This window comes from Plutella xylostella, chromosome 29, assembly GCF_932276165.1.
Source record: "Plutella xylostella chromosome 29, ilPluXylo3.1, whole genome shotgun sequence".
Taxonomy (NCBI): domain Eukaryota; kingdom Metazoa; phylum Arthropoda; class Insecta; order Lepidoptera; family Plutellidae; genus Plutella; species Plutella xylostella.
This window is the reverse complement of record NC_064009.1, coordinates 3,810,043-4,056,144: the sequence shown is the minus strand read 5'-3', so window position 1 is coordinate 4,056,144 and position 246,102 is coordinate 3,810,043. Positions and strand designations below refer to the sequence as shown.

The window sequence follows — 246,102 nt, the reverse complement described above, 5'->3', positions numbered from 1 at the left end:
TTATTACTAGTTACCGTCTTAATCACATTACTAGTCTTACTTTATCATTTGGTATTTTTATATTTTCTTTATTTATTTTTTTTGGGTAATGAAACTTTAGAAATAGTTAATACAAAGTGGGTCAAAAATAATCACCCTATTGGAAGTTGCTCTCATTTGTACAAATGGCAAGTATGGCAACCAATTTCAAATTTGTTTTGATATTGGTGGACTATACAAATGCAGAATAAAAATTCAGAAGCCATGGAGTGTATAATTGTGTATACTTATTCAGTTTTCAGGACGCTTTTTTTCGTTTTATCTGTATCTATCTATATCTCTCTTTTTTCCCTGCAAAATCGCCCGGTTTTGCCATTTGAGACGGTTTTTGTGGGGTTTCTTGACCATCCCGTCTTGAAGACCCGTGTTTATGTGAACGAGTTCAAGAATCTCTCGCTCGAAGTTCTCGTTGAAGTGATGAGAAATGCCATATATAAAAGGAGCCCGTATGGCAATCAATTGTGACGGCGCCCATTTGGCCGATATCATCTTCTAGACTTTACCAATAAAATTGTAAAGGTTCATATAAACATAATCGAAAAACAGAATTCAAGTTTTTCATTTAGAAAAAAAATTAGAGCCAATCAACATCGGATGACTTCTATTGGTCCACCTTGTAGTTTTATAAGACCTAAACATGTTCACGTGCAAATAAACAGTTTCACTTAAAAATGCAGACACCAAATAGCCAACATTTTTTTAAACATTTAATAGAAAATTTGAATAAAATATTAACGTTTTTAGTTGGTAATATTCTGATGCGTCGTTAAATGAACTTAAAAATTGCAGAAGTCGTCATTAAGTATTTTTTTTGCGCTTAGGAGTAATTTGGTGTTTTTCTTAATGTATCTTTTTCATTGCCCGTGAGTGTAAATAAACAAACAAAAAGCGTATTTTGACAGTATAGTGTCAGAGCAAGACAGCCATACATTTAAATATGTTTAAATGTTTCGTGTAAACTGTCCTCAGAAACTGCACACAGTCGCAATGTGTAGTAGGTACCTAACTGTTACGGAGCTAAATAAAGTGTAACATAAAAAATGCGTCTAGTATTTCTAGTCTGATTCGGAATGCGCCTAGAACGGAACTTACCTCGTTCAGTTCGAGACTGCCACCAAACCATACAAATAACCCCAAATTTGAACACAAACTGAATATTCGCATTCGCATTCGCATTCGCGAATGTCGATATCAGATATTCGCATTCGCATTCGCATTCGCGAATGTCCAAAAACACACATTCGTTACATCACTAATACATATAATTTTAATATATTTTTGCGTTGTTTTATATTTTTCAAGTGTTTATGTATAGATATTTACACTTTTTATGGATTTACTTTTGACTAAGTTTTTGGTCTTTTAACTGATTATAGCAGAACATGCCACAAAAATACAAAAGAAAAGAAGGAGTGTGAGCGCATTGTTCTATGACTAAATATATTTTTTTGTAAACTTTACGACTTAAATACTGGGGATAAATTAAAAATACAGAAATTTTGCCATTCCATAAAATATTTTTAGAATTTCATAGTGATTATGTTATTAACTTCATAATGACAATGACAATAAAAAGATTAAAAAAAACTGCAAAAAAATATTCATTTCAAATAAAATAAAGACCAAAAAATATATGAATATTATTAATACAGGGTGTTGCAAAAAGGGTATACTATGCCGAAACCTACATGTGCAGCATGGTATATCTAAGCCTGAAACTGAAATCAGAATTTGAAAATTCCCGAAAAAAAAATTCATTTTCCATAGAAACTTTGTTGGTCACGTGACCATACCAAATTTGCAACACCCTGTATAATATACTTGTGCAGTATGAAGGGCATCTATCCTTGCTAGTATTTTCAAGGTGGGGCAACTATCCATAGGGGTAGGCATCTATCCCCAACAATGGACTTCTGCAAAAAGCTAAAATCTGAAAAATCTATAGTTTATAGGTCCAAAAAGACAAATCTCAGTTAAACATAAAGGATTAAACTAGTTACATTCATAAGTATTATTTATGAAAAACCAATATTTTTTAAATAAGAAGCATATTTCAAAAACTAGGGCATCTATCCCGCCTTTACCCTACTCGTAACTGTGGTGATACTTGCGCGTGTCGTAGGCGGTTCTACCTTTTTTGGCATAAGATTTATTTGCCTAATCTCGTATTGCATAGTAACGTTTGTTCAAAGTCTCGTTTCGCCGAAAATCGTATGGCATAAATCTCGTTTAGTCAAATGTTATATCGCATAATATTGTTTAGCCTAATAATGGCATGGCCAAATCTTGATTAGTCTAATAATGCTATGACATTGTAGGTTATATAAACTAATAAAAAGTAATAATATTCGGGATTTAACTTGGATGCCGTCTTAGCGCAACTGGTGCCTTGTATTGATTCCTTGTATGTAGGAAACGCTCGGCTCCGCTTCGCTGCGCTCCGCTTTGCTTTTGACGAAAATGTGCACCTAACACGCTCCTCCTCGCTTTGCTCGTCGTCGCACCTATCTTTAGGTTTCAATCCCATGGGGTTAAATGGCGTTTGTAATAATTATAATGGTCATTAACTTTCGATATTTTGATAATTCAATATAGTGATTTTCGGGATGTAGTAGAAAAATACCACAATTTGTACATTTTACATACTTAATATATTATTTATTAAGATAATATTAGGAGAAACAAGATTATATCTATACGAACAATTTGAGCAAACGAGACTTACGTGTTTCAAGATTGTGCCAAAAGAGTTTTAGGCGAAACGAGTCTTATGCCACGTAAGACTTGGCAAAGTGATGATTCGACTAAAAAAGTTTAGACCTTACGAGTTATGCGAAACGAGTTTTGGGCAATAAAGATTAGGCGAGATGAGGGGAACCCGTCGTAGGCCTTTAAGGCAAGCAATTTAAAAAAAAATGTTTTCTTAAATTTTTAACTTCCTTTTTTAAAGAATAGTTATAGGACGTTTTAGCTATTAAACTGTTTTGTCACTCTTTGTCAAGGAACAAATTGTTCTAAATTAGGGGCCTCCACAGGCTTTGTGCTTAGGGCCTCCGATGCTCTTAATCCGCCACTGACCGGTACAGAAGTGTACGAAAAAAATATACAATGTGTTGTTTTTCGAACCCGACAAACTTTAAGGGTGTATTCTACGAGTGATTTCATCGAGAAAACACCCCCATATATGTGGTGTTAAATCTCAATATTCTAGAAATGGTGGCCATTTTAAAGCTTTAGATACTTAGTTTTCATAAAAAATCATATCTCGAGATTTAAACGCGTTACGGACATGAAATAAAATGATTTCATCCGCAAAAAGTAATCTCTATGTAATCAAAATATGCACAACTGCCAAAAAGTTACATAAAATAAGTTACATGCACCCAATCTAGTTTTTTTGACAAAAAAACAGCAAAAATTTACATTTACTTGAATAACTTTTTAGCAGTTGTGCATATAACCGGTCTAACTCGGGGATTGCAAAGCTACTGTGGTGATTCAGTTTTTTAGTAAAGTAGGTAGGTTATGGTTTTTGTTTTATATCGGTGTTTTTTACTTTAAACCTAGTTTCAGATTAAAGCTATAATTATTAACTGCCAGTGTTAATACTATATATCTATCGATAGCTGACAGTGACTATCATACGACGTTGCATTCTTTCAAAATCTTGAAAGTAATTATTGTCAGCTATGGATAGATAGAGTTATTGAAACTGGCAGTAAAAGTATTATTATTAATACTAAGCGATAGAATTTATTAGCAATCTTGACCTTATTTCCACCTAGTTACCTATCTTGTACAAAACATTTAAGTAAAAACGTATTTAAATCTACTTATTGCTCGCTTGCTTTGACCGTATAAAATGTAATAAACTAAATCGGTGATCTATTCTAGTGCTAAACACTTTTATCACCAGGCCGGCTATAAAGTGGATACGTAGTTTAATCGATGAATAAGGTCAACTGTTCGTTCTAGAGCAGATTACACGTTTTAGGCTACATATTTCAAGATAAATGTCTACTGAACAATAAATATTAATAATATAATTATGTACTTAAGTATATTATAATTATGTGTATAAAATACCTAGCTAGTTATATTAATAAGTAAGTTATAGTTAGATCGCTATAGTGATCGTAGATTGCTATATGCGGAGGAAGAAGAAAAATATATTTATATCATTGTATATTAAATGCTTTTCTTAGGTTTTAATTACTTAAAATCATTATGAAATACTACTTACTCATTGTTTTAATTTATCACCTGGATAAAACGTTACATCCAAACTGAAACGGACATCTAGATTAGATATAAGTATATTTAAATTTAGAAGGTACTAGAAGCTACTCAAATACAAACATAATAAAATTACACACAGTAAATATAGTAAAATGCAGAGCAGAGAGAAAATAATTATTTGTCTTTGAATAAAAATCTGCCTCGGTCGGGATCACACCTGGTACCCTCAGAGCCCTCGGAACAACAGTTAGAGTAACTAACTAGTATGCCATCAGGTCAATAGATATATGCATAATATTCTAGTCTATGGATATATGTAGATGTAGGACTCATGTAGGAAGACGAAACCAAAGCTAATGCCCAGCATAAAGTTTATAGCTACCTAAATAAAAATAAGTTATCAGAATTTAGCATAAAATTATTGACCCATCGCTATAAAAAACTTTCAATCAATCATAGACTTAACTACGACGCACAGATTAATACTGTATAAAGATGATATAAAGTGATTTGGAAATTCTGGTGGCCAGTTAAATGCATTTCCCACGAAGGACTCTCAAAGGCATTCTTATAGCCACCACTGGTTTAATAAGATACCCGGCGTAGAGGAATATAGGCTCTAATACTCGGCAATAAGAATTAAATGCGATGTTAGAGAGTAAGTTGGGTAGTTTGAGTTGCGATTTCGACGCACCCCCGGCCCGGCCCGCCTTTCACTGCGGGAAACCTCTAGGGATGGGATACCATTTGTCGATATCGATACAAATGTCGGATTAGAATGTTGAATAAGCAAAGTTTTATTGTATTTTGAGGACCTACATCCTGAATAGACCTTTCTGTTAAAATGTATTAATATCATAGTTACACAATCGCCAATATTCGCTTCCCGTATTTGTATATCCTAGTTCTGTACTGAAATATAGCTGTACTACCACAAAAAACTTAAAACACTGTTTAACTAGTGTTTAAAACGAAATTTGACAGATTTTTTTAGAGTTTTTGACAGCGCTAAACATCTGTTAAAAACTGTCTAAGTTTTTGTGGTAAGGCCCTAGGTGTCTAAATCTCTAGAAGAATATCGATTTATATTTCAGAAATCATCTCAGGCGTGATGCAGTGGTAAAGTAGCTAGCTAGAATAGTCCTGAGTTTGATTCTCAGCTTCGGTAGGTTAATGCGACGTCACAAAAACTTAAATGCCCTCACTGCCCAATTTTCCATCTCAAACATTAACATAAAAACCGAACAGGACTGCCAGAATCCTGAAGCAGCATACCCGAAAATAGACTTCAACTTAATAAATAAATAATCAAAGTTGGAAGTATCGTGCTTTCGCCTTCCCTATTCGCCCCACAGTCGCAGTGACGCCGTCTCGGCAGTCAGCCGCGAGCCACAGAGGGCACCACACGTCCCTACCACATCACATAACCAATAAACAAATGAAACCCGCCACCGGACCGGGGCCACGGCTTCAGCACAAAAAGCAATGCGATAACTTTGCCATTTACAAAGACATACAAATTGACTCGTTACAAAACTTACATGGTTCTTAGATCGCGTGGAGCCCGGTGTCAACAATGTAGCCATAGTGACCCGCTGGTGTTGACGGCTTGACACTGAACAACTCATTTAGAATCTTTACGATGTTGTTGAATTTTATCGAAATATTTTGATGAGAGTTTTGCTGTCGTTGTGTTTGTTGTGATGGTGTTGACAATAATTTAGCTAGTTGTTTAAGGAGACACTAAGATGGGGAATGGTATGAATAAGGTAAGTCTCTTTGTTCTTGGTCTCGTTTCGCGCGAATGCAATGAGCGAGGAGTTTCGGCTATGCGAGTGCACGCTAGGTTACGTAATGTTTTCGTAGCACTTCGTAGAGGTCTCGTAGCGTGTTCGTAGCGGCGTAGCGCGCGCGTAGCACATCGCTAATCCGCTTTCTCTTCGCACCTTTAATTTATTATTAACATTTTCAGTTGTACCTAGGTACATTATAATTATAATAATTTATAATTTTATCAACGTTTGTGTAGTTCTTTAGAAAATGTAGTTCGAAAAAGCTTCTCATAATAACTTAAATCTCCTGAGTTAAAAACAAAAAATAAGCTTTTCTACTATTGAAACACTTTACTTATGTAGTTAGTTTTATTTTAGTTTTCATTCATTCAAGTAATATTTTTTAAGTTAATATATATACATTATATGCTTATACAATATTATGAAGATTCGATAAGACCACTATAGTGACTTACTGGAATATACTACAAAATAAGCTTGTTTAAACGTTCCCTCTACGTTTCAGTACTGAGATTGAGTTATAAACATTTTTTTTAAATTGTACTAAAAATTTGTAGGCGTAAGAAAATAGCATGTAGGTACTTAATTTTATTGCTATCGTTAATATTATTTATTGCTCAATTGCGTTTAATTTTAGTACCACATTCATTAGGTCTCTTATAAGTACCTAAATTCTAGGTAAGTACATGGTTTATTTTGCACACAAACTATAATGTTTAGTAGGTATTGTTAATTTTCATGTAAAAGATAAGAAAGAACACTCGTGATCAAGTCACATTTCAAACGAGACAAAAATACCTCATACAAATACCTTAGTTCTTTTCTACTCAATCGGGCCACAAACTATCAGACAGAAACGCCACCATGAATCATAGCCCCTCTTTTCGTTCGGAAGTAAAAAAAGTGGCACGTATTGGTCTCATATATTATGCATGCGGAATTGATGAGGTAGGCAGGAGCGTAAGTGAACCTTGTAACCTACCCCAACATGCACCATAATGTCAATATATCTGGCCCATCTGACACTGAGACCTGATTTTGGGACAAACAAGCATATTTATGAGGCCTATATGTACCTACATCTACATGTTATTTTGTTTGGTTTTATAGTTCAGAACCTAAATCCAGCTTTATCAATAAAAGTGGCGTGGGCAGGGCGAAATGCTCGCGTACAAACTTTATGTTTCGTCTCCTTCGGAATTCACGGCGTGCATATGTACGAGTAAGTACCTAAGTGATGGAATGATAGTGTAATCAGCCTATTTTATCACATGAGTAAAACAAACAGGTACATACGTGCCTAGACAAACTTATTTCATATCTAAAGAAAGCCATGATCAATAGTAATAAATAATACCTAATAATTTGTGATACTTCTTTCCCGATAGTTGTGGACTTATTGTACTGACCCGATACTTATTGTAAATTAGGTACCTTTATCATTTGTTTGTATATTGGGAGGCTATAGAGTGACGGAGAATACCTTAAATCCCAGAATTGTTACGGGAAACCCTTTGCGGGTGTAGGTTGTAGGCGAAGCTTGTTTACGCCCAAAGCTTCTAAGAGTGTAACGTCTCATCTACCTGTACGAGTCTAGTATGCATCATACCTCTACATACCGGATTCCGGCAAATTCAAGAACCACTCCAGATCTCAACTTGATTACAATTTAATCAATATTTAGGAAGTGATACAATACAATATAAGTTTATTGGTCACCACAAAAACATACAGACAAATCAAATCAAATTCATTTATTTCATATAACATAACATAACATCAAAACAGAACATAAAAATAGAAATAAAATAAGTAGGTAAGTAGGTACGGTACACAAACGAAATACTTATATATGTGGTTATACAATTACAGTTTTTGTTATGTTTAATTGATGAGCGATCTCTTACAGGAAACCTTAAACATTACAAAATTTATAGAAATAAAGAATGAAAGAAAATTTGAGGGCGGTGTACCTACTACCTAATTACTTATAATACCTATAACTAAATAAACCATACATACTGTAGCTACATAAATACTAACATAATTTACATATTTGTGATAAGTGTGAAATACAACTTTTTTCGTTCTTGTCTTCTGTAGACTGAAGCTGGGATATTACCTATCTATTGTCATAAATGAAAACCTAACAAGTATATTAGCTACGTATGTACCAGGTACCTAATGCATGTAACTATGTACATATGTAGCTGTATCTAAATAATCGTCATTATCACAGTAGCGCTAATTGGAAGCCCAGCTCATGCATGACAACGTGTCATTAAAGTTCTGAACTTATTAGTGGCCATAATGGTGGTGAGGTGGCGTCAAAGTGAACATCATTAATCACTATAACGCTTATTTTTTTCTACCATGGATAAGTAGATTATTAGCTACAAAAATTAGGAACGTTAAGTTAAAGAAACGTTTCGTTGGCATCCTCATTAATATCATCATACTTAAATACTTAGTTTTTGAGGTAAGTAATTGAACGAATGTGTAAGTAACACTGTAGGCCCTATGTAGGTACATACTTACATACTTGCAGTAGTAAATCAACATCATAGAAATTGATAATGTGTGTGAGTTGGACAGTTTTGTGGCGCTTCTACTTTTTCAGTAAACCATACAATTATTTGTCTGAAAATAATAAGTATTTTTTTTAAAACCGCAGAGGTAGGTTAACTGTGCGGTTTGAATAGGCCCTAAGATCGGTTACCCATTTCAACATTTTATCTGTGCCCGTATTTAGACCTCCATCCGACCTAAATTCGTGCCAAATCTGTCTGGAAATGTTCTCGCATGCATAATCCTATTATGAACCTGACAGGCGGGCGGCGATGTAACCGGTATATTCAGATTTTGAAACCTAATATTACATCATCATTATGAATTTAGGAGTAATGATATTAAGGGATAAATCTCCTTATGCATAACTAAGTAAGTATGTAAGTTCAGTACGGATTGTTTGCGTTCAGCAGACGTAAAATATAAGCAAAAGTTAATTATTATGTCGGAGGAAATTATGTGCATGTAGGACACGTTTGTAGTTTGTAGTAAACTGACAGATTTAAAATACATGTGTAAGTATACAATTCCCATACATGATCATCATTCATCATGTGTGTACAGATTTTATACAAAGGAATGTTTAATAATACATTAAATTTTCATGATCTTGTCATAAAAATTTAATGTATAATAAACATTCCTATATTCGCGAAAACATAGTTATCACCGGGATCGCGAGCAAAAGTTAGTCTATATTTGGGTCTTATAATAATGAAATAACTAATCTATGTCATGAAAAGATAACGTTTGTTCAACATGCGAGGCTGAATCCATTAATCTTTTAATATTTAAGTAAGTATAGGTAACGGTAGATAGTAAATGTAGGTAACATAAATTATAACTGGTTTCATACCTAATCGATAAATATTATACCACCCTATTGAAACAATGGTTCAGTGATTAATAGCTTACTATAATAGTATTCGTTATTTCTTAACGGTGGTTATATAGTTAGCCATACCTATCGGTTTACGATAGATAATTTGAATAAATGACAGTCTACAGTTGTTATAGAACCTATATAAAGTAAAAAAACCGGCCAAGTGCGAGTCGGGCTCGCGCACAAAGGGTTCCGTAGCAGCAAATATAATATTACAGTTAAATCAACCTATCTCAAAAACTATAAGAGATACTTTGATCAAACCAAAAATCGTTGAAAGAGTTAATTAGCATGCATCACCTCTATTTTTTTTAGAATTTTATACCCCGTAGTTATAAAAATAGAGGGGGGGGGACATACTTTTTACGACTTTGAGAGCTGATATCTCAAAAACCGTTCACTTTAAGAAAAATGTTTTTTAGAAAACTTTATATCATTTTAAAAGACCTTTCCATTGATACCCCACACGGGTATGTACATCGAAAAAAAAAAATTCATCCCTCAGTTACATGTATGGGGGGCCCCACCCCCAATTCTTTTTTTTACTATTTAGTGTCATATTTTTGTAGCGGTTCATACAACACATATTCCCATCAAATTTCATCACTGTAGTACTTATAGTTTCCGAGTAAATCGGCTGTGACAGACGGACAGACGGACAGACGGACAGACGGACATGACGAAACTATAAGGGTTCCGTTTTTGCCATTTTGGCTACGGAACCCTAAAAAAGAAATGTATGGTATTAATGTTTATAGATATGCATTGTTTTATTGTGAGTAGACTTTAGTAACTTCCAACCTTATAAAAGTGGGTTATTTTGACCCGTTTTCGTTATAGCTACAAAACAGATATGCTGATTCGGCTGTGGCATTTCATTTTGAGGTGTGGTTTGATCATAGAACAACGCGGACTCGGTTGTATGGGTTTGATCGATAGTAGGTACTTATAATATTATTGTCATCGTCACCAACTGGCAATGTCGACTACTGGACATCGGCCTCTCCTAAATAACGCACACACATTGATTTTATGTTTAACACTTTTAGAGCAGGACTTTTCAGTGTTCGAGTTTTAGTTTTTTTATCTTATTTTTTATACCCCGCCTTGCGTGTTTGTACCATGCAACACCGCCGCCGCCTGTTCCAAGCAGGGTTAGTGTGTCACACAGGCACTATTCTCGTCACGGCAACTTCCACTTTATAACTTTACTTTCTTTTTTTCAAGCTCCCGCTACATTAAACCCTTTTTTCAGTAGTAGGTATAATTATACTTAAGTGCTACACTTTAAAATATTTAGTTTAGTACCTAGCTTTTTAGTGTCGTGACAAACAATACAAGAAAATATTTTTTGCACAATAATTAAATAAAATTTCAGGATGAATTCCACGATGAATTTCATGATGAATTATTTGCCATAAAAAATTAGACATCAATGGAATTTTCCCAGAAAAACCAGTAGGTACGAATGTGTTGGGCAACTCTGTCTGGCTCTCAGCGGTCCCTGGAGCCGCCGGCACATATTTTATTCAACCCACAAAGCCACATGTCATGAATCTGCTGTGCAATGATTCATCGCGGTTGAGGTTGAAGATCAAGTTATGACCTTAAAGAATACTAACAATGTATATTGTTTACATTGGGCTATGGCAGTAATTTATATGTAAACTATGTTAAAGCACTTAATAGTGTTACTACTATTTTAATAAAGATCCTTACTTATCCCCAAGACTGTCATACTTCAGATGATGATGACCTATGAACGAATTATGTAAATTTATACGCCTTTACGCATATCTAATTATCTACGCGGTGCACGAAATAAGGCACCCCGAGTGGCGGTAGAGGTATCGTGAATATCGTGACATGATCGTTTTCTATATTGTATACATTGTATATGTCATTCGGGTAGGGTGGAATTGATAGTATACATTCTACATTGTATACTATCAATTCCGCCCTACCCGAATGAGCAAAAGATAATCATTTTTTTTCAACACTAGTGCTGCTACAGACGATGGGTTTATCTCACTTAATCCATGAAACTTTCATCTTTGGACCTCATGCCACGCCATCTTTCGCCATCATCTGCATTTTTGGTTTGGTTGTGTAGGTCCGGCGCACCGTGGTGGGCACTCAGCGACTGAAACTAATCCTTTCACCATGACAAATCGCTTAAACAAGCTTAACACAAGCTTTCGATATTTTCGACAGGAAAATAATAAGCATGTATTATCCTGAAAAAAATATTTTTCTTTTATTACTTAAATTCTGTAAGTTCTACGTAGGTACAATAACCCGACTTATAAGGATTTAATATTGCGATAGTACATACTTAGAGCTTACATTTACTTTATAGTCTGGCACCTATAAAGGTAGGTGCTTACAAGATCTGTGCGTCTGTGCGCCTCTGACTTCTTTAGCCGTTTTCAAAGAATGTGCTCACCCGAGCAAACATCGCCTGGCTGTGACTTGCGACTATTTACAAAGGGCTTCGGCTATGTTTTGTTACATTTTTTGTATTATTCTTGAGCTTTCTTATTGAACATTCATAATAATAGAGGTTCTATATAAGATGAATCTGGGGTCTTATAATAAGTAGGTATTGATAAAGCCAAAAAATAAATAGAGCGTAACTTTTGCTAGTTTGTTATAGACTGGTAGGTATGGCTACAGTTTAATGTTTTTTTGTTCTTAAAAACGAGTTAAAAATAAGCATTGCCTTTGCAAACAGCATAATTATAATGAACGTCTTGTTTTAAAACCAAAGTTTATTTGCACGAGATATTATTTATAATCTACCACACAATACAAGCATGAGAATTATATCCTTCAGTTAATTACTACTGTGCCTTTGTAGGTAATTATCCTGAAAGCTAAATGTTCACTGAGTATTTCTGTGAAACTGCTTTGCCTTTTGTCTGTTGATTGCCTACAGTCGCCTATAGTTTTCACCAGAAACACCAGGTAGGTAGGTAAGTGAATTGGTTGGATGTTAAAAAGATAATTGCTTAATCTTATATTGATTTTAATCAATGATACGCAAGGTATTAAATGGTTTACCATACAGCCCAAACAATCTCATTCATGAATTGTACTTACTTACCAAAGGTAATCGGTAGATTGGTCTAGACATTAAATTACTTAACATGAATAACGGAACAAAGATTATTGTGAACTTATTAGTGTTAATCTAAGCGAAAGATTGGTATTTTTATCATCATCATCAGCCTATAGCAGTCCACTGCTGGACGTAGGCCTCTCCCAAAGCACGCCACTGGATGCGATCTTTAGCATTATAGGTATAGGTATTTTTATGCACTTATGAAAATCAGAAAAACTTAAAAAAAGTGTACTTACTGCCTCATTATCTACTGTAACTGTTTGAAATCTAGGGAATATGGTAGCCATTTTAGAGCCGTAAAATATTTGCTTCTTTGCTTTTAGTTCTATCGATGCAATTCACAGTCATGCTCGATTTGGGAATACTGGGCCGAGATCTTGTGCTGAATAAGCAAACGATGAGTAAAATGTTTCAAATACTTATAAACTTTTTTAGGAATATACATTTAGTTAGCTACTGTTTGTAAGATAAACCTTGCTAACTTGCATATTAGTTTTAAGTATAAACAAGTTACTTCTTAGACTGCACATATTAAAATATGTACCTATATGAATTATTATTTATTACTTAAGTGATGAAAACTATTTCAGATTAGTCATCAATCACAATCGTTCAGGTTTGTATTATACTCACATAGACGTACTTACCCGCCTACTAACGGATATGTTACTCGTATAAAAATGAGTATCTATGAAATAATATTATAATAAAGCACCTTCTGCCCGGATAAGCCAAGCGGAAAATTCATCACGGCCCATCGCTTATGAAGTAGACTTACGACTTAAGTTAAAGAGATTATTAGGATTAGGTAGGTGATAGGAGCAGCATACCTAGCTACGAAATTTTGTTTTTAACCCATCACAAATACCTAAGTGCAGATTTTACGGTTTATTAACAGTCGATTAACCAATGAGTTAGCTATTTCAGTCTGAAAATATGTAAATTTAAAAGCGATAAATTGAAAACTCGATACGTAGGTATTATGTAATTGTGTTAACGTATTTAAATCTATTTCTGCCTCGCTTTGTCTCTATTCTGTCAAAGCAAGCCTGCAATAGATTTAAATAAGATTAAATGTTTGGGGCAAGTCACTCTTAAACAATATACCTAAGCTTAGATTTTTAGTGCAGTGCTAGAAATACTAGAAATGTCTAGACGTATTTTACAGGGTTTATAAAAGTATGATATCATCTCTAACATGGCGTCACACAAGGATAAAACTATAAAAAGTCCAACCAAGCTCAAGTTTTATTATGCTAAGGTATCTCTACCGACTTAGATTTATGGTTCAAGTTACATCAGCAATGATACCTAGTTCAATGAAAGCCCTATCTCCAAAGTAGAACATAGATCGATAATAAGTGATATTAATGGATATCGGAGGTTGGACTAAAAGCTATCGGATCGGGTATCTTAAATAAGCAGCTATTTACTTAGCTTCTGCCCGTTTTGACACAAACCACATACTTTGCTTAGTAGCTGTAGTAAATACCTATGCATGTTACACGAAATCCATAAGACTACACAATGATCACACTCAAAATTTCCAGATACATAGTATTATATACCGCGGAGGCGGCGGTGTATGTTTACGTTCGTACTTAATGTAATAGGAATGTTAAAGGGAGCAGAGCAAGGGAACTCATTGCCTTAATTTGGGCACATTCAAGACCCGATAACAGTTTGTCCTTGGAGAATGGGCGCATTGGATCCAAGTATCATTGGCACAATAGTCAGCATTAGCTATACTTAGTCACTGTTGTGTTGGTCAAAATTGGAAAACGTTGAATTTGAAAATTTCTGCACGAAGTACCTATCGAAGGCTCAACCCCTTTTACATCGGGACAAGAAATATTGCAAAATTAGCTTCTAAGCGCGGTGGAAGGATTAATAGCCAGTCAACTCGACTTAGCACAGGACCCCGGCGCTAAGTTTTCTTTGTAAAATGTTTTAATGAATAAAGATTTTTAATTTAAATTAAAAAAAAAATCAATAGTCTCTCGATGACTGCCCAGCGGGGTGCGCCGGACTTGTATAAAGTACAGCACTCTTGAAATCGACGAATGGCGTGAACATTCTCATTCGTTCTTGAATCCCCCAGTTACTACTTCTCTCGGGGGGCTGCTTTCGTCTACCCCCAGTACCAAGAAGGCCTACTTAGCACGGGGCGCAAGACCCGCACGTCAAGACGTTTTCCGCCGCCCTCGCTCTCGCTCTCTCTCGCGATGTCAGTGAGCACGACTCCAAACCTTTTATCACGTCTTGGCGTCCAGCTAATTATTTCCGCACTATACAGGGTGTTTCCTACCCGGCAGGTGCTGTCGGGGCTGTACGTGGGCAACTACCGCGACTCGAAGGACCCCGTGCAGCTGGACCGGCACCGCATCACGCACATCCTGTCCATACACGACGCGGCAAGGAGGCTGCATTCTGTGAGTTTACATATTTACTTATAATATTATAAATGCGAAAGTAACTGTGTCTGTCTGACTGTCTGTTTATCTGTTACTCTTTCACGCCAAAACTACTGAACGGATTTGAATGAAATTTGGTATACATATGGTCTAGACCCTGAAAATGAACATAGGATTTTTATCCCGGAATTCCCACGGGAAAACTTTTTAAGGCGAAGCGAAGCTCGCGGGAACAGCTAGTATATAAAATAAAGAAAGAATTAAAATTTAAGGACATTGAAGTTACATAAAATGGGTGTACTGGATCAGGCTAGGTAACTAATGACTATAAATAAAGTTATTATTACCTATAGGTAGTAATTTTATTGAGAGCTGATTAATGGGGCCATAAAAATGTGGTTGAAATGACGAAATGGGTCATACTGGGGTTTTATGCTCCCGTCACAGTTCATCGCATCATAATAAAATTATTAAAGGAATACTTATGCACACTCCACACACTACGCACCCAGTGGGGTCACTCTTGTTTATGCATAATAGCGCTATCCACGACTCTACCTTGTTTTGTTAAAGGTACTGATTCCATGACTCGCTCTATGCGTTCGTTTTTTTTCAAGCTAGAGTAACTGTTAGGGTTACATTCTAGGATGAGCAGGTCAATGTACCGACACCACATTACTACACCCTTTCCGGGCTATTCCAGGCACATACTGAGTTGCGGCTAATAAGAGTGACAACATGTCTTTTATCCCACTATGAAATTGACAGAAAAACCTTAAAATAAATGAATAATTATAGGGTAAAACTACTAGTAACTGGCAGTTTAAGTGACTAGCAACACAAAAAAATATATTTAAAAAAAAGTATTGGCCTGCTTTAAGCACTGGTAGGCTTGAATTACTGGCAATAAGATGACGAACAATTATAGGCATAAATAGTAAAGATATAAGATTAATATTCGATTTTAATTAAGTTTATATCTAAACTTGCGGTTTACTTTACCGTTCAAGTTAAATATAAAGGAACTTGAAAAATAACCCTCTAGTATTGTTTACCCAAAGTTACGTAATATTGTTTACGACAGCCGCATCCGCTGCGGTGGTGGGGGAAGCGCCAATATATTATTTTTGTTTTGTAAGAAATCGAGTTTTAGTAGGTAACTAAAACTATACCTACGTGTCATTAGTTATATTTTTTGTAAAAACCTACCTTGATAATCTTCATTATTAAAAATATAACATACGCAAGTCCTTCCAATAGATAACTAAACATAATTCGAATATTTAATTTGAAGATTGGCTCTATAGTATTTATTACTGAAGTGATTTAGTTTTTCATAATGTATTGGGTCAATATCGTAGGACCTCGTATTACTTACTGAAATTAGGTTCTTATAACCACGTTGCCTTTGATACATTCAGCAAATGAGCGCCGGCCTTTCACCATAATTACTAAATGATAGAACTTAAGTAATTCTGCAGGTAGTGATGATGATAGCTTCTTATCATGTTCTTCAATAGGTTCCACCTCTCCTGTTATGTCTTATATTCCACTCTCCTCTAGCCCCAACACGCAATTTTCTCACCATCGCAAAGCATTTAATGTGGTCCATATCAACGCACAGAGTATTCCTTCACACCATTCCGATATGCTTGCGTCATTTGATAATAGCAATATACATGCCATTCTAGTCTCCGAATCCTGGTTAAAACCCTCTCTTGACTCTTCTCTCTACCCATTACCAGGATTTAAATTAGTACGTAACGATCGTACGAATAAAGGTGGTGGTGGAGTGGCTATATACCTCCGCAGTCACATACCTTACACCATAGTTAGTAGGTCTCCAAGTGAATATTCGGGAAAGGCTGAACATCTTTTCTTGGAGGTGCGTCTTAATTTCAGCAGAATTCTTCTCGGAGTCTACTATAGCCCCTGTATGACCGTTAATTACTTCGATTCCTTTGAGAAGCTTCTCGAGGATTATTCTCCCAATTTCGATAACACTATAGTCATGGGCGATTTTAATACGTGCCTCTTGAAAGATGATCACCGTTCCAAAACAATATGCTCCATCACGGCTGCGAAAAATCTCCACATCTTGCCTCTTGGTGCTACGCACCATCCACCTAATTCCGATCCTACTCTTCTAGATCTTGTCATTGTTTCTTCTCCTAACCTCGTCCTCGAGCATGGTCAATTAACTGCTGATTGTTTCTCCTACCATGATCTTCTTTATCTTTCTTATAAGGTCCGCACTCCTAAACCAAAAAAGCGTACAATTCTCCAGCGTGATTTTAAGAGAATGGACATGCAGCAGCTTTGTGAAGATGCAAAGACTATTGATTGGGCACAGCTGGATAGCATTAATGATATTGACGCGAGGGTCAATGTGTTTAATTCTCTCTTGACCAACCTCTTCGATAAGCACGCCCCTCTGCGTCCATTTCGTGTGAAGCAGCTGCCTGCTCCTTGGCTTACCGATCATATTAAAAGCCTTATGACAAAACGCGATCATGCCAAATATCGCTATAAAAAGCAACCGACTGATGACCACTTAAAGCAGTATAAAGAGCTGAGGAATCGATGCAATAGAGTGTGTAGAGATGCAAAACGCCGATACATTCATACTTCCATTGACAACTGTGATACCTCGCAGTTATGGTCGTTTCTTAGAACACTGGGCATAGGAAAATCTCAGACAAACTCTAATGTTGATACAGACCTCGATGCACTCAATAAGCATTTCTCTACCCCACCTTTGACTATTAATGATCAAAACAAGGCTGAGGCTCTGTGCAATCTTGCTTCTACACCGTCCATTGATTGCCCTCCATTCACTTTCAAATTGGTCTCTGGTCGTGACGTTAAGAGATGTGTTTCCCATATTACTAGCAAGGCAACGGGAACTGATAATATTAGTATCCTGATGATTAAACCCATTCTCGAAATAATTTTACCACATATAACTAATATTATGAACCTTTCCTTAATCTCATGTTCCTTTCCTAGCATGTGGAAGAATGCTTTTATTGTCCCTCTTCCAAAAGTTCCCAACCCAACCACATTATCCCAATTTCGCCCCATTTCAATCCTACCTTTCCTGTCAAAAGTCCTTGAACGCCTTGTATTCGAACAATTTTCCAACTTCCTATCCACTCACCATCTCCTTAACGAATTTCAGTCTGGGTTTCGTACCGGCCATAGCACCGTCACCGCGCTCATAAAGGTCACCGATGATATCCGTCTAAATATGGAAAATCACCAAGTAACTGTGCTTACCCTGTTAGATTTTAGTAATGCTTTTAACACGGTTGATCTTGACATACTCCTTGGAATTTTACGATCTCTTAACGTATCTCCGACAGTCACCACTTGGTTCGAATCTTACCTTAAGGGACGCCAGCAGTGCGTTCGCACCGACGCAGAGAGCTCTGCCTGGTGTCCGGTACTAGCGGGCGTCCCGCAAGGCGGCGTGCTATCTCCTTTACTCTTTTCACTATTTATTAATATCTTAGCTAAACAACTTACTTCTCTCTACCACCTCTATGCAGACGATCTCCAGATCTACACTAGTGCTCTTCCGGAAGACATTAATTCGGCAATTGATGTCATCAATCAAAACCTGGACATAATATCTAAATGGGTAAAGAAGTTTGGACTTCTACTCAATCCTAACAAGTCGCAAGCTATTATGATTGGAAGTCCGAGGCTGCTGAATAGATCGTATTTGTCCCTTGATAGCAAGCTGTACTATGACGGTACTGAGATACTTTTCGTGAAATCAGTTAAGAATCTGGGCGTAATTATGGATAGCACATTTACCTGGCTACCCCAAGTAGAAGCAGTTAGTAAAAAAGTCTTTGCATCCTGTCACTCCCTTAAGCGCTTGCAATTTTTCCTGCCTCATCACACTAAGATTACGCTGGCACAGTCACTACTGCTCCCGATTCTCGATTACGCAGACGTAAGCTATCTTGACCTCACAGAGGAGCTACTTAACAAACTCGAACGTCTCCAGAATTTATGTATCCGATTTATTTTCGGATTACGTAAATATGATCATATTTCTGAGTACCGTGCTGTACTAAAGTGGCTCCCGATTCGCCTTCGAAGGAATACTCATATTCTTTGTCTTCTTTATAATGCCCTTAATAATCCAAATGCTCCCCAGTACCTACGAAGCAAGTTCACATACTTGTCTTCCCACGGACGTGCTTTGCGATCACAGGAAAATAAAATGCTGAGTGTACCGCAACATACCAGTGCGGCCCATAGTGGCTCCTTTGCTGTCAAAGCTGTGAATCTGTGGAACTCGCTACCAGTGGAAGTACGGCTATCGTCATCACTTAATGTATTTAAAAATAGTCTTAAATTACATTATTATAAGACCTTGGGATGGTAATTGTTTTATTCTATTTTATTTATCTATTTATTTATTTATATATGTAATAGTATATTTATATATGTATACTACTATTTATATTAATATAAAACATGATAGTTAATATATGTAGGTACATAATAGTTATTTATATTTATTTATTTTTAGCTTAGAACTTTATATGTTAGGTTATAGTTAGATATGTTTATTTAAATTTGGATTAGGTTACACTTGATTGTCTCTATGTATACAGTAGTTTTATTTAATTTTAAGAGTTATAGGCTTACTTTTATTTCCACACCATAAAGGTTGACTGGAAGAAATCGCGTTTAGGCGATAAGTCCGCCTTTGTATATATATACTTGTATTGTTCTTTCTTGTACTTGTTAACTTTTACTTTAAACTGTGTAATTTGTGTATACATACAATAAAGTGTTTAAATAAATAAATAAATAAGTACATATTCAATTAACATTATCGCTTTTAGCGATAAGGCCGCCCTTATTGTATTATAGATTTTAAGTATTAAATGTTATTTTAAGTGTTTTATGTACAATAAAGTTATACTACTACTACTACTACTACTATATATGTTTTGTCATGAAAAAACTAACAACAAAATAAATACCAGATTAGGTTGTTAGGCCCTGTTTCACAATGTCTGGTTAGTGGCTACCTGTGAGATAAAATACATGATGTCACTGTCAAGAAAATAAACAGAGAGTGACAGGGCCTTTTGAAACAGGGCCCTCATTTTCATACACTCTCAATAGTGTACTCGTACTTACTTGAATCTCTGTTCATTAGCTGATCAGCGACGTATCACGAATACTAAATACTTAGTGTCCTCTTTAACTTACTTAGCATTCTAACATTGGCTCCACTATAGAGCTTTCCAGAATTCAGGTCAATGAAATGTACTTATTACTTACGTACTTATACATTTGTCGTAATTAAGTGGCCATTATAATGACTGCTATAATTTTTCTAACATTTTTTCTACATTATTGTAATTATTTGGGTTTTTTTGTGTACCTGTTATGCTACAATATGTCTGTTGCTCGTAAGTATCTCCGGTTGTACTTATAGAAATCATGCACAGTCTGGAGTCCAACATTCAGAAAACGCATCTAGGTGCGTTCATGAAATCATACATTTCACGCAACCCACACCGTGATGAAAGAAAGAAAGAAAAACTTTATTTGTCTTAGACAGCAATATTAATTTACATATACAGAGAAAGATATATAAATATAGGTAATTAATCTAATCTACTGGTGATAAATAATAATTAATATAGTGAAATTGCTGTCGTGATGCGTGATAGCGTGAGAAGAACAACCTAAATCTGAGTTGGAAATGAATAATCCAGCTAGTAGCGAGCGAAGGTACTCTGTGGGCTCTAACGACTTCCTTCCGTCTCACCCACTTCCGGTCAGGTCCGTCGAATGGAAATTTAATTAATCCCCCCTTATAGTCCGCTTTCCACGCCGCTTGTGGTACGACCACCATCCCTGAAAGCAACGCAGATATGATGTTATAATCTAACCAACCCAAAAACCCCCGACATTCAACACAAAAAGTCGCATAAATTTTAACGGCTAAGCCAATTTTGATAAAATAAGTAATAGTTGAGTAAATAGCTGAGAACACTCGGGGTCCGATTAACTATGGTCTTCATAGGAATGTTTTATTTGAACACCCATAGACCTCGGCTTCGATTGAGGGGTAGGTTTTTTTTTTGTGGTTTTCAAGTTTAGTTGGCAGGTAGTAAGTATAAAGATTTATTATTATTAAAATGAGTATAAAAAAACCTTCGGTATTGCGCCATGTCCCACATAAATAATATGTCCTAAGAGTTAATGAATCAGAGAGTACTAAGTATTGTGTACTGTGCAGGTGTACAGTGTGCACACATAAACACTAATACACTCAGATGACTGATAATAATTAGTAAAAACCACCTTTTAGTCGCAAAAAGATCGTGGTATAACGACAGGTTAAATTTAATAAGTGGCTCGCCTGCTACCGACAGTTGAAGTGTTAAGTTAATTTGAGGTTAGCTTCTATTTCGCTCGTGATATGAAACTACGAACCGACATAATTAGTCCGAAACCAATACTCAATTTAATTAAACATGAATTTAATATTCCCCATATATAATTAATGAGAATATTATAGTACATAGATTATAAATTTGATACTATTAACTGGTATTTATAGGTATTAAGCTTTCCCCCTGACATTGTAATTTATCAGGACTTACTTTAGCCATTAATATTTATTAATATGGCGTTTTTTCAGTAGCATGATATAAATTTACACCCTGTACAAATCGTACTGAGAGACATGTTAGGTTTTGAAATAAGTAACTACCGTCAACTTTATAACCCACGTGGGTATGTACTTACATACGACTTCTATACTTTTTCAGGATCTTAGATTAGGATAACATTCGTTTTATGCGGCATCATCGAATAAATTTTCTATAGTTGGTTAAGCTTAGTAACTGAGCAACTTTTAATTTCACACCTCAACATTCAAGATGGCGGTGACAACTGCAATATGTATAACTCCTATCCATATTCTACAAGTAGGGAAATTTAATTAGTGTCATTACAGGTAGTTTAACCTGTAACTAGGTACCGTATCTTGTTTCTTGACACAGGAGACTAAGTCACGACAATGAACGTAAGTGTAAATGCGATGCGACAAATCAAACCGAATACTAATACCTACTTAATGTACAAATACAAATATTGTATATCTGTGCATTGCAACTCCGCCAATTTTTAGGGTTCCGTAGCCAAAATGGCAAAAACGGAACCCTTATAGTTTCGTCATGTCCGTCTATCCGTCTGTCCGTCTGTCCGTCTGTCACAGCCGATTTACTCGGAAACTATAAGTACTACAGTGATGAAATTTGATGGGAATATGTGTTGTATGAACCGCTACAAAAATATGACACTAAATAGTAAAAAAAAGAATTGGGGGTGGGGCCCCCCATACATGTAACTGAGGGATGAAATTTTTTTTTTCGATGTACATACCCGTGTGGGGTATCAATGGAAAGGTCTTTTAAAATGATATAAAGTTTTCTAAAAAACATTTTTCTTAAAGTGAACGGTTTTTGAGATATCAGCTCTCAAAGTCGTAAAAAGTATGTCCCCCCCCCTCTATTTTTATAACTACGGGGTATAAAATTCTAAAAAAAATAGAGGTGATGCATGCTAATTAACTCTTTCAACAATTTTTGGTTTGATCAAAGTATCTCTTATAGTTTTTGAGATAGGTTGATTTAACTGTAATTTTGCTGCTACGGAACCTTTTGTGCGCGAGCCCGACTCGCACTTGGCCGGTTTTTTAAACCATAGATAATGTTGTTCTCTTTTTAAACAGCAGTTCTATTGGCGCTACGTGTTTATCCGTGTCCGTGGCTAGTAAACGATTTTGGCATCGAATGTAGAAAGGAAATGTTACACTTGTATTCGGCTTTTTTGTAAAATATTTAAGTAAGTACTCAATATTATGACTGTTTTTATTTTGCTAGCTTTTAAATGTATTGTGTATTTATATGCAGTCTATTTTTGCACCACATCTACACCAAAACTAGTACATTACAAGTACATAGGTACCTATTTGCTGTGCAATAAATTTGAATATTTATCTACATAACATAATAACACGATAATTACAAAAACCATAATAGGTAATATTAATTTAAATTAAAATGGAATGAAGAAAAGTACCATTTATTTCTCCAAATAAACACAAAGATCCTTTCAAATAAGTAGAATACCAACTTAGTTGTCTTCAATTTTCGTAATTTGATACGCAGACTTTAAAAGCCTCTTCACAAGTTGTTCTCGATAAATACCAATTAAGAAAAGATAAATTGAGATACTCAAGCCCCGCCAAGTGCCGAGCAAACAGCTTCAAATGCCAGACGAAAATTGGTAATTCTATCAAATAAGTACCAGCTTAAGCTCCAAAAAATGGGTATTAAATATTATTTATAGAATACGACGAAAAATAAAAGGTAGTTAAGTACAATTGTACTCATTCTCATGCATGATGCATTGTACAATATCTTCCTACCTACTTAATTATTCAAGAATTTTTGATGGCCGAGTAGGTAGGTACAAGCCTTTTTTTATCATAACTGGCCGAAAAATATGGAGTTTCAAAAATGGCGTTCGTAGCCTTCGTAGCGTCGTCGTAGCACGAGCGTAGCAACTTCGTAGCACTACATTACTACGCAGATGCTACGACGCGCATCGCATCGCATTTTATCGTTTGTGTTACGTGTATTGTAAATATTTTCTTTAAATGCAGTGTTTAATGGCTATCATGTAAGGTAGAACATGATACATATTCTATAAGTACATAGAGGTTAACTCTTGTCTCGTTCTCATGTATAATTTTTAATTTGTGTAGGTTTATATTTAGCTGTATACGACGTTTTTTTTTTTTTTAAATCTTTATTTTATTTAGAGACTTTGATCATACATGAACATGACAGTCCCATCGTAACTTATTCTAAGACTTAACTTACGCTTACAATGTAGAATCTAATCTTAAGGATGTACAGTGTTTAACATATTTATACACGTACATTGCTTCACTACTGCTAGGCTCAGATAAATAACTTTGTAAAATACCTACATCAACAAAGTTTATTTTTAACTGATTTTGTAATGTTTGTCTTAAGTTCGTATACCGGCGGCATTCTACTAAAATATGATAAATATCCTCTACGGAACTGCAGACATTACAATTTGGACTTTCGTTTTTTTTCATCAAAAAGTTGAATTTATTAAACGGGAACGGACGTATACGACGTTACTTCGTAGACCTGTAGGAAATTTGAAGAGGCTACATTTTCAGTCGTTGGTATTACTGCCCCCTAAGGTATTCTAACTTTTGCGGGGCCCAAGCGAAGAGCAGTAAAATATTCGACCCTTCCGAAATGGTATAGCTGTAATAAATCTCAAATGTGTATGTAACTGAATCAGACGTTTTTATTTTATGATAAATATACTTAATAAAATATTTTCTGATCACCACAGTAACAGTGGACATTCTATTCTATTCTCATAGGGGGTGAAGTTCCTGTACGTGGCTCTCTCGAGTGGAACCTTTGTACATATCCCCTTGATTTCAGCTCAGCCAGCCTAGCTCCCGAGTAAACTGGAGTAGCAGGCCTGGGTGTTGTAATAGCTGAGGTAGGCGCTCTGTTGGTCCAAGAATAGATAATCTTGTTTCTGTAGTAGGTGGACAAGCTAACAAAATATGTTCAACCGTCTCATCTACTTCTTTACATGTCCTACATAAGGGACTAGTTGAGTTACCTATGGTATATAAGTGTTTATTCACGCAACAATGTCCTGTTATTAATCCTACCATTAATGATATATTACTACGGGACAGGTTGAGTAAGTAGCGTGTAAGTTTATGGTTGTATGATACAATAAACGCTTTACTTTGTCTGCAATCTACACGATTTATCCACTCCTGATTGTGTTCAGATAGTGTTTTATCGGTGAGACATTGCCTTATTGCCTTTGATGACAAACTAATAAATGGTTCTGGCCCTATTGGTAGGGTATTTGATCCCATTCTTGCTAGTCGGTCAGCCTCGCAATTTCCTATGTTGTCGTTATGACTTTTAATCCATTGTACTGTTACATTATTTGAAATGCTTAGGTTTTCAAGTGTTCTGTGACATTCTAAAATTAATTTAGATTTTGTTACAGTTCTGCCTAAGGCACCTAAAATTGCCATACTGTCTGTGTAGAAGCAGATATTGCAATTTTTTGTGTCTTTTATTTGTGTAGCTCCGTCAAGTAGGCTGGCAGCTTCTGCCTGAAAAACAGTAGCTTTGTTCCCGAAGCTGACAGAGTATTGTAAATTAAGTTCCGGGCAGAAGACACCTCCACCGCTGCCCTTCTTGTTCTTGGCTCCGTCAATGTAGATATTGATGTCGTAATTGTTTTCGTCTGATGTGCCACACTGATCTCGCTGGATAGTGTAGCTTCGGTTGAAGATAAACGTCTTTATAGTAGTGTCTAGTACTTAGCCTTATCGCCGCCGCTTTAGCTTCCTGCTTGATGATAATATCGAGTGGGGGAAGTCCTAGAATTATTTCTAGGGCGGCTGTTGGGGTTGACTTCATACATCCGGTGATTGAAACGCATGCAAGCAAACTACGACAGTTTCAAAGAACTGTCGTAGTTTGTTTTTCACAGTAATGAGGTTCGATCTTTGCCACCAAACCACTGCTCCATATGTTATTATAGGTCTGACCACAGTGGACATTAAATATACCACTTTATGAGTCCAAATTTATATATATGATAATTATATATTGATAACACTCGAAACACCAAAATTAGACTATGACTTAATGATGTTAGTTGTTTCGCTATGCATAATCCAAAGACAACAACAACAAACCTCACTTAATATTTTGATGTTCTTAATACTTTATTCACTACCAACTATATATATATGAATCGTACATACGTAACTATACATACGAAGGTTCTCTAGCTCCGACGGGGCCGGAAATAGCCCGGTTTGACCTCAGGGCATCCGCGAGAGCTCGTATCTCTCTCAGTTACATACATCTTAGTCAGGCATTTAACACACTGTACTTCATTTTAACTAAGTTTTAAATATGTATACAGGGTATTGCAAAAAGGGTATACTAAGCCGAAACCAGCATTGCAGCATGTTATATCTAAGCCCGAAACTGAAATCAGAATTTCAAAATTCGCGAAAGAAATATTCATTTTCCATAGTAAAAAGTCACGTGGCCAACTAAGTTTCCATGGAAAATGTTTTTTTTTTTCGCGAATTTTGACATTCTGATTTCAGTTTCGTGCTCAGATAAAACATGCTGGTTTCGGCTTAGTATACCCATTTTGCAACACCCTGTATAGCCGTACAATTACATATTTGAGATAAGGGTCCAATGTACCCTGCAACTATGTACCGCTATTTGTTTCGGTAGTAATAAATTTATATTTAAAACTTATCCCAACTTGTGTTGCCATCAATTTAAGTAACCAACTTCCTGAAATAGCAATTTTGATTACCGTTACTTTATTTATTTATTTATTTAATTCTTTACGTTTCGTTTATTGTTTTTTAATAGCTATTATACCTGTAATACCTGTTGTGCTCCTTTTTACATTTCATGTAGGTAGACACCTACGTCTCGTCATATTTTAGCGAGTTTTGAATACAGATAATAATTAAAATGACCTTTCCACTCTCGAGTACATAAATTAATTTCGGAGTCGGTTTACAAATGTTTGCTGAAAGTTAAATATGCAGAGGCAAGCCGTATCTCTGGTTTGTTTGTTCGTGAACATATAATGGTGAGCGCTGTCCGGTGGGAAGCCATTATCATGTTATAACGAAGTCAGCGCGATTTTTATGAAGCAGAAAACATTCATGCACTAGTTAAGTAAAATTATTTTGAAAATGCAAAAGAAATCGAAACAGGAGTTTTTGACCTGGATGAGGACACTGATAAAAACTATCGTTTAAACTGTAAAAAGTTTGAGTATAACTTGATAAATGTTATCTGTCGAATAAAATTGTTGCTGTCACTGTCTAATACAAACATTTAGTCGCGACAGTATCAGAATTATTCCCCAGATAACTTTTATCTGGCTATTGAAAAATCAGTCCTAAACAAAATAAAGAAATAAGTACCTCTACGTGCCACCCGAAGCACGATTCCGATTCTCTCCCAGCTATCTGAAAAGTGTACAAAGGTAAAACTACATTTAGAATATTCGATTAGCGTCGTCGCGCCGTTGGCCCGTGTATCAATATTCATGAAGGAGCCCGCAGCTGCTATACAGAATGGAATTTTATCAGTGACGGTCCTACTGTTAGCAGTGAAATGTTTCAGTGAAACTGAACAGCCGTTTTTATGGGACCAACTTATAATTTTACTGTACCTACGGTGGCCTGCGCCTAAAAGTATACAGGCGGAGTTTTTAAAATAGCGATCCCTGATGATGAAGGGACCAGCTACATCTGTTATAAATCCGGGGACGTGTTGTGTGTGTAGCAGTGCTGTTTATGTGGATGTGCTTGAGCAGCATGTGAGCTTGAGATCGCTATTTTAAAAACTCCGCCTGTATACTTTTAGGCGCAGGCCACCGCACCTACATACTTCAGTCATGTAAAAGTCTGTTTGTTTGCTTGTTTGATGATTGACATCAACAACAATTTTACAGGACTCAAGATTTATTTATTTATTGAATTCCTAAAAATTATAGTTTTAAATACGTGCACGTTATTACTAGCTTGCTTAAAGGTAGGTATATACGTTCCCTCTTAACACACTACATACTCGTACATAAGGAAAACGTATTGTTGGAATCTAAATAGATTGCCTGACCGAGACAGATCGTATATTGCAGATAAGTGAAAACCAATGGGCAGTTAAATTAAATGTCGACCTTAGTGCCCTCAATAAATAGGATTCAAGATAATGTTTCCTGCTTATTCTGAGCGTATCCTTCTAACACTACTCTTACTCGATAGTAGGTAAGTAATTACTCGTGTATGGGCTGATTTTTCAATGGTCAGATAAGTGTTATCTGAGAAATAAAATTGTCGCTGTCACATCTGAATGATTGTATTAGACAGTGACAGCAACAATTTTATTCTTCAGATAACACTTAAGAGGATCCCTAAAGCTAAAATGCTAAAGTCGGCTTGATATACTTGATTAGATTGGAAAAACGGTGGCTTCTATCACATTGATAAAAATATATATTGTAGCAGAGGGTATACTGAACATGTTAGTTGCTTATAAATTGGTGCAGGATTATAATAAGTATGTTAAAAAAAATTGCAAACACACCATGTCTTTTGCCATTTTTTGACTTATTATGAAAAAACCCTCGAAATCAGAGGGCCCATTTTCATGGAATCTTATATGTATGTGTAGGTAATTAAATTCTTAACAAAGTTACCTTAAAGAGTTGGATTTAATGGACCAGAAGTCAACTTTTTTTGCAAAAAACTAATAAATTCCGGTTTAAAAATGATGACACCGTGACAGATTTCAGATTTCTTCAGTCGTCGCCCTGGTGGCGGCCTGTTAGGAGCGATACCCACGCCATTTTATTTTTTATCAAATATTTCACAAAAACTGATTAAATCAACAAATTATGACTACAAGTATTATAATACATATGCATTTGCTATGGAAAGTTAATTTTCTAATCATTTTAGATGCAGAAAAGCCGAAAATTCTTAGAAAACATTTCGCCTTTTCGATTTGTTTACATTTTTTACTATAGAGTTACAGATGCATAGATAAAGGTAAACATTGCACATAATGACACTTATTAGATTCTCCGAATAAGAACTATACGGTCAATGCAGTATGCCAAAGCGCGAGCCTGTTTATATTCTGAGGGGTAATTTATTTTATTTTAACGGTTGTGTATGGTAGGTAAGCTACACAATATACAGGGTGTTGAAAAGTAAGTTCATAATTTGTTTTATTTGAAACCAAAAACCGTAGTTAATTAAAAATATATATATTTTAAGATGTGGTAGTCTGTACACTACAGGTTGTTAAAAATAAGTAAGTATTTTTAAAAATTGAAGATCTAAAATTTACATAATTTTTTAAATCTATTTAACAAGCTTTGCAAAAAAGCGGTTAAGTGCGACTGTATCTCGCCATGAAAAAAATGAAATGTTTACTGTAGCTATGAATTTTATGCGTTACAAGTGGAATAAAATACCGCATAATATTATGTACAACTATGTAAGAGCCTAGTATTTAAAAAAAACTCATAAGAAAATATTAAATACACAGGTTTTTTAACCCCTGAAGGAAATAGAGGGGTGTTATAAGTTTAAAGTAAGGGCTGAATTTTTTTTTTAAATTAGGGTGATAAGTAATGTATATTTTTAATGATTTTTTCAAATAGATAAATGTTATACCATTTTTAAATTGCCATAAAATTACCTATAGTTATAGTTATAGAAAAGGGCAGGGCTACCAGTGCCCATTCGCCACTGCAACCTAAAAGATCTATAAATTATGACTCCCCATGCCGAGTCTCACTCTACAGGCCCAGGTCTTTTATAAACCTGATATTACCTATACAGGATGTTGCAAAAAGGGTATACTGTGCCGAAAGGGTTTGACTCAGGGGTTATTCTGAACAACTTTTGTTCTCCAAGTTTTGGAAATTCTCGAAAAATAAATTCGGTCTCTATAGTAAAAAGTCACGTGATCGAATAAGTTTCTATGTAAAAGGTTTTGTTACGTGAATTTTCAAAATTGTAGAAGAAAAGTGGATCAGAATGGCACCTAAATCCACTTTTGGCTAAGCTTTATACCCTTTTTTCAATACCTTGTATAAAATATCGTCAGCGTCACCTTAGATCGTAATCATCGTAACTCCTCGTGACCAAATTTTAGAGGAGACAAAAATACTGTTTTATTTGTAGTTATAGTTGGCATACTACCCACCTAAAGTTTTTTTTAACTAGCCTAAAAATGATTTGTTTAGACAGTCTATCTTCCTGTTCAACCGCAGCCTGAGTGCCAGTGACTCAATGACTGAAAGGAGGCCATTAGTGCTCCTAAATAAATAAAGCAGGCCTGTAGATTATCTTTCAGTGTACCGACACATCTGATTGCTGTAAGAGCCTGATAAGCTCTTCGAACGAGTCATACCTCTGTGGTGGTACGGTTTCGACCTTTCGGACAGTCAGTTTGGCATCCGAAATGCGGATTCGAATAGTGGGTACAATACTTTGCGTTCGTTCACTGTCGGAGCAGGATAAAAACCACGGGCGAGTTGTTGCGCTGGCTGTTTGCTTAAAAATAGTAACCGCGTTCAACTCTATCCCCTAGAGGGCGAACCTTTAGGGCGGCTCTTGTATACCATCACTTGTCTTCTTATCTGCAGAAAATTGACAGAGGTCATACGTGTCTAACAAGTACATTAAGGATGCGAAAAGAGAGGGTTTGTTTTCACAGAAGAAGTTCAGTTGCGGAGTTCCACAGCGGTAGGTCTTGGACCCCTCTGCTGTGGAACTTGGCATACAACGCGGTCCTGCAAATCAAGCTCGCAAACGGCGTTAGCACAGTGCATTTTTCTAATGTCACACAGGTCGTGAGGTAGGCTGAGAGCCTCCTTCGGGGAAGACATCCCAATGATTCATTACAAAAAAATTGCTGCAGCTGTGCTCGCCATGCAGTGCGAATCTGGCTACTTCCGAATCTGGGGGGCTGTTGCAAAGGAGTCCGTTGCCTCTATACGGTACGGGTTCCGTGCGATCTATGATCCTTCCGGGAGCACCTGTCTTGTCGAAGTCGAAGAGAATGGCTCGTATTCGACGCAACCTGCAGTACTGGTGGGATTGGTTGAAGGGCAGGACAGCAGGAAGCTGCAGCAGCCGTCATGCTGTGATTCGACGCATAGATGCAAAAAAAGTTGAAAGTAACTTCATGTTAATAAAATATTAGATCTTAATTTAACAACATAACATTGGAAAAAAAAATTAACATTGTTGAGTATGTTATTGTAATTTACTAAAGTAGTAATAAAAACAAAGGCTTATTGCATAGTTTTCGTTCACGTTCGCCTACATCGCACGTTGTATATGAGAATAAAGGGTAATTACTAAGTTTTCTTGTTTAAAAATCACGGTTTGGGGTTTAGAGGAAAACAAATGGTAAAATGCGGAATACAGTTTTTTTTTTCGAATAAAGAGGAAAACATGTGAATTCAAAAAACGTTTCTATTGACACCAAAGAGTACTTTTGGCCGAGAAAAGTGGAGTTACAATTTTATTTTATTTATTTTATTTTATTGGAAAAGGTGTAATAACAGCCAATAGATTACCATATTACATAAAATTCAGCACTATAAAAACATTTTAAATCTATTGCCCTATTGATAATTACACACAACATTTACATTAACACTAGCTTAAATAAAACTTAACTTAATTAAGCTAAAAATAGAACTATTCATGCATTTTTTATTATATGACATAATTATAATTATAAATTAATGAATTAATTCAATGAAGTACATGCTAAAATTTTAAAAACATTTCATAACAACTTAATTAAATCATTCTTAAAACATGTTATGGAAGTATTAAAAATATCTACATTGGCGCATATTCCGTTATATGTATTGCACATTCTATTTATAGGATTATTGTATGATACGTTATTATTAACAGGTGGCACATGAAACAGCTTAGGGAATCGTACTGATCTAGCAGGAACCTTAAATTGTATTAATTCTAGTAATTGAGCTCCGAATGATCCATTGGCAACTTTGAATAATGTTGTTAAATCTGATACACATCTACGCTTCTCGAGACTCAACATATTAAACCTTTGCAATCGATCACAGTAGTTTGGTATTTTACGCCTTAGACCAAGTCTTGATACTAGTGCTCTCATAAATCTTCGCTGAATGGATTCGATCCGGTCTATATGGACCTGATAAATCGGAAACCAAACAGAACAGCAGTATTCCAGAATTGTCCTTACTATAGAATTATATAATATTATAAGTGACTCTGTTCTTTTAAATGGTTTTGAAAGACGTAGTATAAAAGATAACATCCTATTTGCTTTCGAACACATGTACTCATAGTGTGCTCTGAAAGACAATCCAGCATCGAACAGAACACCCAAATCCTTTACCACATTTACCCGTTTTATATCTATATTTTGAAGTTGATATGTATATTTGATTGGATTCCTTGCCTTTGTGAAGGTAATGATTAGGCATTTTTCATTGTTTAATTTCATATCATTAACCACACACCATCTCAGTATAGTATTAATATCTTTTTGGAGAATTTCACAATCATCTATGTTGTTTATAGGACGGTATATCTTCACGTCATCTGCATATGCTAAGCAGTTGCTGTCAAACCTATAGAGCAGATCGTTTATAAATAACAAAAAAAGCAGTGGTCCTAAATTGGAACCCTGAGGAACGCCAGATTCTGCTATAAACGGAACTGAGTCGAATCCATTCAAACAAACCAACTGAGTTCTATTCATTAGGTAAGAAGTTATCCATCGGTGTAGATTTCCGTGAATACCTAGGTGGTATGCTTTTGATAACAGTACTGAGTGATTGACCCGGTCGAATGCTTTAGCAAAGTCTGTATATATAGAGTCCACTTGTTTGTTCACATTAAAAGATTTACAAAGAAATGTTGTATAAACTAAAAGATTCGAATTCGTTGACCTACCATTCACAAATCCGTGCTGACTTAGGCTTAGAATCGGCTTTAAGAATACGTAAAGTTGATCATATATAAGGCCTTCAAATACTTTGGCAAAACAATTGAGGATACATACCTACCTGTCGATAATCTTCAACATTATTTCTAACTCCAGATTTGAATATAGGGGTTCCCTTTGTTATTTTCCACAGTGCCGGAAAAACACCAGAGGACATCGATTTGTTAAATATTAAAGTTAATGGTTTGGCTAAGACAGTTGCGCAAACTCTCACAAATACAGGAGGAATGCTGTCGGGCCCTGCTCCTTTATTAAGATTTAGATTCTTTAACTTTAATAATACTTGTTCCTCGGTAAATTCAATAGAGGAGATTGAATGGTGCCTACTGGGAAAGTCGGGAGTATAATTCACTGCCGCGCTAGTACTGTAGACTGTGGAAAAATAGTCTGCAAACAAATTACAGATATCCTGACCAGTCGTAGCCGTTCTATCATTATAATACATGCGGTTTGGAATACTATTAGTGACTCGTTTATTTTTAGTATAGCGCCAAAAAGACTTAATGTTCAGCAACAAATCCTCTTCTATTGAAGAAATATCCTGAAACAATCATTCATCATATCTTTGACTCGTGACCGAAGCATGGAAAAACAATCATAATCACGAGGATTACGGAACTTTTTATAGCGATTATGGTATTTAGCTTTCTCTTTTATGATCCTTATAAGACTCATTGAAAACCAAGTAGGGTAATTACTCTTTCTAGACTTAGTTTTTGGGGTGTATTTCTCTATGATCGTATACAAAGTGTTGTAGAATAATTGAAGAAAATCCTCACAGTTTAACTCACTGGCGTGCTTTTCCCATTCAAAGTTCTCAATTTCTTTTATACATTCCTCATATTTAGTCTTTCTAAAACATATTTTTTCAATTATTGCATTTTGTAATGTATTTTCTTTATTAGTAAATAATATTTCTAAAGGTGGGTGATGAACATCTTCTCGGCTAATGGGAACACTTCTATTAATTACAATACCATTGTCAATATCACTTATAACCAAATCAAGAATTCTTTTATTAGTATTCAATACACTATTCAAGTTCCTCAAATTACTCAAATGAAAAAAATCATACAACGATCGTGATTTTTCACAATGGCACCGCAATGGACTACTCATGTCTGGTGTCCAGTTTATAAGTGGCAAGTTAAAATCACCAATTATTAGATTATTATTGTTTGGATTATTACTGAAAATTACACTACACTTGCTCAAGAACTCAATATACATCTCATTTGGTAGATAGTCTGCTAAGTACACAATACAGATGTTAATAGTACATTTTTTTAATTTAATCTGTATCCATAAATCCTCTACATAGTACGACTGCCAATCATTTCTTACAACAAAGTCAAGCCCCTTAGCCAATGCAAACAATACACCCCCACCGTCACTTTTATTAAATCTTTTATGAAATTTTGCATCACGGTCTCGACGTATGACGAGATATCTATCATCAAACAATTCGGATGACAGTATTGAATCATTCAGCCATGTTTCACATAGACATATTAAATCAAAGTTATTACATAGAATATTGTTATGAATATCTGTAGTCTTACTTTTCATGCCATTGATATTTTGATAGTAAATTGAGATAGCCATTTGTATTTATTAGATCTGTGCATAATATTCATAATTTACCTATATATACATAAAAATACTTAAGCATAATTTATTTATTTAAGTAATTAGTTTTAAACTCTCATAATTTTTTATTAGAATGTACCTAGATCCTTGTTCTTTTCTTGCGTAGATGAAACCATTACGTACCCAAACAAACATATACCCGAGTTCCTTTGCTTTCTGCCGGGTTGCAGCATGCAGTGACTTATTAGTTGGAGAAAGATGTTCTGATACGTACACAGGTTTTCTGTCTCCTGCGAGTCCAAGTAATGAGGTGTTAAGCTTATTATTGGGGTTTGATTTGTTATATCTGTGCACCGCCGAGAAAAACTCATCCCGTGACATTGAGCTCTTGAACTTTGCAATAACTGTCCGTGGATATTTACCGTCTTTGTTTTGCCTCGCCACTCGTACACAAGAAATCAACTCTCCGCTGTGAAGCTGATGCCCAATGACTGTGGAGCATTGTTGGAGAAGGTTAGGTAAGTTCTCATTCTTGTGTTCAGGGATTCCCTGTAATTCCAGGTTATTCTCTCGCATATGCTGTTCCATATTATTCAGCCGGTCCGATAGTTCATGTATTGAAGTTTGCAGCCTTATATTGTCCTTCTTAACTTCTAGGTTGTTCTTAGTTAAATTCTCTATAGTTGCTCTCATCTCATCATGTGTTTCACTGAGGAACTCCATTGATTTACGAACTTCTTTTAGTTCTGAGGAGATTGTGGCTAGTTCGCGGTTTATTATTTGAGATAGCATACTAGGTAGTTCTAATCGTATGGCCTTGAGAACTTGATCGCTTATAGCCGACAGTAGCTTATCATCAAAAGAGAGAGTTTCAGTATGCTGAGGTACGGAGGCAGCAGGTTGTGGCTGGTGACCAGCAGGTCCCGTTTTCATGACTGCCACTGTAGATGTCTTTGATTGCTTTCGTTTTGTAATATTTTCACAACTTTCGTATACTTCGTTCCCCTTAATATTGCGTACAGGAGTATTAGTATTACCGGTCTTTGGTTGCTTATTCAAGCACTCTTGACATACCCATTTCATTCTATGTTTACAATGTTTGCGATCTAAAGTGATGATAGAACTAGAACTTATTTTTTCAGTTCACCTGCTGTTGAGTGAAATCGTAATTAGGTAAATGACTCCTTGACATGAAAATAACCTTTTTTTTATAATCGTTATTACAAAACCGTTTTTTTTAATACAGCAATATTTGTAGGTGTACTTACAGTGAGCAAAAGAGCGCAGCAAGGTGTAAATTTTTTGGTTTTTAAGAAACAAAAATATTATTTCTATCATATCCCAAATACACATAAGTACTTAAAAAAAAACACACACTCACGCCTTGTACTAATGTACTCCCTTGCGGGGGTACTTACATGTTATTATTTTTCTGGTGACCTCCCCATATACCTTTGCAAGCTACGTAACCTTTTGTGACACCCTGTATATGCAGAGTTCTGCAAACTACTGTTCTGCTTTTGAAACACCAAAAAAAAACAGGTCGTCTAAATAAAAGGTCACGTGACCAAAAAAAATTATATGAAGAAGCGTTTTTTTCACGAATATAAAAAATTACGTAGGATAAAAGTTTTTCCGAGTGACGCCTGAGTAACGCCCTTTCGGCTAACTATACTTTTTTTATTTACTATTCATATACCTCACACGGGGGCAGAGTTTAATACAACACCCTGAACTATTAAACTCTGATAATATTTTCGCGATTTTTTTACATTCTGATCAGTGGCGGATTTACCAATAGGCCAAAAAGGCCAGTGCCTAGGGCGGCAGATTGAGAAGGGCGGCAAATTTGGCAAATAGTTTTTTTTTTAATTTTTTTTTTATTATTATACGTGTACACTATCCATGTATAAATTACAAATAAATTACGATTATAAAATACGAAAACGATTTGATTCTGGATCATTACATAAGCACCAGGTGGGTATTCCGATTTTTGCCGATTTCTTCTAAAAGCAGCCATACTTTAAACCGTGGAACCTTCACCTTGACGGCAACTTAATCTTGTACCTCGCTTGGGTTGACTCAGGGCGCTAGGACCGGGCGTGCGTGTTAAAACGTAAAATTAGTAAAAAAGTGCAAATTTCCGCATTTTTTAATTTTCGGAGTTACCCGCACACCGGTAATTAAGAAATCAGTTAAGTTATTTAACAGATTGTTTTTTCATCCAAAAGATGGTCGTTTTAGTTCACTACGTTCGGAATTTAAAAAAACCAAGCTCATTTTTTTTGTATTTTCCTGAATTAGCTGATTAGGGTAATTCCGAATATTGGAACATTTTATTATGAAATTCTGGTGATTGGGTAATTTCGATTTATAAATATCATATAAATGTGTATAAGTACTTCTGGGCAGTTGTAGGCAATATTTCGAAATGAGTTTTTGCAAGGTTATAGCTGATCGAAAAATATATATGGTCCTTTAGCTTAAATAAACTAAAACTCATTTTTAAAAAATATCAGCTTATGAAACTAAAATATTCACGTATTCCGTGGGTACTTAGAGAAGTCTTTTAAACGGAGTTTTAGGTATTATATTCAAGTATACAAAGCGTCCTTACATGAATCAAAATGACCCAACCATCATAAATTGACAAAATACGAACATGTATCCAACTCACCCAAAAACCTTTCGGAATAACCTACCTTATCTATTCTTCTGCGAAAACAGAATTTGGGCATATTATTATTTATCCAAACTTGGATATTGCACTTCGCATGGTACATCGGTGACAAATTGTTCAGGTGAGAGAAGTTTTTCTTGCTTAAAACGGGTTAAAAACTACCTATGATCTACTTTAAGTTAAGAAAATCATAATGCTTTATTTCTTTTGTGCATAGAGCAAGAACTTATGAAAAATATTTCATACACAATATATAAATAAATAAATAAATATGTGGGGATATCTCACACACGGCCATCCAACCCCAAGCTAGGCAGAGCCTGTATTGTGGTATTTTTGTATGAAATATTTTTCATTGATGATTTTGCAAATATCGAAAGACAATAATGTAAAACTTAAGCACTTATAAATTTATTTCATTGTCTTTTTTGTATTGTTTTTAAACTGTTAAGTGCATTTTTTTTTACAAAAGCAATGTTTACTGACCACTCATTATTTTGTCTGTAGTGTAGGTATTTTTAAGTCATGCCTTTCCCCACCTTATGATTAGTACATGCTGTTGTTTTAACCCCTGACGCAAAAAGAGGGGTGTTATAAATTGACGTGTCTGTCTGTGGCATCATAACACCCGAACGAATGAACCGATTTCAATTTAGTTTTTCTTTGTATCACATGTGTTTTACGGAAGAGTGCTCTTAGACAATATGTTTGCTAAAAATCGATTGAGCCGTTTAAAAGTTACAGATGTACGCTTTAAAGTCGAGGTTTTTTTATTTGCCTGTCAAATTAAACTTATTAGGTCAACATTAAACTCTTAAAAATTACATAGCGGGTTGCTAAAATAATCTAGTAAATAAATGACAGAAATATAATTAAGTTCACAATCGTACTAATAACGGAATTAAATTTCAAAAATCAGTAGGGGCGGCAAAATTTTAATGGCCTACGGGCGGCAAATTTGTAAATCCGCCACTGATTCTGATTTCATTTCCTGGCTTAGAAATAACATCAATAACATGCTGCACACGTAGGTTTCGGCATAGTATTAAACCCTTTTTGCAACAACCTGTATAAATATCGGCACGGGTACGACTTTATATATAATTAATTATTAAATATTAAAAATACTTTCAAATAAAAATAAATATTTTCGTATCACAAAACAATATTACTTACTTAGTATATTTTTAACAAAGTGGCATGTCTTCACTTTTATGTTTTCGAGTACTATGTTAAAATTTCATGTCATTGTCCGTAGAACGCCCCGCATACCTCAACCCCCCCTCACTAGATTTGACAGATTCTGATTTTCTTCCAGCTTTAGTGACAGCCTTAAGGGCCCGTACAGGGTGACGTGCCCCGCCAAATTTGGGTTTTCAATGCTCTTCACACAGCACACGCAGTGACACGCACACATGTAAGTTTGCACAGTGGGTCATAAACTTTTACTCGCCAACTTTATTGACAATTATTTTCAAGTAGTGATTTGAGGGTAAGTATAATTTTTAATTACACTGGTAAGCACCAGGAAAGAGTAGAAATTAATAGGGGTGCCACTTTTCTCCATACTCGGAACCCGATTAGCTTTCTAAACAAATGTAGTATTTACTTACTTGTAGAAAGGTAACTACAGGTATTAAAGTGTAGATACTAAGGGTATACTAAGCCAAAAGGCGATGACACAACTCAAGGGGTCATTCTGAACAACTTTTGTTCAACGAGTTTTGCAAATTCGCGAAAAAAAATATTCGTTTTCCATGGTAAAAAGTCACGTGTCATCAAAGTTTCTATGAAAAAGTTTTTTTTTTGTTAATTTTTAAAACTCGTAGAACAAAAGTTCAGAATGACCCCCTGTCTCACTTGTTTTTACCCGACTGCCGAAGAAGGAGGGTAATATTTTTCGATTGTATGTTTGTATGTTTGTAAGTATATTTTTTGGTAGCAGAATAATATTTTTTCTTATTTTTAGGGTTTTGTACCTCAAAAGGAAAAAAGCAACCGTTATAAGATCTCTTTGTTGTCCCTCTGTCTGACTGACTGTCTGTCACCGCCCTTTTTCTCAGAAATGGGTAAAGATATCAAGCTGATATTTCGCATAGATATGGGGAGTACCCCAAAAAAATATTGGGGTAAGTACTCCCTCTCCCATACAAGTAAATTGGGGCTGATATTTTTTCCGGTTATTTTGATGGTGTAGGTAGGGTATCGTTGAATTGGTCTTTTAATACAAGAGATATAAAAAAAGGTTAAAATATAATTATTTTGCTTTTACCCTTAAATTTGGGGACCACACCATAGACAAATCCTAATTAAAAAATTATTTCAATAGATGGCGTGTTTTTATGTTGGGTAACTCAGAATAAGAAGTGATGATATCTCAGAATAATAATGGTTAATGGTACTATTCCGCTGAGCACCGAAACCGGTGGGACACAAGTGAAAAGTGGCGGTTCCCCTCATCTCGCATAATCTTTATTGACCAAAACTCATTTCGCATAACTCGTATGGTCTAAACTTTTTTGGCCGAACCATCACTTTGCCAAGAATTATGTGGCATAAGGCTCGTTTCGTCTAAAACTCTTTAGGCACAATCTTTAAACACCTAAGTTTCGTTTGCTCAAATGTATGTTCGTCTATACCTATGTATAATATTGTTTCTCCTAATGTTATCTTAATAAATAATATATTAAGTATGTAGTAAATGTACAAATTGTGGTATTTTTTCTCATACATCCCGAAAATCACGATATTGAATGATTAAAAAATCGAAAGTTAACGAGCAATACAACATACATTTATAATACACATACAATAATTATTACAAACCCCATGAGATCGAAACCTAAAGATAGGTGCGACGACGAGCAAAGCGAGGAGGAGCGTGTTAGGTGCACATGTTCATCAAAACCGAAGCGGAGCTGAGCGTTTTCCAAACAGCGGAAACAATACAAGGCACCAGTTTGCGCTATAGAGAGACGCTCCGTCAAAGTTAAAGCCAAACAAATATTATTACTTTGTATAAACCTATTATTAGGCTATTTTTATAATAAATTATCAAATGAAGCAATAAACCTTACTGAGCAAAAATTTAAGAATTATGTTAAAGCTACATTATGTAGTAAAGAGTATAAATGATTATTTAAACGACAAAAACGCGTGGTCTTGTCCACCTCAGCTAAGGCTATTGAAAAAATGAAATGGATATAGGTACTTAAGTAAAATTGTAGGTACTAGATATAAGTAAAAATTGTAATAGATTATAAGGAAAAAGTTGAAAAGATGCTCGAGGAGTTTCTTTCGCCATTTCTTTCCTTCTCAATGACGGGGCCTTTGTGAAATGGTGGTAGATGACTATCGACAAATAATTGTAAAATTTTACGTCGATTAAACCATTTGAATTTGAAATTTGAATTTGATACGATTTTCGGCGAAACGAGACTTTAACCAAACGTTACTATGCAATACGAGATTAGGCAAATAAATCTTGGGCCAAAAAAGGTAGAACCGAAAAGTGGTCATGAAAATGCACTAGGGTAGACCCTGCTCCTAGAACAGGGCATGAGTTTGTGATTTGTGTGCGAGGATGGAAACTTTGAATATTTTCTTGATTTTTTTATTATTGATGCAATAACATATAGTATTTTTTTCTGAGTTACCAACCGAAGTCACCCCGTGACAGGGTGACTAGATAGGTACTTCTGCAAATTACGCCATCTATCGTTGGTTTTTTTAGTAACTAGGTACTGTCTATAGAAGAACTTCCGTCATTATCAATTTTACGTTACGAATGAATTTAGTAAACCCAGTAAACCTAACTAATCCAGAGGAAACCTAAAATATCTTTCTGTCTCTCTGAAAAACATACTTAATAGCCCAAACTCGATGCTTTTAGCTATTAACATCTTTGAAATAAAATTCAGTCACCACCTTGTTACTGCCCTCATCAGATCCTCACGAGACCATTCCTCAACCAGTACCATGAGACTGTGTTTTTGATGAATCCTAACCTAATGTTCCTACGTATTGTCATCACTTAGATCCATTCGCTATATTCCTGCTCCTCATCGGACCTTTACGAGACTGTAATGTCACTTGAGAACAGTGCCCACTATCTGATTTAATTTAATGTATTGAATATAGTGTAAGAATTATGCTTCCTCAATTTCAAATCAAATTATGTTGGTGTCATAAAAGTTGAAAAAGTGCAATGACAACCAATGTGCAGTGATTTTGTATCTGTACACGAAAAGATCGCGAGCTGTCAGTGCTGCCTAAACCGACGTGACCCTTCTTTGGAGGCCACCGGCCGACTGAGTCAAACGTCGCTTGTGTTTATGATTTTATAACACAGAAAGCCGCCATAGATATTTGTATGAAGATTTGAGGGAAAAAAATTGCTCAAGTTTGGGATTAATTTACACAAAATAGGTGTGTGTTCATTAAAAAACAAGGTATTTAGCGCCTAGTCCAAGCATTTATCTTTATAACTTGATAAGAATTATATGAAAATTCTTGATAATTACGACACAGTTGTTACAATACGGGAGTGTGATTTAGTGATTTTTCAGATTTAATTTACAGTTATCCATAAGCATTAACTTAAATTCGAATGATTCAGCACCTAGCTAGACTCTTCGGCTACCTGTGTGATTTTTTTCAAGGCTGTAGAGCATCATTTACTATATAATTCTATGACAATGCCAACCCTCGATTACCTATTGCCGACCCTTAAGTATCTGACTATTGAAAAATCAGCCTTAAAATGATCGCTAATTCCTCCCCACGTTTAGGTTTAGCTAATTTTTATCTTAGATACATAATGTTCAGCAAGGACCTCTAGCGAAAAAAGTTTTTATTTCACGTTTATTTTGAGGAAAATGTAGCATTTTTAATGTGAGCACTTATCATACCGTTTACCATCTTGTTGAAAAACTCGCCCGAATGTGAATAATTCAAGTTCAAAGGGAAAGAAAGGAAGTTTTTACGCGGTACTTGTAAAATAATTTCAAAAACATAGCAAAGAATTTAATCATTATTGGTTTGGTTTGGTTTACAGCTTTTTTTGTGAAAGGATCTTAAAGTTATTTTTACTCACTGTATTATTATTAAACACCAGATTTTTGTTATAATTAAGTACCTACTAGAGATATGGAAGAGCGGGGCCTCCTGTCACAGGTTATTACATAGCCTACTAGGTTGGTCTCAGCACTTGATTATACAGGGTGTTAACTTAATTGCGTTGGAGCGGGAAATGGTAGATACAGCTGATGATACTGAACACGATAAGACATTAAAAAACGTATTTTATTTGCTTTAAGCTGACCAACATAAAACAGTTTTATTTAGTACATTTTAAAATTTCATAGTCACCCTATTCAGGTTTAGGTACGTTTGACAGAATGACCATGAACTTGAAAGCCAAGATCAAGGCCAAACAATTCAAAGCCAAGGTCAATAAAAAAGTATGCGTGCATCTGCACCACACTCGTGGAGCCACATCGTCAAGGTACCTACCGAGATTTTGGGTACTCAAAGTACCCAATCCATTGTAGACATTCCATTTTACTCCATAAGTATCACTTTATTGATACACAATTATCTTTTATGAATACAGAACATTTTCATTTTATGCTTCATAACATAGGTCACACGTATTCACAGCACAGCACAACATAAAACGAAATGAGGAACAAGGCTTGGTAATCAAAAGATAGAATTGTAGGTACCTTTTCCCTTTTAGGTAATAATTGTTTACTTGTAAAAAATGATTGTAAACAAGTAAACAACAATGACTGACTGACAGACTAGATCCACAGAGAAGGTAATGACTATCATAAATACTCGATGGTTATGATACGCGAGATTGTTATTATTCTACTGGTATTTAAAGTGAGGCCATACTTATTATGAGGATTTCCGTACTATTCGTCATCAAAGACGTCTCAATCGCAAGTACACAACACAAATCGAGATGAGCGAGTGTAAGTAAACCAATTCGTCATTGAAGTAGACCCTGTTATCATCCTGTTATGCATTGTGGTCTTTTAACTTTAGCTGCATACAGACCGGCCAAACGAACGCCAACGAACGGGTTTTGTTGACCTTCGTTGCTCAATCTGCCCCTGTATTATGTATGATAAATGTCCATCGGTGGACGTTCGTTGGGCCGGTCTGTACGCATCTTTAGGTAATAAAAGAAAAATAAAATGTGGTAAGTATCAAGGGTGAATACTAAACGCTTACCTTATTCTGAGTAAAAAGGTTTAATTATTGTTTTGAGCTCCTAGAAAGTCATAAATTATATTCTGTACGATTTATCAAACTTTATGACAATCAGCTGTTTAATTGTTGATTAGTATGTCATTAATCACCATGAATAATTTCAATTTTATATAATAATTGTTATTACCTACTGTGTAATTAATTACAATCATAGTTACATCAAATAGATTATGAAAAGTGAAGTTGATAACAAATTTACAGTGTGTGTTCTTTTGCAATCGAATGTCTCATTGGTTATGTGTTTGTGTAGGGTGACCATGTTTTTGATTAAGGTAAAACTTTCCACTTTACTTTAGACTTTAAACATAAATATTCGAGATTCTGATGTTTTTTTTCTTAGAAACGTGCTTGGTTAGACTAATACTAACCCCCATTTCCCGCTCAAACGCATTCTAGTTAACACCCTGTAGATTGTGTAAACCATTATTGTTAACGAAATAAACATTTTGAATTTGAATTTTGAATTTGAGGATGAATTATCGTCTGAAGAGATTCAAACCAATAATACGATGGAATTATTAATCCCTGAGGTAAAACTACGGTGTATGAAAGCGCCGCTTCAATAAACAAGAAAATAAAGATTATAAGTACATAAGCACCTATACTGTTTGCCTACAGCCTATACAGGACCTTCCTCAACAGATGTTTTTTTTTATTTACTTGTACTTATAGAGCGAAAAAACATAGTAACCTGCATTATCTAGTAAGTATATTAAGGATTTCTATTGCATTAATATAAGTTTACACTCAAAAGTAGCACAAGAGGGCCGCGGGACGGCAAATTTGTCCGATTTCGATATTGAGAAAAGGAAATTGGAATTCCAGCTACGAGATCGACTTTTATTGAAGACAAATATTTGTTTTCAAAACTTAACGGTGGAACTTAGGGAGTTGATACTTAAATGAGTCTTGTTCTTGGATTATTTTAGGCACTTAACAACTTTAGCACACAAAAAGTAAGACGAGGCTACGTCGTCCACCGTCTGCGGGTAGTACGCCATTTTCGATAAATTTTCAGTCCAAATTAATAGAAGTATACATACTCGTACTTAATTAGAAAAGAGGGGACGCGGTGGCGTGACGGATAAGATCTCTACCTTTCATTCAAGTGTAATTTGGAAGGCTATGAAAATGAATTGTTTCTATTGGTTTCTTACTGCTACATCTACGCATCATCGTTTCGCACATCCCTGATGGAAACGAAGACTCGTAAAGCGGGTTATTTGACCCCCATTTGTCCAGAAACGGCCATAACTCGTGCTTCGTTCACCTCTCCACGGCTATTACCGGTTGCTGTGAGTTTGCGTATAACTTTCAGTTACTGTCAAGGTGCTCTGGTAGGAAAGTATCTCTAGATAAAGAGGAACGTGACGTTCTATCACTAGAATATTTTATACCGTAAGTACGTGATATTCATTATTGATGCGTAATAAAATAACTATGGCGCACGGAATCGTAGTGAAGATAAAAGATAAGTTCTCTCTCATGAAATCGAAACCATGATCACAAAAAAGTTGCAGCGTGGGTGATCTTTTCAGGGATTAAATACAAAGCCATTGAAATAATGTATCTAAAGCCGCATCGAGTTTCACCTGAATTTCGGTGAATTTCGCAGCAATTTTCGAATTACCGATGTGATGTCGGTCGCCATTAACAAACTCGACGCGCCGGCTGATTGGTCCACTCGTGTTATTGTGTTGTGTTCACTGGCTGTTCGCGGTAACGAGTCTTTTCTGCGAATTGGATGTGGACGATATTGTTGAAATTAATCGTATAATTTCGGATAGAATTTATGAGATAAAAGGATAAAAGACCTTTTCTATCAGTAGTTTTTGTAACTAGTTCGAAACAGATACATTTTAAATATAAATATTGTATAATTTAGTTCACTTTCGGTATCTTCAATAATCACAACATTCAGGTCATTTTGCATTAAATATGTACTCATGCATTGAACTTTCCACGCATACCTACTATACTTAACCAATTCATCAATCTAAGGATATCATAGCTACATTAATTACAGGTCGATAAAAAGCTGTCATACTGATCTTGATTACTACAGCGGCGATAAAAAGTCACCCCACAACATTCTGGCTCGTCACTGCAGTGGGGGTCGGCGGGTCGGCGGGGGTCACTCAACGCCGTGAAATGTAATTATTCACGCCGCTTACCTCACCTCACATAAATAGCAACCCTGCCTCGGGAATGCCCTTTACGTAATGCAGGCCGAAAAAAAGAACCGTTTCTCGAAAGTTCGCAGAGGTAAAATTGCAGCTCTGCGACTGTGATTTTGCTGTCGTAAAATGTTATCTGCTGTGCGTTCTGTTCTGTTCCCAAGAAGTCATCAAAAGTCAAATAGAAGCACATACTTATTTTAAATTTAACATCAAATAATAATTATTAATTTGTTAAGTTGGGAAGGTACCTGTGACAGGTTTCTCACAAAGAAGGTGGGCTATCATAGGCATACACGAGGCATACACCGACTAACCATCAAAACCTAACCTCAATTAAGGGAGTTACATCGATACTTGGCACATATAAAACCGATCGAACCAACATGAAGATAGAAGTACAGGCGAGGTCATCCGTCGTGCCCTGCGGAGTGACTTGCTTTCTCGATTAATGGAAGTCTTTGAGGTTCAACTTTTTCTTTTGTAACTGTGCTTCCGCTATAAATTTATTTCAGAATAAAATAAGTTAATACTTAACTAAGATTTATATATAAGACTTTGACTTATTTCTTGTTGAAAATTGAATAATTATTATACGCAAGTAAGACAGTTTGTAGGTACTTGATACTTTATTTTGAATTATTTTTATAAATTTTACATGTCTCAACTTCCTTACAGTTTATCCAAAAAGTTTCGTTTTTATTTAGAAATAAAACAAACCGAAGTTTTTACATTTTATCAATCTTGTACCTAATCTTATTCGTATTAAGGTATTATTCTCCATTCTACGGGCTGGGCGCGGTTCATGCGGACTCACAAGAAAACATTGCAAGAAAAAGATTACCTATTCTTCCCAAACAGATGTGGCAAATATTGACTACGTAAATATTTTTCCCCTCATTGCGTCAGTAGGTAATGGAAAAATAATATAGGTATTTCGTAACGTACCTATACAAGGCGTAAGCTATAATCCTATGTCTACTTAGGATCTACCTACCTAGTACAAAGTGAAACGCTAACATAGTGAAATGGAAAATTAATAAAACTGTTGAATCATCCTTTACAACTAGACTAAGGTTAGTCACCAACACGCTAAAAAGCAGACTTTAGGGTTGTCACTAACATATGCCGACCAGCATTTTCAATACCTATTAACACTGACAAATTTTAACCCTTACTACCCTGACTACCTGTGCTTCAATCATGGCATCGGATTGTCCGGAGCAAAGCTACTTCCAAATCAGGGTTGCCACATAATTATTCGGACCGATATTTTCATAGAACTAACTGATTCTATGTGTACTTGTGTATCCACAGCATATGCTGAGCTGGTGCCGTTTTGACACTCTGGGTAGCCTTTGTTTGTTTGTTCTGTATATGTATTAAGTATTCTCTTATTTTTTTTGTTGTTTATTTTTCTGTCGTATTGTTCTGTTTCAGTGTGTCAAATAAATATTTCTTTCTTTCTTTTTTTCTATTTACTACTCAACACTAGCTAACTTGTCCCCATTTGTCTCCAGGACAAGCACTACCTGTGCATCATGGCGTCGGACTCGCCGGAGCAGAACCTCACGCAGTACTTCTCTCTGTGCAACGACTTCATCCACGCGGCGCGTCTGCGCGACGGACACGTGCTCATACACTGGTAAAGTGAAAGTCAAATTCTAAAGTATAAATACTATAAATATAAAATTTTCTGTTTTGCGGACTGCTGTACGTTTGAAATAGTTTCTTGAGTCATCTTTTCAAAATACTGTAAACTTACTCATTATTATCACATCTCAATCAAAATGATGTCGAGATCTTCATACCTAACACGGGGCGCAAGACTCCAGGTCACGCGATTTGAGCGTGTGCGGGGTAAGATTTGCCTTGTTTTGCGCGTCTTGCGCCTCGTGCTAGGTATGCTAAAGAGCATTTTAACCCGTGCCATCGCTACTGGCAAGCTGCATTTACATTTGAATTTGTGGTTACCATCGATCTTGGTAATATTCACATAAATTCCAATACAATATTTTTTTATATTGGTGCATCAACTGTGACAGAACAGTATCTACCGCCATGCCTATGTACGTGTAGATAGATACTCTGCAGGTAGGAGCTAAGTTTATCCAGCGGATGACCGTGGACCGGAGTCAATATTTGCCCTACGTTTCCTGAAACTCTCCGAATTCATTATGTCAGTCATGAAACTCGTGAATCTTGCGAATTTGCTCCGAAGTCCGACCTACTATTCCAAGTTTGCATCTGAAATGAGATTTGATCCTTAGGATATTATGGAATTGTAGCTTGTGATCTCATCAACTCAAGTCTCAAGTATAAGATTACCTAATGATATTACATATATTTTTAAAAATTACTAATCCGAAATTAATTTGATTTCGTAACCATAGGGTTTACCAAACTACCCAACACTATTACCAATTTATTACATAAATAGGTACTGTCAGTAAACGGATATTGTGTTTTTTAGTAAAATACAAATACAATTTTACTACCAGATAAATACGTGTCAAGGGGCTATACCATGTTTAACGGGGAAACCATCTGATACAAACAAAAACTACCCATATTCGAATGTATTTAAGGGTCCTGTCAGATGTCCGTGAAACAAGGTATAGTCGTGGGCCAACAAAACTGTAATAAAAATAATAATGATATAGGGTATTATTACCTGTGCAGCTTCAGAATCCGCTACGGAATAAAACTTTACAAACGAGAACTCCGAAGCTCATCTACGAAATACCTCCACAAGTGCACACATGAAAAGCTGAATATTGCATATTCAACGTGTCGAATGCTGAATAGCTGGAGACTACATTCCGCCATATTGTAGTTTCGGTCAAATATAGCACTTCCGTGGAACGGCTTTGTAGTCACGGCTTCAAGTGGAGGGAATAAAATGCTGCTTTTCACAGATATTACCGATCTACAGATAGAGTATTTCACAGAGAGATTTTTATAAGCAAGTACAAACTACTCACTTACTTTTACTGCTTATACCTGTTTCTCAAACAAGATAAAGTAATACATAAATTTATTGCATTTTTCCCATGTATATCTGTGGATAGAAAACCATCACAGCATATTTTTTATCATACAAACAACTGTACTTTTACCCAGACGATGTGAAACAGGCACTTGAGTCTTTAGGGAGGCGAAACAGACTATTAAATCCCCTGTTAATATCCCTATTATTATACTAGAATTTAAGTTAGTTTACTGTTTTATGTTTTTAAATTTAAAATGTACTTATGCGTTTAGTTTATAACATTGGGCCACTGCTGATGTCTGCAACAAATGATAATTACTATTATTTACCCTCCCGGCAGCCTGGCGGGCATGTCGCGCAGCGTGACAGTGGCAGTGGCCTACATCATGTCGGTGACTCCGCTGACGTGGCGGGAGGCCCTCAAGGTGGTGAGGGCGGGGCGCGCGGTCGCCAACCCCAACCTCGGCTTCCAGCGGCAGCTTCAGGACTTCGAGACTTACAAGCTGGTCGAGGTATGACAAATTAGGGTGTTTTAGGCCCCTCGCGCACTAAAAACCTGGCATCTAGTTAGGGTTGCGGCAGTCGGAAAATGATATGACGTTGTATAGGAGCGCTATGCGCTAGGTAGCCACGAATTCCCATATATTTTAGTGGCTGCCGCAACCTGGCTGCGCTGCCAGGATGCATAGTGCGCGGGGCGCCTTATGGTGATTGATGGATCCATGTGTCATCCATCCGTCTGGGGCCGAAACTACCTGAAACTCGAAGCTTTGTGGTATAACGTTCCGATTTAGCGAGCTAGATACGCTAGATGTACGAAACCCAGTCCTGACTTATCGTATTTCATGATCAGCCAATAATTCATGTATTTTTGATAATCGTTTCTGAAATGATCTGCTGAGTAGCACGAAGTAACTAACCTTTGTTTTAAGGTCCTCCGGCAATACAGCATAAATCTATCTAAAACCTATCACCCCCAGGAGCGTCGTCGTATAAAAGAGCGGTATCCGTCCCTGGCTCTATCAGACCGAGACCTGGCGGAGTGCCGCGTCATGCTGGCCTCCTACCAGACCATGCTCAACCAGAAGACCATCTGCGAGGGCAAGTGCGCCATGGGACGCCAGTGCCCTACCGGTAATATGTAGCTTTATGTGTAAGGTGGGTTTAAGGAGTATTGGCAAATGTTATTGCACTGATTGTATGTATACTTGGGCACTCGTATTGAAATTGGTAAGAGATTAACATCAGCTTGACGATAGATTATAAACTTTCTCATTCGTGTCACAACAACTTGCACCAAATTTCGTTTAAATGCATTCCCAATCGAATCCTTGCATGCCGAAACGACGTAAATTATAAGGAAGAACTTGAAGGGTCCACCGATTGTAAAATCCATTAATCGTTCATTATGTACCCCTCGCTACCCGGGTGAGTATAACTTGGTATCTAGCCAAGAACCAGGTATCAAGTTAACTCGCCTGTGTTACATAAACCTCAATGAACCTCCACAACCTTCCAGGGGTGTGCCGGACGGGTTCGAAGCGGCAACCCCGCACGCGGCGCCCCTCCACAGCCGCCAGCTCTCTCGAGTCCAGCCCCGTGGGAATGCGCCGCTCCCCGTCCACGCTCTCCACCACCTCTACTGCATCCGGGTACCGACCGCGGTCCTCGCCAGCTGGGCTCTATAGCTATACTGGGGGTAAGTAACATGCCGGTCGTTGAAAATTAGTTATCCATAGATATCACTCTTAACTGTCTTTGGTCCTTACAAGTAAATATTGCTTCTAGTACCAACGATTATAGGCAACAAAGGCTACCAAGCCTATTCACAGATTAGAATAGGACATCCTTAAGCCCTTTACGCTGCTCTAATCGTCTTCGTTTTGTTCGAGTCGTTGGCAACTAAATGAAACTAACGCGCATTGCGGGTATTTGAGTATGGAACTATCCGCAGCTAATGTACCTATGCCTTCAATACTGCGATCTTCAATAATGGCAAATAGATGCGGATGATAATAGGGATAAAACGAACGAATGAGAGCTATCTTACAATCAGATAGAGTAGTGGCTCGCGCAGCAGCTCTCCGAAACTTAGTTTTTGTCATATAGAGTCACCCCCTGGTCTCTCACAAGTCCATGTCTTGTCTCCAGCAACCTCCCGGCCGACGCGCTCAGCATCAGGCATGAGCATGACTCGCATGACGGACCCCATCGGCGGCGGCACGGCCATGGCGGTGGGCGGCACGGAGTACTCCCGCCGCCGCGCCGCCTCCGCCCCCGCCACCCCCGCGCTGTCCCCCGCCACCTCGCCGCCAGGGTCGCCGCATAGGAATACCACTCATAGGTGAGATCTCTTGGGATTTGATGTACACCAATTGACGTGCTACGTTTTGTGAGCTGTGATTGGAGCAATTTTTTTCAAGACCACGCTTTTACATATAGCTTATTAGCGTCAGCGTCGTCGTACACGCGTTAAGTGATTACGTATCACTGTGTGTATGTTTTATTTTAAGGTTTTTAGAGCAATACATTTAACTATACAGGGTGTCCCATAAATAGTGGACCAGAACAAGAGTTTTTCAGTTTCACTCCCTACCATTGGACCACTATTTAATGGACATCCTGTCGTATAGTTGATTGAATATGATGCACATTTCCAACACGTCCATGCAATATCGCGAACATTGAATCAATCGATACCTTTCATTCAGAGCCGCGGTGGCGCTGTAACGAAGCTGTTACATGAATTAATTAAAACTCTCGTATGTCAAGGCCGACTTGGCTAGAAAATGGTTACAGTGATGGAAAATAACTTTTACGGGGAATCATGATATATCAGTAATGATGGGAACAAAAAAACAGGGGTGGGTACAGAGTAGGCTGACTCATTTAAATGGATCGGTGTTATAATTATAGAGTTACATAATAATTTGGGTCACCCGTTTGGCTAGCAAACCGTTTTTCTGTACTTAACTATTCCCTCCACGGATCCATTTTCACACGGTCACATGTATACAATTTTTAGTTTATTTTTACCCATTTACCATTTCCATTGTGTTTTGTTTCATGGTGTAGGAAGGGTGGGTGTGCATGGATGATACCGTCAGTGCAGTGGGACCCTGCCTCCATGTAGCCCCGTGCCATGGACCACCAGCGCAGACCAGGCTTTTCATAGCACCTTGTCACATTCACCAGGTTATTCGTTTTACTTTGGTTCTGTTTGTTACTTGCTAGATTTTTAGTCATGTGTTCTTTTATCTTCGTATCTATGTAGTAACTGTGTACCTTCATATTTATTGTACCATTTATCTGTTATCAGTATTATTACCAACTGTTAGAATCTTCAACATTCTATCTAACTTTTTAGCAAAACAAATCCTAAATAAAAGACGAAATCTCTTTTTAAATCTTTATATTCAAATTGGGCTCTTAACACTTGGGCGTAGTTAGCATAAGTAATTTTGTCTGTTATCATAATTTCACTTTGCAACTCATCTCACGTACTGTCTAACTACCTCTTCTAGTGAAATATTATTCTACATTTAAACTGTAAAGTTACCGTTTTAGTGTTGGCGTTTTCATGATAATAAGGTAAGTAGCTAGGTTGCTACATAAGTACATATAATTACCACAAGTTAAGATGCAAGATATGGACCATGGAAAAATAATTTAGCCGTGAAATTTTTATTGTTATAAATGTAAATTTTATTGCCGTTATGCAAACATAAAAGAATCCTGAAAATGTTAATATTATAAAAAAATATATATACTTACTGACACTAATTAAGTTAACCTTATAAAATTATAAGAACTCGGGTTATTAAAGTTCATATTACCGACAAGAAATGAAAACCAGACCACTGTTCTAGTTATACGTTTAAAATACACTCACGAGCAGTGAAAAAGTTCCAGTGACATGTTAGGAGGACCCCAGACCTACAATAATATTGTGCAATATATTTATTGTGCGATAAGTTTTTCATACAAATGACGTTTTCGCAATCTAGACGATGAATTATATTGCACAATTGTCATTATTGCGCAATATAATTGATCGTCTGTGCCGCCTTACAAAGTTACTCGTCTGCAATATTTGAGTGCATTACCAGAACAGAATATTACTAACTAAAAACGTAAATAAATGGGATGAAATTTTAAATTAAATATTTTTAAAAATTGGGACATGGGTGTCGGCATTTTGTGAAACTTTTTCGTTGCTCGCGAGTGTCAATAAAGCTCACAAAGAGAAAAGTGCACTATCATCGCTAACTTGATTAGATTATTTTAGATACCAATAGCCTATAGATATCCTATTACGAGTATGCAATGTGAAAATTGTTTAACGGTATCGCTACATTAGAATGTATTTGCCATCGTTTTTTATGGTAAGTAAGTATTACTTTGAATTTTTTGCAAGGTAGGTATGTACCTATATTAACCTATGTTACAAATTTGAAAATAACCCATCAGTTAGTAATGCCTTGAGAAGATTTCATGTATAAAAGAAAAAACTGAATTTGCTACGAGAAACGTAGCACGCCTACGCGGCTACGCCAACGCGTAGCACGCTACGAGTGTGCTATGAATATGAAAAGTGTGTGTTTTATCGTAAACCCCGTATGTACTTACTACTTACCCTAGTCAGCATTATTGTATGTGTTTTTATAATATGTCTCAGGGGTGTTATACGTTTTACGGATACATATAGATATCTGAATTTGGCCTAACTCGTAATTACTTTATAGACTTTTGCACTTATTTTTACTATATAATTTTTATTGGTACTTATACTTTAAAATGCACGTGAACATTGAACGCTATGGTGTATTTTTAATGACATCGGTGCTGAAAAGACAACCTTGTTTTCTATAAACCAAGAATCTAGATTTTTTACTTAGTAACGATTTGTTAGCTATGTAGATAACATTCTGACCCACTGTTTTGTGAACAAAACAGAAATTCATTTGATTTACGACTATTTCTTTGTTCTGCAACTCGCTCTGGTGTTGCTTAAGTGAAGCCGTAATATCTAGACACGCGGTAGCGTGTCAAGCCAAGTTCGAGAAACAGAACTGGCGACCCGCACCGTGTGTAATATTACACGAACCATTTCAAGCCACTTTTGACCCCCTCATAAATAAAAAACTATTTAATATAAACGTATGAAATTTGGCACATATTAAGACTTACGAGATACATATTATTATGTGTTCTAAATTTCATGAGCGTATCTCAAACGGTAATTTAGATATTAATGTCCAAAAAACCTAATTTTTAACATTGACTGACTCATGCCCGTTTTCACCAAGAAATCCTAAATTTTAGGAAACTTTTAACTCATTTTAAAGATCTCCTAAGCGTAAAATGGTTTTCACCACTGACAAACTGTCACTTAAATCCGTTAGGGACTTCTTAAATTTAGGAGGTGAAATTTCGGCCTCTTAAAGTTAAGTGACAGTTTTTTTGTTTGCAAATATACTTCTAGCTACTCAAAATTAGATATATTGATGCTATTGAGGCTATAGAATTAATCACAGATCGTGTATTCGATCACGTAATTACATGAGAGATTTCGAGAGACAGCATTTAACCAAAAAAAATATGGAGTAACAACTTGGATACTTGAACTTTTTTCGAAGGTTGAGATTAACTTACATATTGAGTTCCAGGATTAATAATACCAGTTGTGATTTGGGTGAAAATAGACGCATTTTTCCTGAAATAAAAATGACATATTATGTATCTAGCCTATCTGAAACCTAGTTAAACATTGTGAGATATGGCGTTTCGACTTTCTCCGTGTTCGGCATCATAAGGGTCACAGTGACAGTCCATTTTTCTCTCCACCTTTAATTTGCAAGGTGCGGGTGCCTATATAAATAGAGTGAGTCGCCCGCGCGCCTCAGTTGTAATATCACCATGCAGAAATGACTAGGTTTCAGATAGGCTAGATACATAATATGTCATTTTTATTTCAGGAAAAATGCGTCTATTATGTAGTCTGAGCCTATCTGAAACCTAGTTAAACATTGTGAGATGTGTTTATTATCGCATGGTGGAGAGAAAACCAACTGTGACCCATAAGCTACTGATGAGTATATCAGTAGATAAATATTTGAATCTATAAATTTATAATGCATAGATTTCTAAGTAATAGATATACTAAAAAGAAAGGTATAAGTATACATAAGACTTAAGTACTTCCTTATTATTCCTGACTTGTCAGAAAGTTATGGAAGGTATGTACCTAAACATATAGGTAGGTATTTATACATATCGAAAGCAATACTTATAAGTAATTATTGATCAAAATCTTGTTATTGTCAAGGCAATATTTTTAACATACACTAGCCGAATGGATGGAACCAGTGAAATACTTTGCAACAATATTTAAAAGCTGTAAAATGTAGAATATCGATCCAGGCCGCTGGGGCTCAGGTCAGCACATGCTGACTAGGGTATGTAATTCTGGACTGACCTCAGAAATGCAGCAGCCGACCCTGGAGCCTCGAGGACCTGCTCAGTCAGCCCTGTACGACGACACGGCCTGCAACACCTGGCGCGGCATCTAGTCCTTGGAACGAGGAGTGGTGCTTGAAGGGAAGATAATTTTACTAAATATCTCAGCCTCATCAGCTACTGGAAAAGATTAGATGAAGGCTGTGACACTGGCGGATAACTAAGTATTCAGTTTTTCAAAACATGATGCAGGTCACTATATTCATATTCTAGATTGACAAGTAACACACAGTCTAATTTTGTATTTATTTATTTATTTATTTATTTTAAGGCACACAAAACAGGTTACAATCATTATAAATAAAAGTGTTATAAAAAGTATTTTGTTCTAGATTATAACCCAAAACATGTGTACACAGCATGATTAAAACTAGAAACATGTTCTTAAATATTACATTTTAACAAATAAGTAAATACAGGTAAAAAGTACATATTATATGACCTAAATTTAAATTACAAAAAAAGATATTTTTATTGATGATCGTTGAGGATATTTAGAATAGATCGTCGATAACGACATGGGTTAGAGTCAAATATATCTATGTTATGTTCATTGGATAAAGTGTTGTACGTGCGACGCATCCTTACTAAAGGATTATAATAAGAAGTATTATTTTTGAAGACTTCAAGTGGAAACAAATTTGGCTTACGTGTTCTAAACTGAGTATTAATTTTCATTGACGATAAAAGTGCTGGTGAATCTATTCGTGAATGGATAATCTTGTGCAAGTACATAAGGTCACATTGTGTTCGACGAGTTTCAAGAGAAGTTACGTTAAATTTTCCCAGCCTAGCTTTATAACTGTTAAGTGATCGAGTGCTATGCAGTTTGTAGGCTAAAATTCTGAGGCACTTTTTTTGCACTCTTTCAATATTTGTGGTGTGGACCATGTAGCAAGGAGACCATATAGGTGAAGCGTACTCTAATATGCTTCTTACTAAACTATAATACAAATAGAGGAGACTATGAGGATTTCTAAAATTGCGAGTAGATCTTACAATAAACCCTAACAGCCGATTGCCCCTGTTAACAATATACTCATAGTGATGTCTAAATGTCAGTTGTTCATCAAACATAACCCCGAGGTCTCTAATTAAAGTTTTACGTTCAAGAGATTGAGCACTAAGTTCATAGTTGAATAGGATACGGTTAATTTTTCGAGTGAACGTTATAACTGAACACTTAGTGATATTAAGTTTCATATGGTTAACGGTGCACCATTCTGAAATCGTATCAAGATCTCTTTGTAGGTTATTGCAGTCTTGTAAATCTGTTATAGAAGTGAAAACCTTCAAATCATCAGCGTAAAGTAAGCAGGGACAATTGAGCCTGTCAATTAGGTCGTTTATGAATATTATAAACAAGAGGGGCCCAAGATGTGATCCTTGGGGCACTCCAGATGTCGTAATTATAGGAGAAGACAAGAAACCCTTTACTGCAACTAACTGAGACCGCAAATGCAAGTAGGAGCATATCCACCTGAGCAAGCTACCATGCACACCATAACAGGAGACCTTGAAGCATAGGATTTCATGGTTCACCTTATCGAACGCCTTAGAAAAATCTGTGTAAATTGAGTCGACTTGTCCGTTTTTTGCAAAAGCACTGCATAGGTAGTTTTTATACTCTAAAAGATTACTTACTGTAGATTTATTTTTCATAAACCCATGCTGCTTTTGTGACAGGAAAGGTGAGACGTGATGATAGATACGGTCATAAACTAAAGATTCGAATATTTTCGCCATGCAAGAGAGAATACTGATTGGTCTATATTTATCACACATTGACTTATCACCTGACTTATGAATTGGGACTATATGAGCAATTTTCCAACGGGAAGGGAATACCCCAGCTGTTAGACTTTTATTGAATATTATAGTCAGTGCACCTATAAGTTCTTTACCGAATGTTTTGATGAAAGAGGGTGGGATTTCATCAGGCCCTGCACCTTTATTGGAATCTAGTTGTTTTACTTTCGTGAGAATGTCATGACTGCTTATACTGATATTGGAAAGATTAGTGTTTTCAATTCTGATGTCACTCTCAAAGTCGCCAACAGGTGTACTATTTTCGTAAACTGAGCCAAAATATGCGGAGAAAAGCTCGCAGATGTCTTTTCCATTGGACGCAGTTTGGTTATCGTATGTCATTGTCAGAGGTATTGTGACATGACCCTTTCTACCGTTAATAAAACGCCAGAAACCTTTAATATTATTATCAAGAGAGTCTTCAACCGAGTTTATAAAAGTTTTGTAACATTCATCTATGAGTTTCTTACTCCTGGTTCGTAACATTGAAAAGGTGTCGTAGTCACGCGGGTTATTGTAGAGTTTAAATAGTTTGTGAAACTTTTTCTTTTCTTCAATGCATCTTACAAGTTTATCAGAATACCATACAGGATAAGTCCCACGGTTGGTTTTACAAAGGGGAGTATGTTGCTTAATTATCCCGTAAAGCACATCATAAAATCTATCTAAGCAATCATTAATATTATTAGGTGACAAGACTTGTTTCCAATCTATGTTATTCAATGCTAGTTTAATCTTTTCAATATTACATTTATGATAATTATACCGTTTCTTATGTAATGGACGCAAAGGCTTGCTTGTTTTTACGATTGAGACATCAATGGCAAGTGGAGGGTGGAAGCGATCTTCACGTGTGAGGGGCTGTGCGCCATAGACAGCTATTTTAGGCAAGTTCGATAGTACAAGGTCCAGATATCGTCCGTCTTGATTAGGTATATTATTATGTTGAGAGAGATTACATAAAGAAAGATTTAGGGCCAACATATTAGCTTTACGATCACGTGGATCACAGGGTAATAAAACAGTTGGGTCATGTGTTGATGCTGACCACGTGATATAAGGTGTGTTAAAATCCCCTATTATTAGAAAATTACTATTTTCATTAGCATTCAAAATTATGTTTTGCACGTTATCATAAAAAGATACTAAGTATTCATGAGGTAAGTCAGGGGGTAGGTAACACAGACAAACATTCAGAATCTTGTCGTTAATGTTATCGGGCAAAATACTAATCCAAATATCCTCAACTTTACTACTCCAGCTGGTCTGACAAATAACATTTAAACTGTGTTTAGTGGCTAGAAGAACTCCACCACCATCCTTTTTATGAGAACTCACAATAGTGTCCTGACGATCTCTACGGTGCACAGTGTATCGTTTATCAAGTAACTCGCCATCAAAAATTCCATCATTTAAGTTTGTTTCAGTTAGACAAATGATATCATAATTAAAATTCAAGGTACTTAGATATAATTCTGTCGTTTTAGATCTAATGCGGTTCACATTTTGATAAAAAATTACAACCATTATTATATAGATAAATAATAAACTACATGATTTAAATTTATTTTTAATTTACTAATACGAAGATAAAGTTAATTCTACTTGGATTTGTTAGAAAGGTTGTTCAGCTCAACTTGCTCAAGTTTTTTTATACATTCCAAATTCCTTATCTGAATGGCATCGCAATCATCAGCTTTACGTACGAATATTCTACCAAACCTCACCCAAACATACTTATATGACTTTTCTTTAGCAAAAGCTCTAGCAGAAGCGTGCAATTTTTTAGAATCAGAGGACAAATGTTCATTTACGTAGATCCTAGAGCTTTGTCCAATTATCCCAGCATTTACTGAGTTAAGTTTCTCATTAGGGTGAGCTTTGTTATAACGAAGAGCGGCAGAGATCACAAGGTCGCGTTGGCGAGGCGATGATAAGGTGACAAGTATATTCCTAGGTCTGTCTGAGTTGGAGTTGACCTTTGAAACACGGCGACAGGCGCGGATCTCCGTCTCTACTATTGGCACTTTCAAAGTTTCGCAAATATTCTTGAAAATAGTCAGTACGTTTTCACTTCGCTTCTCCGGGACAGCCTGTACCTCTACGTTGCAGTCGCGCGAAATCTTTTCCATGGTACTCAGACGACCACTGATTTCACGAATTTGATTTTGCAACTCTAAGTTACTTGATTCGAGAGTCTTTATTGTTTCATCTCGACGTTTGATTTCCGATTTGATATCAGACTGTTCAGCTGCCAAAAAATCTGTTGTAGTTGTAAAATCATCCTTCAGTAATTGTATGGCAGTACTCACTTCGGCATTGACAAGGGTTTTAACGTCCTCTCTTAGTGCTGCTCGAAGGTTCATCATGAAATTTGATGTGGGCGAGAGCTTAGCATCGAAAAGTTGACTTATAGTTTCGATAGATAGATTGGCAGACTTTTTCAGGTGAGATGCGGGATCAGGAGAAGATATCTGCTTCGGGTTGTCACAGGACATGTTCATCGAGTCATCGTCGAGCATAAAGGAAGATGTGTCATTTCCTGAGCTTTGTTGGATAGGTGTATTATCATTCACACGGCGGCGGGTTACATTAGTACATGCTGGACATTTTAATGATTCTATCGCTTCCTTAGCCAATGATTGGTTATGTGGAACCTTCAGACAAGCAAAGCAGAAAGCAAATTTACAAGTTTTACACTTCAGATATTTATGTTCTGCAACTTCTATAGAACATCCATAGCATGTCATTGCCATTTCTAATAGGTGACCCTGTTGGCGGATCTGCTGTTTTATGTAGTAGAAAGTATAACTTGCTATGGCGAAGAGTTCAGGCACTGGTGGTGGGGTAGGACTCGGCAAAAAATAAGTTTCTATTTTTAGATTATTCTAAGCACTTACGTGCTTTCCCAATGCACACGAAGATGTCACATTGAAATCTGCACACAATAAAATCGGTTTCAGACTTAAACACGCACTTTGAACACATAAAAATATTTTATATGTGGGAGCAATTTGTAAACACTGTTTCTTTTTTGAGTACCCAACGAAGTTCTTTGTATTCTAACTAACTCGGCGGTTAACGAGTTCCTGTGCAGTCCTACTAGGAAGGAAAGATATTTAATAAGCCTTTGCACCGATTTTGTGGGCTACTATCATTCTGTATCATCATGTGTGAATATTATGAGCTCTGGCAGCATTCCTTGGTAGATGACATCAATTAATAAAGATTGATTAACACAACAATAACAATTGTAATAGTTGACAAATGAAACCCGGCTAACATGTCTTAGCTGGGTAAGTAAATGATCAGTCATGCCACCAGGATAAGTAAAATGTTCAGTACTTCATATGAAAAACATTAACAAGGTCACCTTTAGGTATGTTCGTCAACACTAAGGGCAGGTCTCGGCCAAAACCTTAAGGCTTCGCCTTGTTGCAACTTCAAAGGTACGTAGGTAGGTACCTACTTACATTGTTGTAGGTTCGATTTTGAAACCATTAAGTCAACCTAGATAAAACAAAATAAAATAGCTCGATTAAATAAAGATGGTACGTAAAGATGTTAGTTGTACCTGATCAGACCTGATGCAACGACAGCCAACATAGACTCTCTAATCTGTGGAAGCAACAATCATGGTGGCGGGAACATGGACAGTTGGACGAGCCACCTCGAGCCTGACTTATCAATCAGAACTGACAGTTCGCCAACAGCAGATAGCTTGCGGCTATCTATAGGTAAACTTAGGTAGTTAGCTATACCCAAGAAAAATTCCTTGGACATCGATATGACAGTGGAACGGCGAATAACTGTGGCACTCTTTAAAACAAAAAGGCTTGTTGTTGTCCAGCTAAGGAAGGTTACCTACTTCAGCGACCTGGTATTAAGATTAAGAGTTTATTATGACTAATAATTATTACTTATTTAGAAAGTTTTCAGCAAACTAATAAATCAAGCAGCTACCATGTCACCGCTGCCCGGTTATAACTCTGTACTAGCTTAGTAGATATATATACCAGTTTTAGCCTTCAGCTAGAGGCCAGAGAGCTCCTAAATGAGATGCGAGTACGAGCATGACACAAGTAATTTTTTACTTGGTAACTAGTTACGTAACTAACTGAAAGATCCATAAAACAGTTGAGGATTACTCAAAATGGAATTGTGAAAACGGCACGTCTGCATCTTAACCAGTCAGCCTAAGTAGTTTCAGCAGATACAGTGTTGAAAAATAGTTATGAAACGTTTGCGCCAGAATCGAACTAAAAATACATTTTCATTAGAGAAGCCGTTTAGGCATGAATAGGTACTTTCACCCTTTGGATTGTGCTCCAAATGATGACCTTCGAAATTCATAGAAATTTAATGACGACTGCCATTGTTTATTATCTAGCCCCGTACATTGAGTAGGGCTGCGGCTACACGTGATGTGATACACAGTACACAGTAGGTATATGCATGTTCCCAGAATAGTGGAAGTTATAATTTTACCAAAAGGTAGTCGTCTCGTGCAGGAGCACCGTTACTCGATTTATTAGATACACAACTAGTAGACAGCTGCTGCGTAGGAGGTTCACGCATTTTTCAACAAAGAGCTCGGATACACACTCACAATCCACTGGGACATAAAGAAGACAGCTAATATGGTGCCACTCAGAAACCGCGATGACACTCCGATCATGATCACCCGACAGTAGGATCATAATAAATTCGGTAACTTTTGAAGCGGTATGGTATAGCAACAGCGACTTTCACGAAATCAGGAATTAGCTCAGTGCTTTTAGGTTGAACACTCGCCGGTGGGATTCACTTTGCTCACAGCCGAGGAAAGAAAAGACTCAAAGCTGGAATCTGCCGATGTGTCATGACACTTAAGATAGTGTCTGGGGGGTCACTTTATATGACGAAAAACGAACTTTCAGTGCACTGCGGCGCGAGCCGCTCTATCTGTTTGTATGTATTAAACGTGCCGATTGCACGACAGCTCTCGTTCGTTCGTTTCTCATCAGTATAGAGTAACGCTCCTACTTACCGTGCGTCACCATTCCCATGAGCAGTCCAATGATCTTAAGGCAGTTTAGAACAAAAGCTGCATTAGACAGTTTCTTCAGCAGAGACATTGAAATAAAAAATTTATTGCACAACTATCCCCAGGAGCAGTCTACAGGTCACTTTGGGCAGTTCAGAAGAAAGCTGCTTTAATAGAATACCCTACCTCAGCGGAAGCATCAAATTGAAGTGCTATAACACTTTTAGAAGCGGTGCACGTTACCCGATTTGTCGGCAGCCATGCCGATGCGGCTACGGCGACTGCAGGTGGTTACTCAGGCTTCCTTGGTGTGCCCTTGTATGGCTAACATGACCAACCTTGGCAGTAAACGTTCGTCTGCATATGCCAAAATCACTGATGAATAGCGCACGTTACTCGATACCTTCTAAATAAGTCACTCATAATGATGGCTGACGATGATGATGACCGTACTAGCAATAGTGCAGGCGGTTCCGCTGAGCATAAAATCTCTTCCCAGACAGGGGGCGTTTGGATCTGGCAACCAGAACAGGAGTGCCAGGTGTGCGCAGCGATGCAGGTGGGACAACACAGCCGCCAGGGCAGGAGTGCATGGCTGGGTCTATGCAGCGATGCAGGTAGCACAAACCGGTGGCCAGGGCCAGGATCGGGTGTACGCTGCGATGCCGGTGGCACAAAACGGTGGCCAGGGCCAGGACCGGGTGTATAGCCGCCAGGGCAGGAGTGCATGGCTGGGTCTATGCAGCGATGCAGGTACCACAAACCGGTGGCCAGGGCCAGGACCGGGTGTACGCTGCGATGCAGGTGGCACGAGACGGCGGCCAGCGCAGGAGCACAGGGCCGGGTGTATGCTGCGATGCAGGTGGCACGAACCGGTGGCCAGGGCAGGAGCGCAGGGCCGGGTGTACGCTGCGATGCAGGTGCCACAAGACGGCGGCCAGCGCAGGAGCTCAGGGCCGGGTGCAGGTTACACGAAACTTCAATTTCACCGAATCGGCCTGCCTACCCTCAGCGGGTAGGTACCGGCGGATCACATTACTCGCCGCACATGCCACAATGTCCCAACATACTGAAACTCGGAACCACGTGCTTCCTGTAAAAAATCCTATGACGGTCCTGGAAAGCTCCTGTTTGTAAAGCCTTACATAAGCTATAATCAAGTGCATTATTGTAATAGCAAAGTTTTTATCAACTGTTTTCTAAAAATATTAGAAATTGAGGGTAGAAAAATATATTTTTATTATTTTTTCCTTTATAAAATTAACATATGCTTTACTTAAAGCGGTCATTAATGTAAGTATCTAGCTCAAGCGCCACTAGTAGGACCGGAATATGTGATCAATCATCACCACGACTATTGAATCGGACCCTACTGCGTGGGATAAAAACCCCAAGCGCCGGAGCATTATGACCAGTGGCTGAGCTTTTAAAAGCAGTAAATAATAGCATTTTACTCACGGCTTATCAACTCAAACCTTCGTTGCGAAATCCTCAGCAATGGCTGCGTGCGCAGCAGTCGGCAGGCCCCGCGCCGCCTGGTCCGCATCACGCTACAGCTCCCGGCAGCGAGGACTCCGCAAATTCAATATTATATTTTTCCCCGTCGGAGCGAAGCCGACGAGAACCGTGGCTACATTGAGCCATTTTGCCGAAGTGTTCACTTCAAAAATCAAAAACCAACTGAGGCGCGCGGGCGACTCACTCTATTTATATAGGCACCCGCACCTTGCAAATTAAAGGTGGAGAGAAAAATGGACTGTCACTGTGACCCTTATGATGCCGAACACGGAGAAAGTCGAAACGCCATATCTCACAATGTTTAACTAGGTTTCAGATAGGCTCAGACTACATAATATTTATTTAATCTAAATTAAAACATATTATTTTATTACACTCATCAACACTCTGTTCCACCAATGAATCAGTTGCTAATGATATTGCGCTCTGCAACTTCTTCAAGTTCCGTCTCCTAGCAGAACAGAGCAAAGCAATGGTGGTTCTTCAAAATAGTCAAGTTTCAAGAAAATAATTGTTCGCGTTTTCTATTTTCTGCCATTGCTTCCTGCACTTTATTAAATTATACTTCTTCTCTTGTGGAAGGATAAAATACAATTTTCGGTTTCTTATTTACAAACAAAACGTAATAAATAAGGCGATGTCAACAAATATTATACTTTTAAAAGCATAGACAATTGACAAACAGCCAATGTTGACAGAAAAATGAATGAATGAAATTGAATCGGTAAAAAACATCACTAGTATTTAAATGACGGATTGCTAGGGAGCTCTTAGCTTGGTGAAAATGAATTTACGTAGGGAGTGGATTTAAGAAGTCTCTTAGCTTAAGAAACTTTTAGTAATATGACTGTTTAGGATGTCTTGGTGAAAACGGGTATCACTCACGTAGGTATAGATACTATAGATCAAAACTCTTAGGCCCATTTAAAAATAGTCGTTGCTTAGCACTTGCTCAAACTAATGCTTAGCCAAGTACGACTTCACCTAAACTAAGTCGAGTTGCAATGAGTCTCTAAAATAGACACTACTTAGCGTTTGCTCGGCTAAGTCACTGTCTTAGAACCTGTTATGTCAAATCTGCGTCAAATATATATTTGGGCCATTATTTTATTTTAGGGACCATTATCGGTCCCCTACAAAGAAACATTTTTTAAAAATTAAATAATGAAATTCAGGAATATAGCTACCGTCTGTAGCAATTAAATAAGACACCGGTTACAGAAAATATAATGAATTTATGTAAAATACTTTATTTATTTACAAATTACGGTAACTCTGTTGTTGTTTTTGGTAACGCAATTGTTTTTCATACAAAAATTGTCTGTCCCTCGGAGCGAGTCATATGAAACAAGCACAACGTGTGTAAAAAATTATAATGGAAACAATTTTTTTGAATATTATAACGAATATGTCATTATTTAAACTTTACTTCACGGTAATAATCATGATTTTATATGAACATATTATGGGACAATTAATATTCCTGGCCGAGTCCCCAAACCTAAGCAAAAATACACCTACACTAGGTTACCCTAGGAAATTCAATCATAAATAAACTTTTTTTCACTTTCTTACACCTAAGATCATTTGAATGGCTGTGTATTTGTATCGGAGTGCAGGAAGGAGAGCGGGACGGATAAAATGACCAAGTCTTTCGGATGAGAGTCCTGGAGAGAAGCGCGTGTATTTATTGTGACGCCACTGAGTTACCGGCGACATACGGTGAGTTTTATAGATATTTTTTATTTTATTTCATGCAATATATGTAATGATTAGTAACAATTATTAGGGCATTTTGATATCCCATGTATATGTATTCATTTAAGTACTAACTTCAAATAGGTTATTGTTTTACAACTGCGTTACCGCTACACTTCGTTACTTTTTCAGTAACGCAGTTGTAGCTATAGTAACTCAGGGGTTTTTCTTATAGTTTCAGGTATCTGTTACTCAATTTATGGTACAAATATAACATTTGAGCATATTATATTGTTACAGTATAACATTTCAGACTCAATGGCGTAAACAGCGGCTGAAAAACAACGGCTTTATAGGCAAAAAAAATGAGAAATATTTCTTAGTATTAAGTTGTTATATTTTCAGCGATTTTAATGTTTGATATTAAACAAAGAGTTCTGTTAATTTTAGTTTGATAGTTTTTTTCACATTATGATTAGTTTTAATTGAAGAAAGTATAAAGATTGTGATTGAGATACCACTGTGTTACCAATTAACCACAGCGTTATCTATTTGTCCCTCGTTTCCTGAGAGTATTCACAAACATTTTAGCTACTCTATATTAGAAAGAATGTTAAACTAAATATAATAATTAAAAATTCACCTTATTTAGAGCTATTTCTAAAACTTTGAGCAAAAAATTATGATTATCTTGTCCTTTTTTCGAAAAGTATTGCATTAAAACTTATTGATTGGTAACGCAGTGGGAAACTTTATTATAGAATGAATAACAAAACTGAGAATATTTTGTAATTTAAACTGTTAGATTAATGTTTTTTTTCTTACTTTTTATCTGGTATATGTTTACGAACCAAAATATATGTTCCTAACAATAAAACATAATTTTGTATGAAAGTAACGCAGTAGTATTTTTTTCTCATCGTTCCTCGATTAAACGTCAATAACTTTAAGAAATAGCAAGAAAACATCGCTGCAAATGTATTTAATGAATAATATAAATGTTAAATAAAATAAATAAATATTGAATGGTTAATTAATAAGAAGTTTATTTTTGAAAAAAATATCTGTAAAAGTATGTCAAATTGTACCCAAAATAAAATAATGGCCCATTTATTTATCTGTGGTCATGGTTTCATTTCGTAGTTTTTTAGAAAATTTGGTATAAATGTGGTCTGTGGATAGCCTGAGAGCTTAGAATAATAATTTCCTGAGAGTTTGGCAGATGTGACAATAGACAAAATTGTATGTATGCTAAGCAAGGGCCAAGTCTTGACAAATGTGAACTCGAACTCGGCTAAGTCAGAGTGCGAACTTACTGGCATAGTCTGTGCTCAAGTAGTGTCTATTTTAGTGAATTCGTGTTCTTAGCTTGTGCTTAAGCTAAGACTCCGTCTTAGTTTCGTCTATTTATCTTGGCCTTATGGTACTACCATATTATCATAATATGCGAAAAATATGAAATGGCTTTGAGATGCATAACATTAATGTTTACTAGTCTAAGATAGCTGTAAATATAATGGAATGGGATCGGATCAAATCGGATCGGATCAGATTGAATCGAATCGAGTGGAATCGAAACGAACCGAATCGGATCAAATCGGTTCAAATCGGATGAAATCGGATCAAATCGGATCAAATTGGATCAAATCGGATCAAATCGGATCAAATCGGATCAAATCGGATCAAATCGGATCAAATCGGATCAAATCTGATCAAATATGATCAAATCGGATCAAATCGGATCAAATCGGATCAAATCGGATCAAATCGGATCAAATCGAGTCATAACGGATCAAAACGGATCAAAACGGATTAAAACGGATCAAATCGGATTAAATCGGATAAAATCGGATCAAATCGGATCAAATCGTATCAAATCGAGTCAAAACGGATTAAAACGGATCAAAACGGATCAAATCGGATCAAATCGGATCAAATCGGATCAAATCGGATCAAATCGGATCAAATCGGATCAAATCGGATCAAATCGGATCAAATCGGATCAAATCGGATCAAATCGGATCGATCGGAACAGATCGGATCGGTTAAACAATTGAGTGAATATTGTACCTACACTTTATAAAGTCTAGTCAAACTTTTGATTTTTTTTTTATTTGTCTTTATAAATGGACCTACGGCGTTACGAGCCTCGTAACGTAATAAATGGGTGCCAAGTTCAATGGTCAGTCCTGAAATTTATTTATAAGTAACAGTATAACATATCGTATCTTCTTATAACATAAAATAATGTACTCGTATTGTAGCCTAAGGTCTGTCTTGGCTAGTTTTCAAAATATATTAATTACTTATAGCCTTCACAAGTTAAACCAACAAGAATTTGTCGGTTCTTATTAATTCGAACATAATAATTCGTTGGTAGGTGTATAAAAACTAGCCAAATCAGACCTTGGGCTACAATACATTATTTTATGTTATAAGAAGATATGATATGTTATACTGTTACTTATAAATAAATTTCAGGACTGACCATTGAACTTGGCACCCATTTAGATCTCACTTCTTTTGTCGTTGTAGTCAACAACCAAGGCATTTATAATAATATTGAACTTGGCTCTCATTTGAGCCGTTTTCCTTGACAGCTGTCAGTTGAGCTTTTGGGTAAGCCGATAGATGGCGTGAAAACGCAGTGTACCAACTGTCAAAAATTACATAGAGAACAAAGAGTACTAAACTCAGAATAAGAACTCACTAGTTGTGATTAAATGTCGGGTGGTAACGCGAGCCATCCTTCCGAGGCTCAGACTGCATGTGGCTTGGGATAGTGCTAAGTATTCTGTGAATAGTTCTACCCGCGCCGTCACGTAGTGTTCTTTTCTCTATGCGCGCCGTTTGAACGGGTGCTGCGTGTGAGAACTGATTTTCTATTTTTATTTATTGTATGATCCTAAATAAGATCCCAAAGAGCTCAACTACAACTCAATTAATACAGGAGAAACACAAGGAAACTGAGAAAACTTGAAAAGAACGGCTGTACGCACAATCGCACTGAACGCTGAAGCAACAGTGACATCGACATCATAGAGAAAATAATACTACAATTCTACCTACCTACGTCACTTTCACATTTCGTTAGCCTCACAGAATAACATATTGTGATCTGAGTGTGTTCTGAGGGTTTGAAAGTTGGTACAACCCCAGACAACGCCATCTATTTCTCCAAAAAGCAACTTTTTTTTTTTAACAAACGCCTCATACAGCTGAGATAAACTTAACACTTCTATATCTAGACCGAAGGTTTCTCTTAGCGGAAAAGACTAATCGAATTGAATTGATACGTACTCATTCTACAATCTAGCTAGACAAATAAAAAGCAAGCCAAACATTGTCCGAGTGAGTTGTGCAAAAGTATATGAAATACTAATAAATTCTTATATGTATTAGTAAGAGTTAGATACCTACGTCTGCAAAACTTACACGAGTATTTTGTTTTTTATACTTCAATCAATAAAGTTTTAATTGACCTTCTTCAGCAAATCAATCCATCTCGCGTTTTAGATTAACAATAGTTAACAATAGCCTATAGGTATCCTATTATGCAATGTGAAAATTGTTTAACGGTATCGCTACATTAGAATGTATGTGCCATCGTTTTTTATGGTAAGTAAGTATTACATTGAATTTTTTGCAAGATAGGTAGGTATGTACTTACCTATATTAACCTATGTTACAAATTTGAAAATAACCCATCAGTTAGAAATGCCTTGAGAAGATTTCATGTATAAAAGAAAAAACTGAATTTGCTACGAGAAACGTAGCACGCCTACGCGGCTACGCCAACGCGTAGCACGCTACGAGTGTGCTATGAATATGAAAAAGTCTGTGCTTTATCGTAAACCCCGTATGTACTTACTACTTACCCTAGTCAGCATTATTGTATGTGTTTGTATAATATGTCTCAGGGGTGTTATACGTTTTACGGATACATATAGATATCTGAATTTGGTCGTAACTCGTAATTACTTTATAGACTTTTGCACGTATTTATACTATATCATTTTTATGGTATACTATTTTAAAATGCACGTGAACATTGAACACTATGATGTATTTTAATGACATCGGTGTTGGAAAGTTAACCTCGTTTTCTATAAACCAAAAACTTAGATAGTATTTAACAGGTGTTTAGCGCTGTCAAACGCCTACAAAATCAGTCAAATTTCATTTTAAACACTTGTTAAACAGTGTTTACAGTTTTTTGTGGTAGCACAGCAAGAATCTAGATTTTTTACTTAACTTACTAGTAACGCTTTGTTAGCTATGTAGATAACATTCTGACCCACTGTTCTGTGAACAAAACAGAATCTCATTTGATTTACGACGGTTTCTTTGTTCTGAAACTCGCTCTTGTGTCGCTTCACTGAAGCCGTAATATACAATATAGTTGAGATAAACTTAACACTCTATATCTAGACTGAAAGTTTCTCTTAGGGGAAAAGACTAATCGAATTGAATTGATACGTACTCATTCTACAATCTAGCTAGACAAATAAAAAGCAAGCCAAACATTGTACGAGTGAGTTGTGCAAAAGTATATGAAATGCTAATAAATTCTTATATGTATTAGTTGGAGCATAGAATAACGAGACTAGCACAGAATGACAATCTCCTTAGAAGAATTGTAACCAGATAGTTTAGTTTTGAATCATCCGTAAGATGTCGTTAGTGGTATAATTTTGTCGAAATCTTAAATTATTGCATAATCCATTTTGAAAGAAGACGTTGCGAGTTTACTTGCTAACGTAGTAGTACTACGTAATGATCACTAGGTGGCAATAGTGAGCGCCACTAGCTCTAACTAGGTACTTCGCGTGACACTCGGGTAGACTCGGATATATATTTGTTCTGATTTTTAGGTATGTTGGGTGCCACGAATGAAATTAAGTCCGAACTCCAAAATAGTATTAACAGTTTAGTATCGTCAAAGTAACACACACAGGAAAGATACAAAGATAGAAGGATTAGAAGGAGTGAAAGAAGAAAGTACACGAACATTTTTTTTGATAAGTTCCACGAAACACAAATAGTCAATAGTCCTTATCACAACGATATACGGTCGATATTCGAGTAACAGCCGAGGGCCTAAACTCCAAACAAATATCGTTATAGCCGCGGAGGTGTTGGCTGGCTGATGCGGCGCGCTATTGAGTAGGTATTTCAGAGTTTTCATTATTTGTGTTTTTGCATGTTGAGCAGGGTGGAATTTTATTAGTGGTCAATCCAGTCAGTACCTATTTATTTTCAGTGGTGGTTCAGTCCTATACCTACCAATTTATTTTAGGATTAAGTATACCAATTCGAGTTTATGTATTTTTTTTTCAATAAAATAATTCTATTTACGACCTATGACTGATCGTATTGAGTGCTGCTGTTTCTAACATTGCTTACTAATTCATTTACAAATGTGGAGTTATCGATTTTCCTCGTAATGTGTAGTAGGTGTTCAGCGAGGTTTAAAGTTATAGGTTAGTGGGAAATACCTACCTTGACAAATATTTTATTTATTTATATTTTGAGTCAAAATAAGTATATTTTCCTGTAAGTAAACATAAAAGGTTGAGATAGAATGTAGCTGTGTACCAAGTGATATATATATACCTATTATATAATGAATGTTCATTATATAATAGGTTCACTGATAAAATTCACTGAGAATTGGGTCCAGCCATAGTCACATTCCACAATACAAGTAAGTGCGCGAAAGAGATGGATGCAGCCATCCAAATCTTGACCATTGTTATCGATAACCTCTTTATTTCAGGTAAGAGCTAAAACAATGAGAAGGGTAAATTACTTTTCACTGTTACTGAGGCCAAACTTTAGCTAGTTATACTATTTTATGAAATAATAATCATTTTAATCAACATATTTCCTAAAGTTAGCTGTTAATCAATCACTTTATATGCAATCAATTAAGAATCGCAAAATCATTTTCTGTCGACTGTACTTTGAGATAAGGAAAAAAACACAAACAAAAATGAACCTTATCAAAATTATGAAATTCGGGGCGAATGTGACAGTTTTGTGGCGTGCTTTGAGTGAGGCCTATGGTCAGCAATGGACGTGCGTTGGCTGTTGATGATGATTGATGATAACTAAATTGTACTTAATTTACCAAAATACATTAAGTAGGTACCTACTCGTTCTATGATACAATATTGACTCTGTGGTGCGAGAGCGGCGACCGCGCACATAATCGAGCAAAGTATACTTACACGAGTTATCTTGACACCTGAAAAATGGTCCTGTCCCTTTCACTCTATTCTATTATCACGCGAGAGTGAAAGAGATGGGTATAGGTAGCAGGTCTCAAGTTGACTAGCGTAGGTACTAGCAAAATAAATATCTTCTTTCAAAATTGACAATGATATAGTACCTAAGTAGGTACAGCATTATTTTGTTTCCATAAGTTTATGAGTGCAATATTTACCAAACTGCATACACGTTAGATGAAGAGAATAATATCTAAGTTTTTCATGCCAATCGATTCCTATACTAGAAATACACGTTCTGTAATTTTTATTTTATTAAATTTTATTAAATTCAAACATTTATATTTTATGCTTAAAATGCCATCTATTGGCCGTTTCCAATATTACGACGACTATCGAATAGATAGATGTCATTGCATTCATCCATAGATAGTGGTGCCATCTAGAAACCGCTTAATGAAACGTATAGCGCCATCTAGAAACCGCTTAAATTTTCAAGCTTTTTTATGGCTACGATTCTGTACTATGACATTGTCATTCTAATGGTTGGAGTTAGGTACCTACGTCTGCAAAACTTACACGAGTATTTTGTTCTCTATACTTCAATCAATAAAGTTTTAATTGAACTTCTTCAGCAGATCAATCCATCTCGCGTTATTCCCGCGTCGACACACTCAGTTGTGTCAACAACAACGGATATATATACTGAAAATAAATAACGATAACGCTGGATCAGTCCAGGGGTCACTCTAAAGGGCGTTGCAAAAAGGGTATACTAAGCAGAAACCATCATGTGCAGCATGTTATATCTAAGCCTGAATCTGAAATCAGAACTTAAAAATTCGGGAAAAAAAAACATTCTCCATAGTAAAAAAGTCACATGACCAACTAATTTTCTATGGAAAATAATTTTTTTTTTTCATGAATTTTGAAATTCTGATTTTATTTTCGGGCTTAGATATACCATGCTGCACATGTTGGTTTCGGCTTAGTATACCCTTTTTACAACACCCTGTATACTGACGAAAAACTAACTTACGTTGTCGTGTAATCCGTGTGCGCTCCGAAACTTTGGTTGTTGTTGTATAGAGTGCCCTCCCAGGCCCAGGCTGCCTCACTCAGACAACGATGATAGAATAATAGGATAGTCGGCGACATTGGATTTGTGACCTAGAAACTAGAAACTTGGCTCAGTTTCCTACTGACCTTAGTTTCACAACCTTACGGCTCGATATCTTAGGCGAAGGATTCTAGTTTGCCCTTGCTCATTTACTTTTTGTTCTCAAATCAAACGTTCTGACGGTTAACGGTTTGAGTACGAGTAAGATTTTATTAATGATGCATATTTCTTCTTTCACTTTTTGCATCATGAAGTCAAATAAATAATCATCACGGGAGTAATACGGAACAGAGCCGGCGACTGCATTATGTATCTACGTCCTAAGTTTCTCTTCTATGTTCCCTTTCTCTTCAATTATCATAAGTAGCAAACCCATCGAAGAGGAAATTAAATTTTATTTTTCTTTTTTAATTCTAAGGTCCCATTATTTGAAGGTTCGTATTCGTTTGCAGATCACGAGCTGTGCAGCGGTGTTCGTAGCAGGCCATCATGGAGCACCCTGCCGAGCCACCGCCATGCCCCCCGCCTCCCCGTGCCGGCCCCGCGCGCCCCCGCGGCGCCCCAGCGCCCGCCCGGGGCAAATGTAAAAATAACCCATTCTAATATTTGCCTCATATTGGTCATTCCCAAATCTAAACTTGGAACTAACAAAAAAGTTTTTTAAAGTACCTAAAAGGTTACTTTGTAGGTACAAGGTTTAAGACGCGAAAAATACGCCGATTTATAAAAATTGTTAATCATTCCAGTGAGTACGAGAAGTGTGATTTAAAATAATGGAACTGTTTATTAATGTTACGGTGATTTCTTCAGTGGTGTAACTGTACAAAGTTGACGATGGTTTAAAAGTTATGTGAGATAAAGTGACGCTCATCTGTAATTAATGACAAAAACAAGGGAAATTAAACGATAGAACCTTCGATATTTAATAATAAATTCCTATTTTATAGCAACGAAAATATGATGATCTTAAAATCCTGATAATATTGAAGTGTCGTGTTAAAGTTCTTAAAGAAAGTTTAGTAATTGCATCGAAAATGAAACTGTGCTATTTCGAATATAATATGACAAACTTTGAATCATGAGTCGCTGTGTAACAAACAATACTTCGAGTTATTCGATTTAATTGTTCAGAAAAACTGAAAGTACAACTTTATATACTTATACTTAACTACAAAACCATAATTTTAGTGTCACCAGATTGCTTATTTAGTTTTTAAGAAAGAAGTCCGAGAGAGTTTGAACGAAATGATTAGGATCTAGGTACCAGTAGCCGGAAGAACTATAGAGGAACTACTTACCTAGAAACCTATTTTACTTTAAGGCACAATGTTAATAGTTGAGATAGCAACTAAATCTTTTGTCAAATACAAACAATATATGAGACGAAGAGAAAGGTTTCTGTGGGATCAGCCGTTGTTGAAATTATGAGAATGAGTACCTATTTATATGTAGGACCACAAAAACTGTTTATGTAGGAATAGTGTTGGCTTGGGGTTTTGATAAACGAGTCGTGTGAGGCCGTTTTGGTAGTCGTAAGAAAATCTGGCTGGTTCAGATTGGAACATGCATGCATTTATACCTTTTAAACTAGCATAGACTTTTATAAATTATTACTAATAAAAAAATAAATGTAATAATGTAGAATCAAATTAATTTAAAGTTTGTTTGAGAATATTTGAGTCTCAGATAGTACCCGTAAGTAAAGGTAGATGACACAAATTTTCAACGTTTTGGCGCACAATTACTAGAACTATTTTTGAAGCACTGTCTGAAGGTTTGGTAAAAGTTAAGGAACGGAAATAAAACGTAACAAAGAATAATTTAACTACAATTTGAACGGATTCAATTAGGTAATTTGTATGATGTTTGTATTTCTTAACGCTTTCCAAGACAGACAGTATTATGTATGACATTGACATAATTTACCTATGTACTTTAGTATGTAAAAGTGACTCTATTTCGGTATTTTATTTTTGCAGTTAGCCTGAAAGTTGATCTACCTCCACGTAGCACTAGCTGTTGCAGAGGCTAACTGACAACTGAGCTTCTGTCCTAAATTATGTAAGAACTTTTACGTTAGTTTATAATAGCAAAATTGCTCAAATTAACACATTCCGATCCTTAAGATGAAGCCATGTAGAAACCAATCAACTTGAGGTTGCTAGCTATTTTCGCTCATTCTTAACCTTTCTATACTGCTGGGCCAAGTTGATTTATTCATCAGCCTCCTTGCACAAACATGTTTTCAGTTTCAGTCGACGTTGACCCAGAAACTTGATGACAAAAGATTCTAACTTTTAAAATTCCTACTCCAAGACATGTATTTATAAAGGAAATAATATGAACATTGCAAAGTTAATTACGCCATCTAAATGTAAACCTATGTTGTAACTAATTTATTTTTGTGAAAACTTCATATAGTTAAGCATTAGTCGTTGTATGAGGATCTACTTAAACGTTTATTATAGGTACCTACTCGTATCGGTAATGAAATGAACTTGGTCTGGCAGTACTATATATTCTCTAGGGTAACAGTTGTGACTTTTTGCATATCTTGTCCTTTTCTCATTGCTAGGGCTTAGCCTTATTAGGGATTGTGATCTAGATGCCTTGATAGGGTGGCATTACTTAGATTATAGAATAACTAGATTAAAAACCAAATTCTAAAATTAATAAATAATATTTAAGGTAAGCCGCCAGCGCCACTGTAGCTTTGTTACGATTAATTTTATTGACAATCAAGACTAATTATTAATTTGTAAATTAAGAAATACTGTTCGGTCAAACAAAGTTTCATTTATAATTTGGGTATGTTTTTCATTAATATTATACCTTATTCTCGCACATTTTCAAGATATCTTGTTTGATAAAGCAAAATAATGAAATGCAATGTACCTACCTAATTGCATGTCTAGAATTGTCTAGTGATTGTATCTAAAGAATATAGATTATGTAAAATCAGGTGCACTTCCATGATATCAATATAAATAAATCCATCAAAACAGACAATATTTTAATAGATAGTATATTAAAATAAGCACTATTTTTGTCATGTTTAATCAATATTTTTGGTATAAAAATTAACATCGTTAAACATTAAATTATATAAAGAAAAATATTAAAAAGCACATCACTTATAAAATCTATTGCAATGTGAAGTTAAATGTTTTAAGATAAATATTTTTACACGTTGCGCACGTACCTATTCTGTTAAATTTTGACATCACTTTATTGAAAGATGAGGAAGGTTTTGAATATAAAGATAGCTACATGTCCGCAGCAAAAATACAGCAGCGATTAATGTAGTGCGAATTTATGAGAAGCAATATTATACCTATTATTATGCCTGTGCTGAAAGCTGACATGTTGTACCTACGATACGCCAGAGTGAGGTTAATTATTACATATTGTGAATACTTTAATATAAAACCGTATTATTACACTGCTATGTCTTTTATTTCGAAACCCAAGCGATCCCAAATAAATATAAAAAGGGAGTCACTGTAAGTGTAAAGCCTTGTACGCACTAGGCTAGTAAAGTAGTAAGTAATTCAGTTTGTAAACTGTCTCGCCACTTTACTCGGTAGTTGTAATCAGGGTATCAGGTTCAGGGTATACCGGCTAAGCCGCTAGTGAAGATAATATTTTAACCAAAAAAATAATAAACCAAATCAGTACTTACATTTTAAGTAATCAAACAACATATTAGTACCAGATATTATATTATTTACCTAAAACTCATTAAAACATTTTAATTAATGCAATATTTATTTATCTTAAACATAAATCTTTGGTAGGTAGGTACTTATCATTTTGAACAATTACGGAGAATGAGTTTGCCATTTCTTTTTATTACATATAAAAATAATTTGATTTAAAATTGGTACACGTCCGTGATCAACAGAAGAATTATGAATCTATTCTAATAATTTATATTACTTATTAATCTTATTATCAATTTTCTGTACCTAGTCGCGCGATGCTTAGGCAAAATAGCCACTTAACTCATAGATAAATAGGTAATATTAATTGACTATTAACAAATGAATGTAAAAATAATTATGTAGGTATTTAGTTTAGGTACTATAAAAAGTAAATCATATTCCTAAAAATCTAATTTGAAATAAATGCTTTATACTTATTACAAATTATATAGTATCGTTATCTCATCGATAATTAGTCAATATTAGCCAATATAGGTAATACCTAGGTAAATATTTACCGGATAAAAACATTTTAGAGAAACCTCATAAAGACATACCCCTGTATGTATTCATAGAACTTACGTAGGGTTTGTAGGAAAGTGAATTATGAATATCAATTTGTGTGTGCCAGAAAGTCGAATTCTTGTGTGTCGCTATGACTGAAACGTAAACCTTCTACAAACCCTATGTAAGTTCAATAAATACAGGGGACAGTCTTCTGAGGCTGTATTTTCCTTTAATTAATATGTGCTTGCTTACTCACATAGGTAGGTAACTAAGTAAGTATACTTATACAAGATATTGAAAATTTTACGGGCTGCAGTTTTTAAATTTAGAGATGCCCTATTTTTTATTCTTTAACGATAAAACAAAGTAGGTAGGTAGCGTGTTTTGAAACTATACAAGGCCAGAACGCACCCATAGTGTACTAGCACTGTATAATTTCAAGTGAAAAAAATATATATTTTACTTGAAAATATACACGATTTGTGCGTACTAATCGCGTATACTTTCAAGTTGGCATTTACTGAATTGTTCTTGAAAATATACATTGCTATTACGCACATTGCTTGATTGGCATACTTGTCGCATATAATTTAAACCTACATGCTGATTCTGATTTACTTAACTATTTCGGTAAATTTACATGACTACAATTTACTTGTTCTGCCTGTCATACCTATAGAATGTTAATAAATAAAGATGAACAAGCTCAAATTTGATTGATAAATTGATTTTTATAGCATCATATCATACTTGCAAGTAAGAATACTAATATCTTATTATTTATATAAATTAAAAGTAATACCTATACTACACTCACGAGCAATGAAAAAGTTCCAGTGACGATAGCTCCTGAACGGAAAGACCAGCTTAATGACGCCGTCGGCAATATTAAAGTACATTTAACAGTGCATCAAAATATTATTATAAACAACTAAAAATGGAAATTTTGATCAATTTCTAAATTAAACGTTTTAAAATCATGTCATTTGGTGTTGACTTTTTGTTACTTGGACTTATTCATTGCTCGTGAGTGTAGTAGGTATTACCCTATAGACCTATTACAGACATATTTTTCATCAAGTTTTGAATTCACCGTAATTGTCTTTTATGAATTGTTCTACACCTCTGATCCTCACCTCACTCTGAGATCATTATACTATTTAGGTACAACAGTTCTACAGTTTAATTTAAATCAATTCACTTTTAACTGCACCATGTTAACAAAAAACACTTTGCGAAAACAATGGCAAGTGCGGAATGATGATGCAATGTTTAGAAAGCAATAGACTTATTACTATTTCGCATGAAAGAAAGAGAGAGCAACAATTCAAAAGGGCTACCTGGTAACTAATCACGTATAGTTTCAAGTGCTCGCATTGCCACTTGGCACTTGAAAATATACACGATTAGTACGCAGTGGTAACTGCTGCAGTATATTTTCAAGCCATAATTTTGGCCCAACTGACTTGAAAATATACGCGATTAGTGCGTAATGGCCTTGTATACTTTCAAGTAAATCATGGCATTATTTTAATTTGAAAATATACGCGAGCAGTCCCAACCTCTGCGTTCTGGCCTTGTATAGTTTCAAAACACGCAGGTAGGTAACTGACCCAATGAAAAAGTAAACACTAAAATTAATATAAGGTGAGATGTAACATATAGGTACCATACATAGATAACCATTAACAAAATCTACAACTATTTACACATTTAAGAAGAGATTTTAAAACATAGAGACTAGAGATTTTATACATTGAAATCTGTAGGTGTGTTATTTAACTAGTTTTATTAACTTACTGTGTCTTTGGTAACATTTTTGGTAGTACTTAAATTTCGTAGCAAATCAAGCCAATTAAAACCATAAATTATATGTATTAATATATTTAAAGCCTACATTACACCGGGAAATTAACGCGACGTGTAATCTAGTCTTTATTAAAACTTATTATAGGTATGTATGTAATGTATTTGTATACTATACTCATAAATCAACTACAGTAGCTACACTATTCAATATAATATACATAAGATTAAAATATGAATCTTCAAAAATATATACTTTGCACAATTAATAATTAATCCTATGTTTTGTTATGTGTGCCAATTTCATAGCTAGTAGGCGTTACGAAAGCTAGTCCAAAATAACGTGCATAAAAGCTACTTATTGTTTTGTGGATGGCAAGAGGTTCCTGATTAAAATAAGTAATAATACACATAAATTATCACCTGATCTAATGCATCGATTAAAATCATTTAAAACATAATATTGCATGCGGATAAGTAACGTTTCTACCTAAATATTGTAAATATTTGGCAGGCGTTTGATTTTAGCAATTAGTTAACTAGGTAGGTAGTTGATGAGTAAGATTGTAAGAAAGTTAAGTGCCGCTTACTTAATTTACTAGAATGTAGGTATAGGTCATATCAATTTATTTAGTTATTTTAATTCGTTCACATTATGGATTCACTTTTATAAACCTTCTGGTTTTATGGAATCGTATCAATCGGTAGAAAATCGCCTGTCTTTTGCCATTTTCTAACTGGACTGGACGGCGAAGCATTTTAAGTAGGTATACCTATTAAATTTTCTATACCAGTTAAATAATTAGGTCATTCCTGAAATTCATATTATCTCAATATACCTACCAATTACCTGCAGATGCCGTACCTCGTTATCTGGCAGTGAATAGAGTCATGAATAATGATACCTACTATGTATGTACAGGCATCTAGGTATGTGCTTTGTGTTCAAAGTATTATGTACCTAAAAGAAAAATCAAGCAGGCATTTCCATATCATTTGCTTTTTAAATAGCAAGCTTATTTACAAGACATTCATCATTCCTAACGAAGTTAATGTTTATACCAACATAAATATACATAAAGATAATCTTAACTAAGTATACAATAATATTTTTTTTATTATTACATAGGTACAAAGGTCATTGAAATCGTTAGCCAAGGTCGTCGGAGTAAGTTTTTATAACAATTTCTTATGGGCAGATTATCTAAACGAAGCATACTTTCAGCAATTACGTTCTTGATGCTAGATCTTTTGTAAATCCCCCCAATACATTTCATTTTAAATTCATCCCATTCATTCTTGTAATCAACTTTCTATCTATTGATTTTTATTACCTAGATATGTTCGATAATCTAATGTTCACAAGGAACAAGCTCAGCTCTTGTTTTTAGAAGTCGATGTCACAAGAGTTCTAAGTAGGTAGTTAGTAATCATGGTATGAACCTAGGTAGGTACTTAAACTTAATTTGACTACTGTCGCCACAGTATAATTTTAATTGTATTGTTGTCCAGATTGTAGGGTGGACTTTTGGAAAATTATTTAGGTAAGTATATAAGACACAGATTTTTTGCTTTCGAGTAGGTATAAGTATGTCTCATAGTGTTCGACTAACAGATCAGTCAACATGTTGTTCAGTATTACGAGTACATTGGCCTGCTACATTAGTTGGTTACTTTTGTAGCAGAAGACTGGTTGCTTTCCGTGATCAGACGCAGTTTCCAATGTGTAAAATACCACTTATGCCTGCATGTATTAATTAAGATAAATACTAGTAGGCCTAGTAGGTATGAGTTACTGCTTTAATCAGCATAGTTTTATTTAATATTTTCATGAAAGTTGGCAAAGAGTAGGTAGAGTTCAATTCAAATCCAGCCTTACCGTAATCCTGTTTATAGATACAATTATTATAATGGCGTACATTTCCCACCTGTTGTTTTGTTAAACTTCTATGCTCCTAGGTAACAATTCAGGGAATACGAAAGTCGTTGCGTAACATCCTTCGCTCATTGGAACTCGTCATCTGAGCTGAGAAGCGTGATTTTCTCCTGGTTGGCATGTGAGTGTGATATGGTGGAGACGCGGGGGGGCGGGGGGCGCGGCGCTAGTGCTGCCCCCTCGCTTTCCGGTTTGCCGCATCCGTTTCCGGCGCCGCCGCGCATCACTGGAGGGAGAATGTCTATGGTTAGTTTTTGTTTTTAATTTTGAATCTATAAGCGGGTGCTGTTTGTTTGGTGTTGCAGTTACTTATACGTTTACTCTTCATTTATTTGAGCACAAAGTGTGATATTTAAGACTTATTTATAAGCAAATTTCCTCTTTGGGCGCTGTCCTTCATAACTAAATAGGTATTGAAGGTCTATAATATTTATGTTCACATAACTATAATAGATAAGTAACCGCAACATCAAGTAAAAAATAAGTTCCCTCCACCTTTCTCTAAAAGATATTGAATAAATCAAACAACTATTTGTGACTGTGTGGTGGCTACGGTTTCTGCTGTGTTATGCAACGTATAGTGATGCGTGTAGTGTAGAGATAAACTGAACAGTATAAAATATTAATACTGATGAGTAATCGTAACGCTTTTGTGCCATTTCGTAAATTTTTCACAATGGCAAATATGGGCCCGAACCTCTCAGTAATCAGTGAATTACTACAAAATAAAGTGTACCTATGCTACCTCTCTTTTACGCACAAATCATGATTGGAAATCTTATAATCTACTTAATAAACAACATGCTTAACATCCATATCAAAACATGCACAAGCAAAAATATTATAAAAAAGCAGAATATAAATGAAACTCACCTTTTATAGAGCTTTGTCTTATCTAGTCTAAATAAAAAAGATGGAAGAAACAAAACAAAAATGTTTACTGTAAAATTATTTATTTATTGATTTATGAGTGAAAGGCTAGTACAAACCGGCTTTAAAGTTAAAGTACTGATGTGATTTCGGCTGATCTTATATTTAACTAATATTATTTAGGTATATGTTAATAAACTAAAATATTTTTAAAGAAATCTCTTTAAAAAATTACCGATAATGTATAACGTTAACAAGATACCCATATAGACTTGAAGGCTTAGATAAAGTTAGGTTCTCAGTTATTTAACACTAAAAAGAAATTCTTTTTAGTCCTTTACTGAACGCAAGTATTAACAAAGCTTTGTTATATTGAAAGTGTACGATCAAGAGTGGAAAGAAAGAAATGCCATTCTTTGGTCTATGGGCAATAAAATACTTTTCTGCAAAAACCAAAAAGGCAGTGTTAGTCAAAATCAAAACTTTCGACACTTATTTACAAAGTATAACCAATTTAAACCCGAATAAAAAAGAGCTTAAACATTAGCAAGAAAGTTAATTCTCTATTTGAAATAAAGTAATCATCTAGCATTCTATTTCTTGGATTAAATCCGCTAACTACTAGAACTGAAATAACAAATACAAAATAATAAGAAAAAAAATGATAAATCACAGAAAACTAAAACATTTACACATACAAAATGCTTACAAAACATCGATACTTGAGGCATAAGTACAAACTTTAATACTAACTATATTTATGGCAATGAGTAGTCCGATACTGTTTATCTCATAATTTAAGTTTTTTTTTGCCACTTTGGATTTAAAATAATATAAGAAAATTCGTTGATAGAGCGGTGGCAGAGACCGTTATCTAAATGCAATATATACGTTTGCTTTACGACTAGCAAAATTTTAGTGCGAGTGGTAAACAAATAATTTTGGGTTAAGTATAACAAATATGCAGCGTTTTTTTTACCTAAATGTTATTATGGATATCGGACTAACCAAATACCTATGTAAATACAAGAATTAATTATAACTTATTGATAAACGAATGAATCTAGCCGAGCACCGAATATTTTTATGAAGAAATCGCATATAAAAACTGAAATTTTGCGGCAAAAACGCCATTTTACTTCTAGTTATACACTTTATAAATTCAATATGATGCGTAAAATAATGTAGCAACATTGGGCGTTTAAATATGAAGATATATTTTTAGGTGTTGTCAGCATTATTTTATTGAAACTCTCTTTGAAATCAAAACTAGAAAAAAAACAAAATGTATGATGTAGATGAATATGAAATCTCGGTTAATATTAGTCAAGTTTCCATGCTCGGGCATCGTGAATGTATAATTATGTTTGATGTAATAATTAATCGTTTCTATGTAACAGACATCGGCATATCACTTCATGCAGGTATGGCAGAGCTTATAGTTTCTCATAAGGCAGTTGAGAAGTGACATCTGAAAGGAAATCGAAATCAAAATAAGAGGGGACATTTTTAACAGAGTGGGGAAAATAAAGGCTTGGAACCTAATTATGTCTCTTTCGCTCACATGCGAGATATTATTCTAATTAGTAAAAATTGATCTAATTTCTTAAATTACATCTAAGAATGGTAATGAATGTGATTACTGATTACGAACAACATAACGAATGGACTTTGCTGCTTCATTTTAAACGCACAGATGGTTTAATTCAATCTCTATGCTACCAGTCTTCTTTCAGGTCAAACTCCTTTCGAATTTTCTTTTTTTTAAATTTCTCTTTTGTGACCAGCCAGCGTCAAGCGCAACAAAGTCCACCGTTCTCAGAACAAGTACTCTTGCAAATCAAATGTAAGACGCGTTGCTATGCGCATGCGATGACGTCACTCGCTACGTCACTCACCCGAGCTGTACTGCGTGTACTGCTGGTACTGCGGGTGGAAGTTGTGGAACGCGTCCGTCATTATGTCCTTGGGGTTCATTGTCTCCTGGAAATGTTAAAATGATTGCTTTTAGTAAAAAAATCATGATCATGTTCTGGTTCTAATCCAGGATTGGACTTGACACCAAAATGAAGGTGGACCATTCTGACCGCATGTTGTCCAAGAAGTTTTAGATCCCTGGGTCGAAGGATCCTCAAAAATTGCCTGGGATGTGCCCTGTGCCTCTCCTTTTGAATGATGGAATAGAACAGAATATCTACACACAGAACACACTTGGGATACTTATACACACCTTCAACTTTCTAATACAGTTTATTGCTATTTGAATGAGACGTCCTCTATTAAATCGGTCGGTCAACCCCCAGTAGCAAATATATTACTCTCTGCAGTTCGACACGACCTTAAGATAGGTACTAATATGTAGCATGTAGAGTCAGGATGGGGAAGGCTGAATGTGACGCTCCTTGGGAGAGGCCTATATCCAGCAGTGAGCGGAAATGACTATAAATCTATAATTATTACAATTACCTTCAAACTGCTAGATATAGACTGCATGGTCACAGAACGATGGGGATCACGATGCGCATGCGCATACACCGAGGCGGGGAAGGCGTATCTCAACGCCACGGCCGCGGCCAACATCTCGATGCAGATGAGGAAGTTCTGGTAGCCGGCCGAGACGAAGAATATGTAATCGATACATACCTATAGATGCTACCTCTTGGTATTGACCTTTAACTGTCACAGACGGAGCCAGTTTTTCGTAGTTGATGTAATAAACAGCGAAAATAAGACCATTATAATTACCTTCGTATCATGCTACAATGCTCCACCGAATACTGAAGAAGACTTCATGACGGCTAACGATATGGCTCAAACAAGGGGGTATTTTGATATTTAAATGAAGAAGAATTACCTTCAAGCTGCTAGATATAGACTGCATGGTCACAGAACGATGGGGGTCACGATGCGCGTGCGCATACACCGAGGCGGGGAAGGCGTATCTCAGCGCCACGGCCGCGGCCAACATCTCGATGCAGATGAGGAAGTTCTGGTAGCCGGCCGAGACGGTACCCGCGGTGGTGGGCACGCCGTGCGCGTCGATGATGGGCGAGATCACTTCGGCCTTCTCGAGGATGGCCAACGCTACACCTGGTGGGGAGAAAAGGAGGTTTTAAACGTGTGATATTTCTGGATGGGAGGATATTGATTGGAAGTTAGTTGTGATATTTTAAATTGCTCTACAATAGTGGTGGCTTGAGTCAATTTTTTTTGGACGTACAAGTAAACGGTATCAATCGGTTTCTTTTAACATTAGTATTCTCTTAATTTCTATTCAGAAAATATTGATTTGTTCTTCTTTGTGTTTAACATAAGAAGAGAACATCAAAACATTCATTATCGACGTTCGAAGGTTTTGATTAAACGCTAATGCAAGCCAAGAGCAATGTTTAATCGTAGCGCGGAAACTCCACCGCACGCGATAGTTTGCCCTATGCACCTTTACGCTCTTTAGGATCACAACTCACCTTGCCAGAACGACAAGAAGATGACCGACTTCACAGTGAAGACCTTGAGCACCGGGTCGAAGGGCTTGAGCATCTCGCGAGTGGCTCCCAGGAACAGGAACAGTCCGTACAGAGCCAGCGACACGGAGAAGTTGTAGACGATCGTGATGTAGAGATAATACCACCGTCTACATATAGCAGCGCTGCCTATGTGTCTAATATGAGATTGCTGTGGATGGTGGTAGCGGTAGTAAGGTAACCGCAGTCACCTTTCTAACGTATCATATACCTTATGATTGGTTAAATGTGCAATTGAACTTAAATTACACCAATCGCGACGGATGCGTCGACTTTAGGCTTGGGAGCGGTCGGTTTTTTTCCCATTTGGCACACTTCCACGTAAAGTAGCTGTGAAACTCACCTTGCCAGAACGACAAGAAGATGACCGACTTCACAGTGAAGAACTTGAGCACCGGGTCGAAGGGCTTGAGCATCTCTCTGGTGGCTCCCAGGAACAGGAACAGTCCGTACAGAGCCAGCGACACGGAGAAGTTGTAGACGATCGTTATGTAGAGATAGCCGCCGTTGGGGCTCCAGTCGCCGTCGTGGTAGTGACCAGCCGACTGCGGGAGGGAATAATTATATTTATTATTATTCTTTATAATCTAAGATAACTAAGATATTAATACAATGTAATGATTTGTGAATATTTGTGTATAATTTAATTCTTACAAAAATGCTTGACGTGTGGTTTTGCAGCTAAGGGCAAGGAAATCGCGACGATACGATCGTCGTGCCACGCACGACATTCCACAACTCTCATAGAAGGCGATATTATCCCGATGTAGAAATGTCTAAGTTGGAATCGTTACCTCAAACCCACATATTTCTTCATGTGTATTACATTGTTTAATAACTAGAACATTCGCTACTATCAGCAATCATCAATATACCTAATGAGTCCATTATCATTAATAGCAATAAAAACATTTGTATGTAAAACCAGTAGTTGAACAGCGTTCGATATTGTATTCAATAGTTCATTAACGTTCATAATTGATATGATAATATAATTTGATAAAAACAAAACACAAACACAGGCGATATTATTGTATCAGATATTCACATTCACAATACCATTTTATAATGTAATATAGAAACTAGAACATACAGCATAAATGGTTACATCCTTTAGCCACTTACAGTCAATGTTACCCAGCCATAAATATAATGTATTGACGTGTATGGACATACATAGGCAATATCGTTATCTAAGATAACGGTGTTAGTCATTGCACTATTGTCAGTATATGGCATGAACATAATTTGTGCAAGATTTCTTGTGGCTTCAGTGGTTTCACTAAGTACCTATATGAATATTATAGTTACAGTGTTATGAAATATTGTGTAATAAACCGTAAACTAACGTCGTAAAAACGCAGTTATGCAGAGTTAGGGGCTGTTTCACGGCTTATAGCGTGCATTACCGCTAGTCTGTTCTCGCTAGCTAACGTCTTCTACCCATATTACATAGGTGTAGTTCCATAATACATAATATCTTACTGATTTATACAAGGTACACTCACAGGTATAAGCGAGTAATATTATAACTTAAGCTGTATTTGCATCAGTTTGACAAAGAAAAACTTACTCCTGTATTAAAATTACTTTTAAAAAAGTGTTTGTAGCTTCACGTTGAATAAAATATACTTATTTGCACTTGGATAAATAACGCACGCTCAAATAAGTTTTCAACTGTACAACAAATTTATTCTGCAAGTGATGAAACTATAGCCCACATAGCGAGTTTATATTTAACTGCACCAGATTAAAGATATAAAAGTACAGCCATAAAGTTTGTGTTTACATCAGGGTAAACAGTATGCCTGATCCAACAGGATATAACGACCTACGACATCACATTAATAAAATTATAAGTTTAATTTTGTACCTGTTTTTTCTACAGCTAAGAAAAACGAGAACGAATAATCTAATCAAGTGTTATGTGCAAATTCTTGAAACACGGTTAATGGCCTATTGTTGTTTGATAGTAATCTTAGTACATTCATATTAACTGTATTTTTGTGATATACTTCGAAATAACCTTAGCGAGGTCATACGCAAGGTAAACTAGGCATCAATATTATGGCAATATGAAGTAGAAAGTAAAATCTTTAAAGCTAGTTCTTCACATCACCTTCGCAACATTTGAAGGTAGCCGTCGGTCCTCATTCAATGACATAACGTGTTATGTATGAGTCGCCAGGCTGGTTTTTACTTATGCAGATTTTGAAACGTAAATATAGGAAAATAACTTTTTAGCCAGTACAATCCATATACTGAGTCACGCATATTATATGTCGGCTCACTATGGACTAAAATGTATATTCCAACATGACGGGAAAAAGTTTAACGTGTTTTACTTGATTCCATTCCCATGTTCTACAAGTCAGATTTAAATAATGATGTTGAGCGGGTCCTACGCCCTGTTTCCGCGGTGGCTTAGACAACATGACTTCTCAATATGACCGAACTGTGTATGACACAGATCATCACGTCATCATCCTCACTTTGAAGTTTCCCATTAGAACGTTTTATGTCAGCGTAGGGGTAACTGAAACCTTAACGCGACTTAAATGATGATAAAAAAACGCAGACGGATAACATGGAACAGCACTGCTGCTAAGCCTACTTATACACTCAGAGAAAGCGACGGTACATAACTTACTCACAGCCTAACTCACATTCGCTCTAACCTAAAATCAAACAAACATCAGTACCAACACATACCTGCAAGAAGATGATAACAAACGCGCAAACAGGCTTAATAAAGCAGAACTGGAGCGTGGCCTGCTTGCAGAAGCGCAGGAAGCCGATGGTGTAGGTGGCGCCGGCGAGGCAGCAGGTCCCGTTGACGCAGGAGGCGCGCACCGGCCGCCCGCGCAGCTCCGACATGATGTTGCCCTCCCCGCCGAGGTACTCGTAGCAGAGGGACAGGAAGCTGTAGATCACGAAGGCTGGGGGGCGAAAGAGATGGTTGTTATAAATGTAAATCATGAGAATGAGTATGAGAATTATCGGAAAATTTATCGTGCGGGGAAAGAGACGGTGGATGCGGACCTACATTAGATCTGAATCATGAGAATAAAGCAGATGTTGTGTTGCTTTCAAAATTAGTTAGTAGTTTATTTATTAAATATGGAACACCAGCAGTTTACACAACACACACTGATAACTTATTCATCAATACAAATTTCGTTGCGAAAACCATTTATAGGCGTAGGTACACGTCATTATCAAAAAATCTAGAAAGAAATTAGTTATAGCATAGGGACTGAAAACTCTACACATTATTAAAATTTATAGATCTGTCATCCCTTGATGAATTGGTTTTTTTCTTGTGTTCATTCATATCCTATTCGGTTACGTCTGTTTTTAGGCAATAATAGGTTTATCTATACGAATACATTGTTGAATTATTAATTCATTGTTGAGCAATACACAAAGGAACTCGCTTTCAGAACTCAATGTAACAATTGGCAAATAAAATTTTAAGGAAATATGTATGTATTTCATTCACAAACACTGTTGAAACTACATTGTGATGAGATTTATCATGCCAGCTTAGCCCTTGTTTATGTATGACACAAATTATACTTTCATTTGTTTTCACACATCTTCGTAACGTGTAAACAAAAGAAAATTAAACGCGCTCCTATTTACGGAAAGAGATTCGAACTCATTTCAGTAAAACCCTCGTCAAAACAACGTTTATATTCAGGCCATAAAGATAACAGGCAAGCATGTGCTATGCTAAGTGTGTCTATCTACTGTATCGATTAGAATAGAAGCGTATAACTCTACATAGGTATAGACGCGTTTACGTGTGGCGTGTATTATCGAGATAATTGAGTTTTTAGCATAAACTGCGAGCTGGTGAAACGGCACGCCGGCTTGTTATCGCAACTTCTGCCGATAACCGACCCACTGCCTCACTCTATCGAACAGCTACCAGCGTTTGATAACTTATGTTTCAATTTAGAAACTGTAACGGTTGTTGAAAGGCACGATTATAGCATAGTTTTGTCACAGTAAAAAAAATTAGTAACTACGTAAGTTTTGTGCAAATCTGTAAAACTGAAAACCATGTAATGCTGCAGGTATTAGTATGTGATTACATGGTTTTCAGTATGAATCATATTCGGACTAATTGGCATGAAAATGTAATTGATTAGATACATCATATATTATGTATCTAATCAATTACATAAATGTACATAAAACTGTTTTATTTATTTATTTTTATTTATTTATTAAGGTTTATTCACAGATAGTGTATCAGGTACATTCACACATACTTTTAAATAATAGGGCTAAATACACTACCTACTTAAGAATAAACACAGCATGCCTAATAATAAAGGTGCTTAGTGACTACTACTTAAGTTATTAACAAATGAAGTTAGTTGGTACATATAAAAAGTTTAATTAAAAATACTGTTTCGTATATTAGTTATTGTGGTTGCGAAAATATCTATAGATCCACTATGATGATTAAGTAGCTTGCATAAGCGTGGAATTGCCGAGTTGGCCCCAAGAACTGTCTTCCTTAAGGGAGGGTAGAGTGGCGTGACGGGCCTACGAGGAATTGTACGAGGTATTCTGAAGTTGAATTTTGAAAGCAGTTGCGGACAGTTGATTTTGTTATTAAATAATTTAAATAGGAATGACATGTCAATGAGTTCAAATCTTTTGGAAATTGGGACCATTTTATAGTGTTTTAGCGCTTCGTTGTAGGACTTTATTATTTTTTTAGCCATGCCTTCCGAGTAAAGTAGATGTCGTACAAACCTTTTTTGAATTCGTTCCAGGCGCAATGCGTGGGTAGCGTAGTGTGGTCTCCACACAACCGAGGCATATTCCAAGATGCTTCGAACGAGTGAGTAATACAATGTTATCTTGGTTTTAGCCTTTTTAAATTGTTTTGAATTTCTAATTACGAAGCCTAACATCCTGGATGCTCTCTTGCAAACACTATCTATTTGAGGAACAAAGGATAGTTTTTTATCAAAGAAAACTCCTAGGTCCTTAATAATTTCAAGTTCTTCTAACGGGGAATTACTTATTTGATAATTTGAATTAATAACGTTTTGTTTCCTAGTAAATTTTACATGGTAGCACTTAGAGGGATTCAACTGCATTCCGTTTCTTTCACACCATTCGCACAAAATACTTAGATCATTCTGTAGCAAGATTGAGTCGTGTAGAGAATCAATTACTCTGACAATTTTAAGGTCGTCGGCATACATAAATGGAATGGAATTAGAAAAGCATAGTGGTAGATCATTGATAAATAAGTTAAATAAAATCGGACCAATATGTGAACCTTGCGGAACTCCAGAGCTAATTTGTTTACATTCAGAAGCGAATCCGTTAACAACAACATAAAAACTACGATTACTGAGATACGATTCTAACCATTTCAACAATGGACCCGCAAATCCAAAGCATTCCAGCTTTCTGACGAGAATTTTATGTGATAATCGATCGAAAGCTTTGCAAAAATCAGTGTATATCACATCTGCTTGTCCGTGGGAATCTATGGTCTCCGATAGGATGCTCTCGAAGGTTACCAAATTAGTGTTTGTGGATCTAGCTTCAAAGAATCCATGCTGATGATTAGATGTAAACTGTTTGCAGTGACTTTGTATGAGTGGGCATATTAGAGATTCAAGCATTTTTCCGAATATACAAAGCAAAGATATGGGACGGTATTGTTTAACACTATCCAGCTCGCCACCTTTGAATATAGGGACAACTTTAGCAAGCTTCCATTCAAAAGGAAATGTACCAGATTCAATTGAAAAATTAAATATAATATGCAACGGTTCTACCAAGCTAGATGCACATGATTTTATAAATAACGCAGGTATGTCATCAGATCCTGGACCCTTATTAATATCTAAACTACCTATTTTTTTTTTAATATCTTCAGGGCTGATAGTCAACATGGCAAAAGTACTGTTATGCGAGTGCAACATATTAGTTATTGTGTTTTCGTCAAAATTATCATCTGTATTGTATACCGAAGCAAAAAATGATAAAAACAGGTTGCAGATGTCTTTACCTGAATTAGCTGTATCGGCGCCATATGTCATTGTTGCTGGATATGAACTCTTGCCACTCCGTTTACTTTTTATTAGGGACCAGAAAGCTTTAGGGTTGGAAGCTATGTTGTTTTCAGTATCTACCAAATAGCGTTTGTAACAGGTTTCAGCGAGTCGATCACAGCGTTTTTTTAGTATATCTAAGGATATTTTATCTAGGGGATTTTTATATTTTATAAAACGACGTCTTATATTGTTTTTTTCTTTGAGTATGCGTATTAGATTTTTATTAAACCAACAGGGATATTTTGAGCTTTTATGTTTTTTTATGGGAGTAAATTCATGGATGTTTTTCCATACAGTGTCATAGTGGAGGTTAATATAACATATAGCTAAAAAACATAGCAAGTGATTTGCTCGCAACGAATAGCATTCGCTTTATGAACGCGCAAATGCTGCTATAATTATAACGCGACGCGCCCTCGCGATCTTAGCTCGCAAAATTGGACAGCGTCTGCCCGCGGCCGTTGCCACGACACTACTGCTAGAAATAGCGGAGCGGCTCCGCTATTTCTCGCAGCCGCGAGACGTGGCGCGCGATAACCGCGCAGGCGATATTCACTTGCTTTGTAGCGTCTCGCTCTCTCAACGGTGCAACGTCGCGCGACTCGCGTGTGAGAGAGCGAGACGCTGCGAAGCTGTAAGCTTCACTACGCAATAGCGCTCCGCTATCTGCTGAAATTAGCTCCGCAGTCGCGATTTGGCAACGGCCACGGGTGGCCGCTATGCTAATTGTGCCTCGCGCAACGTTACGAATTACGATCGCGTTGTTGTTTTGTTGCATTTGCGTGCTGTAAATAAATATTTGTAAATATACATAATAATAAATAGTTTAAATAGTAATGTATTAAAATAGGTATAGTGTTTATTTAGGTTTAGTGTAAAATTGAAAATAAATAGTGTTTGTGTAAGTGTAAATAGGTACTTTCTAACGGACAATTTGGTTCTGAGGACAATTTCGTATTTTAAATGTTTTGTGATTGTGTGTGATTGAACTTTGACTAGACAATTTACCTATCTTTACTTTACGTGTGTTTTAGTAAGTGGATGAAATTTTGAAAGGATATTACTTTGTGGTTTTAAAGTGTTTTGTGTAAATAGTTATTGCAATTAAAGAACGTTTGACAATAATTCATAAAAATGAAGAGAAACAGTGATGTGCCATTATGATTTTTTTTTTTTCATCAATTTTTTTTTTTTTTTGCTCTTCAATATCGTTATAATGTAGCGGATTAAATAACCTGCTATAAATGTGTAACATAGCGTCTGTAGCATGTTATCAAAATGTAGCCGTTTTTCCCACCACTACAGTGTCATATAGAAAGTCAACCATGGCATTGACATTAGGGAGTTTCTTGAGGCAAGCAGACCATTCAACAGTACTTAAGGCTTTGTTGATGGATATGTAGTCGGCTTTATAAAAATTGTACCTGATAATGTTTTGTTTGTAAGGTAAGGATTTATGGAGAGTCGAAGTGATATTTACTAACAGAGGGGGGTGAAGGGTGTCTATTTTTGACAATACATCAGTCGCACGTTCAACTTCGCAGCAGGAATCATTACTTAGGACAAGATCTAGCATGTTTTTGTTTCTGTTGGTCACTTTATTTAATTGAGTGAGTTCATTGAGCATGATAAAATCTACTAGAAGTTCCTCCATTGAGGAGATTGTTTGCACTGTCTTTGGAGCAGCATCACTAAAAGTCCAATCAATAAAACTGAGATTAAAGTCACCTATAATGTATGTTGCTGTGTCGATTTCCTCAAAAACTTTATTGCAGTTTATTAAGTATCGATCTAGTAGATTCAGTGTCACGGGCGGTGGTAAATAGACTGCACCCAGTAAGAGTTTCTTATGTTTGTTTGATGTAGGCGTATCAATCATCACCCACATGTCTTCGCAATCTATATGTTCCAGATGTTTCAGCCTTTTTGATTGATGTTTTTTTAAGTACTGCTATAATTAACCCTCCGCCATCCTTTTTACAAGTTCGCTTTAAATCCCTGTCCCTTCTGTAAACAACGTATCGGTAATCAAATAGTTCTGTGTCCAAGATATTTTCGTTAAGCCACGTTTCCGTTAGGACTATTACATCATAGTTATTACAACTTACATTAAAATAAAAATTAGCTACTTTTGTCTTTAATCCATTTACATTCTGATAGTATATTTGTAGTGAGTTGAATTTTAAGAAGGTTTAGTAACTAAATATTACATGCAACAATTTAATTAATTATAACTAAGAACTTATTTATTAGCTTCATCTTATATTAGTTTATTAATAAAGTCCATATCTTTCACAAACAAGTAAGCAGAATCATCTGATTTGCGCATGAATATACGACCATTTCGAACCCATACGTGCTTGTATTTTAATTCTTTGGCTTTTAGTCTAGCGGCTGCATGAAGAGCTTTGTTCACTGGTGACAGGTGTTTGGTAACGAAGATTGCTTTCTTTTCGCCTGCATAGCCAATCGATGAGGTATTTAACTTATCACCAGGGTTTGCTCTATTATATTTAATTGTGGCCGCTAGGAAGGTATCACGAAGCTTCGGTGATGAGAGCTGAGCCACTATAGAGCGAGGACGTGCGCTGGTTCGGTCAGCTTTCGGAACACGGGTACATTGCAGAATGTTGTCTTCAGTAACCGCACAACCAATCGTCGCGCCCAAATTCGTTACAATTGAAAATATGTTTTCATTGCGATTTTCTGGTACACATTGAATTTCAATGTTGTTGGATCGTGCGTTTTGTTCCAGAAAATTCAGTTTATTCAGTAACCGTGTTCTTTAATTGGGTATTCTCCTCTTTTAATTGGGATACATCCTTTGAAACCACCTTGAAAGCCTGCATCATCTCTTCGTACTGTTTGTTGATAAAACCCATACTTTCAGTGACTCCTTCTAATTCCGTTTTCATGACTGCCAATTCCTTGTTAATAGTAGATGCAATTGATTCATTCAGTTGAGACATAAATATAGTCATTTGAGACTTTACTATATCTGTGACAATATCTCTGACGTCATTACGAGTTAAGTTTTTCAAGTACAAGTTACAAGTACTTATAAATTTATTCCTGTCTCGCCAGGCACGCGTGTGATAGTAATGACATCGAAAACTACCTGGGGACATCAACGGTCGATCTAAACGATGTCGACCTTCATTTTATAGGGAAAAACACTGCATTTCCTTTTTATCTTTTGCCACAGCCATTCACGGGTAGCCTATATATAAATCACTACAATAATAAGAATCCTTTAGAAGTATCAACAATATAAACTTTACTGCAAAACTAGATCGTAGATACGGAAACTTGAAAACAAGTTTACAAAACGACTACTTTAAATGTTGCCCTGACCTCGGAAAATGCCATTTGTCTCAGCGAAACACTTATCAAATATAAAACATTCCATAAGCAGCAAAGCTTGGCGAGAAATCTCTATTTCAACACTCATGACTAGTTCCAATGAACTGCCTTGTAGGGTAAACCTAGTGCATCGTTGCACCTACCCGTTGTCAGTATTATGCTATTCCCAATGAACGAAAGTATAAGGTAGGTTTAATCTATTTTCAATTACAACATTTACAACCGATTAAAACTCACGAGCAATGAAAAAGTTCCAATGACAACAATAGCACCAAATTGCTCCTTAACGGATAAGACTAGCTTAATGACGACCGCCATCTTCAACATTGAATTGGAACATTTTGTAAGTGAATTTTTTTCATTGCTCGCGAGTTTTTAAATAATTTAACCAAAACTCACACTCATATTAAGACAAGATTATTATAAATCTGTAGGTTAAGTTCTATTTCCATAGTTAAACTACTATATTTTTTAGTTAATTTGTTTAAAGATTGATATTTTTAAGCCGACTTAATCTTAAGATGTATGGCTTATAAAATAAATGATATCATAAATAAAACTCACATTCATAGCAATCCCGGACGGTGAAGAAGTACACATAGTACGAGTTGCCGTTGAAGAACAGCAGCGAGATCCAGCTGTAGCAGCCGTAGATCGGCACTATGAACAGGATGCGCACGATCCATCGCTGTTCCGACGGGTTGGTGTACCAGCGCAGGTGCTGGTAGATCTGCAATGGACAGCGTAAGTGGTTAATGCGTCGTAATGGTAGAGACGGGAGAAAGATAGTATGAAAAATGGGGCTCGTAGAAAATATAATGGTATGCTGGCGTCGAAGAACGGTTCATCGTCAGCCTGTAAACGTCATATTCCTCTCCTAAGGAGCACCACAACAATTTGCACTCAGCCTTCTTCACCACTTCTCAGTCACTACAAGCCACTTTGTCTAAGGTCGTCAGTCCCTTAAACCGCAGGGTGTGTCCGACAACAAATCCCGAAGAAACAGTTAAAGAACTCTAAATTAAAGGTTAACATAGCTAATCTAGTTCTATTAGGCAAAATACTTAATGGCCCAAGAATTACCTGTTGTTACCACATTGAATACAATACCTCATCCAATTAGTTCAATTCTTATTACAGCTAGGTAAGAATAGCCTATCAAATCGAACATTGGTGACTATGATGACCGCATCGGTAATAATTTTTAAGATAATAAAATAAAGTTGAATCATATCGATGATAAACATAAACATGACCAGCAAATCGCGTCATCTTCATCAATTCGGGTACGACACGCTTACAGGCTTTACAACCTACAAGCCTTCCTAAACATGAATCCACTGCTACCATAAGGCATCCGCTGCGTTAAAAGAGTTCTCCGTAAATTGTACGACTCCCTTATTTAGACAAAAGTTAAAAACCAAGATCACTGGAGCATGAAGAAAATTCAAATATTTAATACCTACGTTGGTGATGCGCGCTATAAACGCACAACGAGTATTTATTCGGAAAAGAAAGTTGGTAATCGATTTATAATTATAACAATAACCGTGACGCAATGGCGGCTTCGGCTGTGCTTTCGATTAATTAGCCGAACAATCGATTCTTTCTACAAAACAATCTTAAGCATTTTTTCAAGAACAAAAACAACAAAGTAGAGAGACACGTAGTGCGGCTTTGAGACAGGTCTTTGCCCTTTAAACAGTAGTAAAGCAGGGAAGCCGAAGCAAGATAAAAGTTTATCAGTATTTTTCATTTCGTGGCGCGAATTTGAGCCACACATTTGGCGGATTGGATGCGAAATAAAGTGGGCCAGTGAGAGATGAGATTTTATTACTGCGCATGCGCGTCTATCATTATTGTCATTCGGGTCATTGTTGGTGATATTTAACAATGAGAACAATGTAGGCAAAAGTTTTCAAATAAATAACGGTCGTGATGAGACACTGTGAGATGAGCGTTTATATTATGTTAGACCATTTTTAGACTGACTAAAATTATACAGCGACAAAAGAAACCCAGATTGTAATTGTCATAAGATAAGTTTACTCCACCTTATGGATTCCAAAACTCTCTGAGTATTAACAGGAATTGTTACAAAGTTGATTAAGTGGAGTTCCACAGACGATGATGGACCTCATATCTTGCCCCTGTATTACACCTGTTTCAAAGTTAATGGTTTAGAGCGCGATCGCTTAATCCTTACACAAGTTAATTACTTATTCTCAAACTTCTTATTACGAAAACTACTAAAAGCATACATTAAGAAAGATATGATAATAAATTACGAAAACTCTAACACATTCACGTTATCACACAATCTAGACTTTCATTTCTAGATATGCAATAATGGAGTTTTGTTATCTGAAAGTGGGTATTTTTAATACAGATTTTTGATCCAAATCTTTTGAAGACACTTAAGTCACTGTGTTAATCAAAACGATTGTTGTTTCGAATTCTTTCCAAATTGCAATACATAGAAAATCAAACTTTTCCATTAAAATATTCGCTATTTCTGCAACAAAGTATAAACTCAACAATGAGTGAGAGAGTTTCACAGTTACTCTGCGGATGGACAGGCAGACCTAGGTGGTATAGAGTCCCACATCTAGAGCTACTTGCAACACATAAACAAATGAAGACTCCAAAATAATATATGGTCGTCTTCAATAATTATTATTTGTAATTTCTACACATCAAACACGTCATCTCCTCCTCATTTATTCAGAGCTAGTTTAAATAATAATGTACCCATATTTTACCCGTTGCAAAGTTAGCGTTCTCGCACTCTACGCACATTAGTGTCTCAGTCTACTCAGCCGCGGTCCGAGCGAGGAAACCGTGTCAGCACATGCGTGACATTGAACACGCACTATTTCTTCCCTTAATGTGCGAATGTGCTCCGCTCTCTCTCGACTAGCCAGTTGCTAGTGAGAATGCCTTGATACGGCTGAATGGCGAAAACGAAACGATTTTATATTTATTGCATTAGAAAAACGATAAATATTTCGAAAATTCATGCGATAAAATAGCGAAATTTATGAATGAAAAGGGGCAAAGCATCTGAATAAACTATGTAGATATAATAAATTATTCAGACCTGAATAAACCCCTTCAGACGTGTACGAAGGAAATTACGTGTCCATATTCGATGTTCGGGGACAGAATAAAGTAAATAAAGATATAGCATATCATGTATCAAAGTATATAATCCATTATTTCGTAAATGGAATATCTCGTGCATTGCTGATTGGCCTGTCTCCCTGCGGGTATCGCAGAGGTAGTATATCTTCATTTGTCTGTTCTGTATTTATCAACAAGTGAATAATGTATTTAACCGACTTCTACAAAATAAGGAGGTTCTCAATTCGTTTGTACATGTATATTTGTTTACCTTCTAATAGTTAATAGTTTACTAATTTCAGTTTTTGTTATAGACATACTTCTATCAATTCTATCGTAGGTGTTTGCTACCGTATTGAAAGGATTGGCCAGTCAGATTAGCGTCAGTCGCTGACTGTCCAGGATGCACTGGACCTAAATAAAAAACAGGTGATACGACACTGAAGGAGGCTCTTTTCGTTACACATCTGACTAGAACTAAGAATTAGTCTAATGAATTCCAAGTTGCGTGTTCAGGCGTAATGTTTATTAGAAGGCTGTTTTCATTTGATACGCGTACATACGTAGAGTTTAATAGATGCTTACACTCACAGTAATTAATTCAATGTTGTGAAATGCTATCTAGTGTACACAGCTATCATCAAATAATTTGTTTTCCTAAACACATTTAAGCATAGGTAACTAACCTACACAATAAGTATGCATTAAAAAAACAAGGTGAGTAAACTATACGTAATACCAACTAGGTGTGCTAATGGTCATAATTAATCGGTTTACACCGCACAACGGGTGATTAAATACTACTTAAAACCCGTAGTTAAAAGCAAGTGGATTGAATAGATAATAATTAAAAACTGACAACGTGCAGTTAAAGTGTAGGGGCAAAAAGTTACTTCCATTTTGACTGATCGTTATTATTGGTTGGTTACATAGATGTTTCCTTGATATATCATCACGACCCATTACGTCCCCACTGCTGGGGCACGGGTCTCCTTCCAATGAAGGAAGGGTTTTAGGCCTAGTCCACCACGCTGGCCAAGTGCGGGTGCCTTAATATATGGAGGTATGATAAACAGAGAAAATAAATCTAATTTAGAGAAATTCAATTTGATGAACAAATTCGTTTTGATCAAGACTTAATGATCCTTAATGGCAGACGACGACGCCGGCTGATGAAATTTAGTATATTGGAAGTAATGTACATAAATTATGTTTTAATAACATAATTTTAAAATATAAATAACTAACAGAGTACCACAGCTAAAGGTTAACTAGCACTGTATTGTATAGTTGAACAACTAACAAGCTAACTTGAGAGTCAGTAGAGATGCAGCGTTGCTATTGTGTTATGTCGCTCATTATGAAAGAATATTTTATATGTTGAGTCCAGGTGTGAAAGTTCATACTGTTTTGAGGCTGACAAATAAAGTTATAAATAAGTGCATGTTTTCTTGCATAGTAGTAGGTACGAAAATGAAAATTGTAAGTACACTGGTAATAAAGGAAAAAATATAAATTCTCTTGCAATACATTATTATTAACAAGATTTAGCCTTGGAACTTCGCTTTGCTTAAATGGGGTCCCGTGGGATAGTTTCAACTAGAGCTCTGCGAGAGAACTTAAACTTTAACAGCTACAATATAAAATTAAGACTAAACATAGTCCTGGTTAGTACTACTTATATGATATTATGTGCACTAAAACCAATTCTAAACCAGGACTATGTATGTAAAGCCTTCATTTGATAATAAGGTGGTCATCTACAAACTATCAAACTGTCCACCGCATCCGTCTATCTACAAGGCCTACTGACCTGTTGGCAAGTGATGAAGAGCGCGGTCCACACGAACACGCCGGCGATGACCTGCGCGGACCTGGTCTGCAGGAACACGGGCTCCTGCAGCGGCTTGAAGATGTCGTGCACCACGTCCGGCAGCGGCTGCGCCGTCACGTTGATCACGTCCGGGGTGCTCATTCTGGAACAATGGGTGGGTGTGATCATTGTGGACGGTGGGATCTATGATTTCAGACCTATGTGATTGATAAAATTATATTGACTGTAGAAAAGTTGCATAGACACATCAGCATTGTTAAAAAAAAACTACCTTCATTCAGGTACCCACTGTAATAAAACACCTAAAATACACAATAACAGATGAATTATTTATACAATATGCATAAAATATTGTTAGATATATGCATGATTCATTAGACTATCAAGTGGTTTCTGTTAATTGTAAAATAATTTTATCATTGCCTGTTAAAATATAAAAACAGCGATAATCAAAGCTAAGACATGATAAAACATGTACACAAAATAATCCCTGCTAGTCCAACTCAAGCTATTTTAAATTGTTCTGAGAAACACATGGGTTTGTTATTGTTTCTCTACACACTTTAGAATGCAAGGCCTTTACTAACAACAATGAGCTCTTGATACAATAATGCCTCATAGTCCCAGCCAGCAATAGAACAATAACTGTTTTACTAAATCCTTGATAAGAAACTCTCAATCAGTTTGACTCCTTTGAAAATTGTAAAATATAACTTTATTGGGATAGGGCCAGAACCACACTAAACATGCAAGCCACCTGGAGTGATGTGTCAACTGTACCTGATGCACATTCAGTGCACCCTGGCAAGTCAGTGACTGAAAATTAATCTGCACGGCTAGTATGGCCATAATAAGACAACATGTGAAGTGACTGATTAAATTGAGTCACTTTTTGATATCAGTCTTAAATGTTAGCATAGGGTGTACATGGGACTCATTTTATTGGTGTGATTGGGCATTAGTCCCAGTGACACTGTAACTTTTCTGCTCTGTGCAAATAGGTTTTTCAAATGTTATTTTTTTTCCGAAAATCTCTCATTTGTGGTTGTTGTTTGTATAGTCTATGGTTTTTTTGACAATTAAAATGTCACCAAACGTCAAATTTGAAGAAAATTTTCGCTGTTTGGTGCGTTGAGTGTAATATTTTGGTAGGCTTTCCGGGGTTCGCGTTGGTTGGTGCTCACGTGTTCCTCAATTTTCGCGTTTTTTGGACCCCTTTCTGGGTCAATTTAACCAGTTAACTCTTGTTTTTTGTCGTAATTGTGGTGCTGGTAAGTGTTTAGTGTTGTGTTCGTCCATAAATCCCTTCTCTTTAAAAGTGTCGGTTCCATTCTAAATAATGGAGCATCATTCGGATCCTCCGATCCGGCTCCCGCCGGATCCCCCTGATGGCGAAATGCTTACACCCGATCAACCCCCGCTATCCCCCCCGATGTTCACGGAACCGTCCCAGGAGACGCGAAAGCGTCCCAGGGATGATCAACTACCGCAAACGCAAGGTAAGCGCGTTATTGTTAGTCCAGATCTGGCATCCGCTAGCATCCAGACTATCTATACCCACCCAAGCCTCGACGCCGCCAAGGTGTACGACGAAACAGACGCAGGTCCATTTCTTGTTAATGTTAGTCAGGAGATCCCATCAGGAAATCCTGCTTCTGGTGCCCCCCTTAGGGCTATCAAGTTTGGTCAATTTTTATATCAAAACAAAGTAGCTGACATAACACGAGATGGTGTAAAAATGACTGGTAGAAACAGAGTCTCAGTTGAGTTTAAGACCGCAAAGGCAGCCAATGAATTTGTCCATCATCCCGCACTTGCACCAAACAAATTTAAAGCTGAAATCCCCACATACAACATAACCCGAATGGGTGTTGCCAAGAGAGTCCCGGTGGATCTATCACTAGATGACTTTGTCAACTCCCTTGATCTCCCACATGGCTGCGGGGTTGTCCTGAAAGCCCGCAGATTCAGCCGAAAGGTGGTCAACGAAGGTATAACAACACACGTCCCAACACAAAATGTAGTGATTACATTCAAGGGACAATATCTACCTGAGAAAATTTACTCCTTCCGGGCTGTAGTAGAAGTTGTGAGGTATACTTACCCCACAATTCAATGCTATGCCTGCTGTAGATTTGGACACACCCAGGCTCAATGCCGTTCAAAACCAAGGTGCTTCAAGTGTGCTCAACCACACTTGGGTGAATCGTGCAATACTTCCCAACCAACATGCCTTTACTGTTCTGGTAATCATCCCTCAACTGACAAGAATTGCCCTGAACAGTCAAGGCAAAAATCAATTAAAGTGCTTATGTCGCAGGACAGCATCTCATTTGCTGAGGCAGATGCTCGCTTACCCTCAAGCAAAAAGTCTTTTGCTGAAGTTGCTTCAACCAAACCAAATGGCCAGTCTCCCAACCGTTCCTACAAAAAAACTGTAGTCACACAACGCAGGCCTAGGTCCCCCCTTCGTCCTGGATACGACAAACTTGCCCATCAGGCTATCATCTCTTCTCCATCTTCTTCACTTCCTAATGGAAGTGCCCTGAGTGTAATCACTCCGAACGACAATTTGCTTGACCACCTCTTGTCTCTGGTTGTTAGTCTGCTGGCTAAATTCAGTGACACCCTACCGCCCAACGTTGCCCAAAAATTACAAGTTATCTCATCTCTATGCCACAATGGCTCTGAACCCATCCCCAATGGCTGCGAACCCGATCCGGGTTCTTCAGTGGAATACTCAGAGCATTAACAGCAAGAAAAGCGAACTGCTCACATTAATTGATGACATCAAGCCCGCTATCCTTGCCATCTCGGAGACATGGCTTGTGCCGGGTTCCCGTTTTCGGGTTTCTGGTTACTCATGTCTGCGGGATGACAGGGATGACGGGTATGCTGGGTGCGCTTTGCTAGTAAAGCGTTCCCTTACCTTTTCTTCTATCCCTATCCCCCCCCACGGGCAGGAGTTTAACGTCGTGGCTCTTAGGGCTATAGGCGTTACATTCGTGTCCGTCTACTTCCCTGATCCTCACCCTTCTCTTCTTCCTTCTTTCTACAATTTAATTTCTTCCCTCCCTCATCCCCTCCTGATCATGGGGGACTTTAACGCCCACCATTCCTCTTGGGGCTCTTATCGTACTGACTCATTCTCTGTCGCCCTCTTAGACGTGCTTGATACCTTAGATGTTTGCATTTTAAATGACGGGTCTCCAACCCGTCGAGTCCATCCTCATCAAAACCCTAAAAGTGCAGTGGATCTATCCTTCTGCTCTCCTCTTCTTTCATCATCAATATTCTGGAGGGTCCTTCCAAATACCTTTGGAAGTGATCATTTTCCCATTTCAATCACTATTCCCAACAGGTCCAGCATTCTTACCGACAGATGTGCCTTTCCAAGGTACATGGTTGGCGAGAAAGACTGGTCCAACTTCATCTCATCAGTAGAAGATAAACTTAGCCTGATCCAGCCCTGTACTAGTGACAATTTTCTCGCCTACTACGACATGTTTGAGAGAGCATTGACATCCTCAGCGAAAAACAAGAAAACTCGCAAATGCCAAAGAGTCTCACCGCCTTGGTGGGATTCCGACTGTACCACGGCCATAGACGAGCGCAATAATGCTGAGGGTGTTTATCTCTCAAACATGAGCATGGACAATTTTATTAATTATAAACACATTGCGGCTCGCACTAAAAGGCTTCTTAAAAAAAAGAAGAAACAGGGCTGGTTCAGGTTTTGTGAACGTCTCTCCCCCAGATCTCCCCCTTCCTTAGTGTGGAGATACATTCGACGTTTCCGTGGATCTCTGAACGTCGAAAACATCACATCCAATGATCCCTCTGTATGGCTCGAAGGGTTCAGCGACAAGCTGGCCCCTCCATATGTCCCACACTATGATTCTCTTCCTCCTCCCCCGTCTATTATACAATCTTCAGACAGATTGGATTCACCGTTCTCTATGGACGAACTTCAATCTGCTCTATCAGGTCTATCCGATTCAACTCCAGGCATTGATGGCATTCCATATTCGTTTCTTTCAAAATCAAGCCTCAAGGTCAAGCAGGTCTACTTGGAGCTGATAAATTACTTCCTTGAGTACGGAGTTACTCCGAGCTCATGGAGTAAACAAATAGTCGTACCTATTTTGAAATCCGGAAAGGACCCTCGTGATCCAAACTCCCGTCGACCGATCGCCCTATCCTCTTCCTTGGCTAAAATTCTCGAACACATAATAAAGTGCAGGCTCGAATGGCTAGTCGAAAACAAAGGTATCTTAGCCAAAACCCAGTTTGGGTTTCGGAAAGGCATGAGTACTTTGGACAGCCTTGCGATACTCACTACAGACATCCAAATTGCCTTTAAGAGGAAAGAATACCTGGTGGGTGTCTTTCTTGATGTAGCATCTGCTTACGACAACGTACTTCTTCCTGTGCTCAGGCAGAAAATGCGCCAGCTGAGTATTCCAGTGAAGCTTACCCGTCTTGTTTGCAGCCTACTAATGGAGAGATCCATATTTATAAAATCCCCATCATCTTCCCTAGACCACCCAAAATTTGTTTGGAAAGGCCTCCCCCAGGGATCAGTCTTGAGCCCTCTCCTGTACAGCCTCTATACATACGATCTTGAACGGTCCGTTGACTGCTTTTGCGACATTTTACAATATGCTGATGACCTTGCACTCTACCACGCTTCTTCTTCATTAGGAGAGACAAATGTCCAGCTGAACCTGGCCCTAAGATACCTCTCGGACTGGCTGACTCGACATGGCTTATCCCTCTCCACTCAAAAATGTACAGCAGTCGTATTTACCAAGAAGCGCAACGTCCCTGACGTGGACATCGTTATTGGAGAAGATTCAATTGCTGTATCAAGTGAAGTAAAATTCTTAGGCGTGATATTGGATTCCAAGTTATCAGGTACCCATCACATGAGCTATCTGGCTCGGAAGTGTGAGAGGGGTGTCAACGTCCTCAGATCACTGTCGGGTGTTTGGTGGGGTTCCCACCCTTACTCACAAAAACTGCTATATAATGCGATTGTCCGGAGCCATTTCGATTATGCTGCCTTCATTATAGACCCTTGCAATAAAGCAGCTCTGGAGAAAATTGACAAAGTGCAGTACAAGTGCCTTCGCATAGTTTCAGGTGCGATGAAATCCTCCCCTACCAATGCCCTCCAGGTTGAGTGTGTTGACCCTCCTCTCTCACTTCGGAGACAATACTTATGTGATCGGTTTTTCTTTCGAATCTGGCAATCTAACTCCCATCCTTTGTTGCCCAAACTTGATATCCTTAAGCGTCTGTGTAATGCTCAAGAAACCCATGGACTTTCCTATCTACTAAAAACTTATATCTTTTCTTCTAACCTCCCCCACCCTACATCCAAATTTAGTATTTACCCTCTGTTTGATGTTCCTTACGACGCCTTAGTTTTTCAGCCCAATGTAGTAATGGATTTAGGTATCAGTAAAGACTCTCCTGCCGCTGAAAAAGCTCTAAGTGCGAAACTCAATTCAGAGTGGCCAGGCTGGCTCCCCATATTCACTGACGCATCCAAACTCTCCGAAAACAGCAACGTGGGTTTGGCCGTATGGCTGCCCAAGTACAAAGTTGCACTCAGTTTTAAGCGTCCCCCTGAGTCCTCGGTCTTCACGGGCGAGGCAACAGCTATTCTCGAGGCGCTTCTGTACGCTGAGTCACACAAACTTAACAAAACTATTATCCTTTCTGATTCGGCCAGTTCATTACAAGCAATTATTTCCTTTCCCTTTAAATCCAAATCCAAATTCCCTATCATTTTAAAAATTAGAGAAACCCTATTCCGTTGCATGACTCAGGGTATAGAAGTAGCTATCGCTTGGATACCTGGGCACAGTGGTATTATTGGTAATGAGTGTGCAGATTCCTTTGCTAAGGATGCCGTTAGCTTGGGCCTGGACACTCATTACCAAAATTTTGCCCATGACCTTGCCTCGCTCGCAGGACCGAGGCTAGATAGATCCTGGAAAGTGTCCTGGGACACTTCTAGGAATTTTAAAGGTAAATTTTACTCCCATATCCAACCTCATATCCCAAAAAAGCCATGGTTTTTTAAAGCAAAACACTTAGATAAACCAGCAACTTCCACTCTTTGTAGACTGCGTCTGGGCCACGCGTGCACCCCGGTGCACTTGGCTAGGATTCGGGTCCGTGATAGCTCTGTCTGCGACTGCGGTGCCAGTGAAGGATCTGTTGATCATCTCTTTTTCGAATGTCCCAACCTTCAAACCTCCCTATATGACATCCTCCCCCCCACCATTCCCAAACCTGTAAATACTAACTATCTTCTTACCCTTGTACATACTCCCCTTGTTAATATACTGTACAAATTCCTTAAGACTAACAATATTAAACTGTAAATGTGTTTGTACATATATACTAACAAATCTAACCATTACTTGTGATGTCCACTTATTGTTTGTATATATTGTGTTTGTCTGGTTGTTTCAGGTTTTAACTGTGTAAATAGTCTAAAATAACCGTAACGACTGCTTTCCAATACTGTGAGCATTGGTCACGTGACTCTGGCCCAGTTAGCCGTGTTAGTCACACACGGCAAAGAGCCATTCAACCAAAATTGAATTGAATATTTTGGTAATATTACTTTGCTTTGCGCTACCCCATAGACTCATATTGGCTCATTAACTACTTTCTTGAGTTTCTTGGACATCGTCACATGAAATAATATACGACCGAGCTTGCTCCCGACCAAGCACGATCAGATTCCTTGGGAGTTCTTCGGCAGCCGTCGACCGAGCACCGGCTCCATGAGACGAAGAACAAAACAGAATGCCACCTGACTGATGACCCACCCACCGTCTACCCGGACCCCTGGGTCCGCTAGCTAGAAGTCCTTGAGACAAAAGCTCGGGCAGGATCCTGACGGGCGCAACGGAATATCATCTACCATGCTTGTCCCACGGCCTGACTGAATAATATTTATATAATCAATGGAAAGAAAAAACATTAGGTAAGTACCAGTATTTGTGACATGTTATTATAATTGGGTACACAAAACAACTCAAAAAACTTTTCACATGGCACCGTGCCCACTTGGTAGACTAGGCCTAAACCCATCTTTCCTTGGAAGGAAACCCGTACCCCAGCAGTGGGGACGTCATGGGTTATGATGAAGATGTTATTGCAACACCTAGGCTTGCTACTCCAGTTTACTCGGGAGCTAGGATGGCTGAGCTGAAATCAAGGGGATATGTACAAAGGTTCCACTCGAGAGAGCCACATACAGGAACTTCGCCCCCTCTCAGAATAGAATAGAATAGATGAAGATGACAATAGGAGTCATAATCTTAGTTCATAAGTATAACTAAAATCTCCTGAAACATTTTTTTTTGTTACAGAATATTGAAATTGGCTCGTAGGCAAGATGGAAGATGGACAAAGGCGGTCAGAAAATGATGGCCTAGACACAAGAGCTGTTGGCAGAGATCATCTGAAGATGGTCAGATGACATCAGCATTAGCAACCTTGTGGTGAAACAATTAACAGGAGCGGCACAGAACTGGCTGAAAAAGTTGAAAAACTTGGTATACATAATAAGAGGCCTATACCAATCTGATTATTGTGAGAGTTGATAACTAAGAATACCCAATATGCTGTTATAGTGTGTAAATAGTACTTATATTTTTTTTATAATTTATTTATTATGTATAAGTTTAATAAATGTTTTACTTACCTAAAGAAGATATGATATTTTTATAACCATTTAATTTTGTTGTACTTGCAAGCATACCTACTTACAGATTTTACCTAGTTAGTATGTTGTTGATAAATAATAAAGCCTGACTAGGGTTTGTCGCTGTGGAGAAAGGATTAGCATCAGTCGCTGACTGCCCGGTGTGCCGGACTTATTCAATGTACAGTTTATATGATTTACATTTTGTGAACTCCACATCTATCATTCAAACTATTCAATTAGCCACTTTATTAACTACATACTTTGACGTGAATAGGCAAACTTAAACTATATGGGAGGCAACTGAAAATCAGTGGTTTGTTCCTAAGGGCAAATATAATCAAAGGGGCAAACATATGCGCTGAGATGCTTCCCTTTTGGTCTGTTTCAACACACACATTTCGCCACTTCATTTAACTGTACCTATATCATTTGTTGTAGTTATGTGTTATGTTTGAGTGGAACAAATTAATGTCTATCTATCTAACTTATTGACACATGTCAGCGACGAGATTTGAACCCGCATCTCTTCCATGAGGGGCGGGCGCTTACCCGTCTGAGCTACCACCGCTACCTACATATAATATAGGTAATTATTATAATTTTAGTCAAATAAAAAACTGGCCAAGTGCGAGTCAGGCTCGCGCACAAAGGGTTCCGTAGCAAATTACAGTTAAATCAACCTATCTCAAAAACTATAAGAGATACTTTGATCAAACCAAAAATCGTTGAAAGAGTTAATTAGCATGCATCACCTCTATTTTTTTTAGAATTTTATACCCCGTAGTTATAAAAATAGAGGGGGGGGGACATACTTTTTACGACTTTGAGAGCTGATATCTCAAAAACCGTTCACTTTAAGAAAAATGTTTTTTAGAAAACTTTATATCATTTTAAAAGACCTTTCCATTGATACCCCACACGGGTATGTACATCGAAAAAAAAAATTTCATCCCTCAGTTACATGTATGGGGGGCCCCACCCCCAATTCTTTTTTTTACTATTTAGTGTCATATTTTTGTAGCGGTTCATACAACACATATTCCCATCAAATTTCATCACTGTAGTACTTATAGTTTCCGAGTAAATCGGCTGTGACAGACGGACAGACGGACAGACGGACATGACGAAACTATAAGGGTTCCGTTTTTGCCAATAAGTATTATAGTAATTTTCCTTTCCTGCATCTCATCTTGTAGAGCAAGGATCAAATTAACAAAAACTAAACAAATAATAATTTGTGTCACATGTTATCACCACCTTCGAACTTGAGTGATAAAATGCTACCTAAACAAATGTCAAACTGAGACATGTGTGGACAAATTGGTACACCCATGTTAGGAAATAAGACAAATCTTCCAATCTCGCTGTCAAAATTGTAACTCACATCTTGTAGTGATTATTTCGTGTTGGCCATGTTAGCGTTTGTGAGGACAACTGGTATCACACAATTTGTTGCAACTAGCTGTCATTTATATCTTGTCCCAGCCATACTGTGCTACGCGTGCTGACAGGATAATCTTTTCACCACTGTGACAAACTCCAGTTCAACTCTAGTGATTATTTATCACCATTATGGTAACAATAAAATGGCAAAATTGAATGGAATCTCAACATCATCACCCAGATGTCATTCACTGTTGGACATCACCCTCATGAGTGGGGCATGTACAAAAGTTTAAGGAACCTTACCCCTCCCAGTGTAGAATAGAATAATCCTCATGAGTACAGCCAGCTTCTAATGAGCATCAAGCAGTGCCAAATGTTGTGTTTATTTAGTTTAGACCACCAATTTGTATATAAATCTCTAACAATTTTATATAAAATTAAAGCTTTTCAATAATTAACTATCCCTACTAATTCATTATTATTCATAAAAAATATATATAAGATAATGTACACACGCATTCAAAGAGTTTTAGTCATAAATACAAACTTATCTACAACTCAATGACGAAATGATAAGATTACTATGGTTGGTCTTGTAAGTACTAACACCAACATAGGTACAGGAAATTCACACTTAATTATGAATTTCTATGCTTTTCCAGAAGATAATCGATAAAATCTTTTTCATTGCCAAAACAATCAGAAAGATACATAGAATACTCTAGAGAAAAATAATAGAAGAAAAAAATACTAACATATAAATACTATAATATTTCAGAGTGCATTTAAAATTTAATTGCATATTTATTAATAGGAAGCTCCCTGACCCACTAACCTTTATGTCAAAACAAAACTTAAATTCGCAAACTTAATAGTTGGATGAGCCAATACTCCATCTAGTATATTTCAATGCATTGACCTTGTTATTATAGTGTATGGTCTATAGATTGGAATAACTTTCTCTACAATAACAAACATACCCTGACTATAAAATACAACATAGAATTTATAAATATGCACTGAAATTTAGATTTTTTGAAGATGTTGTAGTTAATGGTATTTTACATATTATTATGAGTAAGTAAATAACATAATTTTTTTACTTTCAAACTGTGAAGAGCTCAGACACAATAACTTCTTTATAATACCCAATACATGCTTGATTATGACGTCATTTACATCAACAATATTGTTTCAACTGAACAAATATAATGCTCATGTTTCTTTACCAAGCATTGACTACATTTATACAGTTTAATACCTTATGTTCAATATAGTTCCTAAAATACATGTCTACACAAGTGGACTGTTCCTGAGCATGCATCTAGTTATTGCTTGTGTTGCTATAAACTCTACAGAAGATGTCCAATCACCATTAAATCTCACCTACTTAAGCATCTGGGGCATTATTTTTGTATGAAAACAAGCTTGTTTGAAGTAAACACCGAGTGAAGGGGGCATTCAGCATGGGTTGAACACAAAATAGATGATCCAAAACATTATAGGAACCAAGAACTGGAGGTCATACGTTTCTTGACATTTTCTTCAAAGAGATACGTGCAGTGAAGGGCGCAACCAGAGTTCCGTTAGTGACGCGGTAAGCTGTTGCGACATAAACTTGTAGTCTCCATAAGTAGATAAACTATTTAGTACAGCCTAGGAGAGCATCATAAACAAAATAACTTACCTAAACGTAAAAATTGGATCGTCTGGGAATAGATGTTTTCCTTTTAGCAGATGTCATCCGTGATAATAGCACTGCACATTTTGTTTTATCCAGGCCACTGTATACACAATCACACTGGTTTTCTTACACTTTTGTCTAATTCAGACCCTGTAATTGCACAAACACATTCACAAGCAGAAATAAATCAAGAAAACAATAAAATTATTTATTTTCTTTATTCGTTCGAGTTTCGTCGTCACTTTACTTTTGTTCTCTTTTTTTTTAATCGACATTCGTTCATTCCTTTTCATAAATATAAATAGCGTTCGGTCACTCTTTCATTCACTCAGAACCGTGTTGCGGTGCGATGTAACTAATACTGCCTCGTCTCGAGAAACCCACTTTCCGCAGTTCGCCAACTTGTTTGTATGTATTTATTTATTACATTATAATACTAATATGCTATGGACCAAAATCAATGTTTATCGCTGGATTTATGCACTAAATAATAAGCCATACCACTATAATTTTTTCTCTCGTTTATAATTTTTTCTATACACTCATATGATTCAACAGCACTTTTATAACAAATATAAGGTAGGTAACGTTTTGGGCCGTGACCAGTGTCGTCGTGAATAGCTCCATATGATTCCTAAGATTTTTATCAAGATGCGCTGCCGCTTATGTTACCGCTGCTTGCTCTGCCCAGGTCAGTGCAGCCATAAAAACGCACTGTACTGAACACTTGCCATGTTAGTGTCTATACTTAAATATTTTCGGCTGGTATTAATTTTGCTTTCGTAATCATTTACAAACCATAGACAATCAACAAATAAAATGAAAATGTCCGTCGGTCGGGCGATTGAGAAACGTTTTTATTTTGTTGTATTGGATTAACTATATTCTTGCAATGTGAAATGATCTAAATAAGATACGAATTTGATTAGTTTACATTAATTAACCATGATTGTTCAAGAACCAATACAGGTAAATGCAAACAATTTGTTGCTATTGCTAACTGTCAAAATTTTGCATTGCTCAGAAATTTTATAGATTTTATTTCTGCAGGTTATCATTTGGGATTGCCTGAATAATTACGAGTACGAAAATGCCATATTCTTGGCTGAGCGACTCCATGCTGAAGGTAAAGTTAATGTTTTCATATTAAAACCCAATATACTTACCCTCCAATTTACTATTTCATATTTCCTTCTACCCATTTCCAGTACTGGACTCCTATTTTTACTCCACATGAGTTTTAATATCAAATAATCTAATGTTAAGTAACAATATTGATTTTTAAACTGTGTCCTTGTGTAAGCAATGTAATAGCTACCTATTGTTTTGTTTTTGTACCCTTACCAAGTTTACCACATAGTTAAAAAGTTGAATTGTAGCACTGCTTACTTCTACTCAGCCATGTTATTAATTGGTACGCATTCAATGTTCCAGTATCATCGGAGGAGACAGCATTCTTGCTGGGGACATGCTACTACCGGGCCAGGAGGGTGAACGAGGCCCACCACCTCCTTCAGAATCTGTCTCTGTCCCTCCCACAAGCCAGATTCCTGTTGGCACGGTGCTCATTTGACTTGAAATGGTAAGAGTGCTGTTTGATAACAAGTATACTTATAAAAGATCATGATTTTGTTGTATGGTGTTTGTAAACAATTCTTAGGAATTTGTGAAAAGTTGAAGTAGTGTAAAAATTACTTGGATAAGCTGTTACCAACCCTAACATAGCAAAATGGCTGAATAATCTTTATTCAAACCTTACCTAAAGTCTGAAGGACTGATCAGGGGTGTGAGGGTATGAGTGATGCACTGTAAATAAGCTAGAGTTTTATGTATTACAGTAATATTAAGAGAAGTTTGAAGTATAATACCATTTTGGAATGATGGTACAATGAATCTGACTCCAGTAGAAATAGGTTTCTTGCTGATCTAATGATCTGAATCTAATGAAATATTTTTTCCTCTAAAATTCTTTGAGTTCCATCCACACACTAATGAATCCTAGATGCTATCTTATCTGCATAATCTTAGACAAATAACTAATGTAAATATTATTGTTTTCAGCTACAAAGATGCTGAGAATGCATTAGGAACCAATTTAGATATAGTGGCATCTGAGTTTGGTGAACAAGGGCCCTATGCCTTGCAGCTTCTTGCCAAGATCTACAATGCCACAGAGAGGCGAAGCAGAGCGGCTGATGCCCATCGGAAGGCTCTATCACTAAACCCATTTATGTGGAAATCATTCTCACAACTCTGCAACATGGGGGAAAAAGTTGACCCACAGCAAGCTTTCCAGATGAATAATCCAGAATTTTCATTTGGAGTGACAACATTAGTGAATCTAGTCAGCAACTCGGAAAATATATCCTTTGTCAATAGTAACATTCCAAACAACACAAATAATTTGAATGCTAATGTGACACCAAACAATGTAGCACCGCGGACACCCATGACAATGTCAACCAGCATCACACCGGAGACTCAAGCTCCTGTCAAGCACATGCACAGTGTCTTCAGTGGAATAGCTCCTATACCTTTCTCACCATCCTTTGGCATGTTGCCAATGGAAGAATCTCCAGTGCTGTACACACCCACATTGACTGACTCCAATGAACAGAAGGCTATTCCTAAGATGGTGAACTCGCTGCGCGTGCAGATGGGGTTGATCAAGGATGCTGTGTTCAGCCCCGCGCCTCGCTGCACGCTCGGCCCTGCCCCGCGCCGCTCCTCCCGCCTCTTCAGCAACAACAGTAGCTATTCAGTCAAAGAAAACAACAAGTCGCCAAGTAGAAAATTTGTAGCACCTAAGAGCCCGTCACGGAAAAACAAACAGCGCACCGCCAAAAACAACGTTAAAAGTAATTCAGATGTAAGTGAACGAAATAAGAGCATAGATTCATTGACGCCGACGATGACGCCCAAAAACTCGAACGGCGTAGCATTATTAAATTTGATGAAAGAACTAGGCGAGGCTTACAAGTCTCTAGCCTTTCTAGACTGTAAAAACGCTATCAAACTATTCCAAGACATCCCGGGGAAGCAGCTGGCGTCCCCGTGGGTGCAGACGATGGTGGCGCGCGCGCACTACGAGCTGGCGCAGTACGACGCGGCCGCCAAGATCTTCGCGGACATCCGCAAGCAGCACCCCAACCGGACCGAGGGCATGGACATCTACAGCACCTGCCTGTGGCACCTGCAGCGCGAGGCGCAGCTGTCGGCTCTAGCACAGGAGTTGGTGGAGCTGGACCGCACCGACCCCATCGCCTGGCTCGCGTCCGGCAACTGCTTCTCTCTACACAAGGAGCGCGAAACAGCTCTTAAATTCTTCAAGCGAGCGGTGCAACTCGACCCCGAAGGTGCCTACGCTCACGCGCTATTAGGCCACGAATACGCCGGTGCCGAGGAAACTGACAAGGCGTTGGAGAGCTTTAGGAAATCAGTGAGTATTGATCCGCGGAACTACGTGGCGTGGTTCGGTATAGCGACGGTGTACGCGCGGCAGGAGCGCTGGAAGGCGTCGGAGGTGCACATCCGGCGCGCGCTCTCCATCCACCCGCAGTCGGGCGTGCTGCGCTGCCAGCTGGGGCTGGCGCAGGCGGCGCTGGGCAAGCTGGACCGCGCGCTGGCGACACTCGAGCGGGCCGTGGCAGCTGATGCTGACAACCCGCTGTGCCGCTTCCACCGCGCCTCCGTGCTACTCCGCGCCGGCCGCCCCGCCGACGCACTCACCGACCTTCACCACCTCAAGGACATCGCGCCGCGCGAGTCTCTTGTTTACTACTTACTAGGCAAGGTGCACAACAAGCTCGGCAACTCGCATCTAGCGCTCATGCACTTCAGCTGGGCCACAGATCTGGACCCGAAGGGCACTGGAGGACATATCAAGGAAGGGTTTGATCCCTCCAAGCAGGAAGACCCTCCGGAGAGGTCTGTGTAGGCTTGATGATGCAGACTGGACACGGCCGCGGCCGGCGCGGCTGTTTGACTGATTCCTGTAAATATCTCGCATCCGCCGACCTCTCGACACCAAATCTTCCAATCGATAGCTTTACGGAGGTCGAGGGGTGGCCGGCTTTTAGGTGGAATAGATGTAAGGGCGTTTGTGAATTTGTTCATAGCTAGAGTAAGATGTGGATATTCCTAACATTATCCTAGATGTAATAATGAAACTTGTATAGACGATAATATCCTAGAATGCTGGATGAAAATTAAATGTAAAGAGCAGAGTGTAGAGATCTTCAGAAATCACAGGGCCATGATCTCAGTAGTAGACAGTTTTTATAATTCAATTATTTTGCAAATTCTAGTATTGTATGTCATAATAAACCGGTGTGAATATTATTTTTTACTTTCAATGTTAAACAATTTGAATCAAGGCTAAAAGTACCTTATATATTTTGTACAAAAGGTATTATTGTGATGGTCCCGCGTATAGGAGACCTGAGACTGGTGGTAGGTTTACATCTAAAGCCGCTGGCGGTATTTAGCTAAGATCTTATTAATTTTTATAACCGTTTATTTTATTCTGTTACTATACTAGCTTTTTATAAGTGCATGACGTAAAATCTAGTGTCGATACCTTTTGGCGAATAAACGTAGGCCCTTATCACCTGCAGATGGATAAAGAAATGTAATTTACAGTTGGACTTTAAATAATATGGAACAGTATGAGATTGTGTTTAGAATGTTTGTAATTACTTTCGTCTCTGTGTATAGTACTAAACCAAAACAATTATAGCACTGTGTTTATTAAATCACCAATGAATTCCGCTATGGACAGACTTATATAGACCACTTCTTATATGTGTATGAACCTTGAATAGAACTGATACAATATTCGAGCATTTTTCTTTCCCTTACCAGGTTATCAAATCCAAAACCAAAAAATGGAAGGTACTTAATATTTATTCCAATCTTCAAATCAAATACCGTACTGGTAAATTAAAATTATAGATCACTTGCACTTACACATAACACGAACTTAAACTAAAGTGTAACTAAACAAACTTCTGTAAGATGGAGTCTAGAGCTTTTCTAACTGTGGGGTCTTCCAACAGTGCAGGTTTCTGATTGGCCGGCGGCGCGGGGGCAGGGCTTGGTTTGGGGGCTACTTTCTTCTCATTGAGAATGCTGAGGATGCGTTGTTGTAAGTCCACCTCGGTTTTGCCCGCGGCTGGGGCTAGCGGCTCGCCTAACTCCAGTTTCACTTGTTGTTCTCGACGTTCCTGAAAATAAAGAACGGTTTTTATGTAGACCACTTCATTATATTGGCTGGTGCTTGTTGTCGTGATGCCTCTTTGGAATTTCATGCCTTAGCAAGGACGGCTTTTGCGAGTTAAGGGTCGCATAAAAAGGGAACCTATTGTATGATGAAAGAGGGTGACTCCAGTGATCATTCTCAACAAATTCACTTCACTATACAAATTTTGTTGGTCACATGTCTTTTTAGTATGACGCCAAGTCGTTCCCTTTATTAATGTTAGTTGTATAAGCTGCTGGTGTTCCAGTTGAAATAAATAAATAAATGTAACCAACACTATGTTGTGTTGGTAAAGCACATTATAGTAAAATACAGCAAATAAATAAACAATATGAAATTAGTAACCATCACAATCAATACTCATTACAAAGGAGTATTATTTACACCGAGATAGCACGAGTTCACCATTTTCATATTGTTTACTCGCAAACCTTAATTAGGTATATCTACTGCAGCACACATTACAATCCCCCTAACAAACCCACCTGCAAATAGGTACTCAATGACCTTATCATACTGCATCACACACGCTGCACCTCTTGGAAGTTGCGCGAGAGCAGCTGCAGCGCGTCTTATTAACCATACAAATTTTGTTGGTCACATGACTTTTTCATACAATCAAGCGGATCTAGTGGAGTTTTCTGGCTGAGTGTAGCACAGAACCGTGGAACTTCTCGTAACATGGAGGAGGCCTATACGCAACGGCCTGCAGTGGGTTGACATAGGCTGACGATGATGACTTTTTTGCATTACGACAAGCCATTCCCTAGGTATTATCAATGTTTCTCACCTGCAAATACTCAATGACTTTATCATACTGCATGACAGTCAGCGTCCTTCCATCAGCCAGCTGTCCCAACAGCGCGTACACCGCCTCGCGCCCCGTCGGCCGCCGCGCCGCACCTCTCTGACTACCACACCGATATAGCACGAGTCTATCCACTAATTTCATATTGTTTACTCGCAAACCTTAATCCTAACTAATCCTAACTAATATTATAAATGCGAAAGTAACTGTCTGTCTGTCTGTCTGTTACTCTTTCACGCCAAAACTACGAGGGCTACACCGAAAAGATCGGGAATAGAATACTTAGGAATAAATTAGAGTGAAACCTTTTTGGTGTATCAAATGTAGTGTTTTTTCAAACATAATTCCATTTTAGAATTTAAAAAAAAGTTATAAATAAAAGAGTATTGACCATTTGAATTTGACAAGTCGGTGTAAAAAATGGAGCTTACGCGGGAACATTTCCGTGCAATAATTTTTCACAACTTTCGTCGAGGTTTATCTCAAGAACAATGTCTCGCCGAGCTTGTTTCTATTTATAAACTTGAAGCACCAAGTAAAACGACTATATATCGTTGGTATTCTGAGTTTCGCCGTGGACGTTCCTCTCTTACCACAGTCCCTTCTACTGGTCGGCCAAAAACAGCGGTAACACAAGATGGGTATTTCTTATTCTTATAAAAAATACTGTCTTCCGTAAGAATCGGCTAGTTGGAAGCACTCATAGTTGTTAGGTATGAATTAAAACAGTAAATCATATTTTTTACCATACAGGCAAGTTAATTATGCATTAAAATACATAAGCCTTGTATTTATAGATATCAATATCCCCCCCAAAATGTCACAGCCGTGCGATGTCCGCTCACCGAATTACTCAACAAAATATTTTTCTGGAATTAATTGGTGCTTTTTCAGACAAAAAATCATTATATAATCATTTTATATGCAATTAACTTATCACAATACATATATTTCATGTTGTTTAGCTAAGTTAGTTTAAACCAAAACCTTTCGTAAAGTTTGTCTGATGTTTTTTTGTCACAGCCGTGGCTCGAAATATTTACACTTGAAAAAAGGGTAGAAGTTTGCGACACGTATCTGCTATAACTATATATTTTTCTGCTATATCAACACTGTATGACCTACCCTTTCTTGGCCGGCATGAATGGTGGAGTGTAAATGAATAAATTTTTTAATGTTTTATTTTATAAATTAACACTCTTAACCTGTCCAGACCGTGTTCAAGTTATATAAGGTAAGCTCAACTGTATTTTCTGTTTGTTTTTCGTAATTTATAACTTAAACAATGTACTTACAGATAAAAGTAAAACAAATTGCAAAAATAATAGAGAGTTTTACCTAAAAATAAAACTTACCTATTATTTTTTCCATCCATCTTGAGTCAAGCGAGTGTCTTTCCGCTTACAGTCGGCCTAGCATTTCCTCTCTCGTACAGTGGCGCCATCTTACCGGTGTTGTTGCCGGAACTGTCATGACGCACTTGGCCTGCTTGATTCTGATTTTTCGTCATTATGGCACTCGGGATGCACCAGGTAGGTCTTACCTGGATTCCGGATATTGATGAAAAAATAATAGGTAAGTTTTATTTTTAGGTAAAACTCTCTATTATTTGTTTTGTATCAATATCCGGAATCCATCTAGTCAAGATTGCGGGAGCGATCGGAAGGTTTTTAAAAACTAATTATTTAATTAAAACGAGACACGTCTTAGCAGAAGCGCATGCTAAATCGATCTGATATATTCAATGACCAAAATGACTTACGAGCTAAACAAGATAACAATTTGCTTACTCTAACTTACTGCTAACAGACCACCTGGAAAGTGCAAGGCATGCAAGCCTAGGCGCGTACTTGGATTACTCTAAGGGGTTGAGGGTTCATAACTCCTCCATCCCCAAGATCGAAATTACTGGAAGATTCTTGATTCCGGGAATTTCGAAGCTTCGACATTATCAATACTCTATAACTATACATAGAAAAACCAATGGCACATATGATTAACAAGAAATACAGAATAAGGGTTGCTAAGCTAACACTTTTCACTTGCACTGTGGGCATTGAGATATTTTCACTGTTTTCACTAATTTCACTTTGTAGAGTGTTATACATCTGTCGTAGGTTGTCTAAATTGACACCCTTCACGTTCATGGTGCGCGATGTAGTCACGTTGTCTTGTGGAAGCTCTGGTAGATCTATTATTGGTAGCGCCTTGTACTGTAGACTAGTAAAATAGTGTTGTCTATGGTGTAGGTAGAAATTCTCCAGCTGGTAATCACATAATATGTTAGATATAGTTAGTATATAGGTGCCTTGTATCTGTTGGTGTGTTATATCATTCTGACATTGAGTGGAAAACATGGATTTTTCTCGTGCATATAAAATCCAGCTGGTAGAGTCAATCCGTTGAACTTTGATTGTCTCTATATCTATAGCGTATGGGGTGCAGGCATTATAATTTATACTAAATTTCATCAGCTGTTCTACACAGGTAGGTGGTGAGTACAAGACAGTGCTATCCTCGGTACACAGGAACTGGTCGTCGGAGGCGAGCTGCTCGCAGGGGTGTTGGACCGGCAGGTATTCCGAACCTTTCACCAATAGGTAGGGGTGTTTGGGAATAATTACTTGGGTTATATTGCGACTGCTATTATATATAGGTAGTGAATATATTTGATAGTAGCTATAGGTATTATTATCTATTAAGGGTACCTCCATTATGAACGTTATCTGACTCTCTTTTACATAGCTTTTAACAATTATTGTCTTTTCCAGATTAACCAAATTTTCAAGAGTTGCTGGGTACATTAAATTTGCATTTTTAGAAATAGATTGTAACAAAGATAATAATTCTGTAGAGTTCACAATACTTTGGTGTAATACTGACAATTTGCTGAAGGCCAACGCAGTTTCAATTTCTTGTATAGTAGTATGAATGGTTCGAAAATTATTTAAGAACATATTAAACATACTTAAAATGTATACTGAGTATATATAACTGGTTTCCTTATTTGCTATAGTTTTTACAAGTTTTTCCATCTTTTTGAAACGTGCGTCTAATGTTAAAGTATTTTCATGTAAGGTTTCAGTACTATTTATGAAACTGTCCATCATTTTGGAGATAACCATAATTTTCTTATCTGTAATAATCTGATTGCCCTTTAACTGAGATATTAGTGACTCGTAACGAATAGCGTCTTGATTATCCAGGTTTCCTGTAATAACTTTAATCAGTGATCCTAAGGGGTTGATAATGCCTCGTTTGAATCTACGCGTGGGCGTTAGCTCTCCGGATTTACTTATAGCCTTTTCTTTAAGGAAATCTACCTGTTTGCGTAAATCGAAAAACTCATATGCATTTGGTTTGTTTATATCTACTAATTTAGAAAACTCATTATACTTATCTATGTTAAAAACTAAATCTTTGTATAAGTCGCTTAAATCTAACACTTTAATAATAATCCACTTATCTTCCTGCTTATAAGCATGGCCTCGTTTAACGGGTAGTACGCCTGGGTTTTTCTCAATTTTGAGCAGATGATGGGCCTGGCTCAACGTGATCAGGGTCAGGGTGACCAGACACCACCTGTGGGCGACGTTTCACATTTTTAATGGGGACTTTGGTATCTCTATGTCCTATCCTTACGGGAATAATATTTCTTTGTACCTGACCTACAACTTCCGCTTTATTATATCTGGGCTTATCTTTACTCTTCCTAATATTGATATCTTTAACATAGATATCTTCACCTGTCGCGAATTCATGTCCGGTCTCACCTCCTTTCTTTTCCTTTACTTTTTCTTTTCCTAACAGAGTCATTTGAGCTATGTGTTTATACAGAAATTTGGTACGCTTCGCATGGTCTTTTAATAGTTGTTGCATGTAGTTTTTCTCAAAGTTTCCCTCAAAGATTTTACTGGAGTCTGTATGTCCGAAAACTACTTCAAACGGTGTCAGTTCTGTGGTGGAGTGTATGGTGTTGTTGTATGCAAGTATGGCGTACGTCATGACAGATGCTGCGTCGGTACATTTTTGATCATATTTAGCTAGGCGATAAATTTCGATAATAGTTGAGTGGAATCTTTCTACTATGCTAGTGGAGTTTGGATTATTGGGGGTTGTTATGTGTAAATCTATTTTATACATCGTCATTAGTTCCTTCATGAGCTCGTTATTAAACTCTTTTCCGGGGTCACAGGTAATTTTCTTAGGTATTCCGTAGTATGAGAAATATTTAATCAGGGCCCGAATAACTTCAGGAGTTGATCGGTTTGTGACTTCTATTGCCTGTGCGAGTTTACTAAAGGCGTCTACGAGGGTAAGATAATATATCCCATCAATTGTAAACAAATCTATGAACACCTCTTGAAAAGGAGCATCCTGTGTTTGTGTAAGTTGTAGAACGGGCTTTATGGGCTTCCTGTCATACTTCATTCTCTGGCATGCATCACATCCATTCAATATTGCAGCAACAGTATCTCTCATATTTAACCAGTAATAATGTCTGCGTATCCTAACTAACGTCTCTTTTATTCCGCGATGACAGGTCTTACCTTCGTGCATTTTCAACACAATGGCTTTTTGTTCTTTCTCATCCTCTATGTATACAACCCTTTCGGTACACTCTAAAAACTCAACGGAACCCTTTTTAAATAAATATATTATTACTTTCGTAAATAACTTCCGGTGTCTTAAGTCCTCAAAATATATAAAATATTTTGTTTTTAGGTTAATATATTCCTTTAAAAAGCGCTTCACTAAATCCTCATTATCTGGTGGCAAAAATACCTCTATTACTTTTTGGTTGTCTCTATTTGTATGTGTGACTTGTATGTCGTTCTTAAACCAAACGAATACAAGTATTTGATTGGGCTTCGTATCTATAGCCTCTTGTAATATAGGAATACCAAATGATTCTAAGTCTTCAGCAGAGTGAATAGTTTGTGAATGACTCGACAATGAGCGGACCGGATAGTTATCAGGTTCTTCAGAGCCTGTCATCGTTGCAGAGGAATCGGAAATAGTGATAGTCGAAGAATCATGTCGTTGGGGTTTATTAGAACAGTCTTCTATGTTTTTAGTCAAGTCGTTTATGTGGTCTTGAAGCCGTTTCTCTTTGTCGTCAATGTTTACTTGCATAGACATTGCGTCGTCATCGGACGTCAAAGCATTCACTTTGATTCGAGATAAGGCGTCGGCGTTGGTGTTCTGTTTGCCATTTTTGTAAATTACTTCGAAGTCATATTCTAATAGACGTAACCGCCATCGGGTAAGTTTACTATTTGGCTCTTTAATGGAATATAGCCACGACAATGGGCGATGGTCAGTGTAAATCAGAAATTTGTGGCCGTATAAGTATGGCCTGAAGTGTTTTACAGCCCATATTATAGCTAGGAGCTCTCTCTCGATAGTACTATAGCGAGACTCGGTGTCGCTGAGTGCTCTACTTGCGTAGGCGATTGGTTGGTCGCTGCCAACAGTGCCTTGCGATAAGACCGCGCCTAATGCCACAGAGGATGCGTCAGTAGTAAGAATATACGGTCTAGATGGATCGGGATATTGTAGTAGGGGTGCGTTAGTCAAAAGTTCCTTGCATTTCTGAAATGAGTCAATGTATTTTTGGTCAATTATAATTCGGTTTTTCTTTTTAAGGCAAGATGTTAAAGGGTAAGTTATTTTAGCGAAGTCCTTAATGAATCTTCGATAATATCCAATCAAACCCAAGAAACTTTTAATCTCTGTCGTTGTTTTAGGTAAGGGAAAGTTCAATACAGCTTTAACCTTATCGTCATTGGGCTTAAGGCCGTCTTTTGTAATGTTGTGCCCAAGGTACAAAACCTCTTTTCTAAGAAACTCAGACTTATCAAGCTGTACTTTCAAGTTGGTGGATCTAAGTCGTTCAAAGACTGCCCTTAATTTTTGTATGTGTTCTGCTAGGCTTGCAGAATAGATAATAATATCATCTAGGTATACCAGGCAGTGTATTCCTTGTAAACCTCGAAGGACATTATCGATAGCACGTTGAAATGTTGCTGGGGCTGTCTTTAAGCCGAACGGCATTCTCAAAAATTCATAATGGCCGTTCTGGGTGCTAAATGCCGTCTTTTGTCTATCGCTTTCATTGATTTCGATTTGATGGTAGCCACTGGCTAAATCTAAAGTAGAAAAGTAAGATGATTTACCCAATTTGTCAAATAAGTCGGTTATGTTAGGGAGAGGATATTTGTCGTCTATAGTGATGTCATTTAAGCGCCTGTAATCTATAACCATCCTATATTTAGCTTCACCGGATGCATCCATCTTTTTAGGGACGAGGTGCACTGGTGCACTCCAAGGGGAAAATGATTCCTGAATGACGTTATTTTTCAAAAGATTTTCCACCTGTTTTTTTATTTCTTCTGCTTGTATAGGGGCCTGTCTGTAGGGTTTTACGTATATAGGGTCCTCGTTCTTTGTTCTTATAAAGTGTTTTACTTGATTCGTAAATGAGAGAGGAAGTAAGTCGCTATAAAATATGTCCTTATATTCCATACATAAGTTATGTATCTGCTGACGTTCTTCCGCATTCATATGATCAAGTCGTAATTTGGCTAAGTTTTGTGTCAATATCTCATCTATTTCAATATTTCTTTCATCCATCATACTATTAACCTGACATTCCGTACTACTTTCATACTGTTCTGTTTTAAACGGGTGTGTTATAGTTAATGTCATCTGTTCATCACGAGTATTTTGAATAACCGTGGTAGCATATCCATTTGTACACCTAACTAGCGCGCTAGGCATCCTTACTCCTTCACAAAATTCCGTATAATTTAAAATAGCTTCGCCTGAATATAAATCAGTCGGCAATTTCACTCGTTGTTCAGAGCGGGGGGCCAGTTCTATGACGTGGTCCTCGCGATTATGTATAATAGGTATAGATGTCGTGTTCGTTCGTAACACGTGATGTTTATAATCAACAATGGCTTGTAACTGCTCTAACAAGTCAGAGCCGATAAGTCCATCGTACCGCGCATCTACATTGTAGATATAGAATTTGTGCTGACCCGAATTATTTAAGCTGGGAAATAGCGGAATATTTATGACTTCGTTATGTTTACTTGATGAGTGTGTACTAATCACTTCGAATGGTTCGTGAACTATTTGGTCATGAAAATACTGATATGCTAAACGTGGGCTTATAAAAGATTTCATACTTCTTGAATCTATCATGAATTTACCGTTGATTTCGGGAAGATAAATATGCGGTAATTTTAAGTTCGGGTCACAATTTAATTCTAATTTTTCCGGGGGATGTTTGAGGCTGTTATGTGAAAATTTTCTATTTGTTCAGGGGTTGCATTTTCCTGTGTCAGTTCCTCGGATGATTCCTGTAATTGACAGTCAGAAAAGTTACCTTCGATATCTGGATGATGTACTTGTTCTGCAGGTACATCGTCTAGGTAGACGTACTGCTCCGGGTTGTAATAATTTGGTTGGTATTGGTCCTCTTCGTAGAGGCACAGTTCATTTAATTTAAAACCCTGGTTAGGTCTCTGAGGTGCGGTTCTCATCGACACATCGTTTGAATAAACATGCTGTGGTGCGGCCGCGGGCTTGTTCCAAGTAGGGACTGTGGGTTTGTACCCAATTTGTTGAGGATTATTATTTCCGAATTTTTGTGCAGTTGTCATACCAAACTGTGGTCTATAGCCGAACTGCGGGGGTTTGTATCCGAACTGCGGGGGTTTGTATCCGAATTGCGGAGGCTTGTAGCCAAATTGTGGCTGTGGTGGCCTATACCCAATTTGTGGATTGCTGTTCCCTAACTGCGGCCTGTAGCCATAGGGTTGATTATTAAATGATTGGACTGCCATACTATTATTAAATCGAGGGGTGTAACCGGTGGGTAATATCGGTCTAAGGCCGGTTGGCTGGAGTTGGCCATAACTGATAAGCTTTGCGTCGAGTTTTTGTGTGGGCGTTGTTACTAGTGTGTTCTGAGACTTTACCATAGAGCTAGGAAGAGTCATTTTATTACGCATAACATACTGATCGTGGAAATTGACCTCCTCCAATACAATTTCCAATGCTTTTTCCAAAGTAGCGGGGGCTTTAAGGCGAACAATGCGCACCATATTTTCGGGGAGATTATACAAAAATACGTTGAGTGACGTATTGGTGTAAATAGCAATTTTACTATTTTTTATGTTCGCGTCTTCGATTCTATTTACCTTTGAAATTAAAATAGAACGCACTGACTGGATCCTGTTGCAAAAATCAAGATAGCTTTCGTTAGGATTAATTTTGAGAGTTTCTAATTCTATGGCAATACACTCTTCGTTTCGCGGGTCTCCAAAATGTTGCACGAGTAATTCCTTAAAATTATCCCAGTGCATAATATCCTGCCTCTCACTTACAAGGGCAGCAGCATCACCTGCTAGTCTACTGGTTATAGCATGCATGATATATGTGTCTTGGGCCTCATTACCTCTAAATCTTTCTATAATATATTCGCTTTTAGCCAAAAACAAATTTAATATGCGTTTATCCCCATTAAAGATGGGTATGATCTTTAGTACTTCGCCCGGAATGAGCGTTATACTCTCCATGCCTACCTGATCAGGCATTTTGAATATTTAATTACACAATTCACTTAGTCTAAGTTTAAATTTTAATCTTATTTATAACACAAGTATTTATAGGTATATATATATTACAAATTTTAGTAAGTACTAATATTTCTAACTATAGATAACGTTATAATGAGAGAGTTCTTATCTCAAGATAACCCAAGAAATTTTACTTGTAGAGGGAATTTGGACAGGAGGTGAAAAGTTGTACTCACCAGCCGGTCGGTATAATCCTTCCGCCTTGACACATTTGTTTGGTTCGCAGTAGGACACTGTTAACACTATCCGCGGCGCGTTTCCCGGAACGCGCGGAAAACCGGTAAGAGTTCTATAACCGAATTTTCACGGGATAATTCAGTTATCCTACCGAATCGGCTGCGCCAGTCAAGATTGCGGGAGCGATCGGAAGGTTTTTAAAAACTAATTATTTAATTAAAACGAGACACGTCTTAGCAGAAGCGCATGCTAAATCGATCTGATATATTCAATGACCAAAATGACTTACGAGCTAAACAAGATAACAATTTGCTTACTCTAACTTACTGCTAACAGACCACCTGGAAAGTGCAAGGCATGCAAGCCTAGGCGCGTACTTGGATTACTCTAAGGGGTTGAGGGTTCATAACTATCTTGAGTGATGTGTTTGTTATCTCCTGGTGTTTGTTGACGCTATAATGTGTCAATTAAAACAATATTGGTTTTATTTGTTAATTTTAATGTTAATAATTTGTATAATCCGACAATTAATGTGATTCTTAAACAATTTGCTAAATAGTAACATGCATATTGATTCAATCAACTCATTAACTTTAGAATTTATCGTACAGGCTGGAAGTAGTTTGAAAGGGAAATAGAATCATTACCATTCCTTTCGGCTGTCTCAACAATAATTTCTTTTTGGTAATATTTACGGAAAGTATGTTCTTGTTTCCAATTGCCTGTCTCTAATATTTTATCAATTGGGAATTTTTCAAGCCAATTTAATGAAGCTACAGCTGATCGTACACTTCCTGGCGGAGCCTCTATGCCGGCGTCGCGCAACAAGGACTTCACCCATCCTCCAAGGACAGTTCTGGATGCAGGCTTAGGCTCACCTCTAGCGGTTATAAATAAATCTTTTAAATTACTATCTTGACGCCTAGGTTGAGATAAAATAATAATTTTTCTAATCCAATAAATAATATTTAAATTTTTTAATGGATGTTCTCTAAGCCTCCACCCAGATTGCCTGTAGTTAACATTATCTGTTTTCGACCCAAATTTTGGCCATAAAACTATAGCATTGCCTTCATCTACTAAATTGCCTGTATCAATAGTTAGAAGCGTTAAGTCGTGAACTCTACGTCCAGAAGCTAGAAGCAACAAGGTAGATGTAAGCCTTGAAACTTGATATAAACTATTTTCATTAATTATATTACAATTTATATAGTTAATGAGGGTTTTCGGGTTCCATATTGGTGGTTTAACAGGTTTGTTTTTGGCAACAGATATAGCTTTCAACATATGTTTTACAAAGAAGTTTGAAGACAAATCAGTATTTGAATTAATATTTGTAAACGTAGAAATGACCGATTTGTGCACTAGTATAGTTTTATATGCTAAACCTTCATCACAATGCAGGTGGGCGAGATAGCGTGCTACTTGATCAGCACTAGGATTCTTATAGTTGATTGTATGATCCCCGCACCATCTCCTCCATCTCGTCCATGCTGGCTTGTAAGTATTAATGGTAGACGGACGCCAACTGCTCATGAGAAGTTGCTGCTCTTGTTCCGTCCAGTCGGAAACTAACTCTTTCCACCCAAAATCAGCCATGCCTCCAGACACAGGTCCTGCACTTCCGGTGGGTGTATTCCCGTTCTCGTGTCGATGAGGCTCTGCGGTAAGTCTAGAATCTGATAGGGTACCTGTAGCGCTCGATGCTGAAGATCTGCTTTCCAGAATACTTTTTTCCATTTCGGAGCTATTAGGATGTATCTGCCCTTCGCATGATTGAGTTGAGTTAGAACTCGGGGGATTAAGTTCGGGGGCGGGAAAACCCAGGCAAGTCTGTAGTCCCACTGATGGCAGAACGCATTGTGTCTCTGTGCGTGGTGATCCTGCGGGTCCATTGTCACGTACCTTGCAACGACATGTGCGGTTTTCGAGGCAAACAGATCGATATCCGGTATTCCGAACCTCTGGAAGATTCTTGTCGTGGCTGGTGGTAACAGGTGCCACTCTGGGCACGTTTTCCCCCGGGACAGTGCATCTACTACTGAATTGAATCTGCCTGGAAAGTATTGAGCTGTTAGGGAAATGTTCAGCCGATCGAGAAGCGCCAGTAGTTGCTGTGTCTGCTGGAGCAGTTTCTTTGACTTTGTTCCTCCTTCGTTTTTTATGTACGACACCACTGTCCGATTGTCCGTTTGCAATAGAATCTGAGCATCCCTGAGTTGGTTTTCTTCCTGACTTATTGCAGCGTAGACCGCGTACATCTCTTTCCTGTTCGCGTGCCATGAGCCCTGTTGTGGTGTCCAAGTACCTGCTATTTTGGCGTCTCCAATCTGCGCTCCCCAGCCGATATCCGAAGCAGCTGTTGTCAGTAGGTGATCTATGCTCTTGGGGTGTATCGGCGTTGATTGGCCTATAGCCGCCATCCACCATAGCATTTCTGTGAGAACTGGTTGTGGAATGCTCACCTTGCGATATGGGTGTTGTTTCGGCAATTGTCTGCTGTAGTATTGTATTGTACGGCAGTGCAGCCGGCCACGAGGTGTGACAAAGTTGGCGAAGTTGAGTCTCCCCATTAGTGATTGATACTGTTTTAGGGACCAACTGCCTTTCGACATCTGCATCTGTAGTACTTTGCGTAGCGTTAAGCACTTTGGTTCCGACAGGGACTTTGCGTTGCGTTTTGTATCCCAAGTAATGCCCAGAAATTCGAGGCACTGTGTCGGAACCAGCACAGACTTGTCGAAATTGATGCTCCAGCCTAGGTATTGCATCAAACTCACCGTGAACGATATGTTGTCTCGTAGCTCCTGTTCTGATTGATTTGCTACCATAAAATCGTCCAGGAAGACCACACATCGGATGCCCCGGGCCCTTAAATACTCCGCTATCCAGTTGGTGAGACAGGCGAACGTTCTGGGCGCTGAGGCAAGGCCGAAGGGTAGGCAAGTCATCTGCAGTAGTTTTTGGTTGTAGATGAGCCTTAAAAACCTGCGATGTCGTTGGCAGATCGACAGATGAAAATAGGCCTGGCTCAAATCTAGCTTGGTCATCCAATCGCCGTCTTGTAGGAAGCTTGGCAGTCTGAAGTGGCTGATTAAATGAAATGGCTTGGTTTGTACGAACCTGTTCAGTTGTTTTAGGTTGAATATTGGCCGAAAAGTGCCGTCCGGCTTCGGGACCAAGAAGAAGGTCGACAGGTAACTCGGCGACGGCTCTGCCTCCTCCAGCACTTGGGCATCCAACATACCTTGTATTTGTAGGCTCATTTGCTTGGATGGTTTGGTCTGATAGTTTTTTATTACCGCAGAGTTTGGATATATTAGAGGTGGCTTTATTATAAAAGGAATTGGGGCACCACTTAGTAACCTGCAGATTCTGTCCGGTGCACCTAACCTTATCCATGCAGATTGAAATTGCTGCAGACAGCCGCCTCGAAAGTGTTGAGAGTCATTGTGAACGCTTGCCTCTCGGGGGAGTACGAGATCGAGGCTTCTTCCCCTTTTGATTATTCTTGTTTCCATTTTTTCTGCGATAGGACTGACCGGATCGATTATTAGACGTTTTTGTTTTCTTTGCGGGGGTATTTCGAAAAAATGATTCGTCGTTTTGTCTACTAGTAGAAGGTTTGGATCTTTGGTACAGGTTATCCTTGAAGTTATTTTGATTCACTGATGGACGTGAATGCGTCATTAATCTATCCACCCCCCCAATTTTTTGCAAATAACTTTGTATTAAATCGCAATCAAATAGATGTTGAGGTGTCGGTGGGATTTTTTGAAGTACATCACGATGATAATCATCCGGGATTTGTCGTAGAATAGCTTCCCGTCGTGTATTTATTAAATCTGCGCGTCGGCCACAAACTACTTGGGATAAATCATCAGAAACTTTACTGTACGCAGAATCTTTAGCAAACAATTCTTTTATCTTCGCAAACAAAGTTGTAGATGTTAAATTTGTTTCAGCGGCATTTGACCAATCCACTAACATTTGTAACGACCTTTGTAACTCATCTTTTTGCGTTAAAATTGCGTTTGTTAGACTGGCAAATGTTCTTTCCAAGAGATGAGAACGAGGGTCGTCACGTATTGCCGCAGCTTCTAATCGTTTAAGCTCATCATTTACGCTAAGCTCGACAAAACCCGGTGAGGCTACATATTTCTTTTGTGTCTCGGAAAATCTTATTGCGTACCAATCATCATTTTTAAATCTTTGCAACTGTGATAGTCTGCTTAGGTGAGGGTCAGAAGCTTTAGGATAAATAGGGTCCTTCACTGTTGTCGAAAATTCCGATATTTCAATTTTATCGCTACTTTCCGTTGGGCCACGCAATTCTAAATCGTTTGAGTTTTGTACCGTTTTTTCGTTTGAAATTTGTACCGTTTTTTCGGCTACGTTTCCGGTATTTGTGACATTTGTACATGCTCCGGAAACCGGATTAGCCGCATAATTTTGAGAAATCAAATTTGTCAGGAAGGCCACTTGTTGTGATAAAAATTCAACATGTACATTATTACTCACTGCGTCCCGCTTCCTTACTTTTCTTGATTTTCTTCGGCTGGAGTCACTCTCGGATGTAGAAGCGCTAGTGTCCTCACTAGAGCTTGGTGAAGCACTCCTTTTCCGGGACGATTTAACACTTTCAACTGCACTTTTTTCACTTTCAACTGCACTATTTTCGTTCTCCATTGCTTACAGAGAGAGGATTATTTAAATTAAATTTTATTTTTTAAAATAATTATTTGGAGCGACGTGATTATTTAAGCTAGACCGATGTTCACGGCGCGAAACACGACGCTATAATGACGAAAAATCAGAATCAAGCAGGCCAAGTGCGTCATGACAGTTCCGGCAACAACACCGGTAAGATGGCGCCACTGTACGAGAGAGGAAATGCTAGGCCGACTGTAAGCGGAAAGACACTCGCTTGACTCAAGATGGATTCCGGATATTGATACAAAACAAATAATGACGAATTTTAAAATAATGTCAGGCACGGTGCGAAAATGTCACAACCATGGCAGTCACAGCCATAGCTTTCTGAGGCAATGGTCGTGACATGTTTTAACATGTCACATCCATGTCGAACATGGATGTGACGTAACTACCTAATAAAAAAAATATATAGTTATTCTGAAGGCACAAACTTTAATTTTATTTCTGTGAAAACTTTGATTTGGAATATTGAAAATGAGATTTACGCCATTAGTCATAAAGTCGAATTTTAAACAAGGAATTTTAATTGTCACAACCATACTTTCACACCTCATTTTCTACCCCTTGCAAAGCCTGTTAAGCTTGATTGAAGATATTAAAATTCATTATTTTCAATACACTTTCCAATAACATTAATAAAAAAAAATAAAAAAAAAGTTTTAAAAAAATATTTTTTTTTCGTTTTTTTTAAGAAATACCCAGATAACATCGATGCTGTACGCCAGTAATAGTCCAGTCAATAAATGACTCAAAATTAGGTGTAGAGTGTGTGAGCAGGTAACTAAGCGATTCCTTCAGAAACTTGTTCAGGGGGCTTAAGTTGTTAAAATACCAAAAGTCCTGACTCCTAGGTGATGAGCGGGGGGGAGGAGGGGGGGATAAAGGTACGAATTTTCGGTTTTTAGCTTATATCTCGAAAACGGTGCATCGGAGAGAAATATTTTCAACTAATGAAATAAATTTCTTAAAATTATCTAAAACTTTTATATCATATGTTTTTTTTCTAATTCCTAACCGTTTTCGAGCTATTACCCTCGGAAAATTGAAATTTACAAGAAAAATGTATTCATGTCAAAACATTCATAAACATTGCATCATATTGTCTAAACCCCGCTCATCACCTAGGAGTCAGGACTTTTGGTATGGTAACAACCTAAGCCCCCTGAACAAGTTTCTGAAGGAATCGCTGAGTTACCTGCTCACGCACTCTACACCTCATTCCTTGACTGGACTATTAATAAAAGAAGATAGACATGTGACATACGAGCAGATTCGGGCTTCTCTCAGCATTGGTATGACAGCCATTCAAACCATTTTACATGAAGAACTGGGTGTCAAGAAGTTAGTTTCGCGCTGGGTGCCCCACCGTTTGACCGAGGAACAAAAGTCGGCTCGTGTTAATTGGTGTCGATCTGCTCTGCAACGGTTCAATGGAGGCAGTTCAAATGCTGTCTACAATATCGTCTCTGGTGATGAATCGTGGATTTATTCATATGAGCCCGAAAGAAAACATCAATCGGCAGTTTGGGTCTTCGAAGGTGAGGTCAAGCCAACAAAAGTTATTCGCTCACGCAGCGTGTCGAAAAAAATGGTCGCTTCGTTTGTATCGAAAACTGGCCATGTGGCTACGATTCCATTACAAGAACAAAGGACGGTTACTGCTGATTGGTACACAACAGTTTGTTTGCCGGAAGTCGTAAGAGAACTTCGTAAAACTAACCCGAATCGTCGTATAATCCTTCACCACGATAATGCAAGCTCTCATACCGCTCGCAAAACAAGAACGTTTTTAAATATGGAAAACGTGGAGTTGATGGACCATCCTCCGTATAGCCCTGATCTGAGCCCCAATGATTATTTTACATTCCCAAGAATTAAAGATATGCTACGTGGTCAACGGTTTAGCGGCCCAGAAGAGGCGGTCGAAGCTTACAAATCAGCTGTTTTGACAGTATCCACTTCAGACTGGAAGTACTGTTCCTTCGGTTTAATCGAATGAAAAAGTGCATTGAATGTCACGGAGACTACTTTGAAAAACAATAAAAGTAAATAATATTATGATATCTTTGTACTTTTTTCTATTCCCGATCATTTCGGTATCGCCCTCGTACTGAACGGATTTGAATGAAATTTGGTATACACACGGTCTAGACCCTGGGAAAGAACATAGGCTACTTTTTATCCCGGAATTCCCACGGGAAAACTTTTTAAGGCGAAGCGAAGCGCGCGGGTACAGCTAGTTAGGTATATCTACAAACCCACCTGCAAATACTCAATGACTTTATCATACTGCATGACAGTCAGGGTCCTTCCATCAGCCAGCTGTCCCAACAGCGCGTACACCGCCTCGCGCCCCGTCGGCCCGCCGCGCTGCACCTCTTGGAAGTTGCGCGAGAGGAGTTGCAGCGCGTCTTCTATTGGCATGTTGCGGTGTTCTGGGGAAGGAGGGGTTAGGAGGTTTAGTGATAAGTTGTAAATTTGTTTGACTTGTCGGCCTTTTAAAGAAAAAATATTATCGCGAAAAATAAAATTTTATAGCGACGACGACTAATGGGCTCGCACTGAAGGATTTTTAAAACAGAACACCCATAGTAATGCGATGTCACGCTATCAAACACTGATATAACTAATCCCCCTGTATCTTCCTTTTTAAACTCCCCTCTATTCAAAGACGCTGGAGATTTTCGGAGTGCGTAGACGTGGTTTCTAATACTATACCTTATAAATTATACACGAGCGCTGCAACAATCATCTATACAAGGTATGTTTATTAGTGGCTATCATAGTAAAAAATTAAATACCTACTCAATCAGAATGTATGGAACGGCTCTTTTATTTCTCCCGATTTCAGAGTTTTGTCCCATAATGAACGTTATACAGTATGACGAATACACTATAAAACAAACACCCTGTATAGATGCTGTGGCCAATTATACTATACCTTGCGGCAACCCGTGCAGGATGGTTAGTGTGAGCGAGCGCTGCGTCTGGTTCTGCGGCATCACCAGGATCGCGTACAGGCAGCCGCGCGACGCTATGTTGCCCAGCACCTGGGTAAATAATCATAATTTGTTTGTAAATGTTTTTGCGAAATTTTAATACATTAATCTCTATTCGGAAAGGGCCTACAAGGCTGCCTGTCTACCAGGCAAAGCTAACGGAGCGGTGTCCGAAGGAATCGACCAATGAAATTGCATAAAAACTCAGATTTTTACTTTTCCGCTAGCCTTCTCTGCTCTGGTGGTCAGGCAGCCAACGGGCGCCAGAAAATACACAAACTTAATTATAAATGGCGCCTCACATTTTGATGGTTTGATTTGATCTGCATTCTAGAAGATAAAGCAGTGTACAGGGGTCTCTAGTACAGCTGTACGGCCAACCGCGTACCTGACCGCGACATCAATCGTTCCGTACACGCGTTCACATATAAATACTGTAGCTGTATATACACTATACAGTTAGAGTAGCAGTTACCTTCCCGATGGGCACGTCCTCCATGGGGAACAGCAGGTCCACCACGATGCCGAGCCGCTTCAGACGGTCCTCTATGTACTCCGCGTACTCACTGCCACAGGGGAAATTAATCGTTAATCGTTTATTATAAAGTTAAATAAAGTTATCAGAGGAGAGGAGAGGCAGGTCGAGGCGGAGGTGGCGGCACATTGGATCGGGATGAGTGGAAAATTAAAGGGGAGGTCTTTGCCCAGCAATGAGAAAACACATAGGCTATTTTAAAAACAAAAGTTATCAGTCTTGTGGACTAAATGTTATCGTTTATCAATCATCAATCAATCATTAGCCTATAGGAGTCCACTGCTGGACGTAGGCCTCTCCCAAAGCACGCCACTGGATGCGATCTTTAGCTTTCCGCATCCAATCATAACCAGCCACCTATCGCAAGTCGTCACCCAATCTATCCGGAGGGCTTCTATTAGTCATGCGTCCCTCTTTACGTTTGACTGGTCGCGGTCTCCACTCCAGAACACACAGCAGTGAATGATGGTGGTTTAGTAAATGAGAACACTTATAGGTAGCTGTGGTGCAAGAGGCACCACAGCTACCTCTAATCCTATTTTTTTATAATTATCTTCCATCCAAAGCTTGACTGGTAGAGATTGCTATAAGCAATAAGGCCGCCTTTTTGTACTGTTATTATTTTTAAGTTTTATTTTGTACTAGCTGTGCCCGCGAGCTTCGCTTCGCCTTAAAAAGATTTTCCCGTGGGAATTCCGGGATAAAAAGTAGCCTACGTTCTTTCTTAGGGTCTAGACCATATGTATACCAAATTTCATTCAAATCCGTTCAGTAGTTTTGGCGTGAAAGAGTAACAGACAGACAGACAGACACAGTTACTTTCGCATTTATAATATTAGTTAGGATTGTTTCTGTTTTTGGAGCAAATGAAGAGGATTGTAGGTAATTGTGATCGTAACTCACGTAAGTGCCTTGGACACGACGATGATCTCGCAGTCGTTGCGCTCGGGCACGGGCAGCGCGCGCGGGTACTCTGGCGCCGGGTAGCGCTCGTACCCTCGCTCTGGAGCCCAGTCGCCGCCTGGAAGTGAGGTGTTAGCTTTATAAAAGGAGTAACTCACTATTCCAAGCATGGCAGCTTACAAATGTAGCGCGCGACGGTCGGCTGATGTCGAAAAAAAACGTTATGGCACCCACCCACAGCCTACATATGTTGTGGCACCCACAGCCTATTGTGGCACCCATAGCCTATTGTGGCACCCACAGCTTACATACGTTGTGGCATACACATCAAATCAATAGTCTACTAGCCTGATGGAAAATTGCCTTTCTAAACTTAGTGAGTTTGTTCAGGCTGTAAGGTATTATGCACCATTCAATTTGAGCGGGGCCCAAAGGCAAAGCTAATGTTGTTCAGAAATAGCTGAGTCACCTTCAAAACCCTCTAGCATTGTCTTTGCTCTACATTGAATCATTTATTATTTATGTATATCACTTTAAGTATGTATAAGAATAAAACCCCTTACCTCCTCTATGCGGCGGCGGCTCCCGCCCGCCATAAGGCACGCCGCGGCCCCTCGGCCCTCCCCGCATGCCGCGCCCCCTGCCCCGCCCCCGCCCGCGCCCGCGCTCGTGCCGTGGCTCGTACTCGTTGTAGCCCTCATACTCCGGCTCCTCTTCTCTATAGCCTCCTGGTAGGTGGAAGGGGAGTTTTAATTGTGGTTAACTATTAAGAAGCAGTGGTTCAGAGCGGCACAGGACCAGAAGAATTGGCGTAAAAAAGAGGAGGCCTATACCCAACAGTGGGTGTTAGAAGGCTGTTGATGATGATGATTAATATTATCTGAAGGGGCTGTCTTCTTTAGGCAGAGTTGGGATGTTGTCATCAAAATCAAGCAGCTTCATGTTAGGGCTAATTTTCAAACAAGACTTTCAAGTATAACTGAAATGAAATGAATATAGCTATAAGAGCCTGGGGACAATGTTGTGGCACTCTTTGGGAGAGACCTATGTAGTTGGTAGCTTATAAGAAGTTAACTTTTCAATGGTTATTTAGATTAATTTAGTACATGGCTATGACTACTGGAAGTCATGATCATGATATTTTTTTCCCTATGAGGCTCAAAAGTACAGTTCAATTTAAACAAAAAAAATAAGTCTTTACAGCATAAACTTACAATATACACCAAATGCACAATAATTAAATAGCATATCTGGGGGTCTTAGAAAAAAATTATATGTATAATGTCTTCAAGAGGAAAATAAATGATTATTTCACTAACCCTGATCTCCAATGTAATTGCCAAAGCTGTCATACTGATCATCACCATCCTCTACAACAATGGGAATGTTGTCGGTGAGGGCGACGGCTGGGGGCAGTTCTGATTGAACTGTTGTCACTTCATTATCCCGTCTGAAACAGCAATTTACAATACATCAGTCATTGGAAGACATTTGAGACTTGATGGGTTGTTTTGTTGCACCTACAAAATTGTAATAACCACTGATAAAGACAAATTGGCGGCAGAAAATATAAGGTAGCAGCAGAGAAGCTATGGGGCCTTAGGCATAAAGTAAGAAAACAAAACTACTAACTGCTGCAGTATATTACCTACTGTGTAATCATTACCTTGTTTTACTAGGAAATCATTTTTCACTTACTTTGATTTGTCACTATTAGTTTGAGCTCTCTTCACGGTCAAACTTTTCCCTTGATACATAGACCCATTGGCACTATTCACAGCTTTCTGGACGCATTCTTCGTCTTCAAACTGAACGAATCCGAAACCTCGATTGATCACAATACCATTGATTTGGCCATATGAAATGAAATGTTCATACAATCCATCAACTGTGGCACTGTCTGTGAGACCTCCGACATAGATGCGGAGATGTGAAGTGGATCTGTCCTTCATGGCAGCCCTATCAAGGGTTAATTTATCTGAAACAATCATAGCAGTGAGCGTGCAGTGATCAGAGAACGAACAAGCCGGCTCTTAAGCTAGCAGCTGTTACCCCGTAGTTCCATAAAATGAGATACATGAATAATTAAGAATATATCTGTATAACTTACCAGCCATGGTGTTTGAATTGTATTCAATACGAGTTAAATAATACAACAAACAAGATTTAAAGCATCGGAAACACAAGAAAAACCCAGAGCAAAGCCGGACCGAAGCGCATCAAGTTTGTCAATGCCAAAATTGTCAAACTGTCAGTTATACAGATCACAGTGCCTCAGAATATGAGTGTTGTTGGCTGTGTCTGTATTTGGTCTCAATATTTGGTCTGTATCCTGCACGCGTAGCACAGTATGGCGGTGACAAGATATAAATGACAGCTAGTTGCAACAAATTGTGTGATACCAGTTGTCCTCACAAACGCTAACATGGCCAACACGAAATAATCACTACAAGATGTGAGTTACAATTTTGACAGCGAGATTGGAAGATTTGTCTTATTTCCTAACATGGGTGTACCAATTTATCCACACATGTCTCAGTTTGACATTTGTTTAGGTAGCATTATATCACTCAAGTTCGAAGGTGGTGATAACATGTGACACAAATAATTATTTGTTTTGTTTTTGTTAATTTCATCCTTGCTCTACAAGAAGAGATGCAGGAAAGGAAAATTACTATAATACTTATAGGGAGGATGATCCGGGACTCTAATAACCCGTTGAAAATGCTTTAAAAACAACATTTGTCAAAACACACATCCTCTTTTTTATTTGACTAAAATTATACATTAAGTATATTACTTATATGTAGCGGTGTTAGCTCAGACGGGTAAGCGCCCGCCCCTCACGGAAGAAATGTGGATTCAAATCCTGTCGCTCACATGTGCTAAGAAGTTAGATAGATAGGCATTAGTTTGTTTGGAAGCAACTCAGTGCATATGTTTGCCCTTAGGAACAAACCACTGATTTTCAGTTGTCTCCCATATACTTTAAGTTTGCCTATTCACGCCAAAGTATGTAGGTAATGAAGTGGCTAATTGAATAGTTTGAATGCTAAATGTGGAGTTCACAAAATGTAAATCATATACATTGAATAGGTCCGGCACACCGGGCAGTCAGCTGATGCTATGATGACTGGTTGTTCTTTCACCACAGCGGCAAACCCTAGTCAGGCTTTATTATTTATCAACAATACACTAACTAAAATAAAGTGGCTAATTGAATAGTTTGAATGTTAAATGTGGAGTTCAAGAAATGTAAATCATAATATAATTTAATTTAATAAGTCCGGCACACCGGGCAGTCTGCGACTGATGCTAATCCTTTCTCCACAGCGACAAAACCTAGCTAGGCTTTATTATTTATCAACAACACACTAACTATAAAAAAATAAGTGGATATGCTAGCATGTACAACTAAATTAAATGGTTATAAAAATATAATATTTTCTTTAGGTAAGTAAAACATTTATTAAACTTTTAATTAATAAATTATAAAAAGTATACTATTTCACACACCATAAAAGCATATTAGGTATTCTTAGTTATCAACTATCACAATAATTTGTCTGAACTTGGCTTATATCAGTCATCAAATAGGTCTCATAGTATGTATGCCAAGTTTTTCAACTTTTTCAGTTCGGTGCCGCTCCGGTTCATTGTATCACCACAAGGTTGCTGATGTCATCTGACCATCTTCAGGTGGTTACTGCCAACAAGAGCTCTCCAACCGTGTCTAGGCCATCATGTTCAGCCCCCGTATTTTGTAACTTTTTGAGAGTTAGCAACCGGTGATAATTGGTATCAACTTAGAGACTTATTAACCGAAAACACCAAAAATCTTAGTGAAAGAAATATGCAAGAAGCCTAACAATATATCCTTACATTCAACATAAACGTTTGTGAAATCAGATAAGTCATTAAAAAGTTATTAATTAATAATGCTCTAAGTTGTCAGCCATTTTATACCAACCAACCCCACTCGGAGTTACATAATACGGGGGCTGACCGGTTTTGACCATCTTCCGTCTTGCCTACGAGCCAATTTCAATGTTCTGTAACAAACAAAAATGTTTCATTAGATTTTAGTTATACTTATGAACTAAGATTATGACTCCTATTGTCATCTTCATCATCATAGCCCATCACGTCCTCACTGCTGGGGTACGGGTTTCCTTCCAATGAATGGCCTAGTTGACCAAGTACTGCCAAGTGAAAAAAGTTTTTTGAGTTGTTTTGTGTGCATGTGCCCAATTATAATAACATGTGACTGGTACTGGCACTTACCTACTGTTTTTTCCTTCCATTGATTATATAAATATTATTCAGTCAGGCCGTGGGACAAGCATCGTAGATGATATTCTGTTGCGCCCGTCAGGATCCTGCCCGAGCTTTTGTCTCAAGGCCTTCTAACTCCTGGGGCCGGGTAAACGGTGGGTGGGTCATCAGTCAGGTGGCATGCTGTTTTGTTCTTCGTCTCATGGAGCCGTTGCATAGAAATCGTCTGCCGAAGAACTCCCAAGGAATCTGATCGTGCTTGGTCGGGAGTAAGCTCGGTCGTATATTATTTCATGTGACGATGTCCAAGAAACTCAAGAAAGTAGTTAATGAGCCAATATGAGTCCATGGGGTAGCGCAATGCAAAAATGCAATGGTAATATTACCAAAATATTTCACTCGAACGCACCAAACAGCGAAAATTTTCTTCAAATTTGACGTTTGGTGACATTTAAATTGTCAAAAAACCATAGACAATACAAACAAGAGCCACAAATGAGGGATTTTCTAAAAAAAGAACGAATGAAATACATATTTCCACAGAGCAGAAAAGTTTCAGTGTCACTGTGGCTTATATCCAATCACACAAATAAAATGAGTCCCATGTACACCCTATGCTAACATTTAAGACTGATATCAAAAAGTGACTCAATTTAATCAGTCACTTCACATGTTGTCTTATTATGGCCATACTAGCCGTGCAGCTATGCTTACGCTATGGTCTGAATGAACTGTCAGCTCAGCTGTCACGTCACTGTCAGTCAAACTCAGTTTAGCTCGTTTTTAGGTTAGATTGGAATGAAATTTCGGGGTTTTTAACTATTTATTTCTATTACATAATTGTAATACTAAGCAAAATGCTACCATAAATAGAGCACGCTCTTTGAGCACTTTTAAGTGTCCCAAGTTTCCTAGGAAATATAATTAAATGTGAGTATTTTAAAAATTATAAACTTTATTGAAAAGTATCAAAAGTGATTTATATAAAAATAACCAAAAAATATTCCTGAATGGTCGACAGGGTAATGAAATGAGAAAAAACTTAACAAGTATAATTTTTTATTTTAGATATTAAATTATTATGACCTCTAAAAGATTTATGTTAAAATTATATGATAAATTCACCCATGCCACTCAGCAAGCATTCAGTCGCAAATATCTGCTTTACACGAACTTGTTTCTATCCACTTCTATCTCGGTGGTGGGAGACTCGCTGGAGCAGCAGTATGAGCTGCACCAGGGAGACATTGAAGCTTTTGATGGCAAAAGAACAGCCCATATGGGATTCTCTGGCTTCACAGCGGGCATCATTTGCCACAACTGGTATATTTACTTAGACAAAATCATTACTGGCAGGACCTTTGGCATGCTGATGAAGAAACTATTGTTAGACCAATTTATTTGTTCACCGGTTGTGATATTGTCCTTCTTTGCAACTGTGGCCATATTTGAAGAAAGCCCTTGGAAAAACTTTAATGATGAAGTCAAAGACAAGTTCTTGACACTGTATGTAGCTGAGTGGACAGTGTGGCCCCCAGCACAGTTGATAAACTTCTATTTCTTACCTACAAAGTTCAGAGTTATTTATGACAACACTATATCTCTTGGGTATGATATTTACACATCCAGAGTGAAACACAGCAGTCGGTATAATGAAGCCATATCAGCCATTAAAGAACATGAACATGGGGACCACATAAATAAGTCTGAAACCAAAGAGTAAAGAAAATTACATGCTTTAATTTTAATAAGACTTCATTGTGAAACCTAAATAATTGTGTATGGAAAGGCTGTGATTTATTTTTTATTGCTTGTAATCAATAAAGTAACTTATTCCATGACACTGATTGTTTGATTGTAGCTAGAAGAAGTGGCTAAATCTAGATTATTTTTATTTTCAGATCTTTCTTCAACATGCAGTCCTTGGGAGTGACCTGGAGGCGAGTAGCCGCCAACGCATTCAACACCAGCTCAGCTAAAGTAAGGAGAATTGGGAAAATAGCTTTCAGTGATAAATACTTGCTCTACACCAATGTCAGCATCTCCGTGACTCTCTCCAGTGTTGGGGACCTACTCCAGCAGCAGTACGAGATCTTCACTAAAGAATCAGAGAAAGTAGACACCAAAAGGACCACACACATGGCCATATCAGGAGCTACTGTAGGAGTCCTCTGCCACAATTGGTACAAAATTCTAGACAAATTCATTGTAGGCAAGAGTGTCAAAATGGTTTCTAAAAAACTTATCCTAGACCAATTCATATTTTCACCTGTAATGCTAGTTATATTTTTTGGAACTTTAGCTCTCTTTGAGGAGGAACCTCTGCAGAATTTCAAAGATGAGCTCAGTGATAAGTTTGTGACTCTTTACCAGGCAGAATGGATGGTGTGGCCACCTGCTCAGATCATTAACTTCTACTTTTTACCCACAAGATTCAGAGTTTTGTATGACAACACTATTTCACTAGGCTATGATGTGTACACTTCCAAGGTAAAAAATAGTGCTCCAACGAAAACGAAACCACTGTTAGAGAAGGCTAAACTAGACAAAAATGCCAGTACTTCAAGCACATCTTGACAAATAAACACTTCTAGGCAACATTTTTTTAGCCAATTGATAAGCGACAAAATGAAATAGCTTCTATGACCGAGTGCATTTTATTACGTAAAATATGATATGTAGGTATATCACGTTTATCTATGTAAATATTATAGGTAGAAACACTAAATAATATTTCTCATCAAAATCTGTAAGTATATGTTTTAAATCTAAGTAGATAATCTTTATATAATAGCTATATATCTTTACCTTTTGGTATGTAAGTATTGTATTTAAATCTATTAATTTATCATTTCGACTATGAGTTGTCCACATCATGAAATGAAGCTGTGATAATCATAATAGTCTAATAATAACTATTTCTAATTATGTATGCAATACAAAGTACTTATTTATAAGTAGGTAGTTACTTAAAATATTATTGATATTGTAAAAGTTACCTACACTAGATACGAGCTAGACATTACCTAATAAAGTAATTAATGCAACGTTACTTTTAATTTTATTTTTACCAATTTAACACACATCACTTAGCTCATCTCACCTATTTACTTCGGAGTCAAAAAGGGGTCTTCGGCTTGCGAGCTTTTCCTGTTCGTCTTAAGGTTGCTAACAACGCTCTGAACAACCGTATTCTCGAAGATTCTATCCGGCCAACCTTCAGACCTTCTATTCCTTATTTCACTGATGACCGGCATTCGACTAGCTCTAGGTGTTCCCCTATGGGAGCAAAAGGACCTGGATCTTCGGTTTTGTCCCGTCCCTAGAAGGCTTGTAAGGAGTTTGTCTAACGCTGCAATGTCCTCGGGGTTGGTTCCTTTAGCCGGGTGGTAGCTTGGTGGACGGTCCGGGTTGATTTGGCTGAGGCGGTTCGGAGATGAAGTCTTTGAATGGAGGCCGATACTTCGTATTACCTGAAATTTCGGAAGCAGAATTAAATAGGGAGATATCTAATGAGGGTAAGTTCGCTGAGACAAGCCATTATTACCTATAGGGTAGTAGTGTTATAATTAGATAATACTATAAAGTTACGACAATATCAATGGATACATACGTTACATAGGTGGGATGCCAAGGGCTAGCTCTACGCCAAACTCGTGCCAACAATTATTTATTTGGCTGAAGCTACCGTGTTGAATTTGCATTATTTCAACTATTACCTATAACATATTATAGTGCACCAGAGGCCACGGGTTTACGGCATATATTCGTTTATTCTCAGGTCTTGGTATTCCCCGTAGAATGTTAATAGCCCCGCCCTAATTAGTACGTTATATACCTATACCTACGTTTAACATTACATCTTTGGGCCCAGCTCAACTCACCTCGTCCGCATTGTGGCTCTGGTAGCTCATGCGCTTGACCTTCCGGTAGGTCTCGTCGTCCTCCAGCGCCTCCTGCACGGCGGCCTCGAGGCGCTCCTTCACCTCCGAGTCCGAGGAGTTCAGGTCTTCTAGTACGAGCCTGGAAGGAAGGGTTTTGGTGCTTATTAATCTTATTATGTTAGTTTGTCGTTTCTGAGTTTACAGTTTTCGTTTCCTGTGGAAATCGAAACTATCATGATAGTTTTGAAAGAAAAAGGAAACTTTTATCGTACCTATTTGCAAACTATGAAACCCGTTGAAACCTACATACCTATGTATGGTAGGGATATCGTTATCCGCTAAGTTGAAAACTTGCGATGATTTATTACCTCCAACCGAATGAGAGGGGTTTTATAAGTTTGACGTGCGCAAGTTACGGTAACCTTCATATTAGCATCGTAGTTCCGAATTACATAAGTAAACCAATTTGAATACTATATTTGAGTGATTAACCAATGGTTCTTACTCGGCCCGTTCATCCTGTTCAGCCTTAAGGTTGGCCTGGTTGGCCTCCCGCGCCACGCGGATGTCCTGCTCCCAGAACCTCCTCAGGTCTGGAGTGGAGGTGTACGGAGCCGCCACCTCCTTGATCTTCAGGAACATGATCGCCGTTATGTAGATGCAGATCACGTTCACTATTGTCAGGCAGCAACTTACTATTCCTGGAATATTGGTAAAGTAGCTTTGTTATATACTCTGAAGAGGGCTTACAGCTTTCTACCGTGCTTTAGGTAGGTACTCATGCGTACTTGTTGTAAAACTTGAATATTCTAAAGTTGGCTTTCTAATGGAATCAAATCCCCTCAGCCGTTTATGAAATCGAAGTTAGGAAACTAGTCCATAGAACCAGCTAGCATAATTGCAAGCCTTTTTGATTTTGATTTTGCATTGATACTTAGGTATTCCTTAATTGTTTATATTTATAGGTTTATCTTATTAATTTTAATGTACTCTTACCATTAACAGCAAACTCAATAGGCAAGTAGTCATGGTACAAGGGTGTGTATGAAGAGTTTCCAGTGTAGGCTTCACCCTTGATGTGGGGGATCTTAACCCCAGGATTCAACAACCAGATGCAAGCCAGGGCCCAATATAAACCCTGAAACATATGTAGATCAAATCGATAATATATTTAACCCTGAAACAATAATATCTATGTACCATTGGGAAAATCCATGATGGCCCGATTTCAAAACAATATTAATTGCGCATCTCGTCTTGAAGTGAACTCACATGCAAGCTTTAAACGGTTCTATTTCCCGATAGTTCCTACCGAATAGGTCATAAAACATCACATTGGAAATGGAATACACTTACGCAGTTGACAACAGGCGGTAGTAAAGATGCAGATATGGCAATACCGATGAGTGGACCAGCACTTCCCTGCAATAACGCCAGTGCTACTCCAGTACCGGATGTCAAGGCCCATAAGACACCCATCCATAAAGATCGAACATTTCCTCTGAAATTATTGCAAAAGTAAGAGTAACATCCGTACAGTTTATATTTAAAACATATATTAATGCCACGAGGGTTCTACCTTTTTTGGCATAAGATTTATTTGCCTAATCTCGTATTGCATAGTAACGTTTGGTCAAAGTCTCGTTACGCCGAAAATCGTATGGCATAAATCTCGTTTAGTAAAAAGTTATTTCGCATAACATTGTTTAGCCTAATAATGGTATGGCCAAATCTTGAATAGCCTAATAATGCTATGGCATAGGTTTATACAAAGTAATAATATTCGTTTGGCTTTAACTTTGACGGAGCGTCTCCCTACATAGCGCAAACTGGTGCCTTGTATTGTTTCCGCTGTTTGGAAAACGCTCCGCTCCGCTTCGCTGCGCTCCGCTTTGGTTTTGATGAACATGTGCACCTAACACGCTCCTCCTCGCTTTGCTCGTCGTCGCACCTATTTTTAGGTTTCAATCTCAAGGGGTTTGTAATAATTATATTGGTCGTTAACTTTCGTTTTTTTGATCATACAACATAGTGATTTTCGGAATGTAGGAGAAAAATACCACAATTTGTACATTTACTACATACTTAATATATTATATATTAAGATAACATTAGGAGAAACAAGATTATACATATACAAGGTATAGACGAACATTTTGAGCAAACGAAACTTAGGTGTTTAAAGATTGTGCCTAAAGAGTTTTAGACGAAACGAGCCTTATGCCACATAAGTCTTGGCAAAGTGATTGTTCGGCCAAAAAAGTTTAGACCATACGAGTTATGCGAAATGAGTTTTGGTCAATAAAGATTATGCGAGATGAGCGGAACCCTGCCACGAGCAATAATCTTCTCACCTTCCTTTCATCTCTTCCGTTGGCCAATCACCAAAACCCCATGGCATGTCAGTCGATCCCAAAATTAGCCCGAAAATGAAGCCAAATAAGAGAGAAACGAACATTCCCAAGACCAAACTCTCGAATCCGCTTCTGACGAGGCCTCTGTCAGAAATAATTGTGCCGAAAGTTATGGACATCACTGGGCCCATCAGGGGTGATACCAACATGGCTGCTACGATGTTAGATGCGTTGTTTTCCACAAGACCGAGGGCTGCTAACGAACTGAAATCATTAAAGATATTCAGGATTCACGGAAACTCAAAGATTAGGAAATTAAATTAACAATTTGCACGTGCAATATAGGGAATTTAATTCCATGTGCGAATAGCGCATACTCGGATTTCGCAGACACCTTAACTCAATTACCTAACATTCGAATATCATCGATATAAATTCTACGAATCGGAAACTGCATTGGAAACTCTAAAGTTAGTTTCCTGCACATGCAGTGAACTAACTATATCTACCTACTTACACTTTATGTACCTACAGTCTACGTAAATTAGTTCAGACAATGAAAAGGTTCCACTGAGAAAAGACCCAAATTACTCCTAATCGGAAAAGGCTAGCCTAATGACGCCTTTAACAGAACATCAGGATATTACCAATTAAAAACGGTGATATTTTGTATTTTTTTTTTTTAAATATATATTATGTAGTTGTCGTTCGGTGTTGGCATTTTGTGAGTGTTTTTTTTTTATTGCCCGTGAGTATAATGTGTTGAGATTAACATTTCAATTAAGATACTTACTCAGCAGTAATGATCAGAGTGAGGTAGTCAAAAGACAGCTCCCCTCCTCCTCTGACGCCATCTACAACCTGCTTCACGGTCAGCTTTGATCTGATGGAGTCTACAAATGCGCGCCAACGTTTAGCATCCTCGGTCTTCCTGGAAACAAGAAGCATTTCAGAAGAAAAGCTTTAAAGGAAATGATTATTTTATTGGATCTGAGCAACTTACATGATGACTTCCTCGTCGTCTTCTTCATCAAGATCGAGAGCTGAATGCACGACGCTGCATGGTAAAACGCTGAAAATTACACATATTTTAGTCTTACGCAATACATCTTTATACATACCAAAGGGAATCACCGCATGAGGTAGAGTTACGTGAAATCTCATTCACGCTGTTTATTGCAAGCCATTGGTAGATGTTCACAAACGTAGGTAGGTACATTGCAGGGCTTATTGCCTTTAACTATAATATTAGCTATGGACTAGGCCTAAACCCTTCCTTCATTGGAAGGAGACCCGTGCCCCAGCAGTGGGGACGTAATGGGTCGTGATGATGATAATATTAGCATAATTTTTAAATTCATCATACATAGCCTGCAATGCATGTCTACTAATAATCACTGTGTGAATCCAATTTGATCTTATTACCTGACAATAGACTTGCAGCGGACGCCGACGCCGAGCTGCGTGAGGCAGTGCAGCAGGGTCTCCGTGCGGTCGCCGGCGGGCGCGGGGAACACCACCTGGAAGTAGTTCCCGGCCGCGTCGCTGAGCCACACCGCGTGCTCTACGCGGAGCTTCTTCAGCAGCTCTTGTAGTATCTGGTGTGTAGTTGGTCTATCATACATAACCCGCAATGTATGTATACTAACCTTTCGCACTAAGAGCCCTCGATGCAAACGCGATACCGTCGCGCTTCTGTCGCGATGCAAACGTGATCAAGGCAATCCTCCCTCCATCCTTTCCCGACGTCCGCGTTGCGCGTTTGCATCGATACAGTCGCGATGATGTAGCGCGTTAGTGGCGCGTTGGAATCGGTTCTGTCGCTCGTTGCAAATGCCACTAACTCGCGTTAGTAGCGATGCTGTCGTGAATCTGCGAAACGAGCGACAGCATCGCTACAAAAAGTCGCCGTGGGCGATGGCTATAAATAGCGTATGATTCTGCCTTTACCTATTCGTCTACAACGGTTGCAACTTGACCTAATTACCTGACAATAGACTTGCAGCGGACGCCGACGCCGAGCTGCGTGAGGCAGTGCAGCAGGGTCTCCGTGCGGTCGCCGGCGGGCGCGGGGAACACCACCTGGAAGTAGTTCCCGGCCGCGTCGCTGAGCCACACCGCGCGCTCTACAAGGAGCTTCTTCAGCAGCTCTTGGAGTATCTGGTGTGTAGTTGGTACATTCCTGGGCTTTTTTGCATAACCTTTGAATCTATCATACATAACCCGCAATGTATGTCTACTAACCTTTCGCACTAAGAGCCCTCGATGCAAACGCAATACGAGTACCTTCGCGCTTCTGCCGCGATGCAAACGTGATCCAGGCGCAATCCTCCATCCATTCTTTCTCGACGGCAATGCTGTAGCACGTTAGTAGCGCCTTAGCATCGCGTTGCAAATGCGACTAACTCGCGTTAGTTGGTAGCGATGCTGTCAAGAATCTGCGAAACGAGCGACAGCATCGCTACAAAAAGACGCCGTGGGCGTTTGCTCTAAGCAGCGTGTGATTCGTCTACAACGGTATTACCTGACAATAGACTTGCAGCGGACGCCGACGCCGAGCTGCGTGAGGCAGTGCAGCAGGGTCTCCGTGCGGTCGCCGGCGGGCGCGGGGACACCACCTGGAAGTAGTTCCCGGCCGCGTCGCTGAGCCACACCGCGTGCTCTACAAGGAGCTTCTTTAGCAGCTCTTGTAGTATCTGGTGTATACTTAGTTGGTGCATTTCTGGGCTTTTATTGCATAACTTTTGAACCTTTCATACATAACCCACAATGTATATCTACTAACCTTTCGCACTAAAAGACAGAAGCGACTGAATAATGGTTACGTGGGGCGAAGACACAAAGCTAGCGACCACGTCGCGACTGTATCGATGCGAACGCGATAGCCTCGCTACAAAAAGTCACCGTGGGCGATGGCTCTAAACAGCGTATGTTTTTGCCTATATTCGTCTACATTGTTTGCAATTTGACCCTAATTACCTGACAATAGACTTGCAGCGGACGCCGACGCCGAGCTGCGTGAGGCAGTGCAGCAGGGTCTCCGTGCGGTCGCCGGCGGGCGCGGGGAACACCACCTGGAAGTAGTTCCCGGCCGCGTCGCTGAGCCACACCGCGTGCTCTACGCGGAGCTTCTTCAGCAGCTCTTGGAGTATCTGGTGTATAGTTGGTCTATCATACACAACCCGCAATGTACGAGTATGTCAACTAACCTTTCGCACTAAGAGCCCTCGATGCAAACGCAATACCGTCACGCTTTCTGTCGCGATGCAAACGTGATCCAGGCAATCCTCCCTCCATTCTTTCTCGACGGCAATGCTGTAGCGCGTTAGTAGCGCTTTGGCATCGCTTCTGTAGCGTGTTGCAAATGCGACTAACTCGCGTTAGTACCGATGCTGTCGAGAATCTAAGAAAAGTGCGTCAGCATCGCTACAAAAAGTCGCCGTGCGCGATTGCTCTAAGCCGCGTGTGATTCTGCCTATACCTATTCGTCTACAACGGTTGCAATTTGAACCTAATTACCTGACAATAGACTTGCAGCGGACGCCGACGCCGAGCTGCGTGAGGCAGTGCAGCAGGGTCTCCGTGCGGTCGCCGGCGGGCGCGGGGAACACCACCTGGAAGTAGTTCCCGGCCGCGTCGCTGAGCCACACCGCGTGCTCTACGCGGAGCTTCTTCAGCAGCTCTTGTAGTATCTGGTGCATAACATTTTTTTGTTCATTGGTTTTTATTTCACCGGATGCTGCCGTTATGTCAGAGTTAAAACAAATATGGAATTTGGATTGTTATATTGCTAAAGAAAGAGCAATGAGGATATTGACCTACCTTTGGCTCCAGCACTGATAAAATTACGCTTTGATTAATTTGTCTTTGCAAGGTAAATATTAGATACGTGCAGTAATAAGCCTCTATCATTAAAAAAACTTAAGTTCGTGTATAGTAAAGGTATACCTAATCGAAACCGATAACGATGTCATGATCATTATGACTATACCAAATATAAAAGGTAGAGCTCCTTTAACACACGGAATAAGTAGGTACCATATTTGTTTAGGTAGGACTTCGTCTAGTTAAGTAGTTATCGTCTATGTACCAATAAAGCAGTGGTTGAACTGTATGTTTGTACCTAGTTAATTACGAAAATCTACTACATAGTTTAGGGTTAATTAAAGGGTGAATATACTTGGAATAGACAGAGGGCCTTAATCTATCAATGCATTTAGCTCTGAGAAATTCGGCTGCTTGCCAATTTGGGTGCGACAACGGATTAGCACAATTAATTACTTACACTTTCCATAGTGATAAACTCATCATCTTGTTTGATATTTTCCATCGTCGGATTGAATCCTTCGTTGTAATACTGCTGCGTCAAATGTATCGGGATTACTTTGGACTTTTTACTGCGCAGTTCTACTTCTAAACGTGGCTGCTTTATTTCTCCATCTTCAATCGATATTATATCTTTCGGTTTTCCAAATTTAAGGATATGCTCGTAATTGCTTGAGGGTATGCAAACTATAAAAATTACGCCTGCAGGCATCTTGATAGGGTCAAGACAAGATGCTACTCTTGAAATAAGAGCGCAACTAACTCAGGTTGACAATCTAGATGCTAATTCACTAGAGGAACACTAATTAAACTTGACATTTGAAATGATTAATGATAGGACGTTAATTAGTGATGGTTTTTATCTGCATCCTAAGTCGTATCCAGGCTTGTATTTCATACCTACTTATTTTTCTTTGGCAGTATAAATACATTTTTGTGACCAAGATAAATGAAATAATTGTAACAAGACAGTAAAACTCTCTGTAAGTATAGTTTGTTTACAAATTGTATTAAACACTTAACAATAACGTACTAAAATAATTATTAAATAGATATGGGAACTTACTATTATTTATAAACATGAGGGATGTTAATTAGTGCAATAAAGAATTGTGAAAAAGGTTTAAATGGTTACACATCAAAAGTGGTGTTTGTTAATTGTAAACTAGATCTTTTAGAATTCGCTGTGTAATTAAGGGACGGATCTATGGTAGCTGGTTCATCTTTAGCAGATTCTGTATTTTCCGCTCCAGAACTTAAATTATGGAAGCTATATCTATTTTTAAATGTTTCTGGATTGTTTTCTATTAGTTTCATTGGTGTAACTGTTATATCGCTTTGGTTTTCAATAGATTCATCGTCTTCTTTTTCTCTGATGACTTCGTAGAGAGAATTTTCAGTGGGAGAGTGCGCCAGGCTAAAATATAATATGACTTATAATTATTATATTTGTTAAATTGTAATTAATAGAATCCAATGATGCATTGATTATGATTATACGTTTTAATTGGTAACGTATGGATACTTACGAATCATTGAGATCTAAAAGTTTTTCAACACTTTTAATCGTGGTTCTTAGTGGTGGTCTTCGGAAAGTAATGGTATCGTTAATGCCGTTATATATGAAGTCCTTTTCAAGCGTTGTTTTATCTATTATATTATTGCTTTTGCTATTACTGATATCGTACAATGTTTTATCGACTGGCTTTTCATCAAAATTATTGTTATCTTCGTGAACTTTCTTGTCCTGTTCGGGTGGAATGATCTCTTTTTCAAATTCTTCAGGGTTATACCATTGGCTACAACATAACAAAGTCATCAAAGTTATGATTATTTTATTGCAGTAACTACTTAGGAATACAGGTATCCTAGGTTGGATAAATATAGCCACACACAATGTAGTCTGAAGCTCTTTGGCAGATGCCGACTTTAACAGTCGATAATTGATGGCTGGTCATGACGATGTACCTAAATTATGTGTTATGTACAAGAGCATTCAGACAATACGTCGAAAATCATTTCTTTCTACATATAGTTAAATTAAGTTCTAATGATTAGGGGGATTTTTTATTTATTTATTTATTTTATTTAATCCTTTATTGCACAAATATAAAAATAAGTGTACAAAAGGTGGACTTAATGCTACAAGCATTTTCTACCAGTCAACCCACAGGAGGTGCAAGAAAATTTTATTATAAGGTGTGCAAATATTTTGTGGGTTGGTACCTGTTTCGTAGCTCGTTCCAGCTGCAAGGCGAGTCCTGCTTGCGTCTGCTGGTGTCGTGCGTCCGCTGGCTCGACCCCCACCATGAAATAGTACGTCTTTCCAGTGTAGATACTTCTTTTACCTGCAAAATACAGGATGTGAGTAGATATTTTTGTTTCCTTAGTAGGGAAAAGCTGAACTTTTCACCACGGACACTACTTAAAACCTGACAAACCCTAGACAAGCTTAAGTAATATTCTAAGAAGATGTTTTTTTTTCCTTTTTTAGTGTTTGGTCTTTAAATGAAAGTTGCTCAATTCCTTTTGTAATTCGTAAATCATTAATCTTTAACTTCCATCACCCATTCCACCTTCCACTTTATTTGATGAAATCATCCATCCACCATCTTCACACACCTTATAAACCAGTACACCGGCGAAGAAGATGCAGACAATGTTGACCAGGGTCAAACAGAGCGACATGGCGCCTAACACCGCGAGCTCCACGGCTGGGTTGTCACTGTAGCGCCGGCTGGTGACCACGTCGTTCCAGCGAGCCTCGTCGTCTAGGAAGAAGAAGTGGACTAGGGACATCGCCCAGAGGAGGCCCTAGAAGTGGATAGAGAGATTTTATGAATATTTTATGATACAAGAATGAATTAATGAGTTATGATTTTTATAAATATAAATGGATAGGTATACAAGAATGAATCTGTAAATGTGAGATGCCGCTATTGAAAGGTAGCTGCAGCAGAATTAAAACGTCAGTAATTTAAACTAAGTATATTAGCTAGGACATTATCATTAGGGATTTCTAATCAGAGAAATATAGTTGAAAGATTTTTTTGACGAATCTTGTAGTGGCTTTATGCATGTTTATAATTATTATTTTAAGATTGAACAAATTTTTTTTTTCAATCTTGTTCTTTTCATGTTATGCCATGTAGCACAGTACATGTCTATAATTTGGGCTCCAGCTCATGCCGATGGCAGATGCCTCCGTGAACTCACCATGTCATTTTGGCTAATAGCTAGCTATAGTCAGCGTCAGTAACTCACAGCATTAACAGCAGGGGGCAGCAGCGAGGCGGAGATGGCTACGCCAACCAGCGAAGCGGTGTATTCGCCCAGCACAGCCAGAGCCACGCCCGCGCCGCTCGGGACCGCCACTAGCACGCCCACCCAGAGGGAACGGACCTCGCATCTGAGGAATAGGTTTTCACTTAACTAGCTGCCTCAGCCACCCGAAATGGGTGTTTGCCTCAGGTACAAGCTAGTAACACCACAAAAATGTTTAACGCGTGATTAGAATGATACATAGTTAGGTATTTGACAGATTTTGGTATAAGGCATTTGAAAGCGCTAACCATTTTGTAGAGCGCTTCATTTGTCGTCGTAAGGCCTAAGAACTCGCCGCTGGCCTCTATACTGTCTACGAGGACTTGCTACTCAAAGAGGTTCTTACAAGGTCAGAGTGTTCGAAAAAGAACCGTCTGTTGTACGATGAAAAAATCTGTAATAAAATTTAATACTTAATTCGTTCTCTCGAATTGGTTTTTTGGTCACAATTCCATAACGCAATGGGTAATACCTACATTATTAAATCTGAAATACACTTACGTATAAGTAAGGAATACAAATGTTAGATAACACAACGGTACTGTATAGCACACTCTGGTGTATAAATGCGTGTCTAATTTCTAATACATAGTCTTGTTTATACGCAGTATTCTTGAATGGATGAAAAGGTGCTACTGTACGTATTGTATGAGAATTAAAGGAAATATACCAGCTCCCTCTTGATAACTGTGGATTCAATGGACAATAAACTTCACAGGCAATGCATATGATAAGTAGGTTTATAACTGACAAAAGTCTGCCTGTAACCTACATACGTGTATATATTCGTTGTATACTCTATCTCTAAGTATTATGTACGTATACGGTCCTCTTTTGTTGAAAAGCCATTTCACTCAAGAATGCGTAATTACATTCCGTAGACGTTAAGACTGACTGAACGAGATGAGTTTGCAGATATATGCATGTAAGTTTGCATATAATTATTATTTCTCATTCTGTGTGTGCACTAAATATGACCACCGAATGGCGTAGTGGTTAGTGACCTGACTACTGAGCCGATGGTCCCGGGTTCGATTCCCGGCTGGGGCTGACATTTGTTTAAAGACAGATATTTGTACTCGGGTCTTGGGTGTTGATATTTATATTTAGTATCTATCTATAGTGCCACAAACTTATCTGTTCCGGTGAGAGCGAACTAAATTGGTCCATATAATCTATGTCATGTCAATATGAAATTCATTAGTAAGTAATGAGGTATGGACCAATTTAGTTCGCTCTCACCGGAACAGATAAGTTTGTGGCACTATATCTATGTATTTGTGTAGATATATCAGCTGTCCGACACCCATAACACAGGTTCTGCCTAGCTTGGGGTCGGATGGCCGTGTGTGAGATGTCCCCACATATTTATTTATTTATTTATTATTTATTTACGAGTCTGGTGATCTCACATATTCTCGGCCAAATAAGTCTTTTGACTCCGAGCACTGCGATTTTATCGTCACTCGTCAGAGTCACTGACTCTAGTGGGGATACGGGTACATATAAAATAGTAGGTATGAGAGAAATAATATACAGGGTGTTGCAATCGTGCTATTATGGGCCGAAAAAGTGTAAGTGTGGCTTAGGGGGAAAGTTCTAAATAACGCCTCTACAACTAAAAATAGCTATGTGGATGAGAAATTCTACTCCCATAGTGAAAAGTCACGTGGCCAATAAAGTTTCTAAGGAGAAGCATGTTTTTTCACATATATTTACTAAGTACTGATGTATCGAGGCCTATGTCCAGCAGTGGATGATTGGCTGATGATGATGTATCGCAACTGTCATCAGAATGATGTGTGTACAACATCGACACATGCTAGAATCATGAAAAAAAACATTGAATTCAATGTTTTTTACGCAGTTTAACCAACCTGGATAGCATCTCATACGTAGGCCAGTCACCGACCCCGTACCGCTCGTCCATGGCACAGATGGTGAGACCGAACGAGAAGCCGATCATCAGCGACAGGGTCAGCCCCAGCAGCTCGTTCTGGAGCCCGAGCCGCTGCAGCGATCGGTCCTTCACTGCCGTGCCGAGCGTGCCCGCTGTTATTGGACCCTGGGGGTTTATCGCCAAGTTAATACAAAGTAATAGTTGAGTACGTACCAATGAGTATTCAAATTCGATATAATTTGAATACTTAATTCGGTGTAATGAAGATCTTCTCTGTAATGATACATAATTATTTTATTATGTTTTTCTATCTCTATAGATTATTGTGATTATTACCAAAAAATAATCCGTGACAATATAAATTTAGTGCCACATGAAAAGGTACCATATTAAAATTTATTCACTAACAGTTTGAAATTTAACTAAAACATCAACTTGATAAGACAAATATAATCTAACGAATGTGCCATAGACCTATCAGTATTGGTGCACTAAAAGTTTACCTTTAAATCTGGGTCTGAGTAATGCCGATGCCGTGGGAAGTTCATTTGGAAGCTATGTAACTGCCAAGTGAACACTTGGTTTGGTTTCGTGCCAATAAAGATAAACTTAACTATCGACCTTTAAAACTGTAAAATATGACTCTTTTGGGAAGATTGGTGAATGGGCTAATGAGCCTGTAATTATGACTGTAGATAAAGTACTTTTACTGAAAAGGTCCTCACCCAAACGAAAACTCACCATCAGCGGAGAAATTAGCATACTCGCAACGAGTATGACAGTTGAATTTTCAACCAGACCAATGGCAGCGACGAACGCGGCAACGGTCAACAGGAACAGCCAATCAAACGTGAGCGCGCCGTCGGCCCTGACGTCATTGAGCACTTGTGCCAAGTTGGTGCGCGCGCGCACTGACGAGGTGAACCGCGACCAAGCGGAGTCCGTGTCACTGGGACGAAAAAAAAATCATTTTTCAGATACACATTGTGAACAAGTTCATAGTTACAATGTACTTAACGGAAAATAAACACACACACACTCACGCCTTGTACTCCCTTGCGGGGTAGGCAGAGGTGCATTGCTGCACCCACTTTTCGCCAGTGTTATGTTTAGTCCCAATATAATAGGGGCGAGCCTATTGCCATTTTACGGGCACATCCAAGACCCGAGAACAAATATCTGTGTTTAAACAAATATCTGCCCCAGCCGGGAATCGAACCCGGGACCTTCGGCTCAGTAGTCAGGGTCACTAACCACTACGCCATTCGGTCGTTTTACCGGAAAATCTTAATGTAGTTCTGGATGACAATACACTTAAATGTTCCTTCATCTTTATAAATCAAATCCTTCACCAATCACAGCACCGTGTGGAGTGCTTCAGTGATAATCCTCATCTATGTCACGTAACAAAAGAAAAACGCTATAGTTACTTGGTGTACCCAAGTAAATTAGTAAATTTTCATGTACGTATTGCTACGGCGCGTCGTAGCAGGGTCCGTAGCAGCAATCGTACCAAGCGTAGCATTACAGGAAGAGGCCGTAACAGCGCATAGCAGATAGGAAAGTGACCTTTGTAGGTCCTCCTAAATTTTGCAGTTCGATACCTATCCTTACTAATCCTTACTAATCCTTACTAATATTATAAATGCGAAAGTAACAGTGTCTGTCTGTCTGTCTGTCTGTCTGTTACTCTTTCACGCCAAAACGACTGAACGGATTTGAATGAAATTTGGTATACATACGGTCTAGCTAGACCCTGGGAAAGAACATAGGCTACTTTTTATCCCGGAATTCCCACGGGAAAACTTTTTAAGGCGAAGCGAAGCGCGCCGGAACAGCTAGTATTAAATAAGTAATTAAAAGTAAGATATATTTCATTGTTGATTAGGTACACGTTGTCCGATAAAATAGATTTTAGGGTAGGGTAATATAATTTAATAATTTACAGTTTTATTTTCAGATTATTATCTTACACACCGAGTTCATAACAACCTGTCTGCTTTTTCCAACGGAAAAATACCTTCGTATTTTTTAATACCAAGGCGAGCAAGGGTGCTCTGAAAACCAATTAAAATTCCTTTCTAAACTTTAAAGTTATTATGCTGCTGCAATAGAAAAATGCTTGGCTCCTTGGGGCGCGTGTTAACATCGCGCCTGGTAATAGGATGATAAGGAATAATATAATTAAAATTTCATATTTACTGGGAGGCACACTTGGATGATAATTTTGGCTGCCTGTCTCTGCACAACTGATAAATTGGAAACCTTTGGTACCTTCTGCCAATCGATCAGTCAAAAATCAGATATGACCTATTATCCGTTTTTAGTTAAAGAAATAATGTAAGTACCCACATTTTATCACAGATGCCCTCATACCTGGCTGTAACTAAGTAGCCGGTAGTGACTAGATGAGGAAGACCGAGGCAAGAGTGTGTGCCTATCTGCTGTACTTTGTTTCATTACCACAGTTAGTACCGCAGCCGAAAAGTTGCTGCAGGTATTTCTTTAACCATTTCGAAAATGAGAGATGGACTCGTTTAGCTTTTAGTTCGGTCCCTAAAGACAACTTCCCAAAAGGCTATATTATTATACTTATCCATAAATAATATATTACTTTGTCTATGATTATTATTGGCGGTTGACGAAGACACTCACAGCTCGACCCCGGCCGCGTCCCCCTCACCCCCCCTGGATACTCACAGCATGACCCCGGGGGCGTCCCCCCGCCCCCCCTGGTAGTACAGCGTGCAAGGCAGCACGCTGACCGCTGATTGGCTGCGGCCCCCCACGCCGAGAGCTCGCAGCACGGCCAGCGTCTCCTCGCACGAGTGAGACTTGACGGAGAACGTCACCTGAAGGGTAATGGGAAATCGGAGGGTTAAGTTGGCTATAGGTACAAGTAAGTGCTCCTACACACACACGGCGCCCATGTGACTCCTTCACACGATGCAGCCGCCGCCGCCGCCACGTATATTTGACATATGCTAATTGTTATGTAGGAAACATCGTGGAGGTATTGTGGAGATATCGTGTGTAGGAGACGGTGTGCCGCATAGGTAGATCGTGTATGGCCTACATTAACTAATTCTAGCCGTATTTACGAAAGATTCTAACAATATACAGTGTACAGTAGTGTATGTATTATACTCTTGCACCACAACTACCCTAATCCTTTTTTTTTTTTCAAATAAAGAGGATTGTATTGTGTTGTATTGTATACCTCCATTTTAATTACCTGCTTGTAGACCACCCAAAACAATATGCAATATCTAGAACAATAGGTGTTCTTTTGTGAGCACAACTCATAACATTAACACGAACACTTTGTATGCGTCACGCGTGTCGTTATGTCGTGGATAGTTGCGAGGAAATACTGAGGAGTTCAGATTCCTATCTTTCTAATAAGTCAAGAATAATGGTCTGGACGATGGTACTAAAATGACGTCAACTACAATTCTAGTAGGTCGGTATTTTGTACAATCGGGGGCAAAAGAAAACTCACGACCCCTCTAGGAGTGAAAATGCTTCTGAGTGATTTCAGGTTTCTCTGCCCCCCGACTTTATCTATAATATAAAATATTTAAGTCTGATGTAAAGTTATAAATCATTGGTACATTTATATAATTGGCTTATAGGTAGATTCAAAAACTATATTATTTTTACGTATGTTGGTACAAGGCTATTTTTTAAGTAGAGTAATGTAATGGAGACCATTTTACAATCATTACCTTTTGTTCAAATCAATACTTAACCTGAATAATTGTGTGTATTTACATAGCATATATTTCTATCTATAAGTACCTACACCTACATGTAAGTACATAAATTCAAGAAAATAATTAGTGCGTTTTTGCAAATACTTTTTGTCTTGTCAGCGTATTTACTTTAAATAATTATAAATAATGTACATACTTAGCACGAGTCGTTCGTCAAGTCGCGCGCCTTAGACTCGCGCGCCACGCGAGTTGGCATCTTCTGTTTTTTTATATCGTCAACTCGCGTGCCCATGTAAGTACGGTCAGATGCAAACGAATTGAAACTAAAAAATATAGTTAAATATTGTCTCCCTGGCTGATTAGCATAAGAAGGTACCGACTTTAGTCGCCATTAAAGTAGATGCTTTGATTTCGGGATAAAGATACAATAAAGCCTATGTTGGAAGTGCGGAATGAGGCAAAAGGGGATGTGACCTATGACGCATGATACCTAAGTTTGCTATCTCTCTCATCCCGTGCGCATGTTTTACCTGGCATAGCTATATCCTTCAAGTTTTTGTTGCAAAAACCGGTTTAAAAGGTTAAAACGTAATTGTTTTAGTGACTTCGTTTTAGTGTTACTCCTAATTCGAAGCAGAGATGTACAGTGCATTACTTACAGTCTACAGTACAGCGCAAAAATATTAAAATGTTGCAGTTTTTACTGATTTTGATGTATTGTGGGGGTAAGCCTCTAATAAATTAACTTTACTATATTACCAAGTCTACTTAGCCGTAATATAAACACAGTGTTACGTTGTGTTACCGTTATATTAAATATCGAATTAGCACTAAAATTTAAAACAAATTTCGTTTATTTCATTGGTCAAAGAGACAGACCTAACTGTAACAATTTGAAGTTCATCGCAAGCAGATCCATCCAGTAATAAAACTGCACATGAAATCATAACATCCCAGCGAGGAAAGTCGGTACTGCTTCGTGCAGGTTATAAATATAACAAAGACCGAACAAATAAAAATGGTTCCTGTGTTTGGAGGTGTTCGAAGAGAACAGTTTGCCAAGCGAGATTAATTACTGATTTTATTTTAAAGTAAAGTGCTATAAAATACCCTATACATTTTAAGTAGTTACCTTTTAAGCATAATAAATTATAACTTTTGTGGCTGACTCTACATATTTTCACAGTCGAGCGAGTTGACGACAAAAAAAGTAGGTAAATACGGGAGGGGCAACTCGCGCGTGGCGCGCGAGTCTAAGGCGCGCGGAGTCCTTCGTCAAGTCGCGCGCCTTAGACTCGCGCGCCGCGCGCGAGTTGCCCCTCCCGTATTTAACTACTTTTTTTGTCGTCAACTCGCTCGACTGTGAAAATATGTAGAGTCAGCCACAAAAGTTATAATTTATTATGCTATTTATGCGTAAGGTAACTACTTAAAATGTATAGGGTATTTTATAGGACTTTACCTTAAAATAAAACACAATACACATACACAGTACATCAACATCAGTAAAAACTGCCACATTTTAATATTTTTGCACTTTACTGTAGACTGTAAGTAATGCACTGTACATCTCTGCTTCGCATTAGGAGTAACACTAAAACGACGTCACTAAAACAATGACGTTTTAACCCTTTAAACCGGTTTTTGCAACAAAAACTTGAAGGACATAGCTATGACAGGTAAAATTGGCGCACGGGATGAGAGAGATAGCAATCTTGGGTATCATGCGTCATAGGTCACATCCCCTTTTGCCTCATTCCGCACTTCCAACATAGGCTTTGTTGTCCCGAAATCAAAGCATCTACTTTAATGGCGACTGTCTAGTCGGTACCTTCTTATGCTAATCAGCCAGGGGACAATATTTAACTATATTTTTTAGTTTCAATTCGTTTGCATCTGACCGTACTTTACATGTACTTTACATGGGCACGCGAGTTGATGATATAAAAAAACAGTAGATGCCAACTCGCGGGTTCTACCTTTTTTGGCATAAGATTTTTTTGCCTAATCTCGTATTGCATAGTAACGTTTGGTCAAAGTCTCGTTACGCCGAAAATCGTATGGCATAAATCTCGTTTAGTAAAAAGTTATTTCGCATAACATTGTTTAGCCTAATAATGGTATGGCCAAATCTTGAAAAGCCTAATAATGCTATGGCATAGGTTTATACAAAGTAATAATATTCGTTTGGCTTTAACTTTGACGGAGCGTATCCCTACATAGCGCAAACTGGTGCCTTGTATTGTTTCCGCTGTTTGGAAAACGCTCTGCTCCGCTTCGCTGCGCTCCGCTTTGGTTTTGATGAACATGTGTACCTAACACGCTCCTCCTCGCTTTGCTCTTCGTTGCACCTATTTTTAGGGTTCGATCTCATGGGGTTTGTAATAATTATATTGGTCGTTAACTTTCGATTTTTGATCATACAATATCGTGATTTTCGGGATGTAGGAGAAAAATACCACAATTTGTACATTTACTACATACTTAATATATTATTTATTAAGATAACATTAAGAGAAACAAGATTATACATAGGTATAGACGAACATAAATTTGAGCAAACGAAACTTAGGTGTTTAAAGATTGTGCCTAAAGAGTTTTAGACGAAACGAGCCTTATGCCACATAAGTCTTGGCAAAGTGATGGTTCGGCCAAAAAAGTTTAGACCATACGAGTTATGCGAAATGAGTTTTGGTCAATAAAGATTATGCCAGATGAGCGGAACCCCAACTCGCGCGGCGCGCGACTCTAAGGCGCGCGACTTGACGAAGGACTCGGCGCGCCGACTTGACGAATGACTCCTTAGCACTATACACAAACAATCATAATGTCTGGTGCTTGTTCTTACCTGCCAAAACGCATTATTTTTGGTTTCACTCCAAGATGCATTTTCAATGTTCAACCGTTTCAGCACTTCAGACAAAATCTGCAAAAAAAAACTTATATTTAAGTACTTAATTTCCCTGCTCCTTATACTTACACAACAAGTAGGTATCATTATGTACTTGTATGAATCGCATACATAAACCGTCAAATAATTATTAAAATTATAGATATTACCTTAGTAATAATATATTGGTCTCGTGGAGGAAAAACAACATATCATAACCATCTTAAACACACTGACTTTTAAAATATACAATGGTAAAAGTACTTGCCTATCAAAAAAACCTAAGTATTACGTACTAAGTACACTACAAAAAACCTAGGTAAGTATATTTTATAGTAATTTCTGTATATGTTGTGGCGACATCTATAATGAATACGCGCAAGCATAGAAAGTCAAGATATAGATCCAGCAAAGAGATATCAAGGACGACCAACAGATGGCATGGAAGAGTGAAAGCAAAATACCAAATCCTACATCGCGGTATCGAAGAATTACAGCTACTCAGTATATACAGAATCCCGACATGTAACCGTCGGGCAGTTGCCCACCAAGCTAAACCGCCCAGCTTGGTCGGAGGATCCTCCCTTTTTAATGGAGGAGTGGCAACACCTTCGCTCCTCCATAATGTAATATTTTACCAATCAGAATTTAAGTTAACAAATAAATAATATTATAAGTTTACTGTGTACAATGAGAGGAAATAGGGTTTCCCGTGTTGCGGACATCATGTTTCGTTTATCGTCACTGCTGGATGGATTTCAACATAACTGGCACAGATAAATCTCTCTATGTAAGTAATTTATTATATAGGACGGACGTTACAAGTGCATAAGTAGTCAGTCGTAAGAGGGTAAACTGAGAGGCTCAGTATAAACAACTTTTGTTCTCGTTTTTTTTTTCAGAATTGTGAGTTACAGTAAGTAGGTAGATGTTAGCAATCCTATACAAATGCCTCCTGTTCATGACATGTTTCCGTTTTCATGAAACATTGTTATGCGCTTTACAGGGGAAGTCCCCCGCTTCTCACCTTCGTAATACGTCACGAACAAATGACAGTCGTGTGGGATTTATTCGTATAATATTGGGCTGATTGAGCATTTAATCCTTCTGTTACCTATATTCTTTGTGGTGGGTTTTGGTTTGTAATTTTTAAGTAAGTACCTATACAAACTTTGAAATATAATGGTGGTTTATCTGTCAAACAATAAGTCTATATATTTTAGACATGTTATAGTCAGCAAAAGAGATGGCTACCCCCCAAGTGCCATCAATATATTTCACTAGACATGTTAGTCAGCAAAATAGATGGCCCCAGTGAAATCACTTTCATTTTAAGATCAAATTTAATGTGACATAGAGCTTGTTTATATGAAAGTATCGATCGATAACATAATATTCTTTGATTCGCCTTCTATCTACCTCCTTTTAGGGTCAATCTGTTTGTTCTGGGGGTCTGATCTTTTTTGTTGACTGTACGTACTTACGCTATACAACTTACAATTTCCAGAGGAGTGCTGGCGTGAAAGGCGAGCAAGATGTCCAAACCACGAAGTGAACTTGTGATTTTCAGTTTATTTTTCCTGAGCCCCAAAACTTGCTTCAGCTCTTCCCACGATGTTAGATAATTCTCCTCATCCAAAGAAAGTTTAATGTCACTATCACTTTTAAACCTAGATTTGTCGTGCAACAAGTCCGTCGATTTGCACGTGGATAGTGAGATACCATTACCACAGTCTTGAGATCCGTCGAGGGTAACTTTGGGATTGGTTGAGTCTTTAAATTTATATTCACTGGACTCTTTCGATTCGTTCGATGGGTCTGTAGAAATACTCCCGCTCCTCAGGTTGAGCTCATACTCCTTTTTCGGTATCAACACTATGAACAACACAGCAGCCATTATTGTAATAGCGATATTAGTTATTGTCTATTTGAAAAGCGCGTCTTTACTACTGTAGGACGGTGAGTCAAGTGGCTGTCAGGTGGTCGAGGTGTTTACAAAACAACGACACAACGAAGTGCAATATCTTAGCGCAGTTTTGAAATGTCATTCATTCTATTATAATGGAAAACAATTGACATCCGGTGTTTGGTATTTAGCGGTTGGTCATTTGCGCTTGTTTTTGGATTAGCACCTAAATTGGCGTGATCCGTGATTACGTTTACTAAACTAACTGCTACTGCTACCTTAGTGGTTTGATATTACCTTAAGTATAGATAATTATGGTCGTTTTATATAACTAAATATGTAAATATCTAAATATACAGATTCATTTATGGTATACTTGGCGTATAACAAACAACAGCTAAACAACTTAGTTATTATCTTTTAAATTCAATGAGGCATTGCATGGTATGTAATGCTGAAGCTCAATATCTTCTACTAAGTATAAAAAATCCCACATAACTCCGAAGAAAAATTGGGACAAAATTTATATTTATCTATATGTAGTACCTACCTAGTACCTACTTACTTTTATTTTATTTACAAGTGTACATAAATAAATAAAATAAAGAAGAAGGTACCTTCTTAGCTACCCGAATGTCTAGGTTCTCTTAAAGCGACAAGTCCAGGGCTAAGTCAATTTGCACCTGGGTCTAAGTTTGCAGAACTCTCCAGAAGTCTGTTGAGAGACGAAAATGCTAAGTCGAGTGAAGTTCCAGTGAAGCGCTGCGTGTTTTGAAACTATACAATGCCAGAACGCACCCATAGTGTAATAGCACTGTATAGTTTCAAGTGAAAAAAAATAATATTTTACTTGAAAATATACACGATTAGTGCGTACTAATCGCGTATACTTTCAAGTTGGGATTTCCTGAATCGTTCTTGAAAATATACATTGCTAGTACGCACATTGCTTCATTGGCGTACTTGTCGCATCTAATTTATACCTACATGCTGATTCAGATATACTTAACTATTTCGGTAAATGTACATGACTACAATTTACTTGTTCTGCCTGTCATACCTATATAATGTTAATAAAAAAAATGAACAAGCTCTAATTTGATTGATAAATTGATATTTATAGCAATCATACTTGCAAGTAAGAATACTAATATCTTATTATTTATATGAATTAAGAGTAATACCTACTACACTCACGAGCAATAAAAAAGTTCCAGTGACGATAGCTCCTGAATGGAAAATACTAGCTTATAATTAAAAAAATTAAAAAACCGACTTCAAAAAACCACTAAAATGTAAGAAATAATTTAAGGTTTACACAAATTCTACTCGTATGAGACAGTACAAATATACCTAAGCAGGAACTGTTCTTTTTTGATGTTGGTGCGGTGACAAAGTAATCTGAAGAAATATGGCACCAACTTCAAAAAAGAACAGTTCCTGCTTAGGTATATTTGTACTGTCGCATACGAGTAGAATTTGTGTAAACCTTAAATTATTTCTTACATTTTAGTGGTTTTTTGAAGTCGGTTTTTTAATTTTTTTAATTATTATTTTATTTAATAGTTTTTAGTTTATTTGTAATAATTTTCAATCAAAAGTAAGGTGCAAATGATACCAAAAAGTCCTACTAATCAATACGAATCATTCAAGCCTAAACACGAAGTAGTTGCTATATACCGTTGAGGAGTTCCCCTGACTGCCTTCCGTTTCGATCATCAGATCAGCTCAAGGTCACCATCATATTTTTAGGGTTCCGTAGCCAAAATGGCAAAAACGGAACCCTTATAGTTTCGTCATGTCCGTCTGTCCGTCTGTCCGTCTGTCCGTCTGTCCGTCTGTCACAGCCGATTTACTCGGAAACTATAAGTACTACAGTGATGAAATTTGATGGGAATATGTGTTGTATGAACCGCTACAAAAATATGACACTAAATAGTAAAAAAAAGAATTGGGGGTGGGGCCCCCCATACATGTAACTGAGGGATGAATTTTTTTTTTTCGATGTACATACCCGTGTGGGGTATCAATGGAAAGGTCTTTTAAAATGATATAAAGTTTTCTAAAAAACATTTTTCTTAAAGTGAACGGTTTTTGAGATATCAGCTCTCAAAGTCGTAAAAAGTATGTCCCCCCCCCCTCTATTTTTATAACTACGGGGTATAAAATTCTAAAAAAAATAGAGGTGATGCATGCTAATTAACTCTTTCAACGATTTTTGGTTTGATCAAAGTATCTCTTATAGTTTTTGAGATAGGTTGATTTAAGCTACGGAACCCTTTGTGCGCGAGCCCGACTCGCACTTGGCCGGTTTTTTTGTTATAAGAACTATATTTACGTTCTTAATTTCATTAGAATCGGTTAATATGTGCCCAAAATGGATATTCATACCCTGATTTTACCCCTTTACCCACCCTTGGGGGTGAGATAAAATTCTGAAAAAAAAATGGGACCACCTGGGAGCTCAACCCAATACAACAAAAAAAGAATTTTTAAAATCGGTTCATAAACGGCGGAGTAATCGGTGAACATACATAAAAAAAAATATAAAAAAAAAAAGATCCCGACGAATTGAGAACCTCCTCCTTTTTTGAAGTCGGTTAAAAAGCGCCGTCCGCAATATTAAAGTACATTTAACAGCGCATCAAAATATTATTATAATAACCAACTAAAAAAGTAAATTTTGATCAAATTCTAAATTAAACGTTTAAAAAAAATGGGGTCATTTGGTGTTGACGTTTTGCTAAAACTGGACTTATTCATTGCTCGTGAGTTGAGTGTAGTAGGTATTACCCTATATACCTATTACAGATATATTTTTCATCAAGTTTTGAATTCACCGTAACTGTCATTTATTAATTGTTCTACACTCTCTTCTGAGATCATTTGCACTATTTACAACAGTTCTACAGTTTAATTTAAATCAATTTACTTTTTAACTGTACGATGTTAACAAAAACACGTTACGAAAACATTGCCAAGTGCGGAATGATGATGCAATGTTTAGAAAGCAATAGACTTATTACTATTTCGCATGAAAGAAAGAGAGAGCAACCATTCAAAAGGGCTCCCTGGTAACTAATCACGTATAGTTTCAAGTGCTCGCATTGCCGCTTGGCACTTGAAAATATACACGATTAGTACGCAGTGGTAACTGCTGCAGTATATTTTCAAGCCATAATTTTGGCCCAACTTACTTGAAAATATACGCGATTAGTGCGTAATGGCCTTGTATACTTTCAAGTAAATCATGGCACCATTTTAATTTGAAAATATACGCGAGCAGTCCCAACCTCTGCGTTCTGGCCTTGTATAGTTTCAAAACACGCTGAAGCGCTCCTGGAGGGTTACTCTATACTGACGAAAAACGCTATAGCGCAATCGGCACGTTTAATACAAAGAGATATAGTCATGACTCGCGCAGCAGCGCTTCGAAAATTCGTTTTCAAAATCAAATCAAATCAAAATCAAAATAATTTATTTGTGAGTCACAGGTTAGGTTAAGATGGATTACAGTATATTATATAATTTCTCCGTGCTCAGCCAACATGGCGTGGCGTACAAATATTTCAAATTAAGTACATTAAACATCAAAAACTAAAGATACTCGTAACACATTCATGTTGTATAAGTACCTACATTTAGTTATATTAATTGGGACTTTTGACGCTGTAATAAGTCTTGTCTAATAAAAAGTTTTTAAGTTTCCGTCATATAGAGTGACCCCTCTAGCTCTGTAGGGGCGGCATATAATTACCAGCAACTTGCTCTCTTTATGAACATACTTTCCTGTTTACTCTTAAGAGGATACAATATATTTATTATATACCTAGTTATGTTGTTGATATCTCACTCTACCTTTTTCCCGGGAGCTCCGCTTAGTTTCACCCCGTAGTATGCCATCTATCTAGGTATCTATCATGATCTGTGTTGTATACATATAACACTGTTAAACCTATCAAACTTATGTTAGCAGGTTTTTATAAAAAAAAAACATTATTTGCAAAACATTTAAAACGAGACTGATGTCCTCTTCGTCGTATCCGACAACAGCGACTCTTGCTACACTCTGTTATGTGCTCTTATGTGGCTGGCAAGTCCGAACTTCGTCTTGAACACCCTGTCACACTGAGCACAGTAGAGCTGTCCCATCCTGTTGTATGTATAGTTGTAGGAGGGCTTAGGGCGTGTCTTCCGAGAGTGGCGTTTCACGTCAAGGTCTTGAAGTCGAGACTTTTCAAAATTCTCTAAGCCTTTGTGGCAGACATCAGCAATGCGTCCCGTCTTTGTCTAAATAAAAACCTATTTTAAGTCTGGTTTAGTACATTTTCGAAAAATAATTGTAACCGTTTAAAAACACGCATGTACGTTGGAAATTCCGGGTGAAAAAGGAGCTTATGCTATGAGTTAATTCAGGGTGTCAGCTCTCTATATGCCAAATTTTCGCAAAAATGGTTTAGATGTAAATATTTTTTGTGAAATTGTAACAGACATATATCCTTCCATCCATCTACCTATACTAACTTACCTAAATAGGTAGTAAACTTTCACGTTTACTAAGTAAGTATTACATACTTTTATAAGTAGCTTTTAATATCGGGTCTCTTAAAAAGTATTGGAAGCCTAAATTAAGACATGCATAAATATAACATACAACATCTAAAGAAACATGATATAATTTAGTCAACCGTTAGGAGCTTAAAGCTTCAAGCCCCACACGCCACATAGACAGTGGCGCCACTACAGAGTGTAGCCGCAGCAGCAGTGGAGAGGAATGCGCAGGGCAGCGCCGGGGCGGGCGGCGCGGCGGGGGCGGGCGGCGCGGGGCGGTGGGGCGGCCTGAAACTGAAATCAAAATTTGGAAATTCGCGAAAAAAAAAACCATGGTAAAAAGTCACGTGAAAACGTGTCAATGAAAAAAAAATCACGAATTTTCAAATTCTGATTTCAGTTTCAGGCTTAGATATACCATGCTGCACATGTAGGTTTCGGCTTAGTATACCCTTTTTGCAACACCCTGTATAGTCAGGGCTCGCGCAGCAGCGCTTCGAAACTTCGTTTTCCGTCATATAGAGTGACCCCTCTGTAGGGGCGGCATATAATTACCAGCAACTTGCTCTCTTTATGAACATACTTTCCTGTTTACTCTAAGGAGGGTACAATATATTTATTATATATCTAGTTATGTTGTTGATATCTCACTCTACCTTTTTCCCGCGAGCTCAGCTTAGTTTCACCCGCTACCCGGTAGTATGCCATCTATCTAGGTATCTATCATGATCTGTGTTGTATACATATAACACCGTTAAACCTATTAAACTTATGTTAGCAGGTTTTTATGAAAAAAACATTATTTGCAAAACATTGAAAACGAGACGAGGCAGACATCAGTAATGCGTCCCGTCTTTGTCTAAATAAAAACCTATTTTAAGTCTGGTTTAGTACATTTCCGAAAAATAATTGTAACCGTTTAAAAACACGCATGTACGTTGGAAATTCCGGGTGAAAAAGTAGCCTATGCTATGAGTTAATTCAGGGTGTCAGCTCTCTTTATGCCAAATTTACGCAAAAATGGTTTAGATGTAAATATTTTTTGTGAAATTGTAACAGACATCCTTCCATCCATCTACCTATACTATCTTACCTAAATAGGTAGTAAACTTTCACGTGTACTAAGTAAGTATAACATACTTTTATAAGTAGCTTTTAATATCGGGTCTCTTAAAAAGTATTGGAAGCCTAAATTAAGACATGCATAAATATAACATACAACATCTAAAGAAACACGATATAATTAAGTCAACCGTTAGGAGCTTAAAGCTTCAAGCCCCACACGCCACATAGACAGTGGCGCCACTACAGAGTGTAGCCGCAGCAGCAGTGGAGAGGAATGCGCAGGGCAGCGCCGGGGCGGGCGGCGCGGGGCGGTGGGGCGGGCGGCGCGGGGCGGCGGGGCGGGCGGTAACTCCAGCCAGTCGCGGCGCAGCCTGCCGCCAACCGCGTCGCGCAATCGATACTCTAACCTACAAATACACCACTCACCCATCACAAAACATTCAATTAAACCAACCAAATTAAGCCGAAAAACCGACAAACTGAAACTAAGAACTAGAAGTGAGCAGTTGTAACCGATTCGCAGCGCTGAGAAGCATCATCAAATATGGCGCCCCAGCAAACACATGATCACCGATGCCGTTAAATAACCGATTTGGTGAATATGTTTAATATTCGTGATTTTAACGTAGATTTATGTATGTGCTTTCCTTCTGTCAGCATTTTGTACATTTGTGTGTACTTTTGTTAGCAGAGTTACGTAAAACCTCGGCGAGAGTTGATCAAAATCGATAAGTTATTAAATTGGTATGGAACGATTGTAATTAATTATAATTGTTGGCGATATCTGATTTTCATTATAATGACGGGTGGCAGTCATTTGTTCAAAATTCGCTTTTGTTATGAATAATAATTGACAGTCGGTAAGTGAGTAATGGATGAGAGTATTCGTTGTTATGTTTGGTCGAATCAATCATTGTTTGGTGAATTTTCCTCGGTTTAAAGTTAGTTATTAAAACTTTTGAAAATTTTGTTGAAAAGCTTATATAACTCTGTAGGTAATTCTGTTATGACGTAAGAGTGTTGGTAAACCTGAAGCCGCGAGCTTTCTAACTGAAAGCTGAAACGGGAGCGAGTAAATAAGTAGGCAAACATAGTCACTATGCAAGCTTTCGAAACATACTTAAGCTTTCTAAATTTACCAAAGTGTTAATTTCTAAGACTTTTGTGAAAAATAATTAGATTATTTATTTTAAAGATGAAAGGAAGAGGTTTAAAAGCTAGAGTTTTTACAGTAATACAGGTTGTTGGAAAAAATGTATAGTAAAGGGGGTTTCTAAACAACTTTGTTATACGGATTTGTTTTAATAATTTTCCGAATGGACACAAAATATAAGAATATACATAACCTTAAGTATTCAACAGAACAGCATTATTAAACTTGATACGTAGGTACTTAATAACAATATTTATGAAGTCTTCAATCACTTTACGATACTACTACTTACTAGTAAGAATATGGGCTGTCCAAAAGCGATTATTGGCCATAGAAATGGCTTTATTAACCGACTTCAAAAAAAGGAGGAGGTTCTCAATTCGTCGGGATCTTTTTTTTTTTTTTTTTTTTTTTTTTTTTTATGTATGTTCACCGATTACTCCGCCGTTTATGAACCGATTTTGAAAATTCTTTTTTTGTTGTATTGGGTTGAGCTCCCAGGTGGTCCCATTTTTTTTTCAGAATTTTATCTCACCCCCAAGGGTGGGTAAAGGGGTAAAAACAGGGTATGAATTTCCATTTTGGGCACATATTAACCGATTCTAATGTAATTAAGACCGTAAATATAGTTCTTATAACAAAAAAATATGATGGTGACCTTGAGCTGATCTGATGATGGAAACGGAAGGCAGTCAGGGGAACTCCTCAACGGTATATAGCAACTACTTCGTGTTTAGGCTTGAATGATTCGTATTGATTAGTAGGACTTTTTGGTATCATTTGCACCTTACTTTTGATTGCAAATTATTACAAATAAACTAAAAACTATTAAATAAAATAATAATTAAAAAAATTAAAAAACCGACTTCAAAAAACCACTAAAATGTAAGAAATAATTTAAGGTTTACACAAATTCTACTCGTATGAGACAGTACAAATATACCTAAGCAGGAACTGTTCTTTTTTGAAGTTGGTGCCATATTTCTTCAGATTACTTTGTCACCGCACCAACATCAAAAAAGAACAGTTCCTGCTTAGGTATATTTGTACTGTCTCATACGAGTAGAATTTGTGTAAACCTTAAATTATTTCTTACATTTTAGTGGTTTTTTGAAGTCGGTTTTTTAATGTTCTGTATTATTATTCTGAGGTACGATATATTGTATCGAGTTCTAAATACGTTATATCGAGTGTAAAGCTCAGTTCCATCGGGTGGTATATCTGCTGGTATTCTTCACCTGTTCAGGCATTTCAATACGTTTCAAATGTGACTCTTGCCAAAGCCCTGTTAAATTATAATTGTTTTCTAAACTACTATTGAGTAATAATAACCTACAGGTAATGGGAGAGATTGACGATAATAATCTGGCAATGCTACATCTACTACTCTCTCTATATCCTACCTAGGTGTTATTCAGGGTGCTAAAAAAAGGGTAAGCCGAAAGGTCGTAACTTAGAATAAAAGTACCTAGATCAGAATGACCGGCAGATTCTTTTAATGGGTTTCTAGAAGTCGTAAAATTTTAACTGGTGTTTAGAATGGCTCCTTGGGTCTTTTCAGAAGAGAAATTATCCGTTACTTCACCACGACTCAAAATTGCTTGAAATAAATGAATTTAATAATAATACATAGAATATATCAAGAACTCTACCGGCAACTGTCTAATGTAGCAAACAAGGGATGTGGCTATAATCTACACTGCTTTGTGCTTAGTGCTTACCCCCCAAAGATACACTTATCTGAGGTCAACAACCGACAAAGAGCTAGCTTACTATCGAATTTATTCAAAAACTCGTCTGTCTGTGGTGCTTGAGTTTGTTATGGAGATACTCAAGTGATTGACCTTTGAGAGTATTGATCCAGTGTGTCCTGGGACTCCTATACACTCAGAGGATTGGCTATGTCTTCACTAATTAACACTTATTCTGGTCAGTGCCGCCAATATCAGTTTTTTTTTTAAATAATTTTAGGATGTTTATAACTAATCATACTCAAGCTCAACTAATATGAGAGACATACAGAATGTTGCAAAAAATAGTAAGCCATGATGGGGTGATTCAGGGGCCGATTCTAAACATAGATTTATAAGTTACTTACAATTTTTTTTATATACGAGTATGTATAAAATCTGTGCGAATTGTGTTTTTAATGTTGCTTACAACTGCTAAATAAAAGATGCACGTCCGTTACATTACAACCGTTTATTAGACAGCGTCATCACCACAGAGTATTTGACATCTAACGTTCACAGATACAATATTGATACACAACACCTCCACCCTTAATTACTAATCAACAATGGATACTCTAATTATGACTACTGATCGAGATCTTCGAAATTAGACAATCACTTAATCTTACATAACTAAATATTGATAGTAACAGACCAAAAAACAATCTTGTATAGCTTTGAAAGTTACTTAGCTCCTTATTGATAATATAACGTTTAATATAATTTTCAATTTTCAGTACTTAAGTAAGTAAGTATACATTTTAACTGTTAGGTATTACAATAGTAGTATTGACATATAGGCTATTACTAATTAACTAATCAATTTCTTGAAAACCATAACGAACAACCTGTTTACGATCTCTTAATGGGTATCTGCGTGTTGTACTCTCGGTACTACTACTACCAGTGCACACCTCGATATTTTCTGGCACATTGGGCTGATACGAAGAGCCAGTTTGAGGTGAAGTTGCCACCTCTTCCACCTGCGGCGACCCCGGGGCTGCGCTCACGTCTCCTTCCGTCTCCTCGCCACTCGCTATGGGAAACGTTAACGACTTACGTGAACATCTAGTCTTTTCTACTTGTCTAAGATCTAAACTTGCTTGTCTGTCAGAAGATGTACCCTCTACAGCACCCGTAAACCTGAGTCTCAGCTGATCAATATGCCTGTGGATTTCAGTACCAAAAATAGATCGTACACGGTAATCGGTGTTTCCTAATTTATCAACGATTGTACCCGCTACCCATTTATCTACGCTGCGGTACTCTCGGTACCACACCGGGGCACCCACGTCGAGCTGGCGCTGCGTCCCCCCCGCCAGGGACTCACTGCGTGCTTGTCGAGTGGCCACTCAAGCTTCTCTGTCCGGTTTCAAATTATCTAACCTCATGCGACAATACAATAACGATACACAACAACAACAAAATTTTCAGCTATTTCTACCAAGTTTTAGAAAGACTTACAATTTTATCTTTAAGACTTTTACGTTTCCTCTAAATTAATATAATATATTGCATAAGTCTTTGCAGTACGGTACTACTACAAAACCATTAATTTGAAATGATTGAACGTCACAATTCATCAGAAGTGGTGCTTTGTTGTGAACTTACGGAGCGAGAAACCCTCCAGCCAGCCCCGTCCACCACATCATTGGAAAATAATAATTGCTGTTTGCAACAACATTATAATTACTTCTAGTATTATTTATAGACTCTGACTAAATACCTAGGTTTAATAGTTTAGGGATTTCTAGAACCGGCTAGGTATTCTCGTGAGAGAAGTACTTAAGTTCCTTGTGTTGGGTCATTCTGAAATTCATCGTAGGGTCTTAGCTGAAATCAATTTATCCGTCAAAATGTCATAGTTTTTAATTTTAAAAGCCATGTCAAAGCCAAGTCATCGATATTTTACACCACGTTAAAGTTGCTTAACTTGACAAAAATAAGTTAATGAACAGCTTGAAATGGTTATGGGTGTGTATCCAATATTCGCTCCTTTTACCAAAGATGTTACAAAGCGATAATATCACTGATTGGGAATTGGGTCAAACGTTTACTGTGACAGAGTTGTTTATCACAGAAATACTCTTGACCAGTGAGCAAGCTAATTGGAAAATAGAACTAGTGCACAGTACAGTTCACTTTATGTCGTCTATTTCGGTGCTTTATGGTTAGGAACCCCGTTGTGTGGCGTGTTCTCAACCAAAATAACTACATTCGGTAAACCGAGTTATGGGTGTAGGGATTTGGAAATCACTAGTACATACATACTCACATTGTTTGAATAGGTACCTACATGAAATATCAGTTAGGTAGTAAGTAAATCGAGTAGGTAAATGGGGACGGGATGCTAATTTACAAACGAACACCATATTTTGCAGAACCAAGAGCGGTTTACATTTTTAAAATAACCAACTAGGTATGTGTGTACTATTTCAACTAAAATGTATAATTAAGGTGAAGAGAAGCTTCCAGTAATCAAATCACCTATTGTGCCCCCTAAATTAAATATAATCTACTATGTCTACACTTTCTCATTTCTCAAAATGGACCACCTATTCCTAAAAGGATCACTAATTCACGACTATCTAACAAATCTAAATCCGCAGCTCTGATTGGTAGCACACGTTGTACCCTCCAGTTATTTGGTTAATTAAGGGCAGTCTTCTGTAACAGATACCCAATTTAGTCAGGAAATCACCCCGTATAATAGTTATTGTATTGACTAACCTACTTTAGGGAGTTTGACCGGTACGCAGCTTAGACAAGTAAACCACGTACGCAGGTATTGAAGACTGATTTAGGCATTATTTGCTCGGTAGAGTTGGTAGCTTGATTGAATTTTCTTAGGTCGTAAGTATCAAAGTAATATGTAGGTACCTGCCTATCTTATGTTTATTCTATTTTGTTGTCTCTCTCAATTTTGTGTACTCCATGAAACGTGCCTTACATTATTAGATTTAGGTATGTTGTACCTAAGTAGATACCTTTTATGATTGACAATATTATACTGATACACAGAGTTTCAGTAATCATATTTGTGTCGACTGGACCCGACTGTAGCATTTTTAGGATTGCAGCCCAGATTTTCATTTTTTTTTGTTTCTGGCTTCACTGTTCATGGTACAAATTCCTTCAATGGATCTAAGTACAAAAAATCCGTTTTCTAAACTGATACAGATATTTTAAGCAGTTTGGGAAACTGGATGACTATAGAAAGAAATAAAGAACAATCATTCATTTCAGGCATAAGTAAAGAAAATACATAAAAATAAAAGTTTTACAAGTAATAAAAAATGTACGTGAGTGTTGCTTCCCGGCGCTGAAACGGGAACTATAAATGTGTTTGCAATTGAATCGGATCTGCAGACTACAGGAACCCAGAGAGTGTTGCTTCAGAGCGCTTTGTATGCAGATCTCATTCCGCCAATACAGCCGTCCGGGGCGCCCAACCTGAGCCAGGGCGGGGGCAGTTTTTTTCATAAGTACATTTAATAATTATTAATAATAAAATTTATTACTAAGTATGTCGAAACGCTGGGCTTAAAACTTTGCCCAAGCTGTAGGTAATCATCATCATCATCATCATGACACATCATGTCCCCACTGCTGAGGCACGGGTCTCCTTCCAATGAAGAGAGGATTTTATGCCTATAGTCCACCACGGTGAACCAATTTTTACAATTATTAAATAATCATCATCGGCATGATAATTGATTATTAGTAATAGTTGGCAGATGAACATTAGTCCCTGATTAGCCTGTAATAGTTCACTGCTGAGCATTAGTCCCTCCCAAGGAGAATCGTGTGCCATAGGCTTTCAACAGCCATACCGGCTACTAGATAGCCACGCTAAACGGATTCCTGAGTCTTAAATAAATAATTACTATTATAAACCACACTAGAATATAAAAACGATAAATTTATTTCACTTTTACTTTTATCAAACCACCGACTCGACAAATAGCCCGCGAGAACGAAAATAATAGCCGCTGCCTGGCTGCAATACGCCGAGTGTCTGGAAGGTTACTCTGGCTTCATAAAACACATAGTTTCGGAGCACTGCTGTGCTAACCACGACTCTAATCTATTCTATTCTCAGTGGGGCTGTAAGTAGCTGCACCTAGCTCTCTAGAGTGGAAACTTTCTGCTTATTCGCCGGGAATTGAACCCGCATCTCTGGCATGAGAAGCGGCGCTTACCCGACTGAGCTACCACGACTCTATCTAGTTGCATTCGTCGGATTGGCATTTATAACAGCTCTCTGAAACTTGGTTTTTTGTCACGCCAGCGTAGCGCCCCTGGTGGATTACTCTAGCTTGTCAAGGAACGAGAGCGGTCAAACAAACGGTACGTTTTAAACACCATTCATAAGCTTTTTGTAATATTAAAAGAGGTTTACGAATGACGTTTTTATTTACAAATATCCGCTTTGCTTTTTGACATGACATGAATCGTGAGTTGAAATTCGTGTATTTCAATGTCATTTCTAACCTTCTCAAAGCTTACAATGCGGTCTATAAATGAGGGACTATAGATACTCGTGTTCACTTATCGTAGAAACTCTCCCAAACTTCGTATATCGTGAAGCAAGACTAACCCCCATAGCCGCCCCGCGCCGCCGGTGGCACGTGCAAGCTACATAGAGGGCGACAGGTTACGTCATTTCAGAACATTTCCTACCCGGCTAATAGCTCACTGCTCATGCAGGCCAGTATCGAACTGACAATCGTGTTTGCGCTCCGCTGATTGGTCGACAGTGATTCGAAAACAGTCGAATGAAATAGGGCGCTCTAGATTAATTGATAGGAAAGATAAATGGGATTGAAGGTAGGAGGTAGCCGATTGAGCTACAGGAAAACTGCCTTAGGAATCCATCAATAGGTTTTTACAGACATTTTCTTTGATTAACTGATCAGATGTTGATGATAAAGGCGCACACTGCGTATTTTTTATGCTTTGTTCTGATGCTGTAGATAAGACTCATACATACTTACTGTTATTTTAGATCCCCTACCAATTAATTAATTACAAACATGATACAGTAGCGTAGGTATCAAACTTATAAAAGTAGGCACCTTAAAATCAAAAAATTCTAAACCCTGAGGACCTCTTCAGCATCATAGACCTCATGATTTACAATGAAGTTTTTGGACAGCTGCCAGCCCACGTACTGGAGACAATACATTTTTATCTGTCAGCCGCAAAGCTGTCTAGCCCCAGCTTACACTGCATTGCCCTTGAACTCCATACGTGTAGCGTGGCGCATACTTCACGTTGATCATGAAGTCGTCACATATTTGGTATTTACTCAGATATTCTTTCAGAGTCTTCAGGTACCTTATTTAGAAGTTTATCGAACGGCTTGATTGGAAATACAGCTTAAGTCTTCGTGGCATACAAATGCTATAGCCACATGTATCCAAGGCCCTATATCTATGGTTGTAGCGTGGAGCAAAGTCTCGTAGGCTTAGCGAAGTGTTTGCATAATACGTAGTCGGATTACCTAAGGAATATAAGTCGCATGGTAACCGGTTTAACTGAGAGTGCTCTTTTCTCCTGGATTTCCTCTCGAAAAACCTAGCTGTGTAAGGTAGAGTTAATAGTTAGATGCTGCTTGCAAACAGAGTCGGGGGCTTTATTTATTTACTTGTTTAGTAAAATGAAAAAAACAGTCTAAGTATTTTTTTGTTTCTTGTATGATCGCACATGTTCACTTACAATTTGAATTAATTGTTTCCCTCCGCTGCCTGCCTCCAGAGATATTGTATTTGTTTCCATGTACCTTCTAATTCTATGCTAATAAATTTCACATAACTGACTAGCTACATAGAATGAGGTAAAAAAATGTTAAATAAAACACATCACACAGAGCATTTATGTTACTTTATAATTCAAAGGACATGCACATTGCACATGCCTGTATAAATACTAAATTGAGGTCATTGTGTCGGCGACATGTTGTGAAAAGCAGTCATCATGAACTTTAACTTACGCTTACGAGTAAAAAAAAAGTTCCACACCAGAATTTTTGATAGACGTTTTTAGTTGGTATGCGCTGTTAAATATATTTCAATATTGCAGACGGCGTCATTAAGCTAAAAGGCGGTGATTCAGGGGTCATTCTAAAAAACTTTTTTCTACGAGTTGGAAATTTGCGGAAAAATAATCGTTCTCCATAATCTCCATACTAAAAAGTCACGTGGCCCTCGAAGGTTTTTTTTTTTAGTGAATTTTCTTAACTGTTGTTCAGAATGACTCCCAAAGTCACCCCCTTTCGGCTTAGCATAACCTTTTTGCAACACCCTGTATATATATAAACAGTCGTGTAAGTGCTCCACACTGCTCCACCTAGCTACTGTTATTTGCGAGTGTTTCAAATGCAATGGATCTATACCTAAATGGGTCGTCGACGACGGGCCATAATGAAAGTGGAATGGGAATACAGTTAACTGAGTTGGAATAGTTGATGGATGTTCGCGCCTGCGCGTGATAGAGATCCAGGGCCTTTATAGAGCATATTAGAGCCCAACAACCAAAAAATTGCCCCATTTATAACGGAGTCATCGATAAATATACTTACATAAAAAACATACAGACGAATTGAGAACGTCTTCCTTTTTTTGAAGTCGGATAGCAAATTTTTGTGTCCAAACATTATAATAAAAAAATCTACCTTTGCTTTGCCAAGTTACATTGTCTGAATCTACCGTCTTTACCCATCTGTTCAAAATACTGTAGAAAATTATGTCTATAATCGAAATAAGTTTTATAGATAGGTACATAGCGGTCTTCTTTGTTCATCACGGCACACATTTTGGGGGCTGCCAAAATGTCAGGCTGACGAATTTTCAGGGTCACCGCCCTAAATTTGTACAGTGAAACTATAAAGTCCTGAAATTAAATGAGGGCACTGCTATCTTTCATGTAGCAACCCTATATAGTGAAACATAACAGACTTTGATACTTGAAATTTTGCCTGTTAACTTCCTACCTATTTATGTATTTTAAAAACAACTTACCATCCACAAAAACGTTCTTATACAAGCTAGAAGGTGTTAATATGAAGGCTATAATAGTGAAACCAATAAATATTTATTTAGATAACGTTATTACAACTGTATAAAAAAACCGGATCTGTTGGCGAAGGGCACACATAGTAAAGACATCAATTTCTCTTTTTGGACGGCCAGGTCTGTTTCTTCCAGGAGTTAGAAATATTTCATATTTTGCCCTCTTTGGCATTGGCACGCTGGTCCGATATAACTATAAAATAAAATAAAAATAATCTTTTTGAGTTACACAATGCCCCCCAAATTCACACAATGCGAATTTAGTAAGTAAACAAAAAATATATCTTCAAGTATCAAAATGTTAAGGTTTGACTCAACTGAAACCAGATGAAACCTACAATCAGTGGTATGCATTGACATATATATTACTAGCGTAAGGACAGGGCCTCCCACTCAAAAAAATGGCACCCGCGCGTTGGCCCTAAAATCGTAATTTTAGGGCCAACGCTCCTCAGTCAACAGTTGTCTGTGGCCGAGAGATGGTCTTGTGAATCTTGTGATAAATATGTAGTTGTGTTGTGAAAGGCTGCAAAAACCATTATACGAAGGTCAAAATGAAACATCGAATATCGTATCATCGGTAATTACCATTAAATTAAGTAATAAACACATTATAAAGTGATAATTATTTTACTACCAAAGTCTACAATGGCCGCGCGCTGTATCCTTGTGCGGACGTCATTTTTTGTTGACTATCCTCCGAGAACATTTTCTTGTTGCACACACTTACGTTTTGGAGCGTGATTTTTAGTCCATTTGTACGGGACGCTCTACAGGTCTACAGCCCAAAACAGTTTTAATTTTAGTAGTTGGATTTGTCTTAAATTATTGATATGGCGCCTGCAAATAATAAAACAATGTCCGGGATGGTAAATTATTAACGCACGTACAAGGTTACGTCGTCAAGATAGTTGCTAGGCACTGACATAGTTCAAACAAATTATGACAGATAACAGTTATTTTGCTTGTATGAAGAAGGTTTGAGTAAAATGTTCTGAAGGGCCTATCCTTCCTTTTGAAATCATTGGTGGTATGTAAACAATGTTCGACTTGGGCTCTAAACCTAGGTTTATCGATAAATGAAGCGTTGGTACTAATAAAAAAATGAGTTATTATATTTTGTACAATGCTACATACCACATACCCATCATACACGCTGTACGAGCGTAAACATCCTCCAAATTCGACAAAATGTGTCCAGCTTGATGTTCCGCTAAACATTGTATAAAAACTCGATAAATAACTTCACTAGCTTGACTACGAATATTTTTCTTCATCTTCCTAATTGCAACCAAGCGTAAATTGTTGCTTTTATCTAGATTATCCTTATAATTAATAAGAAAATTCAAAAAAACAGCCAACCGCCTATTGACATAAACAATTGTTATGACTTTTATGTTTCTTTTCTAATGGTGCCAGGCTCCTGAAAATTTTAGTTCCTCAAACATTAATTTCAGGACTTTATAGTTTCACTGTACACTCTGGTCATGTATGGATAGGTTTTAATCGATGTTCGCAGGCATTTTTTATTTTACTCTTATCACATATATTTGATAGGGAGTAAAGGGTTACCTATACGCTAGTCCTATTTTCTAAGTCAAATCAAAACGTTGTTGGTATGTATGTAAAGTAGAATATTTTTCTCAAATTTTCAAAAGTTGTCTTGATCACATTTACCCCCGATACCACCCTGCTCACACCATGTCGCTTTACAATAACTACTCTTTGCTAACACCCTACTGTACCTATGCATATAGAACAAATGACTTCCAGTATATTTCCGCCAGCTGGCTGTATTGTACTCTAACTGCATTTAAGAGCTAAAGTAATTTGTGGTGTCCTGCATTTAACTGAGGGTTGCCAGCTGTGGGTCCTGACGTTTATTTTAATTACGCTCCCGACGACTTCTATTTATAGGAGATTTATAGGTTCTATTCACAAAATTGTTGATTGCAATGTGTCGGTGGTGGTAAGGCTGCAGAGTATAAATTCTAAATTAATTTATTGTGCATGGAATAAGTGCACTTGAAAAAAATAACCTCGTTACAATGATTCAAGGTTATGTTTATAACGTAATAAAAAAACTGATTCTGTGTAAACTGTTTTAAACGGACCCTAAACAGCTTTTACAATATACTTATGTAGGTATGTCATCGTAATATCATTTCATTCCATCAACTAATTACAGAGCTAACATTCTTACCAATATTTATTGAAATAATAATTATAAAAATAAATGAAAATGTTATTTAGAAATAAGAAAACCTAATATGGATCCCATACGACAATGTTTAATTTAATCGTAACACTTATCAAAGAGACCACGAGCCGAGTTTAAAGGCATTTACTGAAGAGGACCAAGTTTTGGAAGTTTTCCCAACTTTATAGTAGCTGGGAGATATAGACCAATCGGGACTATAGAGTTGTCATGCAATCAGTCTGCATTTACATTTAACTATAATGTACGGAAGGAAAATAACAATATCAGTTGAGAAAAGAATAAAATACGCAATTCGAACTATTTTACTAGATACTTTCCAATAACAATTTCATATTTCATAAAACCCATCGGGGCTATAATTATGTAGCATCTACAAGAAAAGTTACAGTATATATGTCATGCAATCAGTCTGCATTTAAATTTAACTATAGGTGACGGTAAAGGTACAGAAGAAAAATAGAAATATCAGTTGAGAATATAATAAAATACGCAATTTGAACTACTTTACTTACTAGGTCCTTTCCAATAACTATTTCATATTTCAAAAAACGTAAGTATAAGTATTGTATTAAACCTACGAGACAATTCATGAGAAAAAAGGTTACGTAAGTATAGGTATCCTTTTACCAAAGGTGACTTTATATAATAATTTTATACCCTTCTGGATTGCGTGGGATTGAATCTATCTGAGTTTCACGTTCCATGACGTAGACGTTGCTTGCGTACAACGTCTAAGTACACTTGAGTGTCGAGTTTATGTATTCTGAATTTTTATAAGTAGGTAGGTAGGTAAAGGGCATGAAATTTCAGTTTGAATTTTTATTATGAAAATACCTATGTACCTAAGTACCTACCCATAAGAATTAGAATACTACAACTTTTTTATAAGTACCTAAATGGGATTCCACGGAGTAAACTGACTACTTTTGGAATGACCTTCATCAACAATCAGCATTGTATCTTATAATACTTTGCACTAGGTATATGTATGTATGTATGTAGGTACCCAGTATTATGTATTTTACATTATCCATAAATGAATTTGCCTTGTTTTTATAACTTGTACATGATGAAACAGCGATACACTCCGCAGGAGTCTGGTCCATAAAGACGGGGTGGTCACTTCAGCTTACGAAAAACGAGGTTTCGTAGCACTGTAGACCTAGCCACGACTCTATCACGCTGTATTAAACGTACCGGTTGGATAGCAACTCTCCTTCGTTAGTTTTGTTGTTTAGCTAGAGTAATCCTCCAGTTCATAAAGACGCTAACATCACATAGCGGCGCCGCACTGGCGATTATCAGTACTTGACCTTACAAAATGTGCCTTCGACATAGTGTAATAAGAGTTACGAGTTACGAGCTATGAATAATTACGATAATGTTAGAGATTTCTATGACTGTAAAGTCATAAGTAAGTACCTACCTAACTTGCAATGATATTTTCACTCAATTTATTTTTATGAGAATACAATATTCTCAAAATCCTCTTATACGTCTCGTATCGAGGTAGTATCAGACTGTCAGAGGTGAGTGGCTATACAGGGTGTTGCAAAAAGGTTATACTAAGCTGATACCTACATGTGCAGTATGGAATATCTAAGCCCGAATCTAAAATAAAAATTTCAAAATTTGCAATAAAAAACATTCTCCATAGTAAAAAGTCACGTGACCAACAAATTTTCTATGGAAAATGATTTTTTTTTTCGCTTATAGTATATCCTTTTTGCAACACCTTGTAGATATGACACATTTTTCGTTGGCGCCATAGAGACGAATCCTCCAATATCAGTGAATGTGTCTCTAGACTCCAGATCCAGTATCTAGGACTAGTATTTGTTACACCCTCCCGAAAGTAGGTCAACGTTATTCACAAAGATATTCAAGAGACATTTTCAGGATTAGGTTTATGTAATTGTGACAACTAGGTAGGCACATTTATACAGTATCTATTTTATTCTATTCTCTGTGGGGGTGTAAGTACATGCACCTGACTCTCTCGAGTGGTACCTTTGTGCATATCCCCAAGGTCTAAACTGCCTTCCTAAGCTTGGACCATTTCCCACCACGCTGGTCCACTGCGGGTTGTTGGGTTCACATATCTAGATGTGCTAAATTAACATATGCATATTTCCTCACGATGTTTTTCCTTCACCGTAAGAGCGATGGTATACATTGTACTTAAAATCAAAGTACTCATTAGTCAGTGCCTTGATTCGAACCCGCATCTCTGGCTTGAGAAGCGGGCGCTTACCCGACTGAGTTACCACGGGTCCAGCCAGACTCGTCCCATTCCACACTCGACCCGGCCAAACTCGACCCGAATTTCATAATTTCGATAAGGTTCATTTTTGTTTGTATTTTTTTTCTTATCGCAAAGTACAGTCGACAGAAAATGTTTATGGATTTCTTAATTGATTGCATATAAAGTGATTATCACTTAAATTTAATAAATATGTTGACTAAACTAGCCTAAGTTTGACCTCAGTAACAGAGAGAGGTAGTTTACCCTTCTCATTGTTTTAGCCTGAAATAAACGGTTATCGATAACAATGGTCAAGATTTGGATGGCCTGCATCCATCTCTTTCGCGCACTTACTTGTATTGTAATTTATACATTTGATAAGCAAGGGCTACTGCGAAGTAATTATAATTTTATAAACAGCAAACGGATTTTATAAAAAGGATTTTATACATATTTCATTGTAAAGATATTTTGTGTAACTGTGATTTTAGCACACATAATTATTAATAGTTACTTATTTTGTTAATATTTATTATTACTTATTACGTTTATAATTCAAAACATGTGTTACCTACTAATAATGTTTATAGAAAATGATAAATAAATGATTAAAAGTACAAATTATTACTTTTGTTTGAATTAATCAGCACATAAAACACCTAACTATAATTTCAGTAAAAAAACTCTTGTGGCTGACAGTACATTTCATACATTTCAACAAAAGTACCTAGACCTTACCGTATTTTAGAAATTCGGGTCGAGTTTGGCCGGGTCGAGTGTGGAATGGGACGAGTCTGGCTGGACCCGTTAGTAACCGCTCCCTTATACCTACAGTATCGCTGGATGATACATACGACGTTATTTTCCATTTATAATCCGCTGAAACAGAACGAAACATATTCGATTCAGATAATTAATAATGAAAAGAATGCTTTTGATAAGTAGTCTTGTTTGTTTCCTTACATTTCAACGATCTTTCTTATCGTGGCGATTTACTGCGTCGTTGGAAAACATATATAACTAGAGTTTTTTTACCATCGCCATTGGTACATAGATATACAATACAGTAACATAGATGCTGCAAAAGTGGCCAAGTACCGAAGTCATTCTGAACAACAACTTAACAAAGTTTCTATGATGCGGATTCGAGTTATTTTCGAGAATTTTCATAAGTCGTAAGTAAAAACGTTGTTCAGAATGGCCCTCTGAGTTACCCCTTTCAGCTGTAGGTATTTACTGGTTAGGTACCTTATTTTACTCCGTTTATTAGCACATTCCTCAACTCTTCAACCAACCTTACAATTCTCCTCCAACAATCACCAACGACGTGTAACCAATTCATTACCAGAGTTATCAGCATTGCGAATCGAAAAAGTAATGAGCATTTTCCATTTCAGAGTTCACCCAGAGAAGAGAATAATCGTGTAGTTACCGATTACCGTCGCTGCGATGTGCGCGTGCGACGGCCAGAGCAGACCAGTGTGTGTGTGTAATTAAGTGTTAGTGTGTGTGTGTGTGTGATGACGTCACTGAAGCACGGGGTGAACCTGAGTCGGCGCGCGTGCAGGGTGCTGTGCGCGGCGCTGCTCGTGGTGTCAGTGAGTGCCGCCGCCGCCAACCCTGTCGAAGTGAGTATCAGACTCTATAATTACACCTGGTTTGGACTCAAACAAAATAGAGTTACCTGACTTTAACCCTGATTACACCTACCGAGTAGAATGGCGAGACAGTATCCTCGGCCGTACGTTGACCAATGAACGGCTAGCAATTGACCGAGTGCTCGGCCGAGGATACTGTCCCGCCATTCTTCTTGGTTGGTATAATATAATTACACCAACCACCAACAACCAACCCTAGGGTTCAGGCTCATCCTTTCACCACCCCATTCTAAACCCTTGTTTTCATGTCGAAGCGTTGCATTTTGTTCAAAATTTTCATGAAACATCTATTCTGATTTCATTCATACACGGTAATTCCTAGTACCTACATAATATAAGTACATATAATATTCTTTATTTGTACACACACATGAAATTAACTTACATAACTTAAATACTAACACATATAAACTAAAAGCGAAATATTCTCCCTATTTAGGTAAGTATATAAAACAAATGCATCCTCGTTTTAGAGAAATATTAACATTCATCTATGTATGTGAATACATAATTATAGTTAATAAAGTGAATCGTTTCACCAACACGTGCACGTCATAATAAATACATGTCAATAAATAATGGTGCAATCCATTTAGGTTATAGGTTCTAAAACATAATGTGGGTAGTAAATCGCAAGGAAAAGCTATATGTGTGGTATCTCTATAGTATAATTATGGTACTAGGTAACGGCAGATGTGAATAAGATACAAACAAAGGACGTGTTGCAATTTCAGTAAGTACTTACCACATATTTATATGAAATGCGCCAGCATCATCGTCGTCATCTGCTGGATCTCATGTCGTCAGCCGCCAATTTTCACCTTTACACGAGGTGGGCTCTGGGGGGTCACTCTACATAGCGAAAAACGAGAGCGAAAATCGAGCCAAAAAAACTACACGACGAAAAATTCCTGTTGTCGATTTTAGTTCTGCTACTGACCGCCAGGGGCGCTGTTCATATTTCCCTACAAAATTCATCGAGTAAATTTACTTCACGTCCTCGACGAAAATTCCTGCTAAGGGCCTCAGGACTCTACCTCGTTGTGTTAAATGTGATGTGCAGCGAGCAAAGGATTCGATACTATTTTCGAATCATCATAAATACATTTTGTACTAACTGACAGACGTATGACAGGCTACTAAACAGGTTAAGCGTTTGGTGAAATTCCACCTAACATATGGAAAAAACAAAATGTCACTTTTGGAAATAACTTTGCCTTACATTTTGACAGTGACAGTTGACGATACGCAACGTTAACGGAGGATCGAAACTTGTGCTCACGACTCTGGTTGCACGACAGCTCTCGTTCTTTCGTTTTTGGTCAGTATAGAGTAACCCTCCCCTCCTGCTACGATGAGCTACGTAAACATAAACAACCTTGCATTTTCGCTGTAACTGAAATATTAATAGATATCTAGAGTAGAGAATAAACCCAAATAGAATGGTGCTCATAACTCAGCTGGAATGATCTTGAACTGATTTCACTCTCTGCAACTGCATTTACTAAATATAAATATCACAAAAGTAACTTTCAGCCTCAGAATAGGTAGTGAATAGTATAAAATAAAAATGAAGATAAAAATAGGTAGTTGATGGGTATAAATTTTAACACTTCGGTTTTTTTCGGCTAAACTGTAATAATAGGTAAATTAAAATGGTAGCCAGAAAACACGAATTAAGCTTCAAACGTTGTTATCTAAATACTTAGGATACTTTGATCCTTAAACACATATAAATAAATGTTCCACAAAGGATCAACAGTACAGACACCAGTTTAAAATCCAAGACATCTAGATATTGAATCGATGTAGGTACAATATCTCTATGTAAGAAGTCCACCGAGACAATTCTCTGAATAAATAATTCAAGCCAATCACCCTCCAGCCTTTATCAACTGCGCAGATACACAAAAGGTCGCCATAACTAGAGCAGGTAAACAAGTTGAAGAAGAAATCCCATTTCATTATTCAAATAGAAAGAGGCGAGCCATTCCACTCGAGGATCGATTACTCAATTATTCACTCCAACAAATATCCGAGTAATTCGAATAAAAGTGATCGGAGTTGCGGACTGCAGCCCTGCCAGTTGCAATTTGCATTTCACAATCGTCGATGCTTTCTTTCCTGTAATGTTATAAAACCAAGTACGTAGGTGGGTAAATTATAAAAGCTTTCAAAAAAACACTTTACTCGAAAACGGTCACTTTTAGGCTGTGTCCAACATCTGTCAACCTTTGATTATATACAACCCTAGATTCCCCATAGGAGAAGCAATTGCTGCCATACATAAACTGGGGCACTACTGCCCCTCTACAAATTTCGCTCTAGCAGTGTCTATTGTGTCATCGCCGGTGCTACACATATTTGACAGTTAGCATTAATTTCAGTTTTGTCCTTTTAAAATACGTGTATGTGCTTTAAAAGTGTGCAGAAACTACAAAGGTCGACTAAAAACGCCATACAAGGTCACCTACCATCTGTAAATAATGTATTAATATAAATAATTTAATAAAGTAAATATTTATATAATTTTCGTCGGTGTTGCCAGTTTTTTCTTGAAAATAAATACCAAAAAGTGATGATAATTTATATGAATCGCTTGAATGTCCTGTCGACACCCGGTCGACATGAAAAGTGTACCATAAATTGTTTCGTGATTGGATTCTTAAAATTGGAATTAGGTACTTACCTTGAATTAATTTTATATAAATTTTCTTTAATGGTGCAAAATAAATAGAATTCTATTCTATTCGGCGACTGGTGTAGTGTAGTGGTTAGTGACCCTGACTGCTATGCCCAAGGTCCCGGGTTCGATTCCCGGCTGGGGCAGATATTTATTTAATGGCAAAATATATTTGTGCTCGGGTCTTGGGTGTTGATATTTATATTTAGTATGTATCTATCTATGTATTTGTGTAAGATATATCAGCTGTTCGACACCCATAACACAGGTTCTGCCTAGCTTGGGGTCGGATGGCCGTGTGTGAGATGTCCCCACATATTTATTTATTTATTATTTAATCTATTCTGTATCGCCTTCAATAATGGATGGAATTTGCAAATCCTACGCATTTATTAAAAAAAATTTTTTCTGCGTTTCTATGGTTGTTGGTTTTGCAATTTACGAAAACGAAAAAAGTTTCGGTATTCTTTTGTCAACTGTATAAGTACCTAGATCATCTGTTAAAATATTCGTGATATTTTCCGCTGAGGCGAAATTGTATTCGAGAAAACGTAAACATTTACACAACAAAATCTAACATAATTTATTATAGGTACAAAAGGTAATTTTATCACTAACAGCTTAAATTCTAAAATACATGTATTATCAGGATACCGAATGATCCTATTATACGAAGCAAATGGATAGAAATAATTAGAAAAAGCAGCGGAGAGGACTACTGGAAACCAGCAGCCTCCTTAATAGTTTACCTCAGGATATACGACAAGAGCCTATATTATCTAAATTTAAAACTAAATTTAAAAAAAATATATATATTTAACCTACCTATTTGTTGTGATACTACCAATTATGTACAAAAATATCTACTTAAGTAATTTTTTTTTATAAAGTGACTCCGATCCCTCCGACCCACCGATTGTATATATAAACAGTTTTGTGGAACACATTGTAAAACTAAAATTATTATATATGTGAACCTAATAAATAAATTATTTAAATTCCACATTCCAGGCATTATTTTTATTACCAGCGGTAGTAACCCATTCGGGTGAGTCGGATAAATCATAATGTAAACGATTTTAACTAATTTCAATTTCCCTAAAAAATATCACCACATTATTATGAATTTTCCACCAACATAGTAGAATTTTCTTACGTTGCCACACTTTTTCATGTACTCAATGACATGACAGGAGGGAATGACAGTACAGTCACGCACAAAAGTAATAAAATATTGGCCTGTTTTCAATGTAGGCGATGTATGGGATGAGTCCGTCTAGGGTTGTAAATGGTCGAAGCTGTCAACATAATTAGTCAAAATAAAAATTAAAGTTTCTGCCTCAGTAGGTACGGTCGCCTGCGTCTAAAAGTAAGTATAAGTACCTACAGGCGGGGTGCAAACAGTGATACCTCTAGTTACTAGAACCTAGAACGTAGTTATAGTTCCGTCGATATGTGTGGCAGTGATGTTTATGTGAGTGTTATTGAGCAGCACGCTAGCTTGTGTTCGTTACTTTAACTACTCGTATACTTATAGACGCAGGCGACCGTACTTTGTTTTTATATTGAATCAATAGGCTAAGCAATTTCATCCTGAGCTTTGAAGCTGAAATTTATCTTTATCAACATTACAATACAAGATTACTTACTACAATATGATTGTGTACGTATATTTAGGCAAGAACATAATATATAATAATATGTATTTTATCTTTGTTACTGTCTCACTCAGCACTCTCAGTTACTTCCTTAGTTACATTTTCAGGAATCAAAGTTGTAGGTCGCCGTAAGAACCTTGCGAAGTCAGCGTCACTATTTACATAGAACTGAGTCCAAGGACGACTGTTCTAGAAGGATTTAGCGCTTTGTTGAGTGTTCAATATAAGTGGAATAACTTTGTTCAATGTCATCTTACTTTCCACTCCGATATCACTTGTCCTTGGCAAGACTGGAATTTCTGAGCGGAAACTTGCCGTTTGTAGTGATAACTTCAGTATTGTGAATGTTTCTTTACTAAAAAAGTGAATCATTCTAAATTGCAAATCAGATCTTATTACATATTGAAAATAACTGAACGTTGGATTGGATCTGATGACTATGTGTAATGAACAATCGTTTAACAATAGGTGTTGGATGAATGAGAAAGGCTAATAACAGCGATTAATTTTGTAGCTAATTTCGCAGAGGCCTATATCCCAGCGTATGTCATATAATGTTGATGATGTAGTTATACGCCTTATATAAATGTACTAAAGTGTTTGGTAACCGAGCACAAAGTCAGATTGTAGTGTGTACTCAGTAGTTAATATAATAATAATAACATAAAACAGCTTGTGGCCTAGGCTATAATGAAGTACTGTACTGGATTTGATTAAATGTAACAAGGATTATTAATACGGTTATTATGACTGTAAGCCTGTACAAAATTAGCAGTTTATTGTTTGAGTATTATAAGGTTAATAAATTAAGCATTTGTACATAAGATTTTAGTCAATACAAACTGTAAAACTGTAGGAGTTGTTACTTAAATTTTGTATACAAATTTTGGTTTACTTGATGATAAGAATAGCAATTTTGTAAGTAGGCACGTACTTACGTTCATACGATTCGCATTATTTTCTGCATGGCTACCGTTGGGAATAACAACTTAGAGAAGCTATTATATAAATTGATGTTTTTGTCGCCGTTACCTTATAAATAAAACTCGCTAGTAATAAAATGGGAAGGCGCATTAAACGACATCCTTAATGGTATTTAAATGAGCAAACTCAGGCATCAAGTAATTAGTTTGTACTAATATACGTACATTTGTGTTGGGCTTTAGGTCCTACCACTCCTAGGTTCAATGTCTATTGGCATAGGCATATATTACTTTATCGAAAAAAAGTTTCAGTAATCCAGGAGTGGGATAGTCTCAAAAGATACCCCTTTCTCCCTATAAAACATGTAACGATACAATATACGAATAACGATACCCATCTAGGAATGATAGGGTAGGTATTGATATTCGTAGCATACAATACTATCTTATATTCTTCAGGTTCCAACCGCGAGCTACAGTCAAATTCGAAACCGTATAGATTATTTACCCAGCTATTGCTGGCAGTGTGGTCTACTCTTAACATTAACACCATACCTCTCTGTTCCAGACCACGAAACAAAGTCCGTCCATAAGCATAGATGGGGCCCCGTCTACCTACCCCGGGCTGGGGTTCGGCCCCATGGGTCCCGTGGCGCCGCTGCCCGGGGAGCCCCCGGGGCAGCAGCTGCACCAGCAACAAGACTCTACCACGGAAGTGCCCGCCAGCGAGGCTCCGAAGAAGGACCGCAAGATCGTGATAGCGGCCTTCGAGTTCCACAGAGTAGAAACGCCTTTTCTCATTGGTCTGTGGATCTTCTTCGCCAGCCTCGCTAAGATTGGTAAGTTGGATTGTATTTAACTGCCAGTTTCAATAACTCTACCTACCGATGATTGGACTTTCATACTATTTCGACAAATTAAAAGTTACAACCTGTCAAAATCGTCTGAAAGTCGCGAATACATTTTTCTTGTAAATTTCAACGGTTAGGAATAAGAAAAAAAACATATGATATAAAAGTTTTAGATAATTTTACGAACTTTATTTCATTAGTTGAAAATATTTCTCTCCGATGCACTGTTTTCGAGATATAAGCTAAAAACCAAAAATTCGTACCTTTATCCCCCCCTCCTCCCCCCCGCTCATCACCTAGGAGTCAGGACTTTTGGTATGTTAACAACCTAAGCCCCCTGAACAAGTTTCTGAAGGAATCGCTTAGTTACCTGCTCAGCTCACGCACTCTACACCTAATTTTGAGTCATTTATTGACTGGACTAAAGGGCGAAAGAAAACTTTAATACTTCCATCCGATGTTTTTTAATCACTTAACGTTCTGTATAGGTACAATATAAAACGAATCAAAGTTGCATTAGCAACAAAGTAAGCGCAGTAAAATAAAATTGTAGTTGCAAGTTTTCCATTTCAATGTAGCTTTTATAGCGCGTGAAGTGTCAGCGGTCAGCGTAGATTGGATGGGCGTCTCTCTTGGCTACAAAGCCAATTTAAATAGCTCTAGCGATACCTATGAATAGCTATGGCCGATAATAGCCGCCCACGTAGTCTCTAGAGGGAAGTTAATAGACTTTCAGGATTAATTATATGAGCCAAATGTTTGTATCCGACAAGAATACACTATACGTATCGTTATATCGATGGAATGACTGCAATGTCGAAACCATAGAGTGTATTTTTTTGGAAAGCGACGTACCTATGTATTTAGCACTCACTACTAGTTTGCATAACGAACATGGTTAGGATAGTACGATTTAAATAGCTGACAAAATGACCAAGCGAGAGTCCGCACCCACAGTGCCCAGCAGTTAACTTTAATGGCACTTCCATAATAATAGTATTTGATCCCCAGTTAATAGATAGATGTAAAGACATGTATAAAGCGTTCATCAGTCCCTAAAATTAAATTAAAAAAATGATGACAATAATTTCACGATACTGCGAAAGGCGAATGACCGAATCTACCTATCCCCCTGGGAATTACTTATATATATAGGAGTATATCTATAAAATGATTTAGTACCTAATTTTCTAACATCTGTTGAATGCGCAAACACCTGTGTACGCGTTGTTCTATGGCACAAACAGTAAACATACATGAAAAAAAAAGCTTCATGTTAAAGGTCTACGAAGCTACGCCGTAGCCACCGTAGCACGTAGCCATACCACCGACTCAACAGTGCCGTTGTAAGATCCTATAAAATGTACTATTTCCTCAAAATAACATTCTTTTTGCCTTTTCGAGGTCCAAGAAAAAAAAGTACAAGTAAGTGGTTGCCTACAAATTCAAAAGTTTGCTTGTTAAATATTCGATGAAACCTCTCCAACGGTCTTGGGCCTTCCGTCTCGTCGTGTTGAAGTATTCTTGTGGATTGGTTGCCTTATTCTCGGCTTCGGCAGGTGTGCCGGTATGTAGGGCAAGTGTCGCCAAATCCAATATCACGCTCCCTTGTTATCATGCCATGTAGACGAGTGCTATACGAACATAAATATACGTAGTTGATTCTTTACAACGTACCTACCTATGTACTGTTAGTATCCATAGTTTTCCGCAATTTCCGATTATATGAAAAAAACTGTTCAATATGTTCGAGCGTTTCTAGGCTGAGACTTTTACTCCTTGATTTATTGCGTTAGATGAAGTTAGATCACAGTCGGCTGCCAAAACCCAATATAATAAAATTGGGTTAGCGTGACTTATTTTGTTACTCTCGTGTCTCTCAAAGACTTTACCTACATATTGTACTTTATTTGATACAATATGGGCGTGATATAGGTTAGGTAAAGAATTATTTATAGCTTTTCATAGTTAATATAACTTTAAATACCAAAATATGAAAATTAAGCAAAATGGTTCGGAATCGGAGCTTAAAATTCTCTGCCTACGCAGCTGAATTTCAGGTAAACCGCTTAAGAGGATCCCTAAAGCTAAAATGCTAAAGTCGGCTTGATATACTTGATTAGATTGGAAAAACGGTGGCTTCTATCACATTGATAAAAATATATATTGTAGCAGAGGGTATACTGAACATGTTAGTTGCTTATAAATTGGTGCAGGATTATAATAAGTATGTTAAAAAAATTGCAAACACACCATGTCTTTTGCCATTTTTTGACTTATTATGAAAAAACCCTCGAAATCAGAGGGCCCATTTTCATGGAATCTTATATGTATGTGTAGGCAATTAAATTCTTAACAAAGTTACCTTAAAGAGTTGGATTTAATGGACCAGAAGTCAACTTTTTTTGCAAAAAACTAATAAATTCCGGTTTAAAAATGATTTCTTCAGTCGTCGCCCTGGTGGCGGCCTGTTAGGAGCGATACCCACGCCATTTTATTTTTTATCAAATATTTCACAAAAACTGATTAAATCAACAAATTATGACTACAAGTATTATAATACATATGCATTTGCTATGGAAAGTAAATTTTCTAATCATTTTAGATGCAGAAAAGCCGAAAATTCTTAGAAAACATTTCGCCTTTTCGATTTGTTTACATTTTTTACTACAGAGTTACAGATGCATAGATAAAGGTAAACATTGCACATAATGACACTTATTAGATTCTCCGAATAAGAACTATACGGTCAATGCAGTATGCCAAAGCGCGAGCCTGTTTATATTCTGAGGGGTAATTTATTTTATTTTAACGGTTGTGTATGGTAGGTAAGCTACACAATATACAGGGTGTTGAAAAGTAAGTTCATAATTTGTTTTATTTGAAACCAAAAACCGTAGTTAATTAAAAATATATATATTTTAAGATGTGGTAGTCTGTACACTACAGGTTGTTAAAAATAAGTAAGTATTTTTTAAAATTGAAGATCTAAAATTTACATAATTTTTTAAATCTATTTAACAAGCTTTGCAAAAAAGCGGTTAAGTGTGACTGTATCTCGCCATGAAAAAAATGAAATGTTTACTGTAGCTATGAATTTTATGCGTTACAAGTGGAATAAAATACCGCATAATATTATGTACAACTATGTAAGAGCCTAGTATTTAAAAAAAAAACTCATAAGAAAATATTAAATACACAGGTTTTTTAACCCCTGAAGGAAATAGAGGGGTGTTATAAGTTTAAAGTAAGGGCTGAATTTTTTTTTTAAATTAGGGTGATAGGTAATGTATATTTTTAATGATTTTTTCAAATAGATAAATGTTATACCATTTTTAAATTGCCATAAAATTACCTATAGTTATAGTTATAGAAAAAGGCAGGGCTACCAGTGCCCATTCGCCACTGCAACCTAAAAGATCTATAAATTATGACTCCCCATGCCGAGTCTCACTCTACAGGCCCAGGTCTTTTATAAACCTGATATTACCTATACAGGATGTTGCAAAAAGGGTATACTGTGCCGAAAGGGTTTGACTCAGGGGTTATTCTGAACAACTTTTGTTATCCAAGTTTTGGAAATTCTCGAAAAATAAATTCGGTCTCTATAGTAAAAAGTCACGTGATCGAATAAGTTTCTATGTAAAAGGTTTTGTTACGTGAATTTTCAAAATTGTAGAAGAAAAGTGGATCAGAATGGCACCTAAATCCACTTTTGGCTAAGCTTTATACCCTTTTTTCAATACCTTGTATAAAATATCGTCAGCGTCACCTTAGATCGTAATCATTGTAACTCCTCGTGACCAAATTTTAGAGGAGACAAAAATACTGTTTTATTTGTAGTTCTAGTTGGCATACTACCCACCTAAAGTTTTTTTTAACTGGCCTAAAAATGATTCGTTTAGACAGTCTATCTTCCTGTTCAACCGCAGCCTGAGTGCCAGTGACTCAATGACTGAAAGGAGGCCATTAGTGCTCCTAAATAAATAAAGCAGGCCTGTAGATTATCTTTCAGTGTACCGACACATCTGATTGCTGTAAGAGCCTGATAAGCTCTTCGAACGAGTCATACCTCTGTGGTGGTACGGTTTCGACCTTTCGGACAGTCAGTTTGGCATCCGAAATGCGGATTCGAATAGTGGGTACAATACTTTGCGTTCGTTCACTGTCGGAGCAGGATAAGAACGACGGGCGAGTTGTTGCGCTGGCTGTTTGCTTAAAAATAGTAACCGCGTTCAACTCTATCCCCTAGAGGGCGAACCTTTAGGGCGGCTCTTGTATACCATCACTTGTCTTCTTATCTGCAGAAAATTGACAGAGGTCATACGTGTCTAACAAGTACATTAAGGATGCGAAAAGAGAGGGTTTGTTTTCACAGAAGAAGTTCAGTTGCGGAGTTCCACAGCGGTAGGTCTTGGACCCCTCTGCTGTGGAACTTGGCATACAACGCGGTCCTGCAAATCAAGCTCGCAAACGGCGTTAGCACAGTGCATTTTTCTAATGTCACACAGGTCGTGAGGTAGGCTGAGAGCCTCCTTCGGGGATGACATCCCAATGATTCATTACGAAAAAATTACTGCAGCTGTGCTTGCCATGCAGTGCATGGGCTACTTCCGAATCTGGGGGGCTGTTGCAAAGGAGTCCGTTGCCTCTATACGGTACGGGTTCCGTGCGATCTATGATCCTTCCGGGAGCACCTGTCTTGTCAAGTCGAAGAGAATGGCTCGTATTCGACGCAACCTGCAGTACTGGTGGGATTGGTTGGAGGACAGGACAGCAGGAAGCTGCAGCAGCCGTCATGCTGTGATTCGACGCATAGATGCAAAAAAAAGTTGAAAGTAACTTCATGTTAATAAAATATTAGATCTTAATTTAACAACATAACATTGCAAAAAAAATTAATATTGTTGAGTATGTTATTGTAATTTACTAAAGTAGTAATAAAAACAAAGGCTTATTGCATAGTTTTCGTTCACGTTCGCCTACATCGCACGTTGTATATGAGAATAAAGGGTAATTACTAAGTTTTCTTGTTTAAAAATCACGGTTTGAGGTTTAGAGGAAAACAAATGGTAAAATGCGGAATACAGTTTTTTTTTTCGAATAAAGAGGAAAACATGTGAATTCAAAAAACGTTTCTATTGACACCAAAGAGTACTTTTCGCCGAGAAAAGTGGAGTTACAATGTTTGCGATCTAAAGTGATGATAGAACTAGAACTTATTTTTTCAGTTCACCTGCTGTTGAGTGAAATCGTAATTAGGTAAATGACTCCTTGACATGAAAATAACCTTTTTTTTATAATCGTTATTACAAAACCGTTTTTTTTTATACAGCAATATTTGTAGGTGTACTTACAGTGAGCAAAAGAGCGCAGCAAGGTGTAAATTTTTTGGTTTTTAAGAAACAAAAATATTATTTCTATCATATCCCAAATACACATAAGTACTTAAAAAAAAAAAAACACACACTCACGCCTTGTACTAATGTACTCCCTTGCGGGGGTACTTACATGTTATTATTTTTCTGGTGACCTCCCCATATCCCTTTGCCAGCTACGTAACCTTTTGTGACACCCTGTATATGCAGAGTTCTGCAAACTACTGTTCTGCTTTTGAAACACCAAAAAAATTATATGAAGAAGCGTTTTTTTCACGAATATAAAAAATTACGTAGGATAAAAGTTTTTCAGAGTGACGCCTGAGTAACGCCCTTTCGGCTAACTATACTTTTTTTATTTACTATTCTTATACCTCACACGGGGGCAGAGTTTAATACAACACCCTGAACTATTAAACTCTGATAATATTTTCGCGATTTTTTTACATTCTGATTTCATTTCCTGGCTTAGAAATAACATCAATAACATGCTGCACACGTAGGTTTCGGCATAGTATTAAACCCTTTTTGCAACAACCTGTATAAATATCGGCACGGGTACGACTTTATATATAATTAATTATTAAATATTAAAAATACTTTCAAATAAAAATAAATATTTTCGTATCACAAAACAATATTACTTACTTAGTATATTTTTAACAAAGTGGCATGTCTTCACTTTTATGTTTTCGAGTACTATGTTAAAATTTCATGTCATTGTCCGTAGAACGCCCCGCATACCTCAACCCCCCCTCAGTAGATTTGACAGATTCTGATTTTCTTCCAGCTTTAGTGACAGCCTTAACAACAAATTTTGCTGAAATTCAATCCGATTCTTAGTACGGGTCATTGGTCAATTGATACGCTACTGTGGTAGGGATTCTTTCAGTTTCATGTTACATAATAAGAGATACGTTTAGTTATACAAGACTAGTAATGTATCTATGTCTATACATACATAATCTTTACCATAACGAATTATAAAATAATAATATGTGGGGACATCTCACTATAAAAGCCTGCGAAATAAATAAGCTGAGAGAAAATAAAGCTCAGAAGCTCAGAAGAACATTTTCTTCCAATGAAAAGACGATAATATGACACAACACAACAATTTAATAATTACTTATATAAAAATACATCACATTTTTCCCAAATTAGCATCATTTACTACAACAGAAGCCGCGACTCCTGCGCCGTCGCTTCAGCGTGAATCTCTTGTACTTGCCGAGCAGATTGTGCCTGGACCTGGCGGCGGGGTTGTTGACCTCCACGCGGTACGCGCACACCGCCGGCTGCCCACACCCGTCCGGGCTAGCTGGACCCTCCGTCTCTTTCATCAGCTTACCAGACCACGTCTCTTCGGGCTCTGGTTCTTGCGACTTGTCAGTCAGACTCTGCGACGCATCATGAGACGTCTTCTCCAAGTCGGAGCAACTTGATTTGCAAGACTTACAGTCAGACAATGCTACCGGGCTTGTACATTTGTTCACGTAACAGCGAGCGGAGCCGATCTTAATGTTCTTCAGTTCGTAACAAGTGCTCGAAGAGCTGACTCTGCTGACAAATGAACTGCCGCTTTTGTGTCTGCTCTTGAACTGACAGCCGACGTCTCTGACGAACACGATCCCCTCGTCGGGGGGCCGGTAGCTGAAGTCCTTATTGAACTCTATGTATTCGTACTGACAAGACTTGGTGCGCTGGAGAAAAGCAGACATCACTTGTACGGGGGATTTATTAAACACGGTCTTCTGACTTGGCTGTAAGGATACAATGCTGGATTCTTTACTTAAAGTGGAGTTGAGGTACTCATTTTCTCTGAAAGCACAGCACTCTGCCTTGAACTGGTATGTTGGTTTCGGTCGGAGATAGTCTGCAGACACCACGTTGCTGGACTCTTCGGAATTCTCGTATTCTAGAAACTTCTTTTCCTCAGCTAGAGGTATGCATACGGGCAGGTTGACACACCGTGGCGAGTGTGGACACGGCGGGATCACTTTACATTTGTTTTTGATCACGTTGAGTTTCTGACAGGATGGCGCCACTGGGCAGGGCGGGTGATGCCTGCAAGCTCGCACAATACGGATCACTCTAGATAACTTTGTAGGAGTCCTTCTCTTACTTCGACTGTATTTGACTGGTTCTGGAGGCAATGTTTTATCTGTGCCAAACGGTAATACTGAACGTGGCGTTTTGCAGTTGTATTGCGAAAAATATTCACTCTTCTTACGATCGCCCAAGCTTTTGATGGCACTTGTATCATTAACACTATCTGCTTTTTTCGTATTCTGCACTATAGTTTGGCTAATACATTCCACATTTGCCTGACATTGTGGACAGATCAGACTGGGCCTTCTGTATCGTTTTCGTCTCTCATGTTTTACTTTTGATGGATGATCAGTATTTAAAGATTTGTCGAACATAAGCTTATATTTACTGTTAAGTTCTGTTTCAACGACCGGATCATCGTGTTTTGCTCTGTTGATTACGGTTGGATTATTTCCATGCTGTGATATTGCGTTGTTGGTAAATATTTTCGACTTTATTTTGCCACCGTGCCCATTTAATTCATCATGAGGCTCTGGACCTACTTTAACCCTGGGATACGGTACGGGAATGTCTATGATATCACGCATTTTGCTGCCTGAAACAGGGACCTCAAAATAGCAGTGGTACGACCGTTTCCTAGTGTACTCATCCAAGTCCCAAAATACTGTGCTGTGGGAGCTTTTGGCGGCCCTGATACTGGATTTGACTTGAAGGCCAGCGTCATCTGGTTTCTTGAGCCACCTGACGATATCGTCCCGTGAGGATGTGGAGATGTCCCCCCGGTGTCGGGAGCCCACAGCCGGGGACCACCCGAACATGTCATACAAACTGGTGCACAAGTACGGCGCCCTTACGCGCTTGTCAGGCATTCTTCAAATAACTGAGCTGCATTGGCTCTTCGCGTAGTCGCTCATACTACGATAAAACTAACAAATAAAGAGCCACTTGCCAATTTGGAAAAATATAAATGTTAGTAAATATGTTTTTTTTAGTTTTTGACGTTTTAAAGATATTTTTTTATGTTGTCCGATGTCCGTGTCATGGATTTCTCCTGAAAATCAAAAAGGTTCTGGGACGTTGACAACCTCGAAATTTATTCTGCTTTGCAAGCTCAGAACAATGATTTATTTCATAAAAATCAGCCCAAGCTAGCTGGAGCTGGACATTGGCATTCCCCAAGGACCACCACAACTCCTCTGCCTCTACCATCACTATAGCCTACCCTAACTAATCCGATACAAAACTCACCAAACCAATCTGTTCCAGGTTTCCACATGACGCCGAAGCTCTCAAAGATGTTTCCAGAATCGTGTCTGCTGATCTTCGTGGGCGTCCTGATCGGGGCCCTGCTCCTGAGCACCCACACGGTGCACGTGCAGCCGCTGACCCCCGACACGTTCTTCCTCTACATGCTGCCTCCCATCATCCTGGACGCCGGCTACTTCATGCCCAACCGGCTGTTCTTCGACCATCTCGGGACGATATTGTTGTTTGCTGTCGTTGGCACCGTGTTTAATACGCTGACTATTGGTAAGTGGGAAAAGTTTCGGGTATGGATGGATGGATGGAATGGATAAAGAAACAATAGACTCATCGCGACGGCTGAATGGCGTAGTGGTTAGTGACCCTGACTGCTATGCCGAAGGTCCCGGGTTAGTTTCCCGGCTGGGGCAGATATTTGTTATAGACAGATATTTGTACTCGGGTCTTTGGTGTTGATATTTATATTTAGTATGTATCTATCTATGTATTTGTGTAGATATACTATTAGCTGTCCGACACCCATAACACAGGTTCTGGCTAGCTTGGGGTCGGATGGCCGTGTGTGAGATGTCCCCACATATTTATTTATCCTATCTCATTCAAATCCTAGGTCCCTCAATAGCCCTACTTTTGTTATCTAACGGCCGCCATTTCAACACCGTTACCATATCTGCAAGAGTTTTTAAAAAATTCTGTACACAATAAAGCTACAACTCCCACTCTCCCTCCAGGCGCATCCCTCTGGGCGTGCGGGCAGACGGGCATGTTCGGCTGCACGACCCCCCTCCTGGACATGATGCTGTTCTCGGCGCTGATCTCCGCCGTGGACCCCGTGGCCGTGCTAGCCGTTTTTGAGGAGATCCACGTGGATGAAGTGCTGTACATCGTGGTGTTTGGGGAGTCGCTGCTGAATGACGCTGTTACTGTCGTGCTGTATCATATGTTTGAGGCTTATACGTGAGTTCGATTGTTCTGTTATTTTATTGCTATAGATCACTATATTGTCGACTACAGCCACCATCCTTTACTAATGGAGACCATCATCTTCAGCCTATGTCAACCCACTGCATGGCATTCGCATCCATCTATTTTCCTTTAGCCGGCATCGGTCCGGCACCGGTGTTGGCGCACTAATGCCGAGGAATCAAATGTGTATAAAAATGTATGGCTCGTTTTTCCACTAGACACCGTTGGCTGTTGGCATCTACCTCGAAAATCATTAATCTACCCTCTCTCTTAAAAACTATAATCCACCAATAACTCTCCTCCAACAGTGAAATGGGTCTCTCAAAACTCGAATACACGGACTTCCTGGCCGGGCTAGCCTCGTTCCTCACCGTGGCGGTGGGTGGCACGTGCATCGGCGTGGTGTGGGGGTTCGCCACCGGGCTGGTGACTCGCTTCACCGACGAGGTGCGGGTCATCGAACCCATCTTCATCTTCGTCATGGCGTACCTGGCGTATCTGAATGCGGAGATGTTCCATATGAGCGGGATTCTTGCGTGAGTACTTAATACTTTTTATTTCCTTGATAACTTTTCCTTCATTAGGTACACTGCTATTATGATGGAATTTGATTTGTATGGTGGAAGACTGTAAAATAAAAGCGGTCAGCAACTTACTGCCAGTAGTGCCAGTCAGTCTAAACTCTGAAGTTTGCATTGACCTATTTAGATTCGTATTTTTAGTATATCAAACAATTGCTAGAAACATAGTGAGTATTAACGAGCTGTGTTTATTTATTCTCATGAGGTTTAGCTTTTTCCAAACAAACTAGTATTTTGGACGATAAATCGTTCGACCGTAGTACGCTATGATTCAACCGTGAACACAACACATGCGCAAACAAACATGGTCGACCTCCATGTCATTCTGAACGCCTATATTTATTAACAACATCGTCAGCTAAATTTAATTAACTATCGCTGGGCACGTTATAAATTCAATTTGAGTCAAATTGATTGGTGTCGCTGCCCGCTGGGGATAACCGCTTGTTTTTTATCGTTTGCGTTTTAAGCATTTATACACTCGTTACATGTTATTTCTACTTATTTATTATCTATTGTGTTTAGCTCGAACCAATATACAGCAGTGTTTAAGTAAACTAAGTATATATCGATTCGAATTCGTTAAGAGAGTGTTCAGACCTATGTTTCATCAAAATCGGTTAAGCAATGCGAAAGTTATGACGCATGGGGACTTACATTGAACATACCTACATACATAGTACGTATACTTACATAGTTACAATATTTTGAAGAGTTTTGCACTATAAATACTCGTACATATTTGCGGTCATAAAAAGCCGTCGATTGTGTTTCCCGTCGCTTTAATGTTTCCTTCGTCGCGGTAATGGTGTGTTATTTAGGAGTTTGGAGCTAAATGTGCTGAACGGTCGTCGTGAATAAGTAACGAGTCCGCTTTTAAGAACCCTAAGGATTCATTGTTGCCTATCTAATCGGGTTTTTAAGTTGGGTTGGGTACTTTAAGTTACTGAATATCACTGTTCTAGGAATAATATATATAAGTACTTATTGCAATTTTGTTTCTTGCCCAAGCTTTTTAAAATAAAGTTTATAACGAATATCTCAAAATCATCAATCTCTCTCATGCATTACTAATGGTTTACCATACACTATTGTATTGTCCTTTAAACCCTTAATACACTGAAGTAGGTACATACATGTTAGTCTGATGTTTAATTATTTCACGAACGAAGGGTACAATTTAGGTCACGTTATCTTAATGCCTCTGTCCAAAACATGTGCCATTGCTCAGTATAACAACTTCCCCTCGTTTATTATTGTGCCATTGTGTATACTTCTGACTGAAACTGCCTGAAACATTTGAACATCGACGAATGGAAGTCTTTGAAATGTTTTGAAAGTTATTCGGGCATTCGTGGATTGTTTTGTATGGGTTCACGCGTCGTTTAGTCCATCGAGTGTGGGTTGAACTTGAAACATGCATTGAGGAAATAAAAGCAGAATCATATTATCAAGGCTGAAAATGACATGCTATGTACGAGGGTACATTACAACGATAAATGAATTCATACATATATATTATAGGTATGATAATTTTTTTAGCATGGACAGCAAGACAATATTTTCATCTTTCATACTTTATAAGGGGGGATTTTTCAGTATTATTTTTTCTGTAGATTTCGTATACTAACCCGAAACAAATTTCGTATTAGTTTAATAACTTATAATTTTTACCCCAATTCCAATCACAAATTCACAATTAATAATTCTATATTCAAAGCTCTTACCAAACGACCCCACTAACCCGTACCCCGTACCTTCCAGAATAACCTTCTGCGGCATCACCATGAAGAACTACGTCGAAGGCAACATCTCGCACAAGTCACACACCACCATCAAGTACACCATGAAGATGCTATCCTCTTCGTCGGAGACCATCATCTTCATGTTTCTGGGCGTAGCCACGGTCAACAACCACCACGACTGGAACACGTGGTTCGTCCTGCTGACGATATTGTTTTGTTCCGTGTTTAGGATTATAGGTGAGTTGGGATGCTCATTTGTTTAAAACTATGCATGTGAAATGAAATGTTCCACCAGCCATTGACGTTCCATGTCACTGGAACCTTTTCACCCTTTTCATAACTTGTGAGCTCGTGAGTGTAGTAGGTTTGTGTGGAAAAAAGTGGGAAAAGTTGGTCATTACCGTCGAGCTGACATTGATGGCTTAAATCGAGCCCAAAGGATAATCTAATGATGATTAACTGTGCTCACATCTATAGATATCCCACGATGGTTTTGGAACCTGAAAGGAAATATGTCGTAGGAAGCTTTCGGTTTAGAGCCCTGAAAGGAAATATGTGGGAATAGGAAAATATGTAATACGGCTGAATATTATAATAAATACTAAATTTCCTTTATTTGTTCCAGGTGTATATATATTTACTGCTGTAGCCAATAAATTCCGATTGCACAAACTAAATAGGGTCGAAAAGTTTGTTATGTCCTATGGTGGTGAGTTATTAACATTCATCATTATAATTATCTATTAATAAATCCTCAAAATCCTACGTTACTAACTATCTAAATAAATAAAATGAACTTTTTATTGTCCACGGTCCCGAAAAACATTGAACGTAACACCCATTGCGTAAAAACACTAAAAATCTTCATAAATCCGTTCCAAACATAATATAATTTCCCAGGTCTCCGCGGGGCAGTAGCGTTCGCGTTGGTGCTATTGATCGACCCTAAGATCGTGAAGCTGCAGCCCATGTTCGTGACCACCACCATCGCCGTCATCTACTTCACGGTGTTCATCCAGGGCATCACCATCAAGCCGCTGGTCAAGATGCTGAATGTCAAGACGGCGGAGAAGAGGAAACCTACCATGAACGAGAGGATTCATGAAAGGGTACTTTTTGTTGTTTTGTAGATTTTGTGAAGTATTTTAGTAAGGTACCATATTTTTAAGCATTATCTCTTCTTCTACATCTTAAAATGCTTTTGAAAATACTTTTTTTTAAATGAATTACTAAATTAGTACCTACAGTACCGATTCAGCGATATAAAGAACCTTAGTCATTAATAAACGATGCCACATTCCAGCTAACATACCTACTAAGGCACTAACTTATTGACGATGAAATAAGAAGATGGCAACTTATGTAATTCTTTAATCTAAATTGTGCTTATTTTACAGTTTATGGACCATTTAATGGCAGGTATAGAAGATATTTTAGGTAAGCACGGTAATCACCACATTCGGGATAAGTTCAAGCGGTTTGATAACCGCTTCATAAGGCCCCTCTTACTACGAAATTATCAGGTTAGTAATGTTTATCTTCTACCATAGAATTATGAGACTACTGTACTTGTTTAGTCTATGCTTCTTCTAATATTTTACTAAAATAATACCTATTTCTAAAATGATCTAATGAGGCAAACCTCTTGTACCTAACAAGAGGTTTACCTCCAGGTTTAGTTTGCTTTTTCTCTGTGGCATAAGTTTAATCGAAACGACAAATCTTGCATATCAATTAACTTAAGTTATGCTATTTACGTGTTTACAGGGTCAAGAGCCTAAAATTTTAGAGACGTATTCAAAATTAGCGATGCGAGATGCCATAGAGTACATGCAGAGGAACGCGTCTACCATCGGAAACATATCCGGTGCTGAGTCAATGTCGGCCATCTTTAAAAACTATACCAACACTAATTTCAATGGCAGGTAAAGAAAAAATGGTTTGATGTTTATTTCATGATGATACATACAGTAGGTATACATACATAAGCACTCACGACTGTAATCCCCGAAAGGGTAGTCAGAGGTGGCTCACAAGCGAGCCACCCACTTTTCGCACCACATTTGTACTCACGTGATAGGTGGGGTGGGAACCATATCGCTGTTTTTGGGATAATTACAATGCACTTAGGATACACATGATGATATTTATGAAAGATTAGTAAGGAACACAGGCAAGGAAGAAGTTGCCATTATCGTAGATAAAGATTTGTAAAGTTGTAATTTAAGTAGTAGCATCAGACTAATTAGTGTGTTAGCCTATGGTAGTAGGTACTAATCCTGTAATGTTGATAACTTCCTCCTAATACGTGTCACGATTATGGTTACGATTAATTTCTATCGTTTTATATTCGAATCGCATTCGATTCTAATTCACAATTCAAATGTTTTTAAATTCCGTTCTTATATTTTTTCTTTTTCTTTTCCAGTCCTAGTTTCAGCCAGCTAGACTCGTCCACTTGGAACATAGATATGCAGGAGTTGGAATACAACCCGAGCAAGAAGGATCTAACCGACGCCCGCATACATCACTTGCTTGCCGAGGAATTGTGCAAGCCGTATAGACGTGTATGTGTATGTAGAAACTTTTACTTAGTTATAGATGTCCTTATGTGTTCTATCTATGTGAGTAAATGTTCAATGTTATCTTTTTGGGGAGTTATTTAAGATGAGTTTATTTTGCTGTAGCAGTAGTTTAGTACTCTATGCTTCTCTTGAACACGGTTACTTTTGAAATGCCACCATAAAATAAGTTAGAATAAAGATAGTTTAGATAGTTAGAATAATAGATCCGAAAAATAACTCTGGCTATTTATTTTTCGTTATTACGAGAAAAAGCTTACTAATCAGCATAAAAAATGTAGCTAATGAAGTAAGCATTTAGTTAAGTAGCTTTTATTGCATTTATTGAGTACAACTTAGACAAGAAGCTTATAAAAATACTGGTAGTTACTAATAAAAAGCTTTTGAAACTAAGGTAAGCTATCTGTAAAAAAATATCTTTCCGCATGATTTAAAAGTTATCAGTGAATCTCTAAGTATTCTATTATCATCCGTTTAACAGTCTTGAATAGAATTAGCGTTTGGAGTTCGAGCTAACTACATCCATAGCTCGTTCACAACATTTTATTATTAACTGACTGATTCAAATTATGTAATACATTGCGTGTTTCCGTCCACAGCACCGGAGACTCAGCTACAGTCGGCACGCAGTGAATGACAAAGACTTGGGCACTCAGCCTGTGAACTTTAAAACGCACATGAATATCCGACGCCTGGTAGGTGATAGGAAACACCATCACAAGAGGAGCAAACGGGGTAACAAGGTGAGCAAAAATCAAGGTTATGCTAAATTAATGCTAAAAAGTAGTAAGCATTTAAAACACTATCTAAGTTAAACTTTAGAAACTTTCACTTACATTGCTACGAGGCTACGCCGCGCTACGAAATCTCGTAGGCTTCACACATCCTTATAACTACATTATGTAAAACACATAAAAGTAGGTTATTTTTATATGAAATTTTAATTATGTTTATGACAAGTTTAAACACGCCCTTGACATTGCTTTTTCCTACTGTGCGTATTGTAAGTACTTTAGCAGATAAGTTTAACCTAATGCTAATATCGTGTTATAAATAGCTATACTTTACATTTCAGGATGGGAAAAACCATGTTAGTTTCCCCGAATTCCAGCAAAATGGTTCGGCCAAACAGTTCACGCACGGTAAAAAAAAGTATTATAGATTAGGTACTTATTTTAATATTTTACTAACACGAGTGTCCAATCGCATGCACGTGTGGGTCCAACAATTTTGGTTTATTGAGTTTATTCTAGTTTTTGTTTTGTTTATTGAGTTCCATTATTGATGTTTTTTTTGCAGAACACTAAGCTTTGTTTTCCGGGGCTTTAAGCCTCGTCCATTGATAATGTTAACAATTTATGACTGTTTAAAAGTAAATTTTACGAAACAAGACGAGCAAAGCGTCGTATCACTTGTAATTAAATGGGAGTTCATTTGTAACAATAATTAGGTACCTACACCTACAGTACTTACAGTTTTTCTTAAGTATTACGTTTAGTCAGTCCTGTAGTTGTTTCACCTCCTTAAAATTTCTCACTCGACTCATATTCGCATTCGATTTTTGTAGTGCATGCCTTGTCGTTACTTTTCCAAATCTTCCTCACCTCCCATTTCAAATTCGAATACAAATTAGAGTATTTCAAAATAGAGTATTTTAAATAGAGAACACAATTAAAAAAAGTTTTTTAATCACACAACATCACACAGTTGTATCATTTTGCAAAGTGCTCCACAAGTTGTTTGTGAAAGAAAAGAGTTTATTAACAAACTCCTTTCACGAATGACGCTTAGTGGAGCCATAGACAATGCAGTGGCTGACCTCCTTGCCGTCCACAGACTACATAAACGAGGTGCTTCAGGAGGGGGAGGAACCGGAAGTGAGGCGCGAAGGTGATGACGGCGGTATTACTTTCACTGCCAAAACCCCACGTAGGTATTCTGCATGCACCATGTCCTGTTTGCTGAGAGTGACGGGGTGGATTTGGACACAACCAAGTTTTGGAGTATATTTTCTTTATAGTATTTCCTACCTTGTATATGAGCTAAGAAGAAGCTATGCTGACGTGGTAAATATACTCATGTATAAATACATAATATTTATGGTATATTTGAGATTAACTTAACTTTTGGAAGATATATTTTGTCCACATTCATCCGACACTATGTATGTTGGTGTTGTAAAGTGTCGACTAATTTTCACTATTTTGCGCACTATCTAAAAACTAAAGTCAGGACTACTTACTTAATATAAAAAAGGTTCCGTAAATATTGTTATAAAATACTGTCCTTACTTATTGCTAAAGGATATGTGCTACGCCATGCTGAAACTTTTGTGGTGGCATGTACTTTTGCTAACACTTATTTTGATTAACCCTTGCAAAAAGTTATTTTCTTCTATTCTATCCCTGAACACCAATTTATATTTTCTTTAGCAAAACCCCGACCTATTAACAATCTTTCCTCTACTGAGCTAGTACCTTCTAACCGTCCTGACTCCGCTTATATTAACCAATTGTTTGATGTCAATTTCTTCCCTTCTGGCAACCTTCACGTGGCACCGCAAAATTGCAAATAACAGCCGGATACAGGGAAGTGAGCCCGACGTCCTCACACAAAGAGAACAGTAGCTCGCTTATAAACCAACTGGCGAACCTGCCTGGGTTTAACCCACTGAAGGCGAGGATTGTGAAACAATACGCGAAAACTCCTGAAGAGATTCTTCCGACGGCGGTCGAGAAGTCGCTGCCGTGGCGGCGCGACCGGTCCACTTACAACTTCGGTATGTCCTCGTGTCGGGGGGTCGCTATATTAATAGACAAATGGATGAACGAGACTTGTCACGCTTTCGATACTATTAACGTAACGATATAGAGTCGTCCTTAGCTCAATCGTTTCGTTTGGAGCGCTGCGCCAACCACGTCTCTGGCTCGTTGTACTAAGCGTACCGATTGCATGATAGCTCTCTTTTGTTCGTTGGTTCTATTTCTATAGCACCGCCCGGTCCACCGACTGCTTAGTTGGCGGTGGCGGCCATCTTCCTCTAGCTTTTCATTTCGGTCGCCGCGCCTCTGTCATGTCTGCATGCTGCGTGTGCACATTTGCATTTATAAAGGTTGTTTGTAGAGTGCGGTTTTGTCGACATATTAAATTACTATTGTAGCCGATTTTGAAGGAACCGAAGTTAGCACTGTCAAAACCTTTGTTCAAAATCATGTTTGTATAATTTTTCCCTGTGCGCAAATAATGGCAAAATTTTAAGTTTCACAGTGCTAATCGGTATAATTATAATATTAGTACCTTCAGAATCGTTCCCACGAGTTGCAAATTACCTACCCAGTTCCGTCTGTTGGTCATTTACAACTTAGATTTTATACCACAATGTATACTTCTATTTTAATGTGTATTTATATGTAAGTGTAAGTATTTTATCGGATGCTGCTTAATAATTAATGGATCACTTCACCCCACAGTTCATTCGGCCTAGTTTCACTAGATTGTAATGCCTAGTTTTACCAAACTCTTTTTTAATTCAATTTAGTTTAGTCAGTATATTTTATCAGTTGTTTTATTTAATTTAGTTATTATGTTCTTTAATATATTATGATATGAAACAAAGATTAATAAAGGTGTCACAAAAGTCTAAGATTAACAAGAAATCTGATCTGAAATTCACAAATTTTAATTACCTAAGTATATTATTTTATAATTATGTAAGTATGGTTTTGAAAAATCCAGCTTAACTTTTTTTAGCACTTCATGCATTTACTTAGTAAATAAATTCTTAAACGGTCCTTAATTGTTTTCATAGAATAAATAATGAAATAGCAGCATGTCGATATGTAGGCAACAAATGTCAATAAGTACATTTAAACAAAACTAACTTTTAACTCCTATTTCAGTACCAAATGAGGATATTTTAGAAGAGGACGAAAGGCGAATGTCCGAGGAACATGGTAAATATACACCCAACATATTTAAAACGTTGATGAAGTTGCGCCAATATTGCAGAAAACAAAATATTAAAAAATACTCGTAATAAAATTTACTCTGTCAGTTTTTATTTTTCTCACATTTCTCACTGACCCTCATGGCTTAGGGAAAAAGTAAGAGCTTTGGGGACCATGGAATGACACAGGTTCGTGGACCTTGGCCTAACCTGGGGGAGGCCTATTCGTGTGGGTTGACATAGGCTGATGATGAGAAAGACGACCAACTATGTACATAGGTTCTTATCTGTATTATTTTTTAGCAATGATTGGTGCACTATGCAGTTGCACTGCCTTAACCTTTTGCGTCCCGCAGTCGTGATATCGGCTGAAAAACATTTTTTTTGCTGTGCCTGACTTCACGAGATTCACCCGGTTAGGTCCCTCGGCAGCTAGTTACCTACGTTGCGGCAGCTACTAAAATAGATAGAAATTCGTGGCTGCCTAATACGCGGGCTCCTGTACAACGTCATATGTTTTACTGGCTGCCGAAACCCGAAAGCCAGGCTGCCTAGTGCGCGGGGGCCTTAAACCTATCCACCTATTCACAGACTGTTACCTCACGATGGCAGAACACGCCCGGGTTGCCACGCCCACGGCCACGGAGACCATGCTGCCGTGGAAGCGCGAGGAGGCGGAGGGCGCGGGCTGCGCGCTCAAGCAGTCCGAGTTCCCTGCCTGGGCCTCCAACAAGGAGTACCTGGCATATAGCTCGCCCTCGGCCACCTTCCTTGGTAATTACATTTGAGGAATTTGATAAATAAGTATTTGAATATTATTGTTTGGTATGCCTTGTAGGCAATAGCTTTGATTTGTAAGTTAAGTAAAAAGTATAAAATTCAGAAGTTCACATATTATTTCTCAGCACTGAAGTCAATAAGTAATTTTGAAGATACCTACACTTAGACTGAAATATTACTGAGTAATCACACCGAAAACATTATTCAAAATTCACGTAGCGCTCCTACTGTACCCGCACTTTATAGAGACGATTTGGTTCGAACCTTTTTACTAGATTATTGGTTGGTAATTATTTATTAGCAATGACTCGCATGCACTGAAATACAAAATACTTACAATATTATACCCACTATTATAATACACTTGCAGATAAATTTACACCCAATAACAAAAATTGCTATCTATGTACCTACGTATTGACACCCATCCTGCACTATAGCGCTACACTTATAGCCAGCAACTCTACAACGTTTCTCATTTGTTTTCTTTTCTCTTCCCCCTCCACTCACACACTCATGCCAGGCGGTATAGAAAAGCCAAAACATCCGAAATCTATCATAGGTCTATTCCGAAGAGAGAGTTCTAGTTCCACGCAAGGGGCCCCGGAGGCGGTGGCGTCAGACAGCGAGGTGAAGGCAGAAGTGGGGACGAGCCGGGACTTCAAGATGGACACGAGCTTCAGCCAGCCGCGGAGTCACCCGGGGCTGATGTCGAAGAGGAGCACGAGTCTGGGGGGTCCTTCTATCTTGCTGATGGAAGATGTGGCGCACTCGGACCCGCTAGGAGCGAGCAGCCGCCCCGCCAGCATCATGCAGGGGCCCCACCGCGGCCAGTGCCGGCGAGGATCCATGCTCGAGCTCACCGGGTGGGTATTGGTTATTTTGATTGTGTAAGGTTCATTGTAGAGGTTGTGGTTGGACACTGCACTTTGTACGTAGTGATCACTTGTTGAAGTATTCAGTGCAGTCAAATATTTCAGCTTTAATATTAGGTACTTAACTTAGTGACTTGACTCTCCTCCAATACTTTGTTCATTTTACAAAAAGTAGTAAACTAAACAGCAGCTACTGAGTGCTCTCCAATGAGTTCTCGTTCAAAAACTCTTCCCTATTTTTTATGTCAGTATAATAATATAATAAAAGATCTCTATCTAACCGCATGATATTTCCAGCTCGCTCTCCCGGGACGCGATCACAGAAGAGAAGTGCAGCAAGTCGCTGCCCGAGAGCGAGCGTATGGGCGCGCGCCGCCCGCCCTTCGGCCAGCAGAGTCTCCCGCGAGAACCCTTCATCCGTCAGCTCACCCTCGCCTCCTCGCTGCTCACCAGCTCCTCATCCGATGACTCCTCCGATGACAACACCTGAGTGCCCCGACGTGGCGACCACGACCGGTTGCCACTACTCAAGTACAAAACGCTTGAGTAAAAAACTCTAGGACTGTGATGTGTTGTGAGACGGTGGTATTTATTGCGAGTGAGTGAGGGGGATGTTTGGAGGACTCAGATGTTGAGTGCTTTTTTGACGTTTAATAAACCGGCTTTAGACCTACTTACCTACTTCAAAAGAAATGGAAGAGTAATTTAAAGTTTTACATTATAATTTTGTTTACTAGTTTCAGAATTCGATATTCTAAACGATATTTTAGGAAACTACCCAAAAGACCTATCAATGAGTTTTTACATTCGAAGCTACTTACAAGCTAAAAAATAATTGAAATCTCCTTTGTTTTTAACACAGTTATTTTGTAAGTAGGCTTTATATGTTAAAGACATATATCTAAATCATCATCAAATTTAATAATGTTTATGATTGTTTCAATAAATTTTGATTACGTAAGTACTTCATTAAAAGCTAACTAACTGTATGAATCTAATTGGTAGGTTTGTGAGGAAACTAATACTTTGTTATTCTTACTAATTACTTATCCATAATGCATAGGTAAAACAACTTGTAAATAAAGGTAAGAACTTGTGAATGTAAAAATGACTGTTAAAAGTTTTAATCCGAAGAGTATTTTTGTATGCTCTCTGTAAATGTAATGTAAAATTGTTACTGATGGTTACCTACGTATCTACACTACTTAGAGTATTTTAAGGACATTTATTAATTACTGAATTAATCTAAATTAGCGGTCAGACCTACTGAATTTAGGATCAGCTAGAGGAATCTTTATCTATTGAAATGAGAAATGAAATCCGGGAAATTTCCCATAAAATCTTGGAAAGAATGCATTGATAATAATGTAATAAGTACATAGATATTTTCAAAACAATTGCCAATACGCATGGAGTAGGTATATTAAGCCTGTTGACATTTAAGCTGCTTGCGACTTATAAAAAAACATCAAATGATCATTTGCAATGGCCGAGACCACCATTTTATTCCGGACATGCTCCTAGCTCATTTGATGCCTAAATTGTTCATCATCAAGTTACGTTTTTTTTTTCGAAATTGTAAGTCACTTTATGATTCGTATGTCGGATCCATAAAAGTCCTTCTAATCGTTATACAGCTCCATCCATTGAACCTCACAATAGCAAGTTTGCGAACTTGCTGTACCTAAGTAAACGGGCTGGCATAGAACACCATTGGTAGTATATAATTTATACTGATATTAAATTTAGGAAAATTAAATGGGGGAACTTAGTAATTTTTATTGGTTTAATCGCTTATAAGGTTTAACCAAAATGCGAAAGTGGAATTTGTTACTAAGTAGGTAATTAGAGCTTAGGAAACTGTTTGAAACTTACAAATATAAGTAGCTACGTTCGTAAGCGTTTAGTACAATAATAGAATAGAGACTTAAAATAAAACAAACTGTAAAATTATTTTGTTATAAAGTACCCAAATTAGTAAGTAACCTTCTTAAAATCTAAGTAGGTCTGTATGTCTTCATCATTCACTGTTCCGTAGAAATGAAAGACCATTTGAATTTAGACTTTCAACATTATGAAACAATAAGTATTTTGTGATGCGTATAAGAAATGCTTGAGAAAATGTGTAAGACTGATTGATACTACGTGTGTGAAAGATGCATTTTATGTAAGTACAACATGCCATTAATAATGTTGATTCCAACTTTTGAATAAAATGCACACATTTTATTAGTAAGCATTAAAGTAGTCATTTTACGATGTAAAGCAGTCAGCTAAGTATAAATCCTGAAGGCTCGAATCTGAATCCTACCTTAATATTTACGTATGTACTTATTTGATTTAACTTTTTTCGTATCTATATTTTTATTTGGTTCCGCAATGAGAGACATGTAAGCTAAAGAGGCTCCTTATTATTAAAATCTGAGCTAGTGGAACAAACAAATTTACTTTATATTTTATATGCTTACCTAAATTTTTTAACGAGCCGCTGTTGTTTCAACAAGGATCACCTATAATGATGATAAGTATGTGGATAATGAATCGACAATATTTTGTAAGGGCAATGAGATCATGATCTATGATCAGTGAATTAATCTAATTTAAGCTTGTTATACTTACCTAGAAAATGTACACTCCAGAAAAAAATTAGATGGTTTCAAAGTGGTGTTTATGATGGTTTTTCAATTTCATTTGTAGCCAATAAAGAAAAACCCAACCTCAGAAAAATATTAACCTTACAGGACTATACCCAAATAGTAGGTACCTCTAAGATCCCATACGCACTAAATACTTCAGTGCGTATGCGCCTTGTCGCTGTTCGAAATTTAAAAATAAAAGTTTAAAAAATACTTACAGACGAATTGAAAACCTCCTCCTTTTTCCGAAGTTCGTTAAAAAGTAGCTAGCCGCCCCGGCGCGGTTAGCTGCTAGTGCGTAAGGACTCTAGAGTACTTTTTATTATTTACTTTTAGCCTAAATGTTTTGTAGATTTTTGTAATGTAAGTAGTAAAGAATTTACCTCATTTACAAAGCAAAGTTTTCCTATGAAACGCGGCGTGTCAATTGAATGAACATTACATAGTGCCTAGAATCAACACAGCTCATTGTTTGATTGTTAATAGGTAGGTACTATTGTAACATACTTAGATGAATATACTGTTTTATTTATGTTCATGTAAAAAATATTGAATGAAATAAACATTACTTACTAAGTGTTGTTTTTGTTTTAAAAAACCATAATTATGTAAGTACTTAGGTTTGTTTTTAGATGATATTGCTAAGTAATTTTGATTTATCATGCACCATATGGATGAGGAAGGCCGAGGACCGAGTGTTGTGGCGCTCCTTGGGAGAGGCCTATGTCCAGCAGTGGATGATTATTGGCTGATGATGATGATGATGATGCACCATATAGGTATAGGTATAGGTATATGCCTGCAGGTACCAGGTAGGTATACAAACATTATGAATGAGCGCGGTGAACGGACTCATGCTACCCCGTTCCTGCACCCACTCACACAACATCCATCGCAAATAGGTACGAAGTTAATACATATTTTCGTGTAGATATGTGGGACTTAAGGTAAGTAAATAATATAATATAATAACGAGCCAGCGAGCTTTGCATAATATATTTAACTGTGAAAAATTAGGATAATATACTCGCAGCCTGTCTGTTAGCCATAAAAAGTAATAACATGCATTCAAACAAAAAATGAGCTTTAGTTAGCTTCATTTCGCCTTAGATTTCCCTAAGTGTATATCTACCTCGTTTAACTTTACCTACTCGTTATTTTCAAACCTACTAAATAAAGGATGACAGTAAATATCACACACGACAAAAAGTCTTCAGAAAAAAATATAAGTACTTATTTAAAAAATATAACTGTATGCCGCTGACTGCTACATACTTTAACAAATTGGTTTCGTACATTCTAAATAAAACAGTGTACACTGTAGTGATGATTGGATTCTCTTTACATTACCGGAATCGGAAATAATAGTAAAGCGGGCACAGCTTAGTGCGCTATCTAGTATCAGATAGCTGAACTATTACAACGGAAGTGGATATCGAAATTATATTCAGTTCCGGAACCGGAAAGTACGCTATTTTGTATCAGATAGCGGAACTAGGTATTATAACGGAAGCGGATATCGAATAAATTTTCAGTTCCGGAACCGGAAATTGCAATGAGTCGGTAAAGCAGGCATACATTTACAGCGCCATCTAGTATCAGATAGCAGATTTTTTCAATTCTTTTTTCAACCATCAAAATTATAAATACGATAGTAGAAAGTGTATACCATAATTCTTATTACTTCTATAGTGCCCACTTTATAGGATTATGGGTTAACTAGCGCCATCTATGATTTTGTACAGTTTTTCCACATGAGCAGCCTTATTCCGAGCATCCGAGCATTTACTACTCTGTGATCTACATTTGCTAGGTGCTAAAAAAGTTTGTTTATCCGTGTCAAATATTGTCTGTGATGTTCCAGTCGCCGCGCTCGTATCTCATTTCGTTGTTTTATAATTTTCTTCCTCAATATTTTTGTTTTCTACATGATAAATAACGGAAAATGCAGTGTATCTGAAATTTACGGTGTTCATCGTTTAGTACAAATAATTTCAAGTCATACTTTTCATTAATGAGTCGAAAGTTCTCATTTTAATTATGTGTGGCAGTTAGAAGACGACTATGAAACATACTGTTTTCTTGTAGTAAATTGGAGTAGCGGTAAGTGTTGAACCTATATTTGGAACCTAATTTATACAGTGCATTCATTAATATCATTTGTTTTCCAATACACTTGTTGTCGGAACTTTATGTCATGAGTAAATTGGTCTTTCCTTTCTATTTCGCTCATTGACAGATTTACTTTTGCTACGTTTACAACAGGTATTTCTAGTTGTTTTAGTTATTTGTTTGCTCTCGAACATTGATTACTTTAATGTCGAATTGGTTCGTGTTCATGATAAATTATTGTAACACACGGCACCTATCTTATCAGATTAAAACAGCTATCACATATTATCAATCACACTATAGTTTTCGTACTACTATTCTAGTGAGATGGGTTAATGTTATTTATTGATGTTATATAGTTTTATTTAATCCTCATATGAAATACACCGGAAGGTATGAGCAAGTGTATTTGTTTCTGTTTAAATTGTTGGTATCACTAAGATATTTTATTTCAGCCACTTCCCTTAAATTCATTCATTCATTGAAAATCTTAAATTCAAGGGATAAAACCTTTAGTTTATGAAACTAATAGATAGGTATCTTAATAATTCAGTCTTTCAACAAACTGCAAATATAATATATTTAACTTAAAATGGAGTCGTGTCCCAGATATTTACCTTAGTTATTACTATAAAGGCAATTTGTGCTATGGTAATTGATGTAACTGCTCTATTTCGAGCATATCCTTATTGAAAATGTAACCAAACAGACTTGTACTACAAATGTTAGATGAAGTGATGTTTTGGTATTCAATATTAATAATGATTTTAACATGAATATTTTTGAAAGAGATTTTTGTTTTGGTTTTATTTTTTTTGCCTAATACTTACAAATTATATATTATATTAATTACATATTTTGTGTTATAGAAAAAGATGTTTTACCTGACAAAAAAATCAAATGAAGTTATTACTTTGACCTCAATATTTATGATGATGTCCCTCTGTCAAGGTCAAGGTAGTCATACATTTATAGGCTGCCAATTGTACCATAAATTTAGCGTACATCCCCTGTTGGTAATTTCTATGTGTGTGCAATAAAGAGTTATCTATCTATCTACATTCTCTCTTGTGTTGTTGCAGCGGGCGGCCATCATGGAGCACTCGGACCTGGTGCTGGAGATGGCGCAGGTGGAGCACCTCACCACGCAGGAGCGCCTCCACCTCGCACGAAGGTACAACATTTATTCATTTTCTTGCTATAGTTCTATTCTATTCTATTCTATTCTCTGTGGGGGTGTAAGTACCTGCACCTGGCTCTCTCGAGTGGAACCTTTGTGCATATCCCCAAGGTCTAAACTGCCTTCCTAAGCTTGGACCATTTCCCACCACGCTGGTCCACTGCGGGTTGGTGGGTTCACATATCTAGATGTGCTAGATCTAGATATGCAGGTTTCCTCACGATGTTTTCCTTCACCGTAAGAGCAATGGTATACATTGTACTTAAGTTAAAAGAACTCATTGGTACGGTGGCCTGCGCCTATAAGTATACAGGCGGAGTTTTTAAAATAGCGATCTCAAGCTCACATGCTGCTCAAGCACATCCACATAAACACCACTGCTAACACACATCACACACAACACGTTCCCGGATTTATAACAGATGTAGCTGGTCCCTTCATCATCAGGGATCGCTATTTTAAAAACTCCGCCTGTATACTTTTAGGCGCAGGCCACCGTACATGTCAGCGCCGGGATTCGAACCCGCATCTCTTGATTGAGAAGCGGGCGCTCACCCGACTGAGCTACCACCGCTCCAAAAGCTTGCTATAGTTATATATATATATATATATATATATATATATATATATATATATATATATGATATATATATATATGATATGATATATATGATATAGTTAGTTATTCTATAGTTATACTTTTCTTTTCATTTTATGGGGTGTTATAGCAGTAGCCCGCAGCCTTTGCTTTGCCTTTAAAAAAATATGGAATAGGTAGAAGTTAGCCTATTTGTAGACCCAAGGTATCTGCTTTTTGTATACCAAATTACATGAAAATCGATTCAGTAGTTTTTAGGGTTCCGTAGCCAAAATGGCAAAAACGGAACCCTTATAGTTTCGTCATGTCCGTCTGTCCGTCTGTCCGTCTGTCCGTCTGTCCGTCTGTCACAGCCGATTTACTCGGAAACTATAAGTACTACAGTGATGAAATTTGATGGGAATATGTGTTGTATGAACCGCTACAAAAATATGACACTAAATAGTAAAAAAAAGAATTGGGGGTGGGGCCCCCCATACATGTAACTGAGGGATGAAATTTTTTTTTTCGATGTACATACCCGTGTGGGGTATCAATGGAAAGGTCTTTTAAAATGATATAAAGTTTTCTAAAAAACATTTTTCTTAAAGTGAACGGTTTTTGAGATATCAGCTCTCAAAGTCGTAAAAAGTATGTCCCCCCCCCTCTATTTTTATAACTACGGGGTATAAAATTCTAAAAAAAATAGAGGTGATGCATGCTAATTAACTCTTTCAACGATTTTTGGTTTGATCAAAGTATCTCTTATAGTTTTTGAGATAGGTTGATTTAACTGTAATATTATATTTGCTGCTACGGAACCCTTTGTGCGCGAGCCCGACTCGCACTTGGCCGGTTTTATGTTAAATAGTAACAAGCCACTCTCACAAATTGTGATTTTGGCAATAAGTTCACTCTTTGTACAGTTATTTATTCAGGGTTTTGCAAAAATATGAAGTTGAAAGTGCTTACGTAGTAAATATACTCAGGAAGTGTTTATAAACAACTTTAAACTACGAGTTTTGGAATTTCATCGTCATCATCATCTCAGCCATAGGACTTCCACTGCTGAACATAGGCCTCCCCCAATGATTTCCACCTTGTCCTATCGGAGGCGGCCCGCATCCCGTGCTTCCCCGCGGACTTGACTATATCGTCCGTCCATCTCGCGGGGGGCTGCCCAACGCTGCGCTTGCCGGTACGTGGTCTCCGCTCGAGGACTCTTCTGCTCCACCGAACATTTGGATTTTAGTAACAAAAATATGCTTAAAGCTTCCTATGATTTAGGTATTTATTGAATTTGTCACCAACACACTATTTTACAACGGATAACGAATTATTCCATTCACGATACCTGAACCGTAATGCAAAATCTATGTAATTGCAATATCAGATTGATAATTTTTAATGATGTTGCACAACATTATTATCATCTCAGTAGTATTCCCGCCTTTTTAAAAACGGTCGCGCGCGCGCATTTAGTCGCAACGATTTATTAAAAGGTCACAAACATAAAGATCGAGATTAAAGCGAGCTGTTAGTGCCCTTGTTTCGTTGCGGTTTTTGCGGTGTTATTATGTAGTTTTGCCGAAATTCTCGGCAACTTTCACTGCGCGGCTTTTTGTCTTGCCGACCGCTGTGGGAGAGAGCATTTCGTGAATTGTATGGGTTCGTTGCGTGCACAATGTTATGTCAATTGCATAACCACGCATGTGACTTTGAACATAGTGAACAATATGATAACAAGTGATTATCGCCTATACAAAATATGACACAGTTGGAAATTTTTGCGGAATTCCTAGACCACTAATGACTATTCATGGCAGTGGCAGAAAGGCAAGTTTTAATTTAAAGTGACTTTTATTCATGGATTCGGCACGTTTTAACGGTTACTTATGAGTCTTGTGACGGCCAAAATCTTATCTATTAATTATTGTTTTCCATTAAAAAATTCGCCACCTCAAGCATTTCAAGGAAGAAAGATAATAACGTAAATTACAAATCTTTCTGTCCACGTCTAATCGTTTACAATCACAAAGATACTAAATTAAAGGTAATTGGCCTTATCAATAAACATATTTGTATGAGTACGCGCTAGACTAGCTATTAAGTTTTTTTATTTTATACGAGATTTGCCAGAAAAATCACCGCATGTGATTATGTAACACATAAGCAATTTTACTTGAAACCCCCTACGTATTGTGCTGAAATGTCCCGGATAAATTTATTTTAAGGCATTTATAAACACTTTATCCGAAGATTGGTTCAAAAGCGTTTTTTTAAACTTCGGTTATTAGTATGAGTACTTATATGAATACCTGGCTCCCTGTTATGGATAGCAAATTATTTATATACTATGCTGTATCTATTTGATGAAGTTATTTTATCTTTATGAATACTTCCCGTAGCGTTTATCAGGTGGACATGATGTTATTTGTAGATAAATAATGATGTATTGAAGTCACTTGTTGATAGTTTCAATTGTTTTTACGGATAAGTAGCGAAAGAAAAGTATACATGAGCAAATCAATACTAGAATTATCGTTCTAAGTTTTATTTAATACTGACATCGTTCAGAATATGTTTTTATGACTCCTAATAAGCCAAAACCCATTTTGGATCGCTAATATACCTAACCTACTTACTCGACTGTTTTCAAGCATCAAGGATTAAAATCAAAATGATTGTTTTATAATGTAATTTTTTTCTCCACATGCATTAATGCCAACCCTCCTTATTCCGTTGTATAAGTTTTTTTCAATTACTAATTTCTACAATAAAAAACTTACTAAGTGTAGGTATTTAGTAAGTGTTTTATTGTAGAAATGCCTATGGCCGATAAGTACGAATACCAGACAATATTATCAAGATTCTGTACATAATATGTGTACGAATGTATGTATTTATTACTAGTTTAGCTGCCAAATTGTGAATTTAACTCTCATCTCTGGTGATAAACATATTATATCACTAGATTTGATATTCATGACAGCCCTCTGGTCGCAAGATTAGGCGTGTAAGTAGTTGTTTCAGCTACTGGCAGATGTTATATGTTATCATTACATCGTGGAAACATAAGCAATGTGCATTATGTACTTGTGCGCCAGCGTATAGACTCCAAAACCGGTCCTGCTCTGGTGTAAAGTAAACTATAAAATAATAAAGTCCTTTGGTTCGTTCGGCCATGGCAAAGCATGTGCAGTATAAACGGTATGTAGTGTGTGTTATTTTATATGAAATATTATAAAAATACCTAAATAGTCTTAATACAAGCTCATTTTTTATTTCTAAAACGTTTTTATGATTATTTATTAAAAATTTAATTTGTATGCCACATTGCCACATAAAGTGATAATTTCAAAATCTTTAAAAATAAAGTGAAGGTACCTACTTCCACTTATAAGCCAGCAAAGATTAGAGTTGAGCGTTAACATCTATTAACATATGCAGCTATTCAATATGCTGTAGATGTTGATAAAACTTCTTTTTGTATTCAGTCGTCTTGTATATTTGCACATTTAACTAATTAGGATACTTAGATCCTACTGGCGTAATATTTTTAGTATAGAAAATATTATACATATATATTAAGCTCATCTTTTAGCCATAATAATAATATATGGGGACATCTCACACACAGCCATCCGACCCCAAACTAGGCAGAGCCTGTGATATGGGTATCGGACAGCTGATATATCTACACTACACAAATACATAGCCAGCCATGATTCCACTGTTTACTGAAATGAGAGACCATAAATACAGATAGATAGGCACATAAATTCCTCGTTTAATAAATATCAATATTTCATTGAAGCGTTTTTTTTTGTTGTTCGGTAACAATTCGAATTATGGACGATTTTCATCTTTAGTTACAGTAATTTGTAACGAACATTCAGTGTTACGAAAAATTGAGACTGTCTCGCAACTTTCAAATGTTACCTCAGAATTTGATACTGATATATGAACTGGACATAAACGTAACTTGTACTAAGTGAATGTAAATACTAGCATGTGTCTCGTAAGAACATGTATTATTGGTTGTTTAAAACAGTTAGGTTTAATAAAGCATTTCGTTGCTAGCTACTAGTGAAACAGCTTAGGCAATGTATAGGTACTTGTGTAAGCACTAAGGAGTACGCAACTTTAAATATTTACATCTTTATCGTATCCGGCTAGGAATTGTTCAAACATTTGCCAGCTGTAAAAGTGCGTCTTTCTCTTAGAAGTCTGTTTACGCTAGTTACCTTGTTAGAAGTTTTACTTCAAGAAAAACGATGAATTTTGACATAATTATAATAAGTATGTATGGAATTACTATATCTGTTGAAATGGAACATCCGACGTAGGATACAAAGTAGCTCTGTTGGGCTTTAAATAAATAAGTTTTTGGCTTTGTCGTAACGGTAAAAAATCGCAAAAACAGGCAATCTATTTGGTACATTGTGGTTAATCCGATAGTTACAAATTGTAACTTACAATGACTATAACATATTTGTATTGTCCGTCAAGTGGCTAGTTTCTCCCACACTAAGGAGGCTTCTCTCGTTTCACGAAATACGAAAATAGAGAAAGCTGCTGGGCTAACCACGACTCTATCTAGTTGTATTAACCATCACCCATTGTTGACAACCTTCTGTAACATCTCATTTCATCAAGCAAGAGTCTCTCCAATCCATGTGATCGGTTGATTAGCACTAATTTGCTCCTTATTGTCTGGACGCGAAGTGCGTCAACGGCTCGGCTGACAGCTGGGTGTTGTTCGGGTCAATTGGCAAATTTTATTGTTCACTAACATCGTACTACGGCCACAATAAATAATACGACATCGACACATGCGTAATATGTACAGTGGACTCCTTAAATATCTATAAACTTCTTGTACCTTGTCAAAACATAATTTCAGGAAACGTAAATTACCTACTTCATTGCTGGTTTGTATAGTGTCTGTTATACGTGTATGTATAGACAAAAGTTGTCTATGCGACCACTTAATATAATCCCATATTTATCCATCAGACACTGTGAAACAGGCTCATAATGAAAAAGTTACCGCAGTTGGTACTTGTACTTTGTAAACCATCTTTTTAAAAGTTATATTAATTAATAACTTTGTACTTAAACGAATAAATCAAATGCTTATTGATCGCATGCCATGTTTTGCGGGAGTCTGCAAATGTATTTGTTTATTTACATCGCTAATGGAGCATAACAGATTCACTAGTTAGTTCTCGAGTATACTTGAGTTCACATTTATTATTATCAGTTACAACAATATCTGGTCATAGTAATACATAATAGTGTAGAATAATTCACATAGTAATCTTTCAGAATGCTTGCAACTATAGAGCTTGTTATCAAACTGAAACCTTCGAGGGAAAAACTAGAAAATAACGTTAAATTTCAAAACTTAACAGCAAAAGTGAGCTCACCATATCTATCCTTGACCCAAGGATTTGCGAAGTAGGCCGTCCATATATCACGTCCACGCATTTTATCTCAGCTAAATCATTTTAAATAACTCGCCCAAAATATAAGCTGGTATATACGTATTACATGACCGCCATTACAATATCTTGTTCACACTAATTAAACATGAAATTTAGGGTCACAAGTACATATATTGAATCCAAAAAATATGTAGGTAAATTTTTTTGTTACACCTGCAAACAAACACTAGCACCTGCAAGCAAACACTAGCACTTTATAATAAGTACATTTTAAAAAGTCATTCATTTTTGTGACCCCTTTATGTTTATAGTAGACTGACCATTTTTTAGCTAGTAACACTTACTGGCTGACTTCCTAATCCTATGAATCCTGAAGCAATACTTTTTACCATCTCATTCTCCTTGACCACTAACAATTCTCCGATCTTTGTTCAAACGCTGAATTTTTACTTCGTTGTCGCAGACGGCGCATGCAACAGCTGAAGCTATGGCAGCAGCGGGAGAAAGAGTGGGCGCGCTCCCGGGGCAAGAAGGAGAAGAGCACCAAGCGGAACATCTACTTCGACGACAGCGTGATGCTGTTGGAGGCCGCCGCCAGGAGTGATATTGAAGAAGGTAGGGAATTTATACACCTGTTATCCCCCATATTCATAAAAAAGTTATTGAACGTTTTAGCTAATTGAAGTTTTTTGTCATTCTCTGTCAAAAAAACAATTTGTTCTCTAAATAGTCCAATAGCTAAAACGTTCGAAAACTATGTTATGAATATGGGGGTACATCTTTACCTATGTTTTACCACAAATATGGCGCAATAAATATTTTCTTATAAATTCCACTTCGAATATTTCAACAGCAAATCGTTTGCTATTCTACCACGTGAAATCATTCTTCTCACTTGCCATAAGCAGACCTTGGTTCTCGGGATACCATTATTCGCGTAATTCTTAGAATTCTAACTGAAATATAAATAATTATAGCACCTATATCCGCATTATGACTCTAAATCATTGCAGCTATGGTTGAACTGACCTTGTCTAATACTAACAAATAGATCGCACGATCAATCAATCAAGCATGGACAGTGATCGGTGAATGTCACTCATTTCTTTTAAATCAGTAAGCGCATAACTTGAAATTACTGAATATTTTGTGCCAACAACAGTTTTTGTAATGTCGCATAGTGTACAACGGACCTAGTTTAATGTTTTTCTAACCGTCTGAGCAGTGAAAAGTAAACTCGAAATTCGTGAAAAGTAGTGCAGCGCGTGGCGAGGTGGTGACTCTCCCTTACCATACTTTTACTTTTCATTGCTAGATAGGTATAAAAACTCGCACTCCGCATGCAGTCTCTTGATTACTTATTGTCCTATGGTAAGGTCACTGGTATGACGACACGGTAATGCCTGCAGTATGCACAGGTGATCTCACGAGCCGAGATTGTAGACTCGGTAAACAAAACTTTTAATACTTGCGAATGTGTTATTTTGCTGATATTGAGGAAGTAAACACGATATTAAGATAGGTAGATATAACTATAAAAAAAAGTTTTTAAACCAATAGTACCTAGTTAGTAGGTATTTTATTGTTTTTTTTGCCTATTTATACTTACAAATATCAGGGTGTATATTTAGAATCACCAGCAATGTAAGATTATTCTATGACTGATAACCAGTCAGTTTAAGACATCTATAGATTGTAGTAGTCCCTTAATCTTTCTTTGTTGATAATACCAGTGGAGACTTACCAGTTTATCTGGACAAACTTATCTGACAAATGTTGAAAATGCTCAAAAAACAATAGCTAAACTTTCCCAGGCGACAAAAACGCTACAGCGATACGGTCGTCTTTTGTTTTAGTGTGACGGACTGACGGACGATAGCGATGTCACTCACTCGCCTTGAATGAAATCATAATTAATTTATTAAAATAAAACCTGAAATGATAGATGATATTTATTGTCCATGACTTTACCCTCTGTTACACTATGTTTGGATAAAGGTTATTTGTGGGATGCGGTCCCTCTCTGGAATTATATTTTAGACAATGACACAATTATAACTTTTATCCGTCAGACATGGTGAAAAAATAGCATTTTTTATAATTTGAAAGTCTTACAGGTTTCGTCTGCAAAGTGTATTTAGGACTCACTTACTATTTCAATCGTTCCGTGTGTTAGCAGGGTATGGAAACCGTATTTATAAATTTTTCACGGTTTGGTTTTGAACGAGTGCGTGGATATGTAATGTCGATTTTACATATTTCGTCTCATGATTTTTCGACCAACATAATTTATTTATTTATTTATTTATTAAGCTTACATATTAGTTGTAAACAATGACACAATTATAACTTTTATCCGTCAGACATGGTGAAAAAATTGCATTTTTTATAATTTGAAAGTCTTACAGGTTTCGTCTGCAAAGTGTATTTAGGACTCACTTACTATTTCAATCGTTCCGTGTGTTAGCAGGGTATGGAAACCGTATTTATAAATTTTTCACGGTTTGGTTTCGAACGAGTGCGTGGATATGTAATGTCGATTTTACATATTTCGTCTCATGATTTTTCGACCAACATAATATCTGTGTTCTCATTTTTTCAATCAAGTAGGTAGTAGGTACCCACTTCCCTGTATTTAAGTTTTCTTTGTTCAGTCTTAAACGTGTTATGTTATTCCTGTATTTATTGAAACAAAAGTTCGTTGAATGAGCATTAGTGACGATCGCACCCAAAGTCAGAGCGGACGGACAGTTTTTGTCTGACATTGATAGGTACCATTCACAGCTAATAGTTATTTTTTGTACTTTTTGCACCCATCATCATTATTAGCATCTACAGTCAGACATGACAATCATTCATATGCTATGATTTCGATCGATTAACGAACGATAAAAGATTCGGAGCGTGTAATAGCGACCGAGCGACATAGCGCGCACCAATGGCGTTAGGTATGTCGCAGGCAACTGGTTTAATCTCCTGTTTGATTGAACCACTAGCCCGTTCATTGGATGGCGCTATTCAGTTGTATGACTAAAGGACAACTCGTCAAGTCGTTGATTGTAACGTTCGACGTCTTGACTGAACGTCATTCAGCGAAGTCGTTGAATGGGATATAGTATAGCAACTTTGTAATGTCTGGTTAGGGTGAACATCACCAGACAAGAGTCAACAAAAAGACTATGTTACAAAGCTATTATCTCACAAATTAACTAAACAATAACAATAAACGTACCTTCATATTGTTGTTCATATTTATCCAGTTTCGCCACTTTTTTTCTTTGAAACTATCCGCTCGCGGCGTAATAATAGGTTAATTCATGTTGTCACACTATTTTAACACAAATAACGCACTTTAAAGCTAATTTATTTGCAAAAAACTAACAATATAGGTGCTTTTTGTGTCAGCTGTTAGCTGTTAGACGCCATATTTGTTTTATTCACCACCTGACTGATTTTAAGTCAGCTAACTAGTTGGACGTTTTGTGACGCTTGTACAATCAACGTTCGGCCTAGTCATACAACTGAACAGCGCCATCCAATGAACGGGCTAGTGGTTCAATCAAACAGAAGATTAAACCAGTTGCCTGCGACAGGTACAGTGCCACAAACTTATCTGTTCCGGTGACAGCTCACATAAATGACTAATATTTCTTAATTCTATAATATTTTAAATTTGCTCGTATTGTTAATTCGCTCTTGCGGTGTTAATAAACCCATCTAATCATTTACAATATACAATTCATTAGTAATTAATGAGATATGGATCAATTTAGTTCGCTCTCACCGAAACAGATAAGTTTGTCACACTATACGCTGATTTGACACATCACCACTCTCGCCTCAAAAGTTACGTACCAAAAAAATCTTCAATTAATATGATCTCTAGTGTACCTACGTACCTAGTTCAAAAAAATCTTATTTATGTAGGTATACCTATGTATTTTTTGCATCTAATTTTTGCAAATAGGTTCACGGATTTCACCACCCTCGCCTCGCCTCTAAAATTACCCTAAAGTGTCTTCAATTACATGATTTGTACCTGCATAAATATTTCTTTTTTCGCGTCACCTAGCTACTCTACATCCTCATCCTCTTGCTTCCAGTCCGCCGCCTCCTAGCGCGCGGGGTCACTCCCGACGCGACCAACGAGGACGGTCTCACAGCACTACACCAGTGCTGCATCGACAACAACGAGGCCATGATGCGGCTGCTGCTGCAGCACGGGGCCGACGTGAACGCGGAGGACAGCGAGCGCTGGACGCCGCTGCACGCCGCCGCCACGTGCGGCAACCTCGCGCTGGTGCGGATACTCATACAGAGAGGTGATGGAACTATAAGTAACTTTGGGGCGGGACCAAAAATGGAGTGTCATATTTCGCGCTCGTGTAATGTGGCTACTTGAGGTAATAGTTGATGCGGGTAAGTGCTCGGGGCACTCCACGAAAGAGACATGCTTTATGGAAAATAAGGCACAAGTAAACTAAGTGAAACTACAACCTCTGCCCGAGATCTCGCCTGTTTTATCAAATATTCTTTTGTGAATCTTAAAATGCTGCTACTGCTACCACACATGTGGCCACCAAAGCTATAAAAAATACATATTATTGTGTATTCAAAACCGTTTTCTTTTCATTTCAGGTGCGAACCTATTAGCGGTAAACGGAGACGGAAACATGCCATACGATATATGCGAGGAGGAGAGAACGCTAGACGCGATCGAGAGTGAAATGGCGGCCAGGGGTGTCACGCAGCGACTCATCGACGACACTAGGGCTGCCACCGAGATGAAGATGTTGACGGATGTCATGGAATTGTACAAAGAAGGTGCTGATTTAGACGAGCCGAGAGATAATCAAGGTGCTACGCTGGTGAGTAGCTATTAATTTATTTATACCCTTTTGCAACACGCTGTATTCTACTAGCTGTAAGATTTCATTTTTGATACTTTATTTACAAGTCTTATATCCTAGTCATCAAACTGAAATTAATACTCAAAGAAACATACTATCGGAAATGAACTCTGTTTCGACCTCCTATACAATATTCCACAGAAGTATTAAACTTTGCTTGAAATTGAATTGAATAACTTGTATGATTCCACTTCTGTATGATACCAACACGCCCGCATGTTTTAAATTATACTAATTACCTGGATATGTGACACGACAAACGTAATTAAATTGCGATAAAATTGCCACTAACCTTACTACAAGCCACACCTATGTGTCATAAACGCACTATTTTACATATTGGAGTCAAGGCATTGCAATTAAAGGTTATAATTATTACTATGTACGGACTGGTTTTTATACAGTGTTGATTTTTATGTGTAAGCTCTAGTTATAAAAGTTGTATGCTTAAGATCATTTGTTGGTTCAATACGAGTTATTTGACGTGTTTAAAGTTTATTGGTGTTTATTTTTGACCTTTGTAAAGCATTGCCATGTATTTGTTAAAGAACAATATCCTAATGATCAAAAATGTTAACACACTGAAAAGAATAAGTATAAGGCAGACATTTAAAATCTGTATTATTTCAAATTGCTTCTTTTACATGTTAAAATAGGTACTTGGCCATTCCAATTTGCATACTAACGACAAAAGTGTCAATGACATTACAATGTTCATAGGAAAAATGGTGGATGATACATAATAGGCATTTATGAAACCAAGATGATTCCAATGAGCCGGTTCGTAAAGGTGGAACACTATATTGACAAATTGAGATTCATTCTTAACAACTTTTAAACTACTACTTCCAAATGCGACACCAAATTCGCATCTCCTTGAAAACATTGTTCGTCACACTTTAGACTTACTACTTATGCAACTCCCTGTATACAGATTTGATCAAACCCTAATTTCCTTGCCCACAGCTACACATAGCGTCAGCGAACGGCTACATCAAAGTAGTGGAGTTCTTACTAGAGAACCGCGCGGCGACCGACGTGGTGGACCACGACATGTGGCAGCCCGTGCACGCCGCCGCCTGCTGGGGACACGTGAGTAAATAAATAATAAATAAATATGTGGGGACATCTCACACACGGCTATCCGACCCCAAGCTAGGCAGAACCTGTGTTATGGGTGTCGGACAGCTGATATATCTACACAAATACATAGATAGATAGATACTAAATATAAATATCAACACCCAAGACCCGAGTACAAATATCTGTCTTTAAACAAATATCTGCCCCAGCCGGGAATCGAACCCGGGACCTTTGGCTCAGTAGTCAGGGTCACTAACCACTACGCCATTTGGTCGTCAAATATATGTGAGTATAGTGGAGTTGCTGCTAGAGAGCCGCGCGGCGACCGACGTGGTGGACCACGACATGTGGCAGCCCGTGCACGCCGCCGCCTGCTGGGGCCACGTGAGTATAGTGGAGTTGCTGCTAGAGAGCCGCGCGGCGACCGACGTGGTGGACCACGACATGTGGCAGCCCGTGCACGCCGCCGCCTGCTGGGGCCACGTGAGTATAGTGGAGTTGCTGCTAGAGAGCCGCGCGGCGACCGACGTGGTGGACCACGACATGTGGCAACCCGTGCACGCCGCCGCCTGCTGGGGCCACGTGAGTATAGTGGAGTTGCTGCTAGAGAGCCGCGCGGCGACCGACGTGGTGGACCACGACATGTGGCAGCCCGTGCATGCCGCCGCCTGCTGGGGCCACGTGAGTATAGTGGAGTTGCTGCTAGAGAGCCGCGCGGCGACCGACGTGGTGGACCACGACATGTGGCAGCCCGTGCACGCCGCCGCCTGCTGGGGCCACGTGAGTATAGTGGAGTTGCTGCTAGAGAGCCGCGCGGCGACCGACGTGGTGGACCACGACATGTGGCAGCCCGTGCACGCCGCCGCCTGCTGGGGCCACGTGAGTATAGTGGAGTTGCTGCTAGAGAGCCGCGCGGCGACCGACGTGGTGGACCACGACATATAAGCATTCACGTGACATTTTCTCTTAAGCTCCAGACAGAAGCACCTCATTTAAACTGCAATCCTACTGTAAAATGCAGTTCAGGTGCACATTGAATAAAGGTGGCAGGATTGCGGTCCGTCTGTCTAGAGCTAGAGGAAGCGGTCGAAGTGATTGGTGCACGCTATACCACTCGGTCACTAATGTTCTCGGAAGGGTGGATTGACGAACCAACCACTTTGTTCAGTCAGCGACTGATCTGGCTAGCTAACCTCACACCACGGGGTCAAACTTTAGTTCAACTCTGGTTAAAAAAACTAACTACTTAGCCACCGAAATACGGCAGTGTCCATTATTTAGTGGTGTTCATGATTTAGTCGAAATAAATTCAGTAACCCTTATTGGCGGTGGTTTCCTTATTGCCATATTTAATGTATTTGTTTTGTTTCAGTTGGAGGTGTTAGAACTGTTAGTACAATACGGTGCGGATCTCAACGTGAGAAATAAACACGACGAAACGCCCGCCGGTGAGTGCTCCTTTGTTTACTATCATTGAGATTTATTTATGCAATGAATTGTATTTAAACCGCAAACTGTCTCACTCTAATTATCAGAAAGAGACTAAGGTCCAATTTCTCCATAGTCGGTTATATCGTACGTAACCAGGCATTGTTCATCAATTATACGTCAGCTTCATATTAAATTCTACACAGATATGTCAAAAGTCAACCAATAATCCCTGGTTATGCTCTAACTCACTATGGCGAAATTGGCACTAAACATTTAACTATATCTCTCTATTTAACCCTGTTACTATCCCTTTTCACCCTGTTTTTAACCCCAGAGCTATCCAGTATTTTATAGTTTTCCTGTAGTAACTGCTTAATTATATTATGTGCCTTGGAACTGACTGCCTCAGCTTTGCTCCTACCTATTAAAACACACATTAATCCCCCCCTCAACCCCCCAGACATCTGCGAAGAGGGCGAGATGCTTCTTTATTTCATACTGTTACTAACCCCAGAGCTATCCAGTTTTCAGTAACTAACAATACTTAGCCCCTGTTTCACAATGTATGGTTAGTCGCTACCTGTCGGATAAAATACATGCTGTCACTGTCTAAAAAATAATAACAGAGAGTGACAGCATGTATTTTATCCGTCAGGTAGCTACTAACCAGACATTGTGAAACAGACCCTTAATCATATTATTATGTGCCTTGGAACTTGCTGGCTAATCTTTGCTCCCGCCTAATGAACCATTATCTCCCCAGACATCTGCGAGGAAGGCGAGATGCGCGCGCGCATCCTGCGCCTGGCAGCCGAGCAGGAGGAGTCGCGGCGGCGCGCGGCGGCGGCGGCGGCGAGACACTCGGGCGGGGAGCGGCTGCGCGGCGCGCGCCGGTCGAGCTCCACTGCTAGTAGCAGCCGGTGAGTGCATAATATACTAACCTTATGTGTATAGCGTTACAGAATAGAGTCGCGGCGGCGTGGCACTACTAGATGCACACTCTGTTGAAACAATGAACAACGAAAGGGTCACAATAGTCCTGGACGTTCTGAAGATCCCCATTGATAAAGTTGCTACTCCTTGACGTTATGAAGTTCCCCATTGTCAAAATTGCTCAGATGCCCGGTTCAGTGCGACGCGGATGACCTACGCGGATGACCTACGCGGACGTCCACGATGGACGATAATATGTATGACGCGGTCAGAGCGACGCGGATAGCGACGTGCATGGATACCAATTCATCCGCGACGGACGCAAAACCTCATCCGCGTGTGGACGGGCCGCGTCCAACTGAACCGGGCCTGACACAATTTCTTCAAGCCTTCTGTAACTTACATTGTTGAAACAAGACAATAACTCTCCTCATCATTCCAGGGTCCGCTCGGTGCGGCGCACGTCACTGCGTGAGAAGCAGCTGGCAGCCAAGGCGGATGCTCGTGGAGAGGCGAGACTCAGGGAGACCTTCGACACTGTGCTGGACGACGATCTGCAGGTCAGTGCAGTGGGAAAAAAGTTTATAAACCATTATTGAGCAGAAGATACTTTTGATGTATCTTTGTACGCATACGCGAGGTGGAATGTGTGAAAACCGCGCGACGAAACTGGTGCGCCATTATACCTGAAACCTTTCGACTCTGTAGTCGATGATGCAGGTGCAATCGTGTAGGACTTAGCTCCAATTTCGCCATAGTCAAACGACTCGTTTAGATCGTAACCAGGAAATGGTCATCAATTATACGTCATCTCCATATTAAATTCTTAAAATATGTGTCAAAAGCCAACCAATAATTCCTGGTTATGCTCTAACCCACTATGGCAAAAATGGCCCTTAACCAATAGAAGACAAGGCCCTAGGTGCAGGGTAAGGCGCGGATGGAATGTCAAAACCACTATGCCCATCAATAGAAATTATCGCCATGGTCAACATATTTCGGAGAAGAGAATACGAAGAGATCTGCAAAATTATTGAAGTAAAGTTAGTTCGAAAGAGCACGCGTCACTCTAAGCGTTTTTAGAACATTTCATCTGCCTCGGCTACTCATTAATTTACTTTTGCTCCCGAATTACTCATTTATAAAGTAGTTTTTTATTATGTCACACATCATAGGCGGGCACACCACCATATCATTCAGATACACTTACGATACAGAAACGCCACATGTAAACAGTAATTACAGCTAATTATGCGTAAAGCATTTGTGCTGCATATTTATTAACTTTCCACTTTCGCCCATAAAACAAGGAGGATACGACTATCAATCACTGTCACTGACGGGGGTTGATAACTGAAGCGTAACCCTTATCTAATGGTGATACAAGTTACCCAGAAAATGAGAATGTTTTTGCTTCCCAAATTATATTATTGTGACTTTTTCACTGTCGCCTTTTTAGTCCCGGAACGAATAGAATGTGGGTTGGTCAATGACATGTTGCCGTCCTACATTACTAGAATTATATTCATGGCACATGGATCTCTAATAAATTGAACTTTCTTTAGATACTCCACTTCGTCTATATGGAAATGACAATTTACACTCTGCAATATAGTGCGCATAATATACATACGTAACACATAAATAGTAATTTTAATTAACTTGTAGGTATGATATAACTACAACCTTGTTGGTCAAAGCCTTCTGTTTTATAAATTAAGGCAGGAAATTACCGAAGTTGTATTTAAAAAAAAACGGTAATAAAAATATAACGGCCGATATAAAAAAATTGCCCTCTTGTCTGTGTTACATATATACCAATAATTTACAATACAGTACACATTATTTGCACCAAAAACTAGAAAAAAAAACTAATAAAACAGTACAAAGTGGCGGAATCAATGTTTAAGCAATATCTACCAAACAACCTTAATAATAATAATGTGGTCGAATCTGAAGGCAGAACATTTCAATTTAATTAATTAATCTTCCTTATATCAATTGAATAAAACAACACAAAAATTATAAAGTAGGTATTTATGGTAGGTATACTACTTAAAATTATTCATAAAATATCATTAAGCAGATATCCAACAATAAATGTATAGCCTCTAAAAAGGATTATCGTGTAATGTACAAAACGGCCGTGGTCAGATAAAATCAGCAAACTAAATTAATGATTTATTATATCATACGCAGATACGTAGAGTTTATTGTTTCCTGCAATACCATATTTATTACATACTTGCATCTTCCTGTCAATTGACCTACTTTCGAAAAAAAACTGTTCTAGACATTAACTATGTAACTGATATAGATAGATATATAGATATAGTATCTAGATCCACTCTATATTAATAGCTTGTTAATACAAATGTCCAATAACAAGTTCGCTAAAAGATTAATATTCATGAAAATGAATGCTCCTAGTTTAAACGTCTTTAGTTCTCAGCGAACAATTAAACGCTTGAACGAATTCTAGAGATATCGCATCGGACTCGCATGCAATCGATTGCGAATCGGGAAACAGAATCGATTTTAATTATCGAATGCGACCACATCACGTGCCTTTGTTTTACTGATTCTGATTTCAATTATTGATTTGACTGAAGTACGTTGACAGTACAAGTAGAAATTTTACAAATTAATTTCTGTCAATGCGTAGTATCCGTATCATCATCAGCCCTACCCCGTTAACCGTTGGACATCCGTCAGCCGTCGCCATGTCTGAAGATTCATATAAACTTTACGCTTGAATGGTGGGTTGTAGATGTAGATCATTGTAGGAAAAACTGTTGCCGATTTTCTTACTATAAGACACCCTGAGTGAAAGGGCTTTTTATTAGGCAAATATATGGCTAATTTATAAAAGTATGCCAAGTATATTGACGATGCAAAACTGCCTACCTTCAAGGAAGTGCATCCATATAGGTTCGAAGTTATCATCCATTTTAAGAAGGTATTTTCGTCCAAATGTCACAGTCCAATTAGCGTTAAAATTTCACAGCACATTGAAGCAGATATCTTCAAATGGTTTTCGATCATGCAAACCCTACAATTAACTGTGTAACAAAAACTACAGCTCTAGTAACTGTATGAAATTCCCCAAATACTGTTCACCCAGTTTGCTGAAACAATTCGAGTATCGCTCAACTGTTTTACGATCTTTGACGTACTTTCTCTGCTTTCGTACATTCTGATTAGTATAGTCAACAATAAGTCAACCTGCTTGTGTTATTTGTATTACTTACTGTAAATTTAACATATTATGATCTATATTTGGTTTCACTTGGCCTACGGTTCGATTGTACTCGTTAGGAAATTAAACAGATTTGACTAATTATAACGTACTTATTAACATTTCATTCAATTAAAATTGCGAACACATACAAGGCATTGTTCATTTATGGTCTGAGGCATTATTATTTATTACAAGCAGTCTCACGTAAATTTTGTCAAAATATACATCAACTACGTATATATACGTGCAAACGTAAAATCTGTTTTTTACTAGTAAGAAAGTGATATTAATTTATTAATATAAAATTTGTTGCTCTGTATTTCTTGGTGTTGTTCGCCGCTTTAACTACAACTGCTTTCTTCTATACTGTTTAAAATGCAAATATAGAAGATCTGACATCAAATATCGGCCCGTTCATGAATCGATGCCGGGCCATGCACAACAATCAGTCAGTAACCACTGCACCTTCATGAATTAAGCTAATTATGCGATGATTAAAGATAAGTAGTGTAAATGGTGTAGTAATTTATTTTATTATGCAATGCATTCAGTTAAAAAAATATAACGTGTTAATTGATACAGTATGCTTTTACTTACTCAGTCTGCAGCCGACATCGGTCCTATTTGATCTGTCTTTACCATCTTCGCACCCCATGGCGTGGTGGGAACTTTTCCTGTTTTTCACAACGTTCATTAGAACATACCTTGCGACGTTGACCATTCTATTATAGCCCCTACTTCCTCGTGCTAAGATTTAATTAGTCAGTGCACACATGCCGTGATGAGGTCTAATCATAGACGCGTGCTACTATTATGTTTATCAGAGCGATCGATTTGTACCATCTCTGCTTGCACTCTCTAATTCTTGCACTTACCACTGTTTATGTGTTTCTAGTTGTGAGTTGAGAATGGGCCCGAGCGTCGATTTGCCTTTTAAGGATTCTAGGCTAGAATTTGAAAAAAATATGAACTTAAAGGCACTATGAAACATGAAACAAAAGGAGCAAAATCCCATACTTACCTACTGAATTATTTTAATTTTAGATACTATTTTGTTTAATTTTTAACTTAGATTCATATCAAAATATGGAAATTGCTTGAATTATGTAGTAAAAATTAAGAAGCCCTCTTAAATTTACTAAATTAACTAGGACTAATTATCTAAGATGTTTTCCATTGTATTCTATTTTTTAATAACCCTAGTAAACTTGTTTTATTGACACCTTACTCGATTTACATGGTAGGAAAGTTATAATAATTGTTGGCGTTGACAGTAAAATTCATACAACGTTAATTTGCGATAATTGCTCTAGATTCCGACACAGATATCTCTGCAATAAATTCTATAAAAATTAATCGTTATGTGTCCAAGTTTATTATAATAATTATATCTGTATGAAAGAATAGATTAATTTATATTACAGTCTTTGGTCACGCCGCGTGAGTTTATTGATGACACATAAGTAAGCGTTTTGCTGTGTGCTGGGTCCATGCGAATAGAAGATTAATGTTGGAATAAAATAACAAAGAAATCTGAATGAAATTGTTGCTTTTGGAAACTTTATATTCCTTGTTCTCACAGTCATGATCTAAGAGCTAAAAAAGTGAAAAGTCTTTTAGAACAAAGACATTTTGCTGAAGAAAATTTACCATTACTCATAAGGATGTTAGCTAAACGTATTATTAATATATTACTAACCAAAATTGAGGATTAATTACAGTATTATTTTATAAGAAAACTGAAATGTTCACATAAACATCGCTCCTACGGCCTCGGCACACCGGCCGCGTCCACACTAGCGCTCGCTCAGTTTTCCTCAGATTTCCCTCAGTTTTTGCCGCGTGTTGGCCGCCGCCGGCCGCCCCGGTGATGCATTACGATGTCCAGGAGACTCGCCTTCGCTTTTTACGCCCCAACATAGACTACCGCCCAGTGTGCACTGCCCTTTATGTAGCAACATAAACTGTGGAACGTCCAGCCTTTACGATGTCGCTGGATATTATGTTTTTGACAAATGACAATCTGCGGAGGATGCGCAAGGATCCCGAAGTGCTTGGCCTCCGATATAGGGTACGTTTGATGTGATGCTGTGAGTGGAATTGTGATGGAACTGTGGTAGTTTTTATCGGTGTGAAAAATGCAGTGATGGTTTTACAAAGTTGTGCTACTTTTTCTAATCTTCGGACTTTGGTGCCGCGCTATTTTAAACCCAGGTTTAAATTATAGTATTGGTGTATACTTACTAGGGCTGATAGATTTACGTGATCTCTGACGATTTATTCACGAACTCTACTTTGTTGCTAAAAAAACTTATTTTAATTTTGCTAAGACATTTATAAAATGCCATGAAGAAAATCATTAAGTACTTTTACCTGTTCATGTTCCAATCTCCACCGCGAACTCGCCTACCTTAACGGTCCACGGTTCTTCAGAAGATATTGCCACTTCAGCTTGCAGATTTCAAAAGCACACCTTAGTTCTCGGACGAATAAACTAATTTCTTATGCGATTCTTCAGAAAAACTCTAGCTCGCGCTACGAGTACACTTTAAACTTTGATTTGACGGATCAGTCCATTTGCCGTCCGTCCGTCGTCGTTCGTCTGTAGAGCGGGCTGAAGGGCATACTTTCTGAACTTAAATACTTAATTAGACTAAAATTATTTATTTAACAAATTCATCCAACCTTGGACCTGACAGATATGCCTTATTCTTGAAATAACATTAAGTGTCCCCATAGATCCATGCCAGCAAGCATCCCCAACATAGTTTCAAGCTTTAACCCTTAACCATTTCCAGGGCCTCTCCAACGGCGTGGAAAACGACCAGAACAGCCTGAATCTGCTGCACGAGCCGCGCCTGTCCGCCTCCACCGCGTCCACCCACAGCCACGACTCCGACTACGCTGTGCCCAAACACAACAACTACCCAGACGAACACTACTACAAGAACAATAACCCTCTATTTGGAGTCAACGCCGCTTCACACTACGCGCCAGCTCCTATAAGCGACGCCACAGAAACAAAACACTACGAGAAACAAATACCGAACGGCGTCCGCAAAGCTCCAGAGGGACAAGACAACGAGGCCTACGCCATCGAAGAAGTAGACGGTAGGAAAGAACTGGTGGTCAGCCCGAACCAAATGGCGCTCACAGACGGAGGCACGGCCACCTACACGACCGACAATAATGGTAAAATCAATGTTCATGTCACCGTCATGATTAACGCAGGTAATTATGTGCATCCCTACCGAATGTCCGCACTGACGTGTGTATTTGCACCACTAATACGGCGGCGGTGTCTAACAGTTGGTGGAGAGGCCAGAGGATTCATTATGTGAGGAAAGTGAGGCTTGTAGTTGCATGCTGTGTTTGAATTGTGCTTTGTATATTGGGGGAATGGAGTAATTTGGTAAATGCCTCTTGGTGATTGTGTTGCTTTGAATGGTAGGTAAATAATCTGTAGTCTAGTGCATGCTGGGGATCCCACTGGTTTCTGTAATTTATTCCTTGCACTTTTCAAATTATTTAACTACACACTAATTCATTGTACTGGAATAGATATTCGCACTTTCTTCCTTCTTAATAATGCACATGCATGGTGCTAAACTTTTAACAAGACTAATTTATCAGTATTGCGTACCATCAGATTGCGTACCATCAGATTGCGTATTCTTTTCTAATTAAGTTAAATACAATTATGATGAAATCTCTCCAGCTAGTTGCCACTTTTTCTTGTTTGTGTGTTTTGCTCTAATGAGGATAATAAGCATAAGGTAATTATCACTTACATCGTAAAGGTCGTTAAGATCTGATTATTTTTGAAAAAACAAACGTTGCTGTAGCAAAAATGTTTTTAGCGCAACCTTTAATTTACATGAAAATCCTCACTTTAATTACTTATATTTTGATACTTATACTTTAATAGCTTATATTAATATAGGTGATTATTTTATGCTTACTCTCTAAATTGCCGGATATTGTAATTCTACGCGATATCTTTTCACTGCACAGTCCAAAAAACATTCCTTCATGACCATAGAGTTTTCAATAACCCGCGCCTTACTAAAACCCCTCCGCCCAATTTCCAGGCACACTGGCAGACCTGAAAAAGCAGCGTTCTCAAATCCGCACCAACGGAAGCCCCGTCGAGAGCAGCGTGACTTCCACCAACGGGAACAGCATCAACTCCATCCCTGAGAATCTTCCAGAAGCGATGCCCGTGCAGCAGAACCCGTTGACCCTATCGCCGAGTAGTGGAACCGTGCCGCGGTTCTCGGGACATACCAGTGACGTGGTTGGAGACACTAGGTCTAGGCGGTGCTGTATTGTTATGTGAATAGGTGAGTTGTGATTGAGGTTATGATGGTCAGGCCACATTGAGGTTCACGTTATAAAGTGTTGATACTATTTCTGTGAGAGCCTCCGCTGCGTTAAGTGGAATCTTTTCTGTTGCCAGTGTGACGAAGACAGTCATGTTACATGGCATTTGTGAGCGTGACGAAGTATATTGCTAAAGATGTATTTTACTTCGGGTTTCTGTTCAGCGCAGCGGAGGCAGTTAAAGCTTTTTAATCGGCAGTGAAATATTTCATCGACCCAAAATAATAAAATAGGGTCGTCTGTGGTCTGGCCATCAAAGTGGAACAAATAGATGAAAGGTGTAATATGTTTTGAAGTCTGATTGTCATTCCAAAAAGTATTTATTGTCTATTTAAAATGAAATATTGGCATTTCGAGATTGTCCTACAGTTGATTCGTAGTTTCTCTCTCTGTTTCCTACGTTAGCAGCGTTGTTGTTAGAAAGAGAGGGAGTTTTGCCGATTGGTTTTGCCATTATTGCTCATAATGAGACGGCTTGCCACTGCGGAGTAGTGTGATAGGTACATAAGAGCTCAACAGTTATACATATATACTTAGTCGTAAGTTTTAGATATTGCTTATTTTGTTATGTAGAGAAAAGTGATTCCTAATTTTGAGTTTGTCCTCCTAGAAAAAAATATATCGTAATAAGTATTGTAGGTGTTAATGTTCTTAGTATTCAACATTCCAATCTATAGAGAGATATCATAAAAATACATATGCAAAGTAAATTGTGATTTCAAAATGTGTACTTAAAAACATAGTATTTATTAACAATCATAAAAGATACGTAAAATCTTTTTTTTAATTAAAAGTATTATTTTTAACAAAACTCATAATATATTACAGACACAGAGATATCATATTTAGTTTCTACTTTAATCAAAGTGCCTGGACTGGGTTGGATTTTAAAGCATCCTTGTTTAAAAAACATATTTCCAGTCCTTTTATTGCTACTAATATCGGAAACATTAATATAATTAATTATGTTCAGTGTTCTGAATACCCTGTATGGTTTACATCAGAACCACAAACATTTTAAACAATCAAAATTTTATATTTATCATAATAAAATTAATCAAAGAAAATAATTTCTTATTTTAAAATAATTTAATACCGCGTAAATAGAATGTGTTGAAGCACAATGAACATGGAATTTTAAAACCTAACTGCGATAACTGCCTTATAAAATATTAAATAACTATATATTTTACCACCTTTACTTTACGATTTTCTATTTAACTTGTACCTATCAAAATTTACTAAAACTATATATTTCGATATATTTGTGTAATAAATTATATTTACAATACATACATACTTACATAATAATATTAATAGTTGCAGTAAAGAAAAAACATTTGGAAAGCTAAACCTTTTTAACCATTTTAACCTAATCAATATAGTAAATACCTAACTGCATAAATCCTTTGAAATAGTTTGTAACTTTTTATTGTTATATATTTAAATCTTGTATTCGAATGGTAACACATATTTGAGAATGCATTTCACTCTTTTAAGGGACTTTTTAGAGTGTTATTAGATAGTTTTTTCATGAACAAAGACTGGCTCGTTATGTAGATTTGTAGATAAATTGTTGAACCGCGACACGTGTGGAGACTTAGAGGTCATATTAGTTAGATTGACATCTTCACGGCAGTATCAAAAATAAAAAGAAATTACCAAATCACAAAACAAACGTTTGTCAGTTTGCATACCACGGCACGGCCCCAAAAAAAATCTTTCATAGATGAACGATAATGCAGATTCTGAAGGCACCAAAGCATATGCATAGCAATTTCAAATTATATTTTATTGACATGCATAGAGTCGAACTAAGAATTTTAGATTTTGACAGTGTTCAATTTAAATTTGGAGCCTTCAAAATTACTACCAATGTTCATTTACTTTAACGAAGTAAATAAATGGTACATAAGTTGCCATTTCCTTAGATCAAACAGCGATGGTGCTGCCAAAGTTTCGTTCGAATCTGTCACAGGACATTACTAAATAACCCTTAATTCCCCACACGTTGATGAGAGTTTGGAGTATAAACAGCTGTTCGTTGACACGTGCGGAGGGGGCCACGGCATTCGTGCTGCTACTTTGTTTTTTTTACTCTCCTAAAACAATATAGTTGATATTATAAATAAATTCGTGTTCAATTCTCGCCTAACTCACTAAAACGGTTTGAAAGAAACAAATGGAACAATACGCCAAACTTATTTTAAAACATGGGAAAAACAGTTAAGGCCAAGTTCAGTATAAATTTTAGGCTTAAACAAGCCTAAAATTAAAATTAAGAACCCCGTTTAGATTTTTCTACTCATTTTGTGAATTATATGACTAAAACTAGTACTAAATAACCAAAATGTTAATGCCAACTGCATTGTTTTATGAGTGAAGTTATATTATTGTTGGAGTGCCTTTCTTAATGTTCGTTATTGCTAATGTAAAGCTAATACTCAATATGTGCCAATAATGTCGCATGAGATTCTGGGTTAACCTTTTTGAGCATAATCTAGTAGAAACTAATAGTTTTTTTACAATGTCGTATGAAAACGTTTTTTTTAAATCTCAATCTTTTGAGGAGTTTCAAATAAAGCTATGAACCCACACTTTACCATATACGTTATTTTATCAGTCAGTACTTACTAGCTTGTTTCAAATTTATATCACACAAAATAAATTATTTAATGGAGAAATATTTAGTGGTCTGGTAACCCTCTATCTTAGTTATACCTATAGATTAGTTAACTTATGTCTAAAAATTCCAATGAAACATTGTGTTCAAACACTTCGGTGTAACTTAATATGGCAGCTTAACATTTGTTTACACTATATTTGTATTTATACATTATATTATGTAAATGATAAAAAATATACTTGTAAAGCTATATAAATTTTGGAAATACTTTTACCTTTTAACGTAAGTAGCGATAGTACCATCCATTAGTAATCCATTCGTCCATATCTTAGTCACTAGACGTAGGCCCATCATCCAATTTTAATAATATACTCTATTATTATTAGTACTTAAAAAGTACATAGAAAATTATTAAGTACAGCATTTGAATTTAACTTATTGATGTCGTAAAAATAGATTATATGAATGCATTTCAAACCGCTGGTATGTAATCTGCTGTCTTTTGAAAAATATCATGATTAAAGCTATGTTAGCACAAAAACATATTATTTTATCTTAGTACTTATAACATTTTTAATCATGGCGCAGAATACAACTCGGTGGTTTAAAATAGTTATTATAAATAAAATGTGTACTTATTTAATCATAATTAAAATATCTTTACTGTACTTATCGTTAAAAAAACCCGAAGCAATACATTGAATGCCTTATAAAAACAATACATTCCAGTGAATTTATTAATATTATGTATTTCTCCTTCGTAATAACATGTTTTGACAGTATTAGACGCATGTTTTAAGTATTATATATCGCATTTAAAATATTCCTGTTGGTGACTCAAATTTGTAAACTGTGAATAATTGGAACGCAGGAAAGAAGTGAAATGGAGATTTGTAAAGCTTGTAATTATAAATTTTTTCTCCTTTCGGTTGTGATAAAAATGCCTTGCTTGTCACAAAAATCCTCTAATAAGTGATTGGTTGATTATAAATTATGATGTTAATTTAACTTTGAAATCAGTAAGTTTAAAACCTATTCAAAAACAGTATTTAATTTGATTTATTAACTTAATTTAGTTTCTTGTGATCGGGTCCTAATACACGAGCTTAAAATGGACTCTGCCATTCAGGATCTTGCCGTATTTATGTAAAAAAAGTATAGCCATATCCTTCATATGAGATATATCATAACCATTTCGTACAAATTCTTGCTTTTATTGTTCCTCTTAGTATAGTATTTTAGCTTTTTAGTAACCTATTAGTCTTGTACAATAATTAATGTATATATTTATAATCCTTGTATGCTTTCATGGTGCAATATAAATGATTGATTAAATTGGAATACAACCACTCTAAATGGTTTCTATAATATTGCGAGTACCGGAAATTGTATACTGTACCCCAATAAAATGCATAATTTATCGGAAAGCCCCGTGTAGGTGCATAATTTATAATTAAAATATTTATAGCGTTAATTGCAGACATACTAACAATAAAAATGTATCAAGGACCCCAAATGTATCTGTGAACAAAATGAATTTAATATTTAATTATTATTATATTAAATTAGTACATATTGTTTTTAACAAAACTGCGGTACAAATATGATTGAAAAATTGCAACAGATTATTGTATTGTATGTGATGGAACTGTTTATGTGATTCAATAGAGTTGATTTTTTCTTCTCGTATAGGGACGGTTGAACTTTACAGGCTTGATGCATCAATGATGACAAATAAATACCTATGTCAAATTACATCTGTTAGTTAGACGATTAAAGGATGACACAGTTGATAAGTATTTAAACTAAAAAATATTAGTGGTCTAGGAATATAAAAAAAATGAAAATTAATAAATTTATTGAATCACATAAACATGACTATGAATGTTGCTTGATAGTGCGGGCCTAAATCGCACGAGCTTCAATGAAAATTTATTTCCATTTCCCACGACTTTTTAATAAGTAGTGCTTGTAATAAGTGTTTTGATTATTTTATTGTTAAATTGTGAAGAAAAAAATAAATAATTCGTTTCAATGAACTACTAACTCTTTTCATTTTGTTGATGTCGAAATCTCCTTACTATGGAGATCCAATAGGCGCCACTTCATTGATGTACTTAAATATTTCTTTGAAAAGTAAACGAGTCTCAATGACTTATAATAGAGAAAATTAATTTAAATCTATTTTTAATTCAAGTTTCAATTAAGCCATTTAATATCCGTCTCTCTTACAAAGTTTATCTGTATCTGTTCCTAATCAGAGCCGCGGCCTCACAATACAAACGAAGTTTTCTATTTATATTTTTATCGCATTCCCGGCGCGATAAGTTATTCACGATGACAGCGCGATATCACAAGTAGGAAGTGCGTAATTTCGGTCGTCTACTAGTCGCTCCTGTGTCAGGGTCAGAATGCCGGATCGAAGCCGATATAACTACCAAAAAACTCCACCGCAACTTTAAACCATTATAACACTTAAACGGATCAACGCATCCACTTCAAACTCCAGCCTTAGAAACTAGAGACTCTGCTCTATAAGACCGTGTAAGTTGGAGTAAATTCGGGTGGGAAGAAGGGGGTAAATTCGGGTTGTTTAGCTGAATGTTTTCGTGCGTCACTCGGCCGAGACAGCTGTGCAGACGGCGGCCGTGGCGCGGGCAAGGTTGTAACGTCACGCGTCGATCTGTGTCACTCACACCAGCCCACTCCGCGCGTGCTCAACCGGCGGAGGACTCTTCGCAAATGATCCACACCAAGGAACTCAATATATTTAACAGGTAAGACACTATCTCTACCGACATACAAACATTTTGGATCTACCTTCCTACGAGGGCGATACCGAAATGATCGGGAAAAGAAAAAAGTACAAAGATATCATAATATTATTTACTTTTATTGTTTTTCAAAGTAGTCTCCGTGACATTCAATGCACTTTAATAATGGCGATAAAAGTCGATCCCTGACCTCAAAAGTAAAGGCCAATATTTTGGCTAGCGATTTGGGCGACTCGCTTTCACAAAATGTGGCACCGTCGAATGTAGTGGTTGGCCACCGCGCACTTTACAGAGCTGTGGAAACCAAGGTCCATGATGGGGATCTAAGCGGTGCGGTAAGAATCCTCTTGTCTGACTGCTCCATTGCGGAGAACAACGAGGAGACATTAGAGGCTTTACGCCTCAAGCACCCGGCGCCTGGACGTCCTTTGAATTTCCCGCCTGAGCCTGCCTCGTCTGATGAATACCTGGTTGTGGAGGTGGGTGATGTTGCGCGTGCTATTGGCTCATTTAATAATGGCTCTGCGGCGGGGCTAGACGGTATTCGGCCCGAACTGCTGAAGGAGTTGACGTCGTCAGGCGCTGGAGACAACGGTGCCACTCTGCTGCAATCTATTTGCAATCTGTCAAATTTCCTGCTCAGAGGTTTGGTCAACAGGGAAGTTTGCCCGTTTTTATATGGCGCTTCCCTGTGTGCTTTAAAAAAGAAGGACGGCGGCATCCGACCCATCGCGGTGGGCAGTGTACTCCGGCGTTTAGTCGCCAAGCTGGGGTGTGCCGCAGTGAGAGACGTTATGTCCCAGCGTTTGCAGCCTCATCAGTTGGGTTTTGGCGTACCCTTGGGCTGTGAGGCTGCTATACACGCGACACGGTCTTTCGCGTTTTCCCGCGATGGTTCGGATGACGTGATCATCAAGGTTGACCTCAGGAACGCCTTTAACACGGTTGAGAGGGACATAATTTTGGCCCGGGTTAGAGATCATACCCCAGCGCTGTACCCTTTTCTCCATCAGTGCTATTCGAAACCAAGTAATTTATTCTATGGTGATAGCCTGGTGGAGTCAAGGGTGGGTGTTCAACAGGGCGATCCTTTAGGCCCTTTGATCTTTAGCCTGGCCACCCAAGATGTTGTGGCTCACTTGCGCTCTCCTCTCAACGTGTGGTATCTGGATGATGGTACCTTGGGGGGCAGCCCAGAGGTAGTTTTGGCTGACATTGAGACCCTGAAACAGGGTCTCAGTAACTTGGGACTGTGCTTGAACACACAGAAATGCGAGCTGTTTCCATGTTCGGGGCAGCTACCTAGCGATACCCGCATGCGAGTGGAAGCCGCGGTCCCGGGGGTGAATCTGTTAGTCAAATCGGACTTCACTCTTCTGGGTGCTCCCATCTTTGCTGAGGGTGTTCCTGGGGTCATCCTTTCCAAACTCAGGAATTTGACAGACACTAAGCCCCACCTCAAGCAGCTCTCTGCGCATGTGGCTCTAACCATTTTGCGCAGCTGTTTGTCCATCCCAAGGCTGACATATACTCTTCGTACTGCGCCGGTCTGGCTGTGCGGAGAGGAGTCCTTGAGGTATGACAACATGCTCAGAGAGTTGCTTGAGAGTGTTCTCAACGTGGGGATGTCAGACCTCCAGTGGTCTCAGGCGGCACTACCCATCAGGCACGGGGGTTTGGGCATTCGTCGCCTTCAGGACATCGAGCTGCCGGCTTTTCTGGCCTCGGCGAGCGGGGTGTTGGAGTTAGTCACTCGTATCTTACAAGTCAATGGTGATGACTTTAGCATTCCGTTCGCTGAAGAGGCCTTGAGTCTCTGGCGTGCTCGTTGTCCTGGCTGTGATGATCCCGACTTTCCCGAGCGACAGCGCGCTTGGGATGAGGAGATCTGCCGAGTGTCCCTCGATGGCCTCCTAGGGCATAGCTCGGGGGCTGAGCGTGCGCGTCTGCTGGCTGTATCCCGCCCTGAGTCCGGGCTGTGGCTTCACGCTTTGCCATCGCCGCACTTAGGGACTTTGTTAGATGACAATTCCTTGCGTGTGGCGGTGGCACTTCGTCTGGGCTGTGACGTATGTCAGCCGCATCGCTGTGTTTGTGGTGCAAACGTTGACGTGCAGGGGCGCCATGGGCTTCATTGTGTCCGAAGTGCAGGCAGAATCTCACGGCATCACGCAATAAATGATATCGTTCGGAGGGCTCTCATTTCTGCTGACATTCCGGCGGTTCTTGAGCCGCCGGGGTTGAGTCGCAGTGATGGGAGGCGTCCGGACGGTCTCACTTTGATACCGTGGGAGAAAGGTCGGTGCCTGCTCTGGGACGCCACATGCGTCTGCACATTTGCCCCGTCCCACGTGGGGCACACTGCTGGCACGGTGGGTGCGGCTGCCGAGGCGGCTGCACGACAGAAGTGCGTCAAATACGGCCAGTTGATTGCGGGTGGCTATATTTTTGTGCCTCTTGCCATTGAGACCACTGGGGTTTGGGGGGAACAGGGGAGGCAGTTCGTCAGGGAGATTGGGCGACGCTTGAGGAGCCGCGGTTTTGACTACCGCTCTGGGGCGTACCTGGCACAGAGGATCTCCCTTGCCGTGCAGCGCGGCAACGCAGCTAGCGTTATGGGGACTTTTGGGTCGGGTGCGTCCTGGGGTGGTTTATTTAGCTAAGTAAGTTGTG

General features: G+C 37.9%; 12 protein-coding genes and 2 long non-coding RNA genes across 28 annotated transcripts; 8 read left to right on the top strand and 6 right to left on the bottom strand.

Annotated features, from left to right (window-relative positions):
* The first annotated feature begins 5,411 nt into the window (after positions 1-5,411).
* On the top strand, positions 5,412-75,863 carry LOC105390716 (dual specificity protein phosphatase 22). Of its 3 annotated transcripts, XM_048631515.1 has the most exons (9): positions 5,412-6,047; positions 14,962-15,078; positions 47,030-47,154; positions 48,842-49,013; positions 49,482-49,635; positions 50,021-50,200; positions 50,653-50,845; positions 51,577-51,696; positions 72,874-75,863. In XM_048631515.1, exons 1-8 carry the CDS (start codon positions 6,027-6,029, stop codon positions 51,632-51,634), a joined length of 1,020 nt encoding a protein of 339 aa, XP_048487472.1. In that variant the 5' UTR covers positions 5,412-6,026; the 3' UTR covers positions 51,635-51,696; positions 72,874-75,863. The 3 variants fall into 3 exon arrangements, with proteins under 3 accessions (XP_048487472.1, XP_037972615.1, XP_048487473.1); XM_038116687.2 differs by lacking the exon at positions 51,577-51,696 and having other exon boundaries at positions 5,420-6,047; XM_048631516.1 differs by lacking the exons at positions 5,412-6,047; positions 14,962-15,078 and adding an exon at positions 45,920-45,975.
* On the top strand, positions 64,464-65,969 carry LOC125490960. Its single transcript, XR_007268006.1, has 2 exons — positions 64,464-65,095; positions 65,372-65,969. It is a non-coding gene; the product is annotated as an uncharacterized LOC125490960 (long non-coding RNA).
* A 4,402-nt stretch (positions 75,864-80,265) lies between the features above and the next one.
* On the bottom strand, positions 80,266-110,275 carry LOC105393802 (transmembrane protein 184B). Of its 6 annotated transcripts, XM_048631511.1 has the most exons (10): positions 109,992-110,275; positions 99,163-99,325; positions 94,791-94,956; positions 87,481-87,707; positions 85,260-85,313; positions 84,712-84,859; positions 84,213-84,334; positions 83,711-83,824; positions 83,143-83,227; positions 80,266-80,600 (listed from the first exon to the last, which is right to left on the bottom strand). In XM_048631511.1, the coding sequence occupies exons 2-10, from the start codon at positions 99,322-99,324 to the stop codon at positions 80,443-80,445; spliced, it is 1,236 nt and encodes a 411-aa protein (XP_048487468.1). In that variant the 5' UTR covers position 99,325; positions 109,992-110,275; the 3' UTR covers positions 80,266-80,442. The 6 variants fall into 6 exon arrangements, with proteins under 6 accessions (XP_048487468.1, XP_048487469.1, XP_048487467.1 ...); XM_048631512.1 differs by lacking the exon at positions 83,711-83,824 and having other exon boundaries at positions 84,099-84,334; XM_048631510.1 differs by lacking the exon at positions 84,712-84,859 and having other exon boundaries at positions 80,272-80,600; positions 85,112-85,313; positions 109,992-110,274.
* On the top strand, positions 100,344-105,815 carry LOC125490959. Its single transcript, XR_007268005.1, has 2 exons — positions 100,344-100,454; positions 105,673-105,815. It is a non-coding gene; the product is annotated as an uncharacterized LOC125490959 (long non-coding RNA).
* Positions 110,276-110,782: 507 nt separating the features above from the next.
* On the top strand, positions 110,783-114,824 carry LOC105393793 (cell division cycle protein 27 homolog). Its single transcript, XM_011565599.3, has 4 exons — positions 110,783-110,957; positions 111,039-111,114; positions 111,423-111,570; positions 112,050-114,824. The coding sequence occupies exons 1-4, from the start codon at positions 110,934-110,936 to the stop codon at positions 113,923-113,925; spliced, it is 2,124 nt and encodes a 707-aa protein (XP_011563901.3). The 5' UTR covers positions 110,783-110,933; the 3' UTR covers positions 113,926-114,824.
* A 51-nt stretch (positions 114,825-114,875) lies between these two features.
* LOC105393801 (nuclear receptor coactivator 5) lies at positions 114,876-136,276 on the bottom strand. The gene is made up of 9 exons (XM_048631478.1): positions 136,148-136,276; positions 135,736-136,015; positions 135,357-135,487; positions 134,601-134,765; positions 134,038-134,155; positions 133,075-133,165; positions 132,542-132,650; positions 131,863-132,035; positions 114,876-115,213 (listed from the first exon to the last, which is right to left on the bottom strand). The coding sequence occupies exons 1-9, from the start codon at positions 136,152-136,154 to the stop codon at positions 114,986-114,988; spliced, it is 1,302 nt and encodes a 433-aa protein (XP_048487435.1). The 5' UTR covers positions 136,155-136,276; the 3' UTR covers positions 114,876-114,985.
* LOC119692503 lies at positions 117,761-125,301 on the bottom strand. Of its 2 annotated transcripts, none has more exons than XM_048631477.1 (2): positions 123,453-125,301; positions 117,761-119,638 (listed from the first exon to the last, which is right to left on the bottom strand). In XM_048631477.1, the coding sequence occupies exons 1-2, from the start codon at positions 124,663-124,665 to the stop codon at positions 119,619-119,621; spliced, it is 1,233 nt and encodes a 410-aa protein (XP_048487434.1). In that variant the 5' UTR covers positions 124,666-125,301; the 3' UTR covers positions 117,761-119,618. The 2 variants fall into 2 exon arrangements, with proteins under 2 accessions (XP_048487434.1, XP_048487433.1); XM_048631476.1 differs by having other exon boundaries at positions 124,884-125,301.
* A 2,792-nt stretch (positions 136,277-139,068) lies between the features above and the next one.
* On the top strand, positions 139,069-141,364 carry LOC105393792 (mpv17-like protein 2). The gene is made up of 2 exons (XM_011565598.3): positions 139,069-139,242; positions 140,214-141,364. The coding sequence occupies exon 2, from the start codon at positions 140,227-140,229 to the stop codon at positions 140,887-140,889; it is 663 nt and encodes a 220-aa protein (XP_011563900.1). The 5' UTR covers positions 139,069-139,242; positions 140,214-140,226; the 3' UTR covers positions 140,890-141,364.
* On the top strand, positions 139,377-140,183 carry LOC105393791 (mpv17-like protein 2). The gene has a single exon (XM_011565597.3). It carries the CDS (start codon positions 139,394-139,396, stop codon positions 140,033-140,035), a length of 642 nt encoding a protein of 213 aa, XP_011563899.3. The 5' UTR covers positions 139,377-139,393; the 3' UTR covers positions 140,036-140,183.
* A 40-nt stretch (positions 141,365-141,404) lies between the features above and the next one.
* On the bottom strand, positions 141,405-149,264 carry LOC105393800. Of its 2 annotated transcripts, XM_048631613.1 has the most exons (10): positions 148,836-149,264; positions 148,070-148,242; positions 145,554-145,622; positions 145,344-145,481; positions 144,551-144,814; positions 143,553-143,697; positions 143,193-143,334; positions 142,702-142,897; positions 142,197-142,335; positions 141,405-141,785 (listed from the first exon to the last, which is right to left on the bottom strand). In XM_048631613.1, exons 1-10 carry the CDS (start codon positions 149,085-149,087, stop codon positions 141,420-141,422), a joined length of 1,884 nt encoding a protein of 627 aa, XP_048487570.1. In that variant the 5' UTR covers positions 149,088-149,264; the 3' UTR covers positions 141,405-141,419. The 2 variants fall into 2 exon arrangements, with proteins under 2 accessions (XP_048487570.1, XP_037974828.2); XM_038118900.2 differs by lacking the exons at positions 148,070-148,242; positions 148,836-149,264 and adding an exon at positions 145,976-146,200.
* A 99-nt stretch (positions 149,265-149,363) lies between these two features.
* On the bottom strand, positions 149,364-162,279 carry LOC105394633. Its single transcript, XM_048631757.1, has 10 exons — positions 161,704-162,279; positions 160,164-160,241; positions 156,300-156,451; positions 154,341-154,548; positions 153,577-153,764; positions 151,640-151,784; positions 150,998-151,189; positions 150,602-150,723; positions 149,905-150,174; positions 149,364-149,792 (listed from the first exon to the last, which is right to left on the bottom strand). Exons 1-10 carry the CDS (start codon positions 162,100-162,102, stop codon positions 149,507-149,509), a joined length of 2,040 nt encoding a protein of 679 aa, XP_048487714.1. The 5' UTR covers positions 162,103-162,279; the 3' UTR covers positions 149,364-149,506.
* Positions 162,280-168,070: 5,791 nt separating this feature from the next.
* LOC105393790 (sodium/hydrogen exchanger 3) lies at positions 168,071-213,305 on the top strand. The gene is made up of 20 exons (XM_038116856.2): positions 168,071-168,322; positions 183,550-183,780; positions 189,643-189,913; positions 198,622-198,885; positions 199,350-199,575; positions 199,893-200,120; positions 201,930-202,147; positions 202,536-202,619; positions 202,811-203,019; positions 203,308-203,433; positions 203,678-203,835; positions 204,339-204,477; positions 205,092-205,235; positions 205,568-205,634; positions 206,329-206,421; positions 207,071-207,271; positions 208,392-208,445; positions 209,030-209,212; positions 209,742-210,084; positions 210,391-213,305. The coding sequence occupies exons 2-20, from the start codon at positions 183,673-183,675 to the stop codon at positions 210,581-210,583; spliced, it is 3,309 nt and encodes a 1,102-aa protein (XP_037972784.2). The 5' UTR covers positions 168,071-168,322; positions 183,550-183,672; the 3' UTR covers positions 210,584-213,305.
* Positions 196,445-198,381, bottom strand: LOC125490976. Its single transcript, XM_048631612.1, has one exon. It carries the CDS (start codon positions 198,222-198,224, stop codon positions 196,470-196,472), a length of 1,755 nt encoding a protein of 584 aa, XP_048487569.1. The 5' UTR covers positions 198,225-198,381; the 3' UTR covers positions 196,445-196,469.
* Positions 213,306-214,559: 1,254 nt separating the features above from the next.
* On the top strand, positions 214,560-242,694 carry LOC105393798 (protein phosphatase 1 regulatory subunit 16A). 6 transcript variants are annotated; one of them, XM_048631609.1, is made up of 11 exons: positions 214,560-214,832; positions 215,924-216,015; positions 222,512-222,663; positions 226,152-226,370; positions 226,687-226,916; positions 227,925-228,050; positions 229,414-229,489; positions 230,236-230,392; positions 230,848-230,965; positions 236,445-236,757; positions 237,738-242,694. In XM_048631609.1, the coding sequence occupies exons 2-11, from the start codon at positions 215,936-215,938 to the stop codon at positions 237,983-237,985; spliced, it is 1,719 nt and encodes a 572-aa protein (XP_048487566.1). In that variant the 5' UTR covers positions 214,560-214,832; positions 215,924-215,935; the 3' UTR covers positions 237,986-242,694. The 6 variants fall into 6 exon arrangements, with proteins under 6 accessions (XP_048487566.1, XP_048487563.1, XP_048487561.1 ...); XM_048631606.1 differs by having other exon boundaries at positions 214,561-214,832; positions 236,445-236,838; XM_048631604.1 differs by having other exon boundaries at positions 214,561-214,832; positions 236,445-236,877.
* The last annotated feature ends 3,408 nt before the right edge of the window (positions 242,695-246,102 follow it).

What these genes read in the sequence shown, in the direction of transcription:
- LOC105390716 (XM_048631515.1), top strand. Translation starts at nt 6,027, where the DNA reads ATGGGGAATGGTATGAATAAG. An exon ending in TGGGGAATGGTATGAATAAG is followed by an intron (nt 6,048 to 14,961) that starts GTAAGTCTCTTT and finishes CCTACCCGGCAG; the next exon opens with GTGCTGTCGGGGCTGTACGT. An exon ending in AGACTTACAAGCTGGTCGAG is followed by an intron (nt 49,014 to 49,481) that starts GTATGACAAATT and finishes TATCACCCCCAG; the next exon opens with GAGCGTCGTCGTATAAAAGA.
- LOC105393802 (XM_048631512.1), bottom strand. Translation starts at nt 99,324, where the DNA reads ATGAGCACCCCGGACGTGATCAACGTGACGGCGCAGCCGCTGCCGGAC. An exon ending in CTATATCTAGCAGCTTGAAG is followed by an intron (nt 83,228 to 84,098) that starts GTAATTCTTCTT and finishes TAACATTTCCAG; the next exon opens with GAGACAATGAACCCCAAGGA. An exon ending in GTACACGCAGTACAGCTCGG is followed by an intron (nt 80,601 to 83,142) that starts GTGAGTGACGTA and finishes TTCTCCCTCCAG; the next exon opens with TGATGCGCGGCGGCGCCGGA.
- LOC105393793 (XM_011565599.3), top strand. Translation starts at nt 110,934, where the DNA reads ATGATTGTTCAAGAACCAATACAG. An exon ending in TTGTTCAAGAACCAATACAG is followed by an intron (nt 110,958 to 111,038) that starts GTAAATGCAAAC and finishes TTATTTCTGCAG; the next exon opens with GTTATCATTTGGGATTGCCT. An exon ending in TGAGCGACTCCATGCTGAAG is followed by an intron (nt 111,115 to 111,422) that starts GTAAAGTTAATG and finishes TCAATGTTCCAG; the next exon opens with TATCATCGGAGGAGACAGCA.
- LOC119692503 (XM_048631476.1), bottom strand. Translation starts at nt 124,918, where the DNA reads ATGTGTCAAGGCGGAAGGATTATACCGACCGGCTG. An exon ending in AGGATTATACCGACCGGCTG is followed by an intron (nt 119,639 to 124,883) that starts GTGAGTACAACT and finishes CGTCGCCCACAG; the next exon opens with GTGGTGTCTGGTCACCCTGA.
- LOC105393801 (XM_048631478.1), bottom strand. An exon ending in ACTAATAGTGACAAATCAAA is followed by an intron (nt 135,488 to 135,735) that starts GTAAGTGAAAAA and finishes TTGCTGTTTCAG; the next exon opens with ACGGGATAATGAAGTGACAA. An exon ending in GTCGTGTCCAAGGCACTTAC is followed by an intron (nt 133,166 to 134,037) that starts GTGAGTTACGAT and finishes CCCCTGTGGCAG; the next exon opens with TGAGTACGCGGAGTACATAG.
- LOC105393791 (XM_011565597.3), top strand. Translation starts at nt 139,394, where the DNA reads ATGACCTCTAAAAGATTTATGTTAAAATTATATGATAAATTCACCCAT.
- LOC105393792 (XM_011565598.3), top strand. Translation starts at nt 140,227, where the DNA reads ATGCAGTCCTTGGGAGTGACCTGGAGGCGAGTAGCCGCCAACGCATTC.
- LOC105393800 (XM_048631613.1), bottom strand. Translation starts at nt 149,087, where the DNA reads ATGCCTGCAGGCGTAATTTTTATAGTTTGCATACCCTCAAGCAATTAC. An exon ending in CGCTGCAAGTCTATTGTCAG is followed by an intron (nt 145,623 to 148,069) that starts GTAATTAGGTTC and finishes TGTAATTTTCAG; the next exon opens with CGTTTTACCATGCAGCGTCG. An exon ending in ACGGAAGAGATGAAAGGAAG is followed by an intron (nt 143,698 to 144,550) that starts GTGAGAAGATTA and finishes CAATAATTTCAG; the next exon opens with AGGAAATGTTCGATCTTTAT.
- LOC105394633 (XM_048631757.1), bottom strand. Translation starts at nt 162,102, where the DNA reads ATGGCTGCTGTGTTGTTCATAGTGTTGATACCGAAAAAGGAGTATGAG. An exon ending in GACGCCCCCGGGGTCATGCT is followed by an intron (nt 154,549 to 156,299) that starts GTGAGTATCCAG and finishes TTTTCGTCCCAG; the next exon opens with TGACACGGACTCCGCTTGGT. An exon ending in TGGAACGAGCTACGAAACAG is followed by an intron (nt 150,175 to 150,601) that starts GTACCAACCCAC and finishes GTTATGTTGTAG; the next exon opens with CCAATGGTATAACCCTGAAG.
- LOC105393790 (XM_038116856.2), top strand. Translation starts at nt 183,673, where the DNA reads ATGACGTCACTGAAGCACGGGGTGAACCTGAGTCGGCGCGCGTGCAGG. An exon ending in TCTTACTACGAAATTATCAG is followed by an intron (nt 203,434 to 203,677) that starts GTTAGTAATGTT and finishes ACGTGTTTACAG; the next exon opens with GGTCAAGAGCCTAAAATTTT. An exon ending in GGAGCAAACGGGGTAACAAG is followed by an intron (nt 205,236 to 205,567) that starts GTGAGCAAAAAT and finishes TTTACATTTCAG; the next exon opens with GATGGGAAAAACCATGTTAG.
- LOC125490976 (XM_048631612.1), bottom strand. Translation starts at nt 198,224, where the DNA reads ATGCCTGACAAGCGCGTAAGGGCGCCGTACTTGTGCACCAGTTTGTAT.
- LOC105393798 (XM_048631604.1), top strand. Translation starts at nt 215,936, where the DNA reads ATGGAGCACTCGGACCTGGTGCTGGAGATGGCGCAGGTGGAGCACCTC. An exon ending in TCCACTGCTAGTAGCAGCCG is followed by an intron (nt 230,393 to 230,847) that starts GTGAGTGCATAA and finishes TCATCATTCCAG; the next exon opens with GGTCCGCTCGGTGCGGCGCA. An exon ending in CACCGTCATGATTAACGCAG is followed by an intron (nt 236,878 to 237,737) that starts GTAATTATGTGC and finishes CCCAATTTCCAG; the next exon opens with GCACACTGGCAGACCTGAAA.